The 288,358-nt window shown below is 33.0% G+C and overlaps 1 pseudogene; it reads right to left on the bottom strand.

Annotated features, from left to right (window-relative positions):
- Positions 1-83,399: 83,399 nt before the first annotated feature.
- On the bottom strand, positions 83,400-268,630 carry LOC109449040 (dysbindin; annotated as a pseudogene).
- Positions 268,631-288,358: the final 19,728 nt, after the last annotated feature.

Below are 288,358 nucleotides of genomic sequence, written 5' to 3'. Positions count from 1 at the left end.
TGACTATTTTGAGGCACAATTCAATGAAATTTTCCTATGTTTTCATCAGTTCTGCTTGTCACTGGCCTCCCTGACTTCTCTTCATCAGTGATGCCTTCTTTCCCCTCAGAAAAATGTTGAATCCATTTGTACACTGCCATTTATTTCATGGCATTATCCACATAAACTTAGACTAACATGTCCCTGATTTCACTTCCATTCTTGCCAAGTTTAACAAGAAATTTAATGTTTGTTTGTTGCTCTAATACAAGCTCAGACATTCTCACGACGGTATGCAAAAACACACAAAAACAATAACGAACGCCAATGAGCAAGACACAACCACACACTGACACTAACACACCTGTGAGACACTGATATGCCAAAGTTATGAAACCTTACCGAGCTGTTTGTACAGTGCTGCCAATGTAAGTGTATGGTGGTGGCAAGTTCATGAGCTTAATTGCTTTGTATTTCCATATCCCCCAATTAATTAGGGTTTGGCAAAACCTCAGTTAGGCTCTAGTAAATCAGATATATTTTTATATATATATATATATTTTTTTTTTAAATGGCTACTTTGCACCTCTTCCTTCCAGTATCATGAAGAAAATTTTCTCTGCACCTCATTATGAGAACTTGATATAACTCCTGTAGGAAAAATTCACAAATGTGTGTGGGGCCTTCCTGGGACTGGACACCCTGGAATTTTTAAGACTCAAACCTTTCTATACTGAGTCTCCATTAATTCAATTATAGGTTCAGTTTTCCCACCCCAGTACTGATTCTCACAGAAGTTTCTGTTCCCTGGCCTTTTGCTCCAGTAAATTGTGATTGTCTTTATCGGCCACTGTAATGTCTGGGGTAGCAATTTGCCTCATTACTTCAATTCCCTGATGATGAAATTTAGAGAGTTGCTTTCCTCCAGTTTATTAGATATTTCTTTCTGTGAAGATTGGAATGACTACTTCCACGTTCCTCACATACCGAAATGGAAACTAAAAGTTGCTTCATTCACTTTTATAGCTGAGTTTTAACATTCCATTGTATGGATATCAGATCCCAGAAGACTTCTAAATCTTAGCAATTGGCTCTTTCCAATATAAAAGACTCTCAGCTTGCTTTGGAAAAATATTTAAAACTAAGCATCAATGTTTTTTTGATTGACACATTAGAGTGCAATAGCTGTAAGTGAATTTTTCTCTGTCCTCTATTCCAGATTAAAATTTTGAAATGATTGATCAATACAGGGTCAGAGAGTAGAAACAACAACAACAACAACAAAAAACACTATTTAGTCTTGGGGTATTCTGTTTCCCAACAAAGCTCATGTAATAAGGGATTTCCCAAATACAGCAAAAGGGTTAAAATATTGTTTAGTCTAAATTAAAAATAAAATGCAATTAGCCAGTCGCCACATACTTTACTTCCCCATATTGTCTGTAATACAATTTATCCCATATGTTTATATTCTGGCCAGTAGGCTATAGTAGGAGCTAACGTGTGCTACTTAGAGTCCTGCCAACAAAATTCCTTGGTCAGTAATGCTTGCAATCTTGTTCTTATTGGCAGCAAGTTTGGCGGCCACTTGTTTAAGATTATAGTGACACAAGGATGGAAGAATGATGGATCCCTGAGATACTGATTAAAGGAGAGCCACTAAGGAGAGTCAAATGACTTTAATTAAACTATGACATAAGCAAAAAATAAACTTGAATATGATAAGCCAAAAAGAGATTTAGGGGTTTATTTACCATGGAAGAATAATCTGGCTTATTCTAATATCTAAACCATGACAGTGCATGAAGCAATCCAAGATTTAAAAAAATGATAGGACAAACAAAATATTGTAAGCAGGAAATAAAATAAAATAAACCTTTGTGTCTCAACTGTTTAGGTAAGGAAATTTCACTGCAGCCTCCATAATAGAAATTATATATTCCAATCAACTTGAGGCCCTCTTGGGTATAGTAGTGACCTAAGGACACATGATTTATATCATTGCTGATAGAATTTGGACACTTGGGAAGAAGAGCAGTAGCATGGTTGAGGGACAAATCTTGCAGAGCCTCCATAATCTCTTTGTTCATACGCCCATTACATGCTAGGGTGGCTGGGGAAAGGCTAACTGACTTCCACAGAGTAGGCAGTCATGTTATTATAAATTGCCTCCTCCTTGTTAAGAGCTTAGATGGGATATTTACTTGTGGAGTTAATATTCTACTTTGGGCTGCATGCCTTTAGAGGTGCCCACATTTATGCCTAGGTGAATCACTTAACACCTATATTGTATTAAGTTGCTCATGTACCACAGTATCTTGGTGTGCTGTGGTCAGGTTCTTAGTCTCCACTAAGACCTAGTGGCAAGTCAGTAGCTCTTCTTAAAAGCAGTATATTTACTTGTTAAAGAGAGATTGACTCTGCTCCCAAACCACAGATTCTCTGCTATGATTGTAATTCTCCTGTTGGGGTTTGCCACAAGATCAATAAAGTACCTTGATCTTTCACAGACACTGCACATTTCCTATTCTGTCTCTTTCCGTCAGCCCTTTCCAACTCCTGAAATCTGTCTATCGTGCACTCTGGGATTCACTGTTCATTAGCAATAAAGCCCTTTAAATTCTCAATCTATTCTCCAAACACTTACTTTACTCCTCCAATGAAAACCCAGCTCTCCCTGAGAATATTGCTTACCTGGCAGCATTTGAAAGTGTTTTTCTTCCTTGCACTTATACATACCCCAGGGCTGGGAGGTAATTGGGGAGAATATCGGGGAGAAGGGTAAATTTCCTGTTTGCTTCTCTTGCTGATTTTAGAAAATTTCTTTCTCTGCTTCCTAACAACACACAATATTGATTTCTGTATATCAGATGGCCATCAACCCTAATTGTTATAGCTATCTCCCAACCCCTAGAATATTTCCCTTTGCTTCTTTACAATATTTCCTTCTGGCTCACAGTAATTCTTGCCACCACACTTCTATCTTAATTCCCCACTCATTTTGTCTTCTAATCTACATTAAGCACTAATTTTATCTCATTTTGCCTTTCTCTGGATCACTCACCTTAATTCCTCAACATCGATACTCTTTGGCCACACCATTACAATTTTATCTTACCCCATTTCACTATCTCTCAAATATTTGATTTCTAACTTCTCTCATTAGCCATATTGAATATTGTGGCTAATAATTAATAATTTTTTTGATAAATCTTTGACACCTGGACATGTCTCTTGCTTTTCCTTATTCTCAGCAACATTACAACTTTATAGCATCTACCTTGCTTGTTTTGTAAATATGTTAGTGCTACTTAACATGGCTGGAGAAAAATATCAAGCACAATGAGGGACTTTTACTTCAAACTCATGGTTAGAAATACCACAAGTTGATCCTTAATGCTAAAAAACAACAATTATTCTTCTTTTGTTCTTAATGTCAGTTTTCGCTTCTAAATCCCCCATTTCCCATCCCCAGGAAGATATGTCTACAAAGTCTGACAGTTACGTTCACGAACTCATCCTAGAAAAAGTGCTACATACCTCATTGCTGAATATCACCAGGGTCACCTTCAAAGTACTCCCCTTGGGAATCTGTGCACCAATGCCAGCACCTAGTCTACCTTTCAAAGCAATTTTGGAACTCTTTTTCTGGAATGGCCATCAGGGCTGTCATCGTATTACCCTTGATGTCCTGAATGTCATCAAAATATCTTCATTTCAATATTTCCTTTATCTTCAGGTAAAGAAAGAAGTCATTGGGGGCCAAATCAGGTGAGTAGGGAGGGTATTCCAATTCAGTTATTTGTTTACTGTCTGAAAAACTCCCTCACAGACAGTGCTGTGTGAGCTGGTGCGTTGTAATGATGCAAGAGCCATGAATTGTTGGCGAAAAGTTCAGGTCGTTTAACTTTTTCGCGCAGCCTTTTCAGCACTTCCAAATAGTAAACTTGGTTAACTGTTCATCCAGTTGGTACAAGTTCATAATGAATAATCCCTCTGATATGAAAAAAGTTTAGCAACATTGTTTTGGCTCATGATTTGGACTGATGGAACATTTTTGGTCATGGAGAATTGGCTGACTTCCACTGTGCACTTTGACACTTTGTTTCAGGGTCGTATTGGTACATCTATGTTTCATCACCGGTGATAACGCTCCCCAAAACATCATCTTGTCTCCCCAAAAGGTCTTGGAAAACTTGAACTCTCCTTTCCTTTTGTTCATTGGTGAGCTCCTTTGGGACCATTTTTGCACACACCTTTCTCATACCAAGATTTTCAGTTAAGATTTTCCTAAATGTTTTTCTGCTGATGTTGACTTGGTCGGCTATGCTTCTCACAATCAGTTGACAATTTTAAGGCACAATTCAATGAAGTTTTGCAACGTTTTCATCTGTTCAGCTCATTACTGGCCAACCTGACCTCTCTTCATCAGTGACATGTTTTCTCCCCTCAGTAAAACATTTAATCCATTTGTACACTGCCATTTTCTTCATGGCATTATCCACATAAACTTGGACTAACACTTCCCTGATTTCACTTCCACTCTTGCCAAGTTTAACAAGAAATTTAATGTTTATTTGTTGCTCTAATTCAAGCTCGGACATTCTCGCGATGGCACATGAAAACATGCAACAACAATAATGAACACCACTGAGGAAGACACTGTCACACATCAACAGGAACACAGCTGTGAGACACTGATATATCAAGGCTATGAAACCTTATTGAGCTGTTTGAACAGTGCTGCCAATGTAAGCGCACCGTGGCAAGTTTATGAACGTAATTGTCAGACCTCGTATATCTCTATTTATCTCTATCTCTGTCTCTGTCTCTGTTTCTATCTCTGTCTTTGCCTATGCCTATGCCTGTATGTGTACCTGTACCTATATCTATATCTATATATATATCATCGATATAGATGTCATCTGAAACAACCCTCTCCTAAAAACAAACAATAATAACAACAACAACAAAAAAAGAGGCAAGATATATGATTTACAAAACACTGTAAAACACGTTATCAAAGTACACATTGTCATTTTTGCCTTGACTTGCTCACACACACATATACAAAACACACACATATTAATTTGTTTATACAAAATAAAACTATATATAACTATACACAGAAATATATATATATATATATATATATATATATATATATATATATATATAATATATTTGTATACAAATCCATCAATTGCTTGGTTAAAATAGAAAGGCATCATAAAATAAACCAGATATAATCTAAATCTGGAATTTAGAAAGTGTCATAATATTAAGAGCAAATGGTAAAATCTTTTTGAATGCTCTATTAGTTAAATCACTATCTGCTTATTTGGACAATCTAGATTAGTAGCATGATAAATTACATTTATTTGAGTGGAACATTTATATTAAGTGGTGAGTGTCTTATGTTTGTTTAACTCATGTCATTGAATCAAAATCTTCAGTTTTTATTTAATCTCTGTTTCATTCTTTATTTTCCATGCTTAGAAAAATGACACAGTATAGCTGCATTGTTCAGAACAGACTCTAGTGTATGTCAGGCTTCTTTCAGTATCAGAAAATCTTGGAGTTTAGTAAGGCTGATGGAGATCCCATGGCTTAATGAGGATCAGTGTTTGCCCTGATTTCCAACCACCCTTTTATGACTCCTCCAGAAGCCATCATAATTCTGTAGTCATTAATGGTACATGTGAAGGACCCAATTATCTGTTAAAAATATATATGCCAGGAACTGTCTTTACCACAAGTGTCATTTTTCAAGAAGTTTACATTGTAGTATAGGAGTTATATAGTAAACCAACAATTACAGTAAGTGGTAATTCAAATAAACCTAGCGAGCTAAGGGAGTTAAGAATTGAGAGTGTCAGATGTAATTGAACTATATTAATGCAGCTGTAGAATTATTTTCCCCATTGGAAATGATGATTGAGTGAAATTTTAAAATGCAAATAAGAATTATTCAGATGTAAAAGAAGAAAGTAAGTTATCCCAAGCAAAGGAACCAGCATGTGAGAATGTACTGAGGTGAGAAATAGCATGTTAATTATTGTTTCTCAGGCATTATCACACCTTAGTAGTTTAAGAATCACTAGGGAAATCAACGAGTTCCCAGAGAGTAAACTCGAACATCTAAACAGAGTAACACTGTGGCAACTGGGAAAGAAGAGATGGCTGGAAAATCACCTGGAAACACGCTGAGTGCAATGCTGTACATGTTTGCTTGGCCATCTGGCAGTATTTTGGAAATATGATGCCAGAACAAGACAAAAATTTGGCAGAAAGTATAAACTATGACATTCAAAAACTAATGTATATGCCTCTTAGAAATCATAGACAGATTCAAATGAAAGATTCAAATGAATGGGCCAGGATTACCACTTTATAGAATGTACTGCTAATTCAGCCCCATTTATCAATGCCTTTTTCACCTCACCTCTGTAGACAAAATTTTTTAATTTCAGATATGTGTTAACTATGAATTTAGTTAATGTCAACTTTTTTTTTCTCATCTACAATCATTTTGTTTCTTTAAGGAGACAGTTAATGGTTATGTGCCATCTCCCATATGTCAATTTTGTATTTCAAATTTCAGAATGAATCATTCTTTCCAAGATTTCAGGAAGAAGGACACAGGGGATTATCATTAAATATTTTCTATAAGTGATTCAATATTTATCTACCATATAAATGCAAGGGACTTATAACAAATATGTCCCTGACCCTTTTCCTCTCTGTATCCACAATCTTGCAATACGAGGTGAGCCCTTATATATTCTCATCAAGAAATAGATCCTATTTCCCCATTCTTAGACTGTGAAGGAGTTATGTGCCTTGCTTCAACAACAAAAGAGCATACGTATCTGTCATATGCTAGTTCTGAACCTAGGCCTCAAGAGTCAGTTTATGTGGTAACTCCCTCTCTTAAGATTACGGTGAGAACAAGCCCAGGCAAACCTGTTGGAGGATGAGATATCATGTATAACGGGGCCAACCCATCCTACCTGTAGACATCAGTCAGCCCTTAGCCTACCTGTTAGATCACTGAAGAAGTGTGAACTAGAGCAGGAAAAATTAGGCAAACTTGGTCCAAACTCAATTTTAGAGATAAATATATATTGTTTTATGCTGTTGAATTTAGGTGTGGTGTGTTTCACAGCATTATAAAGACAACAGATAACAGAAACAATATTTTTTTATTAATGACTGTAAATAGTATTGCTGCAACATGATTTTGTGCCTTGGCTCCCTTTATCTTTGCTAAAGTATATTTGCCTACTTTTATACTCTGCCGCCTAAATTTACTTAATTGCAAAGTGGAGAATTTAGGTGCAAGTGTATTGAAATGTTTAGTGAAAAATAGAATGGCTTTCATTTCACTACTATAAGTATAAGGAACACATTTATTTGCTTTTTTAAGTTGAGATGCAATATCCTTTCTTAATATAAAGGAACTCTACATGAAAGTATAATTGTGGACACCCTACAAAGGTGGGAAGTACCCCAAGTATCTCTGGCTTGCATATCAACACTGATGATGCCACGCATATTAAGGGAGTATGAACAGGCTTATTAGTCACATAACAGATGTAAAAATGTCTTGAGACACAAGGCATGGAGGTTGATTGGGTATTTTTAAAAGTGGTTTTAGGTGGGGCCAGGTGATGGTTCCTATGCGTGGTTTGCATTTCCCACTAGCACCAAAGGAAGGAATACCCAGGCTTTCTGATCAGCTTGTCCATATGTGAGGCAGAGGGCAAGAGAGAAGTATAAAGTTTAAAAGGAGGTAGCAGTCAAATATAAAAAATGAATTGAGAGTCTTTATTAGAATTCACCTCTGATGTTTGCCTGATGGTTGAAACATGCTATGTTATGTTTAACTAAATTTGAATTTTTTAAAGTAAACTATTTTGAACAAGCAATCGTAGGAAATTAAAAGAGGTGAAAGTTCTACTGACTGCCTTGCTCAAGAGCCTAGCATTTTGTATTCTGAGAGTTGAAAAGTGTTCCTAACTCACTATTAAAGATGTCTATGAACTGAAAAAAAAAAAGATCAGTAAGGAATCTTTTGATGAGGCCTTGTAATTTAGCTCCTATCATAAGTGTAGAGATATGTTTGACCTTTATTTATATTTTCGATATCTGTGAGGCAAAAGATTCTAGTGTTGTTTATCTGAATGGGGCAAACTTGGTAAGGAATTGTTATTGTTACCATTGGTTGACTGGAGAGACAGACTAAAGAAAATGGTGATGTTTAAAAGCTGTCAGCAGTTAAACATCAAAAGGAAGTCAATTTATTACAACAAAGAAAGTTAATAAGATTTTATTTGTGAGAGATCATATTCATGAAAAAAATACAAATGGGGAATGCAGGTTTATTAAAAAATAAACACATATATAATCCTTACTCCCTGCCAATAATGGCTATATACCTACACCTATAGGTGTCTAAAGAAGTAAAACGTAGAGAAATAATGCTGAAAAAAACCATTAAAGACATATGGGACAAAAAAGAGAATGACAATTATTGGGAAAGAATGGAAAAGCAGAATTTATAGCTGATGGCTATCTTGCATAACATTCCAGTTGCAAATCCTAATACCATATAGCAGCATAGAACCACAGACTTACATGCTCATTGTAGCAGAAAACAGTTCAGAAATGTAAGAAGAGTTGGGAATTAAGACAAAAAGCCCTAGATATAAGAGTACCATAGAACAACTGAAAGGATGAGACTTAAAATTTGTGTATGTACCTCCCAAATGCTTCATTGCTCCCCGCAGTGTAAATGCCCCAGAGAGACCCTAGACCTTTTCTTCCTATAAAAAGCAGACACAAACCAGAGAATAATCTACTCTTAAAAGAAAGAACTATACTGGAAAAGCTTTGAAAGTTTGCTGCTTTGTTGACAGTGCATTTGTGAGCCTATGAGCTTATTCAAGAGCATGATTGCTTTGAGTTCTCAGAGAATAGAGCACACAGATGGCAGAGAAGCTGGAAATTCAGATGAGAAACCCCAGAAGCAAAACAATCACAAATAGGTGAGGCCAAAATTTTGAATGTAAACTCTGCCCATATTATCTGTGTAGACATAGAGAAGACCTTTGGGAGCCAGGATTAAAAAATATAAAAATAATAATACCAGCAGCTAGAATCTGAAAGAACTGAGAAGAGATATCACATTACAGGTGAAATAGAGTTTTCATTTTGAGTCCAGGCAAGCTAATTGTCTACTACAAGAAAAACCCAACAATTATTACAATAATATAAGAGAACTCAAATTTGGTACATGTATTATCTGCAATGTCCAGATTTTAGCCAAAAATTACTAAATGAACAAACAGAGAAAGGAAAATATGACTCTTATGGGGTGTAAGAAGCAGTTTATAGAAATGGATTCTGAGATGTTCCTACTGTGAATTTCATTGAGACTTCAAATCAGCTATTATGAATATGTTAAAACATTTAAAGGAAATTATGTATATTCACATATTATAATTATACAAAAATAATTAAAGAAAAAATATCTCAATGAGGGGAAAGAAAAATGAAACAAAAGAAAAAATGGACAGCAGTAAAGATGAAAAGTACAATAAGTAAAATGGATATTCCGTAAACAGAACGCATTAAAAATGGCAAAAATACTGCATGAATTTGACCATAAATCAGTAGAAATCATCTACTCAAGCAATAGAAAGCCATTTTTTTTTTTTTTTTAATTAAAACAAACAACTGGATTTTGGAGACATATCAAGTGGTTCAATGTAGGCCCAATTTAGATACTCCAAAAAGAAGAGAAAAATAAGTAGACAAAATAGTTGACAAAATAGTGGTTCAAATTTTCACAAATTTAGTAAAAGACCTTGAATTTTAGATCCAGGAACCTAAATGAACCCCAGGTTGTATGAATCCCAAGAAAAACATGGTTAGGCACTTCATAATCAAATTGCTCAAAGCCCAAGTTGGAGAGAAAAATCTTGACAAAAGTCACAAAAAAATGATTCATTACATAAAGAGTGAACAACGGGATGATTGAAAGTAAACTTCTCACTTAGAAACAATGGATACCACAAGATGTTTAAATTATATATATGAAGGGCTGAAATAAAAATTAAAAAAAAGTAACTGTCAGTGGTCCATAGTTGTAGAAATTATTTTGACTTACTTTATCACTGCCCATCAAATCAAGTTACTTCACAGACGCAATAAGCCTTTTATTTTAAAAATAAACAATCAAACAAAACCAAACTGTTCCTTTATCTTGGAAAAAAAATGCACACCACCATTTGAGAAATGTAGAGAATTCTGTCCTTAATACTACAAGAAAATTTCCTAAAGTAAAAAATACACTTATTAGCACAGCTCTCCTATTGAAATCTATTCAAATAATTTCTTTACTTTTTTGTTATATTACTATATCATTTTGTGATAGATCTGTCAGAAAGCTACTGTATTAAATATTAAATGTAAAATTAGGTTGAGAACACAGTTTTTGGGTTTGGGTTGTAATTATTGCAATGTTTAATAGATTATGGCCTAGAAAAAAACTGGAAAACTAAATCTCATTTCTGTCTCCTCATGCCATATAAAAATTTTGCTTGAATGAAGATTGTTTTGTATTATTCACAGTAAACAAATAACCCCATTGAGTTATTTTATTCTATTTATAAGATAAAGAAAAATTTTTAGTGTGAATTAAGCAGCATTTCCATCTGCTATGGCTCTTAGCCTGAGCTAAAATAATCTAATCTTTCAGGATATTTTTCTCCTTTAAAAAAAAAATATGGCATATATTTTAAGTAACACTGCCTATTAAAATTTTTATCTCCTTGAAAGCATCAGTGTGTATTTCTTCTTAAGAAATGACAAATGACAGGGACTCTACACATATTAACTTTTGCCTCCCCCCCTTTTTTCTTATGGGATGATAAAATTCCAAAGAATCAAATAAAAATAAGAATCAGTTTCGTGACATAAGATGAAATAATAGAAGCTTAAAATTTTAAGAATATTATGTGGATTAAAGAGAAATTATCTGGCTTGAAGTCAAAAGACAAAGGAATACATTATATTGCTGTTACATTTGGAAAATTTATTTATGCATAGAAATTACATAACAGAAGTTATATAATTTAATCTACTTTGAAAATGATAAAATTGTGCTCAAGTGCCATCATGACTTATTGTCTTGGTCTCCTAATTCCTAGACCAAAATATGTATATGATCATTTAAATAACTTAAATCATATATGATTATATGTGGAAAATGATAATTGTTATTTATTATTATTATTAATTTATTATTATTATTATTATTATTGGAGAAGGTGTATATTCCTCTGTCTGTTGATGAAAATTTAAGAAGGGTCTTATGATTTACCTAGACTCTCTCAGGTAATAGCACTCTTCTGATTTCTTTTTTAATTTATTGGGGTGACAATTGTTAGTAAAATTACATAGAATTTCAGGTGTACAATTCTGTATTACATCATCTATAAATCCCATTGTGTGTTCACCACCCAGAGTCAGTTCTCCTTCCATCACCATATATTTGATCCCCCTTACCCTCATCTCCCACCGCCCACCCCCCTTACTCTCTGGTAACTACTAAACTATTGTCTATGTCTATGAGTTTCTTTTTCTCATTTGTCTTGTTCTTTTGTTGGTTTTGGTTTATATACCACATATCAGTGAAATCACATGGTTCTCTGCTTTTTCTGTCTGACTTACTTCACTCAGCATTACACTCAAGATCCATCCATGTTGTCACAAATGTTCCTATATCATCTTTTCTTACCGCCAAATAGTATTCCATTGTGTATATATACCACAACTTCTTTATCCATTCATCTATCGAAGGACATTTTGGTTGTTTCCATGTCTTGGCCACCGTAAACAAAGCTGCAATGAACATTGGAGCACATGTGTCTTTATGTATAAATGTTTTCAGATTTTTTGGGTAGATACCCAGGAGAGGGATTGCTGGGTCATATGGTAATTCTATTCGTAATTTTTTGAGGAACCTCTACACTGCCTTCCATAATGGCTGCACCCTCTTCTGATATCTTAATATTACAAACTCTGTCTCAATTTTATAATTAAAAGGGTCAAGTCCAAAATTTGTTAATGTTCAAGGGTAAGATTTGTTCTGTCTTTCCCTCATGCTGATTGTCTTTTCTTTTTTGCAATTCTATCCCCACTGGATAGCTTTAAGTGTTTAAGATTAAAGTGGAGGGTTGTGTATGGTAAGTCCAGGGCATGAGATGAAACTCTTCTGGTCTGACTTTATGGCTTCAGACTTTCTGGGCATTGAGATGGTGAAACTCCATGAGGCTTTAGAGGTGCTTATGAGTTACACCAGCAAACGTTTAGTTCTCATTAATTTAAATGAATGATTTACTTTTTGCCTCAGGTAGTCTTTCAGAATCTCTCCTTGGCTCCTGTTTTTCTTCTTTCTAGTAAACATTTGTTGTAGGAATCCCTTAGCCTTCTGGCAGTCATTTTCTTGGGCAGTATGTTTAACTCCTCCAAACCACCTTTTTTTTTTTTTTCTCGCTGAGCCACTTCTGGCTCAGAGAAAATTCATGAACATCCCTTGCCCTGATTATCCTTGAAAGTACCATCCTCTCATGGCACAGCCACTTCTATTCTGCCATATTTGCAAATTTGGGGGAAAGTCAGGCACTATCCCATCTATTTTCCCAATGTATGAATATTACATCTCTCTGAGTGACCCCCCATGAAAACAAATATCTTCTGACTAAGCTTGAAGAAGGAGGTAGAATTTGTCCTTCTTCTACTCCTTCGGGGTTCTGTGAATGGAAGAGAAGATGGGGACATGGCCTTCTCAGAACCCTCCAACTCTCTTTAAAGAAATGTCACATACATGCTATTCTCCTTTCTCTCTACTCTGATTTCTTTTTAAATTTGTGATATGGCTGAGAGGTTCAAGAGACATGGGACTGATTTCTAGAAATGTCCTTTTAAAATGTGACTATAATAATCTATATTTGGAATTTCATATGCAAGTTATATTTCTGTCCTGATTGAAATTGAAATTTTAACATAATGTAGCAATATTATAATGCTGATGTGATCATCTTGCAATGCATTGTCTTATAAAGTTTTTCTTTTATTTGTCCAGGTTACTAAAAAAGTGAAATTCATAGGCCAGTGATTTAAAAAATTTTAAGGATCTCAATACATATTATAAAGTTCCTTTCCACAAACATTGTATAAACTGTCATTTCTACCATTTGGAAGTACTCATAGACAAAATATAGCATTTTATTATAAATACAAAATTTGTAGAACAATATAAAATTTGTAGAACTTTTTTTAAAAGATTCATACATGTATATATGTATATTTTATTCTGCTAATAAGCCTCTGCAAATAATCCTTTATATTTGAAATAATTTGCATCTTACAGTTACCCAGTTCATAGTAATTACATACACATATAAATACACATGTACACACAAGTGTGTTAGTGTGTGTGTGAGTTTGTGTATATATATATATATATATATATTAGAATTCAATTAAATAAAATTCTCTTTTAAAACACTGGTATACTACTTATTAGCACATTGTCCCTGAAAAATTCCACACTTGATATTGCCACAGTTTACCTAGTTTTGTGAAGCCGACACTTCACCACAGGATTTAATGGGATTTAAACAGTGAAGACTTAGAAAAATCTAAGTATATTACAGATCCAGAAAGGAGCCATTCAATGATTCAAGAAATTCTCTGAAATTTTATGACAAGTTGCAACTAAGAGAAAATTTATCAAAGGTGTTTTCATTTAATCCTTACCATAAACTCTGGAAGGAGAATGTTTATTCATATTTTATAAAATGTAAACGAGTTCAGAAAATGATGCTGACTTAATTTGAAGACAGACTTTTTTCCAACTTAATCATCCATGTTTATGGTGAACATTTATACGAGACAGTCCACAGTAATGCTTAGGGACATCACCCTCTCCAGCAAGATTTCAGTGTTGTAAAGTTAAAGCTTTATACTTAATCTCCCTGGAGATAATTTGCTTAAGTTCCAGAGTAAAAATATGGTGTCTCTTTCCAGAGGTGAGGATAGGTAGTTCACTAAATTAGAGTTTCCTAAATTCAGTGTTTCTCTCCCGTAATGCATCAAACTGCATATACCTTTATGGAATCAGCTTGTGGAGTTTGGGGGCTCAGAAAACATACCCGGTCTGTTGCTCTGACTGCTGCCTTTGCTGTAAGCAATAATCTACTTATCTCTGACCCAGAGTTCTTGTGTTTTCTGTCAGTAACAAACTCTCACACACACACACACACACACACTAACACACTTGTGTGTACATGTGTATTTATATGTGTATGTAATTACTATGAACTGGGTAACTGTAAGATGCAAATTATTTCAAATATAAAGGATTATTTGCAGAGGCTTATTAGCAGAATAAACACAGCTGAGGATACAGCCTAAAGAGGCCAAGAGAAATGTCCTAAACTGGAACACATCCTAGTCATTGTAATAATGTAAAAACAAAATAAAAATAAACAAACAAACAAACAAAAAGTCATACAGATTGAAAAGAAAGAGGCAAAACTGTGTATTTGCTGAAATCATATCTGACTATATTGAAGATCCCAAATATTATATAAAACAAGCTATTATAACTAATGGTTTAATTTATCATGTAGGCAAGAGACAAGGTCCATATGCCAAAAATCTATTGTATTTCTACAGACTAGCCATGAGAAAATAAAGCATATATACATAGACCTAGAAATGCAGAAATAGGGAATAGAGTAAAAGTTATTTAATGCTTTTTTTTTAACAAATTAAAAATGATGTGAGAAGTGGAAGAGAAAGCAAATTGGACAAGTCATTGAAAAATGTTCTCTTTCTAGATAATCTTGACACCTTACTGACTACTAGGATCTGAGAGAAGGCTCAAAGTTTTTGCATTAACAAAATCAGAAGAACTGGGGAAGGAAGGAAGAGAAGGGAGGATAACGTCCGGGGGATATATAACACATTGGTCAGATGTTTTATTTGACTTCTGTCACACTCAGGTCACAGTCCAAAGATGCTCCCTTATGAAGAGCTGATGAAACTAAAGCCTGGGCCTCTGCGTGATCTTAACAGCAGATGAGAGTCCAGTTACCTCACAATAAAGTTCTGCAGAATAGTTTCTCCTCTCACAACAGACTTTTGAAAAAAAATGTCCTGTTTACATATATGTCCTTTAAGTAGACTAAAAATAGTTAGGACCTTTCCTGAGGAGTGAAACTCTCAGCTATAGCTGTGGGCCTATTATGTTTTTTTAGTCTAATTACTGAGGGAATGCCCCCCTCTCCCACCATATTTCTGAGTCCATGGGATGAACTTTTTATCAGTGGGCCATTGCCTCATCAACTATTTCCTTCTCCAGCAGGCTTTCTGCTCATACACAAAATTAGAGATGTGAGTGACCCACACCTTCAGTTGTCTGAGATTTCAGACATAGAGGTCCAAACTGGGAGAAAAGAGTCTAACTGATGACCAAAATATGAAAACATTTATAGTAAGTGCCAATATATTGGCCATTAATATTTGGTTGTCCTAGTCTCAGGCAGAACCATTTCTGGAGCCTCTATCAGAAAACCATTTTGCATCAGAATGGAGTCTTTTCCTCTGGATACCAGCAATAGTTTTAGGGGTAAATCAGTAAAAAAACCCACAAGAGTCATAATCTCAAAACTGCAGTCATTTGAAAAATCTTGCTAACCATCAAGATTTCAAGAAGAAAGAGACATATTGGTTGTTAGTTCTGTACCTAACTAAAAACAAAAATAAGAAACAATGTCAGACAAAAGCTTTCTGGTTTGCCCAAATGCTGTGACTACTTGGTCCTCAGAAATGGTTTTGAAATCTTCTAGGAGGGTAGATTTATTAAACAGAGAGTTATAGAAAGGTGTACATGAGTCTGCAAATTTCGGAAACCTAATCTCTTTTGGACAGTAGATGTATTTGCACATTTTTCTTGAGGCAAATTCCACAGTTTTCATGAGATTCTCAAAGAATCTGTTTCCAAATAAGAATAATGAATATTCTCTCTCTCTCCTTCTCCCTCCCTACCCTCCTCACTCCTTCCCTTCCCCCCCTTTCTCTTTCTCACACACACACACACACACACACACACACTACTCATACTGGTTTAAATAAATACATATATAAACGTGCATAAAATATGCACAGTTATATGAATATGTATGTTTATAAGTATCCATAACTATAGTCCGTCTATAAAGCACTACCATGTTCCTGGGACTGGGTTAGAACTTCACATTTTTTCTTGAAATAAATTGCCAAAGTAGTATTGAGCTATAGTTTTTATGTTCCAGTTTCAAAGACATGAAAATTGAGACTAAGAAAATTTAATTATTTGTTCAATATCACAAAGCTAGCAAGTGCTAAATCTGTCTGCAAAAGCTACATTTATTCCACTTTCCAAACAACATGTAAAGCCATGTTCTGGCTAATACCATGTATCATGGATGTGAAATGATCGGCAAAGTGAAGTTCACTTGAAATATGTATATATCAAATATCATAACTCGAACTACACACATCTTTTATTAAATAATGAATATTTTCATATTTAAATACATAAAATTATAAGAAAAGTACAGAACCTTTATAATCTAATTTATTTTATTTTATAACAATTACTTTTGGATAGCTTATCATGCGATATGCACTGCGTTAAGCACTTTACATATATTCCACTTCAACTACAAATCTATGAATGGTCTTTTTTCTTCTATACGTGAGTAAATGAAGTCCTAGAGAATTTAAGTAATGTCTTTGATCATTGGTAACATTATTTCCATTTTACAGATAAGAAAACTGAAGTAGAAGATAATTAATAACTTGATCAAGAACACACAGTTATTAAGTAATAAAACTGGAACAGAAACACATGTCTATCTAATTGGATAATATGAGACTAGACAATTAGTATGTAAGGAGTGTAAACTAATAAAGTAATCCAGTCTCTGGAGTCAGACTATCAGGTTTAGCTGAGTGAGCTTGGGCAAGTCAATTAATCTGTCTTCTTAAATTTGATCATCTTTAAAATGGGACTATTGACAATACCTAGCTCATAGAGTCATTGTGATAAACTCTACATGTTAGTTCCTGTAAATTATTTAGAAAAAATGCTTAGCACATACTTGGTACTCAATGAATTAACATTTTATCATCTTTGCCATTATTGTTATTATATTATATTGTCATTATTGTATTATTATTTTCTCTCATTTTCTGTTTGAATTTGTGGTAAAACAAGGTAATAAGTTGAAAAATATCACCTATAAACAGCCCATTGTTATAAATCATAATGGGGTGTCTTAGTTTAGACTGCTATAACAAAATATCATAAACTGGGTGGTTTTTCAACAAAAACCACCCAGTTTATGATATTGCTCACATGCTCACATGTTTGGAGACTGGAAGTCTAAGATTATGGTGCCAGCATTGTCAGGCATGTTGAGGGTCCTTTTCCTGGCTGCAGACTGCCAACTTCTCCTCATGTCTTCAAACAACTTTAAGACAGCTAGCTAGTCCTCTGACATCTGCTTATAAGGACAATAATTCCATTGATGACAGCTCCACCCTCATGACCTAATTACCTTCCAAAAGACCCACTTCCAAATGCCATCACATTGGGATTAGGGTTTCAATATATGAATTTTAGCGAAGGAAGGGAACACAGATTCAGTCCATCACCAGGGGGAAGTAATGTGGACACTTTCCAGGTTCTGAGCTTTGAGCTGGGGTAGGGGCCATTTGGAACTTGTGCTATTTGAAGTTTGATCTGTGGTAGATAGGCAGCTAGTTGAGGACAGGATTTATATTACAGGTATAAGGAAAAAGAAACTCAGTTTTTCAGTTTCCAAACAAACTGGAAATTCAAGACACAGAGAATAGACAAATGTTTTTTTGTCTATGCACAGAAAAGTTTTTTTGAGCACTCCTAAGGCAAGACACTTATATAATCAACAAGTATAGCAGAATGTATTTCAGAACGAAATGCATTTTATGTTGTGGTTTTACTTTTTGGGTTTGATTGTCCCTACCATGTCCCACTGCAGAGTATTCTAAAGGAAAGTGACTTCTTGCCCTAACTGAGTAGAGGCAGTAGAGGAAGAGAGCGACAGACAAATAAGTGGGAAAAGCTTATATCTCAGAGACCAGGTGAAGATCCTCTCCCTATGTCACAGAGAAGATTCTGATGTTGGTGTCTGAAAGAAGACTCAGTTTGAGCTGCTTTGTGATGAGAGTAAATGCATGCCCTTGACTTTGAAGAATAACAATCATTAAAGCTGAACCCAGGGTTCAACATGGTTTCTTGGTCTTTTAGAAACAATGGCTATGTGAGACATCCGGGGAATGGGCCCAAAAGCGATCTCACCTAAATCTACAGGCCTAGCATCAAGTGCGGAAACCAGGTCCTGGACCTTGCAGAGAGTTTAGATGTTGGCTGCGGGAGAGACGCCATGTGTCCAAAACAGTCTTATGGTTGTAACGAGAAGACCCTGCAGACCAAAGGCCAAATGGAGATAAGTTTGTCTAACTGGACAAGAAAGTGGAAACTTACGGCTATTTCAGGTGCTATTTGTAGGACTAGGATGCCAGGTTGACCTGGAGGACTGTAAACCTCAGTGAATGAGGTGAGATTAACTATAGGTCAGGAAGCTCCTCAAGTCCACTGTACCTTAACAATTAATCTACTCCAGGGAAAAGAAGGAAATGAACATAATCTATATACAACAGAGTTGAACCCTGAACTTACAGAGAACTCATGCGTTTAGCATAATGTCCTTTGTCATAGTAGACATTCTGACTTTATCAAGCTCCAGAGATAAATGAGATTTAGTTATAGAAAACGTAAATGAATTGGATAGTTGTAAACCTTGGTATGTGGCTAGAAGTTCTTCCTTTGTTTACTTAGAGTAAAGTAATAGACAAACAATGTTTCCACCATCCTCATTACCCCCTCTTAGTGAATGGGATTGGCCACCCCAAAGGGAAATACACTCCACCTGATCTTTGAATGCCCAAACCAGCTCAGTTCATCATTTTGAGCTAATGCTTTGTTCTCACAATATGATTTATTTTTCCTGAGCTCTGGACTCCCTGGTGCTGGGTCTCTACATCTTCCAGAAAGCATAGTCCTCTTCCAAGCTAGACCTAGTCCTCAACCATTGAAAGATATTGTGGGCAATTGCAATCGATAGCAGTCTAAAACATATTACTACGTTGGGGGCAAGAGAGCCGGATAATTAAAATTTATTGGGTTTTTCTATTTTATAGGTTTGTATTATGATCTATGCTTCTGTTCTGAAAAGTAGGTACTTTTAAAGATGAAGACGCTAATCTCAGAAACCTGTCTTGCTCAACTATGAAGTAAAGCTAGTATCAAACTTGGGTTTCTGTAAACACACCAGACTTTATTTATACTACGGAATAATCACATAGGTGTCTGGGGACTGACTTTGGTCCACAATCTTTTCAGAGAAAATCTGTGCTGGTTTCCCTGATCTAGTATAGGAATCATCCAAGTAGTAGATTCCTGGGCCCCAACTCAGGCCCACTGACTCAGAAAATCTGGCAGCGAGGCCTGGGAATTTGCATTTTATTAATGGCTCAGGTAATTCTTCATGTGAATATAAATTTATAAAATTTCATGTTTCCTTATCATGGAACTTCTATCTGAAACACAAAACGCATTGAGGAATTCAAATTTAACAAGATTTTTTTTTTGGTTTTCCAGACTGAAGATCCTATTTATTTACATTTTAAATAATTGCTAAAATAATACTTCTGTAAACACAGAATTCACTATCAAAAACTAAAGTTTAAGGTCAAACAAAAAAATTATCAGAAAATCTTGAAGGAGGGCCTACAGCATACCATTTCAGCTTTTACTACATCTCTTTTTTGTTGTTATAGCACTTTGAGATGTATTGTATCTCTACTATTGAATCATCTTGTAGAAATTCTGTAGGACTAGTGTGGAAGGAATAGAGATAATTTTTATCTGAGAAAAAAATGCATCTTTAGCAAATGTGATATGTTCTCATAAGAAGTCATTAAACTGTTTTCATTATCTCAGTTGTAGAAACTTGCCCCTGTACTTAATCAATAAATCTGTTTTTTTAATCAATGACCATCTTTTGACTTTTCTCTATAAAATATCCTTCTGATTAATAATTAGACCATCATAACTCCCTCTCCAGCATCACTCATTATTTGTCTCTGCTATTAGCAAATCCTGTATGTAATTATATTTATAGTCACTTACTTGCACTATAGTCTCTTAAGCTGTTTCTTATATTAAGACTATTTCTTACAGAGAAATAGAAGTAGAGAACATATATTCCTAGATTAAGTTAATTCCTTCAAATTTGATTATAATATTATGTGAAAATACTTCTGCCTTTATTATTTTAAGTTGATGATTGTAACTATATATATAATCAGATTTTAGATATATACAAGAAATAAATCATATACAAATAATGCTATTATTGATATCTCTCAAAATTATATGACAGCTATAAATCATTACAATACTATGAAGGGGGAGATAAGTACTATTACTTTGATTTGGAGAAAGAAGAGAGCCTCATGAAAAGTGTGGATTAGACTTCACAAGTAGAGAGGATAAAGTTTGTTTTACTGGGGAAAAAAAACTGTAACTAAAGCATGCAGGTGAACAGTTACAAATGAACAATTATGAATTGTTTATATAAAACACAATGTGAGAGAGAAAGAAGAGTGAGAGATGCTACAATAAATATAGGTTATAGTCAGATTACAGGATGAATTTCTAAAAAAATTTGGAGGTTATTCTGCAGATTAAAGTTTTTACTAATTGAGCACCTATGGAGTCTGTTATTGTGTTAAGCACATTTCATATATTAAATAATGTCCTCAGACACCAGAAGTCTTCTGTCTATTGATTCAGGACCTTTGCAATTCACTGTTTTATTCTTTCAGAGTAAACTGAAAATAATAATATTTTTGAGCAAAATTATAAATCCTTTTCCAATTGTGAACCAACTCAATTTAAATTAACTGGATGAAGATAAATGTACATTTCTAAAAAACTGCACCATGTTGTTAATGCAGTTTATTGCCATGAAGAGTAACTCTAACCAGGCTAATGAAGTCTGCCAACTAGAGTTAATTGCCGAAAATAAAAATTATTAGTGTTAAATTAATGGCTTACATGAAAATCCATTTTGAAAGATCTTTGATGTAAACTAAAATAAATCATACTTGTATAACATTGTATATATTTCTAATTTAAAGTGAAACATCCTTATTCATATGATGCATACATTCTCATAGCTTTTGCACATATTAGTAATATTTCAAAATTAATTAGTATTACAAAAAAGAGGTTTTTATTATTTAAAAATGTTGAAAAAAACACGGTTTTCTACAAGGAAACTGAACAAATATGTCAATACAGGAAGATTTTAACCCTCCAACTATCACATACCATTATGTGAATTCATAATAGCTGTAGCACCTTAGAAGTGTTGATTAACTTAGAGTTATATGATATTCTTGAGAGTATTAAAGTTATGTTATAAGGACTTGTGGCATGAGTTAAAGATGCAACAGTTACCTTCAGAAGCCAAGCTGGAGTAGATAAATACAAGTCTCAATTTAAATGAAATCTGTGAAACCAGCTGGCATCCTTCTCAGAAGAGTCACATATTTCACATTTCAGAACATAATGGGTATAATATATTTCATGGCACACTTAGATTAATAATAATATTTGAATGTAATAAAAATATTCCCACAGTACAAGGAAAACATGGATTATTGTATAGCCATAGTAATGACAGCCATCAGAACCAGTTTGATCATGATTAATTAATAAATTAAAGTTCTGTATTTATGATAACACATAGTCAATGGAAACATTTTTAAAGCAGTTTAATCAATAAGTAACAATACATCACCTGAGTGAACACATTTTTACATTCTTACCAATCAATAAGGGCTCCTTGCTTCTAAAAGTCAAGCAATTAAAAATGGACTCTTATAAATGTCAGCAACTGAAAAGCAGTCTCTCTCTACATACGAGTCTCTCTCTACAGAAATCAAGTCAACCCACTCATCTATAAAATTCCACCAATCCTTGGATTCCATACTTTCAAAATATTCTATAGAAAATCAGCAGGCTACTCCTTAAAAAACCTATGCTTGACCGTCAAGCTCTCCCTAATTATAGTAAAAATACATATAGGTCTCTGTTCTTTATTTTAGATATTAAATAAGAATTCCATCCTTTGACAATTCTGGAGATTACACCAAAATCATGTTGGAGATCTTTGCTTGTTAAAATTTCAGGAGACTCTTGGATGAACAGGTATGCACACTGGGCTGTTCATATTCCATTTGTCTTTAAGATTTGCTTTGGGAAGAGTCAGTCTCACCAGCAACTTCAACTCTGTCTTCTTATTCTAGAATTTTTAGACTAATAACTCTTTGTGTAATGTGATTAGAATTAGGCCTTGGTATCAAGTAATTAGATCTTTCATCATTTATTCTTGACTACATTGACAACTAAGAATCTAAATGCCCCATTCTTTCTGCTGTGTATCAATCACTACATGTAAAATTATCTACTTGGAATTCTAGAGTGCAAAATTACTATAGAGTGACCCCTGGCAAATCTTTGAAGCTCGCTGAGGCTTCGTTTATCTATATGTGACAGGAGGAGAAAAATCCCTACTTCACAAATGGGTTGTGCCATTTAAGTGAGATAGTACACAAGAAAACACATTAAATACTACTCTGTAATAAATGTTTGCAGAATCTGAATGATAGCCAAATGTTACATAGCAACAAATTTTAGCCACATACCTATGTAATATGTTACTGTATCCTGTTCCTTACTCCATCTATAATTATAAGCAAGTTTAAAGAAGATTACATTTCTTTATTTTTAGGTTTTACGTAACATGTTTACACATAAACTTGGACATATACTTTTGATTTCTAATTCTTATTTTCTCTGGATCTTTTGTTTTTTTTTCCACCTTCCTTTTTCTATGTTCATTCCTTGAGAGACTAAAGAGTATATAGAGAATGATAGCATTAGGTGTTATGTAAAGACACACAAAAGCCTACATTTGAAGTAACAGCAATGTGAGGCAGGGAAAATGAAGCTATTATCTGAAAATAGAATTCATAACAGATAGTGAGAATTACATTATCAAAGTCCTCAACAAGTTTGGCTCATGATAGAATAAATGATATTTACTTAAAAAATAAGAAGCAAATGAAGAATATATACTGCTTTTTACTTTTGAAGGGAAATAATATTTATTGCTGAATATTATGATGTCAAAAATAGGAGAATAAAAATAAATTAGTGTAATTTAAGTCAAATCCATCAGTATTTATCGTAAACTATAACTTAATTAGTAACATTTTCTTTAAGAGTTCTAATTTGTATTTTTTTCTGCCAATAAGGAACAAAGAAATGAGCTTATGAAAAACATTTATTCATAGCGCTGAATTTGAAGATTTAAGACTAGCAGTATCCTTAATCAAACTCTTATATATTATAAAACAAAATTTAATAAACTGCAAAATATTTGCATTATCAGAATATGAGAACTGACATTATAGGTTTTCAAAAATTTATATCAGCCCTGGAAATTTTAGATTCCAGAATGAAAATTTCAGAGAGAAAGAAATGCTAAAGAATATAAATGATTCTTTTTTATTTAATGTATTATCCTATCGTGTTATATAATCTCTATGTTAATTGTATATATATTATTACTTTCAAGACAAAGTTTCACCCAGTTATTTTCCAAAGTAACAAGTAGATGGCATTATATTACTATTCTTAACACATTTTCTTAATGGTAAAATTCAAGAGAAAAATAATTCTACAAAATATCTTAGTTTTAAAAATCATACGATGAGTAAATAAATCTGTTCTTTTTCAGTAATCTAGTTATTTGAGTCTTCGTGAATCTAAAATTATTGAAATTTTAACGATGTCCTTGAAATAATTGATTTTTTTAACTGAAAATAAACTTCTTAACAAGACAAGTGCAATCTTTAACATAAAATCAAATTACTTTTATAAGATTTAAGACTCTATAAAGTGTTCTAGTTTATAATGAAATATTAAACTATACCATGATGTACTCCTTTAACCTCAAGCCTAAGCAAATGCACACGATAATTAAAATGAGAAAAGAAAATAGTAGCAGTATCCACCTCAAAGTTAAGAAACCCTTCAAACGATAACTATATTATTTGAAAAGTGGTTACAAGAGAAAGAGAGAATAAACGATTCTAAGAATCCATGTGTAGTTCTTACCCAGACATACAGGAAAGGAAGCAGATACCATACAAATCTTGCTAATACACATCCATTTTTAGGCGTACTATATGTAATACCTATCCTTCTCAGAAAAATCTTAGAGTATTCCTGGGGCTAGTAAACAGAGGAAAGGAAATCTACCAGGATTTGGCATTTTGCTATCACTAAGTAGAAATCAAATGTGCAAGGTAAGGCGAATCCCATAAAATAATTTAAAATATAAATATGTACACAAACTAACATACACATGCAACAAGAGGCATCAATTTAACATAAAATATGGTGATTATGTAGGGTAATTAAAACCTTTATATATATATATATATATATGTATATGTATATATATGTATATAAGTATATATGTGTATATATATAATTACCCTACATAATCACCATATTTTATGTTAAATCTATGCCTCTTGTTGCGTGTGCGTGTTAGTTTGTATACGTGTTTATATTTTAAATTATTTTATGGGATATGTCTTACCTTGCAAAACCCAGGTATCAAGATTCTTCGTTGATGCATTGATATGCATTATTGTATTAAACACATTCCAACACTCATTTTATATGTCTATTTTTGGAAATAGTCAATTATGATTTTTTTACTTCTGATGATTTTTTACATAGGAATGAGATTAGTTATATTTTAAAATAGTCAGAAGAATTATATTTGCATCAATTAAAATAAAAACAGGATATGGTATAACAAGCATAAATGTTTAGTCATGAATTTTAGCTATAAGACAATATGACTGTGAGGCCATAAAGTTATATAAACTAGGACCCATCTGATATTAGAGCTTAGGCAGATATTTTGAACTCCAATTCCTTGGAAGTCATTTTCTCAAATGGTTATTATATGTGCTCTACCATCAATCATAGTTCTTTCCATTTTGGATATAAAAGCTAGATTTTCACTTCTGTTATTTCAGAAATAAGCCTTTCACACATGGCTGAATTAAAATTTAAAAATTATAAATAAAAATATTTCAATAAACTTAATATAAATGTTTGAGAAGTGTCTATTAAAAGAGTTTTACTACATTTATTCAGGATAGAGAAGAAATTGATATTATTTAAATTTAGGGAAGCTGATGGAGATGCAATTCTTTATTTTTAAAACAAAAGGCAGAACTGTGATTATATTACAATTCAATCTTATTTATCCTTTCAATTAATAGGCAAACATAAGAATATATACCCAAACAAAATTCATGACTCTAAAACATGTTATATAAATATAAATAAAAATTGTGAATCGAATAGTTCATTATTGATCCTCCAACAGCAATAATGATTATTCAGAATAGTAAAGTCTAAGGAAAGGTACTACTTCATCTGAGATGAAGAGATATAAACCAACTTTTTAAATATATTTTAGTGACATCAGTTCATGAGCCTTATGTCATAATTTTTATTCAAGTCTGTTTTTATATGATGCAAAGAGTAAAAATTACTTGAGTTATTTCATCTTTTGGAAGAGCAATAATATGTATCTGATACTTGTCACTTCATTATAGCCTTTATAGTAGATTATTGAAAATGGTAGCTCCTAATTGACCCTTCTGTTCATAGAATAAAGGATAATTTAAAATATCAAAATAGAATTTGCTGAGCAAAGTAAAATCATTTGGTTTTCTTCTTCAAGTCCTGCTAAGTAGATTGAATAACATTTGTGGAAAATCAGGGAGTTGTTAAACTGGTTCAATCTTTTTGGATGACAGCTATCTTACAAAAAACAATAAAGATCGAAAGCTGTCCAGACATGATTATTTATTCCACAACGATGGAAACAAGAGACTCATCTAATGTTCATTATGTTGATGGAAGTTTTGTTTTACAGGCTGTAATTTATTACCACTTTTCTTATATGGGAGACCTAACAAGTTCTCAATTTAAAGGGAGCCAAACGTAGATGAGTATGTTGAAGATGCAAGAAGTGAAGGATGTACATTTCCGTATTACATCGATATGGAATCTCTTCTCTTGAAATTCACTGTGCTAAAGGGATACACTAAGGGTCTGGAATCTATGCAAGTAATGAGAAGGAAATGCATGAAGGAACTCTATGATTAAAGATAGCTATCAGATTTTATTACTTTACATTCTAAACTGGAGTTATCTTAGACATATACCAGGATAACACTTTTTTTTTTTTTAACTGATGAGTAAACCAAAGTGCTGAAATATGTAGATATTTTTAGGATTTCCTCAGTTCATAAAACTAGCATCAACAACATAAAACCTCATGGCTTTAAAAAAATTATTGCATTTATTTATTCAAAGTACTCATAAAACTACTCTCTTATACTTTACAGCTAGAGTATAGCTATGGAATTTTATATAACCAATTAATTATCAATTATTTAAGTTAAAAAAAATTAAACATGGCATGGACCTGGACCTGAACTAGATGCTGGGGATTCGAAAAGAAGTAAATGAAAAATAAATCCATGTGATGCAATCTATTTCCCCGTAGAGATAAACAGTAAATAACAAAATAACAACTTTAAAATATAAGTAACATAATCTCAGATTATAATAATCATTTGACATAAATAAACTAAATGATTTGATAAATTATAACTTGGGAAGCTATTTAAAATGAAATTTATTTAATATTAGTCAGGTTAGCAATAATCATTAATTTAATTTTTAATAGTTTAAAAGTTGTTTGAGGCCAAGTATCCAGTTAGATCTTTATTCTTCCACATTTCCTTCATTTCCTTTATAATCCTTCACCAACCTCTTTCCTTTCCATGAATTCTGATGAGTTTCTAACACAGTAGTGACATATCACATGGTTTGCATTAACTCTTAGGTTTTATCTAAATTAATAGCTCAATTGCTTTTCTTCTTGGATATCAGTATTTAATACAGGCACTGATAATAGAATGAGTTTGCAAACTCATCCTAGAAAAAGTGCTACATACCTCATTGCTGAATATCACTACAGTCACCTTCTAAGTACTCCCCTTTGGAAGCTATGCACTGATGACAGCACCTAGTCCACCCTTCAAAGCAATTTTGGAATTCTTTCTGGAATGGCCATCAGAGCTGTCGTATTACCCTTGATGTCCTGAATGTATTCAAAACGTCTTCCTTTCAATACTTCCTTTATCTTCAGGTAAAGAAAGAAGTCATTGGGGGCCAGATAAGGTGAGTAGGGAGGTTATTCCAATACAGTTATTTATTTACTGGTTAAAAGCTCCCTCACAGACAGTGCCATGTGAGCTGGTGCATTGTCATGATGCAAGAGCCATGAATTGTTGGTGAAAAGTTCAGGTCATCTAACTTTTTCACACACCCTTTTCAGCACTTCCAAAGAGTAAACTTGGTTAACTGTTTGTCCAGTTGGTACAAATTCATAATGAATAATCCCTCCAATATAAAAAAAGGTTAGCAACATCGTTGCAACAAAGTTTGTGAACTTAATTGCCAGACCTCATATGTTATTGCTTTATTTCTAAAGTTCACTTTGACTCTACTTTCATTATTAATGGAAATAAATGATACATTATTATTATATAAAGGATTATAAACAATGATAATTACTAAATGAAGTACAATTAATATTTTTATATATAAAGTTGTTTTGTTGTTTTATGTACTTATTATTTTCCCTTTTTTTGTTGTTTCTTAGTGGCTACTCCCTGTGCCATTTTTATTATGGTCCATATAATTTATCCTTCTTGCTATGGTTTGGCTGTAATACTGTCCTTACCAGGTAGTAAAATAAAAATAATATTTCAAGGTATCCAACAGAAATAATTTTGAAATAAATGAATGACATAAATCCCAAGATATTCAAAGCAGTGTCAGTGGTCAATGTTTCACTCTTAAGCATTTTCCTAAAGAAATGACAAGAATTCGACAAGAGAAATATAATAAAAACAAAAGCAGAGAGCTCAGTGACACAAAATTTAAAGAGTTTTGAGAATGATTTAGTAGTTCTGTCAAATGAAGTAAATATTTTTATTAATAACTTCATAAATTAATATTTCAGTCAATATAGAATTTGTGTTTAACCTATATTGAATGCAATTCCATTTTTTATTATAAAAAACATAGATTATGATTTTTGTGAAAATATCTAATGAGACTTCTTCAAAATTAAAAAAAAAAACTATTTAATTATTACATCACAGAATTTAATATTTAGCAGTTGGTCCATTATCATTATAACAATTTTAAGCCTACTATTTGCTGTAATATTAGTTAAATTTAAAAGAAAATTGGTTCATTAAAACTTTTTTCTTATGAAATAAATATACTGGTCTTTATAGGCTTATTGCCTTAGTCTTTTTAGATAAATTTTCCTCTAAATATGATTATTTTATTAAAGAAATAAAGCACATTTGTGATTAGGAACTACTAAAAATTTAATATAAAACTAAACTCTTTAATAAGCTTTAGTGTATATTAGTCATAAAGTGATTATTATTTTTTAAAAAGAGATGCAGCTTCACAGGGGAATTTTACCAAACATTCAAAAAAGAATTATCATCTATTCTCCTCAAACTATCACAAAAACTTCAAAAAGAGGGAAGGCTCCCAGCTGTTTTTACGAGACCACTATCATCCTGATCCCCAAACCAGACAAAGACGTTACAAAAAAAAGAAAACATAGGCTGACATACCTAATAATCATAGATGCAAAAATACTCACCAAATATTAGCAAACAGAATTCAGCAATACATTAAAACGATCATATACCACAATCAAGTGGGATTCATTCCTGGTGTGCAAGGTTGGTTCAATATCCGCAAATCAATTAATGTGATACAACACATTAACAAAATGAAAAATAAAAATGATATGGTCATAGAAATAGATGTAGAAAAAGCATTTAACAAAATCCAGCAGCCATTTTATGATAAAAATTCTTAGCAAAGTGGAAATAGAGGGGTCATATTTCAACACAACAAAGGCCGTATATGATAAACCCATAGCTAACAACATACTCAATGTGGAAGAGCTAAAAGCATTCCCTATAAGATCAGGAAGAAGACGAGGTTGCCCACTTTCACCACTTTTATCCAATATGGTTCTGGAAGTTCTAGCCACAGCAATCAGACAAGAAAAAGAAATAAAAGGTATCCGAATTGGAAAGGAGGCAGTAAAATTGTCATTATATGCAGATGACATAAAACTATATGTAGAGAACCCCATGGGCTCCACCAAAAAAAAAAAAAAAAAGAACTGATAAATGAATTTAGTAAAGTAGCAGGAAACAAAATTAATGTTCAGAAACAGTTGCATCTGTATACACCAATAACAAACTATCAGAAGGAGAAATTAAGAAAAATATCCCATTTACAATTGCTTCAAAAACAATAAAATATATAGGAATAAATTTAACCAAGGAAGTGAAAAACCTGTACTCAGAAATTTATAAGATATTGAAGAGAGAAATTAAAGAGGACAGAAATAGATGGAAACACATACCATGATCATGGATAGGAAGAATTAATATAGTTAAAATGTTCATACTACTTAAGGCAGTATATAGATTCAATACAGTCCCTATCAAACTACCAATGACATTTTTAACAGAACTAGAACAAATAATCCTTAAATTTATATGGAACCACAAAAGACCCCAAATAACCATGGCAATCTTGAGAAATAAAAACAAAGTGGGAAGTATCACGCTATCAGACATCAAATCATACTACAAGGCTATAGTAATCAAAAGAGCATGGTATTGGCATAAAAACAGACACATCGATCAATGGAACAGAATGGAGAGCCCTGAAATAAATCCATCCCTATATGGTTATTTAATCTATGACAATGGGGTCATAGATTTTACATTGGGGTAAAAACTGTCTATTTAATAAATAGTGCTGGGAAAACTGGACTGACACATGCAAAAAAAAAAAAAAAAAGAAATTGGACCACCTCCTTATGCTATATACAGGGATAAACTCAAAATGGATTAAACAGTTAAATGTAAGAGCTGAAACCATAAATCTCCAGGGGAAAATACAGGAAGTAAATTTGCTGACATCGTGATATTTTTACTGATATATCCCCTCAGACAAGGAAAACAAAAGAAAAAATAAACCTGTGGAATTATTCAAACTAAAAAGTTTCTCACAGCAATGGAAACCATCAATAAAACAAAAAGGCATCCTACTGAATGGGAGAAGATATTTACCAATGATCTATCTGATAAGGGGTTAACATCTAAAATTTATAAAAAAATTTGTACACCTCAACACCAAAATAACAAACAACACAATTTAAAAAATGAACAGAGGACATGATGAGACAATTCTCTAAAGAGGACATACAGATGGCAATGGACATATTAAAAAATGCTCAACATCACTAATCATTAGAAAATGCAAATAAAAACTGCAATGAGATACTACCTCACTCTGGTCAGAATGGCTATCATCAATAAATCAACAAACAATAAGTGCTTGGATGTGGAGAAAAAGGAACCCTCATGCACTGTTGGTAGGGTTGCAGATTGGAGCAGCCACTATGGAAAACAGCATGGAGGACCCTCAAAATATTCAAAATGGAACTACCTTTTGACCCAGCAATTCCACTCCTGGGTATCTATCCAGAGAAATCCAAAACACTAATTCGACAAAATGTATGCTCCCCTACGTTTATTGCAGCTATTGGTTATTCACAATAGCCAAGACATGGAAACAACTGAAATGCCCGTCGGTAGATGACTGGTTAAAGAAACTGTGGTACATTTATACAATGGAATGTTACTTGGCCATAAAGAAGAATGAAATCTTACATTTGCAATGACATGGATGGACCTAGAGTATATTATGCTAAGTGAAATAAGTCAGACAGAGAAAGACAAACACCATATAATCTCACTTACATGTGGAATCTAAAGAACAGAATAAATGAACAAACAAAATGAAAATAGACTCAGAGATATATAAGGAAAAAAATTATGGTGGCTAGATGGGAGGGGGTGGGAATGGGGGTGAAGGTAAAGGGATGGTAAACTACAAATTAGTAGTCACAATATTGTCACAGGGATATGAAAGACAGTTTGGGGAACATAATCAGTAATGTAAAGATTTTGTAGGGTGTCAGATGGGCACTTGTCTTATTACAGACCACTACACAGACCACTTCACAGACTGTGTAGACGCCTGACCACTGTGCTGTACACCTGAAGCTGAAGCTCAACAATATTGAATGTCAACTATAATTTAATATATAGGAACCCCCTCCCGTATAACACGGCACTTCTATGACACCGTTCGAGAATTGGGGGAAATCCTCATACAACACGGCATCCTAGACTTCACTCTAACACGGTTCGAAAATTAGAGAAATCCCTGAACAACATGGAGTGTAATAAGAGCTTTTAAGAGCAAAAAATATCTCATTCGAAATCAGAAATGCCTGAACAACACAGAAAGTAATAAACGCTTAGTAGTGTTGACAAAGAAAATGTTATTTAATACATATTGATATGTTATACTTTTGGTGAAAATTGCTTTAATAAAGATATTTCTCTTAATTATAAAAATATAATAGTATGTTTTCTTAGTTTTTGGAACCTAACACCCTTTTTTGTACTAGTTCTTTGTTTCGTGCAACACTGATTTGGATAACATGGCATTTTTAAAGGAACCTAACAACCGTGTTACACAGGGGTTACATATATATATATATATATATATATATATATATATATATAGTCACGGGATGTGGAGCATAAGAAATATAGTCAATGGAATTGTAACAGCTATATACGATATCAGAGGGATAGTGGATGGGGGGGTTATCACTTTGTGAGGGGTGTAAATGTCTAACTATTACATTGTTTTGTATAACTGAAACCAATAAATAAATAAAGACATGCATCTCACAAGATGATAAAAATAAAATATTATTATTTTATATGGAGAGATGTCTGGTATGCATATAGAAAAAAATTCCCTTTTATAAAGAATAATATATATATAGATATATACACATTTTAAAATAGTTTTAGTGGACAGAAATTTGTCCTTCAAAATTCTGAAAAATATTTTCATTCCCAAATAAAAGTTAAAAATTACAAAACAGTATTAAATATTTCTATTACATGAGGGGATTGATATAAAATTGCTCTGACTGTTATACCTCATGGTGCTTTATTACCTCCTTCCAAATAAATTGCCACATGAAAATACATTTTATTATCTTTTACACATGGTTCTCAAACTAATCTATAATATCTGGGTTAAAATACCATTTATATAAGAGCAAGAATCAATATTTTCGAAATGTTGAAAAGTGTTTTGTTATCAATTGTGTTTTGTAATCTAATAAGGGGTAACTAACATGAAAATATGATTCTATTTATTTACTTTGATCAATGAAAATGGTAGTGCAATTGTGCCTTTACTGGTAGGTACAATTTTATTATAAAATTATACACAAAAGACTTTGCCTCAATAATCCCAAGCAAATGGGCATTTTAATAAGTTTTGCTTAAGTCTCCATTAAACTTTTTAGTTATGTTCAAATTAAGGCACACGTTAATTTGGCTACATTTTAAAAAATATGTCATTTGTTTTGGTCAATGCGTTAGTTTGCTAGAGCTGCTATAACAAAATTTCATAGGCTGGATGGCTTAAATAATAGACATTTATCTCTCTCACAGTGCTGGAGGTTAGGAAGTCCACGGTCAACGTGCCGGGACATTTGGTACCTGATGGCAGATAGCCCTCTTCCTGGCATACAGATGGCCACATTCTCACTGTGTCCTCATATGGCAGGCTTAGAGCTGTGTTCTCTCTCCCTCTTTTTATAAGGACAGTCATCCTATCATGGGTGCTGCACACTCATGATCATCTAAACCCAGTTAGCTTCCAAAGGCCTCATTCAAAAACCATCACATAAGGGGTAGGACTTTGATATGTGAATTTGGGGGTGGGGGTGGGGGGTACAAATATTCAGTCCATAGCAGTAGGCATCTACTAAAACTTAGAGTTTTGTTTTTTGTTGTATACAATGATAAATTCTTACAGTTAGAAGTAACTAATGTGAACATATATATTAAAAATCTAGTGTTGTTTCCTTAAACCCTCACAGATAGAAGAAATAATTCCATCGCAAAGTAGTCCATTTGACTTCGTAAACAGAAAAAAAGTTAAAAGTCAGTGTTTCTTTAAATTAGAATTCTTTATGTTAAACACAAATTAAAAAAAAAAAATCATGTGTGAATTTTAGGGTACTATAGAAGCATGATAATAATGCTGTTTTCAAAAATATTCCTGTATGTGTGACTTTTCACAAGCCACAAGAGAAATGAACACTATATACTTAAAAAATTTCCATTGAAACTGACCTAAAGAGGAGCTGGCTGGACCATGACACACCCATACTTACCACACTGCTATGTACATTTTACCACAGAAACTTAGAATGTGATTGATTTTCTTTAAAATAGAAAAAAGCTACCACCCCTCAATAAAAGCCTTTTAAAAAAATTCTCCCATTCAGTTCTCTCAGGCAAAGCGCCCTAGTTCAACCCAGTGCTATCAAGGATTGTTTTATCTAATAAAGTGGTTATACATGGAGATTCATTTTACACCTTTTTAATCATTAAGCAGTTGAAGTTGGTGACATAGGAAAGTGGGTAGACAAACTGACAGGTAGATATGCTCTCAGAGGCAACTTTTAGAAAGATAGAAAGGTCACATCACATGCTGTTATTGTCCTTTATCTAAAAAAGAATGCTGGTTTCTTGGGTGTCTGCACCCCAGCATTCAATTGAAAATGTTGACATTCATTTTTACTCAGCTTCAGCTTCAGGTGTACACTGCAGTGGTGAGGCATCTACACCGTCCATGAAGTGGATTCACTAATAAGACAAGTGTCCATCGGATACCCGACAGACTCTTTACATTACTGATTATGTTCTCCAAACTGTCTTTCGTATCCCTGTGGCAATCTAGTGGTTAAAAATGGTTACCAATTTGTGCTTTCTAATCCCCTCACCTTCTCCCTCATCCTCACTCCCATTAGCAACCGTCAGTTTTTTCTCTATATCTCTGAGACTCTATTATAAAAAAAAAAAAGAAAAAGAAAAGAAAAGCAATTATTTTGGGGAAAAAAAATCTCAGTAGAAGTGTTTTTCAATGCAAAACGGGGATCTTGCACTGTATCCTCAAGGCTTTGACTTCAGCTGTGTCAGCTGAGAGGATTCTGATTCTGAATATAAAAATCTGATTCATAACGAGTTTGACACATGCTGATTCAAAGAAGTGAAAGGGCCTCCAAGTCTCATTCAGAGCTGCAGCCTGGCAGCGATTTCATTTTTGTCTTCGAAGTTGTTTTGCTTTCACCCTTTTGCTGAACAGAAACCAGAAAATGACTCTGAGAGGAGCGGCACAGTGCAACAGATGTATTACACATAAATACACAGAAACATACAGAGAGCTCTGGAGAATATAAGCTGGTGTTATTCACAAAATCTGTCAATTACATAAAATTTGGTGCATAAAAGAAAGATAAATACCACACTGATCTTGTCAATCATTACCAACAAAAAAGCTTTCCCTTCAAAGTAATGAGTAAGAAAATCTGTGAAACAAAGAGAAATAAAATCCAAACTACTCCTATACAGTACAAAAAGAATCAACAGGGACATTTTGTTTAAACTGGTGACTTTCCCTTTCTCACATCCTACAGAGGCATCTGATTTCTTCCTGGTACTGAATTTATGAGTTGTTTAAATATCTTAATGAAATGAGTATTGTTAGCTTAAAATTACCCTATTTCTGTGTACAATTAATTTCCCATAGCTTCACTTCAATTCCCTTCATCACATCAATATCCTCTAATCACAAAAATAAATGTCTAATTATTCACACTTTACTGTGTGCTATGGATTAAATGTTTGTGCCCCTTTCCCTCCCCCCACCCCACCCCCACGCCCCCACTCCAGTTAATATGTTGAAAGCCTAAACCCAAAGTGATTGTACTTTGAGGCGTGGCTTTTGGGAGGTGATTAGGACATGAGGTCCAGAGCCCTCATGAATGGTCCCTTGTAAAAGAGACCCCAGAAACACCCTGTTCCCTTCTCCCATGGGAGGTTGCACTGAGATGGCCGTCGGTGAGGAAGCAGGCTCTCCCCGGACACTGAATCTCCCTGAACCGTGATTTTGGACTTCCTAGCCTCCAGAACTGTGAGAAATAACTGTGTATTGTTTACAAGCCACCCAGTTATGGTTATTTTGTTATAGCAGCCTGAACAGGCCAAGACATTGTGAATACCCGTAAGTATTTTATCTTCCCCAAGAATGTTTGCACTCTATGGATAACGCAATGTTATCTAATCAGAACTCTGGCTCAGGTAAAGACATTTTCTACTCCCATGTGTAGAGAAGAGAAAGATCTTCAGTGAGGTAAGGAAAACCTTTAATAACAACATAGCTTACTTAGTCTGACTACGCGTATACTTAAAGTTCATCATACTCCAGTATTTGGCTTCTTAGTAGCTCATTGTTTAAACCCTAGTTGAAATGAAAATAATTAAATTTTATTTTTAAATATATAAAATTATTTTAATGTTGGTTTTCAAAGAAGGTTAGTTTCAGTAATCTGGAAAATAGGTTAATCCCAAACTCTTTATTTCCTAATGAAAACACATGAAGATATATATATATATATATATATATATATATATATTACATATAATATGAATATATAATGTAAATATATATTATTTGACTATATATCATATGTGGATATATATTACTACAATTAGGGTCTGTATAAATACTATTTTTATAGATATGTGACCATCTAAAATATTAGTCAATTCAAACATACTGAGGACAGGGATTTAGTCATATTCCCTCTGCCTGTCATCATGCAAAGCAACATAGGATTTGTTTAAATTAATAATGGATTGAAATACAGAAAAAAAATCCATCAACTTTCTGGTTTTGTTTTGTTTTGACTGAATTCGTGTGGGGAAAGTATTGCTGGGACAAGTGAATAACCAATTGCTAATTTAATTTAATAGACAATCTTTATAAAGTTCTAATTTTGATGAAATCCTACTATTAATAAAATTCAATATCAAGAAAAGAACACTAGGTAAACAATACTTAAAATTAATAACATAGCCCTATAAAGTAAGCTTGATAGGAATTACAAACTTGTTTTCCTGGATTCACCTGACTTTTCCAGTAGGAAGTCAAAATGTACATAATCAGTGAAATCAGAGGTCTCCGTGCAATGAAAGAAGAATGTGCATATAATGAGTCCTAGAATGAAAATACTGAGCTTTGTATTAATGGGCATAAATTATAACTTTGACTTGCATTGTGATCAAATAAGCACGAATGATGAGTTATGCAAATGAGAAAAAGGGGTAAAATTAATAGTTTTCACTGAATTCATAAAACAATGGTATGATATTTGGTAATTACTTAATTTTGAGACCAGCACATTATTTATATTTTATAAGTATCAGATTCAATTTAAATGGTTATGTGTTGTACACATTTGAATTTCTTATGCATAATATTTATTTTGTTCATATCTGTATTTTATTTCTATTTTATAATTCTCTATATTTTACTTATTTTGATCTTATATGTATTTATGTTATTAATATGGGAATCTAGTAATTTATAGACTGTCAGAATGTATATTTTGTGATGCATAATTTTATCACAGCAAGCAAACTTCCCTGCCCGGTGTTGGCAGCCTCCAGTATACCCCTGCTCCCATAAAACAAAATCAAAACAAACCAAAGATACGATAGGATTTAACACTAAATTAGGAAAACTGTTATCTTTCAAGCATTTGGAGGAATGATAAAAGAAGGAACGATTATACAGCAGAGTGTATTTAGTAAGAAATTAGTAGCTGGTAATTAAAACTTGATTCTTTGCTATGGGGTTTTCAGCGGTCTGAAGGATTCCATGATGTTATACTAATGCTAATACCACAAGGGGGCTCTCTTCTCTTTTTCCTTCCTCTGATGTCAATTACAAAGTGCAGCACAGCAGGTGAAAGAGCAGCTATGTAGATTTAATGAAATGTCATTGTCATAGTAGCAATATCACTTAAAAAAGATGTTTCTCTTGAAATAAAGAAAAAAATAAATCCATCAACTTTCTGTGTTTTCTATTTTGAATAGAATAAAAAGGTTGACATTCCCCCAAGTGAGACAATTCTTGCTTCACTGCTGTCAAACGGAAACATCTACTCTTCCTGGATCTTTAGCCTGCCAGTCATCAGAGTGGAACCATACCGATAGCTCTCCTGGATCTTTAGCTTGCTGACTCACCCTGAACATCTAGGTACTTGTCGGACTCCACCTTTGCATGAGGTTATTTCTTAAAATAAATTTATTGGTTCTGTTCTTCTGGAGAACCCTGACTAATACATTTTCTATATTTTAATGTTAGGTCTTGAAAGTCTACTTATGGGAAAATAATTGCTTAATGTTTCATACTAATTAACCACCAAATTAAGTAGATAAAAGCTAAAGTGTAACTGATATTTATCGGAATTGATGCTATCTCTACTGAGCAGACACTAATCTTTTTTTCTTTTCCTTAGCAGTTCCATAATCTATCATAATTATCCATATCCCTGTTGACCAAGAGCATGTCAGGTCATTTGAAGCCTAGATATTTCAGCTGTATTTTGATAAAAGACACAGTAGTAAATATAACTACTTTGGGTCAAGACATTAGCCTTGGAGCTGTCTGAGCTCCTCCCTCCACTCCAAATATGAAAAGACCAGAACTTTCAGTTCAGGGCATTGAAAATGATCCATTGAGGTAAATAAATAATAGAATATAATTTATGTTTCTATTTTTGTATCTAGAAATTGAAAAAAACAACTTTGCTAATATTCAGTATACAGGTTGACACTTTGGCTTTCACTTGGTCCCTGTCTCTGATATCACATGTCGTATGGGTTGTGCGAAGTTTGAAGTAGGAAAGGTCGAAGTTCTAGGGGAGGGAATTCTTGACAACAACACTCTCTCTGCTTCAGTTCCTTCACTTGTAATTTACTGAGTGCTAAATGTGCCTGGTTAAGTGGATTCAGAAGGTGTACTATTAAGTTTTAACTTAACTCTTACAAAATAGGCAAATAGGTAAGAAAAGATTCCTTCAAAGAAACAACAGATTGACTATATCTCTGAACAAGCATAAGTGAACAAAAAGAAAATAGTGATCTGACACTAGGCACAACTCTAGTACAATGCTTTGGGCACATAATGAGATTTAAAAAGTAACAATGAAGTTAGATCTGATAAGTCACTCATAAAATTAGAAATTCCCATGGAAACTAGCCTAGATATGGATTATATAATGGCTTTTGTGAACAATGAACAATGAACTTCACACTGTGCCTTGAAATATCATAACTTTAAATGATATTTAAAGTTATATATGCATAGTTTACAAAATGATTATGTTTTATTTAATCCTTTTAAAATTCTATTTTTGCAGCATCATTAAGCATGGGGATCAAAATTAATTAGTAAATATATCTACACATATTGTGAATGTATGCTAATTTTTTAAGTGAATGGACCAACAGAGTTATAATAAATTGAAGAGTACTATCTGAGAAGTCGGCATCCTTATATAAGACTCTTTTCACAGATGACTATTTTGGTCTTAGCTTAGATGTCAAAGCATATACCCTTGATCCCTCTATGTGGAGCAACACGTGTCTTTATCTCTAAATGTTTTCAGATTTTTGGGTAGATACCCAGGAGAGGGATTGCTGGGTCATATGGCAATTCTATTCGTAATTTTTGAGGAACCTCCACACCGCCTTCCATAACGGCTGCACCAGTCTGCATTCCCACCAACAGTGTATGAGGGTTCCTTTTTCTCCACAGCCTCTCCAACATTTGTTACTATTTGTCTTGTTGATGATGGCCATTCTGACTGGGGTGAGGTGATATCTCATTGTGGTTTTGATTTGCATTTCTCTGATGATTAGTGATGTTGAGCATTTTTTCATATGTCTATTTGCCATTTGTATGTCCTCTTTGGAGAAATGTCTCTTCAAGTCCTCTGCCCATTTTTCAATTGGGTTGTTTGTTTTTTTGTTGTTCAGTTGCATGAGTTCCTTGTATATTCTGGATACTAGCACCTTATCGGAGGCACTGTTTGCAAAAATCTTCTCCCATTCAGTTGGTGGCCTCTTTATTTTGTCAATGGTTTCTTTTGCTGTGCAGAAGCTTTTAAGTTTCATATAGTCCCATTTGTTTATTTTAGCTTTTACTTCCATTGCCTTTGGAGTCAAATTCATAAAATGCTCTTTGAACCCAAGGTCCATAAGTTTAGTACCTATGTTTTCTTCTATGCAGTTTATTGTGTCAGGTCTTATGCTTAAGTCTTTGATCCATTTTGAATTAATTTTGGTACATGGTGACAAATAGCAGTCCAGTTTCATTCTTTTGCACGTGGCTATCCAATTCTCCCAGCTCCATTTATTGAAGAGGCTGTCTTTGCTCCATTGTATGTTTTTAGCTTCTTTGTCAAAAATTATCTGTCCATATTTATGTGGTTTTATTTCTGGGTTCTCAATTCTATTCCATTGGTCTATATGTCTGTTTTTCTGCCAATACCATGCTGTTTTGATTATTGTGGCCCTGTAGTACAGGCCAAAGTCAGGAAGTGTGATACCTCCATTATAGTTCTTTTTTCTTAAGATTGCTTTGGCTATTCGGGGTCTTTTGTGGTTCCAAACAAATCTGATGATTTTTGTTCTATTTCTTTAAAATATGCCATTGGGATTTTGATGGGGATTGCATTGAATCTGTATATTGCTTTGGGTAATATGGCCATTTTAACTATGTTGATTCTTCCAATCCATGAGCACGGAATGTCTTTCCATTTCTTTGTGTCTTCTTCAATTTCTTTCAGAAAAGTCTTATAGTTTTCAGCATATAGGTCTTTCACATCCTTGGTTAAGTTTATTCCTAGGTATTTTATTCTTTTTGATGCAATTGTAAAAGGAATTGTTTTTGTATTTCTTTTCTGAGATTTCATTGTTGGTATATAGGAAGGCAATGGACTTTTGTGCGTTGATTTTGTAGCCAGCAACTTTACTGTATTCGTTGATTGTTTCTAATAGCTTTTTGGTGGAGTCTTTAGGGTTTTCTATATATAGCATCATGTCATCTGCAAAGAGTGATAATTTAACTTCTTCATTCCCAATTTGGATGCCTTTGATTTCTTTCTCTTGCCTGATTGCTCTGGCAAGGACTTCCAACACGATGTTGAAAAGCAGAGGTGATAGGGGACATCCCTGTCGTGTTCCTGAACGTAGAGCAAAGGGCTTCAGTCTTTCTCCATTAATTATGAGATTAGCAGAGGGCTTGTCATATATGGCTTTTATTATGTTAAGGTATTTTCCTTCTATACCTATTTTATTAAGTGTTTTAATCATAAATGGATGTTGTATCTTGTCAAATGCTTTTTCTGCATCAATTGATATAATCATATGATTTTTGTCCTTTATTTTGTTTATATGATGTATCACATTGATGGATTTGCGTATGTTGAACCATCCTTGTGCCCCGGGGATGAACCCCACTTGGTCGTGATGAATAATCTTTTTAATGCATTGTTGTATTCGATTTGCTAGAATTTTATTTAGGATTTTTGCATCGGTATTCATCAGAGATATTGGTCTGTAGTTTTCTTTTTTTGTGCTGTCTTTACCAGGTTTTGGTATCAGGGTAATGTTGGCCTCATAAAATGTGTTGGGGAGTACTGTTTCTTCTTCAATTTTTTGGAAGAGTTTGTGCAGAATTGGTATTAGATCCTCTTTGAAGGTTTGGTAGAATTCACTAGTGAAGCCATCTGGTCCCGGACTTTTGCTTTTGGGAAGGTTTTGGATGACTGATTCAATTTAGTTACTGGTGATCGGTCTGTTTAGATTTTCCAGTTCTTCATGGTTCAGCCTTGAAGGCTATATGTTTCTAAGAACTTATCCATTTCTTCTAGGTTGTTGAATTTGGTGGCATATAGTCCTTCATAGTATTCTTGGATGATCCTTTGTATTTCTGTGGTGTCCGTGATAACTTCCCCTTTTACGTTTCTGATTTTGTTAATCAGTGTCTTCTCTCTTTTTATCTTAGTAAGTCTAGCCAAGGGTTTGTCAATTTTGTTAATCTTCTCAAAGAACCAGCTCTTTGTCACATTAATTTTTTCTATTGTCTTTCTGTTCTCTATTTCATTTATTTCTGCTCTAATTTTTGTTATTTCCTTTCTTCTGCTGACCTTGGGTTTTACCTGTTCTTCTTTTTCTAGTTCTTTAAGGTGTAACATGAGGTTATTTATTTGGGAATTTTCCTGTTTCTTGAGATAGGCCTGTAATGAGATAAATTTCCTTAAAACTGCTTTCGCTGCATCCCAAAAATTTTGGTAGGATGTATTTTCATTGTCATTTGTTTCTATGTATCTTTTGATCTCTCCTCTAATTTCTTCTTTGACCCAGTCCTTCTTTAAAAGTATGTTGTTTAGTCTCCATGTATTTGTGTTTTTCCGCTTTCTTTTTACAGTTGATATCCAATTTCAAAGCCTTGTGATCAGAGAATATGCATGGTATGATTTCAATCTTTTTAAATTTGTTGAGACTGATTTTATGTCCCAATATATGGTCTATCCTTGAGAATGTTCCATGTACACTAGAAAAGAATGTGTAGTCTGATGTTTTAGGATGAAGTGCTCTATAAATGTCAATTATGTCCATTTCATCTAATGTGTCATTTAGGGCTACTATGTCGTTATTTATTTTCTGTTTGGATGATCTATCCATAGCTGTCAATGATGTATTTAAGTCCCCTAGTATAATTGTGTTTTGGTCAATTTCTCCCTTTAGTTCTGTTAGTAGTTGCTTGGTGTATTTCGGTGCTCCCTGACTGGGGGCATAAATATTGATGACTGTTATGTCTTCTTGTTTTACAGATTCCTTAACCATTATGAAATGTCCATCTTTGTCTCTTGTTATCTTTTTCACCTTGAAGTCTGTTTCATCTGATATCATTATGGCTACACCTGATTTTCTCTGGGCACCATTTGCTTGGAGTGTCAATTTCCACCCTTTCACTTTGAGTCTATGCTTGTCCTTGTAGCTGAGATGTGTCTCTTGGAGACAGCATATGGTTGGGTTTAGTTTTTTGATCCAATCTGCTACTCTGTGCCTTTTTATTGGTGAGTTCAGTCCATTTACATTTAGGGTGATTATTGATATGTGAGAATTTCCTGTCATTCTATCTTTAGTTTTCTGGTAAGGCTGTGTCTCCATTGTTTCTTTGCCTTTTGTTGTTGTCTATTATTTCTGTGTGGTGGTATTCTATGATGTTTCCCTCTGTTTCTTCTTTTATTTCAGTATATATTTCAGTTCTGGATTTTTTTTGAGTGGTTACCCTTAAGTTTATGTAAAAGTAAGTTTGATATTTAGAGTATTCCATTTTCTTCAGCACGCTTACTTTCTCCATTCCCATATTCCGGTTCAGGCCTTTATTCTCCCCCTTTTTGAGTTTTGGTTGCCACAAATTGTCCCTGTTGATGGTGGTCGAATAGCCTCCTTTAGTATTTCTTGTAGTGCAGGTCGTGTATTAGAAAATTCCCTCAGCTTCTGTATGTCTGGAAAGGTCTTTATTCCTCCTTCATATCTAAAGGATATCTTTGCTGGATATATTATTCTTGGCTCATGATTTCTCTCTTTCAATAGTTTGAATATTTGGTTCCACTCCCTCCTGGCTTGTAGAGTTTCTGCTGAAAAATCTGATGATAATCTAATGGGCTTTCCTTTGTAAGTTACCGCCTTCTTTTCCCTGGCTGCCTTGAGGATTCTTTCTTTGTCGTTGATTTTAGACAGCTTCAGTACAATGTGCCTTGGAGAAGGCCTGTTGGGATTGAGGTAACTAGGTGTTCTATTTGCTTCTTGGATTCGAGGGTCCAGTTCTGTCCACAAATTTGGGAAGTTCTCATCGACGATTTGTTTGAATATATTCTCTGTTCGCTTCTCTCTTTCTTCTCCTTCTGGTATGCCCATTATTCTTATATTGCTCTTTCTGATGGAGTCAGAAAGTTCTTGTAGAGTTCTTTCATTTCTTTTAAGTCTCAAGTCTCTTTCTTCTTCTATCTGTGTCATTTCCAGGTTTCTATCTTCGATGTCACTGATTCTTTCCTCCATCTGGTCAACTCTACTACCTAAGCTGGTTATTTCATTCTTAATTTCTTCTATTGAGTTCTTAATCTCCAGAAATTCTATTTGGTTCTTTTTAAAATTTCAATCTCTTTCGTAAAATGCTCATACTGTTCTTTAATTGAGTTTCTGAGTTCATTTAACTGCCTATCTGTGTTTTCTTGTATCTCGTTGAGTTTTTCAGAACTGCAGCCTTGAATTCTCTGTCATTTAAGTCACATATTTCTGTATATTTAAGTGCCTTTTCTGGAGATTTTTCACTTTCTTTCTGAGCTATCTTGTTGCCTTGGTTACTCATGGCGATTACTGGTTTACTATTTCTCTTCCTAGACATCTACAGGAGTGACTTCTGCAACAAGTTGATAGGAAGAGGTCTTTCTTTGTTCAGCAGTTCTGTTTACTCCTGCAGGGAACCGCCCAGATAGGTGGGGCCAGGGGCGGGGTGAGCTGTGAGAGGTGGCCCAGAGCAATGGCAGCGACCACCACCACAGCCTGTCCTGCTTCCACAGCTCTCTTCCCTTTGCCGGAACTAGTTGGGCTGTGGATTTGTGTTTGTGGGCCACAGTTCTCAAATATAGCAAATTTTCTGTTGTTTTGATCTGACACTGCTACTGTTTCGCTTCTAGCACCGGGCAGGTGGGGGCGGGCGAGCTCTGAGAGGGAGGGAGGCGGCTAGTCTCAGTGCCTAAGGCTCCGTTCTCTGCTCGGCAGTGCGGGCTTAAACCACCGTTTTCAGCCTTTTTCCCTCAGTCTTTTCTCCGAGGTCTCTGCCGTGGGCGTTGGGTTCAGCCGTGTTATATGCTGTCCCATCAGCCCTGTGGAGCCCTGGCGGAGCCCTAGCAGTCCGATCTCCCGCAGCTGCGGTAGTTCCGGGAAGCAGCGAGCTCGGCGCACTGAGCTGGGTCTGAGTCCTGCGCCCAGCTGCTCTCCGCCCGCTTCTCACTTTCCTCCTCCCCCCGCTCGCGCGCGCGAATCTCCCACCTGTAGGTGATTTCAGTCGGTAGTGGGCCTCTTCGTCTTGCCTGTCTGCTGTGCAGGGAGTCCTTTGTGGAGTTTTTGTTGTTCGATTCTTTGTAAATTCCAGGGGAGCTTTACAGAGGCTCACCTCACTCCGCCATTTTTCCGGAACTGAGGTTATTTCTTAAAATAAATTTATTGGTTCTGTTCTTCTGGAGAACCCTGACTAATACATTTTCTATATTTTAATGTTAGGTCTTGAAAGTCTACTTATGGGAAAATAATTGCTTAATGTTTCATACTAATTAACCACCAAATTAAGTAGATAAAAGCTAAAGTGTAACTGATATTTATCGGAATTGATGCTATCTCTACTGAGCAGACACTAATCTTTTTTTCTTTTCCTTAGCAGTTCCATAATCTATCATAATTATCCATATCCCTGTTGACCAAGAGCATGTCAGGTCATTTGAAGCCTAGATATTTCAGCTGTATTTTGATAAAAGACACAGTAGTAAATATAACTACTTTGGGTCAAGACATTAGCCTTGGAGCTGTCTGAGCTCCTCCCTCCACTCCAAATATGAAAAGACCAGAACTTTCAGTTCAGGGCATTGAAAATGATCCATTGAGGTAAATAAATAATAGAATATAATTTATGTTTCTATTTTTGTATCTAGAAATTGAAAAAAACAACTTTGCTAATATTCAGTATACAGGTTGACACTTTGGCTTTCACTTGGTCCCTGTCTCTGATATCACATGTCGTATGGGTTGTGCGAAGTTTGAAGTAGGAAAGGTCGAAGTTCTAGGGGAGGGAATTCTTGACAACAACACTCTCTCTGCTTCAGTTCCTTCACTTGTAATTTACTGAGTGCTAAATGTGCCTGGTTAAGTGGATTCAGAAGGTGTACTATTAAGTTTTAACTTAACTCTTACAAAATAGGCAAATAGGTAAGAAAAGATTCCTTCAAAGAAACAACAGATTGACTATATCTCTGAACAAGCATAAGTGAACAAAAAGAAAATAGTGATCTGACACTAGGCACAACTCTAGTACAATGCTTTGGGCACATAATGAGATTTAAAAAGTAACAATGAAGTTAGATCTGATAAGTCACTCATAAAATTAGAAATTCCCATGGAAACTAGCCTAGATATGGATTATATAATGGCTTTTGTGAACAATGAACAATGAACTTCACACTGTGCCTTGAAATATCATAACTTTAAATGATATTTAAAGTTATATATGCATAGTTTACAAAATGATTATGTTTTATTTAATCCTTTTAAAATTCTATTTTTGCAGCATCATTAAGCATGGGGATCAAAATTAATTAGTAAATATATCTACACATATTGTGAATGTATGCTAATTTTTTAAGTGAATGGACCAACAGAGTTATAATAAATTGAAGAGTACTATCTGAGAAGTCGGCATCCTTATATAAGACTCTTTTCACAGATGACTATTTTGGTCTTAGCTTAGATGTCAAAGCATATACCCTTGATCCCTCTATGTTAAGAAACACCCTAGAGAGAGAGAGAGAGAGAGAGAATCTTTCATCATAGCAGTTCAGGAGAACAAAAACAGGCTATGGTACAAATACTTTGCTACTTTGAGCAATATGATCCTATGATATTAGAGTGTCACTGAAAGAATTGCAGTTAAGCCTACTAAACTCTAGAATAAATCCACATTACATGTGTCAGAGAATTATACAACTTTCCAGAAACTTCTGACATTCTACTGGACCATGCTAAGACAGCAAGTCCAACCATTGTAAATCAAGTGTGTCAGAACTGCTCATTATGAGCTGGTTAATGTCAGATCTACCAAAAAAAAAAAAAAAGTCATAGGTCATGTAAGCCCAGAAAGAACTGGATAATCCATTGTAAAATGAAGTGGGATATTCTGGATATCAACTGAGCAGAACCAGAGGATTTAAGAAAGCTGCATGTGTTGGTGGCTCAGAACTTTCTTGTCAACCACCACTGTTGTACCAGCACTTCCAAAGTTAATTTCTAAGAGTGCTCATATTTATGCTTCATGGGGGTTCCCTTATGATCGCCTAGTGAAAGACTTAGAGCTTGGTTCAAGAATGGATTGGTTTGGTATATGAGGTGGCTTTGAAATACTGTGACAAAGGAAATCTTCCCAATGGAGGGAATCTTGAGTATTGGCTGATCATCCACTTTGAATGGAAATAAAATCTGTTTTAGAATACTCATTGAATCACAGGCAGTGGATAATACCTTAGCTGGTTGGTCAAGGTCTGGAATGAGAGTTTGTAAGATTGAGGACAGGAAGATCTGGAGAAGAGACATATAGATAGACCAATATTGTTCTTACTAGTTCAGAATGTAAGAGGGATGGACAGCAGAATAGACTATAATTAAAAGAAATTGTTATTAAAACTGAGTTAAATTTTCAAAATGCGGTAGTATTTCATTGTGATTTGAGAAAAGAGTAGTTATTCAGGGGAATGGAGACATAGAAGATGGTAAATTTTGGATTTGTTTTTAGCTGCTGTACCGTCAGCATCTAGAATATACTCAGTGTATACTAAGCACTTAGGAAATACTTGTTGAAATAATTGTTGAGCAGTATGAATATGCAAAATATAATACCATGTGAAAGCATCTGGTTTAAATTATGTAAATATATGAAAAAATGAATGGTACATGTCGATTGATGACTACAATGATGGCTGAGAGTTTATAATTGAATAAACTAAATGATGTTAGTTAACATGTAAGAAAATTTAGCCATTTAATGCGTTTATTTTTGAAATTGTTGCAAGTAATTATAATCTCTACAGAAAGAAAGATAAATGTCAGTGTTTGTTATACACACTGTATAGCAGTATGTTTTCTCTCAGCAGGGAAAAAAAATACATATATATCAAATGACTGTCTCTATTTAAAGACTAAGTGAAAACTGGGAGAGTGAAGAGTTAATTCCATAAAGTGAGTTGATTGTATTTTTTTTCACTTTTAAATATGCTTATTGCTTATTGCCTCTGGCATATTGAGCATTTAAATCTGTTCATTATACTTATACACTGATTCAAGAGCTAAAAGACAGATGACAGATTTAAATGAAACAAGTGAAAACCAAACACTTCTCTTGTCCTGATGTATGCCTGTTCTTACATAAATGCCTAAATGTGTCAGATGGAGCAAGGCTGGCAGGACCTTCATTAATACATCTGTTGTTGCAGATGCAAATAATATATCTTTTTAAAAAATTTTAGAAAATTGTTGATAAATGACATACTTGAAAGACCTTCATTTTTAAAGACCTGCCTATATTTTCTATGTTTTTATCTTCACTGTTAAAATATATCTGATATATATATATATATATATATATATATATATATATTATTCACTATTGAATTTTGCATATACATAAATACATATTAATAGCAATTCCTAAAGGATAAATTGATTATTTTTATAGAAAACATTTTTTTTGTTTGACATTCAAATACAGCCTATGACAAAAAAATAATTTCACTCTGGATGATTTGGTAACTCCTCTTAAAGTAGCCAGCAATTCTCACAGTTTGCTTTCACTGAAAGCAACATTTATCAGCAATCTTTGACAGAATTTCTATCAGGTCATGCCCTTCCAATGCCATGTTGTGCCTCAAAAACTAGCCATACTCTGGATTTTGATGAAAGACGATTCCTTAGAATATCTTTGTATACAATAAAAATGTGTTGCTTTTTCTTTTATATCAGTATTACATTTTTCATTTGTGAGAAAGTTATTTAGAATGTTTGTGAATTAGGTGGGGTTAAAAATTAGAAAATCTTACTTGTGGAATCATATTCCTTCTGAAATCATCCTATGTTAGCGGTCTAAGTAGGTGAATCTTATTGAAAAAACAGAGGCATCTATGGATAAAAGAAACACAAAACTATATTTAGTAAGAAAACCAGATTGTATGCAGCTCAAATTGAATTACTTTAAGATCATTAATATGTAACAATATTTATTTTATGTCTGTTGTGTACTAGATAGCACGCTGGCTACTGGGGTCCTGGTGGTAAGTAAAAGCAATACCGCTCTTTCCTCGAGCAGCTTATATTCTAGTGAAAGACAAAATTAAATATGCAAAGACAACAAGTCCAGAATGCTGTAAGTTTTGTGAACAAAATAATTAGATAGATTTGTAGTGACCTTTGAGAATAACACAGCCAAGGGCAACAATGAAGGGAGAGATTCAAGGGAACTCAAAATAACAAGTGCCAAAGTCACAGGTATGACAGTGTTTGGCTATGGGAGGAACCTGGAGGAGTCTGTGGCTGGAGCATAGCCAGTGGATACTGGATACTCTTGCTGACTACAACTAGAGAGATTAGCAGGGATAGAAGCAAAATGATTTTACAAGCCCAGATAATAAGTTTAAATTTAATTTGAAGGGAGAAACTTTGGAATCCTTCCCTTCCCTTCCCTTTCCTTCCCTTCCCTTCCCTCTCTTCTTTTCCCTTCCCTTCCCTTCCCTCTCCTCTCTTCCCCTCCGCTCCCTTCCTCTCCCCTTCCTTTCTTCTATTCCTTTTCCTTCCTTCCTTCCTTCCTTCCTTCCTTCCTTCCTTCCTTCCTTCCTTCCTTCCTTCCTTCCTCTACCCCTTTTTGAACTTGACAAAATTTTTTAAAACAAATAATTTTTAACTCCTGTGTGCAGAATGGATTTAAGAATGGTGTATGTAAATTGGATCCATGGGACAAATTAGGAAGCTGTTGTGGTAATCCAGATGATATTTAGCTAAGGTGAGGGCCATGGAAGCAAAGTGAAATAAATATATTTTGGAGGAAGTATTTTTGCATTTGTTGATGAATATGATGTAGGCTCTGGAAAAGGGAGAATCAAGGATAATTCCTAGATTTTTGACTTAAAATGGATGTTTGCTTTGAAAATTAAGATTTTTGTTTTGAAAATTTATGGTTTAAAATAATTACTAGATAACCAAGTAGAATTGTTAAGTAGTTACATATACTAATATGAAGACTTTTAAACTTATTCTGTATGTATGTGTATATGTGTGTGTAACTGTACTATTGTATTCTTCCTTAGTAGCTAAGTAAAGTTCATTTTGAAAAATATATTCTGTCATTCCATAAAAGAAATGCAATGAGAACAAACATTGTTTTCCACGTTTAGACCTGAAGATCCAAGGATATTAGAGCACCTCTAGAGAGCAGAGATTACAGTTTCAGTAACATTATCTTGAGATATATTGGGGAAAACACAATTTGTTTTACAGTGAGTTTTCTAATGTGGTGTAGTTACAGCATCGTGATACCCCATGATGGGGCTCCTGCGTTTGTTCATTTACATCCTTTGTAAACAATATCAAAATGCCATTACTATTAATAATTTACTCATATTTATTCCACTTTCAACAGATACATGATTTCTATCCCTGGGTGCCCTCATCATACCTCATATATACCTCTAATGTGGTTCCTTATTAGACTAGACTGTATGCTCCTTGATACAGTGATGGAATCCTACTTTTCTTTGCATCTCTTTCAATAGCACTGGCACATAGTAGTAAATTATTGATTAGTGGATGAATGAATGTGTGAATAAATGAGTAAATGAACAAATGGGGCAACACAAGGAGGGTACAGCTAAGTGGGGTTATCTTCCAAAGCCATTGCTTTTCTGGATCCTGCTTTGCTGGCGATTTGGTGTTAATTTGGGTGATAGCATAAGGTAGAGAAAACATAAGATCAAATTTCTTTAAACAATGGAGAACCAAAACTCTAAGTTAATGATATTTCATTGTTTTTTATACAGTCCCCATAAACAGCAACACTTTCTCAAAGTGAAAAAGAGCAACCTCATGCTACTAAGAGACACATACCACACAAGCAAGAAGTTTGTGTTTCGGTTCCAATAAAACAGAATACAACTGGATTCATTTATTATAAAATTCTTAACTGTTAATTGAGCTAGATTCAGCTTGTCAGACTAGCATATATTTTTCATTATAGGAAAAAGGCACAATATGCATGAAATTAGAACAAGGAAAATAAGTTCTATGATTCGACAACCAAAGAGTGTAAAACTAGGATAGAGTGATGTATCATAGTGAAAAATAGATATGCACTGGTGACTGGTATTTATAAAAGTCTGGTCATTGAGTTAGAGGTGCCTTCAATCTAAACAATCCTTAGATTAATACGTCTAATATTTGACTTTTATTCTTTGTACTTTGTAGTCTGTCCTCCCCTTGTTTCCCCACATACAAAAATTCTTCCTCATTTCCCTCTAACTTTGACACAGGTGAGTACTTCCCAAAAATACTGAAGGAAAATAGGCTGATACAGAGTCATTTTTCTGAAAGAAATGCTGGAACACACTTACTTCTCCCAATATAAGTGGCTATATTATTATACAGATAGACCATAGTTTTGAATATATTTAAATTAGACTGTTCATATTGATTCCCTTATTGGTGCACCTGCTATATAAGGATATTGTGCCAGTTAATAGAAATTGAAATACAAAACAAGGTATGGTAGACATGTAAGCACATTTCAATATAAAGTGTAAGAAGAGAGAAATATGAAATATGAATAAGACTCAGGCTCAGAATTATGGAGGCAGTGATTAACACTGGAAACTGTAGAAGCTCAAGTGCTTGGTTTTACAAAAGAGGGGTTTTTTTATTCAATAAGGGCTGAAAGATAGACAGGGATTTAGCTGATGGATTGATGGTGAGAGCTTTCCAAGATGGAAGGACATACCTAAAGACACTAAGAATTCATGAATCAGCATGATGTGTTCAGGAACAATACATAATGGAGCATGGAACAAAATTCCATGAACTTACTTCAAAAATTTTTTTTTTCCAAAATCCAACATTATGAAAGATATAGTGTGTTAATTTTCTTTTAGTTATTTAAGTTATAAGATATATTTTATTTTACCAATAAAACAGTAATATTCTTTTTAGAATAGAATATTATTTTTAAAAGCTTTCCATGTATTCATGAAGCTACCAAAATATCAAATTGCATTATCACCCAATCAAATATAAACTGAACAGTGGAAGGTATTTATTTTGAGATTATGATGTTAATAATGGTGATGACTCAGAAAATTAAAATTTCTAATTAAAAAAATGAACTAACTATTGGGCATAATGTTTGAAAGTACTATTGGGGATACAGTTATTATTTTAAAATGTAAAGTATAAACTAATATATTTCTTTCAAACATTTAGAAGGAACCGATATTTTTTTCTGATCTTACATGTTTCATAAGTGGTTGCTCTTGTGCTTCTAATGATTCATCTTTTATTTTCTGTAGCTGTTTTTCTGAAACAAAATTTAAGGTCTCTACTGAATGCTATCTGTGTCTACCAACACAAGTAATATAATGGTGGGTCTACACTTTGCAAAATATATCAAATGAAGCAGAAAACTGCAACTAAGAAGAAACTTTCTTCAAGGCCTAGGTCTACTCTGATCTCTTCTTGATAACAATTGTTGAGAAAAATGGTATTTAATTTTCCTATACTGTGATCCTGTATAAAATTTATAAATCTGTTTTAGAAATTAAAAAAAAAAAATTAAAGTCAAAATATTTACATATCTATCTGTTTTTCATAACCTAGAGGACTTTAGAGGCAGCAGAGACTTAATTAGTTCTGATATCCCACCACCTACTGAAGTGTATGACAATACTCTGATTTTATCATATGTCTGATAGATTGAATTGAATTGAAATATATGGGGTGGGGGAAAAATGTATCTAAATCCGCAAAATTTGCATGTGGTGACTTAAGGAATAATGTGCAAAGTATACTTCTGAAGTTCCTTTAATGTTGAATAACAGTATGTATTTTAATAAATACTTAGAAGTCGCTGTATTATTAGTCTTTCATAATACACACTTTATTGCATGTTACTATAGCATGGCCAGTCAGACTTTGCAAAGATGGAATAGCAAATAGATGTGGCATAAGTCTGAAAAGACAGGGATGAAAAAGTGAAAATAATGGAAAAGTATGGGTCCGTCTCCCACAAGATTGTCATTTTTCAAAATTTCAGTTACTTTGAAAGAGTAATTATTTTTTAAATGAAAATATTAATGAAAATTGAAATTGAAATGCAAATAGCTTCGTTTTTCTTTGTTACCTTAAAATGAGGTTTAGAATTTGATCAGGGGCAAAAAAAAAAAACAAGAAAAAAAAAACTGAAAAGGAATTGAAGGTGTCAGCTTCAAAGCAGCGTTCATAAAGCAGAAAGTCCTTATGAGTCGGAAGTAAAAGCATTAATTCATCATAATGTCTTGTTCCAAAAAGATATGGACCTATTAGACATCACCAGAAAAGATGACCCTGTAATGTGAGATGTTTAAGACAACATAATGGGATAAAATTTGAAGGCCACAGACCAATTCCTTAGGAGCTCAATAAGAGTAACTTTACTATTTGAGATAAGTGAGTTGAGAAAGCATTTAAATTATTATATTAAAAATGATAAATTGCTTGTCCTTTTGTCTTGGACATCTTAACATTTAACTCATGCATTTTATATTTTCATAATTTGATTAATAAAGTATCGTGCTTTTATTGATAAGCAATTATGGCAGTACTGTATGGGGTAGATAGGATCAAGTCAAATGTTTTCTTACTTTAAGTTCCTATTAAAAACACAAAATATAGGGTGTGGGAAGGATGGATAGTTAGAGCACAAAGAATTTGTATGGCAGTGAATATACCCTGTATGATATCATAATGATGGATACATGTCATTATACCAAATCCATAGAATGTACAACATCAAGAGTAAATTGTAATGAACTGTGAACTTTGAGTATTTATGATGTGTTCATGTAGATTTGGCAGTTGTAACAAATGTACTACTGTGCTGGGAAGTGTTGATAATTGGAGGGGCTATGTATGCATGGTGGCAGGGGATACGTGAGAAATCCCTGCATCTTCGCCTCAATTTTTCTGTGAACTTTAAATTGTTTTTAAAAAATAAAATCATAATAAAAATATAAAATAACCTGTGAAAATAGTACAATATTTTATAAATTGAGTTTTTGCAATCACATAAGGATAGCAATAATTTTGAAATAAATTAGATGTTGTGTATCAAAAAAATAAAAAGTAAACTTTTAAATTCTTATTTTGGTCCTAATAACCCCAATGTATGCTTATGGAAGCAAAGATACTCTCATCGGAGAGCTTATGGTTAGTAATGTGATTTTTCTGATCATTTGACGTGTACTGGACAGTAGCAAGGGTAATATCTGAAAAAAATGAAAAAAGATAGCAAAATATGAAATATGTGAATTTTTCTGGCTGGTAATATTGCTCTTCTGTAGTCTTAATTTCCCCTATGTATTCCAAGTTTTTTTTTCCCCCATTGAAATGAGTCTCCCACATTATTAATAGAAAGCAGCAGTTCTTAGAATTTGTTCCATATGATCCAACTTTTATGAGATATTATTTAAAAAGCAAAAAATTCCAGGGTCAAATAGCTTTGAGAAAGGCCGTGTTAAACAAAGTTAGCAGAATGCCCTACCAGTTATGTTTAGAGATTTTATGATGCTAATGCCATTGTAAATCTCCAAAGGGAAGTATTGTGTATGTGATGTTTTCCAAATTTTTTTGATGACCAATAGATTTGTCTGCATGAATACCTAAGCACTTTAAACCAGGAATTTGGCAAAGTGAGAACTCCAGAGACTGTGAGAGTCAGCTTTCTGAACACTCATCAGAGAACAGCTGCAAATGTGATGATGAATGCTTAAAATATGAAGATTATAAGAGTATGGGAAGGGGATCCCTAGTTACAGTTGGTGTATCATTTAGAACAGGGTTGGCACTGGCTGATTTAAGCTTGCCCAAGAAGAAGTAAGTACAAACATTATCTCACTCTAAATACCCCAACACCATAATATTCTTTTTATAAAGATGAGAAAATGTAGAGTAAGGAGAACCAGGCGCGCACCTTCCCAAATGAAGGAAACAATACTAAAGGGATGATGTCCTTGCTGCCTGGAGACAATGGGGATATATTAAGGTTTAATGCCCTGACTTCTATCTACAACCTTCTGGAACATTCAGTAAGTGTACACTTTCTCAGGCTCCCTGAAAGGGAACTGCTTAGGCAAGAAGAACCCAGTATCCCCCCTTAATGTACCGCTGACATGATGAGGCTGGGCACCTACAGGAAGTCTCTGAGTATAGGAGGCTCAGACTCATAATGAAAATGAGAAGGACAATGCTTAATTTGGGAGGGCAGAATAGTTCATAAGACACAACTGAGACAAAAACCAAGCTATTATCACTTACCATTTGGTTGGCTAATTAAGAAAAGGGGTGTTTCTAACAGATATTACCTAAGGAAAAATCCCACAGTATCTATTCAAAAGCTCAGGCTTACAAATTGTGCTTTGGATAGGTTTGGAGAGTAGAGAAAGCTCAGTGCTTCAGTTGATTAGACTTATCTGGCCGGCTTAGTGTTGCAAAACATAAGTGGGGCACAGAAAGAGGCTGAGATAGAGTCTGAAAGGTAGTAAAATAATCACCACAAATTAGTAGAGACATGTAAATTCATGATGGAACCACCACTATAATCTACCGCCAAACATGAGCGTGCTGCCAGACTCTAATGTAACAACCTTGGTTCATTTGTAGAGACAAAGAGAAAACAAGTAAAAGATACTTAAAACATAATCAAAATACCTAATGATTATGAGTCCACTTGTCTATGAGTCCACTTGTGACCTTAATACAAATGTGACCAGGAGGCCATAGGAAGGACTCCAGAGTCCACTGTGTATTGGAAGAAGCAAAAGTGATGATAATAATACCCACAGACCACCGGCTAGAACATTTTTCTCTTTTCCTGAACAAGTTAAGATCACGATTCTCATCATTGTCAAACTGGGAAGACCTATATTTTAAGGGGATAGGGAATAACATACTTATAAGAAAATACACAATGGAGTGCTATTTTGCTGTAAGAAAAGATGAAATAGTACCATTTGTGACAACACGGATGGATCTTGAGATTATTATGTTAAGTGATATAAGTGAGACAGAAAAAGTCAAGAAGCATATGATTTCACTGATATGTGGGATATGAAACTGAAAACAACAAAAGAACAAGAGAAACAAATGAAGAAACAAAAACTCATAGACACAGGCAACAGTTTAGTGGTTACTAGAGGGTAAGGGGGGAAAGGGATGGTAGATGAGGGTAAATGGGATCAAATATATGGTAATGGAAAGAGAACTGACTCTGGGTAGTGAACACACAATGTGATATGTAGATGATGTATTACAGAATTGCACACCTGAAATCTATGTAACTTAACTAACAATTGTCACCCCAATAAACTTTAATTTAAAAAAAAGTAAATGGAGGCCAACCTCTCTTTCTAGTGATTTAAAAATGAAGGAAAAAAATATAGGATAGTTAATGATGATTAAGAATACATGAAATTATAAAACAACTTATTACTTACTAATTTTGATCTATTTTTGCTTGGGGGGTGTTTATGTCTTGAAGACTTGATTGTTTATCCTGAAATGAAATATAATATTAACATTCTATTGTTATCTCTAATAGAGGAGAAGTGATTTTTTTCCCTAAAATTCCAAAGATTTTGTGAACCTGAACCTTAGTTTCCATAAAATGTGTGGATTGGAGCTAAAGCATTTCAGTTTCATGCACTTTCTTTCTTTTTTTTTAATCAAGTAATTTTATGCTATTACAAGCATCCATAGTCACACATCCAAAAAAGGTATTATTTTCATATATCAATCAATGATATTTAAAACTTATATTGGATTTCTTTACAATTGAAAAATACAAAATTAATTAGATTCTGTGTTCACATTATAACTTATGCACAGTTTTTTTTTTAACAACATCGTTGTGTTAAGGTGTAATTATTACAAAGTTTTCATGGATATAAACTTGTTCCAAAATAAGAGGGCAATCATGTTGCAACATCTGTCACCCTATTGATTGCCAAGTATTATTAAGTTATTTAGTTCTTTAACTTCCTAGGCAGATGTTCTGTTCCTCCCTCACAATTTTATGTGTTCCTCTCATGAATTATAAGAGATTTATGTTTACCTCCATTACATTTTATAATTATGTCCACTGATTTTTTCTGATTTTATATACTTTATTAAACATTTTTTGAATGTTTGTGATATACAAGCACTGCATGGTGTGTTGAAAGAAGGGGTACAATGAAGCTATCTGATTTTATGGTATGATAGAGGAAAATCACAAATTAGTCAAATAAAGTACATTATAAGTTGAAATAAAAAACCAAATGAGTTAAAACATCAATATGTCCCCTGACTAAAGAAATATCAACTAATCATAATTGGGTATTTCATGAAGACTGAGCAATTCCCTGAATGATTTCTGGAGAATGAAAGGGCATAGCTAGCATCACAAATAGTAGTAAAAACATTAGAAAGAGAATGGAAGTTTTATGTTCGTTTGTTTGTTTTAAAGTAGATGAATTAATTGGGGAATGGACATTATTTCCATGTAACTGGCATATAGGAAGCCTGGATAAAATTTTGCACATGAGACTGACAAAATAAGACCATAGAAGACACTTGATGTCTCACTAAAGTTTATTTGGGCAACTCTAAACCATTCTGATCAGAGTAGTCCAATCTCATTTTGAAGAACAGTGTGGAACTATGATGTACCGGACACAGAAAAACCTGTCCAAAGGTAAGAAATAGCAAGAATTCATAAACTGTCTTTTGAGGAAAGGGTCATGTTGAAAATTAATGAAGACTTCCACTTAGGAAAATTAAAAGGACTATGAGACCGTAAAACATGAAAGAGAATCCAGGGAGAGGATCAGGTTTTGATAGCCAATAACATTTGATTTTGAATATATTGAATATTTGATGTTTGAATACCCATGATATATGGTCAGTCCAGCCTTAAATAAAGGTTTGAAGCTCAATTAGTCAGAGTTAGCCTTTAGAAGATGCATAAAAAGACTATCAGAAATTGTGGAAGTAGATTAATTCAAGAAGAGAGCACTAAGGGAAAATTGGAAAAGACAGTGCATAATATTAAGGAGTGAAATTATTAAAATTAGCAAGATGTAAACAAGTCTGATGTGAGGATTGAGAAGGTGAAGTTAGAACTTTAGAAAATCAAGAAGAAAAAAAATCAAGTTAGGAAAACCAGTCAGAGATGCTTTGGGAAGGAAGGAAGTGGTGTAAGTAAATGGGTGAATAAGCATGTCAAACAGATCTCTAGCAGATTCTACATGGTGATAGGAGTAAGTTACAGATTTCAAGGGATAAGGAACCAGAAGATGGTAAGGAAATGGAGGTAGATCAACCTTATGATCATTTTAGTAATTCATGGAATAAGAAAAAATGAGTAACTCATGGAGAAATCACAGACTAGAGAAAATATCTTCAAAATGAAAAATGCATGAATATGCTGGAAAGTCAAAATTAAGAAGCTTGTTGACAGGAAAAGATAAAATAAAATAGCCCCAGTTATTACTTGGCAAAGACCCGTTCTTTGCCAAGTAATCTTATATATTTATACATATAAATCTATCCTCAAAATAGTGTGTGATGTGGATAACATCATCCCTACATTAAAGCATAGAGTACGAAAGTGCAGAAAGTTTATGTAGCTTGAAGATGGTCCCAAATAATGAGTAACAGAACCGGGAATCATCTCGGTCTCTCTGAATCCACAATCAATGTTATTTTCATTCTTCCATCTTCATTCATCAAGACTGATGCTATACAATCAGTCAGTGAAAGATAAATACTGTGTGATTTCGCTTACATGTGGAAAGTAAAAACAACAACAACAAAAACACTTCATAGACACTGTGAACAGACTGGTGGTTGCCAGAGACAGGGGATGGTGGGTGGGCCAAATCAGTGAGGATGTTGAAAAGGTACAAACTTCTAGTCATAAGATAAATAAGTTATGGAGATATAATGTACAGCATGATGACTAAAGTTAACAGTACTATCTCATATATTTCAAAGTTGCAAAGAGACTAGATAAGTTCTCATCACAACACCAGAAATTTGTAACTATGCATGGTGATGGATGTTAACAAAACTGGTGGTAATAATTTAACAATATATAGTTCTATCAAACATCAAGTTGTACACTAAAGCTAATATAATGTTATATAGCAATATACCTCCATAAAACTGGATAAAACAAATCACAAAAATACTGATGCTATCTATAAAATAGTGGGCAAAGAATATTTGAAGGGACAAAGTTCACAGATAAGGAAAATCTTTTTCTTTTCTTTTTTTTTTAGTAATTACTTGAATTCTTTCTTCACCATAATTCTTCTGTATTTTTTCAGCCCCCTTTTCTAGCTGATATGCGATATCCTTTTTCTTCCAGTCCTAATGTAATTATCAGCTAGTTTAGCCCGGGTTGCATAAGTGACAAGGGTCTTTCTAAAATGGTACCTCAGTAGCTGTTACTGCATTTCACACAGCTCTTGTAGCGAAAACCTATCCTTTAAACTTGTATAGCCATAGAACTTGTTTTTCTCTACCTAATCACTTTGACACCATCTTCAAGCACAACATCAGATAAAGTGAGTTTTCTAATATAAAACACAATGCTCCCCTTATACAAACACGTGATATAGCAATCCTATTACATTAATTTTCCTAGCTGGTGTGTGTACACCATATTATATTTCACTTATCACACTGCTATGTTAATCATATCAAGGGATTCATTGTAAAGAAGTAGCAAAAAGTTAATCCCCTTTGTAATATAAAATGGATAGAAACATAAAGCGGCTGTTAAACTGTAAAATGTGTTTTTAAAGTGAGTCCTGCAATGACATGGTAGGTAGTTAGGTACCTACCCATTACCAAAGGGGTTCCTTTACAGTAGAACAGGGGGATGATTCATATTCTGTGGAGAGGATATTTAGTCATAGTCATTATTCCACAGTGACATGTGACCTCATAAAACTGCTAACGCCCATTTTCTCACATATATGTAACCCCAGAAAAAATTAAACTGGCCACAAACAGAATGAATATGGACATCCAACACCCTACTTACACTTTAAAACTATTTCATCAAAGAATCTTCATATTTATCACTAAATGACATACTGAAATTTATAACAATCTCATACTGATGTTTTACTTTTCACTTTTAATATTAGTTATTTGATATTTCTGACCCACAAAAAGACAAACAACATAAATAAGATTCCCCAAATAATGTGATATGTTAATTTTCACCAAGAATAATGTATTACTTAGAGTCTGTTCACAAAATAACTGAGTTAATTGATAACCACTTATTATTTTTCATCAAATAATTCAGATCCAATGTTCTTTTTTTATACTGATGATATTGGCTTATTAATTGTGGCACATGTACCATATTCATATTAGTTTAGTGGTTACCAGAGGGTAAAGGGGGGAAGGGGTGGTAGATGAGGTTAAAGAGGATCAAATATATGGTGATGGAAAGAGAACTGACTCTGGGTGGTGAGCACACAATGTGATATACAGACCCAATATTCTGATAAGAGGTCTTTCCTCTAAAGAAACTTTCAGGGTACCACACTATCTCCCAAGTAATTATGTAATTCAAAGTTTGATGTGTTAGGTAGAATCATCCCCCCTTCCCCCCCACAGCCCCCACGAAAAAGTCCATAGTTTAATCTCCAGAAACTGTGACTAGCTACCTTACATGAAAAAAGTATGTTTGCAGATGTGATCAAGGATCTTGAGATGGAGAGATTTTCCTGGATCTTTACAGAGGGCCCAGTGTAATCACAAGTGTCCTTAAATGTAAAAGAGTGAGAGTTGGAGGACATGTGTCAATGAAACAGGTGGGAATGCTCTTGCTGGAATAGGGCCAGAAGCTAACACATGCAGGAAGCATCTAAAAGCTGGAAAAGGGAAGGAAACAGATTCTTCCTTACAGTTGCCAGAAAGCATGCTGTTCTGCCAATACAATTTGGAATTCTGACGTCCAGAAATATAATAAATAAGTTATTTATATCAGCAATTATAGTAATCTGTTATAACAGTAATAGGAAACTAATACATTTGTCATTCAAACTTGACATCATGGACTCAAGTAATCTATTTTTCCTCCCATTATATTCTTCACTCTACAGTTTAGTCAATTTGTTATACTCATCTCTACGTAATCTTTTCCATGTTTCCATAATAACATGTCTCTGCATGTCTTTCCTCTACCTGGAATAAAATTTACCCTTAAAATCTCATCACATGGCCACTTGTCTCATGAAATTATCTGACTTCCTGAACCCTAGGTGGATGTATGATTTCTCCCTTGCTGACCAGTCTCTGAGAGCTTTATTTCTTTTTCTCTTAATAGTAATAATAAAAGATGGAAATGGAACCAAATTTATCTTTGTAACACATCCCTCCCTTACCCCCTAGGGCTATCAAACTATAAAATGCACAAAATCACCTAGGGACACAACCTATCATGAAGAGTCACAGTATCAAAGCTTCTGATTCAGTATTTCTAAGGGGAACTCAGAAATACACACTTCTAAAAGTACCCCTGGGATTCCCTTGATTTTGGTGCATTTACCACTCGGGAAAGATCTACCCTCCTTTATGTGTTGTCAACTCTTTTGTCCTCAGAGTCCTTGACTATGCACAGACATAATAAGGATTTGATATAATTGTTTTCTAAATACAGTATTGTTAATGAACGACAAAGTCTCCTAATTTACAGATGCTATAGAAAGAATTATGTTGCTTATTTTTGTCAGTAGTAGTCTGCTTTGTCATATGTGTACAAACGTATAATAAAAAAGATGCATGGTCCTTGGACTGCGTCTAAATGAATGAGTCCCAGACCAGAACAGGACTGAATATGTTCACCTCCATCTCTCTTTGTTTTGTCCAAGTACAGAGGAGGCTGTCAGGAACAGCACAGGCTACATTTATTTGTAAGCTTCCTGGCTTTGGGAAGGGCAATTTTTAAGGCCTTCATTTGCCAGATCTTTAATTCATTTGAGATGAGGAGCGTCTGTAGAAGTGTGATACTAAGTTCAGGAGGAATGTGGGCAGCAATCCCTCCCTGTGAGGGTTGCTGAAAGCTCAAAGTAAAGTTATAGCACCATATGCATTGTTATCCCTTAAGATACAATACTCCTGCATTCACCCATAGATTAGGATACATCCAAATCTCTTTGTCCTGTGGAAAAACACTTGAACACTTCAAGGGAAGCTCATTAACTCTTTAGCCTCAAGACATTTAATGAGTCAACGTACCATCCGAGGTCTAATACAGATTGCTTAACATGGCATAGAAGTCCTTTATGGCTAATTTATTCTTAGCTACACCCTTAACTCAAGTCTCTTAATTCCTGCCTTCTTCTCTCACTTGCTAATTTAAATATAGTCAAGTGAGCATGTTTTAATTCACTAACTATATAAGACTTTTTGTTTTTATTTTTGTTTTATACATATTAGTACCGTCACCCACACTGTTCTTTTCCCTATAATAATATTTTTCATGTCCCTCCACTTGTTTACTTGAAGTGAAAAACTGTAATTTTTCAAGACAGTGCAATAATACATGTTTTTATAAAGCTCTCATAGGCTCCTCTGAGGGGAATTTAGAGCTCTGTTTTGTGGTCTGCATTACTTGTCTGTGCTCCTATCACAGCACTCAGAGTTCAGGTTCAATGCTTCTCTTGCAGGTCTGCCTCTCTTCATTGACTTGAGTGAGATACTTCCTTTCCAGCCTCCTTAGAGTCCTTCAGTTAAATTTGAACTGAAATTTAGAAATTTTCCATCAACAGAATGGGTGGGTTGATGGAAAATCCAACTCTATATTTGCACTAGTTAGTAGGAATAATAAATATGCCTTTAGGGCTGAAATCAGAAAGGAAAAGTAGAAGGTTTATATGTGCTATCGGAAAAGAAAAATAAGGAAATGGTGGAGTTACAATGACGTTGGTTGCCATGTTTGGCAGACAACTTTGTGAACTCTAGTGAAAGAAGTTATAAAGGTAAAATGTTTTCAAGCCATTGAGGCACTAAAGTTAATGTGAACCATCTTTGCGATTATATGCTGATTGATGGGTAAATATTTAGGTTATATTAAGGTTCCGCAGGCTATTCTTTTATGAGATTCATAATGAATATTCATTTTAAACATGCTTACTATATGATAGTTCCAGTAGTATATTATAATGCCTGAAGGAGTTTCTTATACACATACACAGATTGGTATTAAGCAAAGACTCAAAGGTCCTCCAATGCAGATTCCTGAAGATTGTTTTCTGATTGGCTCCCTCCTTTCCAGGACTCAACTTCTCTGAACCTCAGATTTAATTCTGCTTTCTGGATTCTCGTATCAGGGAGACTACCATGCTCTGCTAATGATCTGAATCCTTGAACTACGATTCAGTATGTGCCATTATCAGGCAGAGGAGAATTATGTGGTTTTCTTCATTTATTTATCTTAACAGAGATCATAGTCCAATGCTGTCTGTAGTTTTGTTTTGTTTTTATGGCTGTCAAATTATTCTTTATTGCAATATTAATTAATTTTTGTAGCAGGTATTCCACTGTACCATTGTTAATGTCATCTATGATGTCATGAGGGTAGAGGCCATCAACATTGCAGTCCTCAGATTGGGCAATCCCTAGGATCTCTTTAATGGTTTCATAGAACTCTTGGGCTAAAGATCAGCGATGTATCTGTTGGGCAATGTTGGCAATCTCATCAAAAGTAATATTTCCACTGTGCTTAATGTTTTTTGTTTTTCTTTTTACCTTTTTCCTTTCCTTTCCTTTCCTTTCCTTTCCTTTCCTTTCCTTTCCTTTCCTTTCCTTTCCTTTCCTTTCCTTTGCTTTCCTTTCCTTTCCTTTCCTTTCCTTCTTCCTTTTTTTAAAATTTCTTTCTTTTCTTTTTCCTTGTTTTGAGTGGTTCCTTGAGGAATTTGATGATCAGGTCAGAGGGAGACTGTACCACCTCAACTGAAGCCAGTTGTTCTGAATAGTCAGTTCCACTATAATCCTTAGACTCTTCCAGTCACCAGTTGCCTTGGCAATGTCGTCAGCAACTCATTTTGGATATATACCCAGTGGGCAGATCTTGAAGGCCAGGGCAGACATGGCACCTACTTCACCACGAGTGCACATCAGTTATATGACTTTGATCTTGTCAGGTCGAACTTGGGCAGCATAGTGGAGACAGCTGGTGTTGGATGAACCCAGAAAAAACATTTATTTCATGTGAAATGCCCATGTTTTTAATTATTTGTGGAGATAAAAAATAATTAATGATGCTACTCCATCATGGCTGGAACCAGAAGTATGGCAGATTGTTATAAATGTAACATACCTTTACTTTATAATTCAGCAATTTTACTCCTAGTTATTTACCCAAGAGAAATGGAAACATATTTTCATTAAAATACATGTATAAGAAATTTCATAGAAGCATCATTCATAATAACCAAAAACAGTATAGCCAAATATCACAAGTAAATAAACCCATTTTTGAATATTCATATTACACAGCAATAAAAAGGAACAAACTACTGATATATGGATGAATCTTATAAACATCAAGTAGAGCAAAGAGGACAGGCACAAAAGATTTCATACATAATATTCTACCTATAGGAAGTAAAAAAATCAAGCATAATTATCTATGGTGAAAGAGACGGTAATATAATTGCCATAGGAATTGCTGACATTGACTTAAAGAAGGTTTAAAGGGACTTTTTGGAGTTATACCTTGATTGGCATGTATGCTGTTCGAGGGTATAAATTTGTTAAAACTCTTCATGCTATATGTATAAGACGTATGGCTTTACTTTATGTAAATTTGACTGCCAAAATATGTGTGTTTGTGTGTGTGTTTAATAAATAATGGATTTTTATATAACTCATCTTTGTTCATCTATAGAACTTCCTGAAGTGGAGAGGCTATGGCAGGAGTAAGGCCATGGGGGGGCTCACGTGAGACACATATGAGTGTCATATAAAAGAGTGAAGAGGTGCAATGTGGTTCTCAAAGTTCCCATTTTGTTACCTGGTGAACTGCTTTAAAACAAAATGAAGCATTCTGCTCAATATGGATAAATGAACTGTTTGTTCTAGAATTCAAGTGTGTTCTCTTCGATGTTCTTGATGAAACATAATGTTCCTTCATAGGAACAAACAGAAGGTTTTAGACTTCTAGGAGATATATGCAGCTCATTCATTACTTCATTCAAGAAGCTGCTAAGGGCTCTTGTAGTGTTAGAACTATTTGGACTTTCCTAGCCTGAAATTTCTAAATAATCACATTAATTTTAACCAGTATGAGTAACGGGAGTAAACTGAACTGTAATGTCCATAGGTTGTGCTGAATGTTCTAATGTATCTCAGCCCAGCCTGATGGAGACAAGCTAGATGGAGCAGACTAAATTCAGGAATTTGAGTTTGATTCTACATTTGCACCTCATATTAAAGAAGCAAAATTTAAAAAGTTTATCAAAATGGGATCATCTACTTTAGGCTACAATACATGCTCAAAACTATTTCATGTATTGATCTAGTCAAATTGGTCAATTATCTTTCACCAAAACACAGTATGTATTGGTTATATTGAGTTTCCTGCTTTATGTTAATTGATCTTATTTTCATATAGAAATACCATGCTTTAATGAAAATGTTGAATTACATTTTTCATTATAATAGATTTACTTATGCTTTATTCTTATCTCTCCTGAAAGTATGCTGTTCCTTTTCAGCACTATTTTAAATGAATTATTAGATTCTTAAATGTTTCCAGGATATGAATTTTGACTTGATTTATGTATAAATATCTGTAGCTTTATAAATGTACTTTGGAAAATCAAAGAGGGAAGCTTGGGAAAGATAAAAATAGAATGCATAGTGAACATGTATACACAAATTATATTGTTGAAAACTACTTCAACATTACAAACAAAATAACAACTACTCATTGTGTGAAGTTGCCAGTTACAGAAAAGCTACTTTTCAAGGTCCAAAGAAATAAACATATTTGAAACATTTGAAAATAACAACTTTATCTCTTAAGGTTTATTAAAGTCCCCTGAATCTACATAATTAATTTTCCACATTATGATTGTGTCCCTTATTATTATAATATTCTGTATTTTTCAAATGTTTACAATGCTACTTATGTTTGTATCTCATTTTTTCTACAATATTGTAAATCCCGAGGTCAGGGACTGTGTCATGTTTAGCTTTGTATTGCCATTATCACCCACCATAGTGTTTGAACACTGCAAGATATCATTCAACATGTTTAATGAAAATACAGTCCAAAGATTTAGCACAAAATACGTCAATGTACAAAACACAAAAGAGAATGTTTCCTAGCCTTCAAGTGTTTTTAAGGTTTAACCTTGATCTTCAGAGAAAGTCTTGAGCATGGGAGGAGTAGGAGGGAAGATTTGGTTGCTGCAGTTACTGCTCAATGAAAATTAAAATGTAAATGTCTTATTACCTAATTGTATCCTTATTTTCCTTTATATTATTTTAGATCTATTTGGTTTTTGCCTATAAACTAATAATGAAACAGCCTAATTTGTTTTTTCACGGCCTTCAACACTATAATGAAATTCTGTTCTATTCTTTGACCACTTGAGGATTCACTCACCAAATTCAAAGCCATTTATCAATGCAAACCACACAAGGAAATATAAATATACAATTACATAGGATAAATAGCTATAAATATTTCACAATATTTTTTATAGCAAATGAGCATCAGTAACTACTTCTTTCAGTGGTCAAAACAGCTAAATAATGAAAAATTCAAGAATATTTTTCAATTACTTCTGATTATATGCAATTCCATTTAAGTGGGATTACTTATATAACCTACTTATTTATTTTATTTTTATTTTCACTTTTTTACATGGTACTGATTATAAATCTGTGCCTATATAATGCACTCAAAAATAGTTCAGTTAACTTTATAAAGTAAGGTGATTTTTTAAAATAATTTCAAAAGAGCTCTTTTACTGAAACAGGGATTATTGACCTTTAATAGTCCTAAACAGACAAGATTTATTATAAAATGCAAAAAATTAAGTGACTAATGACATAAGATAGTGTTTTTCAATCAATTTTAAAAATGGTTCCTTGGAGTCCAATATAGACACTAAGAAAGAGCTTTTCTTGACCATTTCTCTGTGGACTCAAACATACGCACAATTTCCTCTCTGTTTGAACAGATTCATGTTATCTTTTTTTGATTGCTTTAGCATTTCTACTTTTTATCATAATTTTTCGCCTAAATGATTGGTTTCACTTTATTGCCCTCTATTCTACAGAAAGAGGCTAATAACTACACATTCATATGTGATTTTATAAATAAATTTGAAATTTCATTAAATATTCTTGAAGTTTTTCTCTTGCAAACTGCATAATTACAATACTTTTATTACTTGCTTCTAAACTTTTCTTTCACATAATTCACATAGAATGCAAAAGTCATTTTTCTAGATCCTCATATTCCAAAGCCTTGAAAGATTAGGAGGGGGAATACACTCCACAGTTTGCCAAAAATTAAGGTACTGATAAATATCTTGTGCTTTGTACTGGGACTTTAGAGGGCTGAACTGTAGGATAAGGGTGAATTAACAGCATACAAGTTCTTATATGGACTGCAATTAAGTTTAAACAAATATGTGTGGCCCTAATAAATTCAGTCCCAAGTGTTTTTGTGGATGAATAGGATTGCATCTCTCAGCAGGTGAGTGTCAATAGCAGATGGGAATCAGGTAATAATTAGTAGGAGTATAATATAATGAACCTAGGTCTCAGTTTATTTTCACACAAAAAACACAAACACTCAATAAAAGGTAATTAGACATACTAGGACAATACTATCATAAATGAGAAGTATTAATAGCAGAAATATTTTAAAAATAGAATAATGTGGAATCCATATTATTATTATTAGATGCAGATTTTAAAAGGAATTTGGTATTATGTTCAAGGACATAAAAGGAAAGAGTAAACACGTTAGCAAAATACTAGAAACTATTGCAGACTAAAGAAAAAAACTAATAAAATGTAACTGTAGATCTATAACTGACTGTGAACAATCAATTGAGATAACTGACCACAGTGCTTTGAAATTACAGATTAACTGCAAAAAGGAAATAGAAAAAAAATTATGTGGAGATTAAACAACATGCTACTAAAAATGACTTGGTCAAATAAGAAATAAAAGGAGAGATTAAAAAATACATACATAGAAACAAATGAGAATAAAAACAATGTATCAAAATTATTGGGATACTGCAAAAGCAGTAATAATAGGAAAATTTATATCATTATAGGCCTAGTTCAAAAACGCAAGAAAAATCCCAAATAAACAACCTAACATTACATCTTAAATAACGAGAAAAAGAATAAATGAAACCCAAAATCAGCAGAAGGAAAGTAATAGTAAAATTCAGAGCAGAACTAAATTAAATAGAGAACAAAAAGATAATAGAAAAAATACTAATGCAACAATGAGCTGGTTCTTTGAAAAGATTAATAAAATTGACAAAACCCTGGCTAGATTCACTAAGGAAAAAAGAGAAAAGATACAAATAAACAACATCAGAAATGAAAGAGGAGAAGTTATGGTGGATACCACAGAAATTCAGAGTATCATACAAGAATGCTATGAAAGACTGTCACCAAATCCAATAACCTAGAAAAAATGGGCAAGTTCTTAGAAATATATAACCTTCCTAGACGAAATTTGGAAAATCTAATAGACTGATTCAAAGTAAAGAGATTGAAACAATCATCAAAAATACCCCCAAAAGCAAAAGTCCAAGACCAGATGGCTTCATTCGGTAGTTCTACCAAACATTCAAATATAATGAAAAACCTCTCCTCAAACTCTTCCAAAAACCTGAAGAAGAGGCAATATTTCCTAATTTATTTAATGAGGATAACATTACCCTGATATGAAAATCTAGTAAGCATAACATATCAAAAAAGAAAACTACACACCAATATCTCTGATGAATACAGATGTAAAAATCCTAAACAAAATACTGACAAATTGAATATATCAATACATTGAAAAAATTATACATAACAATCATGTAGGGTTCATTCTAGGGGCACAAAGATGGTTCATCACATGCAAATCGATCAATATACACACCACATAAACAAAATAAAGGATAAAGATCATATGATCATATCAATAGATGCAGGGAAAGAAAAACACAGAAAAAAGATTTGACAAGATATAACATTCACTTATGATTAAAACCCTTAATAAAATGGGTATAGAAAGAAAGTACCTCAACATGATAAAGGTGATATACAACAAACCCTCAGCTAATATCATACTTAAATGGTGAAAAACTAAAAGCTTTTCCTCTAAGATCAGGAAAAAGACAAGAATGCCTCCTATCAACATTGTTACTCATCATAGTATTGCAAGTGCTAGCGAGAAAAATCAGTCAAGAGAGAAATAAAAGGCATCCAAATTGGGAATGAAGTTAAATTGTCACTGTTTGCAGATGACATAATTGTTTACATAGAAAACCCTAAAGACTCTACAAAAGAAACTATTAGAAACAATAAACAAATACAGTAAAGTTACAGGATAAAAAAAAATCAATGTGCAGAAATCCATTGTGTTCCTATATACTAACAATGGAATCTCAGAAAATGAAAAGAAAAAAGAAAAATAATTCTTTTTGTAATTGCAACAACAAAAATAAAATACCTAGGAATAAACTTAACGAAAGATGTGAAGGACTATACATTGAAATTGATAAGATATTATTAAAGAAATTGAAGAAGACACAAATAAATGGAAAGATATTCCTTGTTCATGGATTGGAAAAATCAACATAGTTAAAATGGCCACATTACCCAAAGCAATATAGAGATTTAATGCAATCTCCATTTAAATCCCAATGGCGTTTTTTAAAGAAATAGAACAAAAAGTCATCAGATTTGTATGGAATAACAAAGGACCCTGTATAAAAAAAATTAATCCTGATAAAAAAGAACAAGGCCAGAGATATCACACTCCCTCATCTCAAATTATAGTACAAAGTGACAATAATCAACTGGCATGGTATTGGTGGAAAAACAGATACACAGACCTATAGAATAGAATTGAGAACACAGAAATAAACCCACATATATAAGGGCAGAATTTTTGACAAAAGAGCTAAAATCACAATGGAGAAAAGAAAGCCTCTTCAATAAATGGTGGTGGGAAAGCCATGTGCAAAAGAATGAAACTAGACTGCTATCTGTCATCATATCCATTAACTCAAAATGGAGCAAGGATCTTAATATAAGACCTGAAACAATAAATTGCATAGAAGAAAGCAGAATTTAATGAATTTGACCGCAAAGGCAAAGGAAGTAAAGCAAAAATAAATGAACGATACTTTATCAAACTAAAAAGCTTCTGCACAGAAAAAGAAACCATTAACAAAACAATAAGGTAACCAATCAAATGGGAGAATATATTTGCAAACAACAACTCCGATAAGGAGTAATATTCAAAATATATAAAGTACTCATACAACTCAACAACCATGAAAAACTAACAATCCAGTTAAGAAATGGGCAAGGACTTGGACACTTCTCTCAAGAAGACATACAAATGGCTAACAGATATATGAAAAAATGCTCAACTTTACTAGCTCTCAGGAAAATGAAAATCTAAACCACAATGAAATACTACCTCACACCTGTTAGAATGGAAATTATCAACAAGAGAAGTAATAACAAGTGTTAGAGACGTTGTGGAGAAAAATGAACTCTCATACCCTGCTAGTGTGAGCATAAATTGGTACAGCCACTATGAAAAATAGTATGAAGGTTCCTCAAAAAATTAAGAATAGAATTACCATATGACCCAGCAATTCCTCTTCTGAGTATCTACCCAAAAAATCTGAGAACATTTACCATAAAGCTATATGTACCCCTATGTTCATGGCAGCATTAAATTATTTTGAAATGGCCAAAAAATTCATTACAGTAGAACATATTGTTTTCCTAGAATATTGTATTAGTTTCATGTTGCTGCTATGAAAAACTAACTAACTAACAACAACAACAACAACAACAACAAAAGCTACAAGTGTAATGGCTTAAAACAAAACCCATTTAGTATCTAAAAGCTATGGAGGTGAAAAGTCTAGTGTCAGTCCCACAGGGCAAAAACCAAGATGTCTGGAGTTCTATGTTCCCTTCTGGAGTCTCTATGGGAGAATCTGTCTCCATGCCATTCCTTAGTTAGTAACCCTATTCCTCTGTCTTCAAAGTCTTCAATGTAGGGTGGAATCATTTTCACAGATCATCACTAACCTCCCACTGTGCCTTCCTCTTCCAATTCTAAGCTTGCTAGTAATTCCATTGTGCCCATCTGCATAATTCATTGTTATCCCTCTATTTTAAAGTCAGCTGATTTGAAACCTTAATTCCATCTGCAACCTTAATTCCATTTTTTTCTCTGGGACCTAACATATTTACAGGTTCTTATGATTAAGATGTGGACATCTTTGAAGGGGTCATTGTTCTGCCTACCACAAGTATTTTTTTAAACCTTTTCCCTTGACATTTTCTTCAAAAATAGACAGGACATTACTGTGTCAGTTACCTATTTCACTAATTTTTACTTTCAATTTCAAGATAGTTGTAAATATCTAACTCAATATCTTCTTTCATTAAATAATAACTCATCTTAAATGGCTCCTCTTAAATATATAGATGTAAATATCAGCAATTTTCACGAAATAACAGTCCCATAAACTTGAAATTGGCAATCAAATAAGCCATTAGAAAGCAGAACAAATTTCTAGAAATTTGAGTCCATAAGTTATCTTAGCTATTGATCTTCTTTCTTTCTCTTGGCTTATTATACCTACCTTCTGAACCATTAATCATCTTGGCTGTTCTTTTCTAAATTCATTCCCATTTTTTCACATCTACTTAAAAAAAAGTTTTGAAGGAAGAGAAACCTTTTTACAGCAGTATGACATATGTAGTTGGATGAATATATGACTCCAGCTCTTTGAATAGAAATCTCAATTTTATAGGCAAGTAGTTATGGAGGGCTATGCTTCTCAGTTAGGACAGAATTATTTACCAGCTCTGTCACCTCAAAAAAAATATTAAATCACTTAATAACCATAAAAGGAGCTTCAGACTATTTTTCTGAGATACAAATTTAATAATCTACCTTTATTGAGGTATTTTTAAAGATTAAATTATACATTTTTTAAAAAATGTAAACTGTTTAGCATATAGCTGGATTTGAGTAAGAGCTCAATGAATATTACACTACAGCAACTGTTACACTACAGCACATGATATGTACAGTCTTCTGAGCGAACAACTGCTGTTCATTGTGGGATTAGATTTTACAGGATTATATGAAATTCCACATAATAATGATAATTATAGCTCTTTACAACATACATGTTAGAAACACAACAGTATATTATGGATCTAGGTTTAGAATTTTTCTTATGGAATATTTGACACTGACTGAAGCATAACTTCTAATTAACATAGAGAACCATATACATGAAAAGACTACTGGGAAATGAGATCGAAACTAAAAGCTGGGCCATAACTGAGAATTGAGTGCATTGTATAACACTCACTAAACTGCACTGTGTACAGCAAAATTAGAAGTTATATTTTTTATTAGGAAAAATAAAGTGAGACACATATATATGGTCAAAAGCCTATGGGGTTCAACTGAAAATTCAAATCTAAAAAATATTAGCAGTGATTCCATTTAGGTGGAAAAATATTTATGTGTATTTTTTATAAACTGCAATTTTGTATATAATTACCATGTGTTACTTCTTTTTTTGTATTACTTTATAATAGGAATAAAATATGCTTCAATGACACTGAAAAATTAAGTAATTCATATATATTAAACTTTTTAAATTTAAATAATTAATGGGAGAGTAAAATTTATAGAACAATTCAAGTCATGTAAGTTTTCATTTTTCTACTCAACAACTCTTCATGGTATGTTTAATGTATGCCATGTACAGTTTAGCATAAAAAAGAATATAATAAAATACTGAGTTGAACTTTAAAATATATGACTATTTAATTATAGCATAAACTATCAACAATATATATTTAGAAGTGTGAAATAGTTTAATGAAGAAAGTTTTGCATGTTTATCCAACTGAACATAGAAATAAAGGAATAATATTATTCCTCCAATAAATAAATACGCTAAAATTCTGTGATATCAAGTATTATTTCCATTTATATATCCTTCATTGACTACAGAAGGGAGATTAAGTAAGAGAAAAATAATACATTTATGATTTGATACAATTATACTTATTATAAAAAGGACACTTGTATTCTTTCCCAATTTTTCAAACTAATATTTTCTTTACTGTTTTCCAATGACAAATACTTTGTAATAATAGGTTTTTCAAGACACATGCAAGTCTTATCAGATGTTGAGTTTTATCACTCCATGTATTTATTGGATGATCACGTGGGAAAAACAATGGATAGAAGATATGAGTACAATCATCACACTGCATCTAGACAAATGGCTTTAAATGTGACTCATAATGTACATACATTATAAATACACTTTTTGTTAAATGCTATGTTTTATATTTCAGAAATGTAAATTTCTGTCAAACTGTTTACTATATTCTGTTGTATTTTAATTTTAATTCTTATTTATTGTAATGTTTTTATTCTAAAGAAATGGAAATTTGTCTTTCAAATTTTAAAGGATTATGCTCTTGTACATTACTTATATCATAGTTTCATAAAACAATTAACATCTACATTTTAAAATTTCAACAATGTAAATCAAAATAATGTAATTTTTTTTATCTCTGATGAGAAGAGGTTCTTCATGAAATATCATGAAAAGATACATGTTGACAACGGTGAGAAGCTTTTATATGGTCCTTGTTGAAATAAAAAAGTATGACATATAGTTGTTTCTTCCTACTCTGTCTCTGAGTAGTTTCACAATTTTATTATAATGCACAAAATAAACCTTCAGGGAATCCATTGCTACACTGAATTGTAAAATAATCTTCACTTATCTTCAGTAGAGTTGCTTTGTTAAAAAATCATTTTCATTATACTTCTTGTATTAAATATTATGTATTTAAATAGGTGGGGACATTTAAAATAACATTATCAAATATCTAACTATATTTTTTTTTCAAAATGGCACCAACAGGAAGTCCAAACATTACAATATTGATTAAATAAATTTTGCTTTATTATTGGTGTGATACAATAAACTAACAATGATATTATTGATCATGTCAATGGACAGTTACAAATTTTCATAAAAATGTGGTTCTTAAAAAACTGACTGCAATTTTGAAAACAAAAACTGCACTTTAAAAATGTTCTAATAGCATGCATTATGTTTTATTACTTTTATTCTGACAATTTTGAGTTATTAGTCATTAAACATTTGGAGTATAATACATGTTTGTTTTACTAAAAGTTTAAATTGACTACACTGGGTCCTAAAATAGCACATTTTCTGTTCTCTCCTTTCTTGATGGATTTTCTTTTAATGTAACTCAAGCCTCAATGATCATTTCACGAGATATTTAGCCACATTATTTCTTTCATTTCATCATCACCCCAACTTCAAATGTGCTTGTGATAAATATTCTAACTTATATAATTTTTAAAAAATTCTGTGAAGGTTGAAAAGTAGAGTTAGACTGAAAAACATAAATTGATGAATAGAAACAACAACAACAACAAAAAACCTTTACCTAATGTGGATAAAAAATAAAAATGAAATAAGAATAAAAACAAGTTAGATATTTTAAGCGTAGAAATAAAAGGGACTGGGATAAAAAGAAAAGAATTGAAGGACACTTAAACATTCATTTAACCAGGTGTATTCATGGAGATGATCACTTGGCTGAAACAATATATAGAGATACATTTGGGATCTGACTAGAAATATATCTTTCTATTAATTCAGTTTCTAACTCTAATCAATTTTATTGCATATTACCTGCCTTAATTTATACTTATGATACATTTGGAGTCAGAGCATCCATTTAACTTGTAGGAATTTAATTATATTAGATAATGTATTCACTTTTCATTATTCTGTTAGCGGTTCTAACAATGCAGATTCAATGGTGCTTGCAAAGGAGACAGGAGGAAAATGGCTTGATAAAAACACCATGTTCTGTTCTGTTCCTGTGCCTGTCTGTCTGCTATCTTTTCCTCCCTTCCATCTTTCTTTCCATCCTTCCTTCTTTCCTTCCTTTCTTCTTTCTTTCCTTCCTTCCTTCCTCCTTCCCTCCCTCCCTTCCTCCTCCTTCCCTCCCTCCCTCCCTCCCTCCCTCCACCCTCCCTCCTTCTCTCCCTCCCTCCCTCCCTCCCTCCCTCCCTCCTTCCTTCCTTCCTTCCTTCCTTCCTTCCTTCCTTCCTACATTATAAATCTCAGTGATACAGTGACAATTTAACATTTCAATACTCACATGTATCATTTACCTGCATGAAAAGATATTTTTTAAAGATGAAAAACATAAAATATTACACAAATTACCATTAGCAGATGGACTTTTATAATAGATTTTGATGTAGGGAATACAAACTTTGAATCCTAAGTAAGCAACATGTTATATCCCACCAAATACTCCCATTCTTCTCATTAGTGGACCTGTATTACAAAAGTTTTATTAATTATTATTGTTATTAAGTACTGAATTGTATTCCCCAAAGTCTATTTGTTGAAGCCCTAACTCCCAATATATTTGGAATTAGGTCCTTTAAGGAGGCAATTAAGGTTAAATATGGTCATCAGGATAAGGCTCTAATCTGATAGGACTAGTGTCCATAGAAAGCGAGGAAGAGACCCAGGATGTGTGGACACAGAGAAAAGGCCAGATGAGGGCATAGTAAGAAAATGGCTATCTATCTGCAAGTCAAGGTGAGAGGCCCCAGGAGCAAGCAAAGCTGCCAGCACCGTCATCTTGCACCTCCAGTTACCAGAACTATGAAAAAATGAATACTGTTGTTTAAGCCATCCAGTCTGTGCTATTTGTCACAGAAGCCCAAACTGACTAACACAATTATGTTTTTTTTTAATTTTAACAATGTTTGTGAACATTTCTTGTTTGTTTTGTTTTATGTTTGGTTTATATGTAAGTACCTGCATACCAGTACTAGTGCCAATTTTGCCAATCTTGTCTCTAAAAACCTAAAACTTTTACTATCTGGCCATTAACAAAATGAGTCTACAAACTCCTTTCTTAAGATAACACTCTTTCCTCTGAACTTTCATAAAGTTTTATCTTCGCTTTTAAGTGATATTTACTAAAATTTTCATTCTATTCTATTTTGATATTCATTTTATCACTCTTAGTAAACAGAAAACAATCTCTTCTCTCATTATAGGCCTAAAGTTGTTTATATCAGGTGCTTAATAATCAGTTGTGAATTGTAGCTTCTAAGAGTTAAAGGCAGCACCCAGTTGACAGCCAGCAAAAGAAAGAGACCTCAGTCCTACCACTATAAGGAACTGAATTCTGTCAACAAGCTGAATGTACGTGGGAGTGGGTTTTTCCCAGTACCTCCCTGTAAGAGCCGTGGCTGGTTGACACTTTGATTTTGGCCTTCTGATATCTGGAGTAGAAAAACTAATTAATCTAACCTGGACTGCTCACTTAAAGAATTGTGAGATATTAAATTTGTGTTGTTTTAAGTTGCCAAATTTGTGGTATTTATTATGGCATAGATTGAGGAAAAGTCATACAAGTGGATACAAGTATTGTCAGCCTGATTCATCAATGATAGAGATCCCCATTAATGTCTCACCTAAAGCTTTCAGCAGTCATTGACGGTTGTTGCTTAGATCTATTGTTGTCATTAGGGATTACAAAATGGTGACTTATCATTTCTTCTCATTTATTAGCTGGAATTCTTCTCTAAAGAAGAGGCTTTCTATTTTGTTTGTTTGTTTTTTATCAGCAATGCAGTTACCCTGAGATAAATTTTGTACATGAAAAGCAGGCTAAATACCTGATTTTTCCCATTTATTTATTAGGTTTCAGAATTCTGAGATAATGATTTTGCTATCATAATAAGACAACCAAATAGATTCTCTCTCTCTCTCTCTCTCTCTCTCTCTCTCTCTGTCTCTCTCCCCCCCCCCCCCCCACTCCTCCTACTGGTTTTCTGTTCTCCAGGACATTTTACTCATTGGCCTCTATTTAGTTATAATTCCTTTTTATTATTCTTTGTCACACAAGAAATCTGTCTGAATTTAGTGATTTTTGAATATCAGGGACTATGGAATCCTTACGATCTTTACTCTGTTGCTCTTGTAGTTAAATTTTGTCATTTCTTCCATATCTGAAGGGCAGTGTGATATAATTTTTTTTTCCCCTATGTACCAAAGTATTAATAGTACATGAAAACATTAATTTAAGACATATATGATCTGCCCTCACATATGCCTGACTTATAAGAATACAACTTGATTAGAACTTAGTCACCACTACAAGGTCTAATATTCATATTGACGTATTTACTTAGACCATAATTCAACTTCAGAGATTCAGAGTGATAATGTAGGAAGCACCTTGCCATTCAACTCTGTCTAATAGACAATGAATATCATGCTCATAATCCAGTTGTAGAGGGAAGGGAAGAAATTCACGTTACAAAATTCTTAGGCCAATCTGCACTAGTTCAGGCTACAGTGAAAAATGATTTCAACAACCTAGAAACCCCAAAAAGCTCAATAGCACCCAACTTAAAATAGTAACCACACTCAGATAAAACTGCAACTTCATACACATGCTATTAAATGATTTCCAAGGATACAGTGATTCGTTTTGAACTTACTTTATGCTATGAACCACCAACTATATATACGCAAGTTTTGGAAAGTCTAGCAGAAGCATTTATGAAAGTCAGTGACTCAAAATAATAAATTATGCATTGGTAAAATGATTCCTTATGACCTTTGTGCTTTTTAAGGAAAAAAACACAAACTAAAGTCTTACAGGCTTTTACTATTATATAATTGTTTGTTCATATATACATATACATATGTAGACATATGTAAATATGTGTGTACTGGTTTGCTATAACAATAAACAATAATAAATTATTATGTACTAATGTATCAATAGAAAATACTATGACATTGATATTAAATACATATTTATGACTTGTGACTAAACTCTTTCCCATGAGCCATGAGGACAGTACTGAGTCATTTATTGGAAGGAGTGTGGTCTCTCTCGAGTTCTGGTGGATTGTGCTTCTCAAAACCAAGAGTTTATTTATTGCTGTATGCCACTAACTGATTTTACTGAATTGTACTTTTTATCCAGTCTTTCCTTTTAAATCTTCTAAAATTCAGAATTAGACAAGTTACAGATTCTGTAGGCTTTTGTAGAACGTGTCTATGAACAAGTAAATGGTTTGTTGTACTGTAATTTTGGGAAGATTCATTATTTAGATAAATTTAATTGATTCAAGTGAATCTTTTCAAAGAGTTTCAAGACGAATGGGTCTTGTTTAGTAGGGCTATGTATATCCCTGAATATGTCCTTGATCATTAATGATTTATGTAGGCCATATAGTAATTTTTAAAATTAGGACATTTTAATTTTAACAATAACATACACCCAGTCATATTATAATTAAAAATAAATAAAATGTAATTATTTTACTAGTACTAGGCATATGAACTAAATTCAAATACATGAATATAATTAACTTGCTTTTTTTTATCATGCGTGAGTTGCTTATCCTGTAATCACTAAGTTGCCTTTGTGAAAAACTAAAATGTTGAATTAAACATATTTTATAAAGCCTACCAATTTCAAAATGTTAAATATCTGTGTTTTTTAAAAAAAGTAAACCACAGTAAGGAATCTTGGTACATGTGTTACCTACAAAAGAATTGCACTCTAAGTGATGATTTAACTAATAGGGACACATGTGTATTTAACAGCTGATCAAATTTTTAATAATGAACTTTATTGATTACATTTTAGGGGCACCCAGTAGGGACAAGGTAAGCTAGGTTAATATATCAGTATATGTTTGTTCACAGTTTCCTGTTTAATTATATAACCAGAATTAAAATATTTATTTTACACCCTGGGTGTGGAGTCTTTCTGCACAAAATAACCATAATATTTACCTTCAGTGATTTCAATCTATAGAAAATATTGCTGAATTGGATCACACTAAAGAAACAAAAAAAACAAAACAAAAAAGAGAAAATGTATTTGCATGTGCTATAAATTTATGGAATCCAACAATTGGTAAATGGATGACCAAGAAAGCCAGAGTAGGACTCAAGATAAACTAAAATAATGTGCATGAAGAACAAAAATTTTGCAGAAGACGAAGAGTGGTGAGCCTTTTTTGACTGCTCGAGAAATATAATGAAAGTCACTGGGAATAAGTTTGGCCTGTAAAAATATCCAGTTATTAAGTGATCAGAATGTTTTCAAAACTATTATGAAAATCGTTTCCTTCTATTGAAAATTTTACCAAAGCAACTATACAGAAATATGCCTTAATAGTAATTTTAATTTAACAATCACATTCTTATAAACATTTTAAAAATCCCCAAGAGGCAAATGTATCTTTTGATCAACTTTCTCCCCAAAATTCCACTCTTCCCCAGATGGAAACACAATTCATTGTTGTCCATAATTTCAGTGTTTTCTATAAATATATGTACACATAGAACTACAGACTTTGATTTTGATTGCATGTGTATTTAAAAAAAAAGGATTGTCCTAAAATAAATGATTCAGCAATTTAGGTTATTTTGTGTTTAAACATTTTGTTTTGTTTTAAATAAAAATATATATGGGAAAAATTTCCATGAATGCACATGGAGATCAATTTTACTTTTAAAATAACATACACATTAAGGTAGATCCTGCTTTCATTATATTTTACATTTTTTTATTGCTGCTATATCAAAAACATATTGATTTTTGTGTGTGAATTTTGCATTTGTCATATGCACTAAACTTATTAGGAAAAAGCTTACCAATTATTCTTATTAAATTTATGTATTTAAATAATAATAAAATATAAGTTTTCTTTTTCCTTTTAAATATGTACAATATTTGTTTGTCTTGATAAATCCTGGAGCTTCTAACTGTTGAATACTAACAAGAAGTAGTAGCATCTTATTTTTTTAATTTAATGTGATTGCTTTCAATTAATTCTCTATTAAAAAACTATATATATTTTGTGGTTCTTTAATAGATATCCAGCTAAGGAAAGTATTTCTAGCCTAATTTTAACATTTTTCTTGAGTGAATATGGTTCACATTCTAAAAATATAACATGATAGGCCATAAAGGAAGTCTGAAACATTTAAAACCATGAGATAAAGAAAGGATTTTCCCTAAATAAAATGAAATTACACTGGAAATCAACAGAAAATTATCTAGAAATTTGTAAATGTTGACAACTAATCAACACATTTAAAAATAGAATATGGGACAAAGGGAATCAGATGATATTAGAAAATACAGAAAATATGACATATTAAAAATGAGAAAAGGTGAAAATGTATGATTTAACATTTATTCCCAAAATACTAGTTAATTACTGTAAAGGAAATCTACAGATATTGGAAAGTAATTAATTAAGAAATTTATTTTGAACTATTGCTAGAAATAGGGTTAAAGACAAAATTGATTGCATTTCTATATAGTAGTAACAAACAACAACTAAAGGACAAACAATTTTAAATATTACCATACACATTACATACATAATAATACATCTAAAAAAACAAGAGCTTGACACTAAAAATTATAAATCACTGCTGAGAGAAATTTAAAAAGCCCAAAATCAATTAAATAATATAACATGATCATCATGCATTAGAAGATGGATTGCAGTCTGAATATTGTTAACATTTTATTTCTTCCCAAATAGATCTATAAGGAAAACAATTTTAATTAAAATAAGATCAGAGTTTTACTGGAGTTGACATGGTGTTTCTAAAATTTACATGGAAAATACTTAACCACATTTTGTTTTGTGAACACCAATTCTAGATGTGGTGAAATTTATACAAACAGAAAATAAAACAAATAAAATTAAGACACATACTTACACATATATAATAACCTTATTTATGAAAGACATTACTACAATTTAGTGGGGAAATGGATTGCCTTTTCAATAAACGTTTCAGGGTCCATAATATATTTATATAGAATAACAGGATGTTGATTACTGTCTTGCATCATACAAAATATTAACTCAAAATAGATCATAATCCTAAATGTGAAAGCTAAAATTAGAATATATACTTGAACTTGGTAGGAAAAAATAGCTACATTAAATATGTATATTTGCCTTAAAATTAGTGAATAATTGTAAGAGAGAAGTTTGAAAAGGTTTTTGAATGGTATAAGCTCACTAAAATGTATTAATACCCTACAGCAACAATCAGATTAGGTTTTATTTTTTTAGATTTAAATATAGAGAGAATTGAATTATTAAGGAGGGCATAAGCCTGGTCTAAATCATTCTGCGACTCTTCAGTTCATCTTAGAGCAATTGCTGAGCAGCCTGTGGAGGCTGCCCAGTAAGCAATGAGGGTATATACTTATCATACTCCATTTTATATATAGTGAGAGAAGTTAGTGCATGAGTTATAACATCCAAGTAGATAATCAAGAACTAAAGAGAAAAATAGAAATAGCAGTTCCTCCCAGAGAGTAGAATCAGATCATTATATGAAATTGCCCTAATGACAGCAGATTTTAGAATTGCTAGTGAACTGTTACTGCTTTGATCTCCTAGTTTTATTCTTCCATTATGGTCATTTTTCTTTGGCTCTCTCTCTCTCCTTCCTCCATGATTGTAACTTGATTGTTTAGGAGTGGTGGTGCATAGAAAACTTTCTAGTTTTCACGTTGGCTAACCACAAGGGTCTACTTTGCCATCTGACAGGCAGGATTGTATATCCTCTTGAGATCCTTAAATTTAAATTAGATTCAGGAATTGGATGAAATTGTGGGGTGCCTTAATTAACAAGTGGTTAAATACATTCTAAGTAAGAAAATGGGAGTAAAATATATACGTGGTGAGCAAAATGTTAGATTTTGTAAGAGATTGCTCTGTTCTCATTAAAACCCAATGTCCCATTTCTTCTGGGAATATAGTTAGAATATATTTTCTATTCCTTTTTTAAGTGAGGTTGAGCCATAGTACTAAATTATGGACTATGGAATACACTCCTGCTATGATTGGGCTATAAGACGTCTCACAGAGCATTCCATGTTTTCCTTTTTTCCCCATTTGTATATCGCAGGATGATACATGGGACATTTCTGTGCTCTAGGTGATAGTATTTAGTTATTGAATGGCTTGTGTGGAGATAAATGTCCTGCAGATATATATATATAGATATAGATATAGATATAGATATAGATATAGATATATAGATATATATCTATATATATATATATGTATGTATAATCTGAGACCAATATTGAATTTTTATTTGAGAGATAATAAAAAACTTTGCTGTTATGAGCCATTGTGATTTAGATTTTTTTAAATTACAGTGACTAGTTTTATTTTCCCTAATAACATCTATGGCTACAACCAATAAAATTTCTACTATTGAAACATGAGGATTGATTCAATCAATTATCACATTAGTTTTGCTGGCTTTGAAAAAAATTAAATTTTTATCATTTGCAAATCTCTAATGTTATAATATGTGGTTATTTCAGATATTTAATATATGGTTATTTCAGATATATGTGAGTATTTTGATTATTCATCACTTATTTACTTTATATAAAAATATAGAAATTTCTACTTCAAATTTTGAAATTCAACATTCACATTTATTGTGATTTCTTATGTGTTTTTTACACTTAAAATTACTATATATTCTAATTTTTTTCTAAATTTTGTTAGAATAATTGAATTTTCCGTGTCATGTACTATTTACAGTTAGAGCTTATATGTCCTACTTATTGATTTGAATGCTGGAGAAAATAATAAAACACGTTTTTAGGTATATCATTCTTGGAATATCAAATTCATAATTGTGCTATACTGAAAATTTTATTTGGAATTTCTATTTATTTATATTTAAATGAATAATTTAAGGTTTGTGTCTTTAAATAGTACAATAACATTCATATTTTTTCACATAAATGTTATTTAGAATTTATAAAATGATTCTTATATTAATTATAAATATTTAATTAAAATGAAGCTAAATATTTAAATATTTCAAAAATTAGAAACATTAAACACCAAATAAAGAATAAGTAAAAATGCTGAACAAATGTTCTAATATGAACATAGTCTAACATGTTAATTAATAGCTAAATTCAATCAAAAATTATATCAAAATAAAGAAAACATTTCAGAGAGAGATGAAAATTACATAATCGTATTTTTAGCCTTTCAAAGAATTTTTAATAATATTAGAGAAATGATCCCAATACAACATTAAGAAAGGTTAGATATAAAGACATTTATATTACAGTTTCATACCAATTATATAAGCAGATTCTCAAATAGACTCACACACGTCCATACTGGAAAGAACCACATTAAAATAGTAATAGAGATTATTCTGCGCTGTAGAATTATGGGTGGTTTATTTTGTCTTGATTATTATTTTATTTTATTTTTTTACATATCCCACATTTTCTAATATCTTCAAGTAAAGCCTGTAACTATAGAAAGAGGCAAAAAACAATGGAAGACAAATATAGCCTGATGCATCCACTTTAATTTTAATGGCCTAATAATTGAACAGGACTTCTGGGGACTTTATCCCATGCTGCACTCTGGGGGATGTAGCAGGATACCATCTCCGCACACTCACGGAGAGTCCCTTCTGCCACAGGCCCTCTTCCCAACTTGCCTTGCCTTTCTACTATCTGCAGGAAACGTGGAAAGGTATTGTTCCATGACCTGCTAGAAGGCTTCCTTAAATATATTCTGCCTCTTATTCAGCTTCATTTGCTGGATAGGTTCCATTTCCGAAACCTTCTGGGTGTGCTCTGTATTCGGAGTTAAGCTTTTGAGTTTTCACGTTCCTTCCTCTTTATTTTTCTTGTAACTTTCCAGTTGTTGCGACTGCCTATGTTTGTAGTTTCCTAATTCACACTGTCCACAAAAATCCTCTAGATTCAGCAAGTGGTTTTCTAACTCCTCAAAACTAACCTCTAAATAAGTCAAGTTTGCTGCCATGGTTTGCTGTCACAGATCCTAAACTTGCTGCTGAAGCTCACAGCTGCTGAAGCTGCTCCTGTAACTCTATTAGCCTTGCCTCTTTTCCTCCCACCAGCTGAAAGCATAACCACTTCATTAGCCACCCGCCCTCCAGCACTGCACATTCCTTGGCTCTTCTGCAAAGTGCAGCCCATGTATCTCCATACCTGCTAAGTAATTCTGTCCAGTAGAGTCCTTTAAGAAGTATGGACTATTCTTGTGCCAATTTCTCCAGTCCTTGAAAAGCTTTTTGAATTTTACTACTTAAGTGGGATTATAGGAAGATTGCTATACGTTAACTCTAAATATTTGTATCTGATTTCATTAATCCTTAAATAGTATCCAATCTCAATAATGCATTTTAAAATTCTTTTTTAAAGTAATGAGACATTTTAACTCATTCAACTTCAGCTTTTTGATAAAATAAAGCATTCCCAGTTGTCTTTGTCTTCTTTAGTTTTATCATGCTTAGATTCCAGGGCATTATTGCCTATGTCACTTAGAACACTCTCATTTTCATATTCTGCCTATTCAAAGTCATTTGAATAAGAAAAATAATTATTCTAGCAATAAAAGCTTTGCTTTGTAAATTATAATTGTCTTCCTTCTCTGGAGGCCTTTGTAATTTAAATTTCTTTCTTAACTAAGGCACCTCTGTTCCATTCAAACTATTTTTATATACAATTTCCAAGTACCTCAAGGATAGTGGGAGCTTTTTAAATTTGAATCTCTGCACATCCTCCAAGGGAAAAAAGAACATGCAGATCAATAAAGTTAGATAACAAATTAACCCATAAGTAATACCAACAGCACAATTAGGACAGAGAGAATTCTGTACACTTCAGTTTACTTGAATGGTAAATAACTACACAAGACCACAGAGTGTGTTTAATGCCTGTACTTAAATGGCACTCACACTTGAATGCAGAGTCATTGGCAACTGTGATGCACACAGAAGAGTGCTCTAGGGTCCTAGTGGGGATGACCACAGATAACATCTAATAATATCCATCTTCACAAGTAAAGGTTCTGCACCAGTATAAGAAAGTATACAGAACATTTACTAGGGAGTTAAACAGAATGTACTTCAAAAATGTGGTACCAAAGATGGCAGTGTCAGGCAAGCATCAATTATGGAGGCAATGGAGGATCCTTGAAAATGAGCTCCTAGGAAGCTCAGTGGTAAAGAGCAATAAAGAAGTAGCTGAAAATCAAAGCCATACTGGAATTAGAAAATAGACAAAAATCATAAAATGTTAGACCAGAAGAGATTCCATTAATTTCTACTTGTTGAAGAAATCGCTGTAGCAACAGGAAAGGTTGCTAAGAACTAAGGTTGCCTGAACTAAGAAATGAAGGAAGCCACCGAACCTCACCTCTCTAGAATCTTTCTATTGCTAGTCCCAGAAAAATCAACACAATAATAAAAAACAACAAACTGTGAACGTTGAACCAATGAAGGTAACACAAGAATAAAAGAAAACATGAAAATTATATTTTTAACCAGAAAAAGTTCTCAAAACAAAGCTAAGAAACAAAAGTATAAACACCATTCTGATATGAATCAAATAAAATTAACCAAGCATTTGCAGAATAGAAATAATACCACAAATCAGAAATATAAAGACCCTGACTACAAATGGACAAATAAAAAGAAGATGATAAGATTTGACAAAATTGGGGCCGGCCTGGTGGCTTAGGTGGTTGGAGCGCTGTGCTCCTAATGCCAAGGTTGCGGGTTCAATTCCCGTATGGGCCAGAGAGCTGTGCCCTCTACAGCTAAGATTGTGAGCAACAGCTCTCCCTGGAGCTAGGCTGCCATGAGCAACGGGAGGTTAGTGTAGGCTGCTGAGTGCTGTGGTGAGCGGCAGGCAGCTGGGGAGAGCTGCCATGAGCTGCTGTGAGCAGCTGACCAACGGCCACTGACTGCCTCAGCCAGGTGGAGCATAAGGCTCATAATGCCAGCATGGGCTAGGGAGCTCTGTCCTACTCAACTAGACCAAGAAACAATGGCTTGAACTGGAGTGGGAGTTGGGGGGAGGCAGAATAAGAGAAAAAAAACAATTGACAAAATTAATGAAATGAAAATATAAGACACTAATCCCTGAAGTATAGACTGAATCAAAATATTTAGTAAGAAATTTATGTGTGTGTGTGTGTGTGTGTGTAATCTGAGACATTTAGCAAATAAGATTAATTTTATAGAAATATTCTAGTTAATAACTTAAAAGGAACGATAGAATTAAAATGTCATTATTTACTTATACCTAATAATAGAGCAGCAGTGGTTATTAATGTGACAAAATAAGAGACAGTATAACTTTCTTCATGGAAGAACAGAGTAGCCCTTATATAATAGTCTAAAAGAAAAACATCCTCTAGATCTAAGTAATAATTTACATCATGTAAAGATAACAGAGGATCTTACTAAAGTATACGATGGGGATGCAATCAGTAATATCTACATAGGGGAAAACTCTCAGGACAGGTAAATGTATGTTCTCAAGAAATTAAATGTAAGGGGGAAAAAGAGAGAGAGGGAGGGGTGGAAGCCGCACATCAAAAAGACTTTAGAGATATAGCAAGTAATGGGAAGATCTTATTTGGATTATGATTCAAAAATGTTATCAGAAATTGAAAATTTAAATACTGAGTGAATATTTGATAGTAGTAAGAGATTTTTAAAATTTTGTTCAGGTCCAAGAAGAACTGGAAAATCTAAACAGACCTATCACCAGTAACGAAATTGAATCAGTCATCCAAAACCTTCCCAAAAGCAAAAGTCCGGGACCAGATGGCTTCACTAGTGAATTCTACCAAACCTTCAAAGAGGATCAAATACCAATCCTGCTCAAACTCTTCCAAAAAATTGAAGAAGAGACAGTACTCCTTAACTCATTTTATGAGGCCAACATTACCCTGATACCAAAACCTGGTAAGGACAGCACAAAAAAAGAAAACTACAGACCAATATCTCTGATGAATACAGATGCAAAAATCCTAAATAAAATTCTAGCAAATCGAATACAACAATGCATTGGAAAGATTATTCATCACAACCAAGTGGGGTTCATCCCAGGGGCACAAGGATGATTCAACATCCGCAAATCCATCAATGTGATACATCACATAAACAAAATAAAGGACAAAAACCATATGATTATATCAATTGATGCAGAAAAAGCATTTGACAAGATACAACATCCATTTATGATTAAAACACTTAATAAAATACGTATAGAAGGAAAATACCTCAACATGATAAAGGCCATATATGACAAGCCCTCTGCTAATCTCATAATTAATGGAGAAAAACTGAAGCCCTTTGCTCTACGTTCAGGAACACGACAGGGCTGTCCCCTATCACCTCTGCTTTTCAACATAGTGTTGGAAGTCCTTGCCAGAGCAATCAGGCAAGAGAAAGAAATAAAAGGCATCCAAATTGGGAATGAAGAAGTTAAATTATCACTCTTTGCAGATGACATGATGCTATATATAGAAAACCCTAAAGACTCCACCAAAAAGCTATTAGAAACAATCAACGAATACAGTAAAGTTGCGGCTACAAAATCAATGCACAAAAGTCCATTGCCTTCCTATATACTAACAATGAAATCTCAGAAAAGAAATATAAAAACAATTCCTTTTGCAATTGCAGCAAAAAGAATAAAATACCTAGGAATTAACTTAACCAAGGATGTGAAAGACCTATATGCTGAAATCTATAAAACATTTTTTAAAGAAATTGAAGAAGACAGAAAGAAATGGAAAGACATTCCATGCTCATGGATTGGAAGAATCAACATAGTTAAAATGGCCATATTACCTAAAGCAATATACAGATTTAATGCAATCCCTATCAAAATCCCAATAGCATTTTTTAAAGAAATAGAACAAAAAAATCATCAGATTTGTTTGGAACCACAAAAGACCCCGAATAGCCAAAGCAATCTTAAGAAAAAGGAACAATAATGGAGGTATCACACTTCCTGACTTTGGCTTGTACTACAGGGCTACAATAATCAAAACAGCATGGTATTGGCAGAAAAACAGACACATAGACCAATGGAATAGAATTGAGAACCCAGAAATAAAACCACATAAATATGGACAGATAATTTTTGACAAAGAAGCTAAAAACATACAATGGAGCAAAGACAGCCTCTTCAATAAATGGTGCTGGGAGAATTGGATAGCCACGTGCAAAAGAATGAAACTGGACTGCTATTTGTCACCATGTACCAAAGTTAATTCAAAATGGATCAAAGACTTAAGCATAAGACCTGACACAATAAACTGCATAGAAGAAAACATAGGTACTAAACTTATGGACCTTGGGTTCAAAGAGCATTTTATGAATTTGACTCCAAAGGCAATGGAGGCAAAAGCTAAAATAAACGAATGGGACTATATGAAACTTAAAAGCTTCTGCACAGCAAAAGAAACCATTGACAAAATAAAGAGGCCACCAACTGAATGGGAGAAGATTTTTGCAAACAGTGCCTCCGATAAGGGGCTAATATCCAGAATATACAAGGAACTCATGCAACTCAACAACAAAAAAACAAACAACCCAATTGAAAAATGGGCAGAGGACTTGAAGAGACATTTCTCCAAAGAGGACATACAAATGGCAAATAGACATATGAAAAAATGCTCAACATCACTAATCATCAGAGAAATGCAAATCAAAACCACAATGAGATATCACCTCACCCCAGTCAGAATGGCTATCATCAACAAGACAAATAGTAACAAGTGTTGGAGAGGTTGTGGAGAAAAAGGAACCCTCATACACTGTTGGTGGGAATGCAGACTGGTGCAGCCGTTATGGAAGGCAGTGTGGAGGTTCCTCAAAAAATTACGAATAGAATTACCATATGACCCAGCAATCCCTCTCCTGGGTATCTACCCAAAAAATCTGAAAACATTTAGAGATAAAGACACGTGTGCTCCAATGTTCATTGCAGCTTTGTTTACGGTGGCCAAGACATGGAAACAACCAAAATGTCCTTCGATAGATGAATGGATAAAGAAGTTGTGGTATATATACACAATGGAATACTATTCGGTGGTAACAAAAGGTGATATAGGAACATTTGTGACAACATGGATGGATCTTGAGAATGTAATGCTGAGTGAAATAAGTCAGACAGAAAAAGCAGAGAACCATGTGATTTCACTGCTATGTGGTATATAAACCAAAAACAACAAAAGAACAAGACAAACAAATGAGAAACAGAAACTCATAGACACAGACAATAGTTTAGTGGTTACCAGAGGGTAAGGGGGGTGGGGGGTGGGAGATGAGGGTAAGGGGGATCAAATATATGGTGATGGAAGGAGAACTGACTCTGGGTGGTGAACACACAATGGGATTTATAGATGATGTAATACAGAATTGTACACCTGAAATTCTATGTAATTTTACTAACAATTGTCACCCCAATAAATTAAAAAAAAATTGTTCAGATATGATCATGTTGCTATTTTAATGTTACTTTTTAAAAATATTTTTCTTATAGAGATTACATACCTATGCTATTCCTTTCTAGTTCACAAAGTTAAAACAAAATCACATGGCCTGCCAAAGGTGAAAAAAAAAGGCTTCCCTCTAGAGGCTGCAGGTCAAGTCCCCTCAAGGGATCTTAAGGTCTTGAGGTTGACAAGTAGTTCCCCAGCCTCTGTAGCCCTTAGATATCATCCATGTGGTCCCTCCCTTCATTCCACACTCTATTCCACAGTTTATCCTCACATCAGCTATTGCCAAAGGAAAATTCTCAACTCAAAACTAACTCCACCATAGCTTAATTTTTAAATAAAATGAAATGCTAAGTTTGTTATGGATTTTATGTTTCTCTTGTGGATTTTTAACACTAAACATTTAGTATGTATATACTTTTATACACACACACACACACACACACACACACACACACACAGAGGTCTGACAATTCACCAATTTGTTGCAACCATGTAGCTAATCTTTTTTGATATCAGAGGGATTATTCGTTATGAATTTGTACCGACTAGACAAACAGTTAACCAAGTTTACTATTTGGAAGTGCTGAAAAGGCGGCATGAAATAATTAGACGATCTGAGCTTTTCATCAACACTTCATGGCTCTTGCATCAAAACAATGCACCAGCTCACATGGTGCTATCTGTGAGTGAGTTATTGGTCAGTAAATAAATAATTGTGTTGGAACACCCTCCCTATTCACCTGATCTGGCCCCCAGTGACTTCTTTCTTTACCCAAAGAAAAAAGAAATATTGAAAGGAAGACGTTTTGATGACATTCAGGACATCAAAGGTAATATGACAACAGCTCTGATGGCCATTCCAGAAAAAGAGTTCCACAATTGCTTTGAAGGGTAGACTAGGCACTGGCATCAGTGTATAGCTTCCGAAGAGGAGTACTTTGAAGGTGACCATAGTGATATTCAGCAGTGAGGTATGTAGCACTTTTTCTAGGATAAGTTTGTGAATTTAATTTTGACCTCATACATCAAAATAAAAATCTTCTTCACAGCAAAAGATAACATCATCAAAACAAGAGAGACAACCAACCAAATGGGAGAAGACATTTGCAGACAACACCTCCGATAAGGTGCTAATATACAAAATATATAAGGAACTCATACAACTCAACAACAAAAAGACAAAAAATGGCCAGAGGGCGCAAACAGAAACTTCTCCCAAGAAAGCATACAAACGGTCAATGGATATATGAAAGAATGTTCAACTTCGCTAGCTATTAGGGTAATGCAAATAAAAACCACAATGAGATATTACCTCACACCTCACACCTGTTAGAATGGCTACCATCAACAAGACAAATAATAACAAGTGTTGGAGAGGCTATGGAGAAAAAGGAAACTTCATACACTGTTGGTAGGAATCTAGATTGGTGCAGCTGCTATGAAAGGCATTGTGGAGGTTCCTCAAAACATTAACAATAGAATTACCATATGACCCCCCAATCCCTATCTTGGGAATCTACCCCAAAAATCTGGAGACATTTATCTGTAAAGTTACATGTACTCCGATGTCCATTGCAGCATTATTTACAGTGGCCAAGACATGGAAACTGAAGTGACCTTCGATAGATGATTGGATAAAGAAGATGTGGTACATATACACAATGGAATACTATTCTGCCATAAGAAAAGGTGAAATACTACCATTTGCAACAACATGGATGACCTTGAGATTAAGTTGAGAAAAAGTCGAGAACCATATGTGGGATATAAAACTGAAAGCAACAAAGGAACAAGACAAACCAATATCCAATAAAGAAACAAAAACTCACAGACACAGACAACAGTTTAGTGGTTACCAGAGGGTACAGGGTGGGAGAGGAGAGGTTGTGTGGTACAAGAGGGTAAAGGGGCTCAAATATATCGTGATGGAAGGAGAACTGACTCTGGGTGGTGAGTCCACAATGTGATACATAGATGATGTATTACAGAATTGTACACTTGAAACTTATGTAATTTTACTAACCAATGTCACCCCAATAAATTTAATTTAAAAAGTATTAAAGACTAAGAAAACTTAAAAATGGCATTCAATTTCTACTGAATTCTGATGGGATTTTGATTGGGATAGTACTTAATTTATTTATTAATTTGCAGAGATTAAACATTTAAATATAATTGAGTCTTATATTAATATAAAATAAGTTTGTTTTTTCTAAAGATTAATTGAAATTAAAATTAATTTAAAATCTTCAACAATGCTTTTTAATTTTCAGTTCACGTCTTGAATGATTATCAGTATGACTGAATTTAGTATTTTAATGTTATTTTCAGTTTTCCTCCCTCTCGCTCTCTCTCTCTGCCTCCTACCTTAGATTATTTACCCATTTCTAGATCCACTTTAATTTATATAATGACTGCTTAGGTAAGTGCTCATTTGTATTATTTTCATCCTTGAAATGGAAGATAATGACAGCCTTAACTTTTCACATCCTATTTAGAGTTAACATTGTGCCACTTCAGCTATGATCCTGAATCTACAATAATATAGATATATAACCCCCATCACAACATACTTTACATTAAAATTCTTATATGTAATGCATCTATATACTATAAAAATGATGACAACTATTTTTGCTTTAGACAACAGTATGCATTTAAGACATTAAAAAATAGTATTTTTAAATATATAGATATTTGCTATTTTAATACTTTTGTTCCTTCTTTTGAAGATCTAAGTTTCTTTCTGATATCATTTTGCTTCTGAATAGACTGAATGATTTCACTAAGCACTTCCTATGGTAAACATGTTTAGTTCAAACATATAAAATGAAATCATATAAACATAGCTACACAAAGGAACCAACAATAAAATCTGTATAAAATCTAAAACCAAACAAAATTTTAAAAATTTCTCATGATGCCCTAGATTTCCAGTTACATTCATTTGCTTAAATCATGGCATAATCATGTATCTCTCCTGCTCTCCAATCTCTTTATTATACATAGGTATATGTGAGTGTTGACATATCCTCATGCATGTTTTTTCCAGTTCGCATATTCTCCGTTTGTTTCTCCAGGTAAGCTCAACTCTTCCTGTTTCTTGTAGATGTGAATTCTGTTCTCAGAAATTCTTCACAATTTCCAGCTCTTCTGGAAGCTCAGGTAAGGCCTTGTTGCCATCATTCAAGGGAAAAGTCAAACATAGAGATTTCTCCAGTGTTTCAGTACCTTCAACACTATGGAATATTTTCAGTTTTCTCTAAAGGACTGCTTCCCAGTCCACAGAATGAAACTACCAATATCTTTAACATCAACTTCTCTGTTCTTCACATTTCCTAATTATCCTTTTCTCTCTACATCAAGCAGTTTCTTAATGAGGTCTTTTACATGGAAATTCAAATGTCTGAGATACTCATGATCTTCAGGGTAAAGAAATGCTTTGAAGACTTTTATCTTTGATCTATGGTGGCTAAGATGTGGAAGTCTCACAGCCCCCGTTTCTCTCAATGCATGTTTACACTTCTTGGATATTCCAAGGCTATTTGTTTACTGGCGTACTTGGTAAAAATGCTTTATTTTTGGATGCTAATATGGAAGAATCCTCAGTTTTAATGACAAAAATTTTAGTATCCTCTCCATTACCATACTTGACTGTTCTCTTTAGTAAATTATTTTTAAACTTATAGAATATTTGGTTTCTCTTAAATATCATGATTTTACTTTGGTAAATTAAGTGAACATACCTAGGACTAGGTACAGATATGAATGAAATAATTGGATTTAAACATGTATATGTACACAACATTCTCAAGTTAAAATACGTAACAATTCAGTATCTGAGGATACCTTCTATGGAAAGTCTGTAAAATATTGAAACATAATGATCATCTCCTTATATAGGGCCAAGGAGTCTTCTTTATATATGTATGTTTCTGTTAGAGTTTTGACATAGTTCAATGTTGTCTTTTTTGTTCTTTTAATATCTAAGAAGTTAGCACTTTGGTGTGTAGATAAAGTAGTCAACTCCTAATTTGAAAATGCCAATTGTATGGAAATCTCAGGAAGGGAGCACTGAGGTACCTAAGTGCATTATTCAAATGCATCCTACACATGTTTTATCACTAGATAAGTTTATTTAACCTGGCAAATTTCAGAAGCATAAGCAAAATAGGATCCATTCTGTCTTTCTCTAAGATATTTTTCTTTCATTGTTTCCTTTAGATGCAAGGGATCAATTTTCTTCTTTATTCAGCTCACAAGAGTACTTATCGCTTGTTTTAGTATAATATTTTGGTAATGATTTGCAGTAAAATCATTTGAGACCTTTTCATTTTGTCTACTTAGATAATGATTATCAAATTGTGCTTGCCTTTAAATTGTGCATATCAATTCCATTTATATTACAACTTCATGAGTTCTTGTTATTTGCTGAAAGGATTTAGACACTAGATCAGAAAAAAAGCTTTTGCATTGTAATCACTAACTTTAATGTAGACTGATTTATATATGTGTTTCATGAATATAGACTGATTTATATTTGTGCTCTTTATGTGAATGAAATGTTCCTGATATGAGGGCATATCTACTATTGATAATGATTTTCCAGTATGATTAATTAATTACAATATACAATTTAATTCATAGTATTTTCACAGGAAATGACTACTATAAACTTTCCAGTGATGTTATTTTTTACAGAAAGCAATTTGTACCACTTTTTCCTTCAGTTATTTAAATAGCGTGGAGTATCACTTAAGAAATAACCCATGTTTTTCAAGGTTGTTTTGATATTAATACGCTTTTACAGCAAAGTTATTCTTTAAGTTGTTCAGCGACTGTACTTGAGAGATACCCTATCCTTTTCTGTTTAACACTTTCTTGTGATTCACTGAAGTCTGTGACTGAAATGAAACAGAAAGAGACTATCAAAACTGATAATGTTAAGATCGACAGGTATGCTAAGAAAGTAAGTCATGGTTGAACTTAGAAGTAATCAACCAAAGTCGCTGAATCCAAAAAATGCTGCTAACATCAAATTGAACTGTTTTTTGATACTACTAGTAGCAACTAGTAGTGTTGGAAAATGACTGACTAGGTAAATCTATACTAACTTTATTTTCATTGAAGTCATAGATAGATGATAAATATTGTGTAATATATATTTTATATATCACAATTACAATTGCTATGTATCACATTTCGCAATATAATACTTAAAAGAAAAATATTCTCATCTCATCTGTCTGCATTCCCAGTTCTACTGTGACAAGGCACAATTTTGAATTGTTATTTATTTATTCTGGTATTTATCTTGATAGTTCTAGATAATAATTTTATACAGATGTTTGTGATCTGTCAATTAAAGATGAACATTTAGCTTCCTTATCCTAACACAATAAACTGCTCTCTCTCAGTTTACTCTTTAGCTATATCACACTTTCTGATTGAGTCTGTAATTACTTTCATGGAATATTACCAAAAGTAGTATACCATGATTCTTTTTTCTTACTTGTGTGCAACATTGCAATGTTTGGGTTTTCTTCTAGGATTGCCTTATTTTTCACCTGCAGAGTTTCCCAAACACCAATTCTTCATCTGTTAGCTCTGCCTCAGTTCATGGTATCCAAACATAAAAAGAATTAAAGCTATTTAAAATCATGTATTCTCATTTTTGTATAATAAAGTTGCAAGTTTAAATAATATCAGTAACAAATGTGTATTTATAGAGGTTTAAAAAAATATCTATATGACAAAAAGCACATTACACCATCAAATCTCCAAAAGAAAACAAACAACCTTCTACTGGCATAAAGAAATTATTTGTATTTTCAATATCAGGCATTACTGGCCATTTATACTATTGAAATACACTGCTATCAAAGTTATATTCTAAGTATCATTCCATGTGAAAATGACATCAAGAAAAATGTTCTGCTAAAGCCTGATCATTAATAGCAAATAAGTATAATATGACAACTAATCTAAGTGAAGTCTGAATATTAACAATTTTGATAGTCTCTTTCTGTTTCATTTCAGTGACAGACTTCAGTGAGTGGGATCAGTAACTTACATATTTTGAAATCATGTTTAGAAAAACACTGCTTATTTGAATTTGATTTTTTCAATGAGCATCCATTCACTCATTGTGTTAATTGAGTAACTGCTATCTAGTAAACACTCTAATAGACCATGAGGACTTAAATATGAAGCAGACCCTCTCGTTGCCTGAGAATATTAGAGTTCAATGGGAGAAATGCGCAAGCAAACACATTTAAAAACAGAAATATTATTGTTAGAAAGGTGGCAAAATTATGATGTGGAGACAAAGTGGTTTGACTTGTAAGAATTGGAAAGTCTTAATTGAGAAGGAACACTGAACTGGGTAATAAATGTATGTATTAATAGAAACATACCTCATGAAGAAAAAGGGAAGGGGATTCTAAGCAGAAGGTAGAAAAGGCTATGTAAAAACACTTAATGATTAAAAATAAAAAATGGATTGCCATGATTAAGACATCAGAAATTCATCGTGACCTAATCCCAAGGTTGGTGAAATGGACTTAAACATTATTAGCTATAAGTAGTGAAAGTATGCAAAGCTAAGACATATCAATTTTATATTAAAATTAATGTAAATCAGTATAAGTTTTAAATACTGCAGTTTCAAAGTCAGAATTATTATTTATTCACTAATTTTCTATGTATTAAACAGATTTGTTTGTTTTCTATAGATTAGCTAATATATTCATTGTGCTAGTTTTATGAGTAGGACATTCCCATTTGTGCTGAGGGTAGAAGTGAACTGTTCCTTTTCTTACACAACTTACAATATGATGTAAGAAAATTAATCTAGGTCCATAGAGGAACACAGAAGATGCTGATGAAGAGGACATTTTAAAGGGAGGCAGAATGGGAGACTACTGCAGTCACTCATCTAAGGAAAACTGAAGACCTGAACTAAGTTCAAGACAATAGGCATGTTAAGAATGAGCTTTATTTGAAACACTTTTCTGAGTTATAATCAACAGAAACTTTTGGTAGGTTCTTCATGGAGAGGTGAACAGTTGATGTAATTTGGAGTTACTGAGATTTTTACCTCAAAACAAATTTGGATATGCAGTCTAAAAACTTTCTAATTACATTGTTTAACTTTACACAATCGGTAAAAATTTTTGGTGCATTTTTTGAAAACAACTCTTACACACTTTGGTCCAAATTTAAAATGGCACCTGCATTTTTATAATTGCAAAGATGAAAGCCAACTTAATTACTCCTACAAGAATTTGTATTTCCTGGTACAAGGGGCCAGATGGATATTTGAGTTCTGACTAGCAGAAGTAATTGAGCAAAGTAAAACAAAGCAAAACAAAACAAACAAACATTTCATTTTTCATGAAAGATTCATTACTCGGTAGTATTCATAAAATTCCCAAATAATTTTCAGGTGATATAGTAAAAATAATTGTCTCAAGTCTCAAAATGGTTTTGTTTTGTTTTGTTTTTTTAATAGAAAAGGACACAGGAATGGCATTTAAAATGTTCTAACATTTTAAGAAAAATAAATGAAATGTAACATAGTTTTCTGAATATATATCATATGTAAATAAATGCTCTCAGTATTACAGATGGTAATTATTCAGCCCTCAGTATCTGCAAATTTGTATAGTGTGTTTTCATATGCATATACTCGATTTCTCAGAAGATTTTTTTTTTTGCAGAAACTTTTTTTTCCCAGAACTTGAACTAAAAAAGCTTCAAAATTTAGAAATTAAAAGGCATTAAATATCATTTGCCCTAATCCTTTAGCTTTATAGATGTGCAAAGAGGAATGCAGAAGAACAAAATTCCTACAACTGAATGAAATCATTTCCCAAGGACAGGTATCTAATGACTACAGAGCTCAGACTAGAACCCAGATCTACTGATTCCTTATCTCTGAGCTCCAATGCTCCTGTATTTTAGTAACATTTCTCCAAAAGATTATGAAATTTCTAGTCCAAACCAGAACTTTAATGTAAAAGTGTAAGCTATTTCATCTCTGAGCAACCAGTTTGACAAAGTTCATTAAGACGAGACTATTATTGAAATTATTCATCTTTTCAAAATTTGAATTTCTCTTTTATAACATTAAAAAGCAGTTCTAAATTACCCCTGCAATGTAATGTTATATTGCATCACCCTAATTAAAGTAACTCTGCTTACCAGGTCTAAAACTTTATTTTGTTTTAGTGTTTTTTTGAATCACTCAATACTCTTTTTTTTTTTTTTTCTCTTCAAATAATTATATTTCTTTATTTAGGCTCTTTATTAAATGTATAGGTGCGGCATTGGTCAGGAAAATTGTGCATGGTTTCAAGTGCACAATTCTATAATACATTATCTATATATTGCATTGTGTGTTCATCATCCAAAGTCAATTCTCCTTCCACCACCATATATTTGACCCTCTTTACCGTCTTCTACATTTTCCCTTCCCTGCTTACCCTCCAATATCCAATAAACTGGTGTCTGTGTCAATAACTTTTTTCTTGCTTGGTTTGTTTTGTTCATTTGTTGCTTTCAGTTTCATATCCCACATATGAGTGAAATCATATGGCTCTCAACTTTTCAGTTTGATAATACAAATATCTAATAACCATACTTAAAGAATTATAATGCTTTGTGTAGGATTGATAGTAGTCTCCTGAATAGAAAGCAAATTTTAGCAAAATTCTGTTATTCATAGAATTTGAATCCCATGATAAAGTAAACCCTAAGTATAAATATGGTTAATAAGTGAGCCTTTCAGCTCGAATATTATAGGCCCTCCTTCAATATAAAGTAGAATACAAAACAGTATCTTTATGTTTTTTCTCATGTTTTTACTTTTAATTTAAAGTTTCACTTTGGCTGTATCGTGCTATAAAGTAGTTCTTAGTCATGTATAATAGCAATTCAAAAAGATTGTGGCAAACAACATTCAAGTCTACCAAATAACATGCCCTGAGTTTGAAGGTAGTTAACACATTTTTATATCTGAGGAAAAACATTGAATTTCATTTTTAACACTTTAAACATAGATCAAAACAAGGCTGGATTAAAGTTAATATAAATCACAGCAGAACTGGAAATAATAGTATACTACATATGTCACTGTTAGCATTTCTGTCAGAAATTGTTTTAAATGTCAGAAATTTTGAAGATGCTGTGTGTATTGAAGAAGGAAACATATAATCTTTTTTTTTTCATTGAATGGTGAGTGCTTTATGGATCAATAAGCCACCCGTCGTCATGGCAAAGTTGAAAAAAAGCTTACTGAAAGACTAGTATGAGAGGTGAAAATAATTAGATCAGTTTTTGTTTCTAATTTCTAGCTTGTGTTTGTTTAAATGGGATTATTAATAGCCTATAGTTTTAGAATCAGCCATTTCTGCAAAGAGTCCTGGCTCCTTTCACTGGAGAGTCATATTAGATGCCTAGATCAGGAATACAGGTATGTTCCCTGCTACTGGTGTGTCACTGTTTCCAGGACTTCTTATCATACAGAGTAAGGTAAGGTGTGTGTATCTATAAACATTTCTATATGTAGCCATATGTATTCCTATTAAAATGATATGAGTTCATACTGATGTTTTCAACCTAAACCATTACCACATGGACTATCCTGACCCTGACCTTCTTTCTTTGCTTATCTGGAATTGTAAGCTCCCACTCCAACTATGAGAAACCTGGCTCCAATGATTCAGGATTCACGATGTTCAATTTCAGTATACATGCAGAGTGGCTTCAGAACTATTAACTGATAGTAAACAACTTATGAACTAGAGTATAGTTTATGCACAATTATGTTTGTCTTTATGATTAGGATTTCCACTCATTAACAAAATTATTTAGTCAAGCAACAGTTTCCCCCACTCTTCTTCTGTTTCATACACTTACAATAAATGTATATACTTTTGTCACATATAGCGTATCACTCTGGAATCTTCTGGCCTACTAAATAGTACTTTTAATATTGCCGTACATTAAGGTTTATTCTTTTTTAATTAAACATATTGGAGTGACAATGGTTAGTAAAATTACATAGGTCCTTTTTTATGTAAAATTCTATGTCTTGACAAAAAATTAGGATAATATATGCATTATTACAGTATCACACAGAATAGTTTCATCCCCTAAAAATTCCCTAAGCTTCATCCAATCAATACTTCCTCCCCACTCACTCCCTGGCAAAAACAAAAAACAAAAAACTGATAATTTGATAATTTATTACATCTAAAGTTTTTCCTTTTCCAGAATATCATATAAATTGAATCATGTATTATGTAGCCTCTTAAAACAAACTTTTTTCATTTAGTGTTACCATGGAATATATTTCTCCACCCTTTTAACTTTAAAGTATCTAAAAGTTGATACTTAAAGTTTGTTTTTAGCAGATAACATTGAGTTGGGTCTTTTTTTATTATTATTATTTACTCTGAAACTCTGTCTTTTAATTGTATTTAAATCATTAACATTAAAATTGATTATTAGTATAATTAAATTACCATCTAATACTTGTATAACTTTTATTCTATTTTTTTCTTCTTTGTCTGGTTTTAATTGTACATTTTGTATGATTCCATTTTCTCTCTTTGCAGCATTTTGATTAGATTCTTTAAAAATGTTTCTTTAATAGTTGCCCTTAAGCTTACAAAGTAATGTTTTCTTTTTGTTTGTTTCAGGTGTACAAAGCAATGTACTAGTTAGACATTTACACCCCTCCCAAAGTGATAACCCCATTCCTCAATCTACTACCCCTCTGCATCATATATAGCTGTTACAATGTAATGTTTTTAACAAATCTAAGTTTACCTTCAAAAAAACACTGTAACACTTCACACATCATGTGTCTGTATTAGAGTACTCCATTCCTCCCTCCCACTCTTTGTGGCATTCTTATCATTCTCATTATTTTGCCATATGCTCTAATCACTGTATGTATGTTATTATTACCACTTTGGAATTTATATATTAGGTTCATTATAAGTAAGAAAGTTAACTTTTTTCTTCTTTTTTAAATTAAATTTACTGGGGTGACAATGGTTAGTAACATTACATAGGTTTCAAGTGTACATTTCTATAATACATCATCGATATATCACATTGTGTGCTCACCACCCAGAGTCAGTTCTCCTTCCATCACCATATATTTGACCCCTTTACCCTGTTCTACCATCCACCTACCCCCTTACTGTCTGGTAACCACTGAACTGTTGTCTGTGTCTATGAGTTTTTGAAAGTTAATATATTTTTTTAACCTTTAATTATTCCTTCACTGATGATCTTCCTTAGTTTCTGTGGATGTGAGTTTCTGACCACTATCATTTTTCTTCTCACTGAAGAACTTCTTTTAACATTTCTTACAGAGAAATTCTGATGATAAATTTCCTCAGTTTTTATTTATCTGAGAAGCTCTATATTTCTCCTTCACATTTGAAGGATAATTTGTCTGGGTTAGCATTCACAGTTTTTTGTTTTGTTTTTTTTTAACATCAAATATTTCACTCTTGTTAATTTTTACTCGTGTACTTTCACATTAGAAGTTTATTTTAATTTGTATCCTTCTTCCCTTTCTGGTAAGTTATATTTTCTCTCTGGCTTCTTACAAGAGTTTCTCTTTTCTTTGGTAATCTACAGTTTGAATATGATATGCCAAAGTATATATGTTTTTGGTGTTTACCCTGCTGAGTGTTCTCTGGGCTTCTTGGTTCTGTGTTTTGATGTCTGCCGTTAATTTTGAACATATCTCAGCCATTACTACATCAAATATTTCTTTAGTTTCATTCTACACAGGCATATCTTGTTTTATTGTACTTCGCATTATTGCACTTTGTAGATGTTGTATTTTTTCAAATTGAAGGCAAGACACTCCAGCAGCAAAAAGATTGTGGCTGTTTATTGTGATACTAGTTTTATTGCAGTGGTCTGGAACCAAACCTGGAATATCCCTGAGGTATGCCTGCATTTCTTCTTGTTCTTGTATTCCAATTATGAATGTTTGCTGCTAAAAAATGTCCTACAGTTCTTGCATGCACTGTCTTTAAAAAAATAAAAATAAACATTTTTCTGTTTGAATATTATTTTGGGATGTATCTCTTAATCTATCTTTAGGCTCATTGATTCTTTCTTTGGCTGTCTTAAGTTTAATGATGACTCCAACGGAGGAATTCTTTATTTATGTTACATAGGTTTTGACTTCCAGTATTTTGATTCTATTAGCGTTTCAATCTTTCTTCTTATATATTTGCTTTTGCAAGTTGTCCATATTTTTCAATTAGAGCCTTTAACATGGTAATCACTGCTACTGAAATTCTCTGAGAATTCAAAAAGCTATGTGTCAAGTCTGAGTCTGAAGATTGCTATCTCTTGTGACTATATTTTTTCTTGCCTTTTGGTGTGTATTGTAATTTATTCTGAGACCTGAACAGTTTTATCAGGTAATAGAAACTGAAGTAAATAGACCTTTAGTGAAGATTTATGTCAAGCTGGCTATGAGTTTTTGTTTTTTTAAATATTTGCTATCGTTAAGTGCCAGAGGCTTCAAATTCTTCTAAGACCCTTACTTCTGTCTACCTTTTTTACTTTGAACTTCCCTAAGCACTCCAACTCAGCATCTGTGTCTTGCATCTCTTTCAGCTATATCCTACAAGTATTATACTGCAGTCCTGTTGACATGGTAGTAAGGTGTGTAAGATGGGGAAAACTCTCTAATCTCATGATTAAGTATGACTTTTATGAGACTGTTTTTTGATAATGCTGCCCTTAAGTTGTGAAATTCACCTATGTTTCTTAGCTTTACATTCCCACTTCAGTGAGAAACGAATGCTATAGTGGCTGCAGTGGTAGGAATGTCCTTCTCCTATTTGGGATAAGGTATGCTAAGGTCTTTCCCCTATAGAGTGAGCCTTTGTTATTGAGAATGCTCTAGGAATATTTCACAGCAGTTACAGTTCTGTTCTTACCAGAGTCACAAGGGGATCTTTTTCATCTCTTCATTGTCAGAACCTGGTAGGGTTGGTGGCAATAAAGCACATAAATGTGTGAGGACCTCCTTAAGGCTGTGGCCTCCAATGCTGTCTCATTCGCAGGCTTGCTCACACTCAGCCTCCCAAAATTTGTTAATTTTACCACTGAATTCGATTTTGCTTTAATTAAGCATATTTTGACTTTGACTTTTTGGGTCCACCTATTTTTCATGAGTTTGCAGTGGTTTGCCAGAGACATCATTGGTTTTCTGTTTAGTTTAAAGTGAGTCACTGATTTTCAGTTTGTCCATCTTTTTCTGTCCTTGCTGTGAGGACAGAAGTGATGATTTCCGAATACTTCACATTTTGAACTGAAAACAGGAAAAGCAGGAGGTTGAATTTTAAGGGCTACTGTGTAGAGACCAGATTACAAAAGGACAGACATGGAAGCAAGTGTGACCTTACAGGGCTGTGAGGCATTTTGACAATATTTCAAAGGAAGTCTCAAAAGGTGCATATGGTTGAGAGAGAGAGAGAGAGAGAGAGAGAGAGAGAGAGAGAGAGAGAGAAAGAGAAATCAGAATGGTATCAATGTTTTTAATCTGAGCAACAGAAGAATAGAGCACCATTTATTCTCATTGGGGGAAGACAGAAAGAGGTAAATAATTTGGGGTGTGCAGGGAAAAAAAAAGAGGCAAAATGAGGCCAGGAAAAGACAACAAAATATCAGAAAGTGATTACTCAAAAAATTATCTGAAAGGAAATGTTGAAAGTAAAGGGCGTAACCTGGAATAATAAGTTAATTGTGTGAAAATATAAAGGAATATTTGGAAAGATAATTGGTTATTGAGAACTAAAAAATTTTACCCTAAAAACTGATTTTATCATAACTTCTATGGATGAAGAAGGGTAAAAGTAATTAAATTTGAACACAGAAATATCTTGGAAAACAGGGCTGTTCTCACTGTTCTATTGTTCAGCAAATTATCACTTAAGATATACTTTCTCTTTAGATTCCCCTAAAGTTGTAAATGTAAAAAAATAATCCTCACTACACACTGGCTATGTTAAATTACAAATTTTATGTTTCTTTTTTCCAACACCAAAATTTCAATTATACTGCAATAATTGTAGTTTGTATTGTGATGTAGTGATTTCTGTAAATCTGATTATCATGGTGTCTTTTAGAAGCTTTCTAAAATTTCATCTGTAAATTTGAAAGCAAATGGAAAGGGTACACTACAATGAATAATAACTGTTTAATGAAGCTGAAACTTTGTTCCAATCTTATTTTGAAATCTTCAGCAATAGAAATACACCCTTTTAATTATTTAACTGCACCAATTCCTGATGTTATTTAGAGGCTAGAGACTCTTTGTGCATTCTTAAGTTTAACACATATGGCATTTAATTTGCATAGAGAACTATGAAACTTATGGAAAATATTAGGTACATATTCAAATACAGCATTTTGCTAATGATGTCCAAAATACACGTTGAAACATTTTTATGATTTTGTAAAATTCCAATACAACATGTTTGCATTTTATATTATTTAATATGTAACTTTACCAACTAGATAATTCTCTATTTCTTGTTCCAAGTATTTTCTGTCATATTCATATTCAGTACTTCCTCTGTGATTGGAAATATAGGCATGTATCTGGATGAGCTTAAAGGCATTGCTATGAAGAAAAAAGAGACACAAAGGGGCTGAAATAGATAAACCTCAGCAGTGAAATGGACCAATGACTTGAATGCTGTGCTTTTTTCTCTTTCTCCCTCTCTGCCTTTCTCAAAATAAATTTTATCTATCCTTATTCAGATGTTTTCAATCCCCCAGTTCTCATGGGAAAACAGATCAAATAATATGATAAACTTTACAGTCCTATATTTAAGAAATGGGCCACAGGGGATTTATAATTCCTGAACCCAACCCCACAATCTTTAGAAGGGATTCCACTCAGTCCAGATTGGGTACGAGTTTGGTCCTAAAACAAACAACTGTGACATAACTTGATAATGTTGAGTTGGAGCAGCACTAATCTCCTTTCAGCCTTTGCCTTGGGTAGGAGTGATAGAAAGTGTTATTTTCAGATGGTACGGGTGATGATATTTCTAAAATAATATGAGTGATGAAATAATACATGTGTGGAATAGTGTGGGCTAGCAAATTATTCACTGTGATATTCTCCTCTGGTTAAAATTAAAATTAAAACAATTACATTAAAATAAAATTAAAACAAGAATTGATTTCAAATTTTCCTAACAAATGATAAGAGCAAACTAAACTATAAATCACTGTACTTCCAAGAGGAGGGGAGATTGGGTGGATACCTATTTCCAACTACCAAATATAGACTATAAGAGACAAGGTGGGTCAGAATTCATGTCATGGCATCTTAAAAGAAACTTTTACCTTGATAGTAACATAGATGGGTGAAGATACTCTCAGAAAGATAGCCTATGTAAAGTGGGTTATTGTGAATTCAGGTGCTGAATGTAAAAGTCATAAATGATAGGTGGAGATAAACACATCAAAATATTTTAGTGTCAAAATACCTGGGAAATGATTAATACTTCTCTACGAAATGCATAAATTCATTCCTCTGCTTCTTATGAATACTTACTGTCAAATTGTAACATTGTGTGTGTGAGTAGGTATGTGTGTATGTGCACACAACACACACATGCATATATGAGGCTAGATAAATCTTCAGAACTCATGGCATTCATTCATCTCCCAATTTCCTTGAAAGAATCAGGGGATATGATATCTCCGGCCTTGTTCTTTTTTCTCAGGATTGTTTTAGCTGTGGGGTCCATTGTTGTTCAATACACATCTGATGATTTTGTGTTCCATGTCTTGAAAAAATGCTATTGGGATTTTAATGGTGATTGCATTAAATCTGTATACTGTTATGGGTAATATGGCCATTTTAATTATATTGATTCTTCTAATCTGTGCACATGGGATATATTTCCATTTCTTTGTGTATTCTTCAATTTCATTTATTAATGTCTTATAGTTTTCAATGTATACATCCTTCACATCCTTTGTTAAGTTTATTCCTAACAAGTTTATTCTTTTTGTTGCAATTGCAAAAGAAATTGTATTCTTTTTTTAATTTCTTTTTTTTCTGAAATTTAATTGTTAGTATAAAGGAACGCAGTGGATTTTTATTCACAGTGGCCAAGACATGGAAACAAAAATGTCCTTCAATAGATTATCGAATAAAGATGTGATACATGTATACAATGGAATATTACTCATCCATAAGAAAAGATAAAATGCTGTAATTTACAACAATATGGATGGATCTTGAGAATATCATGCTAAGCAAAATAAATCAGACACGGTAAAAGGGCTGAAACATATGGTGATGGAAAGAGAACTGACTCTGGGTGGTGAACACACAATGTGATATATAGATGACGTATTACAAAATTATACACCTGAAATCTATGTAACTTTACTAATAATTGTCACCCCAATAAGCTTTAATTTAAAAAAAAATAAAGAAAAAATAAAGAGCTATTTGACTTCACTCATATGTGAGATATGAAACTGAAAGCAAGAAATGAACACAACAAACAAAAAAAACTTATAGACACAAACAACACTTTAGTGGTTACCAGAGGGAAAGAGAGGTGGAAGGCAGTAAAGGGTAAAGGGTGTCAAATATACGGTGATGGAAAATTCCATTTTGCGTGGTAAGAACACAACGCAATATACAGAAGCTGAATTTTAGAATTGTACACTTGAAACCTATATCATTTTATTTACCAACGTCACCCCAATAAATATAATAAAATTTAAAAAAATCAGTTTAAGATGTGTGAAAGGGGATATACTTAGTTTTAGAGACAGGTTTCTTTTTATATCTTGTCATTTTAATACAATAATTGACTTTGGGTATGCTACTCAACTTTTCTATGCCTCACTATTCTCATCTACAAAAAGGGACTAATAATATCCTCTTAGGAAATGTATTCTTACAACTACATAAGACCATGTTTTTAATGTTCCTGGCAGTCAATATGTAATCAGTCAAATGTCATTGTTGTGATTAACTTTATCATTCACCATCATCATAATCATTAATTACTTATTAAGTCATCACTATGAGGCAGGATCATAAGCGATGCTGGGAAATAATAATAAATTATTTAATTTTCTTTGTTCCAGTTGCTCATATAGCAAGTTTCATCTTCTATCGAATAGCCCTTGCTAGATCTGAACCACAGAATTCTCATGAATGACCCCGTTTAAGAGATGTCGGGTTAACATTGCAATTCATATGCCAGAAATTTAGAACAACTGCTGCCTGTTATGATGTGCCCAGATTCAAGTCTTCCATTACGGACTCTCATCTTTACAAATTTTGGTCGTCATTGATTTGTTCTAGGCTGTTTTTCCTTTTCCTCTTTTTGTCCACAAAGCTCTCCCAGTGTTTGAACAAAGTTTTTAAACCAAACACAGAAGTTATAAATGAACAAAGGTACATTTCTCTTACTTTGGATGAGAATACTTCTGATTTTATAGGCGTTTTAAAATGTTTCTCTGCCTGGGGATCAAGCAACCATTTCTGACTACCATTTGGTTTTTGCAGTCCCATTGCACTGATATACTGTAAGCAGTTTTAAATGTTAGTTTCTTGGAAGGTGCTTGTTTTCTGCTATCATAATAACCTATCTATAATGAACCATGACTTGTAGTTATGCAAAGTCATCAGCCCCAGTAGTTTTATTGGCTTTCTCTGTCTTCCAGAACAAGGCAACATTAAGAAATGAGATAAAACTCCAACAACAACAAAAAATCACAAAATATTATTACTATATGTTTTTCTTCCCTGCACAGGATATCATCAGATATCATAAAGAAAACATGGTGCTACAAATGCTCATTTCCCCAATCAATTTAGAAGTTAACATATAGTATTTCTTCTTTCCTACAACTGTAACAATACATTGGAAATAATAACTTACTTTCATAGATGTAATATATATGAAATCTATATATATATACAATCTATATACATATATATACAATTTGTATATAATACAAATTATTGTATATAATTTGTATATAATACAAATTATTATATACAATTTGTATATAATACAAATTATTGTATACAATTTGTATATAATACAATTATTGTATATACTATATATACAATCATGTATATATATATATGTAATCTATATATATATACATAGATTTTGTTTAGTATCTTTTATAACACTTATACATCCACTTAACTAGATACATGCAACTGCTTTGTACTTTGCAGTGCTTGGTCATTTATAATTGTAATGCATTTATGACAGATTACAATATATATTACTCAAATTGTATTACTTCTAAAAAGTAATATGTTCTGATAGATTAGTTTATCAAAAATATTCTAAATTACAGACATATATTATTTTCTGTATCTTTTTCCTCATAAAGCAATAGAAAATAAAATAGGTAACTTTAAAATTGATATTATTTGTAGAACTTACACTTTATATTTTAATATGATTATTTTTATGTTCACTTCAAGATGTATATAAGAAGTTCTCTTCTTTTACAGATAACAGTGAAAAGTAAGGTTATTTGCTTTACAAAAATAAGTTATTGTATTTATCGATAGCTATTGGAATGCTGACTTGCTTGAAGTTCTCAATAAAATCAATGAGTGTGTTTGATTGCCTTCTTTTCCCAATTGGTGAGAGGCCTACATGCAAGACTCTGTATTAAGAGTAATAAACTGGTTTTCTCCAATTAACTGTGCTTGGTGAAGGTTTCATACATAAAGCAGTTTTTATTACTTTAATAAGTTAATTATTTTGATAATCTATGTCATTTTGGCACAGTCATCAACCCTTCCTATGCTCTACTTGCTATTTCCATACATCCCCACAAAATATCTCTAGCATTCTTATTCTCTGCTTTCGCTTTTGCAGATTTCCCTCTGTATCATCAACACACTGTGGTTTTCTCTTCACTGGGCCTTACTTAGGTCAAGCTCTTCACCACACCTGAAGTCCTAAGTCATCACCTCTACCTAAAAATAAATCACTGCCTTGTCTTCCAGCCAGATGAAAGACACATCCACATGAAACTTTCTCCTGAGGGAATGAAGCTCTTTCTCCAATATTCTTCTGCAGCATTGTGCTTATTTACAATGGATAACATTCTGTTTTCTACAATAGGCAGTGTGTGCATGCTTGCATTTGATGTTCTATGCAATTTCTATTACTTCATTTTTAAAACTTGTAAAGACTGGCATTCAATAAATTTTTCTTGAAAAATAATGTAAATTCCATTGTTGTATAAATGTGGAGACTGGACTTAGGAGTTTTAAGTAACAATATAAGATTACTTTCCTAATAATGAATTGGTAGGGACAAAATTCAGGTTGCCTGGACATCAACCCTTTCCATTACCTTGTGTCTTTTTCATCTTGCCTCTATTTTCCCATGCCCTGTGCAGATTTACATTCCTCTTCCTATAAATTGTTTATAGTAAATCTAACTTCCAATAAAACTAAAAAGGTGAGTTTGTAAAGGATGTGTTGAATTTTACATTTGGGGCACTGTCCACGTTTGCTGAACTCATTAATAATTGCTGGGTTTTGCTTTCAAAATTGCTATATAAATTAAAAATCTAGATGATAAATTCACAAGTCTCTGTAGAAAAATAACATGACCAGGAAAAATTATACAGAATAAGTTTACTTTACCATTATAAACTTTGTCAGAAAAATATAATTGTTGTATATAATTTGGCTAATCCAAGAGTTTTGATTTCATCCTGGGAACATACCACTCATTAGTGAATAATGATATCACTCTAAAGAGATAGTTGTCTGTGAAAATTACTACGAGGGGGCTCATATACCTTGCAATTTTCTACACGGGTAATGTAGGCACATAAAGGGATCTACTGGTAAACAACTTGGGAAAACAACATTATTTAAATTTAGTTTTTCTTTAAATATACATTCCTAATTTTGCTTTCTGTTTGGAAAACTCTCAGGTATACTCCTGGATAAAAATAATTGACTTTTCCAAATTTGCAGTAAAAACTAATAAGGATTCCTTGTATTTCTAAGAGCTTTATACCTTAGGAATATTCCATATATATAAATATAATTATAAATATTTAATTATACAAAATATTTACCTTCAGAATAGTCCATATATACCATATAGTATAATATAACAAAATATAAACATAATTACATATATTTATAATTTAATTATTTTTTTGTAAATCATAGAAATCTACATTTCTATTATATATGTGTGTGTGTGTATATATATATGTATATATATATAATTTAGAAAGCTATGCTAGTATATTTATTTTAAATATCTACGATATTTATATTATCTTTATTTGTTCTGATATATATGTATATATAATATACATATATATGTATGTGTGTGTATATATATATACACACACACACAAATATACACGCACATATACACATAGCTGTATATATAGTCTGTTTATTCAACCTGTGAAGTAGAAAAGGTAGATATTACTTCTTGTTTTTAAGTGAAAAAACAAGACAAAATGGAATTGACTTCCCCAAATATGACTTCTAACTGGTCGATATGGGCTTATTCCTGTTACTAGTTTGATATGTTTTTCGTTCATTCCATTATCCTGTACTTACTTAAGAAACAATACTGTGAATATTGAATCATCATTTTCTTCATCTGAACCTTTCTGATAGTGAATGGTTATCTACTTCCAGATTCTGTTCTAAGTGCTTTGATTTTATTAACTAATTTAATGTTCCCAGCACTAGTATAAGAGGATAAATAGGCTAATTACATTTAGATTTTTACGAACTTCTCATTCTTCATATCAATCCTATGAGTTAAATTATTATGTCCCCACTTTTAAGATAAGTCAACTAAGACATAGAGGCTAAAAGAGTCTTTAAAATCAGGCCAACTAACGACAGACTCTGTACACTCATGCTATTTGATAACACCAGCAGTGTGGTCTTGCGTGAGTTATTTTCTTTTTTGTGCTTCCATTACTTTGTCTATAAGATGAATATGAAAATAGTTCTTATGTTAAAAATGACTATGATAATTAAATATATTTAATGTAATTAGAAGAGTGCCTGTACAGGATTAGTTTTAAAAAATAGCTCTTATTTCACTGCCTTTTAAATCAGTGACTCCAATTTAATCCACCATTAATATTAAACAGTAAAATTAGGCATTAATTTAATATTTTAATCAAAGATATGTCAATCCTACAACCTTAACCAATCAGTTACAATAGCTCATGGGCATAGAAGTGAAGTCATATCAGAATTAAGTTTTGTCTGGTATGATGAGACTGGTTGTTCATACATAAAAATGACATAGAGTAAGCATGACTAAGTTATAACTAAAAACCCAAATGAGGCAGTATTAGATTGTAACCATCAACTGATAAATCTAATTGCTATAACTAAAGAGATATTTTAAATAGCTGATATTTGTATTATTAGTAAATAACATACTTTATTTGCAGGGATTTAGAAAGAACTAGTTTAAAAACAATAAAATAAAAACCAAAAGACTACTGTTGGTAGCCTATCATTGCATAATAAGCCATATTAAAACTTAGAGATTTAACTTAACAACATATCATTATGTCTCACAGTCCTATGGATTGCCAAGCCCAGCAGGCTGATTCTACTTTGGAGCCCCTCATACAGTTGCAATTAACGACGGATGGGTCTAGAGTCACCTGAAGGCTACTTCTCTCTCTCCGTACCTCTCTCTCTATGTGTCTTTCTCTGTCCATATAGACTATCCCCATGGCTAGCTTTGACTTCCTCACAGCGTGATATCAGGGTAGTTGCATTACTTACGTGGTACCTGGCTTCCCCTAGAGCAAGCATTCTAAAGAAAGGATGTTTGAAATGTGTAAGGGTCAAATAATCAATTATCCCATATTCTATGATCAAAGTATTCCCAGAGTCTGTCCAGATTAAACAGGAGGAGAAATATTTGCTGCCTTTCAATGATAGCTTTGTCAAAGTGTTCATGGCCATCTTTAATCTTTCACAACCATCCTAAGATAAGTATTTTACAGACTTTTAGCTATTGTATTCATACATAGTTTGTATCAATAAAATTGTATTATTTGTTAAGGAACAAGATCACATACTAAAAGGCAATATTTTCAAGGTTTTCTTTTAATATTTAATAATTTTATAGTATTTCATTAATGGATATTTATAAACTGTGGTTTTTACTACTGTTGTACATTTTAATTTGTTTACAATTTCTCCCTCTTATAATTAATAGCATAATGAGAATCATTTTAGCTTAATTATAGAGGAATTCCAAAGTAATTTCCTTAAGAAATATCTTGAGTCCAAATTATGAAATTTTAACGTTACTGAGAAAATAAAATATGAAACTCAGAAGGCATCATTTCCAAATCTAAATAAAGGATTTCTATAAACTCATATTACTGCCATCACAAAAGAAATTTTGTAGAAGGCCTTCATAGACAGATAATTTTACAGACATGATATATTTACATGTCCAGACTCAAGAAGTGTTAAAGCTCAAATTTTCCAGTATTTCATGTTTTGCCATGATTTATGTAATGGCTGCAATAATGGAATCACTGAGGAAGAAAACACATATTTTAGGTAGAATGTGCCCATACTTTAAGTACTAAAATTCTGGACAATAACAAAGGACAGAGAATTCTCTATAGAAGAATATATGAATTGAGATATACATACATATAAATGTAATTAACAAATTCTTAATTAGATCTGTACATATAAGTTAACAATGCCAAAACCAGTAAAAAGAAAGCATAAACAGAGCTGGAGAATTCTCTCCTACAATAGTAATTCTAGCTCCTCATTCTATGTACAACCCCCCTTCCAAATGATAATAATATGAAGACGTAACTCTAATCATAATTGAAGATAACAAGCAGTTTAGTTTTGGTCAGTGAGCTGTTTTTAAGCTATGTGGCCCTGTTTCACTGCTATTTATGCCATTCCCAACAATTATTAGAACTTTATCACATCCCTCAAAGTCATTTGCTATACTGAATACCAAGGGTATTTCGAGAAATTTTGAAAAATCAGATTCAGTAGTTTTCTAACATGGTAAACAATAATAACGGCTTTATTTAAAGATTGAAAGACTTATTAAAATGGAAGACATATTTAGTTATGCCACATCTCTAGAGCTCTTGATCCTTAATTCAGAGAGGCAAGACTTTATACTGTTCTAAATCCTGATATGGAAATTGGGTTGGGTAGAGGAGCAAGACTCAAAGAATGATACAAATCTGAGATGTACCATTAGGATTTGTAAATTTTCTTGTGAAAAATCGATTTAATTATCCACAAAGAAGACTGGTATGTCATATTTTACACAGAATATCCTTTACAATTTTAACTTCTATATACAGATTTTTCCCCTAGAGAAGTGGGTAATACTAAGTGCAAATATTTATACATTTATGTTTTAGAGATTTCTATTTTGTAATCCTAAGTTTTTTACAATCAGAGTAAGTTATAATGAGAAATTATGACACCGTGCAATATGGCAAACCAACTATCCAATAAAAATATTTTGGGAATTGAGTCACTCTTGTTCTTTTGATTCAACACCAAGAATTCTTGCAACAATATGTGCTTCTCATATGCAATATTGTCAACTTAATGTATCTCAAGTTAGAAAATGTCAATACAAATTTTTATCTAATCATGCACAAAATTTACTAGTCAATCTGTATAAATATGAACTTAGATTTCAAAAGTGTGTGTGTATGTGTGTATAAGGCCCAAATATAAACATAGCAAGTTTCCTGTAATCTATTGCAGCAAATATAGAGCTGTCCATTCCAAATTCAGGCAATGAGAATTTTTAAAATAAAACATATCAAAGATGTAAAGTAAACTGTAAGTTAACAGTTATATTTCAATTAGCTATTAATTTTATTTTTAAAATGTGCTAAGGACATAGATGTAAACAAACAAACAAAAAACTATTTTTCTAGAGGGAGAAATGCCTCAGTGAACATGAGAGAAAAATCAGTAATTAAGGAGGGAATTTGTGCTGTGGTATATAGAATACCTTCTGCTAAATTTTCTGCATTATTTGCTCTGGCCCTTCAGACTAAGTAAATGAGTTATTGTACAATCAAGGTCAGTTTGTTATACTGACAGTATTCCCACAACATCCTACCACTCATAGTACCTTTGTTCTAAAGCCATGTAATTAGTTTAACAGAATAAATGGTGTTATCATGCAAAAAAAATGTGAAATAATGTAGCCACGCAGCAGCCTAACCCTTTGTTTCCTTGTACTTGCCCTCAAAGAAAGGAGAGTCTGTGAGACGGATCCTTTCAGGGACTTTGGTTAACCTTTGTATTTGCACTTTATGTCTCCCTGTTTGGTCCCAGAAAGATGGCTGGTCAGCCAATGACGGGTGTGACTTTCCACGTGGAAAGCAACCTAAGACAGGCGGAGCCGAGTGGGGACTAACAGGAGAACCCAAGGGGTTCATAGAGGTGGGCACAGCCCCCTACCTTCCTCAGGCTAAGTAAAGCCTCTGCCTCTGTGACTGCATTCCTCACCAAAACCTGCAAGGGAAGTGATTCAATGATGTGCTTTCCATCTATTCATATGCATATAGGTTTTGTCCCTTGGGGAAGCAGGCAAGGGTGATTGGCTTGAATGGTTTCCTATTATGATGTATGGAATTCACAGATCTTGAAATTGACAAGCTTTATCTCCTTTGCTTCCCCACCTAACTAATAAAAGCTAATGTGCAGGCCCTATTAGGTGCCACAGTCCAGACCTTGAGGCTGCCAGTCCCTTGGCCTCTGCACTTAAACTCTGTTCGTGGCTACTGTCTTTTCTTAACCCTTGTGCCGCCCTCCTCGCTCCCCACAACCCTCATCGTGCTGGACGCGACAAAATAACATATGCATCAGTATTATCTATGAATTATCATATTGAAACTTCTCTAGCTATGCCAAAGTTGGAAAAGTATATATGGATCATTTACTACACATCTCACAATAGCAGAAAATTCTACTAACGTATTGTTAAAAATTGATGCTGGTGTTACAACAGGGCCCTGAGTGGCTTTCAGTATGAAAGCTAATACATTTTATGTTAACATTTTTGCTTAGAAATTCCCTAAGTAGGCTGCCAAATGGGGTTAATAAATTTGACTTAGAAAACAAATTTGTTATTTTTTTGTACAGTCTTATGATTATACTGTTTAATATTTATCAGTACAGACAGTAAAATTTTCTTGAATTTTTTTTTGATTCTATCATGACCTAAAAGGTTACTCTCACAAATGATTTGGCAATATAGATGCTGAATGCCTTTAGAAATCCAATTATGCAGTTTCTGGGTATATACTTTGATGAACATCTTATGTTCATAATCAAGAAAGTTCACCTTGATCTGTCTTTTGGGCTACAACATAGATTTTCTCTGTTAAACACAAAATTTACAAAATCTATAGTCCATGAAGGGTTCAATTCTGAAAATAAATAATTGCATAAAAACTAAAATACCATGCCTTTTCACATATAGAACCCCTTATTTCCATATAATTTGATTTAGGTCTTAAAATATAGGTATAAAATAAAATAATAAAAAAAAAAAAGCCAATGATAGAATTATACACTATTAAGCACATTTTATGTGGCCAGGCAATAATATTATAAATACTTATCATTAAGCTTTAATATGATTTTATTTGTGATAGTTATTGTAGTCACCTTTTTAGGTTAAGAAACTTAAACTCACAGTTTGAGTAACTTGTCTAAGTTTACATAGTTTCCACATTAGTAAAATGTTGTATACATTTCAAAATAACATAATTGCTCATCAATCTAGACTGGGGCAGGACCTCTGAATACTTGGCTCAGGGTCCACTCTCCTAAAAAATGACTAAATCCTCCATACCATATATCCCTGCCTTGTCCTGTTAATAGTAAAGTATAGTAGTCTTGAGCATCTATCTTCTGTCACCCATAAGAGTTCCAAACTTTCTTATTACCTGAATTTCAAACTTTTCCATTATACTCTCAGGAACTGTGCAGCATAACTAAGGATCCCCTCAACATCTTTAATTTTTTACTGAAAAGTTCTCCTCACTTTCATATTTTATCTGAATGACTCACTATTGAGAACACCACTTGAGTGATAGCTATTCAATCGTGATTGATTTTTTTTTGTGTTTTTTTTTTTTTTATTTTTTTATTTTTTTAGTCTGTTGTCAATGTTCTGCATTATCTCTGCAGATAGTATCCAGAGATTATTGCTAATCCCAATTTGAAAAGAATCCCCGCTGCCATGGTCTAATGTTTGTGTCCCTCAAAATTCATGTTGACATCTTAACCTCTAACAGTATTAATTAGTAGGTGGGACCTTTGCGAGGTGATTAGGAGCCCTCAAATAATGGCAGTAACACTCTTATAAAAGAGAGCTCACTGAATGCCCTAGGTATTATCACCTCTTGAGGACCCAATGAGAAGTATGCAACCCAGAGGAGCAAAGTCATCAGAACCTGATCATGTTGGCAACATGTTTCTTGGACTTATAGCCTCCAGAACTGTGAGAAAGAAATTTCTCTTGCTTAAAAGCTACCCAGCTGTGGTATTTTGTTATAGCAGTGTAACTAGACTAAGACACCTGCCATGTTCTCCTCACAACTTTGCAGTTGCCCTTCTTTGATCCCTGCTACCAACAATTCACAAAACATTGGCATGTGACTTATTCTCTCTTTAAACTATAAACCCTGCTATGTTACTATGCTGCTTCTACAAACAACATAATATTCCTTCAATCCCTCTGTCCAGTGCAGTCCTTCGTCTGTTCATAAGCACTGACATTCTTCACTACTCCAGTTCAGTTGGCCACTTCTACACTCACACTTCAAACCCTGTACACACATTGTATCAACCAATTTCAAAATTCATCATTCAGGCATACATGAACCCATCTTTGGCTACTTTCAGTTTGTTCATTCCTTGGTGGCCTCTTTTCAACCTTGTCAAGATAAGCAATTCATTTCTGTACTTTACCCTACTCCTTTAACATTATTTTTAATTATCATCTTATTTTAAATTTTTTCATTATCCAGCTTAGATTGATAATTCATGAAGATCCTATGCTAGTATAAATTTTATCAAATACTGCTGGGAAAAATATCTCAATATTAAATGAATAGAATTCTAGATATTCTCTCTACATTGGCACCTGCGCAAACTAGCACTTCTAGAAACAAAATCATACCAAAACACAAATAGTTTCCACCATAAATTAATAAAAAAACAGTTATGGCCTATCAGAAATAATAAACGGTCTTATCAACTCTTTAATCATTTTTCAACTATCTATTATGACTAAAACAAATGTTTTCTTTCATTCTGAAACTTTTAACACTTCCTATAATTTTTAAATTATTTTTCTTTCTGATTTAGAGATAAAATGGAAGTTATCAGATGAGAACTCTCTATTATACTATACATAACACACAACACTACCTATATCTAGTGATCAGTTTGTTCAAACCATCATCTCAAAAGTAGAACCTGAGCAACATCAGCGGTTTTGGGCAGGGACTAGTGGGAAGAGGCTACCAAGTGTTAAGAACTTTGGAAAATGAACCCTCCAACAGATATTCATGTCCAAAAGGAGAGGACTTCCCATGAGTGAGAACGTGGGAAAGTAAGTTTTTAAATTACTTTAAGTACTGGAAAAATAAGTTATAGGCTATGAGCTATGGGTAAATGTAAAAAAAAAAAAAATGCTCATAGACTCAGAAAGTAAGCAAATGATCAAACAGGGCTGTCGTGGTCAGAGCTCTTAAGGATCTCAGAAATATCCATCAAATACAGCTTTCAAAAGGACAAAAATCCACCCTGCATGCAACATTCAAATTTAGCAAGGCAGAAAACCTGGGATGAAAGAAAAAAGAGTTTAATTTAGAAGGTGGAAAGGGTAGAAAAAAACACATGTTAGAAAATACAGTGACAGTAAAACACAACCTATACATTTGAGATTAGCTTCTTGAAGGCAATACCAGTAGAGATTTAAGAATATCCAGAGATGAGAAAACATGCAGAAAAGAACAACAAAACTATTCTGAATGAGGATAAGGCTCATCGATTTTTAAGTGGCTACTCAGAAAAGTCATGTTTTGAGTTGTTTATGGTAAGAATCGATGAGGAAACACTAAAATTATGAAATTTTGAAAGGTACTCTGACTTTACCATCACCTTCACAAAGAACTAATACTATTCAAATATGGGGGGAAATATTTATCAAAGTTATTCTGAGAAAAATAAAATTGAATCAAATTATCTTCTAGATAAAATAAAAATGTTAGAAAAATGGGACTACAAATCATACAAAAACATTATCTAATATTTTTAATGAAATACAATAAATCAAAACTACATGGACCTCAAAAGAATGCAAAAAAAAAATCAGAAATAGGATTACCTGGAAATAAGATATTTAGACAGTAAATGGTTGGAAAAAAATGAGAACTGACAAAAATCAGAAAATATTATAAAAAATTAAAAACCATTTTAGAAATGAAGGCTAAATTAGGGGAATGATAAGAAACAACAAAAGTGTAGCCAGCCGGCTCATTTGGTTAGAGTGCAAGCTCTGAACAGCAGCATTCCTGGTTCAATTCCCGCATGGGAGAGTGGGCTGCGCCCCCTGCAACTAACGATTGAAAACGGCAACTAGACTTGGAGCTTACCTGCACCCTCTACAACTAGACTGAAGGACAAAGACTTGGAGCTCATGAGAAAATATTCTCCAACAAAAATTAAAAAAAAAAAAAGAAACAAACAAAGTGTCCTTTAATAGATAATTGGATAAAGCAGATGTAGTATATATGTATACAATGGAATATTACTTGACCATAAGAAAAGATGAAATACTGCCATTTGCAACAACATGGATGGATCTTGATGTTGTTATGCTAAGGGAAATAGGTCAGACAGAAAAATCGAGAACTGTATGATTTCACTCATATGTGGGATATAAAACTGAAGGCAACAAATAAAAAAAGACAAACAAAAATTAACAGATATACACAAGAGTTTAGTGGTTACCAGAGGGTAAGGGGAAAGGGGAGTGGTAGAAGAGGGTAAAGGGTGTCAAATATATGGTGACGGAAAGAGAACTGACTCTGGGTGGTGAACACACAATGCAATATATAGATGATGTGTTACAGAACTGTAAACTTGAAACCTATATAATTTTACTAACCAATATCACCCCTATAAATTTCATTAAAATAATCAAATAACATATTTCATTAAAATTTAAAAAGAGAAAAAAATGATTTGAAAGGACATCATAAATGCAGAGCATAATTAAAGAAGATGCAGCATACATATTTGCATTTCTTGAAAGTAAAACCAACTCAAGGGTTCAGGGCATTTATTTAGCTAATAGAAGAAAACTTTCCTGAAATAAAAAGAGAGTCATACCTACACATTGAAAGGCATACTATGAAACAGTATTCATTAAATATTTCTTGAATTATTTTATTCTAATTTAGAAAGTTTACAATTTAATTGCTGGTCTGTTTAGGCATGGCCTGATCCCACAGTCACGATAACTGATTTATTTTGAAGCATAGCATTTTCTCAAGACAGTACCTGTCCTGAGTGAATTGTCTCAGTTTTTAAGTAGTTGTCGTCTCTATGGAAACTCTAACTTTTGGGTATGTCTAAATGTATAAGAATTATTCATGAGATTGAGGCTGCCTTACGCTTTCTTCAAAATACTCAAAAACAATTAAAATCTGAGGTCATGTGTTAATTTTGAACAATCTGTTGCCTTATACTTTCATGTTCTCATACAAAAATTGCACGCTTTAAAGAAATTTGGTCATATCACATGTATGGGGAAAATCGTCTCTACATTTGCTCTTTAATTAGTTTGTTCAATTTGCTGAGCCTGCTTTTCTCTCTTCATTTTCTAATTATGACAGAGAATCTGAAACAGATGCAGAAGAAGCATGACCTAGTTGAAAATTCAGCAGCTGGGACTATAAGCTTTGTAGAGAAATTTCAACACCAAGAAAATATCTGTTCAAGTAGATTCCAATATGCAACTGAAGTTGTTAGTATAGACTGCTGTCAAATCTTTAACCATTTACCTTATTTATTGAGTGACCTAATATTTCAAAATGGTAATGGGGAGAGAGTGGAGTAAAAAGATAAGGAGAGATTTTAACACTAAGGCATTTAGGATTCTTTTCTGAATTTCAGAATTACTGTCAAATAAATATGAGTGTCTTTTCTGTTATATGTAGACAATAACTATAGATATACTTGGCAGACTAAAAAGTAAGTGCTAAACTGGAATTAGATATTGAAACTGAGTAGGGATATTCTCTTTAGTAAATCTCCCCTGGGATATTATTCTGTCCATAGAATATACTACTTATGTGCATATTAATTAAAACTTTTAAAATAATCATGAAAAATATATTTCCTGACATACAGAATATATCAAATATATGCTCTTAGGTCCTTGTGATAGATGCAAGTTACATATGACTAATGCAAATCAAAATTCCCATGAATGCATCATTTTGCAAAATGAACTTTACAAATTCCATGTTTTATGCGATCTCAAAAAAAAAAAAAAAAAAAAGTAAAAAAAAATGCTTACTAAGCTAAATGATGCTCAAACAGTTTACCAGCTGAATGATGGCAGCCAGCAATTAAAAACAGTCAAGCTTTGCAGAAAGCAGCAGGATATTTAAAGCAAAGGTACTTTACAAATAGTGTAAGAAAAAGAAAATATCTATGACTCTTCTTTGTTTTTTTAGAATATGAAAATACTAATAAGAAAAAATAAAATAAAAGCAGCACAACACATTTTAAATTTCATAAAAATAATAATAAAATTGTATTACGTATCCTTACCTTTCGTATTTTCAGAATTTAGATAACAGTATAATACATAGGACTTTGATGTAATTCCAGCTTCAGTATATCTGTTCATAATTCATTTTATGTTTATAAGCCTCAGGTTTTTCACATGTAAGTGGATTCCTACGAGAATGAAAACAGGTAATCAATTAAAAATAACAGGTACATCAACTGGCCCATTGTAGCTTCACATAATAGGTGTTCAGTAAACAGAGATTTACTTTACTTGTGTTCCTCTATTTTAATCCAGTTTTTAAAGTATGAGGAAAATAAAAGTCATAGCTACACAGACCACTTCAAAAATGATTATACTCACTAAACCCTGTCCCTTCTTTCTCTATTTTGAGATAAGATTATAACATAAACAGCTTACCCTTATTTTTAGATTAAGAAGTTAATAAAATAATATCCATTGAAACCATAAAATACCAAAGGAATATAGATATAAGTAAGGTAATAATAATAATGTAGAATTTGGATTAGTTATGGTAAGAGAAGTTCCTATAAGAGATAACCTCAAAATAACAGTTGAACGCAATAGGTTTATTTTTTCACTGTTTCAATTGTTAGTGGTAAGAGAGTAGGCCCTATGCCTCACAGACCTTTACGGATTCAGTGACTCAGAAGAGAGAGACTACGCTTCTTTTATATTTGGCTATCAAGATTTCCCTGAGATGTCACCCTCAATTCAGATAAGTGTGGGAACTACAAAGAGAGAGTTGAGAATGAAGTAATATGGCAGGTTTTATTAAAATTGGCTAGGAAAAGGCATACATCACTGTTCTTCTCAATTCAATGGCCAAAGCACAGTGATTTGGCCATAACTAAGAGACTGGGACAAAAGGGAAACTGATTTCTCTGAACCTGTTAGTTAAACTCTAAGAAATAGTGAGAATTAAATACATAAGTAGTAAAACCACAGTCTTTTTATGTGGTTATGTGTGTGATACAGTTATTAAATAGTTTATATGTGTGATAGAAAATTTAATAGATAAATATATTCAATACAAAATGAGGAGTCTTTGTTAATGCATATTAATCACCCCCATGAGTGTGCAGTGTTATAGCTAAACACAAGGTATTTTTTAAAACAGGTATATATTCTGGATTGCCACATAGGTAAACAGATGGGAAAGCAAATCGATACCTTCTATAAATCGTAGTAGAGATAAATACAGTAACTTTCATCATCAATAACACTTTCTGGGGTAGGTGAGAAGGAATAGAAATATTAGATCCAAAATAGTAATTTCACAAGTCTTAGAGTTACATGTCTTAATCCAACTATAAACACATTTTTATTAATTTTAATTTTGAGATATTTAGCTAAGAAACAAAAATACTTTTAAGTTAATTAAAGAAAATGTTATTCTATTAAAATAAATCACATATTATCATTGACTGCATCTGATATATTTAAACTTTTCCCTTATCTACTTAAAATTAATTGTACAAAATGTGATAAGATTCTTTTCTAGATAAAATAATGTGGCTGCATAAGTAGTTCATTTGAACATAAAAACCAAAATTAATCTTTCTAATGAGCCAATAGTCTTTATTAAGAGTACTATTAATAAAATTTGTTTGAGATGAGATCTTACATTAGTTGATGTTAGAACTCCCACAGTTTAAGAAAAGGGAAACATAAGCTGAGTCAATAAAGAGGCATAACACGATTTAAGGTTTAAAAGATTTAAGAAAGATGACAGGATTATTTAAAATGGAGAAGAATATATGGTTATTCTAGTAAGTGTTTTTGGGTTTTTTGAGCAGTGAAATAACATTATATTTATTACTTTGTTTTATTATTATTATTATGAACTTACATACTCATATTTTCCCCCAGTTTTTTCCAGTGTCTAAGTGCCTGTTAGGTTTTTCAAATTGGAATTTAGAGGGCAATAAGTTGTACGGATCTTTTGGCCACTGAAGTTGATAAAGATATCTACTGTCAAGGAATTAGTTCTTATTGTAAACAAGTAAAACAGTATGAAATTGTTAAGTAGATTAAAAATTAAAAAAAATGTATTTTCAAAATGTTGTATTCAATGTATGAATCAACAACATTAATAAAATATTTCCAAATATAATTTTAAATGATATTGCTGAGTCTATTAATAAAATACTCTATATTTTTAGACAATAAATATTGTTCAAATCCAATTATTGATTCTCAATGGAGAACATTTTATTTTCTATAGGGAGCTTCAAATGTCAAAAAGACAAGGGGTCTGGTAGAGAAAGGTTAAATTAGAATGATGAATTTCAGAAAAGTTCATATCTTAATTCCATTAACTTTGCTAAGGTGGTTTGTGATATTTACAGTCAAGCCTTATCAAATAAAAGTTTATGCTAATCAATAAGTTTTTTTAATGAAGTTTTAATTCATAAGTTAAATGTCTTGACAATATGATGCTGCTATTATCATTTCATCTGAGTTTCAAAAGGATTAATGAATGATGCTTTTCACAGACCACCATTCAGTCACTGTACGTTTTTAGTGTCAATGATGGTTTCCACCCAAGTTTGAGAAATTCATCAACATGCATCCTTTGTCCAAATCACCTGCTAGCAAGTATTATCTTGATTCGTAAACTCCCTGAACCTTGCTCTTCATCCTTCTAGTAGAATCGGTGAATGTCTCCAAACCCCCAGTCTTTAAGATAGAGAGGTAGACAGACAGCTAGACAGATAATTGTGTATTTAGATTTAATAAATGCATGTTTATCTCTATCTCCTAACCACTCTATCTATAAATTGGTTATGTGATGAGATTTAAAAAAATGACAAATCTTTGTCAGTAACAAGTTCTAAATATTTATGATTTGTATTATATCCTCCTCACACTGTTTGGAATTTGCTATGTGATATTTTAGACATCCCACAATTTTTTCATTAAAACAAAACATTAAATGGAAAAATGATGAATATTTACCTTAAAGCCAAGTTCAGGCTTTTGGAATTATGGCTTTAATAACAAAAATATGTGACTTCCATGAGATTGACACATTTGGTTGGGGTTGCAATGTCTTTTGCATGATGATGACCTTAACATGTTTGAAAAATGAGGATATTTTGAGATTCACAAAATAGTTACTGCTCATCAAGGCATTTAAAACAATGGCATTTAGAATAATTATAAATCTCAGGTTTTCCAAGGGTTTGATTTCTAATATCTTTGAATCATTATTTCAACATGATTTTCCTATTAATTATGTCTTAGCTTCCTAATAAAATTGTTGAATAAAATTTAATGTAACTTGATTCTTTGTCATAATGGGCAGGCTTCATATTTTATTAAATAATATGTAAAATTATTATGCATCCATTATTAAAATATTGCAGTCTTGAGAGAGCATAAAATATTATTGTCCTGTTCATTTGAGATCAGTAATGGATTATCATTAAATTTTATATCAAATAAATAAGATGCCATTTCATGAATTAGTGAAAACATCAAAAATATATGAATATTACTTTGTTGCTTATTAACAACCCAATCAAGTATAATGATTATATAGTAAAAAAAATGAATTAAAATATATTTTTCTTCTTTTCTTTCCAAAATGTTTACACCATATTAACAACTAATTCGTAAGGAAACAATTATTGTACATATCCTTTATGAAAATTCTGATAATTTGAAATTAATTTATATTGGCTCTCAATTAAAAGCAAGTTTTGTAAAATATACATTTAAATAAGAAACAAAAAAAGAAGTGTGTCCTCACTGATGTTTTTGGTTCAGAGGCAAAGTATTTGTCATATTCCTCTTTATGTTTCCTCTTTTGGAGGTCAGCTTCTTTTTCTCTTCCATGCGACTTTAACAGTAGGGCTAAATCATGGAGCTTTAGCCCATTACCCCAAGTATACAAATTATTTGCCACTCTAGACCTTGAGCTTTGTGGAAAGGAGGGGTGTGAGAGAATAGAAGCCAAATAGAATGTACACAAAACCAAAACAGAGGAGACTCGGACTCTGTTTCCTGTTGGAATCCCGGGAACCCACAACAACGTAGTGTAATTTTGGTACTTTAGAAATGGAAGCAGGGGACATGTAGACAGAGATTGGTTCTGAGATTGTGGCACCTCACCTTTCCTTAAGTCCCATGTGATAGGTAAGATATCCCGAGGTTCTTGGCAGGAAGACAAAACATAGATGAGATATGAGAGAAAGAGAGCTGACCTTCAAAGGGTGATGTAGTTAAGTGAAGAGAGATTGAATTTGAATCGGTGGAGTGTAAGTTTAGCCGAGGATCATATATAGAGGATTTAGTTAAGAATCCTGTATTTGCAGAACCAGAAGTGCAGGGAACAGATAAGATTAGTGGGTCCTGACTACTTTCACATAAGGGATTGTAAATTAGCAATAAATAGTCTTTACTAGATAAAGCAATGATAGAAAGCATTGACCTGAGTCCAGGCAAAAGGTGTCACCTCATAGTGGAATCAGCAAGCAACAGAGAAGGACTGCGCAGATGACCAATCACTCTTTCCACCATGAGGATATATACACATTCTTTTGTCCCTAAAGGCCAGCAGGGCATGCCTTAGATCCTTGGAATTATTGTCTATAAACAAACATAGGAAATTTTCAGCAATTATCTTTCCCATTCTCTCTGTATCTGTTTCCCATACTCTCTATATCCCAGCTAAGTTTGATTGGATACATGTTTAAGTATCTCATGCTGTCTTTTATAATACTTAGCCTTCTTTAGTATTTTCCATCTGTCTTCCTAAACTGCATTCTATATCATTTATTTTTATCTATCTTGCAGTTTATTATTTCTTTAGCTGTGTTTAATCTGCTAGCTAATCCATCATTGAACTTTAAATTTAAACTACACTATTGTTTTATTTCATTTTGTTTCAAATATTGTTTTCTCAAGCTCACAATTTTTATCTTATCTTCTTAATGCATCAAATGTACTAAACATATTTATAGTATATTTCTGTCTGATAATTACGATACCTGAAGTTATCTGTATCTGTTTCTGCTATTTTAGTGAATTAGTTACCTTAGAAGCTTTATGATATGAAATTTACTCAGAGTTTAACCAGAATACTAGAATTGCAGTAGATGAAATCTGCATCATATTTTCCTTTTCTTTGGTGTTATTATGTCTGTCTCTTTTCTTGCTATCAACATAATTATCTATTTTTTTCCTTGTTCCTTACTGATTTCCATGCTTCTACTACTTTGTTTATTTTATTTACTTTTTTTCTTTTCTTATTCTTCACTCCTTCAATCCTTCTCATTCCTCATGTTTACCTGTCAGTCTGTTAGAACCAATACCTCCTTTCAGCTGTCTGTGACAGTGATTTAAAGACAAATTACAAAATGTTCAAAGTGAATCAAGTAAATTATCTACAACTCAGTGAGGCCAAATGAATTGTTCAAGTCATATGTGTCTTTCTAGCTGTCATTATGTTCTATCCTTGACTTTCCCCATATCCTGAAATAAATAACTCTTGATAGTATTCTGGTTCTTTCACTCAATAAATATTATGTAACCAGTATTTATGAAAATAAAAGTTTTCCAATGCCTGAGTTTCTCCAAATTCCAACAATAGTGAAAGTGACTTAAAATTTCTGGAAATGTTAAGGGTATATCGTATTCTTATATAATTCTCCCTTTTTTAATTCTATAGATAAAAAGACATCTTTGCAAATGTTAGTGATAGAGAGCTTTTCTCATAAAGAATCACTATTCATCATCTTTTCCAGCAATGAGAACTAGATAACTGCTTGTTTTCTTTTTGTGTCTGTTCTCTATGAAAAGCTGAGGCACATTTGAAAATCATAAAAAGGGCATTGAGATGCATATTTGGTACTTTCTTCTTTGACTATGATTTTCTGTTTTTTGTTTTACCATTTTGTTTTCTATGATTTTTACAGTAAGCTGCCATCAGTTTTGAAACTTTCTCTTGAAGAGAAAAAATATACATGTAAACACAAATCAGCTTGTAAATGGGAGAATCTGCAAATAATTTAGAAGGTCCCAAAAAGTAATCTCACATGCATTTGAAATTTTCATGACAGAAAGTATTAATCCTCTTTTAATGATCGTTTTTGATCAAAGATTGATATTAGCTTAACCATCTAAAGGTAAACCATTCTGTTTTATCCGTTATCAACATGAACACTGATTTAAAATGTCAAAAATACAACACAGTCTGTTACTTTGATTAAAACTTATGATTGTCCTAAACTTAAATTACGGAAGTGTTACAATATAGAATAGAAAATTAACACAATGATACATGAACAGAAAATGATCCTAGAAATAAAATTATATACAGGTCCTTTATTCTATCCATTTAAGTCTTGTCCTTTTCTCTTTGGTCACAATGTGGCTGACAATATAGACAATCATCTCACTCACACAAAGAAATATTGTTAACTATATGACGATGAGGTGTGGAGGTTTGATTTTTTGTGTCACTGAATAAATAGAAAAGAGGCAACCAATCGAATGGGAGAAAATATAGAAGGTGCCAAAAATGTATACAGATTTTAAGAAAGGAAAAAAATGTATTAAAATTGTAATACTCAATATATACCAGTAACAAAAGATGAATACAAGTCATGTGTATACATTTTTCGGCACCCCCAGTATTTGCAAACAACAGCTCTGATAACAGGCTAACATCCAAAATATATAAATAACTCGTAAAACTCAACAAAAAACAAACAGTCCAATTAAAAGATGGGCAGAGGACCTGAACAGACACTTCTTCCAAGAAGACATGTAAATAACCGAAAGATATATGAAAAAATCCTCAACTTCACTAGTTATTATGGAAATGCAAATCAAAACCACAATGAGATACCACCTCACAACTATTAGACTGACTATTAATTAACAAGACAGTAATAACAATTGTTGGAGAGGCTGTGGAGAAATAGAAACCCTCATGCACTGCTAGTGGGAATGTAAATTGGTACAGCCACTGTGGAAAAACAGTATGGAGTTTCCTCAAAAAATTAAGAATAGCATTACCATAAGACACAATAATCCCTCTTCTGGATATCTACCCAAAAAAATCTGGAAACATGTATCTGTAAAGATATATGTACCCCTATGTTCATCGCAGCATTATTCATGGTGGCCAACACATGGAAACAACAAAAGTGTCCTTCGATAGATGGTTGAACAAAGAAGATGTGGTACATGTGTACAATGGAATATTACTCAGCCATAAGAAAAGCTGAAATACTGCCATTTGTGATAACATGGATGGATCTTGAAATTATCATGCTAAGTGAAATAAGTTAGACAGGAAAAGTTGAGAAACATATGACTTCACTCATATGTGAAAGCAACAAATGAACAAGACAAGAAAGAAAGAAAGAAAGAAAGAAAGAAAGAAAAGAAAGAAAGAAAGAAAGAAAGAAAGAAAGAAAGAAAGAAAGAAAGAAAGAAAGAAAAACTCATAGACACAGACAACAGTTTAGTGATTACCAGATGGTAAGGGTGGTAGAAGAGGGTAAAGGAGGTGAAATACAAGGTGACTGAAGGAGAACTAACTCTGAGTGGTAACACACACTATAATATACAGATGATGTATTATAGAAATGTACACTTGAAACCTATATAATTTTACTAGATAATGTCACCTTAACAAATTTAATAAAATTTCAAAAGAAAAAAACAACAAAAACTTGTGCCACTGGAGGAGGTGAACAACCATTATTTAAAAAACAAAAATAAAGGTATTATTTCACTTCATCTATTAATTTGGTCCTAGAAATGCTTGTGGAGAATTAAATTATAGTCTAAGTTCTATTTTTCTGTCAATCAAAGTCAGTAGTTAGATCACAAATACGTCTTGGGGAATCATGGTCTTCTTTGGGGGAAGGGGAAGAAAAATTCTACTAAAGCAAACACTTTGCAAATCTAAATTCACCAATGCTTACCAATTCTGGTATTTTGCATAAACCCAGATATGTGGATCAGTGTATTGTTTTGTGAGCATGTAAACTTTTAAGATAAAAAATATTGGTTTGTCAAGATTAATGCACCTGAACCAAGACCGAAACCTTTTTTAAAAATAATATAATCCAGTATGGTATCCATAAGCATGTCCTACTCAGATCTCTGTAGAGTTCCAGAGAGGACTAAATTCCCAGCAATGAAGTTCTCTTACCTCAGACAGGGAAATAAGAAATAAAGACGTAGGCGTGAGTTCCCCTGATCTTGGAGGCTCCTCAGACTTCACTGAACACCTGGAGCCTGCAGAGGCGGCCCATCTCACGCATTTAGAACTAGCCTTTCCCTTGATTAGGGAGACACTGCAGACTAACATGCATCTCCTTTAGGAGATGTCCCAGGCTAATTATAGTTAAATCTCAAAATAATCTGGCCGGCATTATGCTAAATCTGATATACGTAGGAGGAAAGATATTACAACCCAAAGGAGCTGCAAAAATAAGCTAGCATTTAACAACAGGATCCGAGGGAGTATCCCTGATATTGGATTTTATCCCTAGCAACACCATGGTTTATTAACTAACTCATCAACTTCCTTTCAGTGAGACCTCCTTGGCTGCTCCTCTGACCTTGTTGATTTTTAGTGGTTAAGCAGCACCACCTGACCTCTACTGCTGCATTTAAAGGGACTTGGAATATAAACTGACTAAGCAAGAATTCATTAATTTAGGAGCACTTTTATGGAACGCAAGCTTTAACTTCATGGCAAGGTCTGCGGAGATTATGCAAACTAGCTGATAGCGTGGCTCTTTGAAACCTGGAGAAAATGAGTCTCATACTGAGTGAGGTTGAAGTGTCTGAGTTACCTCCCCTGGTGGTAGATAAAAGAATAAAAAGTTCAGGTGTATATTCATAAAATGATTATATAACGCAAGGCTGGAGGACCCACACAAGAACACCACTTCATGTGAAGGCCCAGAAAACTCAACTTTCCGCAGACTTTATAACTGCAGTGGTGAGAGGGACACAGCACCGAGGGGAGACTCTTCTCCACAGGCTCCACCTGGTGGTAGTAGATGTAGCCACAGAGCTTGTTTGTTAATAGAAAGGAAATAAGGGGTCCCCAGAGTAATAGAGGCCAGGTGTTATTGCCTAACCACCTGAAGCCTGAGTGTCACAAATTGCTGTATATATCAGCAAGATCAGAGAATGGTAAAAGGGGCTTTCCTGAGAGGGAGTTGATGAGTTAGTGAATAGGACATGACATTGCTGGGACAAAATTGACAGAAAATGAAGATGCTATTCAATATCTATAATCAAAAGAAAGCATGAATGGAGAAGCAGGAATATAAAAGTGGTTTCCCCAATAAGAAAATCTTAATGATCCCTTTCTCAGTTTCCAGATATGAACCACTTTTCAGGTGTAGAAACCACTGACTTAAGCAGGTGTATACTAGAGGTGTGTTCCTCCAGCTCTTTCCCCAAAGGAACTACAGATATTTACTCAGGCGATTGTATACCATGAAGGTAAGCACCAGATATGTGAGCACTGTTGGATATAGGACCATAATTGATATTTTTCCTAGACACCCGAAGTTCAATCAAGGCACCATATTTGAGTGGAGGTATGCAGGATGATGCTATTACACGAACTCTTAGTTAAACTTCCATGGTTATTTCCTCTGCCCCTCAGTGATATAATTGGAACTGACTTCCTTAGCAGTGATAGTAACCCCTACACTGGATCCTTCACCTAGAGGTTGAGCTTTAACAGAGGGAAAACCAAATGAAAACTTCTGAAATTGTCCACTCTCAGCCAAGAGAGTAAATAAAAAACACCAATGCCTATCATCAGGGAATGGAAACAGACTGAGTAATGGTGAGGAATGGTGCAATGCTTAAAGGATACAAACTCGGTGGTCCCAATTATAACTCCATTGAATTCACCAGCATGTCCTCTGCCAAAATCTGATCGATCTTGGTGACTACTTGGCAATTCAAACAAGTAGTAGCAACAATTGCAGTTGCCATGCTGTATAAATGTATTGTTGCTACAGATTTATTAAGTCTTCAGCTGCATGACATACAGCTGTTAATTTGACAGATACATTTATTTTTATCCCAATCAGGAAAGAAGATCAAAATCATATCACATCCACTTGGACCACACAACTGTATTCATTTACAGTTTTGCCCCAGGCCTCTGTTAAATCTCCTTTCCTATCCTGATGTAATCTATAGTGATCTAGACTGTCTGCAAATCCCATGGCATATCCCATTGACCCATCATAGCAATGGCATGATGTGAATCAAGCCAGATAAACACAAGGTGGCTAGCCTGCTGCAGGCTTTGATAAGTTACATGCACTTCAGAGTGGCAGCTAAGTCTTCTGAAGATTGAAGGATCTGCAACTTCTGTAAAATGTTTAAGGATCCATTAGACAGAACATAACGAGAAGTGCCCTCCAAAGTAAAACACACTTTTCTTCATTTTGCATCACCTACTGCAAAGATACCATAAGGAGTGATAAGCCTCTTACATTTTGCAGGTGATAGATTTTACAATTAGGAATACCACGATTGCCCCTGTTCTCTGTGACATGGAAGTCTGCCTGATTTCAGTAGGGTCAATAACAAGATAGGACTGTTCTCTAAGTCAGCAGTGCGATACAAATAGCTTTACCCCCGGGCTACATGATTAGCAGACCTTATATTGTTACAGGCATCGCTGTTAGGAAATGATACAGGGTGAAATGCGTGGCCAGACCCAGTGGGAGAATCATAATGCAGCACACTGGAGCTCTGTGGTGGAGTATTACACCTTTTAAGAAGTAGCTCATAATATGCTGCTGGTCTCTGATAGAGAAAAGTGAGTGACTCTGGATTACGAAGCACTCATTCATTTGGAACTGCTCATCATGAGCTGGGTTCTGTTGGGCCTACCAAGTCATAAAGATAGACCATCTCAGCATAAGTACACCACAAGATGGAACTGGTACATACAGTGTCAACTGCAAAAGACCACAGGACATGAATAAACCATACAAGAAGGTAGCCCACACTTCCATGAAAACTCAATGACAAAAAAAGGGTACTTAGCTCAAACACATGGCCACAGAGAAGGATATGGTTTCCATTTAACTAGCTGAATGAAGAAGTGTTGCGACCTGCACAACACAAGCCGTGGGAAGGCGAGGGAGGTGGCAAGGGTTAAACTATCATAAAGAGACAGAGACTCAAATACAGTTAAATCACAGAGGACCAGGGACTGCAGCCTCAAGGGACTGGAGCCCCAAATCAGGTCTTCTGGGTATTTATTGATTTCTTACAATAAGCATCACAAGATTAAAGGCAGGGTCCGTGAAATTCTCATACCACACCTTAAAATTCTTCCAATTCCCAGATATCTGTCCCAAAGCAACCGATGTTTATTGTCCCCAGGTGACTAAGGTGGGTGTGTTCAACCCCCTGGGGGAGCAAGTCTCACAAGGTAAAACCATCCCATGAGCTAAGCAGGAAGAGCGATATCTTATCACTCTAAGAAGTCCTTTGCATAGCAGAGTGCAGGACAATTGGGGCATGCATTAGCAGCTTCCCATAATGGTGAGGAGGAGGGGTATGGCTACCTCCTGACTTTTATTATGTTAACTCATGGGGGTCCCAATGGGGTCCCGTCTGGCTTAAGTCTTCCTCCCATGAGGAATCATTACTGGTCTTTGACTGCAGACCCAGCTTACAGGGACCAAATAGAGAGACTTAGGATAAATGAACTCAACCCCAAAGAGGGACAGTCCCACAAAGTTTTCTTCCCCTAAGGAAAGATTGGAGGGGACAAACGGCTAGGCTGCTGTGTGACCACAAAGAAGAAACTCTTGAGTCACAAAACTGAATCAAATTATATTACCTCACCTCAAAAGTGATGTGGACATGGGGTTTGCCAGACCCATGTCAGCAGACGCACTAAGATTCAGTCTTTTCTTTGAATGCATGACACGATGTTTACTTCTTGCTCTGGTTGTGGCTCACTTCATCCAACCTGACTCCTGATCTGCTAGTCTGGAATTTTAAGTTGCACAATTCCTGCTTTAATCTAGAGTTGATCAAGTTATTGGATGGTTACTTTTAGAAATGCTTCTTATTAAGTACATTTCCCGCTATTATATTCCTAAAAACTTCAGAAATAAACCTCCAGGGCTCATCACAAATAAATGATTTACATTATGTCCCATAGAATGTCTATATATGCTTTAGTATCAAACAAATATCCTAAATATCACTAGGAAAGACTTTTGTGTTTTCTAGTTAATAAATGAAATTTTCTCAATTTGAATATCATAATTTTTGAAATTTGGCTAAAAAAATGGAAGCAAACTGAATATCCAGGATTCAATACCCAGGTAGTTTTTATCCCTTCTCTTGATGTTATATTTCAAGAATTCACACTTAAATGAATAAGTGGATATACATTTTAATATTTTTGCACTGCTATATGAGGGATAAGTATTAGAGAATACTGAGATATTTTAAAGATATTAATTTTATAGAGTATATTTTGTATGGAATTTTGGTAACTGTATCTTCATACTGAGTGGTTGTTTCCTGTGTAAATTGATGAATTGCAAGGTTCTGTGAACTATTTGTCTCTCTTTTATAGTTTGAGGGAAATATTCCTCGAAGTTGTGCTTTTCATGAAGAAAAATGATTGCTGGTCTATTTATTTTAGCACTAATACTGACTTTTTTATTCAGTTGTGCTTTATTAAATGTTATGCAGCAAAACATACTAAAGTTATTTTTATTCTGTCATTTTTATATTCATAGCAAAATTTAGCATATGGTATAGAGATTCCCCATATACTCTCTGCCCCCCTTCCCATCACAGACTCTCATTATTAATATTCCCCACTAAAGCAGTGCAGTTGTTACAACTAATGAATCTATATTGACACACCATTATCACCAAAAGTCCATAGTTTACATTCGGATTCACTATTGAGGTTGCACATTCTATAGGTTTGAACAATTGTATATAACATATACACACTATTATAGTATCAAACAGAGTATTTTAAACTGTTTAAACTGGCTTATTTTATTTAGAATATATGGATTTTAGATCCCTATATATCTTTTCATAGCTTGATAGCCCATTTCTTTTTAGTGCTGAATAATATTCCTTTGTATGGATGTTCCACAGATTATTTGTCTATTCACCTACTGAAGGACATCTTGGTTAATTCCAAGTTTGGGAAATTACGAATAAAGCTGCTATAAACACCCACGTGTAGGTTTTTGTGTGGACAATGAATGACTTTTTAAGAAACTGTAAACTGTTTTCCATACTGCATATTTCTATATCTTGTACCACCATTCTATTAACATTCCAGTTTCTTCATATCTCAACCAATATTTAGCACAGTCAATCCATTTTAATTTTAGAAATCCTAATAGGTGTGTTGGTATATCTCATTGTTGTTTTATTTTGATTTTCCTAATGACTATTGGTTGAGCATCTTTGTACATGCTTCTTTGTCATCCAAATATCATTTGACACCCAAATATCAAATGCTTTTATCACTGCTTTCATTGAGCTTTTAGTTTCTTATTATTGATTTTTCAGAAATTTTGCATATTATGGATAAAGTCCATGATCAGATATATGATTTGAAAATATCTTCTATCATTCTATAGATATTCCTTGTCTTTTCAGTCACTTAACATCACTTAAATCAAAAGTATCTTTCAAAAATATCCAAACAATATTTTTTTCTCTTACGGGGTATGCTTTTGATTCTGCATCTAAGAAATCTTTGTCATTTAATGTAATAAATATATTTTCATTTATTGTTGAGTTTCTATTCTTTTATGTACAGATATGTCTATTGTCCATTTTGAAATCCCATTTGAATTTATATATGATGGAAAGTATGCATTGAGTTCTTCATTTCTTGTTTGCGTATATACATTGAATATTTTAGCAACATTATTTTTGATAAACTGAACACTTCACCGTTATGATAAACCTTATTTATTGCTTTTAGTATTATTTTTATCTAAAATTTATCTTTATTATTAATATAATCACCACAAATTTTTCATTTAATTAGTGTGAGCATGGTATATCATTTTGTATTCTTTTACTTTTAATATATTTATGTATTTATGTTCAAAGTGGTTTCCAATAGATAGCATAGAGTTGTGTCTTGCATTTGCCTTTTACTCCAATCTGACAACCTCTTCCATTTATTGGGGTGTTTGGACAATTTATACTTAATTTTATTATGCATATGCTATTTATATGTTTCAGTTTAGGTCTGCTATTTTGATATTTGCTTTTTTTATTTGTGCCACATGCTTTTGTTCCCTTTCCCTCTGTTTCTGACCTCTTTGAATTAATTGAGTATTTTGTATAATTCCATTCTATTTCCTTTACCAATCACTCACCAATGCTGATGGCAAAATAACAGCGCATATTAATGTTTTCATAAGAAAATATCTATACTTTATCATTCCTAGAGTTATTTCAACAGTTTTTGCCATTAAGAATTATGCATGATAATTTAATTCTCTTGGCAAAATCATCAAACCCTTTTTAATTATAGCTACTCTGTTACTTATCCAATTAACAATTGATATTTTCCGCAATGCTAAGCAATTCAAGTTTTTTCTTCTGGATCACCCAAGACCTTTAAAAGGAAGTGTCCAAAACTCCTGGTCAACATAACACAAAATCACAGTGAGAGAATATATTTAACTATCATCCACCTGTGGTCACACCAACTTTTGAACTGAACGTTAAAGTCAATTGCATACTGGGGTTCACAATCAGTTTTATTCTTTGGTCCTTTAATTTTTCTGATGTTTGCACCCTCCACCCATAATTCACCTTGCCTGATATGCCGCGTTCATGCCCTAAGTTATGCTATTCATTCCTTCTGTGCATCTACTATGATTTTATTAGCTAAAAGACTACTTAATATTATTTTAATCTAAATTATTTTGAATTATTTTAAAATCAGTTTATTTCTATTAAAAGTGCAAGACAAAACAAAACAATCTTTAATATTAATATGTTTACTTAACTATAAAAAATTCCACTATTTTGACTGGCTCAAGAAGTCCATAGGAACCTCAAATGTATGCATCTAGTATTTTCTCTATTTTCTAAACATCACTTTATAATTTACTATTAATTCAGCAAGAGCATATTATTAATCATATGTTATAAGCCATGAACTCTTTTACATACCCTGGCAACTCATTTCACGCCTCAGAATATTTCACAATTTAGGTATGTCTCTATAATTCACAAACACTCATATCCATGCTCAATGTACTTATTTTAGCTGCGCACAATATTAGGAAAATGAACACTTACATAAGCCATACATTTTGTATGTTATGTATCATTAGGTCACCTCTGATTTCTGGTGACTCTATGAATGAGTGATGTTCACATTTTACCCTGTATTTAAGTCTATCAGTTATTTCTTGCAATTTAATGTTAAATAACTAAGATAGAAGCAAGATTCTATTTACATTTGTATTGATAAATTAATCAAGTTATTGTGATAGACTCACATAGACAACTTCACCATTATCTTAAGAAATATCTCATGAAAATGACAAATTGTATGAATTAAATATATAGATACATTTACTATCATGACAGAATACAGAAATGGAAGAATAGTGACATTTTAAAAGTTTACTTCTGATTTGTTCACTTTGCAATCACTTTGTCAAATATTTGAAATCTTTTGATTTTTACTGAAGTAATCAACATAAAATTAAATATGCATTTTATTTGATTTAAAATAACTAAAATTTTATTCTTGTGTTATTCTCTACAATAAAGCTATGGCAATGAATAAGTAATTTAGAGGTTTTTACCAATTTGAGATTTTACATTGCAAGGAAATAAATTGTGGTATCAAAATAAGTGCTTATATGACAATTTCTAATTCTGTCAGCTTATTAGTATGGTATAGCCTTGGACATATGTTATATTTTGCATAAGAGAAGAATATCACAATATGAAATCATCAACCATAGTGACTATAAACTGTCATATGTGAAAATTCTAAGGGGAAAATGCTTTAGACTCAAATCTGCAACCTAGAGGCAATTGTTTCATGTTTAATTTGGCTTCTGGAATGGATATATTATGTATATTTGTGCATGTGTGTATGAAAGCCTTTGTATTTTTCAAGGACAGACAAATAAGATATAAATAACTGTCTAACTCAATGGCTCACAGGGAACACGAATTCAATTACTATGGTATAAAATAGGAATACTCTAGGCAAGTTCTGGGACTCAACCCAAAAAAATAAAAGTACTATTCTGTATCACAGATATGAAGGTTATTATTCTTAGTCAATAGAATATAATTCAATATGCTCCCAAATTTCAGTAGTGCCAAGAATGCAAAGAGGTTAACTATAAAACCATTAGTGGGAATTGATGATAATTTAACTTAAATATCAAACTAAGATATCATTTGAAATTTAGTTATGAGAATGATATTATCACCACTGCTAAAGTATAGTTTATTGGAAGTTACTGAGTTCTAAAAAAAAAGAAAAAGAAGAAGAAGAACAAGATTTGATATATACACATACTATAGGGTGATTTCCATTGCAAGTGATTGAAACACACTTCTGGCATCCTAACGTTTCTGTGCTGATGGGCTCTTCTGTTGTTCAATGTGTCTAAAGCAATAAAATCAGCTTGTAAGCTTTGCCTCAGTGGCTGAGCACTGCATGCATTCAGGTCATTATGGCAGTAGGGAGGCTCAGTTGGGAAAATGGTATATAAATAACTGATAACATGAGCAGAGCCTGATTAATCCTTACTGGCCACCAACTATTTTTAGGATCCCCTTGCATTTGAAAGGATTTATGCTTCTGAGGAATTGAATGTAAGAGTGTGAATGCTATCTACATTTTGACAGCACAAAAGGAGTCCTTAGAAAATGATTATTTTAAAAATGAGTTCTGAAAATTCAAATAGTTTTATTAAGGAAAGTTTATTCTGTTTTGATTACTATCACTATGAGAATATGTTATAAAATTACCCCAAAAATGTAAACTTCAGGGAAAGACAGAGTAGTTTTGCATTAATATTATATACTATTCCCTAGTGATATACTTTTGATGCATCATTTGCATTTTTTTATTATTTCATCACTTTTTGAAAACTTACTTCTACTTGGTTCTCTCTCTCTCTCCCTCTCTTACACACACACACACACACACACACACACACACACACACACAGACCACTCATAAAGATATACAACGTGTTTTGCCAAATAAGGTAGAACTCCAAGAGGTGTATACATATACTCATGTTTTTGCTGTTTGGAATATTTAGACAATTGCATTTCAACTTATACAAAGAAACATTGGTATGCTTTCAAAACAATTAAGTATTTTACCTCTATTAATTAACAGAAACATGCTTGTTTAGTCTATTAATAGCATACACTTTCATATCAACTATGATTACATATTTTAAAATTTCCACTTGGAAAACCACAAAACATCTGATGAAGCTACATCTATCTATTATTTGTATATTTTGCTGTGCTGGAAGGATCTAATATTTGATAATTATTATCATAAGATACTTGAGATAGTTAATTTAGATTCACATATAAACAACCACAAATATGTGTATATGTCCTAAAAAATTAATCACTGTCTTCATTTCAATGCCACAGACTTAATGGTGCTTTATTCTAGCCGTTCTCTAGATAACTGATAATATTGACTGTTACTATTTCTCCTGATACCAGTTACCAGTTTTTGAGCATCTATTCTGTAAAAGAAGCTATTCTAACTGTTCACATTCATGGTTTATAATTCTCTGACCTACTGTAAATGTTATGTAATATTATCCCTATTATACAAATAAGGACACTGCAGTTCAAGGGTAATAACTTGACCTTCATGACAGAACTATCAAATTAGGGAGCTAAGATTGTAATGCAAATGTGTATGGTCCCAAAGCCATGTTATTTTTTACCTTATTTCAGATTACCTAAGGCTGATTTAATTTGATTTTTATTTTAAAATATTTTTGCAATCTATCTGAAACCCAATCACAATTGCTCAACATTGTCTCTTACCATGGGCAAAATTAATCTTTGAAACTAGTCATAAACATTTATAGTGAGCATTTGTGACTCACACTTGCCAGTGGGCACTACAAAAATGAATGTGAAATGTTCCCTGGAAAAATAACCACATTGCAGATTATAATGAATAGTATTAATACATATTTGGGCTTATAAATGTTATAAAGCAGTGATTAATTATAACTTGTGTCTTCTAGCAAGTCTTAGAAGAAGGTCTTGACAAATTACTAGAACTTCAGCACATGGATGTGGGGACAAGAGAGGGAAGAGAAAAGATTTTAAGCAAAGGCACCGAAATTGAGAAACATTAATCTCAAAACTGCAATGAAGGACAGAGCATATTTTTTCTTTACAGAGATGATATGTATTTAGAATTTGTGATTGTTGTAACAAATAATGATAATAACACAGCACCACCACATCTTCATCCTTACTCCTTTCCTCTTCCTTCCATAAGTACATTCCTTCCATAAATTAATTACTACATATCATAATTGACTAAATTATACATTCCATAAGCTATAATCTGCTTTTGAACATAGTTTAGGTTATATTTATAATAAAATATTAACCCGATTCTACATCGTATAATTACTTTTTATGCCCTATTGAGTGTTGTTATAAGTAAAGCTGTTTGGACACTGAGAATAATTTGATTTTATGATTACAACTCTCTCACTCTGAGGAATAATTAAACTTGGAAAGAAATTAAACCTATGAAAGAACATGTAAATACATGAGCATATTTATTAACTGCTGCCTCTTTTATGATCTCTCAGCATTTTTACCTGCTTTTGATATATTACTTAGAAAACTGCATTCTAATTATTTATTTTACATGTTTCTTGCTCTAAAAAAACGTAAACTCCTCTGAATGCAATTCCACATCCTTCTCTTCTGTAGATTACAAGGACCAAAAAGTTTGTCATAGTTTCATCATTTGAAAAAAAAGAAAGTTAAGATTGAGGTATTTTTGATAATGAGAATAATGACAAATAGAATAAACTTTGAAAGCACAAATATTGCTATATTTCTTACAGAAAGGGAATCCAAACGTGTATAGTTCTGAACCAAACACATCTATTTTATGAACATTATCTTATTTGCAGTTTAATAATGTTAAAAAATATTTCAAAAATGAAAATTTCAATTGGTGTATATTAATGTAGATAAATATGCATAACTTATTTGGATAAATGTCTAAGGAAAACAAAAATTGAGAGAAGTCTATTTTAAAGAGGGAAATAAATAGTTATTTATCATTGTTAAAATAAATGTGACTAAAATCAGGAAAAGAACCAAACAGAAATTCTGGAGCTGAATAAAACAGTAAACAAAATAAAAAATGCAACACACACTGTCAACAAAATGGATAAAGTCAAACACAGAATCTGCAAACTCAAAGACAAATTATTTGAAATAACCCATATTACCCAAAGTGATCTATAGATCTGTAGCACTCCCTACCAAAATTCAAATGGTATTATTCATAGTAGAAATAAAAAGCAATCCTAAAATGTATATATAATGACAACAACAAAAAGACCCTGAATAGCCAAAGCAATCTTGAGGAAAAAATGAAGAAAACTGAAGGTATCAAGCTTCCTGAATTCAAACTATATTACAGAGAAAGCTACAGTAATCAAAATAGTATGGCATCAGCATGAAAACAGACACATAGATCAGTAGAACAGATCAGAGAGCCGAGTACTAAATCTGTACAATGTGGTCACTAATCTTCAACAAAGATACCAAGAATATCCAATGGAGACACAATAGTATCTTTAATAATAATGTTGGGAAAACTTGATATCCACATGCAAAAGAACGGCACTGTCCCTTTATCTTGTACCATACACAAAAATCAACTAAAAATGGATTAAAGGTTTAAATGTAAGACAAGAAACCACAAAACTTCTAGAAGAAAACATAGGGGATAATCTCCCTGACATTGGTCTTGGTAAATTTTTGGATTTGACACCAAAAGCATAGCAACAAAAGCAAAAATAGACAAGTGGGACTAGATCAAACCGAAAAAACAAAAAAATATATCCTGCACAAAAAAAGGAAACAATTAGCAAAATGAAAAGACAACTTATATAATTGGAGATGACATTTGCAAATTATATATCCAATAAGGAGTTAATATCCAAAATATATAAGGAAATCATAAAATGCAAAAGCATATGAGATCAGACAATTAAATTGGCCAAATTTCCACCGTGTAAGTGGATGGTGGAAGTTCGCAAAATTAATTGTCCGACCTTGTGTGTGTGTGTGTGTGTGTGTGTGTCCAAAAATTTTCCGTCAGCCCAAATTAAGAGTCAAAGCAATATTGCTAACAAAAGCGGTTTAAGAGGGAAATTTATATCATTACAGCCTTATCTCAAGAAACAAGAAAAATCCAGATAAATAACCTCACATTACACCTTAAAGAGCTAGAAAAATAAGAACAAATGAAACCCAAAGTCAGCAGAAGGAAGGAAATAATAAAAATCAGAGCAGAACTAAATGAAATAGAGAACAAAAAGACAATAGAAATAATTAATGCGACAAACAGCTGGTTCCTTGAAAGGATTAGTAAAATTGACAAACATTGGTTAGACTCACTAAGACAAAAAGAGAAAAGACACAAACAAAATCAGAAATGAAAGACGGGACGTTATCATGGAGGCCACAGAAATACAAAGGATCATCCAAGAATACAATGAAGAATTGTTTGTCACCAAATTCAATAACCTAGAAGAAATGGACAAGTTCTTAGAAACATATAGCCTTTCTAGGCTGAACAACGAAGAATTGGAAAATCTAAATAGACCGATCACCAGTAAGGAAATTGAATCAGTCATCTGAAACCTTCCCAAAAGCAAAAGCCCAAGACCAGATAGTTTCACTAGTGAATTCTACCAAACATTCATAGACGATCTAATACCTGTCCTACTCAAACTCTTCCAAAAAATTGAGGAAGAAACAATACTCCCTAAATTATTTTACGAGGAAAAAAAATGATAGCAGAGGGATTATTCATCATGAATTTGTACCATCTTGATAAACAACCAAGCTTACTATTTGGAAGTGCTGAAAAGGCTGCACGAAAAAGTTAGGTGAAAATGACCTAAACTTTTCACCAACAATTCATGGCTCTTGCATCATGACAATGCACCAGCTCACATGACACTGTCTGTGAGGGAGTTTTTAGCCAGCAAACAAATAAATGTATTGGAACATCCTCCCTACTCACTTGATCTGGCTCCCAATGACTTCTTTCTTTACTCAAAGATAAAGGAATTATGGAAAAGAAGACATTTTGATGACATTCATGACATCAAGAGTAATAGGAGGACAGCACTGATGGTCATTCCAGAAAAAGAGTTCCAAAATTGCTTTGAAGGGTGGACTGGGTGCTGGTGTCAGTGCATAGCTTCCCAAGGGGAGTACTTTGAAGGTGACCACAGTGATATTCAGCAATGAGGTATATAGCACCTTTTCTAGGATGAGTTCGCAAACTTAATTGTCATGCCTCAGAGACTTTTTTTTTTTACAGGCGATATACGTATGGCCAATAGGTATTCAAAAAGATGCTCCAAATATCACCATTCATCAGGAAAATATAAATCAAAACCATAATGAGATATTGCCTCATACCTTGCAGACAGCTATTATCAAAAAGGAATATCAAAATGGAATATCATTTAGCCTTAAAAAAAGACATCCTGTCATTTGCAAAAACATGGATAAGCCTGGAGAACATTATGCTAAGTTAAATAAGCCAGGAACAGAAAGATAAATATTACATATTCTCACTTATATGTGGAATGTGAAAAAAAAAAAAGTTGAAGTCATAGGTGGTAACGGAGAGTAGCAGAGAATAGAATGGTGGGGGATACGGGGAGTTGTTGGTCAAAGGGTAAAAACTTTCAATTATAAGATGAATAAGTTCCAGAAACCTAATGTACAATATAGTGACTGTAGTTAATGATTGTATTTTATAGTTAAAATATGTTAAGAGTGTAGATCTCAAATATTCTTACTGCAAACACAGAACATTTAGTAACTTTGTGAGGTGCTGGATATGTTAATGAGCTTGATTGTGTCAATCATTTCACAGTGTATTTATATGTATTAAAAATGCTCTATACCTTTATATATGTATATACAATTTTTATTTGTCAATTATACCTCAATAAACCTGGAAAACAAAGAATTATAATTAAGATAAATGCAATGGAACATATCAAGAAAACCTAGCAGCTTTAAAAATTTCTTAAGAAATTTCAGATGAACATATCAATTATGAAATGACCTATTATGAAATAATTGTGAAAGTTAGATCATTTCATAGTTTTCTCAGCCCAAAAAAGGTGGTTTATACGTCCTTATTTATTGTTTTACCTACAGAGTATGAAACAAAGAATAAAGTAATTAGTGGAAAGATATGTAGTGGGACTATTTCAATGTCAGGATGTGCTCAGGCTATCATTCCTACCCTAATTTTATCAGAAAAAAAATATTGTAATTCAATTCCTTTTGCATTTCTGATCTAGAAGGGTGGGGAAGCAGCATAGAGCCTCAGAATTTGTTCTGTTGTGACCAGCTTTCCAGAGTACCTAGAATTTTCCCACTTAATGCCCGTCCCTGATATTCAAAACATTTTTAATTCAGGTGTTTCTAGTAGGAGGATAGTTTTTGTCTGTATCTACCTCTGAACTTGCAAAAACAAAAACTTAAGTCAGGCTAACTAATTGCCTGATTTTTGTTGTTGTTCTGTACACTAACCTATAGGTATATGTATGCCGACTATGCAGTTTATCTGACAAAGACAAAGAGTGAGAAGTTATACTTTTTTCCAGTATGCTTAACTTATCTTTATATCAAGAAGTCATAAATATATATACACACACTTTTTTTTTTAGACCTTAGGTAAAAGGATTTGATTCCTTAATTTATTGTAATCATCAATATAATTTCATGGAAACCCACATCATTTTATGTTTTTCCACATTATCCATGACCTCTGGTACCATTTTCTTCTCTTACCAAGTATACACACTCTCATATATTTGAACTATATATGCATCCTCATAAAACATTTAGTGCTGTGTTTGTATATAGGATTTTATGCATGTTTCCATTTTATAAGTACTATGACTCTAGAGTTTATTCTGTTCCTTATTTTTCTTACTAAACTCCATGTTAGAAAATCTATGTAGTTATTGAAACATGTCTACCTACTTTTGTAAATACTTCAATTTTATATATGATTCACTAACTAAACAATCAATTGGATAATACCTTTTTTCTGAGATGTTAAATTATGCCCCCCTAATTTTAACTTCTGCTTTAATCATACTGAAATTTCTTTGGTCTGAGGCCACTTGTCATTCTTTCCTTTCCTTTCCATTCTTTTCATCTTTCTAAAATACCCCTTCCTTTCTTGTGTACTTGAAAAACTCTCCTCAGAACATGGCTTCTTTATCATTTGAAGCTGAATATATTAGGTTGGTGCAAAAGTCATTGCAGTTTAATAGGTTAAAAATAATAGCAAAAACAGCAATTACTTTTGCACCAACCTAATATTAGTAGTAATTAAATAGGTGAAATACAACTTAAATGGAATTAACACACACACATATGCACACACACAAACACTCACTAATTTATAGAACCAGAGTTCTAAAGACAGACAGGTGGATGATTGATCCAAGACAATTGTTTTGCTCAAACCGAGTGAACTCCCCAGTTTGCTCAGCCCCCAGCATGTTTGCTACATCCTGAGACTGGACCCCTTATAGCTGCTGCATCACTGGGGCTATGCTTCCTCATGCAGACCCACAAGCAAGGAAGCCTGTCTTCCTCAGGCTGTATTTTAACAGCAAGGAAGCTTCTTTCCAGGAAACATCTATCAAATTGTTCTCAGGTTAGTGATCAAATTTGCTTTGGCTTGACCTTTTGTAAGTCAGTTACTGGAAAAGGGGAATGGGTTCATCAAGATTAGATTGGACTATTCAGAGACCATCAATCAATTCCCCTTGAGGCACATGGTTTGCCATCATGAGGAAAGTATACATGAATAAATCAAGTATCTCTTACAACAGGAGGAGGTGGCAGGTGCCCACTGGTAGGAAACAACATGGATGCCATATAGACTCACTCTTTACCCACTTTTGTAAGAGTAAATGAATGTCCTGTCTCAGAGCTTTCATAGCACAATAAATATAAACATATCTCTATCTAGAGATAGAGATAAATATCATGAGTTTCACTATGGAAGAGCAATACTTTTTAAAACTGGATGAATATTAAAGAGGTGATTTTATTAGATTCAGTTCTCCCCTTCAGTAAAGAAGTGGCAATATTATGATTTGCCTCCTTGCACAGTTAGTACTAGCACATGATATTTGGTATTGTTCTTAGCCTGGGACAGTTATTCAATAACAATGTTATTAGTATTAGTAACTGTCCACTCTGGAGAAACATGGGTTCTTTAGTTTACCATTTTCTAGTATAATTTCAGTTATCTTTTTTGACCATAAAATAACTTGAGTTTATGATTTTTAGTTCAAGTCAAAATCTTAAAGATAAAATAAGCCTCTTTCACTCTTGTTAATAAATTCTATTGTTTTTACAGTTGCTTGTGAAACACGTATTTATGCACAGACACACACACACATACTTACATGCATACACACATGCATACATAGAGAAGAGATTCTCAGTTGCAGGTGAGATTTAGGGGAATTTTTTTTTCAGAGATATTTAGCAATGACTTTCTTTGAACGTACTGAACATTTTATCCTTCTTTTTCCCTCCTCAGATCTGCCCTCTGTCTTACTACTCTCAGACTTGCCTATTTACCTCCTTTTGATCTTTCACATTTTAAAACAAATGTCTTTTCAACAGAGACACTTTCATTGGCCCACCCCTCTACTATTAGGCCTGACCATGCTATAAATAGATCCCTAGCACCATGTTCTTATAGTTATAATTCAGAAGATTTATTAACTAATAAATTATATGTTGATTTGTTATTATTTTATTGTAATGTTATTTTCAACAGAGCTTTTAAAATTTTGTTCTTATTATTATTCATTTCCTACCACATATTCAATAAATATGGCTTATGCTATAAGAGTCTCTTGAGGTTGATAATTTAGTTTTCTGTATGGCTTGCAGAAAAACATCTAGTTTTAAATAGATATCAATCTCAGGCTAGAACTTCAGGCATTACAAATGTAGCTTTTCTATTAATAAACTTAATTTATAAAATGAACTTTATTACATTATGTGGTAGAAAATACATTATCCAAACAATAATGGAACTCTTAATCCATTATGTGTTTTCCCCAGTCAAAACAGGTCTCCACACCCCACAGTAGGGTCTATGATTTGGGGCATAGTCAATGACCTACTTGGATGTTAGTGTATATGTTTCTTGATTTCAGTCATCTCACCCCACGGGCATCTGCTGAGTCATGTCTGCCCCATCAAGTCTCACAGAGGCAGCCAATGCAGAGTGTTTCTGAGGCCTCCTTCTACCAATCATGAGGCTTCTCTAGATCTCCATAGAGCAGTTGTCAACATTATATCCATACCTTTCTTGGCCACGCCTGAAACAGGTTACTCACACACTGGTACATAAAAGCTGGTTTATAACAAAGCTTTCTCATGCCCCTTTGACTAAAGAGCTCTTGCTACTATCTCTGTTCTACCACTTCTGAACAGATACCATACCAGTAAATGCAATGAGGTTTGCCAGCTCTTCAGAATATACACAGAAAGGGAGGCTGTATTAACAGTGTCAGTTAGAAAGCTTTGATTGCTAAAGAAGACTCATAGGACACAAAAATAAAAAACATACTTACACATGTACAGTCTACTGCAGGAAAATAATACAATATAGCAACAACATTAAAGTAAGAATATGTATCACAGATGAAGACTACCTCATACCTTGTTTCCCTGAAAATAAGACCAGATCTTATATTAATTTTTGCTCCAAAAGACTCATTAGGTCCTATGTTCAGGGCATGTCATCCTGAAAAATCATGCTAAGGCTTATTTTCCGGTTAGGTCTTATTTTCGGGGAAACACGTAGTAAGGTGTCTGAGAAGCAACATGTGAGCTACAATTATCCTCTTATGTAAGGCTGTACCAGACACACTTTTCCTCTCATATCAGGATCATTATATGTGGGTGAAATATATCAGAAACAGAGCCCCAAATGGGGACTCATTTAGGGCTTCTGGTCATGTAACCCTGATGGCAAATTACTCCAGAGATCTCATGGAGACCAGATGCAACTCACCAATCTCACTGTTATCAAAAAAAAAAAAAAAAAAGAAAACAAACAAACAAAAAAGTGCTGACTACTAACACAAACCATCTCCAAATTCCATAGACCTATAGCTACAGGGCAACACTATTAATAAGTATGTTTCATGCCTTGATCAGAGTTCAATGTCCTGCAGGGAATTTATCAAACAGTGAAGGCCAATTCCAAAGTGTTGGAGTTAAACTCAGCACAAACATGAGCCTAGATTGATGTGACTAAAGTCCTTCAACATTTACTCACACCTAGATCATTTCTGTTTCCCTGTACTCCAACAACAGTCTCTAAATATTTACATCATTTGGGACTGTGCTAATGACCTGGTGGGAAAAGACGGCACACTCAAATGGAACAACTAAGGAGAGTTTAATAAAGAGACTATTTTCAAATGATGGTCAGTTCAACTAATACAGAATGTTGCTATTCCCCAGAACTAGAAACAATGGTAAAATGTCAGCAGTACTAGGTCAGAGAAGCCAAGGAGAGAATAGTTTTTGCACATAGGGGTAAGTAACTGTATGGAAAGGGTAACTGATGGATAGTCCAAGAGCTGTGGACTTCAGAAAAGGGATGCAGCCAACTAACGAAGATGGATAGCGAGAGAACTCTGTACTCTCTTCCCCAGCTCTGATACTCTGCTAGAGGTCAGGGAAGGTGATTGAAACAGTCTATACTGTGAAGACTTCTGAAACACAGAGCAGGTGGAGAAGATGGAGAATACATCAGGAGAGGCAAAAAGAGAATACCTAGTCTGGTGTCAGGATAAGGTAAAATCCTTGCTCCTAACCTCTAAATGCATTCTCACAAATCCACAGTATTTTGTAGAATATAATTTATACTCAGACTCTCTCACGGATAGAGACTCAAAATTGCAGGACATAACAACATGAAAGCACATGAATTTTATACTGAGAATCATTTTTTTCTGCTTTCCTAGGATAGCAGTCCATCCTGCAGGCAATGATAAATTGGATGAGGGAAGAGCTCTGGGGCAGAAGAGAATTACCAAAAGCATAAAACACATCGTGTTACTTTAACAGAGTATCATTTACTACTGTAGTAATGAAGGCTTTAATTTCTATTATCTCGTTTTAATTGATATTAAAATATTTATGTCTTTACTTAATGTTTTGATATTTATGTTTATCAAAATTTAGGCTAATCTTTTCATATAATTAGACAAAAAGATATTCAGGCTACAGAAGATTAAATCCCTCTTCTAAAGTCACACATATTTTGGTTGCTGAGCCATATCTTGAAACCATATCTAGTTCAGTTTTCATTCTACCATGAAAGTTGGCTATATAAATCATTTACTTGATACAGTATAATAAATAGGCAGACAAAATGGCCATCCCATTTCTTCTAAATTCCAACATGAGACTGGAACACAAACATTAGGAAAAAATACTTAATAAAATGACATGGTTAGAAAAATGAACTCATCTTCAATTAAACAACAACATAATAGAGTGTACTACATTGCTATCTGCATGTAGGGCTAATGTCAAAAGTCAAAAGAATGACTATTTTAACATTATTCCAAATGCTACAAATTAAAATATGTTGTATAACTGTTATCTTATTTTTCCTTACTGGATTTCTATACAAATTACAGATGAAATAAAATATTTTAGATATGAAACTTGTCTGATGAAAGTGCCCAAGCAAAAACCTATACTGGGTTTCTTTTGAAATTAATGTTTAAAGTTCATCACATACTCATTTATGTACTGTGGTATTATTTCCTAGAAAATATCTCAGTAGTCAACTATATCTGTATAGTGCTAAAATGAATTTCTATGGGTTAAGTTGTAATTATGTGGTCCCAAAACTGAATTTTTGGGTGCAATGACTAATTTTATGTGTCAAATGGCTAGGCCATGGTGCCAAAATTTGGTCAAAAATTATTGTAGATCTTTCTGTGAAGATATTTTGTCAGATGAAATTAACATTTAAATCAGTCGATTTTGAGTAAAGTACATCATACTCCATGACTTGGTAGGCTTCATCCAATCAGTTGGAGGCCTTAAGACAAAAAGACTGACCTCTTTTGAGGATCAGGGAGTTCTGCCAGCAGACTGCCTTTGAATTTGAATTGCAGCATCGACTTTTGTCTGGGTTTCTAGTTTGTCAGTCTATCCTGCAGACTTTGGACTTGTGAGTGTCCACAATCATGCGATGCAGTTCCTTATAATAAATCTCTCTCTCTCTCTCTCTCTCTCTCTCTCTCTCTCATGGGATTATCATATAACCCAGAAAATCTAGGGATATACCCCAAAGAATTGAAAACAGAAAGTCAAACAGAGGCTTATATGACAATGTTCATTGCAGCATTATTCAGAATAGCTAAAATGTGGAAACAACCCAAGTGTCAATTAACAGATGAATGGATAAACAAAATACAATATATACATACCATCAAATATTATACAGCCATAAAAGGAATAGGGTTCTGATACATGGATGAACCTTAAAAACATTATGCCAAGAGAAGTAAGCTAACAACAAAAGGACAAATGCTGTGATTCCTTCAAACTGTCAAGGTCATGAAAAATAAGGAAAGACTGAGAAACTGTCATTGACCACAGGAAACAAAGGAAACATGATAACTTAATGTGCTGGAATTCTGAATGGGATGCTTGAACAGAAAACAAAACAAAACAAAACCAACCAAACAAACAAACAAACAAACAAAAAACAGTGACTAATGGAAAAACTATTGAAATCCAAATAAAACCTGGAGTTCAGTTAATAGTACCAATGTTGGTTTCTTAGTTTTAACAATTGATTTATGGGAAAGTAAGGTGTTAACACTAAACAAAACTGATTATGGGGTATATAAAAACTCTCTGTGCTACATATGCAATATTTTTGTTAAAAAATTGAGTGGCCAATTTTATTTTTGCAAAAAAATGTAAAAATACAATTATTGTGAAATGAAGTTTGTTAGAAAATACATAGGAAGAAATAATTCAAATAATGGGTTCACACTCAAGTAAATGCTGAACAAAAATGCAAAACAAAATAAAAACAATTAAAAACAATCAAACCAAGAGACTTAGTTTTATAATAGCTAGCTAGTAAAGAGCCTCTATTTGAATTTAGGAAAAGCTCATTTTATAGTCCCTATAGTTTAGAGAAGCTGTTGTTGATTGTCCCTGCTGGTAACGATAAAGGAATTCTCTTTCTGAAGTTTTAAAAGAACAGCCTTTGAACTGTGACTCCTATAGATATTAAATAAAAACGGGCACCTAGTACATTGCAGCTAATTTTGTTTTGGTGTTTATCATTGGCTAGACATAATTCTCAGCACTTTATGTACATTAACACATTTTAATTCTTTTAAAAATCCTTGTGGTAGGTAATATTATCATCCCCATTTTACAGATAAATAAATCAGGACACAGAAACTAAGTAAGGTATCTAAGATTACTCTGTTGTAAATTGCAAAGCTGGAATTCAAATCCAAGAAGTCTGGCTTCAGAGTTCACCATGCTAATTGCTGAATTATAATATCCCTATATATTCAGTATATGGCAACAGATGCAACCAATTGTGCCATCAAATCCATAGTCTCCCTAATATAAAGGTTCTAAGTATCCTGAAATTAAATGTAAAATATAAGCTTTTCATTTCCCCATATTTTCCCATAAAAGACACACAAAATTTTCCTGCTAAATTTTATCTCCTACCAAGTCTCTCCTATATGTGTTTCCCATTCCACGTCATCCCCTATGTAGACTGAATTGTAAATATAACCGCATCGTGTAACTACACTAAAACACTTGGTTTTAAAACATGAAATGTGGAATTTTAAAAATATAATGCCCTCTTCAATAGGTTTTCAACTTTCCCGTCCAGGTTCATTATTAGTCATTGTTGCTTGTTCAAGGGCCTCTAGGTAAATGAACAAACAAAATTTTTATTCATTGATTCCTAAACATTTCACATTCGTTCAGGTCTCACTCCTAGCTAACTCTCTTCTTTTTCTTGTTTTCAGTTCTTTTTTGTCAACCACCTTCTTCTCTTCTATGCTAGAAAAATTGTTGCTATTAACTTATATGCCTCAAATCATGCTGTGTGTAGTCTTCTTTTACTTTTCCAAACAAATTGTCATCTTCCCCTGTGTTCCCACTGTATTATTCACATTTAACTGTACTATTAAATATCTCTGATATTCAAAGTTCCTGTGATCTAACCACCTATTGTAAGAAACATAATATTGTCAATACAACAGAAGCCACTTTCTTCTCAGAGGTAGCCATTATATAAATATTGATATTTGTTGTTCTTATACATATCTATATATTTTTACATTTATATATCTTTAATAACATATATGCATATTTTTTACTTTATTTTAATATTCTCTCTATATATGTGTATATGTACAAATAGGGGTCCACGTGTGCATGTGTGTGTGTGCTTTTTTGTGTGTGTGTGCATGTGTCCTTTCTTTAATAACTGCTTTTTGGGGGGGAAAACTGTTCAATATATTTGTGGTATGTATTCAGGAAGAAACTACTTGTGATATCTTTGTATGGGATATATGTAATTTATTACATTTTTATCTTGACAATGAACATTTTGGATGTTTCCAATTTCTTTTGCTGTTACAAAATACACTGCTCCAATATTCTTAAACATGTTTCCTGTACACTATGTACCAAGAATTGGAATTCCTAGTATCTAACACTTGCATATCTTTAACTTAATTTTTAAATACTGCCAAGTTATTTGCTAAGGCGGTGTTCCAGTTATACCCACTAACAGTGTGTGAAAGTTCCCATGGCTCCATACATTTATCATCACTTGGTGTTTGAGGTGTTTTATTTACTTTTTCATAATTTAATAGGTGTAGCATGGTATCTCACTGAGCTTTTAATTTATTTTCCACTAATTTCATATTTTCATGGTCATTTTTTTCCTTCCAAAATCTGCCTATTCATTTTTTCTTCCAGTTTTTACTGGGAGTATTTTCCTTTTTCTTAATATTTTTGGAGTATTTAAAAAATAGTTTTCACATTAATATTTTACATGCTCTGCAAGTATTTTCTCCAAGTCATTGGCTATCACTTCCTTTTTAAATGTTTGTTGGCTTTTGAGATCCATATGGTTTTAAATAATATTATAATAAAAATATTAATCTGTTATAAATTATTTACCTTATAGTTTAGAATCTATTTAAGAAGCCGTCCCATAATTAAGACACCACATATTTTTGAAATAACTCTGATTATATCATATTGCTGTGATTAGCTTACAAGACCATCTTTTCTTTAGCCTGTAATGTCCTCAAGGGTAGAGGCCACATACAATTTGTTTTTCTATCCTGGCATTTATGATTCCCAATAAACGTCCAATGATTGAAAGTCATGAGTTCCTCATAGTGGCATCTTTCTCATGTGACAATACTACACAAAGTTCTTAGAATTATGTTGCCAGTCAGTACAAAAAATTCTATTATGTCTCTGATTTTGATACGCTTGGTTAGAAAGATTAAATCAAAAGATATTCTACAGAGGAGAAGCATAACATATTTATTAGAAATGGTGAAAATATCTTCCTCCACTTAACGTAATTATAACAATTTCAAGTAGTAGAATCCTGCTATGGAAAATAACTTTTAGAAGTTTTTGTTTTTCTGTTCTTATGTATATGGCTGGAAATTCATAAAGCATGGTATTTATAAAAGTCTCAGTGGACATGTTTTCTTTGTTTTCTGTTAAATGTTGCTCAAAATAAATTGTATGTTAGCTGATGTTTCTAAATATTTAGATTTTATAATAATGCTGTGGTTTAAATGAAATTTACCCCAAATAATTTTGATCTGCATATGAACAAATGGTCCAGTATTTTTCTTTCTATGCTAAATATTATTCTTAATATCTGTTGGTCTTCTGGAGTATACTGGAGGGTTTAAACAATATAAATTGCATATAACATCGTAGATATATAGCAGGAAGGAGCTAAACAGACTTTAAAACAGGAAGGGATTAAAAAAATCACATTTTGCTGATCAGGACCATTTAGTTCAATAAGTGAACTGAATTTCTCAAAGTCTAACTGATTTGGAAATCCAGCTTTCTTATTTTCCATATTATTACTTGTTTTTATTGATTGTGTTAAAATTATACACTTTACACATAGTTACAAGAGGCTGTCACCAATGTAATGTTATTTTAAAGGAAAGTGTTAAAAATCCCCTATCCCTTCAAAAATCAGCTTACATGCTGCATGATGCCTAAGAGCCCCACAATTCATGAAGAACTCATAAATATTCCTTTTTAAATTTGACAAAGCACTGGCAAGTGTGATATAGTAAACATTATGTGTTACTCACTCATTATTTATGAATTAAGCTTATCACATGCTTTCTGAGATTAGGATTTAATAGTGTAGAAAATAAGGGACTTATCACCATCTTAATGAGGAATGATGAGCAGCCCCATGGAAAAGTCAAAACACAAAAAATGTCAATTTCACAATTTGGATTAATAAACACACCCATGGGAGTACAGAGGTCCTCCAAACCCTGAATTGTTTTCCATGAGGAAAAAATGTGGTGGTCATATCCTATAGGACCTCCTTAGCTCCTGCTTCCAGTTCAAACACCATGGCCTCGACTATTTCTTTAGTTTCTCATTTCTCATTTGATCATACCATTGCTACGCTCTGTCTACCAGCTTAGCTTTCTCAAGTTCAGATCTAACTACATCACATTCTTCTCAAAATTGCCCCTCATTCTATTGTGTACAGAAAAAAAAAAATTAAAAATTTCTGATCTTAAAGGAAAATATAAGATCTGGAATAATAAAATATGTAGAAGTAAACATAGGCACTAAACCTAAATATAAGGTGATGGAAGGAGACTAGACTTCAGGTGGGTGAGCACACAATATACAGAAAAAGTTGTACACCTGAAATTTGTATAAGGTTAACAACCAATGTTATCCCAATACATTTAATAAAAAAAGTTTCTAACTGCTAATCAAAATTCTCCCTAATCTAACCTTGTCTATGCCTTTTTTTCTCCAAATACCTTATATCATATTTTTTTTCCTTTCTGTAACTTCAATAAAATGCTCTTTAAATATATTTCAGGAGAATCTTTGGAAATTATTATTTTATTGAACAAAAATATTATAATAAGGAATAAATTATACAAAGAAATAACAAGAAGAATTATATAAGATGGTGAGCAATCGGAATAACGGTTGCTAAATACGTCTAATATAAAGTGATCTTTTCATAACAAATATGGATTCTGTAGAATCATATATTGTTGGCAATGTAAATATGTAATTATGTTAGAATAAAATATTTCATAAATGTGAAATATTTCGTAATTCCTAAAATGTGTTTCTGGCCCTCAGAAGTTCCAGGTCTTCAAACTACAAAATCAAAATTTAGATTTATTTTTAATCCCACCCCTCACCCACCACTTCCTTACTGATACCCTGTTCATTCAGCAAATAATTTTAAAATTAAGAACTTTTGGTTAATGTACACGGAACTTAGCTACCTTGCACAGAGGAGCTAAATAGGGAAACCTCAATATGGATTAAATGTAGGGAAAAAAAGAAAAAGTGGTTTGAGGATGCAGGCTTTGCTAAGGGAAGTAACCTTTATAAGTAGTTCCATGATCATGGATCTGAAAATTGGAATTATTCAATCCTCAGGGATAATCCTATTATTCTTGGAATTCGCACTGACATCTGGCAAAAGAAAAAAAAAAAAAAAAAAAAAAGTTTTCTAGTATAGTAAGTGCTAACAAATTAAAATGTTATTTGCATTATAGACCATAAAAGCAAAACACACTCAAAAAGTACTTTCTTTTTTTTTCTGGAGAATGAGATAGTGGAATTTGTATTGCATCTTTATATTTAACTCTCTCCTACAATATCAAAATACAACAAAAAACGTGAAAGAGAAAACCTTTGAAATTGATCTAGTTTTCTTTGACTGCATATTTTTAAAAGCTGCACTGCCCAAGCTATACACATTAACTGATACTTTTTACTACAAAAAAGTAATAATAGTTCAAACAACACCCTTTTTATTTGCATTTTTCTTATAATAAATGACACATTTTATTCTTGAATTCACTATATTCATTTGAGCCTGCCAAACTGTTGCAATTGACATTTATACATTTCACTGCTTATAGCATTTATTTCAGATGCAGCACAGATACAGCTTTATTTCTTAATAAAGATGACAGTTGTGAGTTTACCCAGACAAAATGTTTTACAGTTCCCAAAGGCTCTATCTTAGCCTAAGTCTCATACAAAATAAATAGATATAAGGCAAAAGTAAAAGTGCATATATGTGCTAACAGTTAATTGAGTAGTACAATCCCAAGGAAGCAAGAGTAAGGGATAAAAGAGATGTTAAACAAGAAAGGAAGGAAAGAAAGTGCAAGGGGATGGTTTTCTAAGCTAGCCACAGCTTCCAAACAAACTCAGTTAATTGTTCAGTTAAAAAATGATCTAAACTATTCTGTCTTTATCTTATCAATCTACAATTCCTCCAAAGTTTTCAGTTAATTTCAAAGCAACAGAAACTTATATGCCACCTTATTATTGAAACAAAACATAAGTACAGAGAAAAATAAACACAAATAGCAACTTTGGTGAAACTAAAATATGACTATAAATCTACATTATTATTCATGAACATTGAAAAGTAATTGAAAAAATGGTAATGATTTTGCAAAAATAAGGAGGGTAAATTGGTGCATGCAGAAGAAAATACTCCTGAGCAGTAGGTTGATAAAATTCATGTAGCCCTTCTAAGTCACAGAAATTGGAGATATGTGCAAGAAAAAGTGGGTGTGGGACAAAGGAAGAAATGGCTGAAAAACAAGAGAATTGTATGGGCATCTGTTTAAAGAGCAGTTAGACCTAAAGACCCATTCCATCCATTTCTATTCAGTTCTGAAGGAAACAAGCACATTCTCCAGGTCAGATGGCTCAAGAATCCTGTCACAGAGAAAGGCTAGAATACTGTTGCAAATGAAAATACTCCAACACTGTCAACGTGTTCCACCCTGTCACAGAACTCTAGGTCTCAGATATTTACATCCCAGGCAGATAGCTGAAGAATTCTCTGGAAAAAATTAACTGACCCAGGAAGTGATTTGCCCCAGAGAAAAGATCACAGATCATTTTTGAATGTATAACTGGAGGGCTCCTTATTATTGATAATTCCTCAGGAAAACCCAGAAATTAATAAAAAACATTCACAGTGCTTTAGAAATTAAAATCATAAATTCAGTTTTCGATTAAAATTCTGTGAACTAGTAAAGTATGCACAGGCCTGTCAGAAAAACAAGGTGAAACAACCATACAGCTTGATTCTCTAGTTGATACCCTTCACCTATCTCCTTTATATTTTTTTTCCTTTTTACACTAACCTTTATTTTGAAACAATTATGCTGACTTGGCCTGGTAGTATTACTGATCAATCAGGTTTATGGTGCCTCTGACAGGTAAAGGTTGGCTGAGTAGAATCTTCCAAGACATTACTGTCAACTTTTAAGGGCTTCATTCAAATGTAACGCACAAAGGTGGACCAGACATTTGTACGGAGATTCCAACATGAAAGGCAAAAAGGCCAAAACTGAGAGAATTAAAGGGGCTTAAAAGAGGCAGAGAAAATGCAATGAATGGAAGGAAACTCCAAAAAGTTATAATTAATTTCATAAGAAATGGAAAACACAAGTAATGTAAATACTGACATAAAAATAAATCAGTATAGGTATTAGAAGATAAAATTGAGGAAGTTTACCAAATTAATTTCCAGTGTGAAAGCAAGGGAATTCTCAGATGACAGCCAAACAGCAGCCCTATGGAGAACTTTCCAAATTGCAAAAAAGGCATATGTGGTCCCACTGCTTCAGAAAAGAGTAAACATAATGGGCACACTTCTTAAATAGCATTGAATGAATAAAATTATATATAATGGTAGATTTTTCAATGTTATTAGACAATGAGGGCTTATTGAATAATGGGTTTAATGAAAACTGAGCTCACAAAAAAGAGTATCATCAATGCCAAGGATGACAGAAAGTTGCACAAGAAAGAAAATTTAAAGCTGCAATGAACATAGGAGCATATATATCTTTATACATAAAAGTATTGCAGCTTCATTTACAGTGATCAAGACATGAAAACAACCAAAGTGCCCTTCAGTGGATGATTGGATAAAGATGATGTGGTCGATATACACAGTGGAATAGTATTCTGTCATAAGAAAAGATGAAATAATGCCATTTGCAACAACATGGATGGATCTCGAGATTATTATGCTAAGTGAAGTACGTCAGCCAGAAAAAGTCAAAAACCATATGATTTCACTGATATGTGGGCTATAAAACTGAAAGCAACAAAGGAAAACGACAAACAAATTGAGCAACAAAAACTCATAGACACAGACAATAGTTTAGTGGTTACCAAAGGGTAAGGAGGGAGTGGGGTGGTAGATGAGGGCAAAAGGGATCAAATATATGGTGATGGAAGGAGAACTGACTCTGGGTGGTGAACACAGAATGTGATATATAGATGATGTATTACAGAATTGTACACCTGAAACCTATGTAACTTTACTAACAATTGTCACCCCAATAAACTTTAATTAAAGAAAGAAAACTTAATCATAGTGCACTTCTTGGATTGACAATGAGAAATTATCCATGAAGACACAAAATATGTAACATTTACAAATAACGTACAAATATTAGGCAAAGAAATTATGATTGAACTATTTGGCAGTATGGTTAAAATATAGAAAGAGCAATATAAGGAAGTACAATCTTTCATGTACTTTAATTGGTAGTCAGTCTAAAGTTGATGAATCAGGAAATAATCTGTTCACACTTTTGTTAAACATATCTACGCAAATACAAGAATAAATGTATATTAGACAAAAGTGATTGTGTCTATGGAATAGGACAATGATGGAAATGGTGAGTCACAGATAAGGTTTTTTAATTGTTTTACTATTTCTGATAAGTATTTCAGTGCACTTTGCTTGTATTCATTCATTCCTTTAGAATAAAAACTAATTAAAGAGGAAAATAGCATAGACTTTCTAAAGAAATTTTGGAAAAGATCAACATTACTCAAACATGAAACTATTACCATATTCATGCATTTCTTCCCACACTCTGTGCATATTTTGATACACAAAAATAGTTTAAATACTGACTTTTTCATATAACATAATAAACTAAGCACTTTGATGTTATTACAAATACATAATGAAGATTGTTTTTATTTGTTAAAATACAATTGTTTCAATAAAGTATTCCACAATTTATATATTTGCCCACCTTTGGTTCGTTAGTTCCACTGTGTGTTGTTATGAGTTCAGAAATGACAAGATGGGAAAAAACATCTAAAGATCATTTTCTAAAAATATGCTTCTAGTGTTGGAAATACCTAATGAAATTTTAATGCCTGAGTATATATTACCAAAGTACTTTCCAAAGGGGTTAAACTCACACTACAATCAGAAATATGTGTGAGTGCTTATTTCATTGTGGCCTCTCTACTTTCCTTGAAATTTTTTCTAAACTGCCAATGGGCAATTCTTTCTTCCTCTCCATTTCAGGGATTGATAGAAGAAATGCTGACTTCCCAAGCAAGTGTTAAATCAAAGTATATTTGGTTATCACTATATATTCTCACTACCGACCCCCCACAGAATATGCCTTTATTCCTAATTCTATATCCATATCTTCAACCTGATTAAATTAAAGTTGAAAATGCCAGGCATTCGTCAAGATAGTTGTGGATTAGAATAAATGTCCAAAATTGGACAAATGGCAAGTAATATAACTTCCCCTTTTCAATCAATATAAGCATGGCATTTTAATTAAAAGAAAAAATTAAAAGGAAGGAAGAGGATTTAAAATCAAAGCCAGTTTTAAAACTGGACCTCCAGAGCTAGAAAAGCAGGGAGAGAGATAGGTGGTTGAGGCTGTAAAAGAGTAGTATAAGGAATCACTGTGATGGAAATACTTTGTATCTGAACTATATCTATCTATCTATATATATGATTAAAGTACATAGACATTACATATGTATAAATATATACAAACACACGCAAATGACTGCATGTGAGACTGGTGAAACCTGCATATGTTTGATGGATTGCATGAATGTCAATTTCCTAGTTGTGAGATTGTACTACAATTATGGAAGATGTACCACTGGGGACAGAGGCATCCAGGAAATCCTAATCTCTGAATTATTGTTTAAAATTTCAATGTGAAACTACAGTTATCTCAGAATTGAAAAGGTTTTTGTTTGTTTGTTTTTTGTTTGTGTTTTTAATGAACACCTAATCCTCTTATAAAATATAGAAAGGGGTTTATGATTTATTTTTTAATTCTTTGGGATGGGGTCTCTGATTTCAAGACACTATGAGTAAATATTAGTCAAGTTTTAATGAAAAAATAAATTTATCTTTTATAATCAAATTTATTTATTTTATTATTTAAAAGTAAATAAAACAAAATACATATTATAGAATGATATAATTCTATAATTACAAACTCTTTAAATGAAGGTCTAGTTATTTTTTCTGACATTGGTTAAATACTTAGATATACAACAAGCACAGGATATCTAAGCCAAACAAGAAAAGGTCTTTGAATTTAACCCATATAAATAAATAATTTGTAAGATTTGTAACATATATTACATTAATTCCATTAATAAAAATACTTAATAATCAAACTTTGACATAAGATTGTTTTCATTTTTTCTTTATTTAAAAGACTCATAAAGCAGTTCTAAAAAATGAATAAAATGAATGAATGAATGAAGAAACAGATTAATAAATAAACAGTTAAGAAGGAAGTAGCAGTGATTTAGAAATGGGAAGATCATCTAACTCTCACAATTTTCACTGCTGAGAAAACTTACTCTTACACAGAAGAGGAAGGGATAAATAAATCTTAAATCTGTCAGAAACTTTCTCTGAGGAAAAACTCACAAGAATTCTGCACTGGGTGAAAAAACAAAATCAAGAGTTGGAGTTAAGGGAATGATTTTATAATCATCAAGAGGGGCAATCTGGCAATGATTCTTGACACTCCTCCAAAGGAATGAAAAGGACTCACCAGATAAAGCCTACATGGCCTGGTTCCTTGCTGTTATTCTGCATGTAAAGTATGAAGAAAATTCTCATTTTCTTTCATTCAACTTGTTTACTCACAGCAAAATTCTTCTTGAGCAATAACATATTTTTTCTTATAGATCAGAAGGAACACATAGCTATTTCAATTTTAGAACATATGTACATGATAATTTAGTTTCATATTTATTGAGTATCCATGCCTTATAACTTTAAAGCCTAATAAAAAAAAAGGGGAAAAAAATGAAGGTGATTTTGAAATATTTCAGTACAGATTACTATGGGAGAGCTGAAGCTGGAATCAGCAAAAGCTTCAGAATTCAAGGAAAGCTTCCTTTAGTGCTCAGCTGAGAAAGTGTAATCTTTGATTCTATACTTGAAAGAAAGGATATATACTGGACCCATACAAGGAAAGGAGAAAATTAAGTTATTTATAAACTTTTCTCAACTACTTCCTCTTCTAATTTTCTGGAATTTTTCTGGGTGTTTCAAAGTTTAAGTTGTAAAGATACATGCTTTTAAATGAAGAACCAGGAGATGGTTTTAATTAGATACAAGAGCAAAACAAAAACAAACAAAAACATTATTTTTTTATTATAGCACCAAAAATATGTTTGGATTTCTCCTATATATGATGACATGAACTAGAGAAGAAACATCTAGTTAACATTACCAAATCAACCATACACTTTTGTATTTTTTTCCTCTAGGGGAAATACAATTTCTCTCCAAAATACTTTTTTTGGCTCTGTTCTGGACCGCTTCTTTTCATCCCCCTCTCCGGCTACTATTTTTCAGCCCCCTTAAAAAATACCTGTTCATTGATTTCTCTCTTAAAATCAATTTCCTTGGGGTATTAACCTTGTCTTTTGCTAGAACACTCTCTTTGGGGTTTTTACTAACATTATCACACATTAAATATTCAGAAACCTACATATCAACACAAATGTACTTACACATTTTCATCTCTGCTCACTGCAGCATATGTTGAATATCTCCACAAACATTTCAAATTCAACATTTTCAAACATACTTTCCCTTCAGCATTCCCTGTTTAAATGAATGGTGTCACCTATACATGTGTCACCAAGTAAGAGTGTTACACAAGATCCTTTCCTCTCAGTTATTGACACATTCAATCTGTCATCAAGTCTAATTGTCCTCCTCTATCAATTTGTAAAGTTTTTGTTGCCCTTTAGTCCAAATGCCAAGGCACCAGATCACCGTCACTTAATATGAATTTCTAGAAGATCTCCTTATTAATCTTACTAAATTCACATTTACCTCATTTGAAATAATTTTCCATGATTAAATTGGAATAATCATTAGAGTACAAATTTTGGGATCACTCTCCTCTCTGATCCCTTCAATGTTTTCCATTGTATGGAGGACTAAGTATCATCCCTTAACAGAAACTTTCAGGGTCATTTGTTCATGCTTATGTCTTCAGTCTCATCTATTTCCACTTCCACTTCTAACTCCACCTTCCAAATATAATGACTTATTTCTTATCTCTAGATATTTACACACTCTGTTTCCCCAACCTAAAACATTTGCCACCCTTTCACCTCATTTTCACTTGGGAAATCCTATTATTTTACAGGTTTCAGTTTAAACATTTGCGTACTAAATATCTGAATTCTAATGGTTAGCTTAATGCTCACTGGTAATTTTTATGATGGTAAAAATAAACAAATAAATTAATAATATAATGTCTATAATCACCAGAAAACAGAACAGTCTTTTCATAAGGGAATAAACAGGTTGATGGATAAGTAGTGTAAAAATACATTTGATAGAGAAACTAAACTGACTATAGGAAAAAGTATAAGAAATTAAATATGTCTTACAAATGTTCTCATTTTCTTCCATCTCCCTTTCTATCCTTGTAAAGCAAAGTTATCAAATCTATTTTTCAGCAATTTATTCACATCACATCTTAAATGTGACATTCATTGGTAATTGCTTAGCTCCTTATTTGTGCTAGTCTATCAAAGCATTCTCTGTCATTTTTCCCCCCATCACTCTCATAAAAACATTAGGGAGCCATACTGTCAGAAGGTATCAAATTCAAATGTCATGGTGTAGAAAATAACATAAGTAGTCAAAAAGAGATACATTTTCAGTTTCTGTCAAGCTCTTGAGAGTCAGAATAACATGGTGATTACAAACATAGATGCTAAAGCAGACTGTGTTCAAATATTGGCACTGGCATTTCCTGGTTGTGTCATCTTGGATCAGTTAACCTCATCTATAAAATAAAGATAAAACTAATCTTAGGACATATAGGGTTTAATGCAGTTTGAACAATTTTATAGGTGTAGATTATGTAGAGCAGTGTCTGGCACATAGTAATATCATGTAAGTGACAGCTATTATTACAAGTTATCTGTGCAAATATTTAACATTTGGTATGGATTTCAGTAAAAGAATAAGGTGCAAGGTGTAACTGAGTCTCCCACTATGGATTTAGGATATCAGAGTAGCACATAAAATCCTTTCCTTTTTCTTTTTCTTTTCTTTTCTTTTCTTTTCTTTTCTTTTCTTTTCTTTTCTTTTCTTTTCTTTTCTTTTCTTTTCTTTTCTTTTCTTTTCTTTTCTTTTCTTTTCTTTTCTTTTCTTTTCTTTTCTTTTCTTTTCTTTTCTTTCCTTTCCTTTCCTTTCCTTTTTCTTTTGTTTCTCCTCTCCTCTCCTCTCCTCTCCTCTCCTCTCCTCTCCTCTCCTCTCCTCTCCTCTCCTCTCCTCTCCTCTCCTCTCCTCTCTTCTCCTCTCCTTTTCTTCCCTTTTTTTTTTTTCTTTATAGTAGAGAAGTCTCCTGACATTTTGGTAATATAGGAACTTGCCTACTCGCATCAAATCTCTGCTAATATTGTTGTACAAAATTGGGCACTTTGTCTTAGAACCTCTTGGTGAATATACCTCTCTTCAAAGAGCTGACACCATGCTACCAAACATCTTCTGTGTCTTTTGTGTCACATGGCTGTAAAACCATCATCTGAGAATCATTTTATCTTTAAACACATGTTTAGTGCCTAGATCATAGACAGTGCTTAACTAACATTTGCTCAATACACGCTTTATTTATTGGGATCCACACTAGAACAAATTTAATCATAAAACTTGTCTAATGAAATTGCTTTAGTATCAGAAAGAACTTAAATACAAGCTACATAATCAAATTAGTTAAAGTTCTCCTAGTTATTTCACCACTTTTACTAAACACATATGAGAAAGTATAACATGGAAGTTATTTGGAGGGTGTCTAGCATCTGACCTATCTTAAAAAGGGCTTAACCACTTACCAGCCATTTAAATGACTGGTGTCAACATTAGTAACATGGGAAATATTTATGTATATGTAAATATTTATATACACATAATATTTATGTATATATTATGTATATATAATATATGTATATATTTATGTACATAAATATGCATAATATGTATATATGTATATATTTATGTATACATATTATATATATATATAATATGATGCATACATTTTACATATTTAAGTGAAGAATTACATGAAATCAAGAAATATTAGTTCCTCATATATAGGTATGGTTAAGAGTCCAGAAGAATAATAAAATACAACCAATCCTGCCATTGAAAAGTTTGTGATTTAGTTTCTAAAATAGCACTTAGCCAGTTACTTAATCAGTTTGGATGTCGGAGTTAATTAATACCTAAGGGAGTCTCAGCTACAGATTACAAGCACAGGTGGAGGGGGACAGAATGCAGAGGCATAATGTACCATTCTTCCTACCTCCCAGAAGCTTTCAAATATTAAATGTGGCAAGTCCTGGATTCTTAATTGTAAAACAAGAGATCTAGATTTCTTTTTGTCACAGTTTCTTCCCAACTTAATATTCTGTGCTCAGTGTACCATGCAGCAACAAGATACTCAAGATTGTATAAGTTCGAGCCAAACCATTTGATACAGTCAGAAAGTGTTGTCAAGGTGAGAGGAGAGGAAACTCAGCATGTGTTAAGTTATCAAAGGGGAATATAAGGGGAGCTATTAGAAGGGAGAGCTTGAAGAATTTATATGATTTGGTGGAACAAAATGAGAAATAATTCCAGGCCCAGGCAAACTATAAGAATGTAGACAAGGAATCAAAAATGCGTGAGTGCAAGTAGGCGCACATAGGAGAATGCATGAGTAGTAGTCCAGATAAGGTGAGGTTTTAGAATTCAGAAAAGAGCAAACATTCATGCTGTCACAAATAGCAGGATCTCCTCTCTTTGTTTTAAAAGGTGGACCTATCTGCCTATCTATCTATTTATCTATCTACCCTTCTATATTTATATTTCATTCCCTTGGGTATATAAACTTGGAGGACATTATGCTAAGTGAAATAAGCCAGACACAAAACTAAAAACTATGATATGATTTAACTTGTATGCGGAATCTTAAAAAGTTAAATTCACAGGAGTAGAGAATAAAAAGGTGGTTACCATGGGCAGGAGGATGTAGAAAATGGGGAGATGTTGGTCAAAGGATGCAAAGTTGCAGTTATGAAAGCTGAATAAATCTAGAGATCTAATATACGGCACGATGACCATAGTGAATAAAACCATACTGGAAATTTGCTAAGATTATAAATTTCAGGTGCTCACTACACACACACACACACACACACACACACACACACACACAAATGGTAACTATGTGAGACAAATATGTTAATTATTTGATTGTAGCAATCATTTTACTAAGTATATGCACTTGTATATCAAATCATCATGTACTGTACCTTAAATATATATACTTTTTACTAAAATAAATTTTAAAAATAAGAAACAGCTTTTGCAAACTTTGAAGAGGTAGGCAACATAACTAAATAGATAATCTGGGAAAATTAATCTGCCAATAATAAGCAGGAAGTATTGAAAAGATCAGAGCCTAGAGATGAAGGAATCAATGAGGAGGCCCTTTTCATAGTCTGACTGTGAGGGATAAAAATCTCAGGGTAGAATTAGAAGAGTGAAAATGAATGTAGCATCTGAAGGACAATAATGAGCAAATTATGACTTCCTAGTTTCAAGCTGAGGAGATTGGAAGAATGGGAATTCTGTCAATCATAAACAGGAAATGGGGAAATAACCATTTAATAAAACACTTTTCATTTGTGTCATATTGAATTTTAAGTGATGATTAGTTAATTCCCAAGTAGAAAGCTGGGTGACGCAGTTTACAAATCAATTGGAGTATAAGGGAAAGATTTAAACTATGTAAGTAGCAGTGTAAAGATGAAAGCTGAGCTCATGAGAATGGGTAATTCTGCAAAGGAGAGAAGAGATCATTCCAAGAGTTGATTTTTCAAAATAACCACTATTAGGATTCAAGGGAAGAAAAGGTGGATCAGAGAAGAAGCTAGATTACTTAAGAAATACCATTTAAATAGAACTAATGAAACATGAATATGAATATCCCCTGAAATGACACATTTTTACAGGCAAGCACAGTTTTAAAAGTCAAAGAATAAAAATTAAGTTAAAAAAAGGAAATAAATGTGATTTCATCAAAAACAAATGTTAACATTTTAATTAGTGGACATGCCTTTCCTCTCCTAACTTCAGTCCTTCCTATCTCATAGCATATGTGAATTGAACATGGGCTTTGTGTGATACTGAGATTGAATATTCAGTATGGTTGGAAAAAGAAAACTTAAATGGTAAATTGTTATTATTGCTCAACATTTTGATAATTAATTTGAATATTTGAAACCATACATCTTATCAGGAAATTCACAACTCTACGATGGCTTTAGCTTTTCTCTTCCTAAAATGTAAGCAGTCATTATCAATGTGTATTTGTAACACACAGAGGGTGCCAAAAAAAAAAAAAAGTATACACAATTAAGGACAGAAAAAACTGTATTAATTGTTATACTCAATATATACCGATAGTAGAAGATGAATACAAATCCCATCTGACTTCTGCAATTACAAGAGGTGCTCACAGTGGTTACCATCAATGTCCAGACACTTTTGATTACAGAGCACTAGTGCTTGAGCATAGCTACCATGTCTTAAAATACGTATATATTTTTGGTACCCTCAGTATCTATAGATTATTCATAGAAAGATATGTTTTCTGCTCTTCCACACTTCTTCATATATAGATTTTCACTAATTATTTTTTTTTCCATTTGTTTGTTTCTGGGTTCATTTGTCTCGTGCTTTTAGTTCACTTCTTTTAGTTTTATTAATTTTATTCATTAGGTAGTATTCAAAGGATATTTAGTTCACTGAAAAAATATTCTGCTATGCAAATTTCTACAGAAATAAAAATATTCAGAATCAAATATTTCTGATTTTCCTTAACATTTTTTTTATTATTTACTTTGTGGCAAATACTTTTTTCAGTGCTTCATGTGCACTAACTTATTTAATGCAGACGACAATGCTATGAGGTAGATATTGCTATTATAACTTCTTTCAAAATTGGAGTCAATCATCTCAGTCCCTGTCACAATTTTATCAACTAAGTTTATGTAATATTCCAATACTTTGTTGTCGTTTCAACAATCTTCCCAACATCTTCATTAGAAGTAGATAATATCTCAAGAAACCACATTTTGGCTCATTCTTAAGAAGCAACTCCTCTTCCCTTAAAATGTTATCATGAGATTACAGCAATTCAGAGACATCTTCAGGCACCACATCTAATTCTAGTTCTCTTGTTGTTTCCAAAACATCTGCAATGACTTCCTCCACTGATGCCTTAAACCTCTTAAAGTTATCCCTGAGTGTTAGAATCGACTTCTTCCAAACTCCCATTAATGTTGATATTTTGACATCTTCCCACGTTAGAATTAAGAATCATAAATATTCTTAATGGCATCTAGAATGGTGAATCCTTTCCAGAAGGTTTTCAATTCACTTTGCCCAGACCCATCAGAGGAATCACTATCTATGACAGCTATAGCCTTACAACATGTGTTTCTGAAATAGTAGGACTTTAAAGTCAAAATCACTCCTTGGTCTATGGGGTGTGGAATGGATGTTGTGTTAACAGGCATGAAAACAACATCAATTTCATTGCATATCTCCAGCAGGGCTCTTGTGTGACCAGATACAATGTCAATGAGAAGCAATATTGTGAAAGGAATCTTGTCTTTCTTTTTTTTTTTTTTTGGTGTGGGGAGGCAGTTGGTCTCTACGGTGGGGCTTAAAACATTGGGTAAACCACATTGTAAACAGATATGCTGTCATTAAGGCTTTTTTGTTCTATTTATAGAGCATATGCAGAATAGATATAATATAATTCTTAAGGGCTGTTAGGATTTTTGAAACGGTGAATAGGCATTGGTTTCAACTTAAAGTCACCCGCTGCCTTAGCCCCTACCAAGTGAGTCAGTCTGTTCTTTGAAGCCAGGCACTGACTTCTCCTCTCTAGCTATGAAAATTCTAGGTGACATCTTTTTCCAGCATAAGGCTGTTTTGTCTACACTGAAAATCTGTTGTTTAGTGTTCATACCTAGATCTCCTGGATAACTTGCTGCAGCTGTTATACCAGCACTTGCTGCTTCACCTTGCAGTTTATATGTTATGGAGATTGCCTCTTTCCTAAACCTCATGAACCAACCTCTGCTAGCTTCCAACTTTTCTTCTGCAGCTTCCTCACCTCTCCGTCTTCATAGAATTGAAGAGAGTTAGGGCCTTGTTCTGGATTAGGCTTTGGTTTAAGGAAGTATTGTGGTTAGTTAGATCTTCTACCCAGACCATAAAAACTTCCTCCCTATCATCAACAAGGCTGTTTCACTTTCTTGTTATTTATGTGTTCACTGGTATAGTACTTTCAATGTCTTTCAAGAATGTTTCCTTCTCATTCATAACTTGGCTAACTGTTGGTGCAAGATGCCTAGTTTCAGGCCTATTTCTGTTTTCTGTATGACTTCTTCACAAAGCCTAAAAATAATTTCTGGCTCTTGATTTAAAGCGAGAGATATGTGACTTCCTTTCACTTGACCACTTAGTCGCCATTAGAGAGTTATTAATTGGCCTAATTTCAATATTGTTGTGTCTCAGGGAACAGGGAGGCCTGAGGAGAGGGTGAAAGATGGGAGCAGAGCCAGTCGGTGGAGCAGTCAGAACACACACAACATTTATCAATCATGTTTCCTGTCTTATATGGATGTTGTTTGTGATGCCCCAAAACAATTACGATAGTAACATCAAGGATCATTGATCACAGATCACCGTGATAAATACCATAATGAAAAAAATTGAAATACGTTGAGAGTTAACAAAATGTGACACAGATAGGAAGTGAGCAAATGCTGTTGGAAAAATGGCACCAAAAAGACTTGCTGTATATGTGGTTGCCACAAACCTTCAATTTGTAAAAGCAACACAGTAAATATCTGCAAAGCACAATAAAGTGCAATAAAATAAGGTGTGACTATCCCCTCAAAATCTGGCTTTAGAATGTCAGCTGTTTAAAGCTAACTTTTCTTTCATGGTGATTTTGGAGACTTCTTGAAATAGACATCCCCACCACTGGGCATCTCCCATCAACAGTTCTTTTTATCATAGAGAATGAGACTTTGTTTCATCTGTGTGTGTGTGTGTGTGTGTGTGTGTGTGTGTGTGTGTGTGTGTGTTTCTTTTCACAAATCCAATACTTCCTTGGTTTAGTGCAAGCCTCATGCACTGACCTCTCACTTCCCCTCCAGGTGGCAGCAGTATCAAAATCTAAAGCAATCCCATTTATTCTCAGCAAAGGAATGTCTTCACAAACTTCCCAGACTCCAGTCTTTTGAGTTTTTACTCTTCAAGTGAAGGAACTTATTTAAGAGTCTTCAATATCCCTGAAACAAGCTCTCTTCAATTTCTTTGACAATCTGCATATTGCATTTGACATTTTGCTTTCAAATTTCCCATATACTATATGTCCATGCCACACAGAACTCCAATTTTAAATGCAAGAAAGACTGAACTGAATGAGAAGAAATTTAAGTAAAATGATGAGAAAACCTCAATTTAAGTTTTAAAACGGAATCTTGACCTTATGGCTTTTTACTATGAAAAAGATAAATTTGAGGAAATTATATCTGTCTTCAAATATTTAAAGAAATAAAAATAGAGCTGGTGAAAGATTGATAAGGAATGGAACTATTTCTAGGTTACAAACACTTCTGGGGCAGAATTTTTTCTCAATGAATTAAAAATCTTTCTAAGAAATAAATGAACAAAAGTTGAAAGACTTAACAAATAATGAGTGACTACAAGAAAAACAACATAGTCATTTTCATAAGCGATAAGTGCTTAGTGGTGAGCGAAGATATAATGGACCTTGGATTCTGAGTTTAAGTAAATTTTTGCCCATATCATGCTCTCCTGTAATAAATTTCATATAGTCTTGGCATTATAAGCTGGTGGAAGACAAACATATGCGCACACTTAATCACACATACTGCTTCATTTGCTATTTAGGAAACTTCAGATCCTTTCATCATGCTCATTTTTTTTTTTTTAACTGAATTCACATTGTTAGAATTTTCTTTGGTGATTATATAAATACAACCTTATCAAAATGAACTTCACATTTTAAAACTACGTTTCAGAGGTTGAAGTCAAGAATTTCTTGGTAGTCCTTGATTTTTCTTTGGTTTACTGTCTTTGGATTTCAAAGAAAGCCTGTTCCAAAAAGCTATATCCTTATATTGCCCTGACTAGGTCCATACTAGCCAGTGTTGCTTTTGTTTTGTTTTGTTTTTTAATTTGTTTTTTCCCCTACTACCTGAGAATAAATTACTGAGTAAAACAGAAAACAGTTCTTTTATATTTCAAAATTAAAAAAAATAAAACATTCACAAATTTAATAAAAAGAAATCTTTATTGTTCTCTGTTCTTTTTTGAGTGTGAGACCATCACTAAAACAATCAAGGGCACAGACCGATACAGCCTGGAATGATGGACAGATGGACAGAAAAGTCCCCTGAATGCTTTATTAGTTTCTGCCATTCTTTAATTGGTAATCAATATAAAAAGTTTTCTCATAAAATATATTGAATATGTCACCTGTGAAAAGTGGTTATCTTCTTTTTTCCCATGGCTGACCTTAATGATTTACAAATTTGGTAGGCATTTTGTGGTATCTGTGAGTTATGAGACTTTCATACTCATGGAAAAAATATAATAATCACCCTTCACTGCAGAGATATTCTACACCCCTCATATTAAATCGGTAAGAAGCACATGGTTTCTTATGATTGCAAGCAGGCTGAATAAACATTTTGGGTATCTATCTAAATTCAGATATATGACACCTGACGATCATTGTTTTAAAAAGGGATTTTATGTTTGCACTTTCAGTAGAAAAAAGGACACTTTACTATACTTGAATTGAATTAAGAAAATCTAATTCAGTATAGCTATTCAATTTTAGGAGGGTTACTTGACTAATTTTGCAATTGCTTATTTAAGCATCACCTTCATAATGAAAAATACAGCTAGAATTGTTTATCGTCATATTTAGCAGTTACGTTAAGCTTTAAGTTGTATATATCATTTGCAAAGCACCCACTCTGTTATATAAAACCCTGGGATTTCCAATAAAATCAGTTCCCTAACAAAAACAACGTAGGTGCATAGAGTGCATTAACAGAAGTGAGTGGAATAATTGACTCTCTGCTGAGAAAGATACATATTGCATCTTTCTATACTTACTGAATTGTCGGAGCCTGCCGAGGAGACGAACGGTTCCTGAAGTGGGGAGTGAGGATTGAGAAAAAAATAGACAAGAGACAAAGATGGGATCGGGAGGGCGAGCAGTTCTAATTAGACTGCAGCGCCTACTTTATTTTTCAGCTTTCTTTTATACACACAAAAACAAGAAGGTTACATAAAGCGGCTGAGGCAGCAAGTACAGATTAGTTATGTTTTCTCAAAGTTTGGCCCTGACTGTTCTTAGACCTTTAGATATTTTCCCATTCCCAGGGTAGCAGGTGTCTGTTTGTTCTTTATGCTTATCGGAGTTCCCCTTAGCGATCCTCCCAAACTCTGCTTGAAGTTACATTTTCTTAACCCTTAATGCTCCGGCTCCCTACACTGAATAAACAAGACTAAACAAAAAAAGACAGATAGATATGATAGGGAGACAACACTTTACATTGTAGAGGTAGCAGTCCTTTAAATAAGAGCATTGTTCTCATTTCATGTATGAAGAAACTAGAGAAGTTGAATAATTTATTCAAAAATGAAAATTTATATTTGGCCACCTGAAAAAGTACAACCAATCATTATTTAATTAATATTTTATTTAAAATATATAAAAATTCAAAATACTTATTTAATTAATAACTAAGAACAGGTTAGGAGACTAGTGCTGTAATCAGATGTGAGAGAGAGTGACATAATGTGGAGGTCCCCAGGATGGATGTGGAAAGAAAAGAACAAATATTATGTATAGTACTTGAAAGGTTGGGTTGACAGAATTGGATGTATAAGGGGAAAAAGGAATCAGGCATTCCTTTACTTTGTTAATTCCTGCTGGCTTTGAGATTTCTGCAGATTTAAACACCTCTGGCCCAATTATTACAACCTATATTTGCTTTCCCTAGCCCTAGTTCTCTTCTGAGTGAGCAGAGTAACTGTAAAATTGGATTCAATTACACAGTCCTGATAAAACACTATATTTAAGTTGTGAAAAAGTAATGTTAACTGTCTTAGATCTATCCTTGCCAATGAAGTTAAAATCCACTCAAATACTAAATTACTGTAGAACTGACACTATATTGAAAGATTGGCAGAATGACTGCTTGTGGAAAATTACAGTGTTGTACCATACTGTTGAAAAATCTGTTTAAATATGTGTGTGTGTTTTTTTTGTGTGTGTTTGTTTGCACTCTTCAACTTAGAAGCTTATAGTGTAAATGGATGAGGGAATGGCTGTAAAATGAAAAACACATGTGATAATCTCATTGATTTAAATTGCACTGAGTTTATATCTAAATAAAGATGTTTATAATCTCTCATGTATCCATCCATCTATCCATCTATCCATCTATCCATCTATCCATCTATCCATCTATCCATCTATCCATCTATCCATCTATCTATCTATCTATCTATCTATCTATCTATTTCATACAGGACTTCTTTATCCTCTGAACCTGCAAGTTATCTTAAGGTTTCACAATTTTTACATGATACATGTTAATTCTGTTCAAACCAAATGGTATCTGTGGTAACCATATTTATATGTAAGTAAAATAACCCATTGAGTTTATGGTTCTTAACCTTTCCGAAATTTACTTAGACATGCTTATGACACATTTTACAAATTCATCATTTAAAGTCAGTATCATATTTCATACTGAGAAAAACAGTTTCCCTTGGATTAACTCCAGCTCTTAAAAGGATTTGAAATTAACTTTGGACTCAATTTTAATTATATGTTATGTTTATGTTTAATTATATGTTATATGTAAATTAGTAACATTAAGAAAGTGATTAAAAGTCTTTTCAAATATTCTTATTTATGGTTAAAAATATGTCCATTACTTTGCAAGAACATATGTACATGCACATATAATCATGAACAATAAAAAATACAAGCATTAATAGGAGAAAAACAGAATGATTGAAGGAAAGCAACACAAGGAAATGCCTCTGCAGTAGGGAGCATTTTGTTTTTATGTTTACTTGATCTGCTCTGTTTGCCTGGATCCCACTGGAGTAATCTATTCATCAGGATTAAACATTCATGAGTCACTTTAGAGCATGTGTTTCGTTTTTCCAGCTCTGAATAAGGCAGTTTCAAAAAGGCTTCACAGGAAAAGTGAAGCTCTCAGAAGGGAGTGCTTCTTTTTCAAAAGTTTAATTAGTTTTCAAGTCTCTCACTAAGGTTCAACAGAGTTGAGTCATTGACCAGAACACCTGTTTGGCTTTAGAGATTAATTTCAGCATTTAATTCAGGCCTGTCCACATTTAAGTACAAATAAAAATTTTAAGCATAACACCACTATTGAAAAGTTGTGATCTTATTACCATCAGTTCCTTTGGTAATTATTTAGATCATTATAATATCCTTTTAGAATTACTCAATATTAATATGAATGAAATAATAATATTTATGGGGTTTTCATTATAATTTAGAATTAATTAAAATAACTATTAGTTTAAACTATAATCATTTTCAAACACAATGAACACACGAAGACTTAGTATTTAGTGTTTTTTAAATTATTATTTATAATAGATTTCCCAGAATCTCTTTTCATTCTCATTTACCTTTAAACATTATTAAGTATATCCACTGGAATTAAAATATTGTAATGCCATTAAAACAAAATATACTTTTTAATCTAAATCAGCATTTTTAAACCTAGAAGAGCTGTTTTGTATAACATGTATAAATAAACGCACACACACACACACACACACACACACTCACATTTATAAACATAAATATATATTGAGAGCATTTTTAAATAAATATGCTTATTCTTTTTACCTACCCTTGTGTTCTTATGCATTCCATATAGTAGGGTAATACCATACTGAATCCACTACTAGATGAAATAACAGGAGGCTGAGAAACCAATAAAGAGTGAATACAGTTTCCACAGCCTTCCTTTCTTTCTTCTATCACAGTGTGGTCTTTTCATTTCCAGACATTCAGGGCCATGTGACTATGCAGAATCCACCCACCTCGCTATCTCTGAGTAGACTATTATTGACTTATTTTAGACATAACTTGATTTTATAAATACCTATTTTATTATATATTTTCATTAAAAATAAATAAATCCCAACATTAGGGAATTGGCTGAATGCAATATGGTTGATAATTTTGTGGCGCCCTATGTAAACTTTAGAATCCATGTTACAGAATGCAAATGATAGGACAGCACTCCTGACATGGCATGAACAATCATTAACAAAAATTTTGCCTAATTTGACATTAAAAATTTAAATATTCGTAGGACAAATGATTGAAATGAAAAGTACTATATTTGTACTTTTTTTTTTCATTTTAGTATTACATGTACTTTTTGTGTTTTCTTCTTTTTTTTTTGGTAAACTGATTATAATTTCTTCTGTCATCATCAAAATTATTCTATTTCTGGAAATACTGGATTGATGTACTATTAGATAGTGATTATCAATGTGCTTTTGTCTTGATAGTTTGTCCAGTATCTCATAGTCAGCATAAGATGTGGGGATTCTAAGGTAGACAATCACAAAGAAGGTAAAGCAATAATTCATTATTAGCAGGGGTTTGGCTTAACCCTATGGTAGAGCTCCAGTATGCTTAGCTAGAACATGAACATAGTACTTTTCTCCTACACTGGGAAGGTCAAAGTCTAGAAATGTGTATTTTATTTAAATACAAGTTTTGCATTCGTTTACTGGTTTACTGATTTTTTTATACATCAATTATTTATTTTGCACCTGCCATTTACCAGAACTCTTCTGAGCACTAGAAAAAAAAACAAACACAAAAAAAACAAAAACAAACAAACAAAAAAACAACTTTAAAAGCCCCTGCCTATGTGGAGTTTATATTCTAGTGGGGGAAGAAGGGAGATAATGATTAAATATGTAAACAAATAAAAGATAAGTTACATCAGATAGCTAAGGAAATAATGTCTACAGCTTGAATGCTAAATAGAAAACTAAGGAGAGAAAGAGGATACAATGATTGCTCCAAGCATATCCTCCACACCAAGAATAGGTTTAGCTCATCAACCCCAGACCTTTGAGCCTGGGATATCAGACAAGATGAAAGAAAATATGGTAGAACTTTTTTGCAAGACAAGTTGGGTGTCTATGTCCCCTTGAGATTTGCAGAAGTGAAAAAGGAAGAAAAGGAATCGATTCCAACTAAGGGGACATAAAGCAATTAATAAGCACTTCCATGGGAAAATGAACCCTGCTATTATTTCTTCTCCATTATATGGGATCCAGATGCAAAAGCAAAGGAATTCCCCAAAAAAGGAAATCAAAGAAAGTAGCCAGTGTGTTTTACCATTCTGGTTACCTTGGAGGAAGGAGGAAGCTTGAAAACAGGCTAATATTATGTGTATGCCAAATTTGGATCAGCACACCAATACTATGCATTGTCAAGTTAGCTCAAAACTTTTACTATCCTAAAACCTGATTAGCACTTTATCTCCCTTGGGATGGACTGACTTGACCAATTCTTAAAGATCAGAAGAGGATGAAATGGAGGAGTCTTGAGCTCTCTCTAGAAATTTAAAAGGGATTATTTCTAAAGGTATTATGAGGTAATACACAATCTAACAGTTACAGATCAACCAGAAATACAAACATCAAATGACTTTGTCCACACAGAAATACCATACCACTTAAGTCATACTAAATGGAGGAGCAGTAAAAGGAGATTCCCTTCAAATATTATAATTATATTTCCTTTTCTTTGTTGGATTTAAGGTGGACCCTTATTATCTATTGCCAAAATGTGACTTGCACCAGTCTATCCACAGTTAATACTATTAAATAATGGATTTTATGATGTCTAAAATTTTTAATAACTGTCGCATATGAACCCAACACTGAAGTATGCATTTTCCATATATAAACTACTGTAATTTTCAAGCATGTATACACACACACTTGCCTTTTATGTGTTAATTTATCATTATTCAAAATTTTTTTACATGCAAAACAATATTGAAGCTTGGTGCAAAAGTAAGGAAATTACCGAGTTTGACACATATTATAAGTAATGAAACCAGAATTAAAATCCAGGTCTTATTTCAGAGCTCTACACTTTTTACTGACTAAAATTCTCTTCAGGCATACTGACAATGATAATCTCATATCTCTTATAGCACTCTTTATAAAGTGTTTTTATTTCTTTTATGTCAGTTAATCACATCATTAACTCTGTCAAGAAGGTAAGACAAGTTTTTTACTCCCATTTGACAGGAGAATATTTTTTTAACATAAAAAGTGCTATACTAATATAATATTGTATTATCAGTGTCTATGAAAAATAAATGAGTGGTAAATGATTGAAAGACAATATTTACCATACAATTCTTTCATTTCCTGAATTAAGATCTCATTGACTTTCATAGGGGGTCCAGGGCTAGGTCAGCAGTATGTATTTAATGATGAAATGCAATCTAAGTTGATGGTAAAGTTGTTAAAAGAAAGAAACATACAAGTACCAACATTTGTACTAAAACTTCAAATGAAATGCTACTTCAGGACATCAAGTTCCATTGCTTTAAGATACATTTTTATTTTCTACACAATGCAATCTTTTAGAATTTCTGAAGTTAAATGAAGCATAGATTGGGGACATCTACCATTCTCATCACAGCTGCTGCAACATCATGGAGCACATTGCAAGTTCAATGGGAAAGAAATTAACTGCCCATCTGTGCAGTATATATTTTTTGGCTTCTCATGCTTGATTAGTGGGAGGTTTTTAAGTGTATGGTAATCCAACCATTTCACAGAAATTATCTGTGAAATCTGAACACAAGCATTAAAACATAAAATCTTCCTTTTACCTGGAATCTTCTAGAAGAAAGTAGAACCTACTGAAATAATGTAATATTATTGTAATTAAACAAAAATACTTGAGATAAATAGTTTCTTTGAATTAAATAGTTAAGGATTAATGACCTCAAAACTAGCATTTGATGTACATCAGATATGGGCCCTTTAGGGTACAGGAGTAAAGTAATAGCTATAATATGGGAAAGGGTAATTTTTTTTTATAAGAATTATACAAATACTGCCTGGGAATCAAATGATTTGCATATGACTATGCTAGTCTAGGCTAAAGAATCACCATAAAAAAAAAAAAAAAAAAAAAATGGGCATATTCTATCCCAGAAAACGGAAAACTCTTTTCAGAAGAATAGTTAACAGATATAATCAATGGGCTTATAACAGTGAATATATAGAAAAAAATAGTTGAAATTTGATAGCAATCATTAAAAAGTAGTAATTAATGTAATAATATAATTTATGACAAAAGAGATAATTTAAAACTATTTCTATTCTACACAGTGTAAAGTCTGAACAAGGACAAAAAATATGGTGAAGTAAATGTATAACACATATGGGGTCAGTATTTTTCACTTGTCTACCTTTGTTCACTTCATGGAGAAAGATGATAAAACTATGGAAAATTCAAAAGATAAGGGAAAGAGACAGATTCTACATCAAAAGTGCACCCGTTACTTTACAACCAATAGCAAAAAGATAATATACTCAGCAAGATACTGAATCTCATGCAGTCATAGCCTGAAACTTAATTTTCATTATTTAGGTAATTTTTAGTCTTTCATGAAAATAAAATAATAATAATAATAATAATAATAATATAGCTGTCAAAAAGTTAACATTCTGATGATCTCTAAGTGTTCTCTCTTTCCCTCTACATTTTAAGGAAGGATCTTGAAAGCAGATGAGCTGTAGCTTTGCTAGAACAGAAACTAGGGTCATTGACTATGGGAAGAAGGAGAGGATGGGGATAGGAGTCAAGTAGCCAGCCTGGGTGAACTTTGAGTTTAACTTGGAAGCTGTTTTATGTCAGTTTTTGAAGCAAACATACTGTTTAAATATCATGCAAAATTCCGTTGTTTACTACAGTAACCATTTGTTCTCATGCTCACAGGTACTGGACTGGAAGAAGCTGGGTAATCAGTTGGGCTTTGCATGGGCAGCTCTGCTTCAAGTAGTGGTTATGATCAGCTTAGAATCAGCCAGTGATTGGGGCCCATGTTTATGTTATGTGTCTTTTGTCTTCCTCGGTAGAGGTTAACCAAAGTATGGCTTTTTCTAGAATAGCAGGAGTACAGGGCCAGGTCAAATTGCAAAGAACATTTTTGGCTTCTGAAGACATTACAACCACTCATAATCAACTACCCAAAACAAGTCTCGTGGGCAATAATCAAATCAGAGAAATGGGAAAGTACACTATGCTGTGATGAGAGGAGGCACTAAAGGTATTCAAAACAGGACTATAGAAAACAAAGCCATATAATAGACTATAGAGTGAAGCAGAGAATTCATGGAGAAAATATGCAACATGCACTTAAATAGCTCTTTGTTGCCTGCAGTGAAAATCTCAGGGAAAGTGGAGTAATAGGTTCACTGAACATTTTGTTCTGTGACAAAAGTCCTAAGGTTTGCATTGATCTTATTTTCAACACAAACTAATTACACCGAGTACAGAGAATCTTTGAAGAAACCCTTCATCATGACTACCTAGTGAGGGGGTGGCTGCATCTCAACTGAACTTGGAGTATCCAGTAAGGATTATTTATTTTTTGCTTTCAGTTTTACTCTGACTTTGATTTTTTGTGTTTTCCTGCATGTGAGAAATAAATGTATAGAAAGGTGTGCAACCAGAAAAGCAAAGTAAAATATCAATGAGTAGGCGTTGATATTTCCCTCTTAGATTAATATTTTAGTTGCACTAAATATCACACAACAGTACTAAATTAATCAAATATATAGAGAAAATTACAAGTTCTTTCCACGTTATCTTCTTTCAACATTTATGAGTCAGTGCTCTTAACTCAATAATCATTTACCATAGACATTTATTTTATTTACTTTTAAGAAACACTGATTAGCCATTGGAAAAAAAAAACTAAAAACCTATATAATTTTAATAACCAATGTCACTCCAATAAATTTAATAAAAATAAAGAAAAAAAATAAAGGAAATCATATAAGGTGGTCCAATTCATAAAAAAGCTAAACCACATTAATTTATTATCTAATATCAAATTTCCATCGTAAATAATCTCCATTAGTACATATTCCTTTAAGACTAGGAAAAATAGTAGAAATTATATTTTAACTAAAACTAGACATGAACAAGAATTTTCACATACAACTATGAGATAACATGATATATAAATTATATTTTCTAGAGTTTATAGAAAAGAGTACAGTGGAAAACCTTACCAGTAGATCAGAGAAAATAAAACTAGGAAAATGATCTAATATTTAGCTTATAAACCAAAAAATGAGATTTTAGCCGCAAGTTATAAGCTATGAAATGAATGATTTAAAAATTTTATGAAAACTTATCAACTGAAATAGAGCCAAGAAGGGATATAATTTGCAATATCAGAAACATGCCTGGTAGATGTAGAGGCCAAGTGACCCCTGTGATTGAGATAAGAGATGGATCTAAGAGTCAACAGAGCACATTTGGAAGTCAGCAAAATAAACTTTGGAAGTCAGCAAGTGAGCAAAAGAGAGAGAAGAAAGGAGAAAGGGAGAGAGAATGAAAAATAAATTATATTACACTGCAAATAGATGGCAGACAACCTAACTAATACTAAAGTATAGGTGATGTATTTGATATAGTAATATTTCATATATGCAAAAAGCTTTTGGAATTCAGAGCTACTAAAAGTTTATGTTTGTTAAATAATACAGATTTTCTAAGAATTTGATTCTCTGAAAGAAAAGATTAAGGGATACAGGTTTTCTTGGCTCTACGACAACAAATAAAATGAATATGAAAACAGGATTGATGAAATTCCAACAATGATATGGCCATATCTAAAATAAATTGTGACTGTATAAAGAGTGTGACCCAGATCCCCAAATGTTGATAGCTCTCATCAGAGCATAAATGAGCCAATGAGCCAAGGAGAAACAAATATATGTGGGGGCGGGGGGGGGAGACAAAAAAAATTCATTCGGAGTTGGAGAAGGCAATCGGCAGTCCACATTCAGTATCACAAAATCTTTATATGCTTTTAATGTAATAAATGTTTATGAATAAGAAAGAGTAAAGAACAGAGGAAAATAATGAAAAGGAAAAGAGAATGGAGTCAAGAGAGGGAAAAAGGAAAGGGAGAATAAAAGTATTATATAATAATTAGGATTCAGATAATAATTTGTGAATCTGCAGGTATGATAAAAATTGGATTAACAAATCAAGTAAGAAAGTTTGGTGGAGTGCAGCATCATGGTATCCTAGTCAGAAATTATTTTTAATGTGCGTTGATGTGATTCCTGTGTAAGGAATGTGAAAATTTCAGAGGCAAAATATAATCCTAGGAACTGAATTAGTAGAATCTTGATGTGATAGACCTGCATTTTAACCTCTTCTTTGTTTTACAGTGCTAAGCTCCAGTTTTCTTCTTTTCCCACGTCTCTTGTCTCTAGTATAGGTGTGCATAGGGAAGTCTAGGAAACTAGCTTAAGTCTTGGGGATCTTGGTAACAATGTCAATTGCTTAAATTGGCTACTCCACAATGAACAGTAAAACGGCTCTACAAGGATTGAGGACACTCTCTCTAAAATGTTCACAACCATACCGTTAGTAAAGATATTAACTCTTTTCAGCAGCATCTTAGCTGAGAGTCATTACTCTCCTGCTAAACTGGATGTTTACTTATGGCAGGTTTAGGTGGGGATGGCCTTTAGATGGTTAATGAGAATAATGGAAACTTGTTTCACATATGTCTCTCAGTTTTTTGAACATACTATGCCTGCTCCTACTCTAGGGTCTTTATGCTTCCCGTCTGAAATATTTCTTTCTCCTTCAAAACTCAAGCTTTCTTAAAATTTTTCAAATCTTAGCTTAGATAAACTTTCCTAGGAAACCCTTAAGTAAACATCTACACTCAGTATTCAATAACTTCTTTTTTTTTTGTCATCATAGCTTTTCCATCATAGTTATAATTATTTACTCTTTGTTTATTTCTTTAACATCAGACTCATTCGACTGTAAACTTGTTAAGCGTAAAGATATTATGTATTTTATTTACCTCTGTCTACCCAAGGCCTAACATGGTGTCTGAAACATAATGTCTGATTTTTACCAGCTAAATTAATTAATGGATGGATGGACGGATGTTTGGAGGGATGGATGTTTGGATGGATGGATGGATAAACAATGAATCAATTTCTGTGGCTTTCCTGACAAATTCATTATTAAGTTATATAAACAAATAATGAAATAATTGACAAGGTATTGAAGAATAAGACAGAATTCTTACACATCTGTAAAATTAAAGAGAAATACCAAAACAAAGACTTATGGTGTTTATAAAAACGCTGAGGACAATTAAAACTGTTTTCTCTTTTTTTCCCAAAACAAGTAAAATGAAACAAAGCAAAATAAAATAGCACTGTTCTATTCTATGGTTTGATGTTCTAACAACCTGCCTCTGAATCAGCAATACCTTCGTTCAGTTGTTGCATTGATTCTTACAAAATATTTTTTAAGACTCAAATAAAGGGAGGGCTGTCATACATGTTTCTGAGGTCTCATTCAGGTAGCTGAATCTTTGGATATGGTTATTGCATCTTGACCACCATGATGGTACTACTCAGTGTGGAATATCCTCTTTATCAGGTTTGAAGACTGCTTCTCTAGAACAGATGGCACCCCTGATCCTTCTTCTACTCTCTCAGTGGCCGTAACTAGTATTCTTACATACCAGAACAGTGCAGCAGCACACATAGGAGAAACAAGGGAGCCCATGCCTTATGGAGAGAAGGGAGGAAGTTTTGCCCATTACCTCCTCTGTCATTGGATTGGAAAAATACTAGGATTCATGATTTTTTCCTTGATTCATAAATTCAGCTAAGTTATTTGCCAAGTTGTGTAAGGGAAGTGGGAAAATTTTGTATCTTTAACAAAAAGGTGGAGAACTCTTGGTTACAACAAAATCATAAACATACAAATAATAAAAACACAAGAACACCAAAAAGAACTAAAGAATGTAGTTGTAAACCCATGTTTTAAGAAGTTGTCCTGGAGAACATTTGCACGTATCTTTATATCTATAAGAAAGCCTCAGTTTGATAATGTGATATTTTACTAAAATTTGCAACCCAGAAATCTAACAATAAGCCTGGGGATATGGTATATGAGGGATAACATTTATGATAATTGTCATTTTGAGGTATTGTGGGATTAATTGAAAACCTATGAGGCTTTATCATTGATGGGTTTAAAAAGAAAAAGAACTGCTTGGGTTTAAATTCTGAATTATAACTTCTACCCTTTACTTCCTTTGGCAAGAATCTTAAACTTCATGTATCTTATTCTCTCATGTGTAAAATGAGGATAACAATGATATGTAATCTGTGCATTTAGTTTCATCATGGAATCATCTAATACAAACCAAAACCTTGGGACCTCGTACTCAATAGATGTTGGTAATATATATTTTAACCTTCAGTATACTAGTGATGACTGAGCAGGACTTGTGGTCATGGAATGAACATCTAATTTGGTTGAAGACATCGCTATGGATCATAGAGCAGCTAAAACAAAGATTAAGGATTTCCTTACAATGGGACTTTCTTCCAGGTGCAAGGCAATATTGCGTCATGTGTGGCCAAAGGGGCATGAGTATGTGTGTCCTAACACTGACATTCGTTAAGAGGTAACTTTGTCATATTGTTGGAGGTGATCATGTTTTGCAATGTCCAGGAGAAAGGTGTCCAGTGTAAAATGTGAGTGCCCCAATGTGTGGTTTGGATCTCCATTGATTTAGTTATTTTCACCTTAATATTTTGTAGGTTACATCTTCATAAAGTCCTAGGACTTACGTTCTTAGATATATTTATATTGAACATGTGTAATTCTCTAGTCCACTCTGTCTCAGGTACATATTCATCAGATATAAAATGATTGAGAAATAAAACTCATTTTTTTTCTGATTTTATACAGAGAAACTCTGTGAGACAAAATCACTATTTTTGCCATGACTGAATACAATGTCTATCTTATGGGAAAGCGTTTTGTAGTTAAATACTTTTAAATAGGTTCAATACCTGTTAGAGTTGAGCTTCAAGTAAATGTTCAATAACTGCTAGTTAGCAATCTTGATGCTGAAAAATACACTTTTAAATTTAACTTAAGATACTATTGATTATTATGCCATATAAGTGTCTAGGATTATTATTCCAAACATAATGGATAGGACGGGTCATGAGACTATTTTATGTTCTCGGGTTCATCCTTACTCAAATAATTGTTTTTAAAAATCATACCTTTAACTACCTCTAATGTATATAATCATTGTTCTTCCATCCTGTGACAGATTAAAGCAGCTTGCTAGTTGTAAAACTGATTTAATTCTGGGTAGTAAATGCCTTTCCTTAAAATTTAAACACCTTGCTCTTTTTTTATATCAAGAATATTTCTTAGTGATAAATACATTCTTTGCTACCGGGGCATTGTGCAGCTTTGATTTTTTCATGAACTCAGTATATTTTCAAATTTTTCTATTATTCATTAGAGAGTTCAGAATTGCTGTTCTTTCTATAGCTACAGGATGATTACTTGTTTTCTTTCTTAAGACATATAAAAGAGTAAGAGCGGCCACTCTTGGGAAAATATGGATCCCATAGAGGGTGCTAATGCTTTGTGGTGGAGTCTACAAACAAGCAAAACAAATCAAAATAAAATTAAAAATGCCTTCAGGTAAATCCTGTTATGCAGGCCAGTTTTATATCTTTATTAAATAATTTTGTTAATTTATTTTTGATGTTCCTCCATACTCCCTTCTTTTTTATAAATAAAACTCAGTCTACCAAAACTTATATTTATATATTTGATTCTGGGGGCTGGTGGTGACTGTTGGTTTTACCAGATGTTTGATTTCAACAACTATACATGAATGTAGTTCTACTTTTACAATTAGGTGGCATTAGATCTTGCACAAAATACCTTCTGAAGAAAACATACTTCATCCTTTCAACATAACAACCATTTTGAGAAATTTGAATATCAGGGACAATATATTTATATACTTCCTTTCAAGTAATAATTTATATTTGTGAAGTACTTTCACATATCACATATGCATGCCCAAATTGTGTAGAATGGGGAGTTGTGGTTCAAAATGATAAAATGACTCACCATTATTCTGAGAGTAATTGCGAAATCTAAGACTTGAATGTAAATATTCTGAGTCCAAATATAACTATATATCTAGAAAACTAACATACATGTTAATACAAACTAACTCTATTAAAACTTATGGACTAGAATAGTATAATTAAAATAGACAAGTATGTATTATATGTAGGTGTAATAAAAGTGTCCCAAACATAATACTAGAAGCTTTAGTGATTAATTGAGGCTTTAAGAATTAACTTTGGCCAGTGAAGCTTCCTTAATTTAAAAAAATCAAATTCAGTAATAGCTACATCCAATGTCAGATGGGTAGTAGACTCGGTGGGGTTATTACTTTGTGAGGGGTGTAAATGTTTAATCATTACGTTGTTTTGTACACCTGAAACTAACAATAAAAAAATAAAGTCAGTGCATCTATTCTTTCTTCATTCGTATCTTTGAAATAATTTAAAATACATCTCCATGTTATCAGTGAGCAAGTCTTTACGTAAAATCAGAAGTATTAAAATCTGCATAACTTGAAAAATTTAGCTATACTATATCAGTATTGTATATTTTTGTCTATAATTTTGTCTCAGACATGAAATGGGGTGTGTTTACTGTGCATATTTTGCCTTTTTGCCTCTAACTTTGGCAATATGATTCAATTCAAAATATTAGGCAACTACTATAGCTGTACATATAATGATATTCCAATACTGATGACTGTGCCATAGGTGAATGACACATAAGTCTGTTCCCCATCAAGTTGATAATCTAATGGGAAGACGTGTAGTCAGATCATTTCAAAATGTAAGTTAGAGAGTTGCCAAGAAAGCTATAGTGTCACAGAGGACAGGCATAAAACATAGCTGTCAGCTAGAAAAATAATTCCTGAACTTGTCTTGCTTGGTGTAATTCTTTTTAAACATTTGCTCATTTTACATTAAAAAAAAAAAAAAAAAAATGTTGCAAAACATCACTTTGACTTTGATAATTCTCTGCTGTGATAGAAGAAGTTCCCTGGATTTCAGGCTTTATTCCTGCAACAATTCGGGGGGATTTCTACAGATTTTATGCCTCCATGGCCACTTTTATCTTTAATATTGCCTTCTTTCTATGCAGAGCAGGATTTAAGGAAAGTAAATCATGGTTCTTTATTCCTGCAGCTCATGTGCTGAGTTGGCCCCTTGGAAGTGGACTGCTCGCGATGTTAGCATGCAGGTGGCCAAGACCTTTGAGGCTATTGAATGTTGACCTAACCACATAAATTGGGTTGGGTGAATCCATATACCGCTTATACTGCCCTGTAATTGCCAAATTACTAACCTGTATTCCCAAAACCCGTCAGCTTCTTAAAAGCAGAGATTTTCTTATATGTTTTTCTACTCATTGAACCTGACATTGTTACAAGCACATAGCTCAATATGATCAATACATATATGTTGAATTAATTGATACAGAATTTGAAACCGGCTCTTGAAACTGAAAGGCATTTGTTTTTTCACTGTTAGAATACCAATACTATTATATCCTAAATTCCGTGTGTCCTGAAAAGAGGAAAGGGAAAGAAGTTTCGCAATGTAATTAATATTAAGCAGCTGCTTCAAAATAGATCCAAGCAATTTTAAAGTCTTCCTTACTTATTTAAGAATTTGACTTTTGTAACATTGCATTCACTTTGGTTATTCAAGGCTGTATCTTTGGTATAAAATCTCTAAGTATCTGATGGTTTACTGTTTATTGTGATTATTGTCAATGAGTCAGAATCCTCAGAGAGCATATCTGTACACCACAATATCTGATTCACAGGTATAGAAGAATGAAGGACAGGTAATTACTAATATCTCATCCATCAGCAAAAATCAGAGCCCATGAAAAGCATATACTGTACTACCAAAGAACTGGAGTACATCTTGGCCATGCTATTAAAAACAAAATAAAACAAAACAAAACAAAAAAACATTAATCTAGTTAAAATTTGTTTTATCATGTTAGTGTAACTATGCCAGTATCTTTTATTAGTGTTGGCGTAATGTCTTATCCACATTTTTTTTAAATATAGGCATTTCTCTGCTCTTATATGTAATGTTTCTCCTAAAAACAACATAGTTTTGCTCTAAAAAAACAGTATTAGTTCCTTTACAGTGTTATCTTAAGTTTCTTTTATCAAAATTATCAGCCTACATCAAATCTGGTAACCAAACATAGTATGGTATGCAAATGTTTGGTTTCATTTTTTAAACATGTTGAAGTTAGGTGGCAACAATATGAGTTCCAACAAAGACAAATTCTGTCATTGGCATGCACTCCTACACTTTAATTACAGAGTAGTATAATCAGCTGCTTTCTGATAAAAATTATCATGTTGGTTAAAGTGAAACTTGCTAATAGTGTCATCTAATTAAAGGACACTATTCACATTACAACCACAATTTTAGAGAATTGATAATGCAACCATAGAAAATCATACTGAGTCAACTACTTTCCAGAAAATAGATTCTCATACAAGCACAAATATTTGGGGATAGTTAAAAAAAAAAAAAAAAATAGCATTGGACAATATAAAAATAAATGTCAGAAAATTATTTTCTATTTTGTTGTAATGCACTACTTATAATTACTGATATATTTTGAGTCACACAAATTGATAGTCATTTAAATATGAGTTATTAGAGAAGTATTTATGTGTATATGATTAAAATTATTTTTTATAAATACTGTTAAAATTATTTGTTTTTTAATAAACTGAGAACATTAAGAACTCCTCCACATCTGGGATACTGAATGGAATAATTTTCTTATCATTTCTTTTTAATCTTATTTTCTTTCAGTCTTCTCTGGCCTTAGCAGCTACAATATACATATAGGTAGCTACACAGCAATAGACAACAACAGGGCAACGTGGAAGAACACACAGTTCTCCAATATAGCGTTAACTTTTTCGTGGCTTGTATCATTACAATAGTATTGATATAATTACGTAGAAGGCACCTGGCTGAGGCCATAATTAGCATTTGGTTGATATTCCTGATACTTATCAATATTTTCAATTTTTTTTAATTAAACTGATTTTCATTTTGTTTAAGATATTTTTAGTAAATCTAATTCAGAGATGAAGAGTATCAATTCTTCTTGATTTACCAATCAAGTAAATCAAGATTGATGTTTGTATGATTGCCATTTTCACACTTCTACCATAGTCACCAATGGCATTGAGACAGGTTAGCTAGTATAAAATCAGGCAATTAGAGACTCCTTGGTAGACTGAGCAAAAACAGAACAAAAACAGAACACAGGGCAACCGTATCAGGACCACCACACCAGGATAAATATGTCATCAATCATACTTGGGGACAAATTGGTTTGTTTCAATGGTCTCCCCCCACAGCTGAGCAGTAGAGCAAGTCTGGGAAACATTGTATCCCTATGTACCCACATCCCAACTTCCCCCTCCCAGGTAGAAATAAAGATATACAACCACAAGCTTTTGCCTTAGCTAGTGGGTATCCCATTTTCGGGTACTCCCTCCCACTTGGGAGCTGTAACTCTTTGCTTACTATAATAAATTATCTTCCTGTGCAACTTTTTGCCTCTCCCTGTTCCGTGTGCTTCTGCTCCCTTAGACTACAAACCGCCTCATTCACTAAGCAATATCGTACATCAGCATATCAACAGAGATGACACAGTCTGCCAGGTTCAGGTAATAAGAAGATGCCATTTATTTGCAGACTAGTCTAAGTAAAGTCAGTGATAGAGTTTTCTTTCTCTTGATTCCTGAACATGCCACTGGCCAAATCTGTGATAATTTGAGCACTGAGTTTAAAAATATAGAAGTTATAGGTCTGTACTGATGATAATACTTAAATTAAAATAGAAGAATGGAGGTCTCTTGCTTATAGTGGAATTATGAGCACTGATTAGTAACCATGGAGAATGTGGAGTGCAAAAATGTAACAAGTGTTAACGATCGTAGTAAAGATTGGATGAACAAAAAACATTAATGGGTAGGAAATCTGCTTGACGTTACGTTCAGTAGCAGAGTGTTTGCATGGTATTACACTGTCTTCCCAGTGCTTTCTTGGCTTTATCCATGATGGATTCTAATATATCAAGAATTTTGTACATTATTTCTGCCTCTGAAATGTTTGCAGTCTTGTAAGATCTGAACAGGAGATACAGCTCTATCCATCTCTGAGCTAAAATCAGAAATCATAAGCAATTGTTTGTGTCTGGCTTCTTTGTTTTTGAGTTTCATCCATGCTGCTACCGGTATAACAACTTCATTCATTTTTATTGTTGATTATACCACAATTTATGTTATTGAATCTTTTCGTCATTTCCACTTGGGGTAGAACACATAACACAACTATGAACTTTGTATTGGGTTTGAGGTAGTGTATTTTGACCTTGGGCATTTACATGTGCCTATGAGCCATTTGTACATCCTTTTATATGAAATGTCTTATGTCATTTGCCCATATTTTTCTGGGGGGGTGACTTTGATTTTAAGAGTTTTATTATATAGTTTGGATACAAGTTCTTTGTTAGATATATAATTTTATAAATGATTTAATTTTAAAATATTTTAAATTTTGATGAGGTCCAATTTATCAAGTTTTTATTGTGTGATTAGACCTTTTTGTATGTCATCTAAAAATCTTTGCCTATCACAAATTTGAAAAAAGGTAGTCTCATATTTTCTTCTTGGATTTTTTATAGTATCAGATTTTATTTTGGGGTTTATGTTATACTTCAAGTAATTTTTTTGTTGTGGTATAGGAAGGAGTTAATGTTTATGTTTTCCATATGGATAGCCAGTTGTTCCACCACCATTTATTGAAAAAATGTATTTTTGCCCTCTTGATTTACCTTAATGCTTTTTTTAAAAAATTAAAGTTTATTAGGATGACAATTGTCAGTAAAGTTACATAGGTTTCAAGTGTACAATTCTGTAATAATGCTTTTGTCCTATTTCTTAACTTTCTATTCTGTTCATGTTGATTTAACTTTTCTGTCCTTTAACTTATAGTACACTGTTTTGGATTAGTAAAGCATTATGTTAAGTCTTAAAATCAGTTAGTGTAAGTTTTACAACTTTGTTTTTCTTTTTCAATACAGTTTTAAGAAGTTTAATAAATCATTTTCCTTCCTCTGGACTCTTCCTATTCCAAGCCAGATTTTATACTATTACCTAAATTATTTTCTACAACAAAATTATTTTTGTTACCCCTCATGAAAATATTTTGACCATTTATACAATATACCAAAATGTCTTTGTAAAACATTTAAATATGTTGCTGTATGGCTCCACTTCTGTTTTCAGCCTCATCTCTCACTGCAACTCCCAATTCTCTCTTGGCTCCACCCATGACAGACTCCAATACACAAAACATTTCCTGCATTATTATTACTTATGAAATTTTTACTTTGGCTCAAATTAGAATACTTTGCAATACTGTTAAAGCTGTGAAAATGTTCCTATGCAGAAAATAACGAAGTATGCAAAACAAATAAACAACCAAAATTTGATGGAGGTATGTCAAAATGTCAAAGGGTCACAGAAGCCATTATGAAAACATTCTCAGTGGCTAAAGCTGGAACACCTTAAGAAAATAATAAATAAATAAAGTAATAAAATGATATTGGATTGAAACTCGAAGTGTGATGTAAATATCCACAAGTTCATAGTGACATAAAGAAATGGGGAGAAGTGGTAAATATCCCAAGCAGAATGCTAATTTATGTAGATATTCCCTCTTTAATGGGGTTGTGCTTAATTTCCATCCCTTACATATGAGCTGTATTGTGTGAATTCCTTCCAAATAGCATAGTACAGACATAGAAACAAATAAAGTGTCCTTCAATAGATGATTTATATATATATATATATATATATACATATATATGTATATTAGAATATTACTCGGCTGTAAGAAAAGATGAAATACTGCCATTTGAGACAACATGGATGGATCTTAAGATTATCACGCTAAACGAAATAAACATGACAGAAAAAGTTGAGAATTATATGACTTCACTCATATGTGGAATAGAGAACTGAAAGCAATAAATAAACAAGACAAACAAACAAACAAAAACTCATAGACACAGACAACAATTTAGTGGTTACCAGAAGGCAAGTGGGGAGAGGCTGTGGTGGAAGAGGGACAGGGGGTCAAATATATGATGATGGAAGAACTGACTCTGGGTGGTGAGCACACAATGTCATATACAGATGATGTATTACAGAAATGTACACTTAAAACCTATGTAATTTTACCTACCAATATAACCCCAATAAACTTAACTGAAAAAGGCAATTGCTCAATCTTGTATATACTGATCAGTATATTTCAGGGTTTTCTGCAGAAACTAATGTCAATGAAAGCATCTTAAGTTTACAAAAATAAATATCCTTTAGTCACTAACCTTCTCACTGATCTTTTGGTCTCCCCAAATATCACAGTGAAGACTTGATGTTCTTGTCCCCTGGTGTTTGGTGATTTAGGATTGGTTTTGGCAATCAGTTATGAAAGGAAATAATCAGAAAATGTAATTTCAAGGGTGAAAAACTCCTATACTCTTTCCATTTGCCATGGAGGCAAGTCTCATGAGTCAATAAGAGCCCTCAGTGACATGAAAGAAATAATAATTTTTTGGTTTGGGGGACAAAAACAAAAGGGAAATATGAGAATGTGTGTGGGAATGGGAGAGAGAGAGCAAAATATCTGTTATCAACGCTGAAAATTTAGTAAATAATGCTTTCAAGTATACATATATGTATGTATGTAGACATGCATGTGTATGTATATATACACATGCATAAATGCATATTACACATGTATACATATATTATATGTAAATTTACATACAATACACAGTATAATATCAGAAGTTAAAAATACAAGCATGCTATTTAGTGGTATGGACTAAATCAAATATGTTAAAATACATGAAAATGGTTGTCTCTGCAGGAAAGAAAATGGGAACAGAGAGTAAAAGATAGATGTTTTGCTTTTAAAAATAGACTATATAAAGGTATAAAATAAGAGTTGATTAAAAATATTATAACATACGTTTCTCTCCATCTTCAATGTGAAAAGGAAACATTTAAAGAATAAGGAAGGAAGGAAAGATGTAAGGAAGGAAGGAAGGGAGGGAGGGAGAGAGGGAGGGAGGGAGGGAGGGAGGGAGGGAGGGAGGGAGGGAGGAAGGAAGAAAGGGAAGGAGGGAAGAAAGAAAGAAAGAAAGGAAGGAAGGAAGGAAGGAAGGAAGGAAGGAAGGAAGGAAGGAAGGAAGGAAGGAAGGAAGGAAGGAAGGAAGGAGAGAGAGAGAGGAAGAAAGAAAGAAAGAAAGAAAGAAAGAAAGAAAGAAAGAAAGAAAGAAAGAAAGAAAGAAAGAAAGAAAGAAAAGAAAGAGGAAGGAAAGAGGGAAATAGAAGGAAAGAAAGAAAATACAAGGAAGGAAGGAAGGGAGGGAGAAAGGGAGGGAGAAAGTAAATAAAACAAAAAAAGTAGATTGTTCCCATGCATTTACCTCCTCATTAAAGTGTCAGTGGAGAAATTTATTTTAAAAATAAACAAAACTTTTAGAATAAAGAAGACATGGTAGGAGACAATAGAAAAAACCACATCAACAAATTTTGAGAAGATACAAAGCGATTGTTGAAAAAGTGGTAATTAAAAAAATCCAACTTTATTGAGATATGATTGACATATAACATTATGGAAATTTAAGGCTTACAATACTATGATATGTTACATGTATATATGTAAAATGATTAAGTGGTGAATGTTATAAGCAAGAGGATGAGGATGAAAATTAAATGTATACACAGAGATATCAAAAAGAAGTTCCTTAAAATAAAACAACAACAAAAAAAAACCACAATAAAACACCCTGGGAAGTTTCAAAAGTTAAAGATATTAGGTAACATGGAAAGTGGTAGTAACACATGTAGATAAAACAGAGGGTCCAGAAGCAAATTTACTCAAGAAGACATTAAAACCCCAAGTGCTTATTCTAATTCCACAATGCTAAGCAATTCATTTCTCACTCCCTCAATACAGAATATGTATTTTCTAGGACATGCAACCAGAGGCTCTGACTTAAGGTAAATAGAAAGTGGGCAACATGTATCCTTTTTTGTCCCAGCTAATAGAACAATAGTAGCATGGGATTTTACTTCAAGACATATTATTGGAGAAGGGTAATTCTCCAAAGATAACAGGAATGGGGGAATTCCTGAATTCCCAAAAAAAATAACAGTTGTGCTGGTGAAAGAGAACTTGTCACTTGATCATGCTAAGTCCACAAACTAACAAGACTGAAGAGTGTCTAGACTGTCATATATTAGGTGCTCAATACACTTGTTGAAATTAATAGATAATTTAGGAGTATCTGAAAGCAGTTATATGTCATATACAATCTTTCTTCTATATCTGTGTCCAAAAATAATTTTGGTAAAGCTGAGGTGACTTGATACATACCACCTCATTTCCCCATTTCTTCACACCAAACCTCAAATTACCATCTTGTATTAGAGCAGTCAGGGTTGCTATTCTGCAAGAAAACATATTGTTTTGAAACCTACCTGCTAATTCAGAGTACATTACATGTAATCATAAATATAGAGTTAAAGTATAAGTGATTATTCATGTTTCTTAATTATTCTGTGTGTTAGGAAAAAATGAGTCATCCCAGGATTCTATTCACTAGCAATTAAACCAAGTATATTGAAAATGTCATCATATTTTCTAAAATTATATGTACACAAATGTTTTCTGGAGCACATCTGCTATCAAAAATGAGGTGCAGCTGCAAAATAATTAATTACATGGTGATTTCACTAAAAAATTAAAAGGTCAGAAGAATAAAAAACAAAATATTTTACCTTCATTTGCTAACATTTTCTTTATAAAGCTAGATTGAACCTTTGGAGTAGTTCAATTGAAGTAAATACAGTTAAAATTAAAAACAAATTCAAATTATCACATATTCTTGCATTATGATTCATTAGTGACATAGCTTAAAAATGAGATTATTTTGAGTGTTTAAAAATCTACTGGTATTTGAGATAATAAAATTAGTCTAAACAATTTTTGATGAAAAATATTACTATGCAGTAAGAACTCATTTTGAAATTATGATTATTAAGACTTCTGTCCTCATTGTAATTTCAGAAAAGAAATAAAATATGAATTATTTCTGTATATTTGTTCTACATTATTATAAATAGCATGCTGGATTTATTTCCACTATAAGAATGAAACAAAATTATAGATGTCAGCACTTAAAAGGTTTGGGATATTAACCTAAATTCAACAAGTTTATTTTTAAAATGCATTGTCCAACCTAACTGTATCGAAACTCTAGTCAGACATTTCTTTTTTAATACACTAGATCACATGTTGAACTCCTAATCCCCAATATGATGATAGTAGGAGATGGGCCTTTGGGAGATAATTAGATTAGATGAGGCCCTTATGATGGAAATGGTGTCCTTATAACAAGAGACACCAGGGAGCTTACTGTTTCTCTCTCTTCCATGTGAAGACATGGAGAGATGGTGACCGTCTGCAAGCCAGAAAGAGAGCCCTCACCTGAACGCCACCTACCATGCTGACATCCTAACCTCATACTTCCATCCTTCAGAACTGTAAGAACATAACTTTCTGTTGTTTATTTAAAGAGATAAGACATTGCTGAAATCAATAATATTTACCCATTTTAGAGTGTTTACTCAATAGTTATTTGAAGTTCAAGACACTTTATGCAACTCATTGAATGCTTACAAAGTTAGTGCAGGAATGTAGAAAAGAGAAGGAGAAGGATAAGAAATAAATGTTGAAAAAATGAAAAGCAAATGATAAAGTTATTTTGTAACTAGTGAAACTACTGAGGCATGCTAGTAAGTCAACAAAGTCTTTGCATATCATGAAGAATACACAAAAGGCATGAACTAATCCTTACAAACCCAAACATTCAAATAGAAAATTATTTTCCAGAATTTCGTTATACTCACTGTCATATAATCAGGTGTCATGACACTAAAGCAAGTTCTCTTGTTAAATAACAGAAGAGAAACATCTCTAAGGCACAGAATATCTTTGGACAGAGAAAATCACAGAGATGGACATATAGACAGGTCCTTATTAACCCTGTTTTCATGTTCATTTCCCCATTTCTTCATACCAAACACAGGAATTATCCAAATGCACATGACTTTGAGTAATTCTTACTCTCACATTCCTGTTATGAGATACAGGGAAAATGTTCAAAACACCTCCAGGTAGCAATTCTTAACCATTTAAAAAATATAATTAAAAAATATAAATATACTTTCACACACACATAAAAATTCAATGCCATTTTAGAGAGTACATACCGTGTTTCCTTGAGAATAAGACCAGGTCTTATACTGTATTTCTCTGAAAATAAGACCAGTTCTTATATTAATTTTTGCTCTAAAAGATGCATTAGGGTGCATTTTCAGGGGATGTCTTATTTTTTTATGTACGACAACATACATTTATTCAAATGCAGTCATGTCATCTTCTTCTGGAACATTGTCATAACGTACTAAATGCATCTGTCTGGCTGACGATCTTAACTGGGGATTATTTTCGGGGTAGGTCTTATTTTTGGGGAAACATGGTAGATCACTGAAACATTTTTATCACCATGTTAGTAGTCCTGTTTGTATGTTTAATACTTAGAGATAAACTAATCTGTAGAAAACTGGAAGAAGCACTGCCATAGGACTTGAGCAAAGGGTTTGGCCAGAATTTATGCAGTTCCAATTTGAGTGTGTTAAATTTAAAGACAGAAGTTGAGATATTGAACAAGAAGTGAAAAATTCAAGGGAAAATTTGAGTGTAAATTTGAGCTGAAAGTATTACTTTGAAAACTATCTGAAGAGCCATCTTGGGAACTTATTTAACAAGGAAACACATGAAAATCTGTAAGATAAAATTGTGGTAGAGTCAATGTAAAGATGAAAGGCAAAGAGTGCTTGAAGATAGAAACAGTTGTGAGAGATTTAAGAAAACTTATGAGAGGGAACACAAGAAGAAATCCTAGCATTGTGGAATTCCATTTATGGGACACATTATTAAAAAGAAAACAACAAAAGTATAAACAGAATAAAAAGATTTCAGTTTATTATTGGGAAGGGGATAGGCCTGTATAGGTTAAGAGAGGGGGATTTTATCGGGACATGAAACTATGAAACTGTTCTTTATGATGCTGTATGTAACGTAGCATGAGAGTTTTTTTTAGAACCATGACACCATTCTGAATGATAATGAAATGACGAATATTTGACATTATATGTTTGTCAAAACCCATAGAACTTCACAGCATAAAGAGTGAACTTTAATGTAAAAAAAAATAAAAATAAACATTTAGGAAATTGGGGGATTGCAGGATGGAATAGAGTCTGTGGAAACAAAAACAAAAACAAAGCAAAACAAACAAAAAGCATTTCTTCTGAACATGTGAAATAACCAAGCAAAATAAACTATAAATAAGCACTCAATTACAGCTGACAGATTTATTTCCCATGAAGGTATCAGCTAATAATTTTAAATCATTACACATATATACTCAAATTATACAATTAAGCAGCAGATGGGGGAGCCAGTTTTCTCACTGTTGGTATGAAAAATTACAGACAAGCAAGGAGAAAAGGTTAGACTGATCTATATGATACTGGATTAGAGTTGAAGACATATATATGAACTCATTTTTAGTTTAATATTGATACAGATGGATGCGTATAGAAATATTTATAGATAGAGATTCATACAAGGCATATTAGTCTGCTCATGCTGCCACAACAAAATATCATAGATTGGGTGGCTTAAACAACAGAAATTTATTTCTCAGAGTTCTGCAGGCTGAGAAACCTAAGATCAAAAGCTAGCTGATTCATTTTCTGGGTGAGACTTGTGTTCCTAGTTTGTTACCTTCTTGCTGTATCCTCACATGGGAGATGAGAGAGATAGAGATAAAGACAAAGATAGAGATAGAAATAGATGGAGAGAGAGAGAATGAGAGAGAGAGAGAGAGAGAGAGAGAGAACTTTCTACTGTCTCTTATGAGGATATTAATCCTATCGGATTAAGACCCTACCCTTACACCTCACTTAACTTCAATTATCTCCTAAAGGCCCTATCTCCAAATACAGTCACATTAGGAGTTATAGCTTCAACATATAATTTTTTTTGGGAAATACAATTCAGCCTATAGCACAAGAGGTTACCATATATATATATATATATATATACACACACAAATATTTGGTTTCTAATACCATTCTAAAATATAACAAATCACGAATCATTGGGGTAATGGCAGGAATCCTATGATCCAAGGGCTGCTCCAATATAAGCATAGAATATCTTGTAGTGCTTAAAACACACACACACACACACACACACACACACACACACACACACACAATGAGAAGGGTTTGTTAAAGGAACATAGGAGCCAATTTAAAGAGTTGCCAGTGGCCAAACTGCAAAACTTGGAGTAAAAAACTATATAGTATAGTGTTATATTATAACCCGAAGTATTAATTAAGTATCCATGGGCCTATACTGATATAAATAAATTATTGAAATATAAATACATGGAAGGGGAGTAGACAAGTCTCTAGTGCAGAAGTCCAAACAATTTACATAGACACTTCCCCCTCAGGGAGGTGGAGATAATTCCCCATGCCAAGAGAGGACTGAGTAGAGTGACTTTTTCCCAAATGGTACAGTATGACAAATGGGAAAAATAACTTTATGTGTAGAAATATGACAAAAATCTACCTCAGTCACATGTTAAAATCTACAACAGTGATACTCCATATTGTCATGTTGATAGCATGCGTCTTTGATATGATAGAATAAAATAAAAGTAATTGTGTCTCTGTGATATTCCTCCCTGAAACACATAACCCCTGTCTGACTGTGCAAAAACATCAGACAACCCCAAACTAAAGGACATTCTATAAAGTACCTGACCAGTTCTCAAAACTTTCAAGCTCCTCAAAAACAAGAAAAGTCTAAAAAGATATAACAGACAAGAGGAACCTAAAAGATATAGTGACTAAATGTAATATAGTATTCTGGATGGGATCCTGGAACAGAGAACACACATTTAGTAGAAAATAAGGCTATCTGAATAAAGTATCAGCATTAGTTAATAATAATGTATGTGAAAACATACTATATAAGATATTAATGACAGGGGACACTTGGTATGGGATATACGGCAACTTCTTGCATAGTCTGCTTAACTACACATATTCTATAAATTTGGAAGTATTACACAATACATATTTATTTTCAGTAAGGAGTACAAAAACATTTCAAGTTACTGAAGATAAAAGATTAAAAAAAAACGTGCTACATAATGGGAAAGTGACCAGTCATATGACACTTGAAGGCATAGACTAGAAGTGACAGTTTACATTTTGTCCAGAAAGAAGGAAACAGAAGTGAAGAAGAGAAGTTATATATAGGGTTTAGAGGTGGAACTGTGGAAAGTCAAGACAATTCATATCAATTAATCTCCGTTTTGTCAATAAATCATGGAGTGATAAGATCTGTAGAGAAATTAGGGACTTTAATAGAGAGCAGAACAGTTACAGAAATGTAGAATTTAATAGCAGTATAAAAATAAAATATATAAAGAGGTAGTTGATTTTAGTTCATAATATTTTTGTTTGTTTTTTTTTAGAGTGGTTTTAGGTTCACAGTAAAATTGAGAGGAAGGTGAAGAGATTTCCCTATAGCCCCTGCCCCCATGCATGCATAGCCTCTCCCATTATCAACATCCCCCATCAGAGTGATTCATTAGTTAGAATTGATGAATCTACATTGATACATCATAAACATTCAAAGTCCACAGTTTATATTAGGGTTTACTCTTAGTGTTGTGCATTCTATGGGTTGGATAAATATATAATGACATGTAACCATGATTATAATATACAGAGCAGTGTCACTGCTCTAAAAATCCTCTGTGCTCCAACTATTCATCCTTCCATCTTCCAAGTAGTCCTGACAACTACTGATCTTTTTACTGTATCCCTAGTTTTGCCCTTTCCAGAGTGCCACATAATTGCAATTATACAGTATGTAGCCATTTCAGATGGGAATCGTTTATTTAGAAATACATATTTAAGGTTACTACCAGATGTCTTTTCATGATTTGATAGCTCACTTATTTTTTAGTGCTGAATACTATTCCGTTGTCTGGATGAACCACAGTTTATTAATCCATTCATCTACTGAAGGACATCTTGGTTGCTTCCAGGCAATGGAAATTTTGATTAAAGTTGCTATAAACATCATGTACAGATTTTTGTCTGCACATCAGCTTTCAACTCCTTTGGGTAAATACCAAGGAAAGTGATTGCTGGATTGTACGGTAAGAGTATCTTTCATTATGTAAGCAACTGACAAACTGTCTTTCAAAGTGGCTGTACCATTTTGCATTACCACAGAAATGAATGAGAGTTCCTGTTGTTCCACATCCTCCCCAGCATAGGGTGGTGTCAGTGGTTTGGATTTTGACCATTCTCATAGACATGTGCTGGCATGAGATTTTTGTTTGTTTGTTTTAATGAAATTAATCAAGGCATTTCTGATTTTCTCTCTCCTATTTGTCAAATTAGTGGGGGAGGGATTATTCAATAGCATGGTTTAACCAACTTTAAAACAGAAATCAATACTGCAGTACCTAAAGGAACTCAGAATTTATAGGGTATATAGAGTGGCAAGCCATAGGATGCAGAGTAATGGTGGCAGGTGATTAGAGAATTGTACTTGTAAGGTAGCTTAAGAGGTTTCATTTTGGGTTCCAACTCCAATCAATTGTTAGTGGCTACCTGAAGAATTGAGATGGAAATGATTCAAAAGCTTTGAATCATTCAAATGATTCAAAAGCATTTCAACAAGATAAGCTATTATTACTCTACCAGGTTAGTGATGTCACTAAAAATTAAACAGGGGAGAGGATGGTGCCATGCATCTGTTTTCCCTAGTGAGTTATGAAATTTAGGTTTAGCATGAGTTTTACAAATCTAGTAGAGAAGGCCTGAAGAAGATATGAAATTATATGAATTAGAAGTTAGAGGGAAGTATAGCGTTTGAGTTCCTACAAACAAAGACATTTAAGATTAGGTAATGTTATTCCTCCACTAAAAAAGCTCCAGTTGCTTCCCATCTGACTAGCCTACAATCCAGAATATGTACAAAGACCTTAAAGCCTCCACATGACCAACCTACCATTTCCTCTGTGACAGCCTCTGCTAGTTTTCCCCCCCTCATTCTCTCTACTCCGTATTTATTGGCTTTTTGCTGTGCCATAAACATTTTGAATACATTCTTATCTTAGGATATTTGCTTATGTCATTTCCTCTGCCTGGGATACCTTACCTGCAGATAGCACCAGGACTTGATTTGTCATTCCTTCAAGTTGTTACTTACATATTTATTTTTCATGAACATCCTATTAAAATTGCGAGTCTCCCACATCCCTTCTCACACATTCCCAGTATTTATTTTCTGCTCGATATTCTTTGTAGAACTTGCCAAGACAGTATGCATTTTATTTATGTTTTCATCATTTGTAATCCCACTACGAACTATCTAGATCATAGCTCCACAAGAACAAAAATATCTGTGTTCTTGTTTTTTGATTTATCCCAAATACCTAGAATGTGTTTATATATAGTATGTACTCCATAAGTACTTGCTGAATAAAGGAATGCATGCAGGAATAAAAAGCTCCTACCCAATCAGAACATATATGCTACTGTTGATGAAGCCCCATTTGAATATTTTCTGGACTGATAGATATTTTCCTAGAAAATTTTACAATTTTTGTTCCAAGACTAACTCCAAGAGGATGCAGAATAGAACATCTAAGTATTAAAGAGCCATATAATCAGTTAAATGAAACCTTAAGGGTTATTTATTTATTTATTTTTGTCAGAAAAGTGATCTGCAAACACCATAGATATTTAAGGAAGTTAGGGAAGAAGTTTATAATTATGGTTACAAAATTCAAGAAAATAGATCTAAAAATCAGACATGAAAAATGAGAATATTAAGAAGTAGAAAATAATGGAACAAGAATAGATAGAATGGAATAAAAGGGAAGAAGAGTGAAGATGTGTAGAGAAATAATTTTCTCCTCCTCTTATGTGATGTCATAAAGAGATTTGTTGATACATTTCTATATCTCATTTCAATGTTGTTTAGGTCATCTATATCCTTACTAACATATCAGTTCTCTAAATTGCTGAAAAAACAGTACTGACATATTCAAAATTAATTGTGGAATAGTCAGTATCTCAATGACATCAATTGCTTTGTTTAATTTCCAGCTCTTAGAAAATTAACCCCTTTATCATTAGGAAATGTTTTCTTTATTCTCAATAATATATTTTCTGAAGTCTACTTGTACTGAAATTAATATAACTAATCCAGCCTTTTGTTAGTTATTGTTTGCTATTTTTTCTGTTACCTTTTAATCTGCCCATGTACTTATATTTAAAGCTTTTTATAAAAAATATAGAGTATGTTTTTATCATTCTAATATCTGTTTGTAATCAATGGGGTTAGACCATTTATTGATACAATTAGGTTAAAATATACCAACTGCTTACTGATTTCTGTTTTTTCATTGGCCCATTGTTTTCTCTCCTTCTGCTTTATCTTAGATTATAAGAACATTTCGTAATTACTGCATTTTATCTCCATTATTATTATTATTATTATTATTACCTTTTTTTAAAAACAATGATATCTCTAGGTTTCTCAAAGTGCATTTTAAATTATCATTCAAATTAACTTCAAATAATTTTATACTGCTTAATTGTAGGATAAAGAGCATATGTCAAAATATTCACAATTCCAACTTTCCATTCTTTGTGTTGTTATTATCTTACATGTTTTTACACATACTATAAATACATAATACATTTCTAATATTTTTCTTTGTGCAATTATGAACAGAAATTAAAAGTAAAAAAGTAAGTGGATTTTATTTTACCTTATTTTATTCAATTTTCAACATTCTTCTTCTCTTTAAAGGTCCAAATTTCAGACTGAAATCAGATTTCTTTTGCCTGAAAAAGAAATATTTACTTAAGATTTAAACATATATATATATAGACACACACACATATATATATATACATATATATGTGAGAAAATAAGCATAAGCAATAACAGAATAAACATAGAAAATTTAGGTGTTAAATGAGAAAAGGATGGGTGGAAAGAGTAAGTAATCAATTATTTAAAGGGTGGGACAAAGGCATCAAATATATGGTCATGGAAGGAGAACTGACTCTGTGTGGTGAACACACAATGCAATATATATATGATGTATTATAGAAATGTACACTTGAAACCTACATAATTTAACTAACCAATGTCACCCCAATAAATGTAGTATAATTTTTAAAACAATAATACAGGGCAGGAAAAAGGGGGACAGAGCACAGAAATAGAAAAAAATAGAATTAACAAAACTAAAATTTGTCACGCAATACGTACACATGTAAAATCAATGGTACAATACTTAGAATTTCATATTGGATGGAAAACTATGCAAATATATGGTATTGATCAGAAATATACTTACACAAAAATATTTAAAGTAAATGTACAGCAAAAGCTCTAATAAAGAAATGTGAAACCAAAGAAACATAAACAAAAGTGATAAAAGACACAATAAACTCTATACAAAAATAATTATTAGGAATAGAGCCTTACATATTCGTAAAATAAACAATAAACCAAAATCTTGCACCTATGTTCACTTCACAGTATATTCTCTACATATATAAAGCAAAATTTGAAACATAAGAAAATTAGACAAACCCATAGTCATAGTGGGAAAATTGATAGACCTGTTCCAAAAAATACTTAATTAAAGACACAACTTAAGAATGTAGATAATTTGAAAAATGCATGACCAGGTGGATATACATAGATTCCTATATTCAATAACTCATAATACTCATTTTTTTCAAATGCTCACACAATGGTTAAAAAATGAAATTCACAAATAACAATGATAAAAATTATATAGCCCTAATAATCTGTCCAATTAAAAAGTATAAATCAGTAACTAAGATGTACACAAAAGCTCCATATTTTGTGAAAGTTAACATCTATATACACTTCTAAATAACTCATGGATCAAAGAAATCAAAGTAAAATTATAAGTATAAAAAATAAGAAAAGTACTACATGTTCAAACTTAGATGTAACTAATGCAGTACTTAGACATAACTGTTTGACCTTAACTGATTATATATATGAAGGAAAAGATGGAAAATTAATGAACTATTTCAATGAAAAATGGGAGAATGAATTCATTCATCATGTTCCTTCCTGAAAATTCACTATAATGACAACAATACAATATAGTGTATAAATTCACAACTATGAAGAGGTCAGGAGACAAATTTTGGAAGATGAAAAGAAAATACATTAATTTTAACTGACTTGTGAAGTGCAAAATGAAGAAAACTAAGCATCTACATAAGGAGAAAGTTAACCAGAAGCATGCAGATTTGTAATGCAGGACACCCTGCCACCCCCACATCCCCTCAGATAAGGGGTTAGAAGCATCAAATTTCTTTAAAATTGGAACTAATAGTTTGGGAGAGAACAGCACTGAAATGAGGATGGTTGTCTATAGTAGATGGTGAATTTCCTCACCAAGCTTGTCTACAAAGGATCTCCCTTTCCACAGCCCAGCAGCTAGGAGAACAAAATTTTATACTCAAAAGAATTAAAACCAGATGAGATATGGACTGAGGAACTCCAAAAAGGCAGAACTGGGGGTGGGGGGGGGGGCAGGTTATGGAGAAAAAGAGATAGAGAGATAGAGATAGAGATAGAGATAGAGAGAGAGAGAGAGAGAGAGAGAGAGAGAGAGAGAGAGAGAGAGAGAGACAGCTGCCATGAAAATCTGCATAGAAGTCTTAGTGTACGTGGATATAGTTTTCATTTCTCTTGTGTAAAAATTTAGGAATAAAATTCCAGAGTCACCACTATTATGAATCTGAACTCTTTAATATACTCCCAAACTGTTTTTAATTGTGACAATATTAATTTTCAATGTATGAAGATTTCAGTTGTTCTATACCCTCACTGATATTTGATGTTGGCAGTCTTTTTAATTTTAATTTTTAGTAGATTTGCAATAGTTTCTCACTGTGGCTTAAATTAGAATTTACCTAGTGGCAAATAATGCTTTCATATTTTCATTTGTTTATTAGCATTCATATATCTTGTTTGGTAAAGTGCCTGTTTTAATTGTTTGCCCATTTTAAATTATAAACATCTTATTATTAAGTTGCATGTTCTTTATATATTCTGGATATATGTTTCATATCAGATTTATTCTTTTTTAAATATATTGTAATTAATTAGTTAATTAATTTATTTTTTTCTTAAACAACACATATTTATTTCTCAGAGTTCTGGAGGCATGAGAAGTCCAAGACGAAAGTATTAGCCTAGTTCAGTTATTGGTGAAGCCCCTCTTCCTCATTCATAGATGGCCATCTAATTGTTGCATCCTCACATTGCAAAGTGTAAAGAGAAAGGAACATGTCTTATTATAAAGGCACTAATCCTATCCTAAGGGTTGCATTCTCAGGATCTAACTACTTCCCAAAGGCCCCATCTGCAAAGACCATCACATTGGAGATTTGGGTTTCAATGTATGAATGAATTTTGGAGCGATATAAATATTCAGTTCATAGAATATTCTTTTGCATTCTGGGGATAATTCTACTTGGTCATGATGTATTACCCTTTTAATACTGATTTTGTTCTGCTAATATTTTGTTGATAATTTTTATATCTATATTCATAAGGAATATTAGTCGGAGTTTTCTTGTAGTATCTTTATTTAGTTTTGGTGTCAAAGAAATGCTTATCTCATAAAATGAATTAGGAAGTGTTCCATCTTATTCTATATGTTTTGGTATGTTGTGTTTTCATTTTCATACCTCTCTAAGTATTTTTTATTTTCCCTTGTGATTTCTTTTTGGACTTACTAGTTGATTAGTAGTCTGTTGTTTAATTTTCACATTATTTGTGAATTTTCCAGTGTTCCTTAATTTGTGATTTCTAGCTTCATTCCACTGTGGTGGAAGAAGTTACCAGTCATTTAAAATGCTTTATGACCTGACGTATGGTCTGTCCTGAAGAATGTCCCTTGTGCATTTGAGAAACTGGTGTATTCTGCTCTAGTTGGATCAAGTGTTCTCCATATGTCTGCTTGATAAAGTTAGTTTTAGTGTTATCAAAATCCTCTATTTCTTATTGATCTTCTGTCTAGATGTTCTATCCATTATTGAATGTGAAGTATTGAAGTCTTCTACTCTTATGATATAACTATTCTTTTTCTTCCTTCAATTCTAGGAACATTTGCTTTGTATATTTGAGGGCTCTGGTTGTTTAATGCATACATGTTTATGATGATTACATCTTGATTAATTGACTTCTATCAGTGTACAATCCTCTTCTTTGTCTTGTGTAAGTATTTTACTTAAGTATATTTTGTTTGATATTAGTATAGTTACACCAGCTCTCCTTAGGCTACTATTTTCATAGGGTATATTTTCCATCTTTTCACTTTTTATTCATTTGAGTCTAAAGTAAGTCTCTTACAGTCAGTGTGTATTTGAATCAAATCTTTTTATCCATGCTGCCAATCTCCACTATTTGATTGGAGAGATTAAATCACTTAGTTTGAAAGTAATTGTTAATAAGGATTTTTCCAGATGAGTATCCATTTATTTTAACATATTTTGTTGGAAAGACTATACTTTTCCCCTGAATTACCTTGGCACATAAATATAAAAAAATTGAATTCATATATAAGTGGGTCAACATTTGGACACATTTATGTTCCAATGACATATTTATGCTTATGGCAATACTATACTCTCCTGATATCTGTAGCTTTACAGTATGTCAATACTGTACTATAAGTCCCCAAACTATGTGTGTTTTTTATATTTTAATTTATGTTGATGTTTTATGTCAATTGTTTATGTATGTAAACTGTGGAATAAACTAGTCAGGTTGTATGAAAAACCTAATGAGATTTTGTTCAGAATAAGGTTAAATGTACAAATTACTTTGAGAATTATCACTTTAGTAAAATTGAGCCTTACAAATCATGAACATGATGTAGTTTTCCATTTGCTTAGGTGTTCTGTAACTATTTTCAGTAATGTTTTGTAGTTTTCAGTGGATAGGAGTAGCATATCTCTGCTAAAATTATTCCTAAGTATTTTACTTTATTGGTATTACAAATACATTTGTAAAAATTATTGTTGGATTACTTACTCCTAATTATACAAAATAAATGAATTGTTGTAAATTGATATCCTAGTGTACAAACTTACTAAATCCACTTAATTAATTCTAGTAGCATTTTTGTAATTCCCTTAATATTTCTTCATACATACTAATGTATTTCGAAGATACACTTATTTTAAAAAACTTCTTCCCGTCCGATGAGTATGGCTTTTATTTCTTTTTCTAGACTCATTCCTGGGTCGCTGTAATATATTTATATTTGCTCCCTTGAAGTCTTTTACTGCTAAATTCAAAATCTGAGACTTCTTGAAATCAAGATTTTATTTACTGTCCCCTCGGACCCCTAAATATAGGGCACACTTATCTGTTTCTTTGCATGTCTAGTAATTTGGTTAATTTTTAAATTGATATGCAATTGACATATAACATTGTGCTAAGCTTAAGTTTTACAATATGTATCATATATTTATTTATTGCAAAAGGATTACCAGTACAGTGTTAGGTATGGCCTTTATCATGTCATATGATTATCACTTTTTGAGGTGAGAACAATTAAAATCTGGTTTCTTAGCAACTTTGAAGTTTATAATACAACACTAATGACTGTAATCACTATGCTGTGCATTAGATCATTAGCATGTATTTATCTATTAGTTGCAATGTAGAGGTTGTTAAAGTAGTAATTTTGTTTTAAACTGTGCATTTTATATAGTTGCTATATTTTAGAAGGTAAACTCACCTGTATAACTCGCCTGTATAAATATTTAAAATTTGCCTGCACAGTTATTGTTTTCACTATGAATCTCTCCTGCAATCAAGTTGTTTAGTTTCTGTATAATATGATCTGGTATTTTTCAATATTCACATGTTAGATCTTGTTCTCAATTACCTATAATGATAATCTTCTGTCTCTCATATGAATTTCTTCATTCTTACTTTTCCATTTGCAGAGCTTTTCTTAAACTTGTTCAAAAAACTAATCAGTTGTTCTACTGGTTTATTGCATTTTGTTTTGTTTTGTTTTCAGTTTTATTGTGTTACCTGGATTAATTCTGCTTTTCACTCTAATCTTTAGTGTGCATTTAAATGGATTTGTCATTTCCATGATTCATCCTTATTTCTTTTGAATATTTGGTATTGTCTTGATGACAACATTAGCCAATTTTCTTCTTGTGTTTTTAGATTCCATTCCCTGAAGCCACATATTCTTGCTTTCTATTACAAAAAAGATTACAAAGATTATCTAGAATGGGGAATACCCTTATTTCTCCTTTCAGTCTCCTAGCAAGATTTTTTAGTTCTGTTTTTCAATTCTCAAGCTAGAGATAAACTCAAGAAATGCTGAAATTTCTAGTGTAATACCTTAAATTTAGCACTTTCTTCATTTTGCTTTTCTACAGATCTCTTTTATTTATTTTGCCTGACTTTCAAATTCCTACAGCTTTCATGGTACACAGAAAGTTATAATTCCCTTTCACTTCATGACTAGATATCTCCAAATGTATAATGCCACCACCAGTCAACCCCTAATCAATTTTTGACTTGTGATATTTACAACTACCTACCCTACTTTTAAGACATACTGTGAATATGGAGAACATGGAATTTCAGAGGTAGAAGGAGGGGTGATCTTAACTTACAAGTCAGTTTCCTAAGTGGGAAAAAAAAAAAATGACTGCCATCTTCTCTGAGCGGTTCATGCCCCAAGTTTCTAGGTCAGTAGATGGTGAGTGATGCATATAAAAATAAAACATCTAACTTTTTTCTTGGTGTCCTCTCATGGAGCAGTTTTGTCCTGTGTTATAAGTTAAAGTTTGTCTCGGTTTTCCATAATTCAGCTTCAGATGTTTTATTATTAATGGGATACCCCCATCCATACTCTGTCAGTTTGTTTGCCAGTCTTAGTGAGAGTTTTCACTCTTCTATACACCCATGCATAAAAATTTGGAGATTATGCATTGGTGGATGCCCAGCCATGTGCCATTTTGATCTGGATGTGTTTAGAGAGACATTTTAAAGCTTTATCATGATTGAACCCCATCTATATCCTTTGACAGAAAAATCTCTTTGATTTTCTTTTGTGAGTTTATGTGGGGAAGCTGAGCTATAAATCCTTCATCCTCTTCTCAGTCTTTCATAAGCCATCTCTACTTCCCAGTAAAATTTTGATTTCAGAGCTTTTGAAGTATATTTCCAAATGTCTTGCAATCAGACTGCATCCAAGATAGATTATAAGAACTAGACTCATACTTATGAGAGGATTTCCAACAGTTTATTAACTTTAAAACAGTGACATTTTGCCTCAATGTATTCTCTTCCATTATGGATGAAAAGGTATAAATTGACAATGCAAATTATTGTTATTTTTAAAATTAAATAATGAGTAAAGAGGAATTACTGTTCTTAGTAATTATTAGAGTGATTTGTGTCTTCTCTACTAGGCTTTAGATTTCATTAAGGTATAGGTAGTGTTCCTTTCCTTGCCAATGATTTATTTATGCTAGCAATACATATTGCTAATTATTAGTATGGGTTTCTAAATTTAAATAAGTAAACACATGAAGTATCAATCTATTCAATGTTTTAAACATAGATATACAATTTAAATATTGACATTTATACATGCTAATTAAAATGTGATATCTTTTGCCTTTGTTAGAATTTGCTATAAAAAATGATGAATAAATTTAGGAGGTCCAGGGTCTCATTTTGTTTTCTTCACTTATTATTTGTATGATTCTGAGCAGTTGCCTTTATGTCTCTAATATAAATTGTGCCACTCTAAATGCTACATTGCCTTTTTCACATCTGCCAACCCATAGAATTTTATATGATAACATATGTACCAAATTGAGACTATAGAGTGATATCTACATGCATGTCATTATCATAATTAGTATTGCCAACCAATTTAGAGAATGATTCTGGATACATACTTATTTATTAGAAAAGTGTATCTAACTACAGTTAAATCCTTTCAATATCTTCCCAAACGACACCCTTGAGTTCAATCACTCTACCGGCCATTTCTCTTTAGAACATTGCCAGGTTAATCTCTGATAAATTTTTAATGTTTTTTACATTAACAAGAGAAACAAAACTTTAAAATGTGTTAGCATTGAAAGTTAAATACTTCATAAGATTCACTCTTAAAACTTCACATAGCCTCAGCTCTAGCTACTGCACCCTCTTCCTATATTATTGTGTATGTATTTTTGTTTCACAGGTAAGAAACTGCTGATTAATAACTGGCATTCCATATTCTTTCATCACTCATTGCCCTTTACTCACAGTCTTCAATATTGCTAAGCTATTCTAACTTTTTTTTCCCCCGTCCATCAAAACTTACCATTCAAATCCAGGTTCAAATATTACTTACCCTATGTGGGACTCATTCTATATTTGCCAAAATCAGGTTTAAACCTTTATATATGTATTCACCAAGATGTGCCAGGCTGTGTGCTTTTTTCCTATGTATCATTAGATAACGAATCTTTTGAGAGTAGGGACCAGCTCTTTTCAAATTTGACATAGATGAACAACAGTTTTCTTGCAAGTAAATGTGAGTTAAATACATGAACACTCATAGTTATATGATGTTAAACAGGTGATTTAACTCTTTTTGTTGTCTCAGTTTGCACAATTATAAAATTGAGATTATAATGCCCAAGGAGAAGGCTGGATGAAAAATTAAATTGGACTGTGTGTGTGTATGATATTCTTATCGTAACTACTGTTTTTTAAAATTTACTGGTCATAATATTCACTCCCTTTCACTACCCTACTGAATTCAGCACTCTGCTCAAATATACAATAAATGTTTGTTGAAAACACATTATAAATTTGACTATATGCATCTTTAGCTATCTTTTACAATATCATTGCTGAAAGGTGTATACTTACTGTTCTAGCACACTCATAAAGATGCACTACATCTCAAGGACATTCATAGTTGTACTGATCTAACATTTCAGTTGGGAATTGGGTTGCTAATAAAATATATAAAGCAAGAAGATCTCAATATTAAATTTCACTTTAGGTAACAACCAAGTGAAGCACTGCATGTAAGTAAAAGTGATACTCTAATTAGTGTTGAATTATTGTAATCACTCATTGACAGTTTTGCTATTGTATTCTCATCAGGTGTGACCTTCCATTCTGCAAAGTATTCAAAATACTGAATGAATTGGCCATTTATTGATTATACCTTCATACTAATGCAGTGTAACATTTCACATGCAATTGGGACACTTGTTACTTTGAAGAATAAAGTGGCAGAATGAATCCCACTTGGCTGTTAAAAGCAAAGAAGACTGCAAAAAATATTGGATTATTTGACATTAAAATGAGCACAATTTATGGCTAGCACCTACTTATCTCTTTCAAACTTTTAAAATATACTTTAATCAGGCAATGTAAAGAGCCATAATAAAAAGTCACTAATGAAAAAGGAAACCTCAAAAGAGATTATTGTGCTAGGAGTCAGGTTGCCTGATTTTAGACTTTGTTCTGCAGCTGGTTAAACTACCTTTTCTTAAGAGGTAGTTCACTGCTTTGAGCCTCAGTGTCAAATGAAGGGAATTGACTTGTAACTTCAATGACAATTACCAAATCATAAGTTGTGTAACAGAGAGACATTAAATATGCCAATTATCTACACCTTTATATCTTTATATCTACACCTTTATATCCCAATATATGTTTATGTAGAAATAGATATGTCCGCATTTACATTTGTCTACATAGATGTGATGTTTAATATAGAGTATCACTTTTTTCTATAATTTCATTTTTGGAACATAATACACAGTTTAATCTCCAGTTAAACAATTTTGAGGATTATGATAATAAAGAAATTTAAGTTCATAACACAGAGTCCCAAAAATGTTCAATGTTTGTTTTGGAAACTGTACATGAATGTTTTTAAATAAAAATTACCTTGTAATTTAACAACACAAAACAAACCATCTGCTATTTAATTGAACTGGAGGGACACAAGAATTCTCATCTAATGTACCATAATATCATTAAGTAGAAAAAGACTATTATAGAACTGGCAGTTGGGTATGTGATTCAAATTTACTTCAGTCATTACTTTTTGAGCACAGGATCTTTCACTTCAAGTACTCTTAGAAATAGAACAATAATCATAAATCTCTATTTACATCATGTGTTATCTTATATTAACAGAACACCTTGTGAGCAAAATTGGTACAGTATTGAACCCATAAGAGTGTAGGATCAGAAAGTGTTGATTTCTGTGAAGTATTTAAAAATAACACTCATACAAGAGAGACAACAGGTGCATGAATTAATAATTTATGAACAAAAACTCCAGCATGATCTTTACTATTCCTTAAGAGACATGTAGTTGAAAATTATTGTCTCAGTTCTTAATTTAGTAACTTGTGATCTTTTGATTGTTTCTCAGGGCAGAAAAAAATTTTGAAAGTTCTTATCTTTAACCAACTTCCCATCTTGATTTAGAGATAAAAATGATGAAACTTAAAATATTAGTTAATGCAAATGGGTGATATATTTGTGCAAAACTGGCTTGTCACAAACTTTACTTACAGAATACCTAAGGATATTGATAAAAATGCAGATGTCCAATTCAGTAAGTTTAAGTGATCTAATAAATCTTACAGATGATGACAAGGCATTTGGTCCTGGGCCTCACACTGTGAATAGCAACACATATGCTCTAATTGATGGCTAATCCGGTCTATATATTAAAGGGGGTTACACTAAGGAGAAAAGTGAACCTCATAAAAAAATGTCAAAGGAAGAGGTTCTGTTCCCTTAAGGAAGGATCTTGTAATCTTACAGCAAATATAAGCAGTAGTTATTCCCCAGAGATTGATGGTCATTTATCAAGTAACTATATACTGAGGAAAGACATCTTTCAGGGGCTGTTGGAATAGGGTCTAGAAGGACACCAATATTAAGAGACCCAAAATGCCTTCATAGTTGCCCTGTCACAGTGGAACTGTACAGAAGCATTGTGATGTCATTTGGTTACTGTCTAAGCCATTTCAAAACACATCAATGAGTTTACAAATCCAATCTTTGGCTATTTCACCTATCCCTGAGTGTATAATTGGAATAGACATAGTTAGCAGAACACTAACATTGGGTCCCCTGATCTATGCAGTAAGATCTGTTATTGTGGAGGAGCCAAGGTGGATGTGCATAAAACTTCCATCCTTTGACCAACTTAATAGAACAGAAACAATATTGTATCACAGGTGCAATGACAGAAATTAGAACCACTCATACAGCCTGAAGAACGCAGCACTGATGATGCCCATCATATTTACTTTTATTGTATTAGGATTGCATCCACAGAAATTACCTTAATTATGGCACAAGATGATAAACTAACTTAAACTGAAAAAAGAAGTTGCAGTCCCAATTTGTAATGCCTTACTTAATATGGTATCTTTTCTAGAACACATCATCACAGCCTCTGGCACTTGATATCCGTCTATTGATCTGATAAATTCCTTCTTTTCAGTCCTATCAAGGAAGAACATTTGACTGTAGTAATCATTTTTTGTCCTGCTCTGGGGCAGAGTTAACTCTATCACTCTTTGTCACTATATAATCTAAATAAAATATTCTTATGTTTACATTTGACAGAATATTTACTTATTCATTATCTTGGTGACATCATATTAGTAAGATTAGGTAATCAGCAAATATCCCAAATGCACTGGTGTTTCCTGTATAACAGTGGTTGGAAGTTAACCTTTCCAAAAATCTTTCATGATCAATGAAATATATAAGGATTGAATGTTCTTGAGCATGCTGGGATATCTCATTTAAAAAAAGAAAGGACAATATATTTATTTCATCCTGAACCTCCAATAATTAAAGGAGGTATGTTTGATCAGTTTCTTTCAGTTTTGGAGACAGCATGTACAATACTGTATATGCTCCTCTGATCTATTTGCCAGGTGACTTAGATGATTGCCATGTTTTAGAGGTTCTGCAGTAGGTTCAGACTGTGGTCCACGAGGTACCTTAATGCTATATGATGCTGCCTTGTGAGGTTCCTGGCAAGTCATAATAGAAGTGTCTCAGTGCAAACCTTTAGGTTCTGGAGCAAAGCCATGCCATTCCAGACTGAATGTGTAGCCTCTTCAAAACCATGTTTTAAAATATTTCTTAAACATGAATAATGTTGGATAAGAGTAGAACAGTACATTATGCTAAGTGAAATAAGTCAGTCGGAGAAAGACAAATACCGTATGGTCTCACTTATATGTGGAATCTAAAGAACTGAATAAATGAGCAAAGTAAACAAATAGTATCAGAGATATAGAAGGAAAACCGATGGTTGCTAGAAGGGAGGGGGGTGGGGACGAGAGAGAAGGGGAAGGGATTAGAGAGCATAAATTGATAACTACAATATTGCCATGGAGTATGAAAAACAGTTTGGGGAATATAATCAATAATGTTGTAAAGATTTTGTAGGGTGTCAGATGGGCACATGTCTTACTAGGGAGAACACTTCATGGACAGTGTAGGTGCCTGACCACTGCAGTGTACAGCTGAAGCTGAAGCTGAATAACATAGTGTGTCAACTGTAATTTAATATATTTATGGTCACCAATATGGACTATAGCATAGAGAATAGAGTCAATGGAATTGTAATACATATATATGATGTCAGAGGGACAATAGATAGGGGAGAGGGGTTATCACATTGTGAGGGGTGAAATGTCTAACTATTCCATTGTTTTGTACACCTGAAACTAATAAAAAAAAAGATGAAAACCTAGGTGTGAAACTGTATATATAAAATGCTAGAAGGGAGGAAGATAATAGAGAATATTGGTATTTGAAAAAAAAAAAAAAAAGACTAGAACAATAGTACCACTATTAGTGATATTCTGTCCCCTCCCTTGAGCTGAGTAAGTTACCCACAGAGCACAAGCAAAACCCTTCACATTAAAGGACTCCACTTTTCTTAGAAGTCAATTTAACCATTATCATGTGTCCATTCATGCTCTGAGAGGCTCTCATCCCAATCTAAATAGGTTCACAAGTATATCTTTCAAAAATAAACTGCATGGTTTTCTCCATACTGATCTTATCATAGGATGATGCTGTAGGCATTGGGTGATGAACACACAATGGGATTTATAGATGATGTAATACAGAATTGTACACCTGAAATCTGTGTAATTTTACTAACAATTGTCACCCCAATAAATAAAAAAAAAAAAGAAAAAAAAAGATATTTATGTAATAGGCTCCAAAATTCAGTATTATTTTTAACAAAAATTGCTTTAATACTAATCTTGATGCTATTATTATAATGGTTTCTTGATTAGTATTAAACTTTGCAATTTGTATAATAGCATGCTAATGATAGACATTTTCCAATTAACATTAGAGTATGTTGTCATAGATTTAACATTACAACACTAATAAACACAGTGCCATTCAACAAATGTTGCAGTGGGGATTTAGAAAAAATAAACACTTGACAAATTAGGCAGATATGATATATATATTTAAAGGATATCAAGGGAGTAGCAAGATTTCTTTTTTAGCAAGATTTGCCACCAAAGTAATTGATTATTTTTTTACAGACAGAGAGAGAGGGAGATTAAATACAATTGCAGTAAACTGAAGACTTGGGTTCTTGTTCTAGTTCTTCCACTTACATTATGGTCTTGGACAAGTCATCTCAACTCTTTATGTCTTATAGGATTTTGTGCAGATTTAATGAGAAAAAAAACATAAATGTTTTTAAATAACTAAATTTTATTATAAAATATTAAAGATACATTTTAATAGCAATCATATATTTTACAGCCTGAAGCAAGATGTGTGTGTGTATGTGTGTGTGAGTGTGTTCAAGTTTTTGACACATGGGAATAAATCTCTCATAGTCAAAATCAATCACATAATTTTGGTTTTAATTTTTGAGATTGATTTATAGACTAATATATACACAACAGATTTATAGACTAATATATACACAACACAACAAGATCTTTATTTAGTTAGCTTGGTGTTGGAAGTGTAGTGAAACAAAGAGGAGAAAATGAGGAGATGGGTGATTATTTAAAAATATAATTTTAGTGTTTCAATTATTACTCTGAACACAAATTATTGTCTGTAATTTTTATATTTTATAAAAATAAACTTAAAGAGAAAACTAATTTTGTATTGCTATCACATTTGATTGAAATGCAAGCAAAAACCAAAACTAATAAAAAGTATTTACCTAATCATTATTACCAAGTTAACACTGGTTACTTACAACTCTGATGTACTTTTTCTCTAGGCTTGAGTGAACAACATAATGAGCTTATTACAAACAGAAAATGTGCAAAGAATGGCCAAAACATTGGAGTCAAGCAATATGATTTTGAAGCTTCTCCCTTACCCCCATTACTTTCCAGCTATTTGATAGGGAATTAGTTATTTAACCAATATTTTTAATGCAAAGTAAGTACTGAATAAATATTAGTTTGTTTGGTTATATTCCAAGTGACTTTTGCACACACATCTATACTGGACCCCTCAGAAAAGTTTGCACAAAGACTCTAAGCTCTATTATTTGGAATCTATGAAACAAAATACAATGTATAACCTCTTCATTTAGAACAAATGTAGTGGATGCATAATTATCTTTCCTATTTGCCACTTCTTTGCTATTAGAGTTAGTAAAAAGTACAGACAATATGCAGAATACCACTGGCTTTGATTAGAATGGAGAATACTATCAAACACTGAGCTTTTATGTTTTCAAATCACACTCATGCTATATCATTTCTCTCATTGAAAAATGGAGCAAGATTTTTATTAAAATTCCTCAAATAAAAGACAGATGAAAGCTACTGACTAAATAGGCCCCAAACTATACATTTAGGTGAGCTGGGATTTGTTATATCTTTGGGCACTTTAGTTAATACTATCTGATTATGTTTAAGAGACATATTACATATTTAAGATATTTACACTTAGCTTCTTGGAAGTTTTGTCATTGCCATGCTATACAACCAGGTAAACACATATGAATGTATATGAATGTACAGATTTGTACACATAATTTTATTTATGTATATATGCAACCATTTACATATATTTCCATATATTTAAAGATATCTGAATGGTCTCTTAAATATTTCATGTTTGCTTGGTAAAGAAACAACCTATAATAATTGAAAGGAATACCTATAAATATGTTTAAAAGCTGTTTGGTTTTGTGACACGTATATTCTGCATATTTCAAAATACCCCTTGTGAAACATATAGAGACGTTTTTATGTATACATTCAATATTTTTTTAATATGTCAATGACCTACCCTTCACTCATTTGTTTTAAAATTCTGGAATATATTGACAGGATATAAGTACTCAATTTTAAGTGTTAATTTAGTTTTGGAATGAAAACTGCATATTTGCAGAATGATTCATTCATATATACAGACAAAAGACTTTATATAGTAGATTTGCAGTTTTTCAATTTAGACTGACATTGTTTGTAAAATGGACTTCTTCAACATGAAATGAAATCCTGCTTGAGAAAAAGTAAAATGGAAACTGCAACCTCCGGAAAAAAGTGGAATGGTTGTAGAATTTTATTTTTTATGTATATTGCATAAAATTTTACTTTATATTTAATTTTTATATGAAATATCTAAACAATTCCTTCTGTTGTAAAATATTCAGATTTTAATAACTATAAGCTTTGAATATTTGACATTGATCTTTTACCTCACCTTTTGCTTTAGGGTGTACATATTGTTTACATATATTATTATAAATATGCTCAGCAACTTTCATTTTAATCTGGGAAATTATGATGATCTTTATCTATCCTTTAAGTATAATAAACATATTTCAATTATTGAATATTTTCCCAACAATTCTTTGCTCTTATGCTAATTAAGTATCAAGAAATGTGTAATACAGATTGTCAACCTTTCTAGTATATTGTTATATTCAACTTTGAAATATATTTTTATCAAAATGTATGTGCCATTCTTAGATAAAGCTGAATTATTTTTTACTGAAAAAATAGTGTTTTGTTGATATTGTTGCTTTTGTACCCCAGCCCTGATCAGTTTTGACAGTTTTTAAACATTCCTTAAGCATAGAGTTACAAAGTTATTATTTTCCCACTTCTCCATGGCTTGTAATGCTGTCCTATTAACTATTTAAATTTCTAGATTCCAATTCAATTCTAATGAGACATATTTGATAGATTTTAATCAAGTAATTACAAATAACAGCATTCAGAATTTTAAACCTGTTCTCCCAATTTTCCTGATTCAATAAAATTGACTTTATAAAAAAAATCATGAAACTTAATGGTAATGAAAATAAGATGAATGTTAATGTAAATATTAGTTGAACGATAATTTGAATATGTATAAAAATTTTATATGTGAAGAAAATTAATTTTGGTTTTAGGTCTTCATATACTGCCTTCTAATTTTTATATTAATTGCTGCATGCAAAGTAGTATGCTACGAGCTTTACTTTTGTACTCACAATAATTCAATTTTGATATTTTAATATTTATGTATACCTATTAAATTATAAATGTGTATAATATACAGTAATTACTTTAAAATTGAGTTATGTTTATTTTTTCCATATTTAGGTAGCTTTGAAATTGAGTTTTTTCTTTGTCTTTTCAAACAATGATTCATTTTATACTGTACTTCAATGATCATTCATTCACTCACGTATTTAATTAATAACTATTAAATAGCTAATGTGTGGAACACTGTACTCCATTTGTAGGGAGATATAAAGATGATTCAGAGGCCAGACACTGTCTTCAAGTAGAGAACTATACTTTAGTAGAGAAATATGCTTTATCTAAAAATCGTAATACAAGATAGGATATGTTCAGCTCCATGAATGAAATAAGGTTTTTGACATGAATAAATGTGGATGTGTAACATTGTAGAACAGTGCTAAAGACAATAGATAATGTTGATGATGATGGTGGTTGTGGTGGTGGTGGTGGTAAGTGATGATGATGGTGGTGGTGGTTGTCGTGGTGATCATAGTGGTGGTGGTGATGGTGGTAATGATGATGGTGGTAGTGGTGATGGTGCTGGTGGTGATTATAATTATCTGTGCACATTGGTATACAGCTTGAACTTGCCCCAATCCTCATTTTCATTCTCTATTTTAAGTGTCTTATTTATTTTCTTACAAGCAAATATATTTCTTGGCCTTGCTCTTATATATATCCACAAGATGAGGCAACATAATATAGTGGTTAAAATACTTAAATTCTAGACTCAAACTTCCTGTTTAGATTTCATCACTCACATCTGAATGACTCTGGGCAACTAAATTTTTCTTTCTATAATTCAGTTGTACCGTCAATAAAATGGGGAGAATAATAAAACTATTTACCTCATAGCATTATTTTCTGTAAATGAGCTAATCTATTAAATTAGAAAGTGTCTAATATATACTCATAGTAATTACATCACAAATTGAATTATTTTTTGTTGTGAAACCTGTCAGCTTCTCTTTGAATTTTGGGGATGGTGGATAAGGCACATTCCTGATTTATAGTTCCCCTTGTTCATATAGTGAAAACATTTGTCGAGTGCCTAGAATGTTTGAAAGATAAGCTGTCTTTATCCCAACTAGCAACCATCTCTGGTTTCTGTTTGTTGTTGTTGTTGTTGTATTTTTGTTTTTGCCTAGAAGCTGAACTTACAGTGAAATCAGCATCAATTTTGAAGCTGTTACACTTTGATTGGATTCCAGTTAACTTATAAAATATACAACCTGAAGAATAGTACCTTAATATTTATGTCTAGATTATTTTGACTATATAAGAGCAATAGTGCCTAATGTTGCCTCTTTTTTATATAAACATTGACTGAAATAATGAGAAAAATATTTTACCTACCTCCTGGCACTGCTGCTTCTTCCCTTTAGCTATCTTCTGCTAGACTCCTATGTTCTATTAGTATCCAACAATATTAAAAAGAATGTGCTTCAATCTAGTTAAAGAAAACTATGTCCATTATTTCAGAGGCCAAACTCTGAAATATTTCAGATTGCAAAATACAAATGATGTTTCCAGAATTAAAGTCTATCTACCTACCAAGAAAAATTGTTGAAAAACCCACCATACAAATAATACGATTTGTTGTTATGAGGCAAATAAAGTGATTAACTGGTTATTCCCTCAACAATTATATGGAATTTAAGTGGAATATAGTTCTAGTACTATATGCAGAACTTATTTTATCACTACTGAGAAGGGGAGCAGGGCCACAATAATTGTAACAACAAAGGAGAGGTGAAAGTAATACATGTCTGTCTAATACCAGGATAAGTGAATGTAAAATTAATATATCAAATTAACATCATGTTTGTTAGTTTGTTTACATAATTATAATTAAGAGCTTTAAGTTACATTTACCAAGTTCATTACATGACAGCTAAGAAGTGAAAAGATATTAATGAAGTCATGAATTTAAGCAGAATGCTTCCAAAGAAAAATAACCTCTACAGTATTACAGCAATGACATAAAATAAAGATGAGTGAAAAATAAAGTGTGGCAATGAAAGCTAAATAGATAACCTACATCCATCATTTCATGGAAGTTATTTAAATACATCGACTTTAATCTTACTCAATTAAACAAATAAATTTTATTGGCGAAAATAACAATTTTTACCTATGTACGTTTCAAAGTTCACATAGGCTACAACTAGAATTAAATTATATATTTTTTAAATATTTATGTATATCGATATCCACTACAACTAGACCTAGATATCATTTTTAAATATTAAATATTATATATACATTTTAATTAAAGAATAGATACTTTGTGTAATCTGCAATAAGATGTTTAAAACAATTTTGTTTTTGTTGTTTTATGTTTTATTTTCCTTGCATAACAGATAATTGATGTTATTGACTGCTTATTTTTCAGCATCTAGAAAACTGTAAATCAAATTAAGACATTTAATAGATAAACTCTTGGTAAATTATTGACAAAATGGAGAGAGGGCAGATTTCTCTTTAAAGAGTACTTCTACAGGTATATGATGCTGGAGAATCAATGGTTTTCAGTCACCAAGCCTAAATGTATTTCTCAGTTTTAGAGAGTAAAGAGTCTTACAGGTCTGGGTTGGCTGGGAACAGAGGATGGAGAGACTTAAAAATATGACTGCTACAAGATAGGAAGAACTGACTCTGGGTGGTGAATGTACAATGTAATATATAGATGATGTATTATAGAAATGTATACTTGAAATCTACATAATTTTACAAACCATTGTCACCCCAATAAAATTAATTTAAAGAAAAAAGATAAGAAATTGATTCCAATGGGTGTATATAATGCAAGAAAACATTTTAACCATTCAGAAGATATACAAAAGAAAGACTGTTTACTTCCCAAGGTGCTATTTCTTGTAGCGGAGTCTTACTTTAGACACAAACTTCCTAGTCTCTATTTTTACTCCCACATAAAATATAACTGGAAAGAAGATCCTAAACAAGAAAAAATATATATCCTAAGTATATTGAAAGAAGTAAATAATGCAGGTGAGAGTACAAATCAGTGAAATAGAAAACAATAGACAAGGAAACAAAAATATTTTGAAAATATTAATAAAATTGATAAACTCTTAGTCATACAGATCAAACAGAAGAGAGTGGTGACACAGATTATTATTACTAGAAATGTAAAACGGTACATTATTATACATTGAAGGATGAAAAGGAACAACTATGAAATATTTAAAACACTGACTTGAACATCTTAGATGAAAAGCACAAATTCCTTGAAAGTCACAAATTACCAAAGCTTATTCCAAAACAGATATATAGCCTGAGTAACCCTAATATAAGAAATTTATTTTGCAAAACAATCTTAAATGAAAATTCTAGAAATCAGTAAGATGACTTTTGCAAAATATTAAAGAATTAATACCGAATCTCTGCTCGTGCTTCAGATAATAGAACATTGGAAAAGAGTTCAGCATCACCCTGACATCAAAATCAGACAAACACATTAAAACACAAATAAATGAACAACAACAACAAAAAAAAAAACACCCCAAAACTGGAGACAGGTATTCCTCTGGAACACAAACATAAAATATTCAATACAATTATATGAAGAGATATTATAACATAAGTATAGTTTATCACATGAATGAAAGGTCCGTTCAACATAAAAAGTGAATTAATACAATAAATAATATTAACTTATTTAAAAAATGAGAAAAAAAGTATGACCACCTCGATAGATACAGAAAATATCTGGAAAAAAAACACCTCACATATTTTAAAACTCTGTGAAGTCTAAGAATATAAGGCAGATTTCTCAATTTAATAAATAGTGTCTGCATTTAACTAGGAGCTACTATCATATTCATTGGTAAAGTTCTGAGTATTTTTCCCCTTAGATCTGGAGTAAGGTAAGAATGTTCTCTCTGACCACTCCTTTTCAAGATCATATTGTATGTCCTAGCCAGTGTAATAAGGCAAAGACAACAACAAAATAATGTTGAAAATCTTAGCGTATGTACAAAAATGCCCAAAAAGTAATAGGTTAATATAGCAGAATAATATTTAAGGTACACACACACACACAAACACACACACACACACACACACACACAGAGTACACTAGCAACACACAATTTGACATTAAAAATGAAAAAAAAAAGTCATGTATCACCAAACATGAAATATTTAAAGATAAATTTAACAGAACATATCCAAGACCTGTACCCTAAACACTATAAGGTACCACTGACAAAAATTAATAAATGGAGATCTAAGTATGTTCATGGAATGGAAGACACTGTATTGCCATGATAAATTATATATATGTATATATATATATATATATATATATATATATATATATATATTTTAATTTATTGGGGTGACAATTGTTAGCAAAATTACATAGATTTCAGGTGTACAATTCTGTATTACATCATCTATAAATCCCATTGTGTGTTCACCACTCAGAGTCAGTTCTCCTTCAATCACCATATATTTGATCTCCCTTACCCTCATCTCCCACCCTAAATTATATATTGATCTATACAATCAACAGTTCCAATTATGATTCTAGCAGAATATTTCATAGAAACTGATTTATTTTAAGCTATATAACAAAATGCAAGAAACTGAGAACAAGCAAAGTAATTACAAAAAATAAGAACAAGATGAATAGAATACATTTACCCTAAAGTTGTAGTAATGTAGATAATGTTATATTTATAATAAAGGTAGACATATAGATCAATGGAACAAAACAGAGAGATCAACACACATAAGCTAAACTGATTTCTGACAAAGCTGACAAGGTGATCCAACAGTGAAAATATAGTTTTTAAACATATTGTGTTAGAAAAACAGATGCTCATATATAAAGAAAAAAGAAAAAAACCTATACCTTTACCTCCCACATACACAACAACAAATAAAAATGTCTCATAGTTCTAAATTAAGAGCTAACACTAGAAAACATAGGAAAAAACTCTGTGTGACCTTTATTTTAGCAAAGATTTCTAAGCTTAAACAGAAAAGTGCAAACCATAAAAGAAAATGAATAAATTGTACTTCTGAACAATTTTAAAGTTTTACTTTTCAAAGGACTCTTTGAAGACAATTAGATGGCAAGCCAAAACTTGGCAAAAAATTTTACAAAGCATTATTCTGAGGAAGACTTATGTTCAAAATATATAAAGAATTTCTGCAACTAAATATTGGAAGAAAAATAACCCTGAAAAAATTGGATGGATACTTTCATAGATATTTCATCCAATAAAAAATAGGAATGGAAAATTAGTATGTGCAAAGATATTCAATATCATCAGGCATTAGTGAATTGGAAATATTGGTAGATACTCGTGGTCATTGACTAGATTGTCTAGAATTAAAGAGATATTGAAAAACAAGTGTTGGTGAGGATATGAAACAAGCAGAACTCTTACACTGCAGATTGAAATAAAATTTCTACAGATACTTTGTAAAAGATTTATTTGGCACACAATTATAAAAGCTAGCAATCATACTTCTATAAGTTCATCTAAAATAAATAGCAATACCCACGCAAACAATTACAATTAACTGTTTAAAGTAAGTTTATTCATAACAGAAACACCTGGAAATAATTCAAATAGACCAACTGTATCCATATAATAGAACAATACTCAACAATAAAAAAGGTACACATTATTAAGAATTAAGATGGACACAAAGGCATTATGCTAAGTGACAAAACCAAACACAAAAACCTACATATATATGATTCATTTTATGAATTTCACAAAAAGATGCAAAATTCTAGTTACATAAATCATATCAGTGCTTACCAGGGAGACCCAGAGTGGGAGATACGGTAAGAGGCCTGACTGCAGACAGAGGAATACCAAGGACTTCCAGTTATGGAAGTAATTACAGGACAGTATACACTTCTCAGAATTAATCTAAGTGTAAAATTAAAATTGGTGAATTTTATTTTATACAAATAATACTTCAATACTGATGATTTAAAAAGTATTAATGTCCGGTTCTTTGCTGCACTACATATATATAATAACATGGTAACATAGCATCTGAGTATTTGTATATAAATAGAGATGCATGTGTGATCACAACATATAATCATATTTAAAAATATGTCTATTGCCCTTCTCTTCCCCCCTTAGGGGAGTATCTCTCTAGCATATTAGGTAATTTTTTTTTCCTTTTATGCTATTCTATGAATCTTCATTATGTTTGTCCCAAAGTATACCCTTAATTCTTCCCATGCATAAAAAACAAACAAACAAATAAACGACCCCCTTTTTTTACTTCACAACAAAACTTGTCTTTCATATGTGCATTTAACTAAAAATTAAGTCTCCACTGTATGCCAGGTCATGAATTGTCACTTTAGCATACAATGTATGACAATTATGTTCGCAAACTCACCCTAGAAAAAGTGCTATATACCGTATTGCTGAATATCACTATGGTCACTTTTAAAGTATCCCCTTGGGAAGCTATGCACTGACACTAGTGCCTAGTCCACCCTTCAAAGCAATTTTGGGTATCTTTTCGTGGAATGGCCATCCGATCTGTCATCGTATTACCCTTGATGTCCTGAATGTCATCAAAATGTGTTCCTTTCAGTATTTCCTTTATCTTTGGGTAAAGAAAGAGTTATTAGGGGCCAGATCAGGTGAGTAAGGAGGGTGTTCCAATACAGTTGTCTGTTTACTGGCTAAAAACTCCCTCATGGACAGTGCTGTGTGAGCTGGTGCATTATCATGATGCAAGAGATATGAATTGTTGACTAAAAGTTCAGGTCATTTAATTTTTTTGATGTAGCCTTTCCAGCACTTCCAAATATTAAAACTGGTTAACTGTTTGCCCAGTTGGTATAAATTCATAATGAAAATGCCTCTGATATCAAAAAAGTTTAGTAACATCATTTTGACTTTTGGTTTGGACACACAGAACTTTTTTGGTAGTGGAGAATTGACTGACTTCCATTGTGCACTTTGATGCTTTTTTTCAGAGTTGTATTGGTGCACCCATCTTTCCTCACCAGTGATAACACTGCCCAAGACAGTCTTGACTCTCCAAAAGGTCTTGGCAAACTTCAACTCTCCTTTGCTTTTGTTCCTCAGTGAGCTCCTTCAGGACTACTTTTGCACACACCTTTCTCATGCCAAGATTTTCAGTTAAGATTTTCCTGTTTCTCTATCGATGTTTACTTGGTCTGCTATGCCTCTCACAGTCAGCATATGATTTTGAGTCACAATTCAATGACGCTTTGCAATGTTTTTGTCAGTTCTGCTCATTCCTGGCTACTCTGATCTCTCTTCATCAGTGATGAATTCTCTCCCCTCAGAAAAACATTCAATGCATTTATACCCTGCCATTTTCTTCCTGGTATTATCCCCACACACTTGGACTAACATGTCCCTGATTTCACATCCACTCTTGCCAAGTTTAACAAGAAATTTAATGTTTTTTTCATTGTTCTAATTCAAACTCAGACCTTCTCGCAATGGCACAAAAAACACGCAACAACAATCATGAAGGCCACTCAGCAAGGCACTGCTACCTGTTGACACAATAAATACAGCTGTGAGACCCTGATATACCAAGGTTATGAAACCTTACTGAGTTGTTTGTACAGTGCTGCCAGTGTAAGTGCACTGTGGCAAGTTTGCAAACTTAAGTGGCAGACCTTTATTTCTCTTAATCTTCCCCCCCCTTCTTCTTCCTCCACCTCCCACTCCAGTTCAAGCTGTTATTTCTCAGTCTAGTTGTGTAGGACACAGCTCCCTGACCCATGCTGGTATTATGAGACTTGCGCTTCCCTCCTGCTGAGCCAGTCAGTCACCAGTAATTGGATGGCCACTTACAGAAGCTCATGGCAGCTCTCACCAGCTGCCAGCCACTCACGATGGCTGCCAGCCACTCACGCTGGCTACCAGTTGCTCCTGACCGCACATGGTAACCCATAGCAGCACACAGTAGCCCACAGCAGCTCATACCAAGCTCCGGCTGCTCACAGCAGCTGAGTTCCAGCCAGAGCTATTGTTCACAATCTTAGCTACAGAGGGCACAGCTCACTGGCCCATGTGGGAATTGAACCAACGACCTCAGTGTTAGCAGCACAGCGCTCTAAACACCTGAACCACTGGGCTGGTGCTCTTAATCTTATATTAAAAATAATTCACTGAGGCACACATTGTCATTTCCAGATCAGGGCAATGAAAACCAAGATGAGGAATCTAATATCCCAATGTTACCAGTTCATAAACACACAGATCATCCCACGTTGCATTTGATCCTATATGACAGAGTCTGTTTTCCAATATAGGTGGTTAGGAGCTCATGATTAGTTGAAGGTTAATGTCCCAAGTAACATGGTTTCATTTTTAAGAGTCCATTTTTAAGATTAGGCTATTTGGAATTTTAGGAAATATTCTTGGCTTCCATCTGAAACAGGTTTTAGCGAGTGTCCTTTAATTAACTTCTAAATAATACAACATTGGCAGCTATTTTTCAGATGCTGAAAAAAAAGGCCTCAAAATGCACTTATTCATGTACAATAATTAAGTACATATGTATAGTATACAGCAGCACTCAGTGAGTCACCAGATTTTTTTTCTTGGAAACTATGGCTAAAATGTCAACATTATTAGCTACTTATGTTAAAATGAACAAAATAGAAATTTTAACAGAAATTTTTGAAATGCTTTCGTTAAGAATTATTATTTTGAAATGATTATGATATTAGAGTTCAAGGTATGTAACATATTTCTCTTCAAAACAAGGCATAATCAGGGTAGGTAAAAGTGATTATATAAATAAATATATATATCCATATATATCTATATATCTATATATCTATATCTATATCTATATCTATATATATATATATATATATATATATATATATATATATATATATATTCTTAGCAAACAGAATCTTCTGTTTTTTAATTACTAATATGCCAAAGTTGTTTGTGCTCAGATATATATACTTCCATTTTAAGCAAAAGAATATGCAAGATAAAAACTATTCTTTTGTACTTTAGAGAGGTGTTCCAGCATATCGGATCACACTGGTCTCAAGTAAGTGATATGGGCCATAATATCTCTGAAATTTATCACCATATTTTGGAGTATCCAAAAAACATTGCTGCCCCTAAGAATTTACCTTTCTAATCACTTCTCTGTAGAAACAGATGAACTTTCCTACCTCTTCTATTCAAACTAGCGTTATATCCACATTCTCCATTGGGATACAATGCAAATTATTTTCGTAGCTTCATCTTCCTAATGAACAAAAAAAATCAATTTCTGTCAATTAATCTACAGTACTGTTCCTCTCTGTCAAAAATGCTTGTGTTCATAAATTTGTATATTCAATTTTGGAAAATAAAATAATATTTAAATGATTTTCCTTCAAATTTGTGAAAAATGGAAAAGGGGTTGTGATGTTAAAAATATACTGTAACAATCAAAATAGCAGAACAGAATAAAAACAAACTATATTTTATAATACATAAAATAAAGACAGTGAAAAACACCGTGATAGTTTATTAAATTTTATTTTACTCTGATGAACTAAAATTATATTTAATTTCAGATATTTTATGTATTCTTATGTAGTACAATTTTCAAATTAAATATTTTACACAATATTAATTAGGAACCAAACCTGAAGAAAGACTAGGCAAAGTAGCTCCCTAGGAAATTTTAAAGTTTATATTTCCTTTGCACTGTTTGCTTTCTTTTGTATCTGCAAAAAGCAGAAGCAAAGGCAACCAAACTATGTTAAATTGTCCAGTTTATAAAATCAAAAGCTCCACATTCAGGAAACAGTCAAAATAGTAATTAAGCTTACTAGCTAAGATAATAATTTCATCATTATGGTTTTCCTTTAAGAAATACAGAAGAGTCATTTATTACAATTTTATATCTGATATTTTATTATTCAAGAATACTTTTCTTACCTACATTTCCTTAGTAGCAGAGTCTACTGAGACAGTTCCCCCTCCCATCTTTTTCAGTTTAGGGGAATGTGAGCTGCTCATCATGGTGTTCATAGGATAGGGAAATATACAAACTAAACTGAACATTCATCACCTATGGCATTTAGATAGAAGGTAAAATCACCAATGGAATATTTGCTGCTAACAATCTCCATCAAAATCTCACATGTGAAAATTAAAATCTCTGTCAAAGTAGAGGCACCATTATGATAAAGAAGAGTAGTTGCCGTTCACTCATTTACCTCAGTCCCTTGCTCCACAGATGGGGTAAAATTGTAGATTTATACTTACTACTTGATCCTAACCATGGGCCTTTTAGAAGAAGAGGTGCTGGAAACTTCACTCCTTTTCTGAAGCACGGACTGCTTCCCTGAACTATTGCTAGTGTCTACATTAGACACATTTTCTCTACTGAACTACAATTATTTTTCACATATATACTCTCATATTACTTTCCTAAAAGTTCTGATTCTCTAACATAAAAAAAACAAAAAAACAACAACAGCCAAACAAATACACAAAAAGCATTTTCAACCATTCTGTCACAATTACCTATATGACCTCGGGCAAAAATATGAGTTCAGAATGGCTTCATTCAATCCCTCTCCTTAAAGCAAAGGTTGTCTGAATCTATTCAAATTGTCTAGGTATTTGAGGCTGAAATAACGAACATTTTCTGCATAGTTAATAATATCTTCCAAACTGATGACTGAATTGGCCTTGAGAAAAAGTGTGCTATGATGTAATTATTTAGTCTTATTGACATGGTCTTGATAGAGATCAATCTCTTAATTCAGAATCTTTTCACAAGAATGTACCCTTAAGAGGGATACATTATTGATAAAGGAGGAATAGACATTTGATATTTTTAGTTTATATCACAGTTTTCTTTAAAGGAATGAAAAATGGCACCAATTTCACAGATTTGGTATGATAATTAAGTGATCTAAAGCATTAAATCATGACAGCAGTATATTATACAAACTGAACAGTGAATAAATAAATGTTAACTCATTATGTCATACCCAATAGATGTGATCTGATAGCTACAGTCTAAAATACTGTCTATGATCAAACCTTGATTGCCCACATATTTTCTCTAAAGTTTGAAATTTAGGATATCTCTTCTAATCTAATATATATAAAATAAAACCACAGATAACCCTTAGAAGATAACTGCAGTTGTCCAAGCAATAGACTGGGTATATTTTATTGCTGTTCTCAACTATAAGAAGGGGGTAGGGAGGCATATGGAATAGGGTAACTCCAATAAAGTTGTGTCAGGAGACCTAAGTGTTAGAATGTTAGTTCCCACTATAGCTGGTTTTGTAATGATCTCAAGTCTTTTCATCTCTAAGCTGAGGGTTTCTTACAAGACATTCTTAAAGTTTCCTTTAAGATTTTACTTTCTGTGATATTATGGTTTACTCCCAAAAACACTTTTTAAAATGGTAATAAAAGATAAAAATCCCTTGAGAATGTATATTTATTTCATAATGTCAATTATGAAATTTTCTCTGGAACATATATACTCGGTACAGTGTTTGGCATGCTGTGATGTTTGAAGAAAAAATAAAAACGACAACCAACAATTATTTCAGTGTTAGTACCTACCATTATTACATTGGAAACAAGCATCATTGAATACCCTGACTAAGAATGGAGAGTTGGATCAAAATATGATTTACACTATGGGTTGCCTCTAAAAATTCAAGACAAAGTGGGCACATATCCATTTTCCATCAAGATTTCATATATATGACATAATGGAAAAATAAAGATAGATGCCCACTTTGATTTCAATTTTGTAAATAATTCACTATTATTTTATACTTACTTGCTTACATTTTGCATTTGTTTTTAAGTGCTTAAATAGCTGCTGAAACATCCTTCAGCTCCACCTCTGCTTTTGTGTTTGACAGAGGGAGATAAAGATAACATGTGAAAATAAGAAATAGAAATGGGTAGGGAAAGAGAGGTAGAGGGAGGGGGAGGGGACAAGGAGCATCACATATTGGATTTGGAAACTAAAACTGGAAATATATATATATATATATATATATATATATATATATACACATATATTTTTTTTTCTTCCATATTTTTCTTATTTTAATTGCTAGGTCAAAATCTCTGTTAAGAGTGTTTCTCTCTTAACAGAGTAAGAATGTAAAGCACAAGACAAAAAAAAAAAAAAAAAGTACGATATATTTAAGGAATTTAAATAGTGCATGTCCTGAAGGATTGAGGATTCAAGGCAGGAGACATGCTAAACTTTAGTCCATGGAATAAGACTGACTTTTTTTTTTTTTAAATTATCTGAATCTCATGGGACAACATTTTAGTTTGCTATTCTAATGTAAGACTTAACTGCTCTTGTTGTGTTGAATTTTAATAACTACTTACTATTTTGTGAAGGTGGACATTTATGTGTTTTGTTTATATACTGACTTAATTTAACTACAGAGTGAAAGTTAAACATTCACACTAATTGTAAATAAAAGGTACATTATATATCATATCTCAGATCAAAATATATAGTGTATAAAACTGCTAAAATCTCTAGAAAAAGATCTGTTGGATGCAAGATGATTCCTGGAATTTCCTTAGAGCATTCGTTCTCTAAAAATAATTTAGCTTATTTCTAGAAAAACTGGTAAATATACTTGAAATACCCAATGAATTGGGGAGTTTTTAGGTCATGCATTGACTAAATGAACTTACAGTATAAGATAATCAGAGAAGTTTCATGTATGTAGACATAATTCACATAGAGATCTTGAATTAAAGCGTTAATGGCAATATATTTTTAATTTTAATATAAAATATGATTTAGGCCACTTCTGAAAATTTGATTTTCTTCAATGCCATCAGGGAATCTTATGGAAAATACATATGACTGGGCCCTTTCTGTAAACCTTTTTATCTGTAAAAGTGAAGATAATAGTAATCTAGTAAGATTATGGTGCAGATTAAGTAGCTAATTAAAATAAATATTCTGTCTCTTAAGCATTCAATATGTTAGCTATACTAGTTGATGTTATTATTATTAAGTTTGGTGCACTCCAAAATTTGAGAACCGTATATTTACCTAGTTTCTATTATGCTTTAATAATAATAGCAAAATATATCTTTCTAAAGCTGTAATACAGTGGTACCTCGCTTTTCGAATGTCTCCATTGACGAACATTTTGGTTTATGAATGCCGTAAACCTGGAAGTAAATGCTTCGTTTTTTGAACACAACTCAGAAGTTAAACGTGCCACACGGCTTCCACTGAGTGCAAGATCCTGAGGCCTAGCTGTCGGCTGTTTTTGAATGTTTCAGAACTCACGGATTGCGTTTGGAAACTGAGGTACCACTGTACTTTTTAGTAAACATATTACACACATTTTAAAGTTGTCTAAGTTACTTCAGGCCATTGATAGTTGATCCCAGTCAAAACTAGAGAACCTCTAAAATATGATGGATTTGTTTTGCAATTAGCAGTGATTGTTGGTCATTCTAGAAAATTTATTTACACACCTAGACTTGAAAATTAGATGTTTGTTTTGATGAGTATTATCTACTCCTGAAAATGACTAGAAATAAATTGGAACGTGAATTTCAGAATTTGCTAAAATGTTACATTGGAAATCATTCTCAGAGTTTGCATTGTTTATGATCAGTGCAAAAATTATTCATTTTCACTCATATGACAAGTTAAATTATGTGTTATTTTGTTATTTTACAATATTTTTTCTCATCAAATCTCTAGGACTTACAGCTAAGAATAATTTGATGAAAATTATTTCTGTTACTTCCCTTCGTAAAAAAGTACTCTTCATCTGGAATCTCTAAATAGACAGCAAAATTGCTATATGCATTATACATTTTCCCCTTAAACTGACAGTTCAATAACTGGCTGTGCTTGTGTTAAAGTGCTTAACATATTGTCAGGAAAAAAAAAATCAGGTAATTATTCAAATATAAAATAAAATAATAATTTCAGTCAAAGACATATTCATAAATATCTAAATAACAGTGGGCTGTTATTTTTTTGTGTACGTGTGTGCACAGTTGCAGTTCTCTCTTAAAACTGTGGCCTTTTCATCTTCTTCATCTACTTTAGATTTATTCATCATATCTATCTACCTAGTTTCCTTGTCAACATGAGAGATGTGAAATAGAAGAACATGAGGTTTGGACTTATGTAAGTCCTTAAATTGTTAACACCTAGCTTCTGGCTATAAATTTATACTAAATAAGTAGTCATGATCAGTAAAGTGGAGCCACAAATTTCCATGTGTTCAATAAAAACATCCTTATCTTATCCCTCAATCATTCTAAAATAATAAAATAAAAGTTTACTGAATACTTACTCATAAAAGAATCAACTACTTTATACTTCATTTGACTATGTCACAAAACTGAGAATAGTGTATAACAGAAGATATTAGAGCATAGAAATTCATAGGGCTAACAAATTTCACAAAAGTTAACAATAACTGGGATTCTGCCCTGGGTTAACTAATTTTAAAGCTCTTAATTTTTCTGTTCTAGTGAGTTACTGGCTTTTTATCTATCCCTCCTTGCTTATGCTCTTTACTAGTGCTTATAGAAGTTTGGTACTATAATTTGACTCATCTTATGAGAACTAGTTGGTACACAGAAAATTAACACAAAAAGAAGTAAAACCTTTCCCTCTTTTTTTGTGGACAAAATTCTAGTTCTTTCTCCCACGTTCTTTTTCATGGAATCTGCAAATATCGAAGTACTCAGCAAATAGCCAATGTTTCCCTACTCTTATTCCTCCTTACATAGTTCTTTCAGTGCTCACTGTCAAAGTCTTGTCTTCTCTTTTGACATATCTGTTTTGGAAGTTTCTCCCAGACTGCTCATCATTGATTCCGTACCTCATTTGCCGCCATTTATAATGAACACACCAATATCAATTAGTCTAGAGCTGCTTGTTATGTTTTGACCTTTAAAAAGCCCAGTACTCCCATTAATTTGTTTCAACTGTGTTCTTGACAATATTGTTTTCCTGATCAGGGTCATAGGTTGATTCTGATTTGATAATTCACATTTTTTCCCTCATTTTTGTAACTTAGTGAAGTTTTGACAATTCCAATGTACTGACTATGTGTACACGCTGTTTGACTTGAGTTCCTTCTATAACCATTTCTAATTTTATACTGAAATATAGTCATGCTTCGGAATTGTTTTGAAAATCATTACGTCTGCCCAATTTTTACCCAAAACACCGCACCTTTCCTTCACCCTCTCACATTACCAAGGTCACACCTTCTCATATCTTCTGCACAGAATATAATTCACTGTCTTTAGAAAATTAAAGACTTGAACAATTAAATTGACTCATAACCAAAAGGTACAAAATGTTCTTCATTCATTTAGGGTATCTACTCAATATCAAATTTCCATTAATGTTGCACTTATGACAAAAAATAAGAATTTGGAATGTGGACTCATGATTTCAGTGCACTCTTAGGATTTTAACTTTTTGAATTAGATTGAGTCACATGAAATTTCTACTTATAGTTCAAGACAGTTGAATATCAGTGATTTCATATGGCTCAACCTATGTGACCTGCATTCTACTGATGTCTTAATCTTGATTTCTATCTACTTCTTTACTCCAGCCACAATATTAAATGCCTAATGTCAGCTCTATATATTTATCTGGATGTCTTGGAGGCACTGTCTTCATTTTCTATTAATGCATAACAAATCACAAATTTAATGCCTTAAAGAATAACTCACTTATTATCCCACAGTTATGTGGGAAACGCAGTTCTGCAGCCTGGCTGATATTGCTGGGTTCCCTGTTTACATTCTTACAAAGCCATAATCGAAGTGTAATCCATGGTAGGTTGTCATTTGATGGATCTGGGGAAGAATTTGTTTCTGGGTTCAGTCCCTTGTTGTTATAGTACTGAGGTCCCCATTTACAAACTTGCTTTCAGTCAGGAATTCAATTTCTAGAAGTTCTAGAGGTTTTGCATTGTTTTGTTTTTGTTTTTTGGTCATGTAGAACCTGCATCTTTAGGCTAACATTAAATCCTTCTTATACTTCAAATCTTTTTGACTTCCCCTCCTACCACCATCCAGCATACTCTTCTTTAAAGGACATGAATCTGCCTTTTTCAATATGATATAACATAGTCATGGAAGTGAAATCTCATCATATTTACAGATTCCAAACACACTCAAAGGGCAAGAAGTTATCCAAGAGTAAGAATAATACTTAGAGTTTGGCCTACCATTGGCACTTTGCAATCAGTATCTTCAGAAGTGAAGTATCATTCCATATTGTTCTACTCTCTTCTCAGTCAACTGGCTAATACTGTCATCAGCGTTAACAATGGAAAAGATGAGGGAGTGAATCCTGACTATTTCCTCACTTTCTCCTGATTTTCACCAATACATCAACACATTCTACATACTTACTAGAAATATCTCGAATCCATCTTTTACACTCCTTTGTTATCATTGCATTCATTCTGGCCCCCATCATTTACCTATATATTGCATTATTTCAATTTATCTTTACATCATTGCTAAAATACGTAACTATCAAGTGTATAAAGCTAAGTATGACACATCTCTACTAATGCAATGGGTTTTAGTAGTGGTAGTTCAAAATATATATCAGAATAAACTTCAGATATTTTTCAGAATTCTCCTTACCCTCCTCCTCCTTCATTCTTAGATTAAGACCCAACCTTGGATTGTTAATATGCTTGAGAATGACTACTTAATGGATCCATGATTTTTCAGTGAAGTTCAAGTTTCACAGAGCTATAACAGAGACTGTATGATCTGATCTTTGTCTCTAGCTTGATTTCTACTCTTCCTTGTCTGATATTTTGCCATTTAAAGGTATTCAGTCCAGATGTCCCATCATATTTAAATTTGGCATCGCTACACATAATGTTTGCTTTCTTAGAATTTCTTGGTTCCCTTCTTGTCTTGCCAGTTTACTACTCATTTTTGGATACTTACCTCATATATCAGATTCTCTAGTTGATATCTCTTCTTCCATTTGTTCTCCATAGAGAAAATTAAGCCCCCTCTTTTCAATAGATTTCATTTTAAGCTCATGTTTGTCTTGGTTCTTACAATTTTGATTTGCATTTCTACTTGCGTATCACTCTATGATGGACAAACTCCAAGAAGGCCTCCAATGATCCCCAAATCCTGTTGTTCATGACTGTGTAATCCCCTTCCATTAGGTGTTATCAGGACCTGTGCCTAGCTTATAATCAATAGGATATGGTAAAGGTGTTGGGATGTCACTCACATGATTATGTGACATTATATGAGACTCCATTTTGCTGCAGCAAGCTTGTTCTAGAGATTTTCCTGCCTTGCTAAATGAAATAAGTGGTCAGGTTGAGAAAGCATAATGGGGCAAGAAAATGTTGGAGGCTTTTAGGAACTGCAGAAGGCTTCTAGAAGTTGAGAGCAGCTTCTAGATACTGAGAGAAGCCTCCAGCAGATAAATTGGAGTAATAAGTCAGAACCTTCAGTCCTATAACCTCAAGGAAATAAATCTCCCAACCATATGAGTAATCTTGGAAGCAGATTCTTCCCCAAACTAAAGACAAAAACATACTGGCTCACACATTGATCTCCATCTTTTGAGGCCCTGAGAAGGGGACTCTTCTAAATAGTGACCAGATCCTGAACCATAGAAGCAGTGAGATGATAAATGTGTGATTTTAAGCTGCTAAATGTTTCGTAGTTTATTGTACAGCAATGGGAAACTGATGCAGTCTCCAATGCTGGATATTGGCATCCTCAAGAGTAAATTATGCCTTATCCATTGTTGTGTGTCCACTGTCTGTACTAGTATCTGATACACATTAATGTCATGTCATGTGAAGGACTGTTTAAAGGATGTTAGTTATATAGAAGACATAAATTATGCAGTTCCAAGCTTTAGGTCGTCATTAATTTTTAGGTGTATAAACTTATATCTGTATTTCTTTATTAATATCTGTCTATATTTTTGTAAATACAAATTTTTAGAGACATACTGAAACTAGCATCCTTTCTACTCTTTTCTATTTAAGTCCAGCCACTCCACCCACCCAGAACTTCAAGTGGTTTAAATGAAAAGAGCCCTGAACCTGAGTGTTCTCAATATTGACTCTCATATACTTGTTTTTATTTTTCTGGCCTTGCTTCTTGATTCTAATGTGTATCTCAATGTTTCCTTTGGCACTCCATTTCAGTTGATGATATACTAAGCTTCTGTTTTAACTTCCTGAGACTTTGACTTCTAGAATAACATCATAACACCTTGATTTTCAGATATTTACATAGTGTCACTAAAGAAACTTCTTGACTCCAAACCTTATTCTTTCTGAACTACTCCATTTGCCAGATGGGCTATAATTCAGATAGTTACTTCCTAATAATTTTTGGTTTCATATCTTCTCATAATTCTCTGAGAGTCAACCATTCTCCAGCCCATCTCCACTGAAAGCAATTTGCTATGAGCCAAAAAGCACCATGACCAGATGTTTATGTTTACACTACAAAATAACAGATGTGAAAGCAGAGTAGTTGGTGTTATGTTTTAAGCACCACTGACCTAAGTGAACTGCTGTGACTCTATTTTGCTCCTGGATACAATAAAAAGGTTTTGGAACGAGGTAGTGGGCAGAAACCACACTATTAGGTTGGTGCAAAAGTAACTGCTGTTTAGCAGGTTAAAAATCATTGCAAAAACCTCAAAGACTTTTGCATAAACCTAATATGATTTTTTTTTCTCCTATAATTACAGTGATATAAGAACACAACATGCCTATTATTTTTAAGGAACTTTAAGCTTATGCATTTCTTCAAGTATAACCTATTTTATGATAAACTCTTCCCCCGACCTATTACCAATTCATCTACTCAATGACTAGAGTGACCAGGATTCCCAATTGCTTCACACTGATGGATATGCATAGCAGACAGAAGGCTTGCTGGGGACTTGAATATACTGGTTTCAAAACAGACCCCTTTTTCAAGGCAGAAAAGAGAAAAAACACGAAGTTAGCTAGCTAACTGAATCTTCTCTCAGATGACAAACATAGTGTATGCTTGACACCAAATGAGTGGTATAAATTTTGGCTTGAAATGACCTATCTACAGAAACCCCCGACACAGCTATCTAAAACCCCAACCCTATTTTTCCACTCCAAGTATTGCCAACAGCATGACCCTCATGTCTCATCAAATCAAGTTTTGCTTTACTGTCCTGATCCTAAAATTTCAGAGCCAATACTCTTCCTTCAGGAAGAAGTTTGACATAACACAAGGACTTGACCTTTTCCTTGAATTCATTGAATAATGATATTTGTTTATTTTTATGTACCTACTTTGATATCATTGAGAACTAAATTTCCCAGGAAAGGGATGACCTTGTTTTTTTTTTTCCCTAACATGACTATGACATTCCATTTTAAATACCAACCATCTCTGTCCCAGTTCAGCCTTGCCCTGAACATTCACTCTTTCAAACCCATGGCAAAAATTATGTTATTTCAAACAAATTTTAGAAAAGCAACTCCAACTGCGTACTCACATCTAAAATTATCTTATGTGGATCATAAAACACTATCTGCTGTTATCAGGGTTAGGGGGAATTTCATCCACAGAATTTTACACTGTCACTATGATGATGCCATCCTCTTTGTCATGCCTAAATTGCCCAAAAATTTGCTTTCCAAGTATACCAAGACAGTTTCGAAAATACTGTTCAATGTCTATGTATGTATCTTTTCACATTCCCATTGTTCATTATGTGCAGGTTAATAGAATTTTAATAGGATTCTGATGAGCACTTATGCTGTTACACATTCAAGAAAGCACATGATAGATGCACTTAACTTACCAAATCAGAATTGTATATAAAAATTGAAGGTGGTTTTCTAATAAATACATTCTATTGCACTCAGCCAATGCCTTCTCTACTTCCTCCTTACAATACCAAAAAAAACCTACAAAATAATAAATGTAAAATCTGTTCAATATCTAGTGATCACTTTAAAAAAGAGCAGGGTATGGAATGTCCCTTACATATTTTAAGTTGTACATTATATTTCTTTAAACTTGTATATGTAATATTTTCTTTTTTCAAATGTTGGTTAGCACTAAACATTTAGCATCTCGGCATGCATTCTCGTACTCAGATAGCATAAACTATTTGTAATAAACTAAAATAATTCGTGTGATATTGACCAAGATGATCTTAACATCCTCCTCACCTTAGACAACTTTAGACAAGCTTCTTCCTGACTGTAGACCTTTGATTACACTTTATTTAGAGCCATGTACTTTACAAAGTTTGTAATTGCAAATTCTTTCTCTGTTCCTTTGAAACGTAGATAAATTTTCTCCCAGTCTATTGCCAGTTTTGCAATCCAGAGATGTATCTCTCAAGGTCTTGGGAGCCATCCATTGAAATGAAATCATCAAGAAAAAATAAGATCCCTATCTCCCAGTCTACATGAGAGGGCAGGATCCTGATTTCAATAAGCACCAAAGAGTAAACATATGTGGCTTGATCACATTGACTCTTGGCTCATCTCCTCCCTAATTTTCTTTAGTACTTTTTCACTAGTTCACCCAGGGTTTAGGAAATATTGTCTTTAGTTTTGTTGGAGCTGAGTTTAGTCTCTCTTCCTTATTGCAATAGCCTCACTCCCTATTGCAGTAGTTATGAATGAAGTGGTCTTTCCCTATTAACTCTTTTGAGTACAATTTTTCTTTGACATTATACATGACTCCTTTGATGTTATTAAAATAAAATAAAGTAGGGTTTTACTGTGCGATCATAAGCAGTAGAAAAACCTAGTCTTCATCCATTAAATAACTATCTGCAATTTTATTTAGTGTCTGATTGTAGAAATATATCTACAATATTTTGTTCAATTTCCACATTTAATTTTTGTCTTTTTTGATCCCAAACTCTGCATTTATTAGAGCTTGTAACACTATAACTCCAAGAAGTTAACTCCAAGAAGGCACATGGAAAATGGTTAAAATATAATCACATTAATGAAAGCATAAAAGTTTTACCTAGACAATTAGATTTCAGAATGTGTATCCCCAATAAAACACAATAGACCTATTTTATTCTTGATACTAGTCTAAGTTTGGTCTTTAGCCAGAAAAAAACTAATTTTTAGAAATAGAACATTCTTCATATTAATATTCTGAGAAACAAAAAGTAATAGACCTACATGATCTCTTTAAAAAAGAGATCATAACTTACATGTAAACCACCTTCACTATGCTTTCACTTAGAAAATTGACAAAAATACACCTTTTTGGTTTATATGAAAATGTTTGGTATCTAAAATCATTATTTAAAAATGCAAAAGTACTTTTTGTTATGCTTTTTTTGAAAATACCAAATAAAATTTAAATCATACTATATGTAAAATGGTTAAAGAAGAGGTAGTACATATATATATATATATAGTGAAATATTAGTCAGCCATAAAAAATGAAAACTTGCATTCTGCAACAACAGGAATGGATGTAGAAGGTATTATACTGAGTAGAGTACGTTAGACAGAAAAATACAAATGCCATATGGTTTCACTTATATGTGGACTCTAAAGAACAACATGAACAACAACAAAAACAAAAACAGAAACAAACTCATAGGTACAGAGAACATTTTGATAGTGGCTAGCTGCAAAAAACGGGTTGGGAGTATGGATGAAAAAGGGGAAAGGATTAAGAAACACCAATTGGTAGATGCAAAATAGTCATGGGGATGTAAAGTATGGCATAAGAAGTATAGTCAATAATATTGTAATAACTGTATTGTGCCAGATGGGTACTACATTTATTGTGGTGATCATTTAATAAATTACAGATATTTCTAATAGTATGGTGTATACCTGAAACTAATATAATATTGCATGCCAACTGTAATTGGAAAAAAAAAAAAAAAATAAATAAATAAATAAATAAATAAATAACTCTAAAATATTTAGAGCGGGGCACTCCATATAATAAGAATTGCATCCTCTCTTTCCACATATATTGAGGGGACTATATTACTGAATATACTTAGGCATAACTAGAGCACATAAAACCTATTGGGTAAATATATAATACTTCCTGGTAACAGATGATATTTATTCTTTCAAAGGACAGAAAAGAAAACCTAAAAGAGAAACAAGTCTTACAGTTTAATGAAAGAGCCCAATTATAATTAGAGTGGATTAGTTTATGAGCTAAACTACCTGGAAGATTGATAATAAAATAGCTATAAAAAAAAAACAGGTAAGCAAATACTAGGTATTCTTAATAAAGAGGAAAAGGAGATATTCGAATAATATGAACTGTATGATATCTTAAATTGACTTATTCCTTTTCTATTCTTCACAGAGTATGTGACCCCTTATTCACTTTTTTAAAAAAGCAAAAAGCAGAATATATTTTTGTATCTTCTAGTAAACTTTTAATGAAGCCTTCTTTCCGCATTAGCAGGAAAACAGCAGAATAGAAAAGCAGAACGCCAAAAGGAGAGGGGGGAAGAAAAGTACTAAAATTCAAAAGCTTGAAGTAGGAGAAATACTGTAAGGAATGAAGAAAATAATATCTTGTCTAATCAGATTAAAATGCATAGTTATTTTTATAAATTTTAATGAACCCTGTATTTTTACATACAACACAATTTTTTATTACATTTATCCTCTTCATGTTGAGAACATGTTTTTTTCCCCTTCTGCTTCAATAAAACTTTGATGTGAAACATGTTTATTATCTCATTGACCAGTCTCTTAAACTTGTCTTCTAATATATGATGTTCTTTAGGGAAGAAAATAATTTCTACATTTCTACTTGATCAGATTATCGCTCTAACAATTAACTTCTTTCATTTGTAAGTTAAGTGATACACACGTCAATCCCTCCAAAAGCTTTTTTGGTATGCTGTAATTCTACTTTCACCTGATGCAATAAATGGAATATATATATATATATATATATATATATATATATATATATATGTTTTAATTATATATTGTTTTACTTCAAATTTAAAATTTAAAACAAGTAACTCTTGGTGCATTATAGACACTTATAATGAACATATACAATATATACATATATAATAAACACATATTATATATACAAATAATATATAATAAATTACCAAAATATGCAACATAAATATATATATATATATATATATATATATATATATATATATATATATCACACACAGACACACACACACACACAGAGGGTGCCATAAAATGTATACACATTTTAAGAAAGGAAAACTGTATTAAAATTGTAATACTCAATATACTGATAACAAAAGATCAATATATGTCATGTTTAACTTCTGTAATTACAAGAGGTTTTCAAAGTGGTTACCATCAGTGTCCAGACACTTCTGATTACTGAAAATTACAGCGTGAGCAACATTGACCAAAGTGTCCACTTGTATACAGTTTTTTGGCAACCCCAGTATATATATCTAATAATCACATATAATAAGATAACTTATATGTGATTTTTATATATATATTATATATAATCATATTTTATAATATTAAAATATTCCTCACTGAATGAAGAGAGATAGACTAAGAAAAAACCTACCAACCACCAAGATTTAAAGAACTATTATTTATCTCATATGTGGCTGACATTGAATATTAATCTATGCATTAGAAAGGCTTACCCATATTTCTCAATAGTATGTATAACAGGTATCGATGGTACTGATTTCAGTAGCTTTGTGCTATGTAAGTTACTTATGTCCAGTAAAATCATTCAAATTCTGACACTTCGAATGTTTATCCTAAAAGAAGTGACTTTTCTCTTGCTAGTAAATAAGATTGACATAAGGACTGCTGAAGGAAATAATATATGTGACATTCTAATTTCAATGTCTAAAACAGTCTTCTTATTTTGCTTAAGAATTTTGAGATCTATAGGGTGACTGGAAACCTCAAAAATTTGAAAATGTGAATTCTAGTTTTGTTTCAGCCTGTACATTTTAAACATGCACTGAGTAGTCAAAAGTATCGGAAAAAAGTCAAGAATGTGTAATTTAATAGGATGAGATTCTTCAATGAGTCAGGAGGGATGCAAATTAATGAAAGTTTTTAAATCATTCAAAATCTTGACTAAATATTTAAAAGTTGGAGTACAAATATCTCTTTAGATACAGAGAGCTTTTAGGAGTTAGTTGAGTATCTTAATTTCTTAAAATAATTTGTGATTTAAATAAAGGACAATTATGTTGATATTAGAAGATGACAATAATTACTGAAGATTAAATTTTTCCAGCAAGGATTCCTCTAATTATTTAAGACTTAACCTTTAGAATAGTTAATGGGTATACTGAAGGAGAAAGTTAATTTAATGGAGGAAAAATATTGTCTGGTACCTGAGGGTGAGCATTACAAATATTAATGTGAAGGAAAATATATATTACAATATTTAATTTCAAAAATCAAATAAGTTTAATATCATGGCTTCCTTCACTGAATTTTTTAAAAATACTTTTTACATCACACTGTATTCCTTTTTTGATATTTTCAAATATTTCAAAATGGAAAATAATTTCTAGTTCATGGGCATATAAAAACTGATCTGATTGGGCAGGCTTGATTGGCCTGAAGGTGACTGTTTATTAATTCCTGTCCTATACAACAGGTCTCTCATTAAACAAAACAATTATGACACAAATAGTTAAGTGAAAATGTACTCTGAAGAGACAAATTAATCATCAGTACCAGAGTCAAATATATTAATAGCAGATATGTTGGAACTCTCAGGTCCATTATATCTATGTTAAAGACTCTCATGAAAAAGTAGACAATATGCAAGATCACATATATAGTTTCAGTACGAAGATTAAAGATATAATAAAGTGTCAAACATAAATGCTAGAAATAATAAAAAACATAATAGAGATGAAGAATGCTTTGAGGGATCATCAGTAGACTCAAAGCAGCTGGCAAAGAATTAGAGAGCTTGAAGATAGATAGATAGAAATTACCCAAAGGAAGTGAGAACAAGAAATTACTGAAAGGAAGTGAGAACAAGAGTGGAAAAAAACAACAAGCAGAACAGAGCATCCCAGCAGGATCCAGAACTCTAACGTATGCATATTTGGAATCTATAGACAAGAACAAAAAGAATAAGCAGAAGAAATATTTAAAGAAATAATGGACACAACATTCAAAAATAAATGACAGATAAGATCAGAAAACATCAGGCATAATTCAAATAAACAAGCAAACATTTAATGACACTATATTTTAAACTGTTAAAAACCAATGACAAGGAAAATTTTGAAGATAGCCAAAAAGAAATAGATACATGGTACAGAGGAACCACAGTAATAATATTAACGCCAACTGCCTGTCAGAAACTATGTAAGGAAACAATGAAGGTTATTAACTTACATATTGCCTATGGCAGCTTTCATACTATAATAGTAGATTGGTTGCAAAGTCTAAAATTAGGCAATTTAAAATAAAAGTATGAAAAAAGATATGCCATCCTAACACTATCCAAAAGAAAGCTAAGAGAAGCTATTTTCAGTCCAAGTCAATTCCAGAATATGGAATTATCAGAGATAAAGAGGGAATTACAAAATTATAAAGGCATCAATTATCTAAGAAGACATAAAACTATCTTAATCACATATAAATCTAATAACAGACTTTCAAAATGCATGAGGTAAAAGGTAGTAGATCTGAAGGAAGAAATAGATTAATTCCACAATTATAATTGTGGACTTCAACATTTCTCAATAATTGATAGAACTAGTAAAATGGAAATTCAGTAGGGAAACAAATGACCCGAATAACATTATCAAACAACTTTCCCTATTTGACATTTATAAAACACTCCAGACAACAAGAGTACAATATACATTCTTCTTAAGTGCACATGTAACATTACCCAATATAGACCATATAGGCAATATAGACCAAAAACAAACCAAACAACAACAACAACAAAAACAACTCTAATGCCAGATGATTTCATTGGTGAATTCTGAGATTTTTTAAAAAATAACTTTATTAATATTTTTACTTATCATAATTCATGCATCTCAAGTTATACTATTATGATTTTAGTTAATTCACCTACTGGTGAAATAATAAACATAAATTAGTTTTAAAATATATTTATCACACTGTCCCAATAAGGTTCTAATAAATAATGTGAATTCTATACAATCTGATGCTAGTACGTATATTTTGCAACTGGATGTCTAAAATCATGCTAGATACAGAATGAAAAAGAGTGCAGATGTTCTGAAAACAGCTTAGTAGTTTTTGTTTGTTTGTTTGTTTTTTTAATAAAGTTAAATATACACTTATATAATCCAGCAGTTGCACATTTAGCATTTGCCTTAAAGAAAGAAAATAAACATCCATGTGACTATTCCTAGGATTTTTTTTAAAGATTTTATCTTTTGGAGTAATTTTAGATTCACAGCAAAATTAAAACGATACAGATTTTCCATATTTGCTGTCCCCACACATGCATTGCTTCCCCCACGACCAGCATCATTCTCCAGAATAGTGCACTTGTTACCATTGACGAACATACATTGATGCATCATAATCACCCAAAGTCCATACTTTTCCTTAGGTTTCATTTTAGATGTTTTGCATTCTATGGGTTTGGACGAATGTAATTTTACATATATCTATTATTATAATATCATATGGAGCATTTTCAATACCTTAAAAATCCTCTGTGCTTTCCAGTTCATCCCTCCTTCCATCTCATTTCTGGCAACTACTGACCTTTTAATTATGTCCATAGTTTTGTCTTCTCTAGAATATAAGTATGTAGCCTTTGAAGATTAGCTGCATTCAATTAGTAACGTGCATTCAACATTCTTCCATGTCTTCTCTTCGCTTCATAATTCATTTCTTTTTAGTGCTGAATAGTATTCCATTGTCTGAATGCACCCCTGTTTATTTATCCATTCATCTACTGAAGGATATCTCAGTTGTTTCCAAGTTTTGGCCATTATGAATAAAGATACTGTAAACATCTATGTGCAGGTTTTTGTGTGGGCATAAGTTTTCAGTTTATTTAGGTAAATACTAAGGAGCTCAACTGCTGGATTATATGGTAAAAATATGTTCAGTTTTGTAAGAAACTGCCAAATTATCTTCCAAAGTGGATGTTCTTTTTTGCATTCCTGCCACAAATGATTGAAAGTCCCTGTTGCTCCACATCCTTGTCAGTGTTGGGTGTTGTTGGTGTTGTGGATTTTGGCCATTCCAATAGGTGTGCAGTGGTATCTCTTTGTTGTTTTAATTAGCATTTCCCTGATGAGAAATGATATGGAACATCTTTTCATATGCTTAGGTGCTATCTATATATCTTCTCTGGTGAGTTGTCTGTTAAGGCCTTTGGTCCATTTTTGAATCAGGCTCTTTGTTTTCTTACTGCTTAATTCTAAGTGTCTTTTGTGTATTTTTGATCACAGCCTTTTATCAGATTTGTTTTCTTGCAACATTTTCTCTCAGTCTGTGGCTTGCCTTCTAATTGTTTTGATACTGTCTTTTAAAGAGCAGACTTTTTTTTTTTAATTTTAATGAAGTCTTTCTTATCTGTTATTTCTTTCACATATTGTGTCTTTGGTGTTTAAAAAGGCATCACCATACTCAAAGTCATCTAGGTTTTTTCCTATATTATCTTCTATGAGATCTATAGTTTTGCTTTTCAAATTTAGGTCTAAGATAGATACATTTTGTGTTAATTTTTGTGGAGGGTTAAGTTATCTGTCTAGATTCACTTTTTTTTTTTTTTTTTTTTTTATGTGGAGGTCCAGCTGTCCAGTTGTTGAACAGATTATTTTTATTGCCTTTGCTCCTTTGTCAAAGATCACTTGACTAATTTATACGGGTCTATTTCTAGCCTCTGTATTCTGCTACACTGATCTATTTGTTCATTCACCAATACCACACAGTCTTAATTACTGTAGCTTTATAATAAGTTTGACATTGGGTAGCATCAATGCTCCAACTTTGTTCTTCAATATTGTGTTGGCTGTTCTGGGTTTTTTGCTTCTCCATATGAACTTTAGTTTGTTGATCTCTATAAAATAACTTGTTAGGATTTTGATTGGAATTGCATTGAATCTATAGATCAAGTTTGGAAGAACTGACATCTTACATCAAGACAGGTCGTCAACCTGTTGTATAAAGTCCTAATTCTTTCCAAAACATGGTAATTATATTTGGCCATCCCAGCTGAGTGCTTCTCATGAGGTTGACTGAGACCTTAGGAGGAACTACATTACAGCTTATTTTCTCTGCTCAATTCTACTTACTTTTCCTCTTTTCCAAATGTGTTGACCCATAACATTCAACATGCTAATTTGTCTCACAGTTCACTTTTGCAAGACCACAGCCTAAAACAGATTGTCAAAGCATCTGGTCAGCATTTCAGATTCTTGTTTAACTATTTAGGAGTTGGGGAGGGGAAGGCGGTTGGGTTTTGGCCTTCTCTTTCTACTCTTTGTCTTTAGACCCTATACTGACTAATCAGTTTCCCAATAACTTCAAACAAAATTTTAAAATATATTATTCAGCTCTTCTTACTAACATTAGGAGGGCTGGTCAGAATTATCTAATCTTCCATTCCCATGAAACTATTATTTTTTTTTACCAAAGCAATTTAATATTTAACTCCAACATTATACATTTTTAGATTATACACTGTATGTTGGTGCCACTGTCAGTGCTAAGGTGGATAAAACATAAATCTGATTAATGTTTAATATTCTTAACTATGTCCTCAATAATATTTATATCAAAGATGTTTTGATTTCATTTTAATATGAATGCATTATTATTTTTAAATAATATAATTTGTTGTAAATACAATATTATTTGTTGCCAAAATTAAATCCTGGAAACCTCTATTAAGATTTTTACATAAGATTTCAGGCCAAAATTTATATATATATATATATATATATATATATATATATATATATGCACATATATTATCTCTCTTCATTTATGATGACCTTTCTTCACTTTCACATCTCAGATTTAAAACATTATTCATGTTGCCTTCCTTAAGGCCCTAATGTAAGTAAAATAGGAATTGTTCCCTTTATATTGAGATTTAGTTATCTGTATATCTGTTTTGAGATTTAGTTATCTGTTTTTATCATATTAGTGTCCAGCAAAATTTAAGTGTAAGAGTAAAAACTGCATTGGATTTTACAATTCTGTGTCATTCTTGAATCAATAAGCTGTTTATTTAAAGCTTAATTCATTTTCAATTGTTCTTTGGAAGAGAGAAATGTCACAAATCCAGCACTTTTTTCTTATAGGATTTTAGGCTCTCTTTCTGCAATTAAAAAAAAAATGATATTATGTTTATATCTCTTTTTCTTCAATTTTCTCCAACTTTCCTAACTCCCAAACCCTGCCCATTCCTGGACATACATTATTATCTAAAATTTAGTTTGAAAAGAAGTAACTGATTATATATTGTGTCTTTAAGCTGAATGAATTAAAGGACAATTTCTGACTATATGATTATCAAGGAGAACCATATATTTTAATTAACAGTTTTTACAAAAATATTATACATGTTGACAATGATCATGGATAATTTGCCTTCCAGACAACAATGATTTATTCTTTGTAGTTGATAACAATCATAGACAACTGAAATTTAAGAGTCTTTGACAGTTTAGGAACAGGAACGTGTCTTTTTATTTAAATACACAATTGTAAGCATTAATACGTTTTGAGGATGTTTTCTATATGTTTCCATTTTTCATAGCTTTATAAAAATTGGCATTGCATGTTGTCATGTATCACTTTGACTTATTTAAATAGAAATATATAGGGCTTTTTTCCCTAAGTCCCAAACAAGGTAAACTTATTCCTACATATTGACTTCCTGTCACATTTCATAGACCATGACATAAATATCCAGACTCCATGACATTTAATAGGAATTTAATAGGAATAATCAGTCATATATTTTCTTTCTATTATATTCCACTGAGTAAGTAGGTGCTACCAAGAATAAACAACAGTAAATTTAATATTACAATACATATATTTAATTCATTAATTGGGTTTCATAATTTTTGCAGAAGTTTATTATAGAATGACATTAAAATATCTTCATTAGGAGAGGTCATGTCAAATCTTTAAAGTAAATATTTTAATAACACAAAGCAATGATTTCCATGATACATGGATGCTGATACTAATACAATCAGATTGGATACGTTCAATTTTCAATTTTTTAAAATTTTAATTGTTTTAAATTCAGGACCTGTATTTTAAGTGAAGCCCGACTTTTTTGGATGAAAAACACTCTCCATGTAGATATTTATATTATATTCCCATGTTGGTTCTTGTATTGTAGAGGAAAAACTAAGGAAGCTATTAGGACAATAATTGAGTTTACATTGCTGGTTTTATTAATTCTGTGACCTTGAGTAATGCTGAGTATTTCTTATTCTATAAGATAACGATACTAGAGTCTGTTATAATTTTTTTGTGGAGACCAATTTAAATAATTTATAAAAAGTTATGTAATTGTTGGATACTATTACTACCGAGTAATAAAGTTGTCAATAGTAAATGTCTATTTTCTTAATGTCTTCTATGTTACAAAAATAGCAAAAAAAAGGAGAGACAATTTTGTGTATATTTAGTGTAAGATCTTGTTTTTAATGTGCTGATTCCATTTTCATTATATGCTTTGAATTTAGTAAAATGCATGTGTTGGTGGTTATTTTTGAAGAAAAATATACAAGCACTCAAATTCAAAATCATTTACTGAAGATCCATGATGCACTATGGAGAGATTCAAAATAAAATTAAAAAAATAGCATGTCTTTCTGCCTTCAAAATTGCTAAATAGACTAGGGAAGTATGTATTGATGGAGAAGAAAGATATATGAGTAAATAATTGTGATAATAAGTTCAAATCAAATAATTGCTAAATCAGGCTATATGAACCACAGTATAATACCACTGAGTACAGAGACATTTTTTTGAACATTAGAACAAAAGAAACATTTCCTAGAAGTTATGAAGACTTACCTAGACTTTAAGAATTAAAAGAAAAGAAGAATAGAAGAGTACATAGAATAGGGACAGGGAGATACATGGTGAAAGCACAAAGCTTTAATGAGGGCAGGAAGTTATAAAAATGCTTCTCCAGAGAAGAATTCCGGTATAGCTGGAGAGAGCGTAAGAGTTACAGGCCAATGTAGAAGTGTGGAATAGCTTTAGATATTGTTAGTGTCTATCTGGTAGAAAGCCATGCATGTCCTATCAAGGATAATAATGAACTTTTTCTATAAACAATGGAAAGCTGCTGAGAATTTAAAAAAAACAAGAGCTGTGTTTGTCTGTGTGTGTGTGTGTGTGTGTGTGTGTGTGTGTGTGATGGTTTTATTTGTTTTGTCTTTTTTTCGTTTTCTTTTTCTTTCTTCTTCTTATTATTATTTTTTTTTTTTTTTTGGCTACATAACTATCCAATTAGGGTCAGTAAAAAAAATTGGCAAATGGGATATTTGGATACATAAAGTTAAGTGAGGAAATCATTACTATAAACAAGTTGTGGAGTAATAATATCTGAATTAAGATTTAACAGGAATATATAGCTGACCAATATACATTGTTGTGGAGTTGATGTCTGATTGGACTGGGTTAGGGATGAAAAAGTGAGTACTTGAGGTAGTTTTGACATTAGACTACAATGAGAAAATTTTAGTGATGTAGAAAGTAAATAAAAAAGGAAGGTGGGGATGAGGAGAGGAGAAGGAACGGTTAAAAGTATTCACTTAGTCATTCATTGCACAAGTACATATAGAACTACTATGTGCCATTGTTTCAGGCCCTGGTGATAGACAGAGAAGTGTCAAGACTGCTGTTAGCTATACCTGTATATTCTACTGTGTTCTCATTGCCTGAAATGGACCAGGACAGGACTCAGCCATATATAAGAGGTGATGGATAACCCAGCGTTAATGACCAATGTCAATTAGTGCCCAGAGACTTCACTTCTTGCCCCATTCTTATCTTCCCACGCTACAATAGCCTCAGGAAAGAAGCTACAAAAATGGCTGTTATGAACTCCCTTGTACAGTCTGAAAATGGGAATACAGAGCCAGATACAATCAGTTTTATGAAATAAAAATTAGCCTACATTGTTAACATGTAACATGGTAATTTTTACCTGTTACCTACTTTAAGCTTAAATGACTCTTTGACTTGAGATTTTTTCTGTCTAGTTTCCAAATATAGAACTGACATCTTCCATCAAAGGATTAAAACACATATTTTATGGTATTATTATGAAAGCACAAGGCATCGCATAAAATATACATATGAGTACCGGAAATGCTTAAGTCTTTCTCTCCATTTTAAACTCTAACAAACAAAATAATATTGTGCCAAAAAGAATATATGTATGATAGTGTGTTGTATTAGTCCACTTAGGCTGCCATAACAAAATATCACAGACTGGGTGGCTTAAAGGACAGATATTTATGCTCTCCTAGTTCTGGAGTTAAACGACTAAGATCAAGATTCCAACTGGTTTGGTTTTTGGAGAGAACTGTTTTCCTGGCTTGTACACAGCCACCTTCTCTTCACTATGGCCTTACATGGGCACACACACACACACACACACACACACACTCACACACACTGGAGGGGTGGGGGGGAAAGAGAGAGAGAGAGAGAGAGAGAGAGAGAGAGATCTAATGTCTCTTCTTATAAGAACCATAATTTTATGGAATCAGAGCCTCGCCCTTGTGACTCATTTAACCTTAATTACTTCTTAGAGGCCCCATCTCACAGCACTGTCACACTGGCGATTAGGAGTTCGACACATGAATTTTGGGGCATGCAAACATTAAGTCCTTATTATGTCTTAAAAGTGAATAATTGACTTGTGTAGAAGTGATTAATCTCTAGCCAGAATTATTCATTTTTAATAATTTCACTATAATGTTCTCCAGAAGGTTTATTTTCTTGAAATTTAGTTTTCTTTATAGTGTGTTATACATTGATGACCACTATAGCTCACTGTTATTCCTGGAAAAGTAGTAAATATAAAATTGTTGTTTTATTCTTCATAATAAGATTGTAAATAAAGGATGTTTTTATAATCTCCACTCATATATGTAAGTGATTATACTGCACTGTAATGTTGTATGTGCCCATGTTCTCATGGATTTTCTCACATTAATGCAAAGTGAAGACATGATTATTCTTCCTCATGTACCCTATGACACAGTGGGTGCCTGAAAAGTTTAAAAAGGCAATTAATTATGAGGGCAGCAGGCAGCATCCCACACAAATTCAAGAAGAACATTGGCTCTCAAAGATGCTCATCTGAGAAGTTTGTTTGTTTTTGTTCTGTTTTGTTTTCCCAACTGGAGTGGTTTTACATGGGAAGAAGGTAGGCATTTAAACCAAAGCAAAGCCATAATCACTTCATAATTTATGTAAATTAAACCATCATGCTGTACACCTTAAAATTATACTATGATGTATCTCAATTCTCAATAAAACTGAAAAAAAAAACTAGATCTTAGTTCATTGTCAGTCTGAGATCAGTGATATCCATATATAGAAAGGGATTCTAAGAAAACAGAAGTAAAGAAAGAGAAAACAAAATGCAAAAAAATAAAAAATAAGAAAAACAAGAAAACAGTTTAGTAAGTTGAGACATAAGAAGCCTAAAGAAAGCCAGAAGCAACAGTCAGATGGCAAGTACTGACTTCAGTAATGATAGTAATTACTTCCGACAAGTTCCCCCAGATTATAGGAGTGAAGCATTTATCTTGGAATCAGTCCTGTCAATAACCATACACAACTCTGGTAATAATAGTAGTATAACATGATTGGAGGGGGAGTAGTATAACTCACATAACTTCTGTCAACATTTTATTGGCTAAAATTACCTCTTTGTCAATATGTACTTCCAAAATTGTAGAGAAATACGTGTCCAAAAGAAGGAAAAATGCAGTATAATGTTAGGTCTTAGTGCCTGTTCCACAATTCTGATCACTATATTCACTTCAAAGTCTCCAAAATCAGCAACTGTGCAGCCTCTGCATCAGGTCACTGAAGAATTGTCAAGCTATTTATGAGGACCCATACAAAAGAAAAAGAAAAGTTATTTTGTCCTACCTACCTAACGTAAATTGTAAATAATGAGAGAAGGATCGCTATAAACACTCCCTCTCAGAAATGTGTAGATAGGAAATTGCACATAGTAATTACTAGTTTCTAAGGATCATGAAATCCTTCTGGAAGGCCTTTGTAAAAGCTTCCTTCCCTTTGGGTGAGGGGGAGTTCATTAATTAGAATCTGCCCTTTGGGAGGAATAGCTTTGTCAAGTCTCTTCAAAGTCGTGTGTGTGTGTGTGTGTGTGTGTGTGTGTGTGTTTACATACCCATTTTAGTGAAGTCCTCCCTTGCTCATCATCCTCTATGATATCTAAAGTGGTTATGTAAAGTATGTTCTCATTGGGGTCTGCAGGCCAGGACGTTCACTGCTTATATCCTGCTGTTAAAAGTTTGGGTACAGAAGAATGGTTTAATATGTAATAGACAGTGCCACTATTACATTAGGCTCTTGCTGTCCTCGATGAAACGATTTCCTCAAAAAAACAAACAAACAAACAAACAAAAAAAAAAAAGAAACAGCAAACTTATGATCTACTTGCCTCTAGAAATGTCTGTGTTTCAGTAATCTCTTGATTTTTTCCTCTGGACATAGGTTTTAAGTCGGCGTTATTTCTCAACTTCATCAGATCTATTAATTCTTTTTCAAGGTGAGGTTATTTGAAATTATAGGCTTGGTGGGAAGAAAAGACCCTTAGTTTGTTTTGTCACAAGGCTTAGTGACCTTGTTTGATGGGAAAGTTAATGAACATTTATCACCCAAACAAGTTTTGTCTCATTTATTAGATTTTGAGGACTAGAGGCAGCTGGGTTTTCCAACCTAGCAAGTCCAGAGATTTCAGGACTTGATTTATTCTCTTACATTTCTCCCTGAAACCTGTCCATTTTTCCTTTTCCATGAGCTCATCTCTTCTGTTTAATAGTCGAGTACAAGCAGAAAATTAATGCCAATGAATACCATCGTACCATTTCTTTCCAAACAATTCCCCTGGAACTGCAGTCTTTTTAGGGACATGGACTGCTTTCAAAGTTACGAACCATAGCAATATTGCCAATCGTATGGTCTCTGCATAAAAAGGATCTTTAGTTTTCTAACTGCTGACATCAATCTCCTCACAGATCACTACTAAACTGCTTAGCTAATTATATCTTTATCAGTTATAGCAGCACCCCAATGATCAAATAATTTCTGTATTGGTTAAAAAATTTCTAAAGCGTGAAACAAATAGCCCCAATATGTGCAATAGTACAAACTGCACAAAATTACTTTCTCACTAATATGATGTCCTAAATGCATGTTCCAAATCTGTAGTTATTGTCTAAAAATTGGTTTATAATTTCCCAGGCAGTGCAGGATAATTTAAGCTGATACTTATTATGCATAAGTTATATCTCTTTCCACACAAAACACAGCAGTACCTTGCAGTATTATTTTCCACCTATCTCCTTTGTGTTGCTTTTAGTTAATATATTACATTTCTGTATGTTACAGCCCCAACAATATATCATATGCATATAGTTTTTTGCAATTCATTGTTAAATAACTTTACAGAATGGTAAGGACAATTTCTTTATACTATCTTTTATACTTATATAATTCACTTTGCTGTTGCTCTTTGTTTTTTCATGTAGATTTATATCACTGTCTGGGGTCACTTGTTTTCAGCCTGAAGAGCATCCGTTAGTATTTTTCTTATAAGACAAATCCGTTAGCAACAATTCATATTTGTTTTTGTCTATATGGGGATGTATTTTTTCTTTCATTTTTGAAATATATCTTTATTGACTATAGAATTCTATTCAACACTTTTTGTTGATTTTGTTGTTATTGTTGTTGTTGTTGTTATATGCACTCTGAATAGCTTATGTCAATGCTTCCTGACTTTCATTGTTTCTGATGAGAAATTAGCCATTAACCTGGTTGAGAGCCACTTGTATGGGAGCAATCATTCTTCTCTTGCTACTTTCTAGATTTTCTCTTTGTATTTGTCTTTCAACATTCTTCTTTGATGTTTTTACTTGTGGGTATCTGTATTTATCTGATTTGGAGTTTGTAGAAGATTCTAGATGTGAAGGTTAATGTTTTTTCAATAATTTGGGAAGTTTTCAGTCATGATTACTTTACATGTGTTTCTGCTCCTTTTTTTCTCTCCACTCTTTCTAGTACTACCATTATATATGGATTGATGTACTGAATCGTGGCTCACATTTAAAAAGAATTTTTTTTCGGTTCATTATTCTTTCTTTTTTTTTCCTCTCTGTTCTTCAGGTTGCAAATCTTCAGCCTATTATCAAGTTAACTAATTCTTTTTTCTACCAGTGCAAATATACTGTTAGGTCACTCTAGTAATTTTATTTATATTATTGCAGTTTTCAACTCCATAATTTCCATTTTATTCTTTTCGAAATATACTTTCTCTGTATAGAAATTTTCTATTTGATACAACATTGTCATTAAACCTTCCTTTAATGATGTAAATATACTTTTCTTTAGTTTAAGCATTTTAATTATTTTAAATCTTTCTGTTAAATCCAACATTGGATTACTCTAGCCGAAAGTTTCTGTCACCTGCTGTTTTCTTTGGTACATCGATCATACTTTTCTGTTTCTTTGCATATCTTTTTCTTTTTTTTTCGTTAGAAACTAAACATTTTATAGAATATATTATAGCAACTGTAGGTACTATTCCTCCCCCCCAGTCTGTGCCTTGTTATTGCTATTTACTTATTTAGTTGTTTAGTAACTGACTAGATTATCTGGTGAGATCTATCCCAACGTCCCTTCCTTCCTCCCCTCCCCACCCCACGTGAAGCCTCCAATGTTGCTCCTCGGGTGTGCCCATAGTCACTGCAGGATGACAGTGGTTTGGGCAGAGCTGCCTTTGACTGTCTTTCTCTAACCACACTAACTGCTGTGATTGCTGTACTGTTTTCAACAATATCCTGGAGTATATTTCGCTTCACAGACTAATCTAATCCATGTTTCTTACCAGGGAAAGTTCAAGAGGTCAGTGTCTGAGATTTTTTCTGACCTCAGGGGGGTTGCCTCCAGCTATGCCTGTCCCTAATATCCTTTTAAAAACTAGCAGTACTACAGTTTCACTTATATCTCTGATGAATTTATAAATGCCTCCAATTACTTTTTACAACAACTTCCACTGTTTTTGAGAGTGCCCCTAAAGATGAGGTTCGGAACACTTTCCAGCAAATCAAGTCAGTTCTTTTGGAGAGGTATCATATCTCTCCATTCTATGCCTGCTTCTCCGAGGCAAATAATCTCTGAGCCACAGCAGCGGTGTAGGCGGAGGGGGAAATGGCACCTGTCTCTCTAAATGACACTCCTACTTTAGGTCCTGTATGCTCCTTGGACGGGGGAAAGTAGGCCTAGGTCTCCTCAGTTTGCATGTCTTTGTGTGGGAGTCCCACATAAAGAACCAGGGCAAGGGTAATCAGGACCCTAAATTCTTAGTGGAACCCTGTCCTAGGGAGAATTTCTGTTAATAAATGGGGAATAAGCAGAATTAGGGATTCCTCAACTCTAGGCTGTGTTCCCCAGAACCCGCCCACACCAACAGGTCCTGAGGGCAGAATGCACAATCCTGATGTCCTGCCCCTACTGAATAGATAGTCCTCTGATTGGGAGCTTCGGAAGAGAGAGCCTTGTATTACTGGCTATACCAGTCTGGAGTAGGGTTTCTGCCTCATTGATCTGAGAGGAGGAGAGATGACAAGGTCTTTGTTAAGATACAGTAGTTACAGTTCTTACTGAGCTTTAGTATATTTTATTGAATAAGTTTTTCTTAATCTGCTTTATGCCGTCTGGTCTATTTCCAGAAAACTTAAATCTTGTTGCTTTATATTATTATTCTCACCAGCTTTGCTAGGGGGAGCAGAACCATGTAGCTCCTTATAGTACCATGGTGCCAGGTGGAACCATCATACTATATCTTTTAAATGAACATTTTCCTATGGCTCACTTACTACTATACTTAGTGGAACCAGACTTCTATTGATAAGAAAATTAAATGTATTTATTTAATCATCATATACACATGGCTCATTGACACTGACAGAATCACTGCTCATCATACTTAACTCATTGGCATATTTCAGCTCAAACTTACTCATGCTATTAGAAAGCCAAGAGGCTCACTCCTTGTCTAAGGTCACTGCTCAGGATGACATATTTTAATTACATGAAGACTTTTAAACATATATTAGAAAAGACAAGGTTAGAGGAAAACAATAACATAGTTGTATTTATTGTAGTGATTTTACCAGCAATTAATTCAACTCAAACTTTAATTTGACTTTTGATAAAACATGCAGATTGAACATCTCTTTAACACATCTTACTTCCAAATCCCTATATAAATTGATAATAAAGTAATAGGAACACACAAGCACTAGTGTAAAAGGAGAAGAAACACAGTGGAAGATAAATTTTAATAAATGTTGGGAAGATGTAAGATGATAGAGTAAGTAGTAAATGACAACCGCAATGGACAAACATATCTAAAGGGAGATGTTAAAAGTTCATTCACATTGTAGAATACTAAATTTCAAGGCATTTGAGGCATCAGTTACAATGAGAGCTATGGTAAAAAAGGGCTTAAAATTTTAGATGATTGGATTATGGGTTATGGATTTGATTGTGTCCCTCCAAAATTCATATGTTGAAGCTCTAATTTCTAGTACCTTAGTCTGTGTGTTTATTCATAAATCACATACTGAGACAGTCCCTTTATGGAGGTAATTAAATTAAAATTATGCCATAAGGGTGAGCCCTAATCCAATATGATTGACATCCTTAGAAGAAAAATTAGGACATAGAGACATTAGGGATGGGTGTGTGTGTGTGTAAAGAGGGACAGTCATGAAAAGAGACAGCAAGAGGGCAGCCATCTGCAAGTGAAGGAGAGAGGCCTCACGAGAAGCCTATGCCCTAGCATCTTGATCTTGGACTTTCAGCCTTTGGAATGGTGATAAAATAAATTTATGTTGTATAGGCCACACGGATTCGATATTGTGTTATGGCAGATCTAATAAACTAACACAGGAGATTGGGTGAAAATTTTGTACACCAAGGTTAGTAGATATGCAGCAACAGATTATGTCCTCTTATTGGTTCCTTCCAATGTGATGAAAATGAAGAATACCTTTGACAGGCTTATTTGTAGATTAGACATGGCTGAGAAGAGAATCTCTGAGCTAGAAGATATATCCATAGAATACTTGAAATCCATAAGCAAAGAGAAAAAAGACAACAACAAAAACAAAAAAGAATATTCAAGTCCTGAGTCATAACTACAAAAGTGGTAGCATCTACATATCTACATAATGGGAATACTAGAAGGAAAAGAAAGAGAGAAAGGAACATAAGACATATTTGAAATAATAATGACAGAGAATTTCCCCAAATTAATGTCAGACAGCAAACCACAGACCCAAAAAGCTCAGAGAACATCAGCAGGATAAACGCCATAAACTACAACTGTACACATAATTTTTAAACTATGGAAAATCAAAGAAAAAATTCTGAAAGAAGCCAGATTTGAAAAAAAAAAACAAATCTGTAGAGAAGAATACATTTAAGATTTCATTGGACTTCTCCTCAGATCTTACAAGCAAGAAGACAGTTGAATGAAATATTTAAAGTGTCGAGTGAGAGGAAAAAAAATAGAATTCAGTATTCTGAGAAATTTTTCTTTAAAAATAAAGAAGAACTAAAGACTTTCTCAGACAAATAATAACTGAGGGAATTTGTTGCTAATAGATATGCCTTGCAAGAAATGTTAAAAGATCTTTAGAGAGAAGGAAAATTATGTGGGTCATAAACTTGAATCTACATAGGGAAAGGGTACCAAAGGGAAAAAAGAATAAATGAAAATAAAATAAAAACTTTTACTATTCTTAATCAATCTAACAATCAACAGTTTGTTCAAAATAATGATACCAACAACATATTTGATTATATATTTTATATATATCAGAAAAAAATATATATGCATACTTACGTGTGCTTATTGTAAGTGAAATGAATCAAAGCAATGAAACAAGGGACAGAAGGGAGGAAGGAATTAGCGTTATTTTATTATTATGGAGTACTTGAACTACAATTCAAGTGGTGTAGTGGTATGTGAAAGGTGACTTGGATTAGTAACACCTAAAAAAGTGTTAAAGAAAGGAAGTATAACAGTTATGCTAAGAAAGGGGAGAAAATGCAGTCATATAAACTGCAATAAAAGGCATAAAGAAGTGAAAGGCAAAAATAAAAATGAGGAAAATTAACAACAAATAGAAAACAGTAACAAATATGACAGATATGCTTCCAACTGTACCAAAAAATCATTTTGAATGTCAATCATCTAAATTCACCAACTAAAGACAGAGATTATCAGAGTGAATCTAAAAACAAGATGCAAATATATTTTAACCAATAAAAAAACCCATTTTAAATATAAAGACATATAGATTAAAAATAAATAGAGGAAAATATACCATTTTAGCATTCCTAAAAAGAAAGCAGGAATAGCTATATTAATTTTTGACAGAGCAGATTTCAAGGCATCTTATTAAGGATAAAGAAGAGGAAAGTTATTAGAGATAAAGAAGGGCATTACATAATGATAAAAAGTCAATTCCTCAAGTAGACACAATAATCCTTAATGTTTATGCACCTAACTACAGAACATCAAACTATGTGGAGCAAAACTCATACAACTACAAGGATAAATAGATGAATCCATGATCATGGTTGGAGACTTCCACATCCCTTTCTCAGAATGTAAGGACATAGTTGAATTCAACAACATTATCATTTGACTGAATATAATTGACATCTTTAGACTACTTCATTCTACAGCAGCAGAATGCTCATTTTTCTCAAATTCACATGGATATCCACCAACATAGGTCACATTCTGGGCCATAAAACACACCTTAACAAATTTGAAAGAATAAAAATTATGCAATGTCTGGCCTCAGACCACAGTGGAATTAAACTAGACATTATAACAGAGAGATAATTGGTAAATCCCAAAATATATGGATATTAAACAACACACTTCTGAATAATACATAGGTCAAAGAAGAAATTTTAAGAAAAATTAAAATTAGTTTGAACTAAATTTGTGGGATACACCAAAAGTAGTACTTTGAGGGAAATGTCTAACACTGATTGCATATAGCAGAAAAGAAGGGAAATCTGAAATCAGTGATCTAAGTTTCCACCTTAGGAAACTAGTAAAAAAAAGAGGAAAAAAAAAAAATATATATATATAATCCAATTAGAAGAAAAGAAATAACAAGATTTGGAGCCAAGATCAACTAAAGACAGTACGTCAACAGAGAAAATTAATAAAGCCAAAAGGTGTTTCTTTGAGAAGATCAATAAAATAACTAATCCTCTAGCAAATCTATGAAGAAAAAGAGAGGACACACAATTATTATCAGAAAAATAAATAAATAAATAAATAAATAAATAAATAAATAAATAAAAACACTACAGATCCCATGTACATTAAAATGATAATAAAGTAATCCTATGAGAAACTATATCCATTATTTTGATAATCTATATGAAAAGGACATACTCTGTAAAATTTACACAAGAAGAAATTGACCATCTCTATAGGCCTGTATCTATTAAAGAAATCAAAGGAACAATTAATAACCGTCCAAAACAGAAAGTACCAAGCCCAAGTGTGGTCATTGGTAAATTCTTCCAAACATTCAAGGAAAAAAAAATATACCAATATTTTTCAAAGGATAGAAGCAGAGGGAATGCTTCCTAACTCATTCCATGAGCCCTGCATTACTCTAATATCAAAAGGAAACAAGGACATTATAAGAACTACAGACCAATATCTCTTACAAACGTAGATACAACGTCCTCAACAAAATATTAACAAGTCAAATCCAACAATGTTATAAAGAACATTATACACCATGACCAAGTAGGATTTATTCCAGGTAGGCAATGTTTACCAACATTTGAAAACCAATTAATGTAATCCATTACATTGACAGGCTAAAAAAGAAAAATCACATGATCATATTAATAGATACAGAAAAAGTATTTGATCAAATCTACCACCAATTCATGATGAAAACTCTGAATAAAATAGGATGTGGGGAACTTGCTTAACTTGATAAAGAATATCTATACAATACTTATAGTTAACAGCATACTTAATGTTGAGAAACCTGAAGTTATTCCACTCAGATTAGAAAGAAGACAAGCCGTCCCCTCTCATCACTCTTTTTCAACATTGTACATAGTACTAGAAGTTCGAGCTAATGCAATGAGATAAGAAAAGGAAATCAAAGATATACAGATTGGGAAGGAAAAAAAATAAAACTGTCTTTATTCACATATGACATGATCTTCTATGTAGAAAATTCAAAAGAGGCCAAAAAAAAAATATCTGAAACTGTTGAATGATTATTGTAAGGGTGCAGGACACAAGGTCAACAGGGTAAGGGAGGAAGGGGTCGTAGATGAGGGTAAAAGGGATCAAATATATGGTGATGGAAGGAGAACTGACTCTGGCTGGTGAACACACAAAGTGATATATAAATGATGTATTACAGAATTGTACACCTGAAACCTATGTAACTTTACTAACAATTATCACACCTATAAACTTTAATAAAAAAGAAAGAAAAAATCACTTTCCTATGAAATAGTAATTAACAAATGGAATTTGAAATTAAATACACAATACCACTTACATTAGCACCACCTAAAAATGAAAAGCCTAAGTATACAACAGTATGGGACTGGTGAAATAATAAATCAATGGAACAGAATAGAAAGCCCAGAAATAGACCTATATAAATAAAGTCAATTGATATTTGACAAAGGAGCATTGCCACATAATGAGGTAAAGAGAATCTTTTCAATAAATGGTGTTGGAACAACTGGATGTCCACATACAAAAACCAGGAATCTTAACACAGACCTTACAACCATCAAAAAAAAAAAAAAAAAGAAAGAAAGAAGTCAAAATGGATCTCTGACTACACGTAAAACACAAAATTGTAAAATTCCTTGAAGATAACACAAAACAAATCCTAGGTGCTCTTAGGTAGGGTGACAATTTTTTTTTTTTTTTTTTTTAGATACAACACTAAAGGCACTATACATGAAATAAATAATTGATAAGCTGGACTTCATTAAATTAAAACTTCTGCTTTGCAAAAGACAGTGTGTAGAGAATGAGAAGACAAGCCACAGACTGGGAAAAATATTTGCAAATGACACATCTGATAAAGAATTGTTACCAAAAATATACAAAGAGTTCTTACAATTCAACATATTACTTACCTTATTTTCAATAAGAAAATAACCCATTTATAAGATGGGCCAAAGAGCTTAACAGATGCCTCACCAAAGTAGATATACAAATGGCAATTAAAAATATGAAAAGATGCTTCATATCTTATGTCATCAGGGAAATTCTAATTAAACAGCAAGATGCCACCACACACCTATCAGAGTGACCAAAATCCAGAATACTGACAACACCAAATGCTGAGGAGCATGTGGAGCAGCAGGAACTCTCGTTTATTGCTAGTGGCATTGAGAAATGGTACAGCCACTTTGGAAGACAGTTTGGAGGTTTCTTGAAATACTAAATATACACTTAGCATATGATCCAATAAGTATGCTTCTTGGTATGTATGCCACAGAGTTGAAAACAAGTCCACACAAAAACCTGCAGATGGTTGTTTATAGCATCTTTACTCATAATTGCCAAAACTTGGAAGCAACCCAGATGGTCTTCAGTGATGAATAGATCAATAAAACATGGCACATCCAGATAATGGCATATTATTCAGCACTAAGTAGAAATGAGCTATCAAGCCATGAAAATGCATGGAAGGACTCTAAATGCATATTATGAAGTGAAAGAAGCTTAATCTAAAAAGGGTACCTATTATACAATTCCACCTATTTGACATTCTGGGAAACATAAAACTATGGAGACACTAAAAAGTTCAGTGATTATCAGGAGTTAGGTGGGGGGGATGGATGAACAGGTGCAGCACAGAGGATTTTTAGAACATTGAAAATACACTGTATAATACAATGATGGATAGATTGTATGACACATTCATCCAAACTGAGAGAATACCCAATATCAAGAGTGAAACTTAATGTAGACTATGGATTTGGGGTGATTATGACATGCTAATATTGTTTCATCGATTTTAACAAATCTATAACTCTGGGGGCGGGGAATGTTGCTAACAGGGGAATTGTGTGTTCGGGAAGCAGGTTGTATATGTGAATTCTCTGTACCTTACCCACAATTTTTCTGTGAACCTAAATCTGCTCAAAACAATGAAGCCAATTAAAAAAATAAAATGACAAGGCCAGGTTAGATAAGCATGATAAAGGGCTCTTAGAAGGAGATCGCTAGGAAATAAAATGAATAAATTATCTGATGTGTTTGGAAATTTGACAAATATAATTGAATGTTGTTTGATAGCTCCTTTGAGAATAACTATGGATGGATCTATAGAAACGGTACAAATGAAGAAACAATGAGTGCTTCTGCTTTGGGCCAAGATGGATTAACATTGACCAGATATACCATCCTATGTGAAACAACTAATAAAACCCAAACAAACAAACAAAACCAGAAACATGCAAACAATGTGAAATAATGTAATGTATATAAAATGGCCACATAAAAAATAATGTGAGGTAGAAAATGAAGAGTCCTGTGATGTGTTCATGTACTATTTGAATTCTGAAGGAGAGATTTAATTGATAGAATCATTGCCACGTATTGGCATCATATACATGTAGGTTATAGAGGGATGGCAAATAGCACCCTTCTTTAATGCCCAAGTTTGGAAACATTTTAGAGCTAATCTCAAAATCAAAATTCAATTTTTCCTTGATAAATTTAAACTGAAGAAGGTGGAATGTTTTTGGTCAAATGGACTTCTTAACGTATACTCCATTTAAGAGTATTGAGTATACATTAATGTATACTCCATTTAAGAGTATTGAGTATACATTCAGTATTGAGTATACATTAAGAGTATTGAGTCACAGGCAGTGTTAGACAGCTGACCATCATCAACAGAAACCAAGTACACTCTTTCAAGGCAAATAGTTCCCAAAGAGAGAGTTTTCAAGGGCACAGTTGTCATATATGTATTTCTCTCTCCCAATTGCAATAGTCAGCTAAATCACTAGACTGTCCTAGGAAAAGGTGAGGAGGCTTAGAGTCTCTAGAAGTTTTCTCTCCTGTTGTTCCTTCCTGAAACAGAATGAAGTCTCTTCTCAAGATGTAGACACAGGGAGAAGATTGTTCTTTGTGATATGTAAGGGGAAAATACTGACTTGTCTCAGAAAAAAAGCCAAAACCAAACATCATTTACTTTTTCTACCCTTTTTTTCATGTAAAAAAAGCCATTCTTAAAATAAGTACTTGAGGGGTTAAATTCAAGTTATGATTTCATCTTATTTGTCACACACAAGACTGCCCTTCATTCAATGATTTCTAATTTTCCCCCCGCGAACGCAGTAATCTGTTAGTTACTTTACCCCGACTTTGTTGGCTTTGTTCTTAGAGCAATTTGAATTTGACAGTTCATTTATAGTGAATTTTAATAAGGAAAGTCAGTTAAACATCTGTCTAAATTACCTCTTATATATACAGTGGTGCAGTGTAAATTTGCATTGCAATAAGATTTATTAGAAAAGTTTAACTTGCCATCACCTTGTCTTATTGCTATTTTATTTAATGAGATTCACCAAATGTATTAGAGTTGATGAAGGCAAATATTATAATATATTTTAGTAAAATATCCTAATTGTTATTTTACAGGCTATCAAATAAATACATATTAGTAGAAATAATAATTTACACTGATTCTTTATTCTCTTTTAAGTTTTTTAAAAAATGTTTTTAACACCAAGTACACAAACACACAGAAACACACACACACACACACACAAACCATACCTATTTGTAAAATTCAGATGAGTTTTTAAAACACCCTGTTCAGCCACTATGAAGAACCTACAGAATTATCATGTTTTCCAAAAAAAATCATAAAAGAATATTAATGTCAAACTACATCCTTTAGTTTCACTTGAGGGAATGACTTTTTCTTTCATACATTGCTTTACTCAGCTGAAAACTTAATTTGTTTCCACTGGAATGACTTCAGATCACATTCTTAGTCTATAATGCCTGGTCCTTCTATGAAAAATATGATTTTGAAATCTGTCCATTTTCTGATATTTGAAAAGTTTTAAAGTCTTCAGTAATGTGTTCAGGTCCAAAACTGCTTGTTGGCCATATGAAAACTGGGAATCTCCTTAATTAAGCCTTCAGGTATTTCATATATTTTGTTCTAATATATCTGTTTATTCCCTGTGTTTTCCACAAATTATGAGTTCCATGAGACCATAAACGTAACTTTTTTATCTCCAGATTCTAGCAGTGTTTTCTTTTTTTTCTTTTGAAAGAACAGTTTATTAGAAGCAAAAGTACACTTCAAAGAGGTAGAAGTGGGCCTGGGCAGAAGGCAGTGGCTCAAGGGCCATTATTAGACAAGAAACTGCACTCCAAAGGGTTAGGAGCGGGCCCAAACAAAAGCATGCCAAAGGCTCAAAGGGGCAAGGGCCAGGGCAAGGGCTAGCAGTGTTTTCCTGTCTTAGATGATCCAAATATTTACAGAATGAATAAGTGTATTTAGTCTTATCACTAATCATTGCTTGAAGATAACTGAGTGGTTTACATGTCTCCCTTTTATTTATTTTATTTTTTTAGACCTTGTGACATTGCTTAGTAAAATTACACAGGTTTCAAGTCTACATTTCTATAATACGTCACCTATAAATCACATTGTGTGTTCACCACCCAGAGTCACTTCTCCTTCAGTCATCATATACTTCACCCCTTTACCCTCTTCTAGCACCCCTTTTGCCCCTTACCCTCGGTAACCAGTAAACTATTGTTTGTGCCTATGACTTTTTGTTTGTTTGTTTGTCTTATCAGTTTCTTGCTTTCAGTTGTATAGGCCACTACGAGAGAAGTTATATTGTTCTCGACTTTTTCTGTCTAATTCATTTCACTTAGCATAATCCATCATGTTGTTGCAAATGGCAGTATTTCATCTTTTCTTATGGCCAAGTAATATTCCATTGTATATATGTATCACATTTTCTCTATATATCTCTCTTTTAAACACTTTAAAACTGTTTAAGATTGAGGAAGAGATATTTATTATAAATGCCCATTGTATTTCATGTATTTTCTCTTCTTCATTAACATTTAAATTCACATGGTAAATTTAATTTTTGGATAATTTCTGCTAAAGAAGGCTTCCCGTTGTATGATACTACTTAATGCTGATGAGGCACAGACCTTAATTTCTTCAACAGCACAAAAATACATAAAGACACAAATGTATTATGAAAAATAAAATATTGGCATGACATATTCCACTACATAGATATACCATGATTTGTTACATTATTCCCTACTGTTTGATATATGAGGTCTGACACTTACGTTCACAAACTCATCCTAGAAAAAATGCAACATACCTCATTGCTGAATATTCCTAGGGTCACATTCAAAGTACTTTCCTTGGGAAGCTATGCACCAATGCCAGCACTTAGTCTACCCTTCAAAGCAATTTTGGAACTCTGTCTGGAATGGCCATCAGAGCTATGTTTGTATTACCCTTGATGTCCTGAATGTCATCAAAAGGTCTTCCTTTCAGTATTTCCTTTATCTTTGGGTAAAGAAAGAAGTCATTTCAGGTGAGAAGACAGATCAGGTGAGTAGGGAGTGTCTTCCAATACAGTTATTTGTTTACTGGCTAAAAACTGCCTCACAGAGAGTGCTGTGTGAGCTGGTGCATTGTCATGATGCAACAGCTATGAATTATTGGTGAAAAGTTCAGGTCGTCTAATTTTTTCATGCAGTCTTTTCAGCACTTCCAAATAACAAATTCGGTTAATTGTTTGTCCAGTTGGTACAAATTCATAATGAATAATCTCTCTGATTTTAAAAAAGGGATAGTAACATCGTTGCAACAAGTTCATGACCTTAATTGTCAGGCCTGGTAATTTTTTTATTTTTCCTATTAGTTTGCTCTTACAAACAATTCTGTGTTTACTTATCATATATGTACATAAATATTTATTATCATGACTTGAAAATATCAGCTTTCCAGCAATTGATATTGTTTGGCGATATTTAGAAAGAGCTTTGCACCACATGAATCCAATGTTATTACATATACAACAGTTCATGAATGCAGATAGGTCTTAAATGTCTAAAATGTTTCTGGTTTTTCTAAAGTGTTATTTAACCATTCCTTATATGCATATGGTATGTGAGAGTCTATGCTTATCATACACAAGATGTGTGCAAGACTCAAATTTTATTAATTTAGTCTGCCTTTGGAGAATAGTTGCTCTGAAAATTAAATTTGAAAGCTGCTGAAGGCCGTGAATAGCTTTACAAAATTAAAATATTTTCATTTAATTCCTGCAAGAATACAGGTTTGGATTTTATTCTAAATGATATAAGGCATAAGTAATCACTGAAGTCATTCCCTGAATTCCAAGATCATAAAATAACAATTTATCAACCAAGGCAAAATTCTTGTTTTGTTATTGTCTGTTTATAGTTCTGTAAATGATCAAATTAGTGATCAAAGATTGCATATTTTGATGTTGATATGGAGAGACAAATACCATAAGAATTTATACTTTGGGGAGGTAATATCCTTCAGATGACAGACTGACATCCTGAAACATGATAACTGTCCATGACAATTTGAAGTGCAGGGTCTTGACTGTATTCAATACAAGGGTTCAGGGAGTTGTAAGTCATTTATGTGAACTGTCTTGTCAAGATGACATCTTTTGTCAAAGAAAGGTTAGAAAACAGAATTCTATGCTAAATGAAAACAGTTTTGATTTTTTATCAGTATTTCCAGCTCACTGGGTTGATATTTCATAACTTTATAAATTTATAATAAAAATGACTCAGATTATAATTTAAATTTATTCTGAATATACCATCAGCATTATAAACTCATCTTTTATAATTAGACTTTAAAAATGTATTTTTAATTTTTCTCAGAATATGTTTTGCAGAAACTTAAATCTGAAAGTCAAAACCAAAATATTAAAGTCATGTTCTTTTGTTTCTTTGTAGGTCTCCCAATCTTTTTTTTTTTTAATTTTAAAAATTTTATTAAATGTACTGGGATGACATTGATTAGTAAAATTCTGTAGGTTTCAAGTGCAAAATTCTATAGTGCATCATCTATATATTGCATTATGCGTTTACCACCCAGAGTCAGTTCTCCTTCCATCACCGACCGTTTTTTTGACCCTCTTTACCCCCTTCAACCACACCCCTACCCCCTAAACCACTAAACTATTGTCTGTGTCTATCATTTTTGTTTGTTTGTTTGTTTATTTGTTTTATTCATTTCTTGCTTTCAGTTTTATATCCCATGTATAAGTGAAATCATGGTTCTTGACTATTTCTGGCTTATTTCGCTTAGCATGATAATCTCAAAATATATCCATGTTTTCGTTAATGATAGTATTTCATCTTTCCTTAAGGCTGAGTAATATTCCATTGTATATATGTACCACGTCTTCTTTATCCAATTATCTATGGAAGAAAACTTTGGCTCTTTCCATTCTTGACCACCAAGAATAATGCTGCAATGAATATAGGGGTACATATATCTTTAAAGATAAATGTTTTCAGATTGTTTGGTTAGATACCTAGAAAAGGGATTGTTAGGCAGTATGGTAATTTTAGTCTTAATTTTTTGAGGGATCTCCATGCCATTATCCATAGTGGCTGTACCAATTTACATTCCCACCAGCAGTGTATGAAGGTTCCTTTTTCTCCACAACCTCTCTAACACCTGTTATTACTTCTCTGGTTGATAGCCATTCTAACATGCACGAGGTGGTATCTCATTGTGGTTTTGATTTGCATTTCCCTAATAGATAGTGATGTTGAGCATTTTTTTCATATGTCTATTGGCCGTTTGTTTGTCTTGGGAGAAGTGTCTGTTCAGGTCCTCTGCCCATTTTTTTAAGCAGATTGTTTGTTTTTCTTTTTCTGTTGTTGAGTTATACAAGTTCTTTATATATTTTGGATATTAGTCCCTTATTGGAAGTGTTGTTTGCAAATATCTTCTCCCATTTTGTTTGTTGCCTCTTTGTTTTGTTGATAGTTTCTTTTGCTGTTCAGAAGCTTTTTAGTTTGATATAGTCCCATTCATTTATTTTGGCATTTACGTCCCTTGCCTTTGAGGTCAAATGCATAAAATCCTCTCTGAACCCAAGGTTCACAAATTTAATACCTATACTTTCTTCTACGCAATTTATTGTTTCAAGTCTTACATTCAGGTGTTTGATCCATTTTGAGATAATTTGGGTATATGGTGACAGACAGTCTAGTTTCATTCATTTGTACAGTCACTTTTTTAATTTAACTTTACAAAGTTATGTATAACCATAACCATGAACTTGAACACATTTACTACTTTTCAGTTTATTTTTCATTTGTAAATTAGTGAAATGCAGATCACCATAGAATATTTACTCTAAGGAAGAAAGCCCTATTTCCCATTAAAAGAGAATAATGCAGCTACCAAAAACACAGCTTATAATTTTGATACCTTCATAAAGCATCCTATGAAATATTGCTTGAGCTATTTTTTTTTATTTTTCAGCATATATGTACCTCTAGAGTTTCAACCATAAACTCAAAAATTTGTTCATCACGAAAGCATTAAAACTTGAATAAAATAAAATACCTGATTATATGCACTTAATATATTGAGATATCAATCGCATGCCATATAAAGACAAACAAATTTTTCTTTAGTGGTATCATATACATTATATCAAACACATTTACTCAAACTATATTTTTAACGAAGTTATCTATGGGCTTACATGTATATTTACACTATGAGTTGACCTGATGCATTCCTTTTCTTGTTATTGTTGTCATTCATCTAATTAATGTATGTATCATGGGGACATTTGCATAAAAACACACTTAGTTAATCATTTGCCCTGCAGACAATCCTAAAGAAAGGAGTAAGCTAAATTTCACCAATGAAAATGAAATGATGCACAAAAAGAGATGTTTAAGAGGTCCTAGATGGCAGAGTAGATAAACACAGTGTCTGCTTCCTTTCATTAACAAATTAAAATTACAACAAAATTATGGAAAAGTCAACCTGGAGAACCATCTGATGTCTGGCTGAGCAGAAGTTTTATAACTAAGGATATAAAGAAGAAGCTATGTCAAGACTAGTAGAAGGGGGGGGGGGGAGATGCAGAATTGGTTAACCCGAAATCTCTGTGTGGCAGTTGAGAACTTGGAGGGATATCTCAGCTGTGGAGGTTTCTCCCAGAGGAGGTAGAAACCCCAGCCCCACAGTGGCTTCCCTAGACCAGAGTACTGGTAGTGGGAGGAGGAGCCCCCACAACATCCAGCTGTGAAAAACAGTGGCAATTCCAATCATCTGGGAGGGACAGAAGGCTGCAAGAAAACCAGAACTCCTCTTAAATGGCCGGCGCACAGACTTGCTCTTTCACAGACACTCACCTTGGCCTCCAGCGGAGGGACAGTGAATGGGAAGGCATTGGAGACATACGGGGAGACAAACTGAGTTGTGTTGCTTGGAGTTGGGAGATGGAGGACAGTTGTGATTTCCCTGTGAGGACGTCTTTCTCCCGTCAGCCAGCAGGTGGGCACCATCTTTCCTATGTTGAGCCCGCCCCCACATGGCCAAATCTGAATCTGATTGGCTTAGTTAATTCCACAGCCTGCTCTGCTGACTCAATAAGACCTCACCCCACCCAACTCCCTCAATGCTGGAGGCACTTTCTCCAAGAGCAGCCAGCTCTGCCCACACTGCAGTCTTTTTGGAAAACTATCAGAGTATGACAGACCCGAAGCAGGCGGTGACTGGCCTCAGTGTGCTCTGAGACTCTTGCTGAATAGCTCCAGTCTCAGCACCAGCACCAAAGTAGAATTTACATTAACCTGGTGACCACAGCTTTTCCCACTCTAGTGACTCCCTCAGACCTTGCTTCACGTAACTTACATACTGTACAAGGCTTTATCAATGGCTGAACCTTAAGGAAGTTGGAAGATGGCAATAGGCTGGGGGTGTCCTGGCATTTTGGAGAGCTACCCCAGGCCTGGTGCTGGTGGGAGACATCCTTGGTTCACAGTTGGCCTCTCCCACGTGTCTCCAGGGTTAGCAGAGGCAGTGAACAACTGCACGTTACTTTGCAGCTCCTAACCATGTAGTTCCCAGCTAGTCACAGTCAGTGGGTGACCTGAGCCTGCACTGAGACCTTTGCAAGAGGCCCCAGAACTAACGTACTTGGAGGTTGGCTTCAGACCACAGCAGAGCACCTCCAATTAACACCACAAGCAGTACACCTGAAGGGCTGACATGCACCAGAGATTGCCAGGACAAATCCCATTCAGTGAGGTAAGCCCCCCACAGCAGCCTATAAGTTTTGGACATGGCCAAACCCCACAGCCAATCTGCCTGATGGTCAATCCCACCCACTGATGTGCCAATAACAATCAAGACTCAACTATAACAGGAGGGCACACACCACTCACACAAGAGACACTCCTGGTGCAGGTGACCAGGGAGACTGTACTACTGGGCCCCACAGGGCACCTACTATATAAGGCCACTCTGCTAAGATTGGGAGGCATAGCTGCCCTACCTAATACATGGTAACAAACACCATTGGTCCTCACTTCTACCAATGGATCATGCCTCCTGACACCTATCTGGTATTCAGCTCCTGTAAGATGCTGTAGGAAATGACATGGAGATATCTTTTTCATTCAAAATTATTTAACATTTTTCAGAATAAAAGTATCAACTCTTCACAAACTAAGGCTAAACATAGGTGTAATCAATTGAGAGAAGCAATTTCATGGCTGCAAAATTTGGGTAAAAGGAACATGATGCAGGGAAAAAGTAAAATCTAATACATACACTGACACCACACACACACACACACACACACACACACACACACACACTTACACTCACACGTACACACAAACTGTTTAGAATTGAGAAAGGCTGATTCATTTATACATTTGAAATTTCTGCAATTTTCAGCCTAGAAGTATATGTTGTTTCTCAGGGAAGAATGTTATAACAGCCTCTCTGGATTTAGTCTCTAGATTTGGCTCTGTTATTACATTTTTACTAAATAACTCAACATTCTGAGACTCATTTTCCTCCTTTATTAAATAATATGTTGATTGTTTAATGGTGTCTATCACTGGTTTCACAGCAGAATCACTGAAGACCTAATTTTTCTAAACATACAAACTGATTTTTTGAGGCCTAAATTCAGCAATACTGAATTAAGCAATGCCCATTAAACGTATTATTACTACTTTGAATGTCGAAGGTAATTGAAATAGGCAGTTCATCTTGAGAATCACCAGATTAGATTGCTACTGCTATCTCTTCTGTTCTCAAAAATTTAGGAGTCTATGGGTGTACTAGAAATATAAATAAATACATAAACAAACAAACAATAATAACTATATTTTAAAATACATGTTTTACACGATTGGTAACACTGAAGTCAACATATGTTTTCTTCTTTTTACCTTTATAAATGAAAAATAATGACAATAAAGTTAAATTTTTATATATACAGCTTTATTTATAAACTTTCTTCCAGGACACATAGAGTCTGCAAATTTAAAGCTATATGTATATATAATGCCTATCTACCTTCAGTTCATAGGATTTGAAAACTCTCAAAGTATTACACTTTTAGAATTTTTCTTCATTGATTTGATATTAATTCAAAGTATATAATATTAAATAATTTATTAAAACTATTTCACATTTGAAGGGGTGAATTATGCCAATTCAACAAGCCTAGTTTAATCAAAATTTGAAGTATGATTGCTTATTTTATTTGAATCCATGTATCTATATATAAAAATAAATTAAAATAAGAAAACATAAAATTAATCTAACTTAGAGCATACCAATTTTCTCTCAATTCCACTAAAATGGAGTTATTTAATTATGCTGTCATATTACATGTGCTCTAAGATCTCCCTAAAAAAATCTAATAAATTAGAATATAAATATTTAAAGCACCATGCTTTTGTTTATATCCAAATGTGAAATATAACATTCTCCTCTACTGCAAAACACACAATGATATACCCTTTACTTTAACAGCAGTTATGAAAAGATTTCACATATTTATGTACATATAGTGGAACAGATATTCAATGGTCAACTTTCTTTTCTGTGTGAATTACAGATATATCTATGTATCTCTTGCATTCACATAAATAAAAGGATTGCCTCTGTGGTATTTGAAAAGGATGCTGCAGCTCAGTGAAGTGTTCATCATTAAAGGAGAACCCACGTGTAAAGCTCCCATAAATGTGATAGAAACAAGACATATTTTATTCCACTTAGCATTTATGCAGCATTTTTGAAAAGTACATTTTTATTAGAATCTCTTCATAACAACTTTATGAGCTAGTGGTGTTATACTCACTTAGAAATGGATAAATTAAGGGCCAGAGAAGTCAGGCATTGCTCAGGGTCATGCGGCAGCCAAACAGCAGAGGAAGCCCAAATAACCACTCTGAGACCTGACATTTTCTTTATGATTTTTTTCATTTTTTTCCTCTTCCACAAGCCACACAACCCATTTTTTTCCTCTGAGGGAACATTTTTAGGTAGAATCAAAAATACAGAATTTATATGTAAGGTTGATAATTTACAGATAACTATTTCCAAAAAGGCAGACAATGACACACTGTCACAGTATCATTTCTGAGTCTAAAACCTATTCTTAAGCTCATGCTAGCTCTTTTAATCAAATATGTATGAGCTATCACATATATTTGAAAGTTATGTATATATTATTTCAAGACACCGTAGTATATCTGTTTCCTTAAAGGAAAACAAAATAAACAAAATTCTAAGAAATTTATCATGCAAGTGAGAAAACAGGCAATATTGGAGGACTGATAAAAATAATTGTTCTTAAGTATTGGAATGGCATATGTTCCTAGGTTTTAAAATAGTCTAATATGACTTGATGACTTGGTGATTCTGAAGGATTGATAGAACTTGAAGATAAATTCCAGTTTCTGCAGTGCCAAACAAAAATCCAAGAATGCCCATTAGCTTTATTCAATTATGGAAGATTACTGACCACAATGTTTCTTGTGAGTGGCACTTTATATATTGACCGGAACAAATGTCTCTTTCAACTTGTGATGATCCTTATATGTCTGCTATCGGAGACAAAGCTTGAGATTATTTTTTGTATGAGAATAAATGCTTTCTACTTTTGAAGTTTTGCTTCAGTTCTTAAAACAACTGTTTTTCTTTGGCCTAGTTTCATTCACTGCATAAGATATGACCTGGAGCAGCAAGAATATGAATTAATTAGTCTTTATGAATTATTTTTTTCTCTTGATATTGTTTAAACATTTTTTATTATTGAGATAGTACTTTTCTATGCTTGATCATGTTTTTTGAAAATTTTCTTTTTGACCTGTCAGCATTTATTTTGGAAATCCCTAACTCTTGTTTCCAAATTTTAAAATACATAAAAGTTATAATATAGGTTCAAATAATAATGATATTTCACTGTTATAAGACAGAGGCTGTCCTGTGCATTGTGGATTGTTTACAGGATCCTGGCATCTATTCACCAGATTCCAAGAGCATTACCCCTTTCAGCCCCCCAAGCCATAACAATCAAAGAAATGTCCAGATATTACCAAGAAGAGAAAAGCAAAGTCTCTTTATTCATAAAGACACATATGTTCTAATATTCATTGCAGCTTTATTTACCATGGTCAAGACATGGAAATAACCAAAGTATCCTTCAATAGACGATTGGATAAAGAAGATGTGGTATATATATGCAATGGGATACCATTCTGCAATAAGAAAAGATGAAATAGTGCCATTTTTGACAACATGGGTGGATCTTGAGATTATTATGCTAAGCAAAATAAGTCAGACAGAAAAAGTCAGGAACCATATGACTTTACTGATATGTGGGATATAAAACTGAAAGCAACAAAGCAACAAGACAAACTAACAAAGAAACAAAAACTCATAGACATAGACAAGTATAGTGGTTATGAGAGGGTAAGGGGGAAGAGAGGTGGTAGATGAGGGTAAACAGGATCAAATATATGGTGATGGAAAGAGAACTTACTCTGGGTGGTGAACACACAATGTGATATATAGATCATGTATTACAGAATTGTATACTTGCAACCTATGTAATTTTACTAACAATTGTCACTGCAATAAACTTTAATTATAGAAAAAAAAAAAGAACGATTCCAGCCCCTTCTCTCCAATTTTGTTGCTTCTCACATACTATAACAAGTCAACTTACTCAAAGAATATTATATCATGTGTAGACTTACTTATCTTTAGTTTATTTCTACTTAACAAGGCCTTACACAATTTGTCTCTTGGTTATTTCTCACATCTCTGCTTTTAGCTCATTCTGTTATAATGTCACTGGCCTTACTTTTGCTCAGACATAGCAGGCATCTAAGAGTCTTTGTCTTATACTGTCTTGACTGCCTTAATTCCAGTTATTACATGGCTCACTCCCTCACTGAACCTTTGCTTAAATCTCACCTTTACAACAAGGCCACTCATTTAAATTATAGCACACTTCCTCAGTAGTCACAAGTCTACTTATATTACTCGATCTGTCTACAGCAATTTTCTGTTTATTTTACTATATAATTTATTTAATTCTAATATATTATATAACTTACGTATCTTCATATGTTTCCTTCACATGAGAATGTTAGTAAGCTCCATCAGTTTCAAAAGCTGTGTCTATCTTATTCACTGTTATAGTCTGAGTACCTATATCAGGATCTGGTTCAGATGCTTAAGAAGTATATGTTGAATGAATTTATTAATTACTGAAAACAAACTTTTGGCCCTCATTCCCCATCACTCATGTTGAGCTAAGTATAAATTAATTTTCAAAAAATTCTGTAACAAGTGCCATCCTTGTTTTTCTCAAAATAAAGCATGCATGTGCACACGCGCGCGCGCACACACACACACACACACACACACACACTCTATAGAGAACACTATAGCTGCACTGCAAATATTTACTTAGTTTCACTCTTCAAAGGCATACAACTACCTAAATACATCTGTACCCCCTGCTTTCTCATCCATTAACAATTTTAGTAGTTAAGTGAAGCAAAAAGATAAATTTCTGTCCTCAGAGAGCAAACATTATAAAGAAGTTATAAAGAAGAAATCAACAATATGCATGAAAACAAGAAACGATCAAGAGGATTGCATGTGACGGTAAGTACTATGAAAACGATTTAGTGACAAAACGTAAGGAAGCCATATTGGAGCTATTAACAGAAAGCAAGAAGGGACCGACCTTATAAAGGAGTTGAGGAGCTGAGGACCTAAAGCACTCCAGTGTGGGAATACTGTTAAGGCCCTAAAGCAGCAACCGGCACAACTTCCTAGAGCAACTGAAGGAAAAACAAATATGGCCAGAGCATATTTAACAAAGAGTGTTGGAGAGGTGGGCCAGGGGCATTTTATGTAGTTTGATCGTATTTCCATTGACATGAGTGAACATTTGTCTTTTAATATCCTGACTGGTGACTCACTTCTCAAATTATAGATTATTTTTAGGGAAATTACAGAGTCCTATTATACAGGCATTTTATTTTTTAGTTTAGAGTCTTTCTGCAATTCTTCTATGATTTAAGTATTTACAACAAAGATGAGTATGCACAAATATTTTTCTCCTCAATAAGCTACAGGGAATAGCAAATTTCTCAGAAATCAATTCTCACAGAAATTTGGGATCAAGAACAGTGACTGAGAATGATAAACAGCTTAAAAATAAAACAAACATTTCAAAAATAAGTATTAAATTATATAAAAGAACATAAGGTATATTTTTCATATTTAGAAATTACGGAAATGTGAAAGATCCTCATTAATATTAAATGAAAACTAAATAATATAACAATGTCTCTAAAGAATGAAGGTGGTTTCCCACAAATGAAGAGTAAAATCTATTTGGAAGATGTGTGATAACAGCTTTTCTTCTACTGTTTTTAATTTAAGTTACAATAATAAATCTGTTATATACTTAGGGATTTGAAACACTAGATTTGTAACCATTTAATGCTAAGAATATATGCTTATAACATGAGGCTGTAACATGAAAGGTTATTACCTTTTAACCAATAAAGCAATACATGCTAAAAGCTATCTTCAAAAGAGTATAATAAGTACATCTAAGGTTAAATACGTTCTTCAATACTTCATTTCTCTCAAAATCCAGAGTATTCACAGATAATACCAAAATAGCTGTAGAATATTTCAACGAAACAAATGTGTTTTCTTATTGTGAATCTAAAAAGTAAATGTGTATACTTGAGGTCCCTAGCTTGCTCTTTTACTGATATACTGATCTCTGCAAAATAATCAGGTGAATATGGATACGGCATCCCCATTTATTTCAGAATTGTAACATTGCATGTAGATGTAGAGGAATAGCCTACATGAGATTTTTTCTTCGCCAGTAGCCCTATCCTGGTGTTTTCTGAGTTATATTTCTACACAACTGTGTAAGATTATGAACTGGCTCTATGGTCACAGGTAAGCCATTGACTCTATCCTGACTTCAATTTCCTCGTCATTAATATAGATACTTAAAACAGATTAAATGCAGAGGTCCCTTTTATATACCTGATACAATGTTACTCAAATTAGCTAAGTTATAGTTTACTTACAAACGTTACATATCTAAAAGATAATTTATCATGCATATTCTTGGTTTACAATAATTATAGATATATTCACATTTTGAATTCTAAAAGGATGTGTGTGCCCAGTAGAAAAAATATAAACTTTAGTCTTACTAATCTTACAGTGGTTCCCAAATGATATTAATTAGATGACCAGCCTTAGTTTTCCTCTCTTTACACTATGAAAATAAATTATTAGCATATTTTATGAGCTATCAATATGAAATAAAATAATATTTGAGAAATAAAAATGGTTGAACCTTCTCAAAGCTACATCATATAGAATTAAAATATGATTTTGATGGGGATTGCATTGAATCTGTATATTGCTTTGGGTAATATGGCCATTTTAACTATGTTGATTCTTCCAATCCATGAGCACGGAATGTCTTTCCATTTCTTTGTGTCTTCTTCAATTTCTTTCAAAAATGTCTTATAGTTTTCAGCATATAGGTCTTTCACATCCTTGGTTAAGTTTATTCCTAGGTATTTTATTCTTTTTGCTGCAATTGCAAAAGGAATTGTTTTTTGTATTTCTTTTTCTGAGATTTCATTGTTAGTATATAGGAAGGCAATGGACTTTTGTGCGTTGATTTTGTAGCCGGCAACTTTACTGTATTCGTTGATTGTTTCTAATAGCTTTTTGGTGGAGTCTTTAGGGTTTTCTATATATAGCATCATGTCATCTGCAAAGAGTGATAATTTAACTTCTTCATTCCCAATTTGGATGCCTTTTATTTCTTTCTCTTGCCTGATTGCTCTGGCAAGGACTTCCAACACTATGTTGAAAAGCAGAGGTGATAGGGGACATCCCTGTCGTGTTCCTGAACGTAGAGCAAAGGGCTTCAGTTTTTCTCCATTAATTATGAGATTTGCAGAGGGCTTGTCATATATGGCCTTTATTATGTTAAGGTATTTTCCTTCTATACCTATTTTATTAAGTGTTTTAATCATAAATGGATGTTGTATCTTGTCAAATGCTTTTTCTGCATCAATTGATATAATCATATGATTTTTGTCCTTTATTTTGTTTATGTGATGTATCACATTGATGGATTTGCAGATATTGAACCATCCTTGTGCCCCGGGGATGAACCCCACTTGGTCGTGATGAATAATCTTTATAATGCATTGTTGCATTCGATTTGCTAAAATTTCGTTTAGGATTTTTGCATCTGTATTCATCAGAGATATTGGTCTGTAGTTTTCTTTTTTTGTGTTGTCCTTACCAGGTTTTGGTATCAGGGTAATGTTGGCCTCATAAAATGAGTTAGGGAGTACTGTCTCTTCTTCAATTTTTTGGAAGAGTTTGAGCAGGATTGGTATTAGATCCTCTTTGAAGGTTTGGTAGAATTCACTAGTGAAGCCATCTGGTCCCGGACTTTTGCTTTTGGGAAGGTTTTGGATGACTGATTCAATTTTGTTACTGGTGATCGGTCTGTTTAGATTTTCCAGTTCTTCATGGTTCAGCCTTGGAAGGCTATATGTTTCTAAGAACTTGTCCATTTCTTCTAGGTTATTGAATTTGGTGGCATATAGTCCTTCATAGTATTCTTGGATGATCCTTTGTATTTCTGTGGTGTCCGTGATAACTTCCCCTTTTTCATTTCTGATTTTGTTAATTAGTGTCTTCTCTTTTATCTTAGTGAGTCTAGCCAAGGGTTAGACTCAATTTTGTTAATCTTTTCAAAGAAACAGCTCTTTGTCACATTAATTTTTTTATTGTCTTTTTGTTCTCTATTTCATTTAGTTCCGCTCTGATTTTTGTTATTTCCTTTTTTCTGCTGACTTTGGGTTTCATTTGTTCTTTTTCTAGTTCTTTAAGGTGTAACATGAGGTTATTTATTTGGGATTTTTCTTGTTTCTTGAGATAGGCCTGTAATGATATAAATTTCCCTCTTAAAACTGCTTTTGCTGCATCCTCAAAATTTTGGTAGGCTGTATTTTCATTGTCATTTGTTTCTATGTATCTTTTGATCTCTCCTCTAATTTCTTTTTTGATCCGGTTGTTCTTTAAAAGTATGTTGTTTAATCTCCATGTATTTGTGTTTTTTCCTGCTTTCTTTTTGCAGTTGATATCCAATTTCAAAGCCTTGTGATCAGAGAATATGCTTGGTATGATTTCAATCTTCTTAAATTTGCTGAGGCTGATTTTATGTCCCAATATATGGTCTATCCTTGAGAATGTTCCATGTACACTAGAAAAAAATGTATAGTCTGATGTTTTAGGATGAAGTGCTCTATATATGTCAATTATGTCCATTTCATCTAATGTGTCATTTAGGGCTGCTATTTCGTTATTTATTTTCTGTTTGGATGATCTATCCATAGCTGTCAATGATGTATTTAAGTCCCCTAGTATAATTGTGTTTTGGTCAATTTCTCCCTTTAGTTCTGTTAGTAGTTGCTTGGTATATTTCGGTGCTCCCTGATTGGGGGCATAAATATTGATGACTGTTATGTCTTCTTGTTGTATAGTCCCCTTCACCATTATGAAATGTCCATCTTTGTCTCTTGTTATCTTTTTCACCTTGAAGTCTGTTTCATCTGATATCAGTATGGTTACACCTGATTTTCTCTGGATACCATTTGCTTGGAGTGTCAATTTCTACCCTTTCACTTTGAGTCTATGCTTGTCCTTGTATCTGAGATGTGTCTCTTGTAGACAGCATATGGTTGGGTTTAGTTTTTTGATCCAATCTGCTACTCTGTGCCTTTTTATTGGTGAGTTCAGTCCATTTACATTTAGGGTGATTATTGATATGTGTGGATTTCCTGTCATCCTATCATTAGTTTTCTGGTAAGGCTGTGTCTCCATTCTTTCTTTGCCTTAATGTTGTTGTCTATTATTTCTGTGTGGTGGTATTATATGATGTTTCCCTCTGTTTCTTCTTTTATTATAGTATATATTTTAGTTCTAGATTCTTTTTTTCCAGTGGTTACCCTTAAGTTTATGTAAAAGTTTGATATTTAGAGTATTCCATTTTCTTTAGCACGCTTACTTTCTCCATTCCCATATTCCGGTTCAGGCCTTTACTCTCCCCCTTTTTATGTTTTGGTTGCCACAAATTATCCCTGTTGATGGTGGTCAAATAGCCTCCTTTAGTATTTCTTGTAGTGCAGGTCGTGTATTAGAAAATTCCATCAGTTTCTGTATGTCTGGAAAGGTCTATATTCCTCCTTCATATCTAAAGGATATCTTTGCTGGATATATTATTCTTGGCTCATAATTTCTCTCTTTTAATAATTTGAATATTTGGTTCCTCTCCTTCCTGGCTTGTAGAGTTTCTTCTGAAAAATCTGACGATAATCTAATGGGCTTTGCTTTGTAGGTTACTGCCTTCTTTTACCTGGCTGCCTTGAGGATTCTTTCTTTGTCATTGATTTTAGACAGCTTCAATACAATGTGCCTTGAGAAGGCCTGTTGGGATTGCGGTAATTAGGTGTTTGATTTGCTTCTTGGATTTGAGAATCTTGGATCCAGTTCTGTCGACAAGTTTGGGAAGTTCTCATCAACAAGTTGATTGAATATTCTCTGTTCCCTTCTCTCTTTCTCTCTTTCTGGTAAGCCTATTATGCTTAGATTGCTCTTTCTGATGGAGTCAGAAAGATCTTGTAGTGTTCTTTCATTTCTTTTAAGTCTCAAGTCTCTTTCTTCTTCCATCCATGTCATTTCCAGGTTTCTATCTTCGATGTCACTGATTCTTTCCTCCATCTGGTCAACTCTACTACCTAAACTGGCTATTTTATTCTTAATTTCTTCTATTCAGTACTTAATCTCCAGAAATTCTATTTGGTTCTTCTTTAAAATTTCAATCTCTTTCGTGAAATACTCATGTTGTTCTTTGATTGTGTTTCTGAGTTCATTAAACTGCCTTTCTTTGTTTTCTTGCATCTCGTTGAGTTTTTTAAGAACTGCAGTCTTGAATTCTCTGTCATTTAAATCACATATTTTCATATCTTTAAGTTCCTTTTCTGGAGACTTTTCACTTACTTTCTGAGCTGTCTTGTTGCCTTGGTTATTCATGGCAATTTCTAATTTATTATTTCTCTTCCTAGACATCTATAGGAGTGGCTTTTGCAATAGGTTGATAGGAAGAGGTCTTTCTTTTGTTTTCCAGTGCTTGTTGGTAGAATGTTTTATTTTTTCTCCAAACTGTAGCCTTTTTTTCTCTTTCACACGGTAGTGCTATGTTTTCTCTGCACTATTCCAGCTTCTCACACGATGGGGGGATTCCCTGGGAGATGGGCTTCTCCTCTGTTAATAGTTCGCCTGGGTCACAGGGCGCAGTGTCCGTGTGGGTATCCAGAGAGCTTTTGAAGTTCCAAAGCTCTTCCTGCACCAGATTCAGAGCCCGTATGTTTCAGCAGTTCTGTTTACTCCTGCAGGGATCTGCCCAGATATGTGGGGCCAGGGGCGGAGTGAGTTGTGAGAGGTGGCCCAGAGCAATGTCGGTGACCACCACCACAACCAGCCCTGTTTCCACAGCTCCCTTCCCTTTGCCAGAACTAATTGTGCTGCAAATCTGTGTCTGCGGTCCACAGTTCTTGGAACAGCAAATATTCGGTTCTTTTGATCTGACACTGCTACTCTTCTGCTTCTAGCACCGGGAAGGTGGGGACGGGGCGAGCTCTGGGAGGGTAAGGAGGGGGAGGCTAGTCTCAGTGCCTAAGGCTTCTGTTTCTGCTCGGCAGTGAGAGCTTTAACCACCGTTTTCAGCCTTTTTCCCTCAGTCTTTTCTCCGAGGTCTCTGCCGTGAGCATTGGGTCCAGCCGTGTTTTATGCTGTCCCTTCAGCCCTGTGGGCCATAAGTGGAGCCCTAGCAGTCCAAGTTCATCCCTCTCCTGTAACTGCGGTAGTTCCAGAAGCAGCGAGCTCGAAGCACTGAGCTAGGTCTGCGTCCTGCGCCCACGCGGTTCCGTCTCCACACTTCGCCCTTCCCTCCTCCTCCGCTCACGCGATTTCATGAATTCAGTAGTGGGCCTCTTCGTCTTGCCTGTCTACTGTGTGGGGAGTCCTTTGTGGAATTATAGTTGTTTGACTAGTTGTAAATTCCAGGGGAGATTTACAGAGGCTCACCTCACGCCGCCATTTTGATGATATCTCCGGCCCAAACTTAGTTTAAGTTATAATATCAACGTTTAGATGTAGAGTAATTGCACTTAAAAATGAAATTTACTTTTTATTTACAAAAATGCTAAAATTTAGTAACATTAAACTCATATCTCCATCAGGTGCCTGTCAGCTTGAGCTCAGTTGTAGCTTCCCTTTGTATAAAGATGGTTCAAAAGAGCTTTCCACTGGTATTTCTATACACCTAACCTGTTTTCACAGTTTTACTATTCACCGGACACTGTAACCATTTGCATAAACCCAATCTCTGCTCCAGAAGAGCTCTAAATCTAATCCAAGAAAGGAAGTAATGACAATAAAATTAATATTAAAATAAGAAACTCTTCAGACCCTGGGATGCTTCCTTTTGTTTAATAAAGAGGTTTATATACCATGTTATTTCTTTTTACCCTAGTTATCAGAAATTTTAGATGTAAATATAAGCAAAGTAGCCAACTTTTTGGTATATTAATTCAGCATGTTCTATTATTATATTGTATACTTCATTAGTTGTGTTTTATATAGTGTATTAGTTATCAGTTAACAATGTTTATTGTGTACTTTTATGTGCCAGGGATAGTAACTATGTCTTTAACTGTAACATTTCTATAAATTTTTGGAAGAGGCAAACAATAAAACATGTTCATAACAAAAATATTTAGCCAATCATATTTTGAATTGTATAAAGTGTTGGCACAATCCCTGTTTTCTTTTTCCTCCCAAATTATAGAAAGCCATTGCCACGCTCATAATATCCTTAATGTATCCATCGCTGAGAATAAGCTAAGACCAATCTGTGTGCCTTTGCTGTATCTTGTGTGGATGATGAGGTAGTATGTGAAATGGTCTAGTATCATTAAATACACTTCCTTGATGGGCCTCTTGGGCATGTCAAATTCAACTCATTGGACAATGATATAGAGGGTTGAACACTTCTCTGAAATACAACAACATGTTTTCTAAATATGCTTATATCAGTTATCCAGCTACAAAGAAATGATTAACATGTAGGAATTTTACTCTGAAGTATAATTAATGTCTTGGCTTTATTTGCTCTGTGTCTATAAAACCTAAGAACTCCTGTATCCGTTTGCTGCTTCTAATAGCTTTTTGTTGGAGTCTTTAGGGTTTTCTATGTAAAGAATCATGTCTTCTGCAAAAAGTGACAATTTACTTCTTCATTTCCAATTCAGATGCCTTTTATTTCTTTCTCTTGCCTGATTGCTCTGGCAAGGACTTCCAATACTATGTTGAATAATAGTGATAATAGGGGATAACCCTGTCTTGTTCCTGAACGTAGAGTAAAAGGCTTCAGTTTTTCACCATTAATTACAATATTACCTGTGGGTTTGTCATATATGGCCTGTATTATGTTAAGGTATTTTCCTTCTATACCCATTTTATTAAATGTTTTAATCATAAATGGATGTTGTATCTTGTCAAGTGCTTTTTCTGCATCTATGGAAACAACCAAAGTGGCCGCCAATAGATGATTGGATAAAGAAGATGTGGCATATATACACATTGGAATATTACTCTGCCATAAGAAAATATGAAATACTGCCATTTACAACAACATGGATGGATCTTGAGATTATTATGTTAAGTGAAATAAGTCAGACAGAAAAAGTAGAGAACCATATAACTTCCCTCGTATGTGTGATATAAAACTGAAAGCAGCAAAGGGAAAAGACAAACAAATAAAGAAACAAAAACTGATAGACACAGACAACAGTTTAATAGTTACCAGAGGGTCAGATGGAGGGGGAATCGTAGAAGAGGATAAAGGGGGTCAAATATATGGTGATGGGAGGAGAATTGACTCTGGGTAGGGAACACACAATGTGATATATAGCTGATGTAGTATAGAATTGTATACTTGAAACTCGTAATTTTACTAACCATTGTCGCCCCAATGAATTTAATTAAAAAAACAAATGGAAAACCTAAAAGCGCCTGACATAACCTTCAAGAAAGTCTTAGTTATTTGTGACTATGTAAGATACACAGTTTCAAGAGAAGTCAATCAAATGCTTTTAATTGATGATTACTTAAGATACCAGCTAAAATGTTGCCAAAATATTTAAAAGAGTAACCCAGTAGTATTCATCTTTGCATCTCCAGATTATATAGCATAACTTCCATTTCACTATAGATCTTCCAGAATGTTTGCTAAATATATTAGAGATCTTGATAAATGTATAAGACATGCTAGACATTCTTTACCTTGGAGTCTAACTCCATTGCATACACTTAACATGAAATAACTTTGGTTCCATTCCTGAGTTTTTGTAGCTCTATTACCTCTGTTAGCATTTTACCTTGAATTGCAGTTTTTAATGTTACAGATATGGGTGTTATTATATCATTATCAACCTGGAGGCAAAATAATATTGTTTATTTTATTTTGTTTTATTATTTTGCTTTTTATTTTACCATTGCCATTTAAGAGGTTAGTATACTGAAAGTGAACTCCATTTAGTATTTATAAATTTGCATTCTGAGCCTGCTATGGTGATTAGAAAATTTTCATTTATTCATTCATTTTCACATACTCAGAATTGTTGATTCAGTAGTTACAAAGAGCCAGATACTGTTCTATGTGCTTTCTATGTATAATGTATATGCAAGAAAAAGATTGCTGTGTTTTTGGAGCCTGCATTCCAACAGATGAAACAGATAAAAACAGGAAAATATAGATAATAATTAAACCATAGTGTATATTAAAGGTAATGAATACTACAAAAATTAAAATGAAATAAAGAGAAGCTGGCAGGAGATGTTGCAGTACTATTTAAGGCAATCAGGGTGCACTGCATTGAGAACAGTGAGAGATTTGTGCAAATCTTGAAGGAAGTCAAGGAGTTGACCAATGGGATGTTGGGAGAAGAGCATCCAAAGCAGAGGGAAGAGTTGTTTAAATTCTCTAAAACATGGGTGCACCTGGCACATTCAAACAACAGGAAGGAAGGTGGGTGGTGGTGGTGGATAAATAATGTCAGATGTTTATGGAAGTTTGAGTTCATAAAACATAGGCATTTAGAAAATTGTAAGGATATTTTATTCTACTTAAAGTGAAATATAAAGCCACTGAAGACTGCTGAGCAAACTTAACATGGCTGCTGGTTCAAAAGTATAATGCTAGGTGTTTTATTTGAGTTAAACTGTAGGGGAGAGAGGCAATGGAAGAAATAGAAAAAAAAATACAAGGTGGCTATGACAACAATTCAGATAAGACAGTATAGTGTCTTGATCAGAATAAAAAGTATAAAAACGGTTGGGTTGCAGAAATTTTGGAAAGTAGAGACTACAATATTTTCTGGTAGATTCATTTTGAGATTAAGGTAATAGTCAAGGAGAACTCAAACAATTTACCTGAAAGGTTGAGTTGCCATAAATTGAGATAAGAAAAGATATGTGTAGAGGTTGTTTGTGTGGGAAGATGGGACAATAAATTTTAGACATGTGTACATTGAGTTATCTATTATATTTTATGTGAAATAATTGAGCAATTATTTGAATATATGATTATATACATTGGGTGTGAAGTCTTGGCTAGAGATAAAACCAAGGAGTCAATAGCATAGAGATGATATTTAAAGACATGAGACAGAATGAGATAAAAAATAGAGCAAGTATAAATATTATGAATTACAAGGACTGTCTTCTGAATTTTCAGACATTAATAAATAGAGATGAAGGCAATGAACCAGCAAAGGAGACTGAGAAAATGTCATCATGGAAGACAAAAGACAAAACTTTAAAGTATCTTGGAAGTCAAGTTAATATATACGTACGAGTATATATGAGGAGAGAGAGAGAGAAAAAGTACTCTGATAGTCAGGTATGGTAAAGACTGAGAACTGATGGTTGGATTTAGCAATGTGAATGCCATGATTACTAGGATAAGAGCAACTCTCATTAGGTGCAGGAGACAAAAATCTCATAGGTTTAAGAGAAAATTTTACAAGAGAAAATTGAGATAGTAGATGTAAACAGTTTTTCTAGGAGGTGTTTTTGCTTGTTTCTCTTTTTAGCTAGAGCAGCAAAGATATCTGGATTTATCTAAAACTGTGGTAGGGCCAGAGAAAATTTTCAAGATGGATATAATATCACCATGTATATATGCTAACACAAAGTATTGGTAGAAACAAATTAAAACACAGTGGAGAGAAGGGAGAATTATTGGACAAGACATGTTTGAGTAGGTGAGAGGCACATAAGGGAAAGGATTGGGGCTATATAGGGCAGAGGATATTTCAACTTTGCTTAGAGGTGAAATGGGAAGGCAGTTGCTGGTGGGACAGTATATGAGGTAAAGGGAGGCAAAGTTTTTCTTTGCTTTATATTTCTCAGTGAAGAGGAACCCAAAGTCTTCAACTGTTCTTGGTTTGAGGAAAAAGTGAAATGGTTATCTAGGAATGTCGGAGAGCAAACAGACTCAAAAAGCACACTGTGAAATCCTGGCAGAATTACTGGAATATGTGCAGTTCAAGGATATTAATTTGAACTAGATCAGTTAGCATGGTTGTGTTTTTATTTTATCCACTTCACCACTTAACACCAGGGTGGTGGTGTTTCCACATAAATATAGCAAGGCCAGATAAGTAAATTACTTTATTTATTTTTAATATTCTAGGTTATTTGAGTAAAAAAGGCCATAGCTAGAATTTAAGAAATCACGAAATAGGAGAATTGCAGAAAACTACAAATAATTTCAGCTTTCTTCATCACTGAAAAAGGTCATTCAAAAGGGTACCCAGAAGTGAATGGAAACTGCATACCTCTCTGTATGTATACAAGTGCTACTGAAGAATAATGGCTTCTTATCACCACCCTTTCAAGTATGATATGAGAGCCTCCTATTAATGAAAAATAATCAAACTCCTGCTGAGAAGATGGCGAGAGAGAAACAATACTGTGTAAAAATTAGGGTCTGAGGGTCAATAGGCTACGTTCAGCACATAGCCATGCATTATATCCAAAAGCACAGTCATTGATTGTTTTGCTTGAATGGAACAACCTATGCATTCTGAAGTTAAAAACTCATGTAACAGTGTTCAGAAGCTGGCTTTACAGCATCATTTTATTTATTCTTTCAATTAATATTTTAAATGGCCCACTGTATGCTGAGTAGTTTTAAACATTGGGAACACAATATTTACTAAAACAAAATTCCAACTGTCATGCAGGTTACATTTCAGAGGGAAAGTAAATTATAGATAATGTATCAAAAAGCAATAGGATGGAGATAAAACAGGCACAAAGGAGGAGATACAGAGGAGGATGAGTTTGGAATTTTAAATAGGCCATATTTAATCAAGCATTTACATGAGATGGGATGGAGAGCAAGGAGGCTACCTAAAGAGACTTCCAGGCCGAGAGAAGACACAGGAATGTGTCTTATCTGCTCAGGGGAATAGTGAGGGCACCAAGGTGTCTGGGAGAGAATGAGCAAGGAAGAATACAATAGGTAATGAGAAAGGTACCACAGGGCCAGATCATTCACAGCAGATATATTTATATTACCCATCCCATCCATTAATATGACCTAAAAATGAGCCTAACATGTGGTTATTTCATGAGAAAAAAAAAGAAAGAAAAAAAGAAAGGAAGTTATTGATTGATTTAGATTGAGGGAGATAAAGAGACTGATGGAGGATCATGTGGGTGTATGGCTAGCCCTATATAAAATGGACAATTCTTCTCTAAATGTTGATGAGGACCTAAAACTAAAAAATGAACAAACAAAAAACCACCTTCCAAATCCTATCATTCCATATAAAAATATATTTCTATCAACATACCAGCCATTAGAGGCAACTCTAAATAGAACAAACTAAATTTGACAAAAAAATATCCTACAACAATTTATCAAAATGACTATGATTTCAAGTTCAAGTACTTTCTGTTCTGTTTTGAGCGTGTTATATCTTGTGATGAGAGGCACTTGGTAAAATTCATTTGCCTTTAATTATTAACTATAACATTATGAGATATTTTATAGTTTTGTATTGTATTTTAGTTTCCTAGGGCTGCTGGAACAAATTACCAAACTTAGTGGCTTAAACAACAGAAATTTATTCAGTTTATTCTCTCACAGTTCTGGAGGCTAGACATCTGAAATCCAGGTGTCAGCGGGGTGGCAAGTATTTGGCGGCTCTAGGGGAGAATATGTCCATGCCTCTTCCAGCTTCCAGAGGCTGCTGGTGTTCATTGGCTTGTGTTTAGCATAACTCTCATCTCTGCTCTATCTTCACATGGCCTTCTTCCATGTGTCACTTATATTGTGTCTCTTATAAGAACACATTAGGATCCACCCTAATCCAAGATGATCTCATCTTTTTCTCCCAAACTTATTACATCTGCAAAGAACCCTATTCTAAATGAAATATTATTCTGAGGTTCCAGATGGACATATCTTTTGTGGGAACCCTATTCAACTCAGTACCTATATCAGTGTTCCGTGTGTTTTATTTTGGAATCAATGATTCTTCAATATGATTAAACTTTGTTAATCTAAAATAAAACATATTAAAATTACATTGATATAGCCAATGTTTACATTTACTCTGTTTCCAGTTGGCGTATATTTTACAAAGATATGGATCATCAAACATCTGTAATCTCTGCAGCTCTCCTTTTTCAAAAGCTTTCCCTAACAGGTCCCATCCTTGTGACAATAGTACTAAAAGCCTTTTCCTGTGAACAATAGGATCCTTCAAGTTAGCAACTTTGAAGACTAAGACTTCAAATACATTATTCTTTTCTCTGCCTGGTATTGGCATATATTTTTATTATTTTTTTAATTTTATTTTGCCTGCCTCATTCAGTTTGTCACCGCAGCCACAGTCAGTGACCTGGGTTTTAAATTAATTTTACCCACCCACATGTCAGTTAACATGACTGACAATCTACTATTTAAATATATACTTTGTACCAGTGATCAATGGACCTATTCCATGACAAGTAAAATTCAAAGGATATAAGGGGTCAAGTCATGATAGAGAAAGACCTGAAATATTGATATCATGCCCATCCTATAAAAGAGTGGTAGCAAATTTAACAGTGCTTTTCTTGAATTAGTGACAGAACATTTAATTTTTACACATTGTTGGTAGTTCTGTGCTAGGAAATAACAAGACTATAGATAGCTTTTATTTGGCTGTTACACTAAAGTAAAATAAACAATGTATGTTTCTAAATAACACAGCCTAAATCATCTTTAATCTAGCTTTAAACTACCACTTCTGTTGTGATGAAAAATTTTAACTCAGTTATTATTGTGTCTTCAGTTGTTTCTTATGAAGATATCAGATTTAAAAGGTTTAAACATTTAAGACATGTCCTTTTGCTCTTTAATCCACATAGGTTAATCCTGGATTAGTTTGTCCAAATCCATAGGGTGATATATATTTTGATTGGCTCTGAGTTGCTATGACCACCTAGAACAAGGTTTGGAGCCCTGGTTCCCAAAATAAGTCTTCCCTAAATGAGCAAAT

This window comes from Rhinolophus sinicus, linkage group LG01, assembly GCF_036562045.2.
Source record: "Rhinolophus sinicus isolate RSC01 linkage group LG01, ASM3656204v1, whole genome shotgun sequence".
NCBI lineage: Eukaryota > Metazoa > Chordata > Mammalia > Chiroptera > Rhinolophidae > Rhinolophus > Rhinolophus sinicus.
This window is presented reverse-complemented; position numbering and strand designations above follow the sequence as displayed.